This window comes from Oncorhynchus mykiss, chromosome 6 (assembly GCF_013265735.2).
Source record: "Oncorhynchus mykiss isolate Arlee chromosome 6, USDA_OmykA_1.1, whole genome shotgun sequence".
Classification (NCBI taxonomy): domain Eukaryota; kingdom Metazoa; phylum Chordata; class Actinopteri; order Salmoniformes; family Salmonidae; genus Oncorhynchus; species Oncorhynchus mykiss.
The window spans coordinates 72,945,438-73,225,437 of NC_048570.1; the positions used below are offsets into that span (position 1 = coordinate 72,945,438).

Consider the following 280,000-nt stretch of genomic DNA (forward strand, 5'->3'; position numbering starts at 1 on the left):
AAAGCCAGATGGTGAATTGTTATGTCCTGTTTTTGGCATCGCTACATTGCTTTACTATGTGTTACCATTGTTTAAAAGTTTGGTAACGATTTGCATGACCTGTTTACTATAATCATCAAGCACACACATCTATCTATAAGCACATCATAAACACAACATTATAGCTGTATAGAGTACTATTATATGGCTGTTCAGTCTTGTCCAAACCTTCTATTTAAGTCACAGAGAGCCAGTCCTAGTGCATTCTGGGAAGGACTGTTATAAACACTGTAGGGCATTGGGAGGACAGTGCTTGCCAAAAAAACAGAGAAGCACTGCTCTGAATTTTCTGAAGCTGCTATTCACTTCCAAGGACATCTAATGGGACCCCAAATGCCTTCAATTTGAAAATAGTACACATGGCTCTTTGAGCCCTCCCACCTTGATTTGGATATCTTCAGCACTGTTGTCTCCAAACCAAGCTACCTCTGTCCCTTCACTAACCCTGCTCTTATTACCACTGTTTCAGTATCGCAGCCTAAATGAAAATCAATTATATATGGAAACTGCTACCGGATGCTTGTTAAGCTCAACACTATCCACACCAAACAATATATCTACATTAATTAAATCATTGAAATTGCATGGATACATGATTATGCTAATGTTGTGGATTAGTTCATCTTTGCACATTGTACTCCCATGAGCGTTATTGTGTTATTAGTGATGTGTATCAATTCAGCAGGTCTAGTTAGGTCCACTTAAACGTCTTAAGTGACATTACAGCAATGTTTTGATAAAGAGGATCACAACCCTCTGATTCCTTAAATTGTTTACAATCTTGTTGGAAAAGATCAACCCAATTCCTACCTAAAGGTATGAAAACAAATGCAGAATACTAAATTGAACGTAAGTTTGTTAAAATTACCTGGGAAATCAGGTGAATATGACTTAAACAGGAGTACATTTACATTTACGCTGCTGCTACTCTGTTTATAATATCCTGATGCCTTGTCACGTTACCCCTATACATCTCCATCACTGTAGTATCTCTGCACATTGTAAATACGGTATTGGAACTGACCCGGTATATAGCTTCTTACTTTCTTGTGTTCTTCTTATTTCTTATTTTTATTTCTGGTGTATTTTTATTCTACCTTGTCATTTGGAGTATTACACTGATTACTGCATTGTTGGGTTTAGAGCTAGCAAGAAAGGCATTTCACTGTACTTGTGCACGTGTAAAAAATGATGCATCATTATTTGTATTTTTGTTGAAAGCTAGCCCATCTAATGTTCTTCATGTTTATTTTGCGTTTTACATTGAAAAAAAATCATAGCAAGAAAGAAATTTAGCAGTTTTATAGCCCAATCAAAACTATTTTTATTGAATTTTGTGTGTGTGTCCCTTTGGATCATAAAAGGGTGTGTGTGTGTGTGTGTGTGTGTGTCCCTTTGTATCATAAAAGGGTGTGTGTGTGTGTGTGTGTGTGTGTGTGTGTGTGTGTGTGTGTGTGTGTGTGTTTGTGTGTTTGTGAGTGTGTATGACAACAGGCTGCAGAAGCTGAACTTTACTGCTCTCAGGTTGTGTTTTCTCTTACCGTCAGTCACAGTGTGTAGGAGCACGTGAGGAGGAGTGAAGGATGGAGCGGGAGAATAGAGGAGAGTTGTCTTTCTCTTCCTCTCCCCCTCTACTGCATATGACTACCATATGGAAGCACTTGTAAGGAAAATTAGGTACAAATCAGTTACCTGACAGCACTATTTCTAGCCAGACAGAGCTGGTCAAGCTGTGTATCTGCTGGACTGGGCAGTTCTTCTGCTATGGTCATCTCCCAGGTATCCTGCAGGTTTTAATGTACCTGACTCCACATCTGTGATAGTAATACCATAGTCGTCTTTGTCACCTATCTGCTGTTTTCAGTCACACCATGACTATTAGAGATTCATTTGAAGCGTCAGACACTGAGGCATGTGGAGGTTCAGATCTCCTGGAGACTGATACACCTGTTTGTCTGGATCTTAGAGATACACAACTCACCAGACTATATAATTATAGCCATTTCTTCTGTCCTAAACAAAGCTACATGAATGTTTACTGTGAATCATGTTTTAGTCATTGTTCATGGGAGAGTAAGACTCATTCTGCATGAATGTGTGCATGAGAGACAGTGCACATGTGTACGTGTACGTCGGCCCTGTCTGTCTTTGTCTCTGTACTTCTCTTTGCTCTGAATTATGGGTAGACGATCAGGGTGTGAGGACAGAGGTCTCGCCCCCACACTCCCTGGCTCCAGCACGAATAGTCTTCTATAACATTTGGGGTTTTGTGAGAAGCGTTCGGTCTCAATGTTTCCCTTATGGATTGAACTGTGAAAGTTAGGGTAGAACATCGGTATGAAGTTCAGAGTTATAGATTTGGCTCAGTACTCATCTCACACTCCATGCTGCACAGCTTTTTTATTTGTCTCCCAAGGCCGTAACAAAAGGCATATTTTATCTTCCTTTATTTAGAAATGTTTGGAGGATAAAACCCTCTGAGAATTAATCTAATTTTTTTACGGGAGTTTTGGTATGACAACATATTGTATTGTGAAATCCATTGCAGTTCCCATATCATTATTTTTCTAAAAACTGTATATTGCATATAGCTTGAATACAGGCAGACATTGACTCAGTACGTGTCTGAGGCAGCAAAGTGTTGGTGGTGAAATGGGCCTCAAATGGGAGTCCAGCGTAGGAAAACAGAATAGACTCTCCCTTCACCAGGGTGAAGCCACATTCCCTGGTCAGAAGTCTCTGGGATGAAAGTGGTGTGTGATCTTCCAGGTCATCCTGCGACCCTGCCAATGTTTTCATAAGAGGAGGCTGGGTCCTGGGCGTTTTATCTGCCAGGCCTGGATGGAGCTGGACAGGGGGTGGGGAGGGTCCGGACCCTAACCCTCCTTTGTTTGGTTTGCGGGACGGGCAGGACTCTCACAGCAAGGTGCTCGCTGTCATCGCTTTGACCCCTGGCCTCAGCCACTGGCAATCCCCAGGACTCCAGAGAAGAGGGCCGCAGGGGCTCCTGGGACAATCACACAGAGGTCAGAGGGCAGGGATGCTGGCCATGTGCACATGTGTCAGGAAGTGGACCACATTCTCTCTTCTTCATTCATCAGTATTTCTGGTCTCTAGATTTGTTCTCAGTTATTTACCCTTTAGAGTTTTGTCTGAGGTTTAAATTAATTCTGAGCCAATGTGCAATGGATATCTCTACTGAATGACAGGGTAAATGCCTGATCCAAGTGTGGTGAAGAATTGCCAAAAGCCAGCTTCATGTAGATCTGTAGCCTGCTCTCAACCTCCCAAATCAACCGTCTCTGTCTCATTTCATAGTGTCTGATTACTATGAGGCTTATGTGTGTTAGCTAGAGTAGATAAACTATATTCATGTAGTGCTGAGTGTTCCCCAGACAGGACAGGCGTTTGTCTTAAATAGAGCTATAATTATCAGTGAAGGGTATGCAGTGGACTTGTCAACAGCAAATAGTGTGCTTGGATCACGTCTGTGCCGAGAGTGTGTTCCATGTAACTAATACATTGCCAATCCTGCTGGCCCTCGTTTTGTACAAGGAAGGGGAGAGGTTAAACACATTGCTACACAAACCAGGTTTCCATCCAACATTTCTAGGTGAGTAAAGTACATATATGTCAGATATAAAATGTCACGACAGGCCTGATGGAAACAGCAAATCTGTTGGTAAACATTCCAAATGACAACCAAAGGAAATATGCTAGACAATGAGATCTTTTTGTGTCTGTAAAATGTATTATGCAAGAAATGGTGGTGGAAACTTGGTGTCATTTGGAACGTTTATGTTGTGTGGTCCCCCCACTATGACTTGGGAAAGCATGCAGTTTATTAGGCTACAGATGAAATAAATGATGATGAACTTCACAGGGTGGTGAAAGTGCATGGTATTTCCAATAAATATTGAGGGTCTTATTCTGGTTACATGATGATTGATGCTTGGCTGCCGTTTGACAAATAAAAATTATCTCGCTATTTTGTCCATAATAATTTCATCATGTGGGGACAGACGCTGGGAGACGAGAAGCAAGTACAGGGAGTGAATGTTTAATAAACAACAGACATGAAACAAAACATGGACAGCGTCTGGACAAGGGAAACTTAACGACAACAATGTGAACACAGGGATCAAGCTAAGGAATAGACAGATAAAGAGGAGGCAATCAATAAAGTGATGGAGTCCAGGTGAGTCCAATGAAGCACTGATGCGCGTAATGATGGTGACAGGTGTGCGTAATGACGGGCAGCCTGGCGCCCTCGAGCGCCAGAGAGGGGGAGCGGGAGCAAGGCGTGACACATTATATACGTAGCCTACACGCACTGTATCGACAAGCTATATAACACAACATGTTTTGTGACAAAATCATCAGTAAAGTTGAAAATGTGATAGAAACCCATTTAACTTGTATTCTTTATTCGGTACATGTCAACACACACAGCCTTTTATCCGCAACAAGTCAATTTGAGTGAAACACATCTCTGGTGGGAAAATGTGCATATTGTTTTTATGCAGATTTTAGAAAATTCAAATGAAAATCTGTCCCCAATTGGATGGAAACCTAGCTACAGACGTTAAGCCTATCACTCAACAGCTGACAGACAGTGTCCAAGGCTGAGATAGGAACTCTCTATTATGTTTTACACTATTCACTCATACTCTCTCAAGCCTGTACACTCATTGTCACACGCATTTGCTCGCACACTCAGTGTACACACATTCACACCACACACACACACAGATTCCTTCCCTCCTTCCCAAGCTTTCGAGCGGATCTCAGAGCTCCAGGTCAGCCACCTGCCTCTAGGCTGGCACATAGTCCAGTCTCCAGACTACCTTTTCCTTCCTATAACTACCACCTCCAAATCAAGTGGAAATATCATGATTGGACAGAGGTCAGTGTCACCCCTGCCCCTCCATCCCCTCCCATGCCCCCTCCAGGCACGCCATTGTAATTCAATTAAATATGTTCTTAAAGAGGATGGAGCAGGAAGAGGCTGGCTGGTCAGACACAGGTCAACACAGGCCTTCCAGCATATACTGCAGACAAAAGCTCTCAGTGCTATGGGACACAGAGCCATACTGACATATGGATTTACTGATGCCCTCAGCAGTTAGGAGGTCCTTATTCACTCTCAATATCATGAAATGTGTGGAGTACCTCTATGACTATGCAGCCTACAAAACTTAACGTAGTACTTTGCACAACATGTAAAAGGAAGAATTCAGAGTCCTCACAAGCTCCCAAAACAACCCTTGTGAAATACTGTATATCTTGTACTTTGCATAAATATTTTGTTTCAGTGGAAAGTAATAGTGTGTTATTTATCTCATAAAAGGTGTCATGTGTGTGAAGTGTCTGTGATTTCCGTCAGATGTTTGAATTACCCCTTTAAAGTGTCTCGCTCTCGTGTTCTGTGTAATAAGGCCTCTCTCACGGTTAATGGCAACACAGAGAGCAATCACATGTTATATAATAACCCTGTGTTGTAGACTGTACAGTCACAGAGGAAAAACATCACAAATTAAAAGTCTGTCTTTAATTTGTCAAATCTGGAGAGAGAAATCCATCTTTGTAGAATGTAAGCTTGAGGTCCATCTCTGTCCCGGCTTGGATACCCACTGTAGACTTACTGTATACAGATTGACTTACAGTCTATAAAGAGAAGATGAGAATGCTTATGGTAGAATATCTGCTAAATGTTTGCAGTGTTTTCCCCAGCCATGGGAACCCAGTGTCATCCTTCCACCGATGCTTATTTCATCTGAACACAACTGTGACTGTGTTTCATGTTATCAGGGCTTTAGTCAAGTGGAGGGAAGATGTGTACTGCTGGTTTCCATGTTGTGGTAAAACAGCCTTACAAAGAGGGGACACAATTATATGAAGCCATGAGCCAAATGAAAAACACATCTACTTGAAAAATACTGTGAAATGGAAGAAAATATGCCTCCAATATTTGTATTCTCTATTTGTCAGTGTATTAACTCAGTCTCATTGTCAATATGGATTTGATATTCTTCAGGAAAATCATCCATGTCCTATTTCTATGGTGATACATTGTGTGCCGCTTAGGTTGTCCTGGTTGTGTTAGTCATTTCCATATTGGATAATGACCACGAGCAGAAGAACTCTATCATTTATTTGGAAAAAGAGAAGCAGCTGTAAAGACTCTCTATGGCGATCTCATTTTACATAGGTTTCCACATAAAACACTCTTGTGTGATGCCACAGAGGGGGTTCACTGTTTATCAAAGGGTTTGAGATGGGGATTCTGACCTAGACAGGAGCTTTTTTCTACAATACAGAGCACCACTGCTTACTTGGGTTTAACAAGCATGACACCACATCACATACTTTACAGTAAAACTGCATGAATGTACAGAGTGCTTAATTTCAGTGGACAGGCAGTAGAGAAATCAAGAATCAATTTATCTGAGACTGTCTTCCATCGACAGAGCACACTCAGTGAAAGTGGCACAGAGACAAACTGCAGTCAAGGCAGCGTCTGTCTGCAACACAAAAATATGCATATTTCATAGATATCATTCACTTCTTAATGAAGTGTTTGTGTTTTCTCAGTGAAACCCCACTATGATGTTCATTTTGATGGCTGGCTGGACTGTAGCCAAAGGCCATTGTCACGCTCTGACCTTTAATATCTCTGTTTTCTTTATATTTTGGTTAGGTCAGGGTGTGACGAGGGTGGGTATGCTAGTTTTGTATTGTCTAGGGTTTTTGCATGTCTAGGGGTTTAGTAGGTCTAGGTATTTGTAGATCTATGGTGGCCTGATATGGTTCCCAATCAGAGGCAGCTGTTCATTGTTGTCTCTGATTGGGGATCATATCGAGGTAGCCATTTTCCCTTTTGTGTTTGTGGGTTCTTGTTCTATGTTTAGTTGCCTGTCTGCACTACTCATATTAGCCTCACGGTTCGTTTTGTTATTTTGTTTGTTTGTTGTGTTCATTCTTATAATAAAGAAGAATGTACGCATACCATGCTGCACCTTGGTGTCATTCATATGACGAACGTGACAGCCATTCAAGTCTCCGTTGATGGAAGAAATCCATAGACACATATAGACATTGCCACTGCATTCACAGGTATTTCTTAGAGGGCTAAGGGGTGATATTGCACTGTGTTCACAAAGCTCAGGAGAGGCAGACAGTGGGACAGGAGGTTTGTGGGTAGAAAGTCCATCTCTAACTTTGAAGGCCGGTAGCCCATCTTCCAAAGTAGTTACAGTCTGTGGTCCTTTGGCTGTCAGAACACTGTCAGATCTTATTAGGCTCAACAGAGGAGATGGCTGCCCTAAGAATGCCACACTAACAATCTCTGCCTCAGTAAGGCACATTTGTAGTTTAAACTATGATTTTCCTGATCTTTCATAGAAACAAGGATTTCCCACAAGCATTAAAATAATCTCTTCACATTTGCTTCTCCAATTAGTTGATTATCTCTCTGTGACACTGAATTTGAGGGCATTACTACGTCATTACTACAGTGATAAGATAAAGACAAAGAAGTCTGATGCAGTTTGATGAACAGGAAATGCCAAAAATATTTGTTGGTCTAAGTACAATGTTGGATCAGACATGTTTGAGTTGCAGCCTCTCTAAGGCAGTATTGGTTTATCTGCTAACAGGCCTGGGTGGCGTGTTGTGTTGTGGAGCCGGAGCAGCTGGCATCCTCTCTGCCCAACAGAGCTGTCAGGTATTGCGAAAAAATAACTGCTTGAGCAGAGGTCACCATGAGGAGGAAACAGAGAGGGCCACTCATCGGCCTAATACCTAGGAATGTCCTGACAGAGACTAGAAAGGAGCCCTTTCAAACAGCCCCCTAATCAGAGTCATGTTCTTCATTTAATTTGTGAGGACACTTGCATGTATGAAGATGTCCTTTATTCACAGTTCATGCATTCCCAGGGTTGGGGAATTGAGGAACACAAGAAGTGGGGGGGCTTGGTGTCTTCTCCATCTCTCCCTTCATAAACCCGTACATACGTCCAAACATTTATTTCACTGCTTGCTTCAATGGTCCACTACCCAATTCAATGTAAATGCAATTTAACTTCAACAATAGTAATCTGATCTTATTTTGTATATGTGAGTGTGTGCGCTTGTGTCACAGGCTGGGCGAATGAGCAATCTAACTGCCATGATTTTTTATGAAATTTACTAATAATGTTTGATCACATTATCTAACATAAGGACGCACAAAGATCTTCCTTGTGAATGTGAGTGCCTTGGTATGTAGCCACTGATTACATTGAGGAAGGTTAAGGCTTGGCAGGTTACGGCCTGACAGGTTGAATGGTTTTCTCTGTGACACACTTGGGTCAGCTATCAGTTTGACCCCTCTCATCTGGAGAAGACCTGACTTGGGATGTCACTGATAGGGCACACGTAAGCAGTATTATTAGTGAGTACTTAGTGCATAAAGGGCACATTTGCACTGTAATTGTAGAGGTGTAGAAGTTTAAAGTGTAGCCCATGTGGTCCAAACCTTAGATATGCAGGTTGTGGGGGTCAGCCAGGTTGGCAACAAAGTCCTGTTTGGAAGGTCCAAATGATTTCAGTCAAAGCTGTGTGTGCTGTTTACTGACACTTGGGTCACATGTGTCATGCTGATCTTCGTGGTATGGACCAGAGCCCTGAGTCCCTCATCCTGTCTCCCAATGCACAGACACAGGATCCAAAGTCAGTATTCTCTCTCTATTCCTCAGTCTGGCTGGACATTACAGGAGAGCCTGCAAACAGCAGTGTTATAGTTCTTAAGGACCATACAACACTGAAACTAGATTTGTCCTCTTCCAGATTTGGTGGAAATCCCCTAACATAATACAATGGTACTAAAATAAATGGAATGGTTCCAGAGGGGTTTCAGACAAGCACCACATCCTACAATAAAACTCCCAATCTCAAGTGAATCTGAACAGACTTGGCTAACCTCTGACCCTTATGGTCTCTCCCCTCATCCTCTCCTCTGAACTCTAAAATACAACCAACATGACTAAACTGCACAAGAACAATGTAAACCAATTAATTTGATTAGCATAGAGCCATGCTACAAATAAAGGCAAGAATAATCAATTTGTCTTAGTTTATTATGACATCCGCTGAGTGAAAGGAAGTGGACGGAGCGGAAGGCCGAGCCTGGAGGGGAGAGGAAGCTGAGTTTAGTGGTCTGCTAGCTGTGCCTGAGGCCAGCTATAGCTCAGCTAGCAACAATGGAGGCCACAGACAGAGGCCCAAGCAGGCAGAGCCTCATTCCACAGCTACAGCCCAGCAGGGGATGGCATGGTTGGGAAACGAGGCAAACATCACATGTGACAACGTTATGTCCATATGGGTGAGTCTTCCCATCTCTACTCTGTGAATATACAAACCCAATTCACTTGAATTTATGATATTACAGGATATCTGGTAACATTTCCTTTTAAGGTTTCCTTGTTACAGTGTAGTCATATGTAACAAGTATTGTAGTTAACTGTGATAACTCATAGTTACAATGTAATAACAAGATGTACCTGGTAGTAATTGTGGTCTGTAATTACAGAAGTATAACAATGAATGCTTGTTACCATGCTTGTTACAAATGGGCAGGTTTCCACTAAGTTCACCAACTTATACAGTACATTACAGTACATCACCCATTCTGACAACCTGGCCATCAAATGGGAGAATAAATACACTAGTAAACCAGAGTACATGTAATATCTGCATAAGTACAAGGTAATTACTAGGTGTTACAATTCATTTTAACTAGCCAAATCCTGTGTTTTTTGAGGGGTACTTACTTGTAATTATAGTGTACCAATAGCCAGTGGTGGAAAAATGACCAAATTGTATTACTTGCATAAAAGTAAAGATACTTTCATTTTTTATTTTTTATTTTATTTTAACCCCTTTTTCTCCCCAATTTTGTGGTATCCAATTGTTGTAGTAGCTACTATCTTGTCTCATTGCTACAACTCCCGTACGGGCTCGGGAGAGAGGAAGGTTGAATGTCATGCGTCCTCCGATACACAACCCAACCAAGCCGCACTGCTTCTTAACACAGCGCGCATCCAACCCAGAAGCCAGCCGCACCAATGTGTCGGAGGAAACACCGTGCACCTGGCAACCTTGGTTAGCACGCACTGAGCCCGGCCCGCCACGGACCTCCCGGTCGCGGCCGGTTACGACAGAGCCTGGGCGCGAGCCCAGGGACTCTGATGGCACAGCTGGCGCTGCAACCAATACTGCCTTAACCACTGCGCCACCCGGGAGGCCCAAAAGTAAAGATACTTGAATAAAAAGTGAAAGTCACCCAGTAAAATACTCCTTGAGTAAAATTATTTGGTTTTAAATATACTTAAGTATCAAAGTAAAAGTATAAATAATTTCAGATTCCTTATATTAACCAAACCAGACAGCACAATTTTCTTGTTTTTTTAACATTTATGAATAGCAGGGGCACACTCCTAAACTCAGACATAATTTAAAAACAAAGCATTTGTGTTTAGTGAGTCTGCCAGATCAGAGGCAGTAGGGCCGACCAGGGGGGTTCACTTCATAAGTGTGTGAATTGGGATAATTTTCCTGTCTTGCTAAGCATTCAAAATATAATGAGTACTTTTGGGTATCAGGGAAATGTATGGAGTAAAAAGTACATGATTTTCTTTAGAACTGTAGTGGAGTTAAAGTAAAAATTGTCAAAAATATAAATAGTAAAGTACAGATACAGTACATTAAAATGGTTTTACTTGAAGATGCACACTCAAACTTTTGTATAATTTTAGCCAGTAGTTTTGAAAGAGAGCCAAAAGTGGTCCCCATTTTTTGTGTACTACGCCATAAAATTGTGTCCTACATCATCCATTTTGTATGATATGTTACGTCCTGCAAAAAAAACATAGATTTTTTTGATGTGCAATTTACAGTATTGAAGTATATGTTAGGAATCCAATTTGTACTATTTGTTATGAATATATTGTGCTTAAGATCCTGGAGTGCATCTTTAGTACAGGTACTTTAGTTTACATCACTGCCAATAGCATCCTAACACACCATTTTCAGCCTGCACAAACCACATTATATGTGTTAGCCAACTTAGAACCGATCACCTCAGTGACACAACTCTGCAATAAAGAGCTCTGGAGTCTGATATCCAGCCCCAGGTCAAGTTTTCATTTCAAATTAATGGAAGCTTATAAGTGCAATGGCAAAAATGGGTTCACTAACGGTTCACGTAAAAATATATATTAAAATGTTTAGTCATTTAATGTTGTATTTGACAATGGTTCGATTGTTTTAAGCACCAATATAAATATTTTAGACACAAACAGTTGTGGTAAATATTGTGAAATAGTCATTTCTGCTTGCCAAATTGTAAGCTTGGTTGAATAATGCTTTATAAATGCACTTAAATGGTCATAAGACAAACTCTTATTCATCATGTAATCTTGCAAGGGTTTCACTGTTAAGGCATAATGTGTTCCCAATTTATGACAATACACATGTGACAATGCTGATTTTCTCATCAATTAAACATTTGATGTCAGTACAGTTTTCCGTTCCCAAAACTAGAACATGTTACAAACAGACTCAGTGGACTTAGTTTTGTAGACTTTACCCTTTGCCAAAGTAAAAAAAAAAAGAAGTTTTGTTTAGAAGGAGTACAAGGACAAATTTAGTTATTGCCCACGCACACCTCCCAGAGTAGGCATTCCCTAACGAAAAGATGCCAATTTAGTTCGTAATATAAACATATTTGGCATTAGCATGCACTTTTACAGCTAGGTAGGCCTAGACTAAACTATAGAAAGCATGATGATAATAACTAGTATAGACTAACGTAGTGTCTAATGCTAAATTGTCATACATTCTTCTTCTCGACCACATATTTCCACAAGGTCTCAGACTGGGTGGGAAAGGTCTCAGGATGGGTCTCAGGATGGGAATGGTCTCAGGATGGGAAAGGTCTCAGGATGGGAAAGGTCTCAGGATGGGAAATGTCTCAGGATGGGAAAGGTCTCAGGATGGGAAAGGTCTCAGACTGGGTCTCAGGATGGGAAAGGTCTCAGGATGGGAAAGGTCTCAGGATGGGAAATGTCTCAGGATGGGAAATGTCTCAGGATGGGAAATGTCTCAGGATGGGTATGGTCTCAGGATGGGAATGGTCTCAGGATGGGAAAGGTCTCAGGATGGGAAAGGTCTCAGGATGGGAAAGGTCTCAGGATGGGAAAGGTCTCAGGATGGGAAAGGTCTCTGGATGGGAAAGGTCTCTGGATGGGAAAGGTCTCTGGATGGGAAAGGTCTCTGGATGGGAAAGGTCTCTGGATGGGAAAGGTCTCTGGATGGGAAAGGTCTCTGGATGGGAAAGGTCTCTGGATGGGAAAGGTCTCTGGATGGGAAAGGTCTCAGAATGGGAAAGGTCTCAGGAAGGGAAAGGTCTCTGGATGGGAAAGGTCTCTGGATGGGAAAGGTCTCTGGATGGGAAAGGTCTCTGGATGGGAAAGGTCTCTGGATGGGAAAGGGCTCAGGATGGGAATGGTCTCTGGATGGGAAAGGTCTCTGGATGGGAAAGGTCTCAGGATGGGAAAGGTCTCTGGATGGGAAAGGGCTCAGGATGGGAATGGTCTCTGGATGGGAAAGGTCTCTGGATGGGAAAGGTCTCAGGGTGGGAAAGGTCTCTGGATGGGAAAGGTCTCAGGATGGGAAAGGTCTCAGGATGGGAAAGGTCTCAGGATGGGAAAGGTCTCTGGATGGGAAAGGTCTCAGGATGGGAAAGGTCTCAGGATGGGAAAGGTCTCAGGATGGGAAAGGTCTCAGGATGGGAAAGGTCTCAGGATGGGAAAATGCTTACAATAAACAAATAGATGAAGACAGAGACAGATTGCTACTTGTAATGTTAAAAAGGGGAGAAAAATACCATTTTATTTTTCTAAATGACCTATCTAGGCTACTCACCCCTCTATAGACTACAGATTTGAGTCACAACTATAACAGTTATTTTTATGTTATGTCTTGTTTAATCTAATGAGTGAAATTATTAATCTAACAATAACAATTCTAATTATTTTGTAAGAAATGCAAGTTATTTTTACATGTGACAATAAAGTTGACTAAAGTAGAAGTTAATCTATTGTTTGTAGATATTTTCACTTGGTAATGAGTAGCAGGCCAAAGTAATTATATAGGAATACCTATATCCTGTGTAACACCTAGTAATTACATTGTACTTATGCAGATACTACATGTACTCCTTGACACACTAGTGTGTTTATTTTTCATTTGGATGGCACTATCAGAAGCTGATGATATGATTGTCAGAATGGGCAATGCACTTTGTAGGTACAGTATAATTAAAAGTAAGTACCCCTCAAGATACACTTCATTTTAACTAGCTAAATCATGTGGGACAACTAGTAATTACATTGTACTTAGGCTTTGAAATTGTGTCTTATTCCTCATCTGGGATGACACTGTTTTCGTAAGCTCAACCAATTTAGTCTATGTGGTATGCATTATTTTGGGGGTAAGTGCTAGCAACAACATTGACTGGAGATATACACTGAACAAAAATATAAAAGCAACATGCAACAATTTCAAAGACTTTACTGAGTTACAGTTCATATAAAGAAATCAGTCAATTGAAAGAAATGAATTAGGTCCTAATCTGTGGATTTCACATGACTGGGAATACAGATATGCATCTGTTGGTCACAGATACCTTTAAAAAAAGGTAGAGGTGTCGATCAGAAAACCAGTCAGTATCTGGTGCGACCACCATTTACCTCATGCAGCGCGACACATCTCCTTCGCATAGAGTTGATCAGGCTGTTGATTGTGGCCTGTGGAATGTTGTCCCACTCCTCTTTTACTGGATATTGGTGGGTACTGGAATATGCTGTCGTACAAGTTGAACCAGAGCATCCCAAACATGCTCAATGGGTGACATGTCTACTGAGTATGCAGGCCATGGAAGAACTGAGACATTTTCAGCTTCCAGGAATTGTGATCAGGTCCTTGCAACATGGGTGTTACGGTGAGTGAATGAGGACCCAAAAGCGAATTAACTTAAACAGAGCTTCTTTAATTACCAAACATAGGTAGGCTCAGACGGACCGGCAGATTCCGACAGGACAAGACAAGGTTACAGCAAACATGACGACAGTCTGGTTCAGGCATGAAACACAACAAACAAGAATCCGACAAGGACAGGAACAGAAACAGAGAGAGATATAGGGACCTAATCAGAGGGAAAAAGGGAACAGGTGGGAAACGGGGTGAATGGGTAGTTAGAGGAGACAAGGAACAGCTGGGGGAAAGCGGGGGAGAAAAGGTAACCTAACAACGACCAGCAGAGGGAGACAGGGTGAAGGGAAAGGACAGAGACAAGACACAACATGACAGTACATGACAGTACCCCCCCACTCACCGAGCGCCTCCTGGCGCACTCGAGGAGGAAACCTGGCGGCAACGGAGGAAATCCTCGATCAGCGCACGGTCCAGCACGTCCCGAGAGGGAACCCAACTCCTCTCCTCAGGACCGTACCCCTCCCAATCTACGAGGTACTGGTGACCACGGCCCCGAGGACGCATGTCCAAAATTCTACGGACCCTGTAGATGGGTGCGCCCTCGACAAGGATGGGGGGGGGGGGGGGGAAGACGAGCGGGGGCGCGAAGGACGGGCTTGATGCAGGAGACATGGAAGACCGGGTGGACGCGACGAAGGTATCGCGGAAGAAGGAGTCGAACTGCGACAGGATTAATGACCCGAGAAATACGGAACGGACCAATGAACCGTGGGGTCAACTTGCGAGAAGCCGTCTTAAGGGGAAGGTTCTGAGTGGAGAGCCAAACTCTCTGACCGCGACAATATCTAGGACTCTTAGTTCTACGCTTATTAGCAGCCCTCACAGTCTGCGTCCTATAACGGCAAAGTGCAGACCTGACCCTCTTCCAGGTGCGCTCGCAACGTTGGACAAAAGCCTGAGCGGAGGGGACGCTGGACTCGGCGAACTGAGATGAGAACAGCGGAGGCTGGTACCCGAGGCTACTCTGAAAAGGAGATAGCCCGGTCGCAGACGAAGGAAGCGAGTTGTGGGCGTATTCTGCCCAGGGGAGCTGTTCTGACCAAGACGCAGGGTTGCGAAAAGAAAGACTGCGTAAGATGCGACCAATAGTCTGATTGGCCCGTTCTGCTTGACCGTTAGACTGGGGGTGAAAGCCGGAAGAGAGACTGACGGAAGCCCCAATCAAACGGCAAAACTCCCTCCAAAATTGAGACGTGAATTGCGGACCTCTGTCCGAAACGACGTCTGACGGAAGGCCATGAATTCTGAAAACATTCTCGATGATGATTTGTGCCGTCTCTTTAGCAGAAGGAAGCTTAGCAAGGGGAATGAAATGAGCCGCCTTAGAGAACCTATCGACAACCGTAAGAATAACAGTCTTCCCCGCTGACGAAGGCAGTCCGGTGACAAAATCTAAGGCGATGTGAGACCACGGTCGAGAGGGAATAGGAAGCGGCCTGAGACGGCCGGCAGGAGGAGAGTTACCGGACTTAGTCTGCGCGCAGACCGAACAAGCAGCCACGAAACGACGCGTGTCATGCTCCCGGGTGGGCCACCAAAAACGCTGGCGAATGGAAGCAAGCGTACCCCGAACGCCAGGGTGGCCGGCTAACTTGGCAGAGTGAGCCCACTGAAGAACGGCCAGACGAGTAGGAACGGGAACGAAAAGAAGGTTCCTAGGACAAGCGCGCGGCGACGGAGTGTGAGTGAGCGCTTGTTTTACCTGCCTCTCAATTCCCCAGACAGTCAACCCGACAACACGCCCCTCAGGGAGAATCCCCTCGGGGTCAGTGGAGGCTACTGAAGAACTGAAGAGACGAGACAAAGCATCAGGCTTGGTGTTCTTAGAGCCCGGACGATAAGAAATCACGAACTCGAAACGAGCGAAAAACAGCGCCCAACGCGCCTGACGCGCATTAAGTCGTTTGGCAGAACGGATGTACTCAAGGTTCCTATGGTCAGTCCAAACGACAAAAGGAACGTTCGCCCCCTCCAACCACTGTCGCCATTCGCCTAGGGCTAACCGGATGGCGAGCAGTTCGCGGTTACCCACATCATAGTTACGTTCCGACGGCGACAGGCGATGAGAAAAATACGCGCATGGGTGGACCTTGTCGTCAGAGAGGGAGCGCTGAGAAAGAATGGCTCCCACGCCCACCTCTGACGCGTCAACCTCGACAACGAACTGTCTAGAGACGTCAGGTGTAACAAGGATAGGAGCGGATGTAAAACGATTCTTGAGGAGATCAAAAGCTCCCTGGGCGGAAACGGACCACTTAAAGCACGTCTTGACAGAAGTAAGGGCTGTGAGAGGAGCTGCCACCTGACCGAAATTACGGATGAAACGACGATAGAAGTTCGCGAAGCCGAGAAAGCGCTGCAGCTCGACGCGTGACTTAGGGACGGGCCAATCAATGACAGCTTGGACTTTAGCGGGATCCATTTTAATGCCTTCAGCGGAAATAACAGAACCGAGAAATGTGACGGAGGAGGCATGAAAAGTGCACTTCTCAGCCTTCACAAAAAGACAATTCTCTAAAAGGCGCTGGAGGACACGTCGAACGTGCTGAACATGAATCTGGAGTGACGGTGAAAAAATCAGGATATCGTCAAGGTAAACGAAAACAAAGATGTTCAGCATGTCTCTCAGGACATCATTGACTAATGCCTGAAAGACAGCTGGAGCGTTAGCGAGGCCGAAAGGAAGAACCCGGTATTCAAAGTGCCCTAACGGAGTGTTAAACGCCGTCTTCCACTCGTCCCCCTCCCTGATGCGCACGAGATGGTAAGCGTTACGAAGGTCCAACTTAGTGAAAAACCTGGCTCCCTGCAGGATCTCGAAGGCTGAAGACATAAGAGGAAGCGGATAACGATTCTTCACTGTTAAGTCATTCAGCCCTCGATAATCTATGCAGGGACGCAGAGACCCGTCCTTCTTCTTGACAAAAAAAAACCCCGCTCCGGCGGGAGAGGAGGAGGGGACTATGGTACCGGCGTCAAGAGCTACAGACAAATAATCTTCGAGAGCCTTACGTTCGGGAGCCGACAGAGAGTATAGTCTACCCCGGGGGGGGGGGTGGTTCCCGGAAGGAGATCAATACTACAATCATACGACCGGTGTGGACGAAGAGAGGTGGCCCTGGACCGACTGAACACCGTGCGCAGATCGTGATATTCCTCCGGCACCCCTGTCAAATCACCAGGCTCCTCCTGTGAAGAAGAGACAGAGGAAACAGGAGGGATAGCAGACATTAAACATTTCACATGACAAGAGACGTTCCAGGAGAGGATAGAATTACTAGACCAATTAATGGAAGGATTATGACAAACTAGCCAGGGATGGCCCAAAACAACAGGTGTAAAAGGTGAACGAAAAATTAAAAAAGAAATGGTTTCACTATGATTACCAGAAACAGTGAGGGTTAAAGGTAGCGTCTCACGCTGAATCCTGGGGAGAGGACTACCATCCAGGGCGAACAAGGCCGTGGGCTCCTTTAACTGTCTGAGAGGAATGTCATGTTCCCGAGCCCAGGTCTCGTCCATAAAACAGCCCTCCGCCCCAGAGTCTATTAAGGCACTGCAGGAAGCTGACGAACCGGTCCAGCGTAGATGGACCGACAAGGTAGTGCAGGATCTTGAAGGAGAGACAGGAGTAGTAGCGCTCACCAGTAGCCCTCCGCTTACTGACGAGCTCTGGCCTTTTACTGGACATGAAGTGACAAAATGACCAGCGGAACCGCAATAGAGACAGAGGCGGTTGGTGATTCTCCGTTCCCTCTCCTTAGTCGAGATGCGGATACCTCCCAGCTGCATGGGCTCAGCACCCGAGCCGGCAGAGGAAGATGGTAGTGATGCGGAGAGGGGGGCGACGGAGAGCGCGAGCTCCTTTCCACGAGCTCGGTGACGAAGATCAACCCGTCGCTCAATGCGAATAGCGAGTTCAATCAAGGAATCCACGCTGGAAGGAACCTCCCGGGAGAGAATCTCATCCTTTACCTCTGCGCGGAGACCCTCCAGAAGACGAGCGAGCAAGGCCGGCTCGTTCCAGCCACTGGAGACAGCAAGAGTGCGAAACTCAATAGAGTAGTCTGTTATGGATCGATTGCCTTGACATAGGGAAGACAGGGCCCTGGAAGCCTCCTCCCCAAAAACAGATCGATCAAAAACCCGTATCATCTCCTCCTTAAAGTCCTGATACTGGTTAGTACACTCAGCCCTTGCCTCCCAGATTGCCGTGCCCCACTCACGAGCCCGTCCAATCAGGAGAGATATGACGTAGGCGACACGAGCAGTGCTCCTGGAGTAAGTGTTGGGCTGGAGAGAAAACACAATATCACACTGGGTGAGGAACGAGCGGCATTCAGTGGGCTCCCCAGAGTAACACGGCGGGTTATTGATTCTGGGCTCCGGAGATTCGAAAGCCCTGGAAGTGGCCGGTGGATCGAGGCGGAGATGGTGAACCTGTTCTGTGAGGTTGGAGACTTGGGTGGCCAGGGTCTCAACGGCATGTCGAGCAGCAGACACTTCCTGCTCGTGTCTGCCTAGCATCGCTCCCTGGATCCCGACGGCTGAGTGGAGAGGATCCGAAGTCGCTGGGTCCATTCTTGGTCGGATTCTTCTGTTACGGTGAGTGAATGAGGACCCAAAAGCGAATTAACTTAAACAGAGCTTCTTTAATTACCAAACATAGGTAGGCTCAGACGGACCGGCAGATTCCGACAGGACAAGACAAGGTTACAGCAAACATGACGACAGTCTGGTTCAGGCATGAAACACAACAAACAAGAATCCGACAAGGACAGGAACAGAAACAGAGAGAGATATAGGGACCTAATCAGAGGGAAAAAGGGAACAGGTGGGAAACGGGGTGAATGGGTAGTTAGAGGAGACAAGGAACAGCTGGGGGAAAGCGGGGGAGAAAAGGTAACCTAACAACGACCAGCAGAGGGAGACAGGGTGAAGGGAAAGGACAGAGACAAGACACAACATGACAGTACATGACAATGGGGCTGTGCTTTTTCGTGCTGAAACATGAGGGGAAGGCAGAGGATGAATGGCACGACAACGGGCCTCAGGATCTCATCACGGTATCTTTGTGCATTCAAATTGCCTTTGATAAAATGCAATGGTGTTCGTTGTCCGTAGCTTATGCCTGCCCATACCATAACCCCACTGCCACCATAGAGCACTCTGTTCGCTGTCTGCCATCTGCCCGGTACATTTGAAACCGGGATTCATCCAGGATTCTTCTCCAGCGAAGGTGAGCATTTGCCCACTGAATTTGGTTACGACGCCTAACTGAAGTCAGGTCAAGACCCTGGTGAGGACATCGAGCACATAGATGAGCTTCCCTGAAATGGTTTCTGACAGTTTGTGCAGAAATTATTTGGTTGTGCAAACCCACAGTTTCATCAGCTGTCCGGGTGGGTGGCTGGTCTCAGATGATCCTGCAGGTGAAGAAGCCAGATGTAGAGGTCCTGGGCTGGCGTGGTTACACACGGTCTGCGGTTGTGAGGGTGGAGAGGATGTACTTCCAAATTCTCTAAAATGACAATGGTAGAGAAATTAACATAAAAGTATCTGGCAATAGCTCTGGTGGACATTCCTGCAATCAGCATGCCAATTGCACATTCCCTCAAAACTTGAGACATCTGTGGCATTGTGTTGTGTGACAAAACTGCACATTTTACAGTTGCTTTTTATTGTCCCCCAGCACAAGGTGCACCTGTGTAATAATCATGCTGTTTAATCAGCTTCTTGATTTACCACACCTGTCAGGTGGATGGATTATCTTGGCAAAAGGATAAATGATCACTAACAGGGATTTAAACAAATGTATGCACAACATTTCAGAGAAATTAGCTTTTGTGTGTATGGAACATTTCTGAGATCTTTTATTTCAGCTCATGAAACATAGGACTAACACTTTACACGTTGTGTTTATATTTTTGTTCAGTATATTTTGAACAGTGCATGGGTAAGTAATTAGATCCTAATGAGTATAGGCCACAATCCACAAGGGTTCCCAACCTTTGTCACAGTTGTTAATGAATCGGATGCAACTGAGAAGAAGTTGGTGAATTTAGTGGAAATCTGCACATTTGTAACAAGCATGGTAACAATCATTTGTTGTTACCATGCTGTAATTACAGACCGCAATTGCTACCAGTTGCAGGTTGTTATTACACTGTAAATGTGAGTTGTTACCATTAACTACAATACATGTTACAGTGTAATTACACTGTAACAAGGACCCCTTAAACGGAAGTGTTAACAGATATCTTTATGATTTGTTTTATGAGAAGCCGTGATAATAAGTATTGATTTAGTATGGCTGTATATGTACACTTTAGTGTCTCGAGGGCCAACTCAAATGTTGAGAGTGTGATTCAGCAGTAGCTAGCTGTTCAGGTGCGTCAAGCGATAAACCAGTCAGTCATCAGAATGTCTATCCAGCGGTACAGTAGGTTTCAGGTGGTGTACCTTGACAATAGGTAGTGAAAGGGGTAATAAGTAGCGCCAGCATGTGGTATCCAAGGCTGAGTTCTGGGTTCCTTCCACCTTGGTGCCAGCTGCTGCGGCTGTAATAATAAAGCAGTACAATACGTCCTGCCCGCTGCCCGCATGGGGAATCAGTAGCAGTGATTTGAAATAAAACTTAACAACCAATCAGAAATAGCAAACTCCCCAGGACAAGCTTTGCTGTGCTCCACTCACAGTCTTTGTTCATAGCTAATGAGCTATGGTTATTTAGAAACACATGTTTTTTCCATAAGATTTAATGATTTCCTAATATAGTGGCTTGCAGCATACTAGAGCATAACACAGCAATTATATTCCTATAATGATGGCCATTATAGAGGACCTTTCTCTGGATATTGTATGATGTTGGCAAAGTCTAACACCAGGCTTGTTATGGCACGGCCTCTCGTAATGAGAGCACGGCAGCCATGTTGTAGTCCTGGTCCATCGACTACTGTTGCCTTGAAAATGGTGCACGTTTATTTGGTAGATTTGCTACTGTTTGCTATGGTTTACAATGTGGACAGTCATCAGTCACAATACTCTTGGGTGTTAGACCATAAAGCACATATCTGATTAGTGAGATATCAGCCCAAAATGTTCAACTTTACACACAATTCAATGTGAATTACTAAACCGACAAGTTTGGATGAAGATAAACGTTTGGAGGGAAGTTAATATAATCTAATATTGGTCCGGAATTCCTCTCAGGGCCTCTGGGGTATGAAATATGATTATGGAAACACACCAAAATGTGAAAACGTTAGACATGTGAGAGGAGAATCCTAAAAATGAAAGCAAGAGAGGGGCTAAGTTGATTAGACGATTGGACAGGGGGTGTGTGGTGCGAGGGCTGGCAGCGCCCCGGTCTAGAAGGGCTGCTGGCCACGTGCCGATCAGGACTTGTGACTGAGGGGACTATCAAAGGTAAGGACTGCGGCCGGGTCGGGATACAAAGAGGCCACTGAGCAGTCGGCCTTTTCATTTGATGCCTTACATCCATGCCCTTCTGCTGCTGATTCAATTACAAATAATCACTCAATTAAAATCACATGCAGGGGCAAGTAACCTTTTTTTCAAGAGCCTCAGCTCCAAAATAACTATTTCTACATCCCCCCCAGAATGTCTGGTGAAGAGAATTCCTACATGACATGGCAGAACAGGCCCTTTATCCCATTTTTAGCACCTTTATACAACCAGCCATTAAATTGGCCACTCGTTAGTAAAAGACATTCATCTGAGGACATACTGTATATATTTTTTATTTAACTAGGCAAGTCAGTTAAGAACAAATTCTTATTTACAATGACGGCCAAACCCGGACGACACTGGGCCAATTGTGCGCCGCCCTATGTGACTCCCAATCACGGCCAGATGTGATGCAGCCTGGATTTGAACCAGAGACCGCAGTGAGGCTGAGATACAGTGCCTTAGACCGCTAGCCCACTTGGGAGGTTCAGAGGTTCATTTAGGACCGTTTTTCTTTACAGTGGTTACAACTTTTTGTAGTTTTCTCCATGCTACAGCATATGGACACCAATATTAAAGTTATATAAATTATTCTTAAAGTGGATCTAATTATCATTCCCCGGAATTACATGTTTTAATGTCTACCTCTCTTTTGCATTCCTTAAAAATATTTCCCAGGCTACTTAGAATCAGGGATTCTCCCTCCTCTCTGTTATGCTCCCTACAGCACTAGCTGCACGGCTTTGGTGAGGCCTACAGCACACATAGAAGGGAGAGATTGCTTGCAGAGGAAGATGTGAAGAAGAGGAAATGGGGTCTGGCATGTTGACTCAGGAGTAGGCCCCTCTGGACCCCTCAACGGACAGCTATTAAAGTTTAATTGCTAGCCTCGCCTATCATGGAAGTCCTCAGAGCTCTGTAGGGGTAAATTGCTGAGCTACTGGGGAAGGAAGGTCATTTGTTGAATAAGGCCCAGTCATGGTTTAGGTAGGAGATGTCTGCCCAGCTAACAACAAACACTCTCACAACTTTAGAGAACGTTCCCTTAAGAGTGTCATTAGGTCATTACCTAACGTTTTCATGAGAACGTTCCAGTGATGTGCAAGGACTGTTTCAAGAACACTCCCTTAATATCAAACAGAACTTACTCAGAACGTGGTTACCATGTTTTCAGAATATTCAATATTCAGTGTTGTAGACAAGTTTCATCAGAACATTGCAAGAATATTCCAATGTCCAGTTTTCTGAGGGTTTGGAGAATTTTCCATCAAAGTTGAGCCAAATATTCACAGAACATGGTTGCCATGTTTTCAGAACACAAAATAATGTTCTCTCTCCCTATAATTGTAAGCTGGGTGGATGTTCAGAGGATGCTGCTCACCTGACACCTGCGAGCCTGAGAACTCAGTGCTGCGTCACTACTACATCTACAACATACCATGATGTTACTGTAGGTTACAGTGTGTGGTAAAGTAACAAAAAACACAATTGATGTTAGGGAACATTGTGTCCAGCCCAATTTCCTCTTTCCCTCTCATGAAAAATATCTGAGCTTTGTTTCTGGGTTATTTGCATAATTCACTTTGATGGGTGAATACTTGTCTCCATCCCTCGGTCTCTTTTGTATCTGAAGATTACAAAGGGACTGTTTCCAGCGCCACGCAGGCTACCAGGAGAAGACTATCAAAGGGAAGGACTGGGCTTTCAAGTCAGGACCCTTCGATTGTATTACAGATTGGTTCCAGGTGAGGCAGCTTTGGTAAGCTCAGCCAGAGGAAAATTGCCCTCCATGGAGTGCCGGCGAGAGGCAGGGAGGCTTCACGGTTGGCATGGCACTCCAGAATTCCAAAACTACTCACGTTCAGCAGGATTTCGGAGGGATGAACACCGGACCTCAAAAATCTTGTTGTGGTTGATCGCAGTTACATTAAAAGCTAAGCCAGAGAAAGGGGTACACAGGGTGTCTGTCTATTTCAAAAGATTATGTTGGAATAGCTGGATAGTACGGTCATGCACAGACTTCAACTGTCACCATAATGGTCAAATTATCCCTTTGATTCCCTCAGAAAATAAGTGAAGGATTTATCTTTCAAACTAAGATATTCTCCAGCTCCTCTTTGGTGTTAACATGATTTTTTAAATTAGAGGTTCATCTTCATTTCCATCTCATTCACACATCATGACAGGAATCTCTGTCTTCAGCACCCCTGACTGCTGAGAATCTTGTAGCTTTTACTAAAAAGAAAACTAATCCTATTGACTAAGACTGACTTCCCGGTTGTGTCTTGGTTAATCTGATAACATCTATTTCTGAGGATTGATGTGAATGGTATGAATGAAACTGACAAATCACAAACATGGACATTGTTCTTGTTTTTCTTTATGCAGATTGGATTCTCTTGTGTTTTAACACAGTGACAGAGAGAAAAATCCTTGGTATGTGGAATGGAGGCAGAAAGGAAGGTTTGGTGCAGCACAGGTGCATACGGAACGTAGATCTTTGATATACCTGTTGATAATAGAGCAGATCCTCGCCTTGAGGGTAACCCAGCTAGCCTTAACTCCCTCCCTCACTGCTGTTGCTGTATCTCTGCTGTCTGTCATCATCTTCTTTCAATAGACCCGTGCCCACTGCCCATGATGCCAGGTCTCAGAGCCAAGCCTGTCTGTTCAGTTAAACGCATCATAAACCAGTCCTCAGGGAAACACTAAACAGATCTTGGATTGTTGTACATGTATGTAGAGCTGGTTGTCCTGGACTCCCGCTGCACGCAGCAGTGTCAGCCCTGATCTAAAGCAGGCTGCGTGTGGAAAGGCCAATTAGGCAAAGACTGTTCTGAGGACAACGTGGGCGTGCCAGGCCTTGCCATTCCACATCCCTCACCTGCCCCGACAGATCGTCCCAGACACTGCAACATCTGCTCATGTTTTTGAACTGGGGAGATTTTTTTTTTAAATCATCCTTAATTGGGTGTTCTTCTTTGTTGTCAAGGTTTTTTTGAAGCAGAGCACAAATGAAAAGAGTAACATATTTTGGTTTTGCATTATGCTATACAACAAAGGTACAAATCAAATGTCCCCTGCCAGCATCCTTCAATGTGCCCCAGTCTGGATTTCCTCTGTGGTAATTCTGTCAGATATTAATCACATTTTACCCCTTTTCAAAAAACATACTGTATGTCCTAGTTGTGTCAATCATCAACATTCTACTTCCAAACAGCATCAGATAGCAGAGTTAGTAAGACAGTGGACCAGCTTGAGTGAGGAGGCCAGGTTATTATCGTGGGAAAAATGTAATCTTGTAGTAGTTCACCAATTCCCCACTGATTAAGTTTACACTGAGAGGAAAGATTGTTTCCACCTATGCAGAGAGCCGAGCTCAACAACAAAGAGTCTTCGATGGACCTCAGTGCAGACTACAATCACTCCACCCTCCTCCTAGGCCACACAGAGCAAATAAGCTGTTATTCCACTGTTGTTTGGAAGGATTGCAGAGGGATTGGTCCTGTAATGAAAAGAAAATAGAAGCGATGTTCCCATGACGGATATGGTAAACCGAATCGAGACAGGGCGCACCGTTGGCTATGAGTTCACACCTCTGGTCCCGGAGCACCCTCCCTTAACCCCCACCCCCAACCCTCACTGACTCACCCTTTCCAAAGAACCTGATCCGGCCTGGAGGCCCATGAGGTCACGTCCTGGTGAGGATTTGTTTGATTTCTCTAATCACTGCTGAGGCTCTTCTTGTCTTTGTTTGCTTTGTAGAACAAGCAGTAAACACACATGCTTAAGATGGTTGTATGGCACACAGACAGAGAGAGCAGAGGACAACTGCTGGAGGACGCTGAGCTCTTGATTGCATTGAAGGTCATGGTAATTACTTTGTCATGTGCCTGTCCTGAACTACTCTGACTGTGCCTATGGTATGTCAAAAATATGACGAGGGCATTGCAATTGATTCAAAACAAATTGACAAGAAAATATACTGATCATACGTCACACACAAAGTGAATCCTAAGACATTCCTAAGTGAACAGCAGTATTTGCATCTTCAAACGGAGTGCCACTCCATATTTTAACTTAGAGATCAGCTCAGCTAGGTGGATATCCAGCCTCCTCTTGTAAACAGAGCTTAGTTTCTGTTGGACCCTAACCCCCTCTCTGGTGGTAGGGGGTCAGTGGGGTCAACCCTGATTGGACTAAACGCCAGGCCCACTTGCCAAGCCGAAAGGCAATGTGGGAGCTTCAAGACTGAGTGGAACACTCTGGCCATGTCTCAAAGGGGGAAGAGGTGGGGGGTGGGGCTAGCTGGACCCCTGAAGAGAGAGACCCACAGGGTGGGAGGAAGCTGCTGTGAATGAAAACCAGGAGAGGGAGGAAGTGCAGTGTTTATGCTGCTCATGGTCTCATCTCTTCACTGTCAGGGAGAAACAAGCCCTGCTGGAGGTTGGTAGAGCCTGCCTGGCCTGGCCTGGCCTTATTCCACTAACTGGAGAGCCTGCAGGGCCAGAACCCTGCTGCCTGTTACTATGTTTAGGCTTTGCTCTCCCCCTCTTGTCAGGACCCCAGCTGTCTACCCTCGGAACTCCCTGCTGCTCCATGATTTGGTGGGAAAAGGAGATGATATGGGATTGATATGAATTTGTTTCTGATGACAGGTTCGTCCTGATTCATACGTCTACATTTTAGCAGAGACATGTTGATTATTTAATATGAAATAGTGACTTAGTATAGGATTTAGTGCCAAAAGACGTTTTCTGCCTCGGCTGTTCTGTAAACTGTAAGTGGTTGGAATCAGCACAACCAAATGTAATGCAACTCTCTGCAGAGGACACGCCATCATAACTTTGTCATAATAATCCACTGTCCAAAACTCTCCCGTAGAGTTCGGAGGCAGAGTTATAGTTGTAACTCTCCCCCGTAGAGTTTGGAGGCAGAGTTACAGTTGTAACTCTCTCCCGTAGAGTTCGGAGGCAGAGTTACAGTTGTTTATTGTTTGGTACTGTGTGTTGTCATGGTTAGATCATGACGTGAGCAGTAATTGTCTTTTCTCAAATCTCATTTGCTCCGTTTCCAGATAACCATCAGTTTTACCATATTTGAAAAACATTTGTTTGTGTGGAGTAATAGTTTGTGTGGAGTAATAGTTTGTGTAGAGTAATAGTTTGTGTGGAGTAATAGTACTCTGGTCATTTCTTCAGTCTTTGGCTCTCAAAGGGAAATGTCATTTATGTTACAATGACACACTGTCCACTGTTGGTATTTTTTGTTTTGAATGGTTTAGGTCAGGTGATAATTACAGTGTTATACTACATTATATTAGAGGGAAAAACAAGATACTGAATAAACGATGTGATTCACATAATATCACATAACATACCAATGCATACTGGTGGTCTGCAGTCAATGTCTTGTGGCATAAAACATGTCAACTGGTCTTTTGAGCATTTCTGGGCAAGATAAACCAACAGGATTCAAAAGCTGCGGATGTGGCCCTTGTGGGTGAAGTCAATTGAGAGGTACACAATATGCCATGTTTTCTTATTTTACCTGACGTGAGGCGTTCTCCCACAATGAATGCACAGTCACACCACCACCACCAGGTCTGGAACTGAACTATAACTACATAATGAACCATCTGGTCTCTGATGTTGGACTACAGCATTGCACACAAACACAGACACACACGCAGCAGACCACAAGGGCCTGCACACTGTCTCCAATCACACATTTACACGCATATACACGTGCACACACTCTCTTACACTCCCTGACACACATGCACGCACGCACACACACACACACACACACACACACACACACACACACATACACACACACACACACACAGAGAGAGAGGCCTGTTGATGTGTGTGAAACACGTAGGTGGATCTCTGCAGTGCGTCTTAATGAGCTTTCAACTGCATATAGTGTGTTTTGAAGGCTCCTTTCAGGGTCTTGGATTGGACGCCGCCCGCCCATTGCCTGCCAGGAAGTGTGTCTGATGTGGAGTCTGAATGCTCCGCAGACTTCCTGGTACTGACGCATGCCCATGGTGTAATGTCAAACCCTACCTTGTCTTAACAGCTCCTCAGCCTCAATCTAAACCCTGACCCCAGATCATCCACAGAGCCCCACCACGTCACCCTTTCAACCCCATCACCATGCCCATTCTGAGACCTGCTGGGCCGATGGGGTCAGCCAGCGCCTCACGTCAGCCCTAAAGAAAGAGGAAAGAGAGAGGGTGGCTCATGTTATTCAGAATAGCAACCAAAGTGAATTAAATGAAGCCTGTCTGTTCCTGAAGTCTCCTTCTGAGGAAACGCTGACAGGTTCCAGAGCCCTGGTCCAGTCCAACCAGACTGCAGAGAGACACCACAGAGGACTGGTCCAGTCCAACCAGACTGCAGAGAGACACCACAGAGGACTGGTCCAGTCCAACCAGACTGCAGAGAGACACCACAGAGGACTGGTCCAGTCCAACTAAACTGCAGAGAGACACCACAGAGCCCTGGTCCAGTCCAACCAGACTGCAGAGAGACACCACAGAGGACTGGTCCAGTCCAACCAGACTGCAGAGAGACACCACAGAGCCCTGGTCCAGTCCAACCAGACTGCAGAGAGACACCACAGAGCCCTGGTCCAGTCCAACCAGACTGCAGAGAGACACCACAGAGCCCTGGTCCAGTCCAACTAGACTGCAGAGAGACACCACAGAGGACTGGGGAGTTCTGGGACACACAGGAATCACAATAGACCCTTCTCTTCAGGGAAATACACCAGACATCAGCATGTGTGTTCAGCTATAAGCATGCAAGTCAGAAATGCTCTCGCACACTGTTTGGGCTAAATCTGTGCACGCTTGCTCATGCACATGAAAGCATTCTGCACTGCGCATTATTTTTGGGGCGCAGTCATATAGCTAATTTTGTCTATGATCTGTAATTGCATATCCTGTGTTTCTCATAACCATTCCATTACCATAGGTTCAGTCATACTGTGTTTTTCAGAGCCTTCCTCCTCCTCTGTCCCTATGATTTATGTGGAGCATATGTGTTTTATCTGTGATACAGTGTGATGTAGGCTCTCTTTTTCAATCATCCTCTCCCAGTCCCTCTTTTTTTCCTTCTGTATGCTGAGATTTTCCCTGGAGAAAGGAGTAGTTCTTGATCGCATTAATATTACTACTCACCTCCCCTTCCTTTCTTAGGCAGAGATCATTTTAATGCTCTCTTAACCTAGTTAAAAAACTAATTGTCCACTTTCATCTGCTGCATATTTATCCAGGTAGCTGACCATCTACTCGAAGAGCTCTGCTTCAGAGATTTCAACAAGCTCGTGGACTGATACCATCACCAGGAATGAGGATACCTCCAAAAACATGTTTCTCGTTTGACTCGTTTGGATGAAATGTCCATTTCTGTTATCTGCAGATCAGTTTTGTTTTGTTTTTCTAAAGTGGATAGATTTCACCCGAGGTAACAGTGGAAGTCTAAAACCCTCCATAAAGCTAGAACACAAACACCGGTCTGAAGCGGAGGCTCTTCGGCTCCAAGTTTGGGTTTAGATTTCCATCTGAATTGATTAAAATCTGAATTTCAAGTAAACATGACATATTCCATCTGCTTAATTGAAAAAACAAGAGAGTTTTGATGACAAGAGCAGAATGTTTTAAAGAAATGCACAGCTAGGTATTTCAGGTCAACTCATCACTGTCTTTTCTCCTATCCTCCTGTTGTGATCTAGTTGAGACCCTCTTTGTGTGGCCCAGGGGTTTTTATTGGCAGAGCACACAGAAATATCACAAAGTGCTTTGATGCTGATTTCAAATGAGACCTAAATCGAAGCACACAAAACATGTAGTCCAACATTGAGCGTGGCAGGTCACAGACTCCCATTCTACTATGTGACCCCTCCATGTGTGTCCAGGCTTGGATCTGAGATGGGAGAGCAGTGCAGTTGGATCACAGTGGGTGAGCTCAGATTTAGTAGGAGACAGTCACACCTCTGGATGGAGTCAATCACCCCCAGGGGAAAGTCTGAGATCCAGCACAGGGTGTGAGATCCAACCCTGCCTCTAAGTTCGTAGGAGACGAGAGGAGGAGAGAACCAAAGATCCAGTACCCATTGGGACCCATTTACTTTCTGCCCTGCAAGATTTAATCATTGATGATCCCTATTTTCTGCCTTGTAGTAGTAATAGGAGTATCATTTTATGTCATGTATGATCTCTTCAAGGGACACATGTTTGAAAGGCCATCTGAAAAGAATGCCATCTCACAAAAAAGGAATGGTAGGAGACAAGGGAGTGTGCAACACACCTCTTGTCTATCTTCAGGGAATGAAGAGTGTTGAAGGATTTCATGCACAGTGACTGCACAGTACCAGAACCAGAAGTGCTCTAGTATAGAAAATATGGTGATGGTTTAAAATAGGAGATAAGGTAATGGCCTAAAACATAAAATACATAGACACATTACACAAAATATGTTGATGTACCCTTGTGCATGGCACTTAAGCCTAATTTGCTCCAGGGGCTCTGTACACGATAGCTGACCCTGTAAAACAACACATTTCTCTGTGTATGGAACAATACAACCCTGTTTTTTGTGCATGTTTTACATTTCCATCCTTAAAAAGCTAATAGACAAATGTTAAAATATGACAAGAAAATTATTATGTAGTATAATTTTCAGTAGTTATTTTGGGTATATGAGTTGTAGTATATTAAATGTTTTCCCCTGGAAGTGTAACTGGACCTGGAGAGGGATTAATGATGAGTGACAGATGAGCTTCAAAGCCAGTCTCCGAGCCGGTCACATGACTGTGAACCTCAGTCAGGTTCCTGTCCCTAGGCAGGCATCCCAGTAGTTCCCATGATGCCCTCTGGGCCTGGCTCAGTTTGATGGCAGCGCCAGGCCTGCTCTGGTTTCACCTTGCCAGATAAGATCGGCGCGTGTGGATTCCTCAGCTCACTGACCAACGCAGGTTACCATTGACCCCTTGGAGCAGCATAAATAATGCCCCAGGTTTGGGGGTTCAGGAGCCAAACTCAGTCACGCAACACTACAACAGGAAGCCAGGGTCAAAGCTAGGCAATTCTTCTCCTGTTGGTATGATTTAACTGATTTTACACAGTCGTCTAAACTTCTTTGCTTACAGCAATCCAGACCATCTCTCTCCTCTCTCTGTCTCTCTGTCTCTCTCTCTCTCTCTCCCTCTCTTGATAAGTGTTGTAATGTATCTCTGTGCAGGGCCTGCTTGGGCCTCACAGGCAGAGGAGTCTGCTTTGTGTCGGCTGAGAGAGAGAGAAAGAATATGGGCCCCACCAGTTCTGGTTCCCTCCTAGTCAAGAGTACACTAGGCCCCTCAGTTACTCAGCCTGGAGAGGCCTGCTGAGGAATAACGGAGTAGAAGAGGCAAGGATTAGAGGGGCATCTCACAGAGCTCTTTTTATCTTTTTATTTCTCTCTCAATTAACTTGCTACTCCCTGCGGTCTGGGGAATATATGGTTCTTTACTTGGAGGAGGATTTGTGCTCGTGTGAACGACATATAAAAAAACTAGGGATACCAACTCAGATATTCAGCATCAGAGAGCATTCGCATTAAGAAAATGTAGAAAAGCTGTGTGCTAATTTCAACCGCAAAGAGCATGTGCTGTGGATCAGAAAGGACCTCAGTTATCCATGTGCCTCATAATGAAACACTCTTCCTTCAATGTCATCCATCTCTCTTTTACTTTAGGGAGGGCATTCTCTGAGTGTCTCTTAGGTGGCACACTAGGTGCTGTGTTCATATCAGACATTACATTAAGCTAATTATGTAATTCCCATTCTCACAACTTTCACAACCTTACCCCAAGAGTAGCAGTTGAACTACAGTATACAAGGCATGGTGAATAGAAGTTCAACATCTTATATCAACACATTTTTATCAAATGGTAAATAAATCAGCTGTGGCAGCAGAGGTTATTGAAGTCAGTGAGGCCAATCTGTGGGGTCTCCTTTAGGGTGATGCTGAGGGACCCGCAATGCTGGGGAAAGAAAGTCAGCTAATCCTGCAAGCAAATGGGAAGCATACATACACCCAAACTAGAGAGAGGGACACCCCTTGCTTACAAGGAGTATAGGACATATCTCATACAAGGCAGCTGGTGAACAGACCCCCCCCCCCCCCAACCAACAGCCTCCCATTCCCCCCATCAATAGAGGAGGAGATCAGGCCTCCACTCTCACTTCCCTCCTGGGGAAAGGAATATTTATCTTTTTGATTTCAATCTTGGCACCAAATGCTGCTCCTAGCTTCCTCCATATGGGCAGCCATCCCTGGATCCTCATAAAGACAGACACACAGGGCGAGGGGGAGACACAGAGATAAAGAGAGTGAAAGAGAGAGTTAGCTAGAGGGAGGGTCTGTGTGGAGGCCGAACACAGGCCCCTGTCCCAGCCTGCACATGGATGGATGTGTACCCTGATGGATGTCTGTGGTAATTACCAGCTGGGATTATTCCCCCCCCCCGGCAGGACACCATGTCATCCCTGAGTGGTGCACGTGGCAGACAGACCAGGGGACAACAGACAACAGGCTCACTGAGCATCAGTCTGCTGCCTGGTTAGTAGTAAACACACTCCTATGAACTCACCATGTTATGACTGGCCAGTGGTTTCAGCTGGTCACTCTGTACGATAAGAGACTCTTATAGCCTCTTTGAAAACATACAAACTACCAGAGCCTTTGCTGGTTTGGTCTTGTAACATCTGAAATCCAGAACATGGTTGATTTGGGTTTGAAATCTAAAGCTAGGGAATACATCATATTGAGCTGAGATCCTAAAAACAGATTAATGCATGGAATTGTAAGCAATTCTGAACCAGCCCCCAACCAAAACCTCACTGTATTTGCATGATGGTGCATAAAATGGGCCTTGTATAATAATGATAACGATGGGTAGATACAACCGTGGACTTTGTTTTTCATCTCTCTCTGCTGCACATATGGCCCATGAATTATCAATGTAGTTTGGCTAATTTAAGGGAGACTCTTGGTGGGGTACACACATCCCCAAACGACTCGAGGAGTTGAAGATCCTGCCTTTACCTCCGCAGAGAGGGAGAGAGAGAGAGAGAAAGAGAGATGTGAGGGGGGACAAGAGCGTGAGAGAGAGAGAGATAAGGAGTCCCTTGGTTTTAACAGTGTTTTAAATTAGCTAAAATCTAGCGATTCCTTATCTCTCTCTAACACTCTTTCTTTTCCCCCCCTGCCACACCTGGTCACATGTGGTGAATACAACAGGTGTAGACTTTACTGTGAAATGCTTACTTTATTTATTTCACCTTTATTTAACCAGGTAGGCAAGTTGAGAACAAGTTCTCATTTACAATTGCGACCTGGCCAAGATAAAGCAAAGCAGTTCGACACATACAACAACACAGAGTTACAGTGCCTTGCGAAAGTATTCGGCCCCCTTGAACTTTGCGACCTTTTGCCACATTTCAGGCTTCAAACATAAAGATATAAAACTGTATTTTTTTGTGAAGAATCAACAACAAGTGGGACACAATCATGAAGTGGAACGACATTTATTGGATATTTCAAACTTTTTTAACAAATCAAAAACTGAAAAATTGGGCGTGCAAAATTATTCAGCCCCCTTAAGTTAATACTTTGTAGCGCCACCTTTTGCTGCGATTACAGCTGTAAGTCGCTTGGGGTATGTCTCTATCAGTTTTGCACATCGAGAGACTGAATTTTTTTCCCATTCCTCCTTGCAAAACAGCTCGAGCTCAGTGAGGTTGGATGGAGAGCATTTGTGAACAGCAGTTTTCAGTTCTTTCCGCAGATTCTCGATTGGATTCAGGTCTGGACTTTGACTTGGCCATTCTAACACCTGGATATGTTTATTTTTGAACCATTCCATTGTAGATGTTGCTTTATGTTTTGGATCATTGTCTTGTTGGAAGACAAATCTCCGTCCCAGTCTCAGGTCTTTTGCAGACTCCATCAGGTTTTCTTCCAGAATGGTCCTGTATTTGGCTCCATCCATCTTCCCATCAATTTTAACCATCATCCCTGTCCCTGCTGAAGAAAAGCAGGCCCAAACCATGATGCTGCCACCACCATGTTTGACAGTGGGGATGGTGTGTTCAGCTGTGTTGCTTTTACGCCAAACATAACGTTTTGCATTGTTGCCAAAAAGTTCAATTTTGGTTTCATCTGACCAGAGCACCTTCTTCCACATGTTTGGTGTGTCTCCCAGGTGGCTTGTGGCAAACTTTAAACAACACTTTTTATGGATATCTTTAAGAAATGGCTTTCTTCTTGCCACTCTTCCATAAAGGCCAGATTTGTGCAATATACGACTGATTGTTGTCCTATGGACAGAGTCTCCCACCTCAGCTGTAGATCTCTGCAGTTCATCCAGAGTGATCATGGGCCTCTTGGCTGCATCTCTGATCAGTCTTCTCCTTGTATGAGCTGAAAGTTTAGAGGGACGGCCAGGTCTTGGTAGATTTGCAGTGGTCTGATACTCCTTCCATTTCAATAGTATTGCTTGCACAGTGTTCCTTGGGATGTTTAAAGCTTGGGAAATCTTTTTGTATCCAAATCCGGCTTTAAACTTCTTCACAACAGTATCTCGGACCTGCCTGGTGTGTTCCTTGTTCTTCATGATGCTCTCTGCGCTTTTAACGGACCTCTGAGACTATCACAGTGCAGGTGCATTTATACGGAGACTTGATTACACACAGGTGGATTGAATTTATCATCATTAGTCATTTAGGTCAACATTGGATCATTCAGAGATCCTCACTGAACTTCTGGAGAGAGTTTGCTGCACTGAAAGTAAAGGGGCTGAATAATTTTGCACGCCCAATTTTTCAGTTTTTGATTTGTTAAAAAAGTTGGAAATATCCAATAAATGTCATTCCACTTCATGATTGTGTCCCACTTGTTGTTGATTCTTCACAAAAAAATACAGTTTTATATCTTTATGTTTGAAGCCTGAAATGTGGCAAAAGGTCGCAAAGTTCAAGGGGGCCGAATACTTTCGCAAGGCACTGTACACATGGAGTAAAACAAACATACAGTCAATAATACAGTAGAAAAATAAGTCTATATACAATGTGAGAAAATTAGGTGAGATAAGGGAGGTAAAGGCAAAAAAAGTACTTACGAGCCCTTACCAAGGATTTTTTTAAAATATTGTAACCCAAGAGGAATAAAATACACAAGAATTAAGCTATATACAGGGAGTACTAGTACAATATTACTGTGCAGGGGTACGAGATATTTGAGGTAGATATGTACATAAAGGTAGAGTAAAAGGTACTAGGCATCAGGATAGATAATAATACTACTAAATTAAAGAACAGAGTAGGGCTAGCATTTGATGAGTGAGAAAGTGTTTCAGTGTGTGTGTGTATGGGTTTGTGTAGTGTATATAGTGTATATATAGTCTTATGAGTATGCATAGAGTCAGTGCAAGCAAGATGGTGTTAGTGCAGATAGTCTGGGTAACCATTTAAATAACTATTTAGCAGTCTTATGACTTGGGGGTAGAAGCTGTCTCGGAGCCTGTTGGTCGGAGAGCCGATGCTTCAGTACCATTTGCAGGATGGTAGCAGATGAACAGTCTATGGCTTGGGTGGCTGATGTCTTATGCAATTTTTCTTGCCATCCTCTGACACCGCCTAATATTGAGGTCCTGGGTGGCAGGGAGCTCAGCCATACCAACCGGTGATGCAGCCAGTCAAGATGCTCTCGATGGTGCAGCTGTAGAACTATGAGTGGAACCAGAGAGATTCATACGAGATGTAGGAAATACAAAATAATATGGAGAGCTGATAATGGAGAGAACCTAGAAAAGGCAGAAAGTAAAGGAGAGGTGAGGAGAGACACAGAGACACATTGTGAAAGGGAGAGGAGAAGAGAGGAGTAACCGGCGGGGCAGCTGTTGAATTCCTGCACCCGTCTAGGCTGCACTGAGAGTGGAGTTGGGCTGAAGTGTTTGTGGGGCTCCTGTGGTTTTTCAGCCTATAAATCCTCTGCACGTATTTAATCCAGTCAGAATGTGCAGCAGGAGAAGAGCGCTGAAGGATGTATGACCATTACTCAGCGGCCCACATCAGAGAGAGGAGCTGGGGATCCATAAACTCCCACCTCCCCTGTCTCCGGCAGCCCAGGAGAGGGCCAGACTCTGGGGATCACTGTTGAGATGTCTGGTGCTCTGGAGGCCTGAAAAGCTCCATGTACTCGCAGGTCCTTCACCAATTGATTCAAAGTGTTAGACATCCTAAATCTGACTCTTCAGACAACCCTTCTCTGGCCATCTGATTCATCAACTAGGACTATGAGAGAAAGTAAGGCAAGAAAAATAATAGATAAAGGAATAAGTCAGATGTAGGATTAATTATTGCCAATATAGTGTTTCAAATACATCAGGACATGAATATCGAGTAACACTTGCGGTTACTGTCCCTACCGGTTCCTCTATTTCCCTCCTCTTGTGTCTCTCACAAACTGTGCAGTTTCGCTTCTCTCCTCCCAATCTGTGATATTAGCGCCATCTTCTGTCTATAGGAGCTATCAACAGGCGAATCTCCAATTGTTCAGTTTGTGTCTGACTTCAGACAAACACACTGGTCTAGTTCATCGTCTTTACCTCATTTTCCATGAGGCTCATCCGTTGACTCTGTGATCCACTACTGTCCTGAATGGCTGCTGAATAGTGATGGAGTAGTGATGTAACAGACATGATCTCTTAAATAAACGCTCCTCTGTCTCAACAGGGTTCAGTTTCTCTCAGGCTCAGCCCTCTCAGGCTCCGGGAAAGACCTGCGATTGGAACCAGACGCCCTTCATGTCGTTTATTAGAGGTTTACATTCTGTTTATACTCTGGAAGCTATGATGAAAACAGAAGTCTCTCGTGGCTTTCCATCTGAGACTCGATGAACTCCAGCGACAGAGGGTTTTATTTGGGGCAGACGTGTGTCAGGCCTGTGCACTTGTTCAATGGCCTGACTGAAGACAGGTGTCTCCAAGCACTTTCAACAGGAGGGTAACACAGGGGTTCTGTGTTGCGGATTCATGGCCATATCCATTCACAACAGAGGGACTGGGTGGGTGTTGCCCCCTTAGGAGACAGCAAACTCTATGAGAGATAGGCTATACAGTGGGGCAAAAAAGTATTTAGTCAGTCACCAATTGTGCAAGTTCTCCCACTTAAAAAGATGAGAGAGGCCTGTAATTTTCATCATAGGTACACTTCAACTATGACAGACAAAATGAGAAAAAAAATCCAGAAAATCACATTGTAGGATTTTTAATGAATTTATTTGCAAATTATGGTGGAAAATAAGTATTTGGTCAATAACAAAAGTTTATCTCAATACTTACAATATACCCTTTGTTGGCAATGACAGAGGTCAAACATTTTCTGTAAGTCTTCACAAGGTTTTCACACACTGTTGCTGGTATTTTGGCTCATTCCTACATGCAGATCTCCTCTAGAGCAGTGATGTTTTGGGGCTGTTGCTGGGCAACACGGACTTTCAACTCCATCCAAAGATTTTCTATGGGGTTGAGATCTGGAGACTGGCTAGGCCACTCCAGGACCTTGAAATGCTTCTTACGAAGCCACTTCGTTGCCCGGGCAGTGTGTTTGGGAACATTGTCATGCTGAAAGACCCAGCCACGTTTCATCTTCAATGCCCTTGCTAATGGAAGGAGGTTTTCACTCAAAATCTCACGATACATGGCCCCATTCATTCTTTCCTTTACACGGATCAGTCGTCCTGGTCCCTTTGCAGAAAAAACGCCCCAAAGCATGATGTTTCCACCCCCATGCTTCACAGTAGGTATGGTGTTCTTTGGATGCAACTCAGCATTCTTTGTCCTCCAAACACGACGAGTTGAGTTTTTACCAAAAAGTTATATTTTGGTTTCATCTGACCATATGACATTCTCCCAATCTTCTTCTGGATCATCCAAATGCTCTCTAGCAAACTTCAGACGGGCCTGGACATGTACTGGCTTAAGCAGGGGGGACACGTCTGGCACTGCAGGATTTGAGTCCCTGGCGGCGTAGTGTGTTACTGATGGTAGGCTTTGTTACTTTGGTCCCAGCTCTCTGCAGGTCATTCACTAGATCCCCCCTTGTGCTTCTGGGATTTTTGCTCACCGTTCTTGTGATCATTTTGACCACACGGGGTGAGATCTTGCGTGGAGCCCCAGATCGAGGGAGATTATCAGTGGTCTTGTATGTCTTCCATTTCCTAATAATTGCTCCCACAGTTGATTTCTTCAAACCAAGCTGCTTACCTATTGCAGATTCAGTCTTCCCAGCCTGGTGCAGGTCTACAATTTAGTTTCTGGTGTCCTTTGACAGCTCTTTGGTCATGGCCATAGTGGAGTTTGGAGTGTGACTGTTTGAGGTTGTGGACAGGTGTCTTTTATACTGATAACAAGTTCAAACAGGTGCCATTAATACAGGTGGAGGACAGAGGAGCCTCTTAAAGAAGAAGTTACAGGTCTGCGAGAGCCAGAAATCTTGCTTGTTTGTAGGTGACCAAATACTTATTTTCCACCATCATTTGCAAATAAATTCATTAAAAATCCTACAATGTGATTTTCTGGAGAAAATAAATGCTCATTTTGTCATAGTTGAAGTATACCTATGATGACAATTACAGGCCTCTCTCATCTTTTTAAATGGCTGACTAAATACTTTTTTGCCCCACTGTATAGGCAGTCGTTATGCTGAGTAACCATTTGGTATGCTACAATTTATAATCAGACATGAGTTTCTCTGATGTGTATGCCAGGCTATGTACCCTCCTGGTGCATGCACACATACAGAGCCATCCTCATACCTAGGCAAAGGGACAGAATTCTGGAACCGTTCATTTTGTGGATGGAGCCAGTTCAGTACTCATTCTATTTTCATTCCTTCTTTCACTTCTTTCCTCCCTCTTTGCACACAAAGAGGACATCATCCCTCTCATGTGGTCGTGATCCTTTCACAAGCCAAACGCTAACCATTTATTTATGTCTGTTAGCGCTGTTTCTCCAACTCCCCCAATTACGACACTTAAACATTTTCAGAGACCTCACGTGCAAAACCAAAAACATAGCAACCATGGATGCAATTATCTTTCTCAGCAGTGTTCCAGAAGAGCGAGAGACAGAGAGACAGGCAGAGCGAGAGAGAGCTGTGATCATTCACTCACTGGCTCAGAGAAAGAGAAGGATTACTAGAACTGGAGCCTGAGGAGGGGATGTCAGATGGGGGCGGGGCTCTTTAGGAGCTGTCAGTGACACAGGGCGCTCAGATGGAGAAGCTCCCATGACAGGCACAAGCAGGGGAAAGGTAATGGGGAATGATTTGAGCTTCAACTTAATTCCACATGAAAGCCTTTTTAACCACAAGACAGACTCGATTCTCTTTTCAGATGTATTCTCTTTTTTACATCCATCCACAGCAGCTTCCATAAATAGCCTATCAAAGCACAGCTCAACAGTTGCGCAAGCGCTTTCTGTCAGGGGACAATATTCAGATCATCAATTCAGCTCTTATGGAAGGTTCTCAAGCATCTCTCAGGGCCCAGATGTGTTAGTAATGCCAGTTTGAAATTAACAGTCTCTTACTGCTCCTCCTTAATCAAATTACAGTACATTTTACCCTCAATATCAGGGGTGTAGTTAGTTTTTATCCATAAATAATGAGTTTTGGTCAATAAGGGGAGCAGATCTCACACAGACTCTCATATCTCTGGCCATCCATCTTAAAGATTAGACAGTAAGAAGATCTGCGCCAAACCAGACTACATTGAAGAATAACAAACACATAAATTAACAGAAGACAGGAGAGACATACAGCTGTTCCAAACCCCAACGATGGGGAAGAGACAACAGCTGCTTGTGTGTGGCGGCACGGTGTGTCTTCAGGACTATTTTACATTTGAGTATGTTATTGCTCACTGTTCTTGTGTTGTCCAAGGCATAGATCGCTGTATCACACCGACCTGGACAGACAGACGTCTCAGCAGCATTGCTGTGTATCAAACCATGATCCAGGATACAGAGAGGGAGATAGAAAGAGACTGAAGGGAGAGATACTGAATGTCATCACAAACCACCCACTATTTCTGGCATAGGCACATCAAGAGCTGTTTAACAACATGTGGGCTGCATTATTTGATCAGAAAAATATATAAAACTAGTTGAATAAGTGTTTAATAACATACAAAGAAAATCAAAACGAGCTATGAAAATGTGGCTAAGCATTTGTTACTCTTTATTGGAAATCAAGGGCCATCAATTTACAGTACTGTAAATCACCTCAATGTCTTTATAGCCAGAGTGGGAAAACTCATGGAATTTAATTGAAATGGGTAAATCTAGAATTAGATCACGGTCCCAGGGTTCAATGACCAAGTAGCCTGCCTGCTGTTTCTGACCTGAGCAGTAGTACATCATTGTCTCACCCTGCTGTCATAATCGCTATGGTGCCAGAGCAGCCATCGGAGGGTAGGCTACAGTGTGGCTGACCCATGAGGTAGGCAGATGTGGCTTCTGGGGTGGCAGAAACAATAACGCCAAGGGAAAGAACCCATGGGAGTGATAGGGAAGGTAATCAGGAAGGTGATGGAGTCCAGGTGAGTCTGATGAGGTGCTGGTGAGCGTAACGATGATGACAGGTGTGCGTAAAAATAAGGAGACTGGTGACCTCGACCACCGGAGAGGGAGTTTACGTGACAGTACCCCCTCCCTGACGCACGGCTCCAGCCACAGGACGCTGACTAGAGGGATGGTCACAGGGACCAGGACTGGGCCAATTGCTTCTGCTGAGGCGCGGGAATCTGTCGAGCCGGTTGAGGCATGGGAGCCTGCCAAACCATCCGAGTCTTGTGAACCTGTCGAGCTAGCTGAGGCATGGGAGCCTGTCGAGCTAGCTGAGGCATGGGAGCCTGACAAGCTAGCTGAGGCATCCTTGGTAGCGTCGGCCACAGACACTTGACGGGCCAACTGAATCTTGTAAACCCGACGAGCCAGCTGAGGCATCCGCGGTTGCTCCAGTAGCGGCACCCGGCACGACATCACCTAAAAAAACAAAACACTCCCTAATGCTCCCCTTTGGTGAAGCGTTATTCTGTAATGTGTACGCTAAGAATCGGGAAATAAGTACAGGGAGTGTATTTAATAAATAAACAAAATTGAACATAACAAGAGTAGCGTACAGACATTAAACACAGGAACAGAAAAAATAATGCCTAGAGAAAGAACCAAAGTGAGTGACCGGTATAGGGAAGGTAATCAGGAAGGTGATGGAGTCCAGATGAGTCTGATGTGGTGCTGGTGCGCGTAATGATGGTGACAGGTGTGCGTAATAACAAGCAGAATGGCGAACTCGAACACCAGAGAGGGTGTATACGTGACACCTCTCATATGGGTGAAGTGTGTATGGGAATGAGTGTATCTAGGAACATCTGTGTGCCTGTATATTTGTATGTGTGTGGTGGATTAGGTGCATGAGTGTGTATCACCATTGATGCTGTACCAGAAAGTTATTTGGTCATAAACATCACACTGCTTCTGACTGCAGGCACTGCTATTGTGCCACCTTTGACATTTAAAGAGTAATGCGGAATCATTTTCAGACAGCAGAGAACTTCCTAATGGCCTTGGGGCCCAAGCTCCCTGCCATCCAGGACGTCTATATCAGGCAGTGTCAGAAGTTGGCCCGAAAAATTGCCAAAGACTCCAGCCACCCAAGCAATAGACTGTTCACTCTGCTTACCATCCCGTAAACAGGACCAGAGCAACGGCTTGCAGATCAACAGACTCCAAGACAGCTTCTACCTCCAAGCCATAAGGACTGCTAAATAGTTAATTAATAGTTAACCGGACATTCTGCACTAACCCTATGCACACCCACAAGACTATTTGCTCTCAGAACAGCCTCAATTTGTTGGGGCATGGACTCTACAAGGTGTCGAAAGCATTCCACAGAGATGCTGGCTCATGTTGACACCAATGCTTCCCACAGTTGTGTTAAGTTGGCTGGATGTCCTTTGGGTGGTGGACCATTTTGTAGCATTAGTCTTATTATAAAATGGATTACATTTTTCAATATACACACAAAATACCCTACACACAATACCCCATAATGACAAAGCGAAAACAGGTTATTAGAAATGTTTAGAAAAATAAAAACAGAAATACCTTATTTGCATAAGTATTCAGAACCTTTGCTATGAGACTCAAAATTGAGCTCAGGTGCATCCTGTTTCCATTGATCATCCTTGAGATGTTTCTCCAACTTGATTGGAGTCCACCTGAGGTAACTTAAATTGATTGGACATGATTTGGAAAGGCACACCCCTGTCTATTTAAGATCCCATAGTTGACAGTGCATGTCAGAGCAAAAACCAAGCCACGAGGTTGAAGGAATTGTCCGTAGAGCTCCGAGACAGGATTGTGTGGAGGCTCAGATCTGGGAAGGGCACCAAAACCCATCTGCAGCATTGAAGGTCCCCAAGAACAAAGTGGCCTCCAATATTCTGTATACTTCTGGCCCTTCTTTGGACACTGTGTTAACAACCCTCCAGGCAAGCTTCAATGCCATACAACTCTCCTTCCGTGTCCTCCAATTGCTCTTAAATAGTAAAAAGTAAAACTTAAAAAGTAAAACTAAATGCATGCTCTTCAACCGATCGCTGCCTGCACCTGTCCAACAGCACTACTCTGGACGGCTCTGAGTTAGAATACGTGGACAACTACAAATACCTAGGTGTCTGGTTAGACTGTAAACTCTCCTTCCAGACCCACATCAAACATCTCCAATCCAAAGTTAAATCTAGAATTGGCTTCCTATTCCGCAACAAAGCAACCTTCACTCATGCTGCCAAACACACCCTTGTAAAACTGACCACCAATCCTCGACTTCGGCGATGTCATTTACAAAATAGCCTCCAATACCCTACTCAACAAATTGGATGCAGTCTATCACAGTGCAATCCGTTTTGTCCCCAAAGCCCCATATACTACCCACCATTGCGACCTGTACGCTCTCGTTGGCTGGCCCTCGCTTCATACTCGTCACCAAACCCACTGGCTCCATGTCATCTACAAGACCACGCTAGGTAAAGTCCCCCCTTATCTCAGCTCGCTGGTCACCATAGCATCACCCACCTGTAGCACGCGCTCCAGCAGGTACAGTGCCTTGCGAAAGTATTCGGCCCCCTTGAACTTTGCGACCTTATGCCACATTTCAGGCTTCAAACATAAAGATATAAAACTGTATTTTTTTGTGAAGAATCAACAACAAGTGGGACACAATCATGAAGTGGAACGACATTTATTGGATATTTCAAACTTTTTTAACAAATCAAAAACTGAAAATTGGGCGTGCAAAATTATTCAGCCCCCTTAAGTTAATACTTTGTAGCGCCACCTTTTGCTGCGATTACAGCTGTAAGTCGCTTGGGGTATGTCTATCAGTTTTGCACATCGAGAGACTGAAATTTTTTCCCATTCCTCCTTGCAAAACAGCTTGAGCTCAGTGAGGTTGGATGGAGAGCATTTGTGAACAGCAGTTTTCAGTTCTTTCCACAGATTCTCGATTGGATTCAGGTCTGGACTTTGACTTGGCCATTCTAACACCTGGATATGTTTATTTTTGAACCATTCCATTGTAGATTTTGCTTTATGTTTTGGATCATTGTCTTGTTGGAAGACAAATCTCCGTCCCAGTCTCAGGTCTTTTGCAGACTACATCAGGTTTTCTTCCAGAATGGTCCTGTATTTGGCTCCATCCATCTTCCCATCCATTTTAACCATCTTCCCTGTCCCTGCTGAAGAAAAGCAGGCCCAAACCATGATGCTGCCACCACCATGTTTGACAGTGGGGATGGTGTGTTCAGGGTGATGAGCTGTGTTGCTTTTACGCCAAACATAACGTTTTGCATTGTTGCCAAAAAGTTCAATTTTGGTTTCATCTGACCAGAGCACCTTCTTCCACATGTTTGGTGTGTCTCCCAGGTGGCTTGTGGCAAACTTTAAACGACACTTTTTATGGATATCTTTAAGAAATGGCTTTCTTCTTGCCACTCTTCCATAAAGGCCAGATTTATGCAATATACGACTGATTGTTGTCCTATGGACAGAGTCTCCCACCTCAGCTGTAGATCTCTGCAGTTCATCCAGAGTGATCATGGGCCTCTTGGCTGCATCTCTGATCAGTCTTCTCCTTGTATGAGCTGAAAGTTTAGAGGGACGGCCAGGTCTTGGTAGATTTGCAGTGGTCTGATACTCCTTCCATTTCAATATTATTGCTTGCACAGTACTCCTTGGGATGTTTAAAGCTTGGGAAATCTTTTTGTATCCAAATCCGGCTTTAAACTTCTTCACAACAGTATCTCGGACCTGCCTGGTGTGTTCCTTGTTCTTCATGATGCTCTCTGCGCTTTTAACGGACCTCTGAGACTATCACAGTGCAGGTACATTTATATGGTTTTTGCTCTGTCATTATCGAGTATTGATGAGGGAAAGGGGGGAAAACAATAGAATACATTTTAGAATAAGGCTGTCGTGGAAAAAGTCAACGTTTCTGAATACTTTCCGAATGCACTCTAGCTCCATTCTTGTGTAGTCATTCCTCTTGTGTCACCATTTTTCTTTGTTTTGTTATTTTTAACTGCATCATTGGGAAGGACTCATAAGCAAGCACTTCACGGTTAAGTTTACCTGTTGTATTTGGAGCATGTGGCAAATACAATTTGATTTAGGCCTACTACACATGATCACTTAATGATTATCAGGCACCTGTTAATAAAACATTTGTCGACTATTAGCGAACAATATTATCAAACACAGTACAGTTTGAAGATAGGCTAACACTGCTTCTCCAATATAAATCCCCGATCACATTAGTAGGCGATGTCATGGCGACGTTGTTTAGCTAAACTGATGCATAGAAACACGTCATCCGTGTACATGCCCTCAAATGCACTTCTTCGATATATAGTTGTTTTTGACACAAATGAAAACGTGTCAGTTTGTCACTTTCACGGGGTTGGAGTTCAACTACTAACGACATTGGCTCGAATCAAGGTTGTGCCTTTAAATTTCGAGAAACTTAACTAAGGAATATTTTTTCACTTCTCAAATCCTGGCCTGGTCTGTTTGGCAACTGTTCCCGGGAGTCTCGCGGTTTTGCGCCTTTGGGTTTAGAAACTGTGATATTATTTAGACGTAATCATTCGATAGATCTGCAAAAGATAATCTATTGTCCTTTTCAAAGCAGAGAAGAATGGCTTAAATAAATTTGGGATTCAGTAAATGGCTTGCAATACATTTGGGATTCAATACAAATTGACTTGCATAAAAATGCTTACCTAAATCTGTCATACAGCTTCCATAATAATTAGTCTGCAATTAAATAGGCAATGTTGTTGAGGACTGATTCTAGTTAAATCTGTCAATCTACCAAGATGAACTCAGGCAATTCTAGGACTACCAACGGGGCCTTGAAGCCACCCGACCCTGTTCTCGTGTCTCGTTAGCATCTGTAGCCTGCCAGCAGTATAGTGTATAGTTCTCGGTGAGGCCGTGGAGGCAGAACACCATTGTCGATACAAAATAACATACAAGTTACACGAAATATATAGAGCTAAAACTACAACGTCAGACGACGAACAAAGACAGATAGCCTTAAGGTAAGTGGATGTTGTCAGCGTCAAATTCAGAAATAATTTTGCTAGCTAAGTTAGCGAGCTAGGCTAGCCTCTGACTAAAGTCGTCTCTATCTAGCATTGTCCTGTCATCCAATTGATTTAACGGAATCCAAGTTCAGTGACCACATTAGCAAGGTACATTTCAACAAACTAGTGTGATGGCTGTTGTTCATATAAATGTAGTTCATATTTTTTTCTCGAGTGTCGTTAGCTAACTAATTAGCTAGTCAGCTATCGATTTCTATCTCGCATCTAAGTGATTCGCGTTGCCAGCTAGCTAACGCCGGTCTCGGTAACAATGCGAGGAGAAAATGAAACTAGCGAACGTTAGCTAGCTAAATGTAGCTCAGCTAGCCTTGTAGCTGGGTGTGGGTTGTTGTGGGATGGGATTCAAGTTTAAGCCTCATTTATGACCATCTGTTTTCAAATGGCATACACGTTATACTTGTGACGACATGTAGGTAGCTATATCAAGTGTTTTGTCGGAATAGTTTATTTGATGTTGATGGAAGATGAGTAGTGTAGCTATGCTAACGTTAGTTTGGCAGGTAACGTTTATGCGGTTCAATGGCCAATGCTCGGCTGACAGTCCCTCGGCTCACAAAGGACTTGCAATTTATCCACTTTTTCCTGTGCCTTCCCCGGCTTCAGCTTCTTAGTTGGCTTATGGCAAAAAAAATCTGGGAATACTAACGTCGTTAGTTAGCTAGGTACTAGCTATTGAATTATAACTAACGTAACGAGTTAGCGAACGTTAGCGGTTGACATAAATCACCCTGCAAACCGACATATTATCCAAAGTGATTCATAGGTCTTAGTTTTTCGCCAAGGAACATTAATGGGTAGTACCCCATGTTGATTTAAAAAATGTTTTTATATAAAATGTCTCTGACCACTTGTGTGGTCAACAATGTAACGTCATTGTTCCGGCCTTTGTTGTTTACAGCACCATGCATTGGCAAACTGTTTTAATCAACATATTTTAATCTTTATTGTATTCAATTACAGCCTCAGTGTTGTGTAGCCTTCACTAATAATGACTGCTACACATAATTTTCTGTCTTCTCATCAGATGCCTTCAGCAACAGTTGGCCACAATGCTGTTCAGTCCTCCAGCCCAGAGTTGGGTTCTGGGACCCAGTCTGAGGCCATGAAGCAGGTCCTGCAGGTGATAGACAAGAAAGTCCGCAACATGGAAAAGAAAAAGGTAACAATGTTTCCTTTTTTTTAATCTAAGCATGCTTTCAGATACCTCCCAAAAAGAATAGGTTGTTTCATGCTTAGTTGTTGCTTGAGACCCAACTGAAGAGCAATTCGGGATGTCTCTCTTGTCTGGGAAAATTGTCTGCTTTATGACCATGCATTGACTTTGTCTCAAAGTTGGTAACTAAGATTAAGGCTAAGATTACAGCTACAGACAAATTTAGTTGGTGTAATCAATCATTAACCTGTGACTTTTATTTGGCGTTAGAATCACAGCACTTAATAGATATAGTATATTTCTGCAGAAAGAATCTCAGCAGACCGTCTCGTAACCCTTATTAAATGTGCCATATTTCTATAGGGCAAGCTGGATGACTACCAGGCCAAGAAAAATAAAGGAGAACGGTTGAACCAGGATCAGCTGGTATGTACCAGACACGGGTCTGGGTTGATGTTATCTCAGGGAACTTCAATTGTGAACTTGATTGTTTAACCTGTTGCATATGTACTATAATCTTTCATTCTTCAGCTTTCCATTGATTTTATACTGTGGTGTTTGTCGTTTTGATCTGTGACACAGCTAACAAAACATATTTAATGTTCATTCCCTCTCTTGTCTCATCTGTAGGATGCCTTAACTAAGTTCCAGGAAGTGACCAACAACTTGGATTTTGCAAGGGAGTTGCAGAAGAGCTTCCTGTCTTTGGGGCAGGAGGTGAGTTCTGTCTCAAAGTTTCATTCTGGTCACTATGACCACACTCACTGTATTTATTAGGTGCTGTTTCTCAGTCACTGTGGCCATAGTGCAGTGACAACTCCTTCCCCGTTTCCTTGCAGATTCAGAAAGCAGTGAAGAAGTCTGCCCGGAGGGAGCAGCTGCAGCGGGAGGAGACGGAGCAGAGGCGGCTGAAGGCTGTGCTGGAGCTGCAGTTCCTGCTTGACCGACTGGGGGATGAGCAGACGAGGCAGGACCTGAAACAGCTCGCTGCAGGTTCCCCCCTGCTCACTGACTCTAACCTCACCGCACTGGACAGTTTCTACAAGCTCGTGGGCCCGGAACGGGACCATGACGTCAGGTACAAACCTTTTTGCTTCTCTTTTTTTGATGGAGTGACGTAATATGATTGTATGCATGTTGTAAATGTCCTACCCTGTTCTCCAGGTTGACTGACCAGTATGAGGAGGCCTCCCTACACCTATGGGAACTGCTAGAGGGCAGAGACCAGGCTGTGGCAGGAACCACATGTATGTTTCTAACACTTCTGAAGTAGCTCTCAATGCATTTACTCTGTACATGTAGGCTTTGGCTTGTTTAATTAGTTACCCACACCCCCATCTGTATACTGAGTATCTTGGGGCTTATCTTTAGATTTTGGGGAAAAGAAGAGCTTGGAAGGACATTTCTGAGCTGGCTCAACTGGGAGCAGTGTTATGACTAAAGCCCTTCCAGCCCCTTGAAGCACAAATGGCTTGCTGGACATACAGTCCATGTTAGCAGAACATGTATAAGGGGAAGTGCTTTTCTGGGTGGTTGGGGTGAACTGGGGTTAGGCCAGTGGGCTTTGAGGGGTAGTGCCAGCCCAGACACAGGACACCTGTCATTCCACAAATGCTGAGCATCCACCCCACATGTTCCAGCAACAACTTTGTGGTGGATCATATGGCATTGTGGATTATAAATACTTGTAGGTTATTAAAGTGATTCGAGCTGTGGATCTTGGCCAGGCCTGGCATGGTGCTGTGGAATGGGTCACAGCTATGATTATACCAAGCATAGACCGGCCTATTGACTGAGTTTGTTGCACAACACAAACGTTTCATTTCTAATGCGTTCTGAATATGATCTGCCCCTTTCCTATAGACAAGGCACTGAAGGAGACCCTGGACAAGGTGCTGCTGAGTGGCTATTTTGATAGCGCACAAACGCATCAGAACGGAGTGTGTGAAAAAGAGGAGGAGGAGGAGGAGGAAGAGGAGGAGGAGGAGCAGCAGCAGGAGCAGTCTGTGGCGCATGAGTTGTCTGGGGGCGGGGAGCAGCCTGCAGCACCAGGTAACCAGGATCTCTGTGTAGACTGAGAATCTGCCAGGACTAAATGAGCACCATTAGTTAAGTTTTATTTTTTTGGTTTTTGGCGCTGGCTATTTGGATGTATCAGGATTGGGCGAAGGCAGTGCTCTAAACTTCTTCGCTTTGGCTGAATGTTTCCTATTGCGAGGTTGGAGACTTTTGTCGCAGTATCTCTCAATTACTAATACGTTTTAAGACAGATGTTAATCACGCAGCTGACGAAATTATCATCTGAGGGGAACTCATGTTACAATTGGTCTAACATTGGTCTGAGTGTGTGGACCTGGATGAGTGGATATTAATCAGAGTGTATTCCTTTTACAGAGGGAACAGTTACTGAAGAATACACAGAGGCCATTGAAGTAGAAGCCACAGAGGTGAGTTCAATCTCTACCCTGACTCTTAACTGCTGTAAAGTTTGGAATTCTCTGGTTTACCTTACCTATTGGAATCTAATCTAAGTGATCTTATGTTTATTTGTGTAGTTTGTAAACAGACAGTTCATTCCAGAAACCACATACAGCAGCACTGGCAACGACCAAGTAGAGGAGTGGACAGCAGAGGTCCAGGTATGCTGCATGTCTACACCTTTCATATCATTTGTCATATCACACAGTCAAAAACAGAATCTTTTAGGGTTCAACAAGTAACGCCATGGCCCAATGGTGTCATCAGCTGGGTTTAACCTCTGATCTACCCATCCCGGATCCGGGATCGTGAATACAGACTCAAGCTCATTACCATTACGCTATATGCTATATGCTACCTCTCAAGCGTAGCCTTTTGTTAACAACACTGTCATCTCAGATTTTCAAAATATGCTTCTCAACCATAGGAAAACAATCATTTGTGTAACAGTAGCTAGCTAGCGTAGCATTTAGCGTTAGCATTATCGTTAGCATTTAGCAGGCAACACTTTCACAAAAACCAGAAAAGCATTCAAATAAAATAATTTACCTTTGAAGAACTTCAGATGTTTTCAATGAGGAGACTCTGTTAGATAGCAAATGTTCAGTTTTTCCTGAAAGATTATTTGTTTAGGAGAAATCGCTCCGTTTGGCGCGTCACGTTTAGCTACCAAAAAAAAACGAAAATCCAGTCATCAATTACGCAGAACTTTTTTCCAAATTAACTCCATAATATCGACTGAAACATGGCAAACGTTGTTTAGAACCAATCCTCAAGGTGTTTTTCACATATCTCTTCGATGATATATCCTTCGTGGAAGTGTGCGTTCCGTTCTGAATCCCAGGACAAAATGACCGCAACTGGAGATTACGCACTAATTTAGACAAAGGCCACTGGGCGGACCCCTGGAAAATGTAGTCTCTTATGGCCAATCTTCCAATGATATGCCTACAAATACGTCACAATGCTGCAGACATCTTGAAGAAACCACAGAAAGCACATGGTCGTTCCTGCTGCATTCACAGCCATATAAGGAGACATTTGAAAACAGAGCTTCAGAGATTCTGCTCATTTCCTGTTTGACGTTTCATCTTGGTTTCACCTGTAGAATGAGTTCTGTGGCACTCACAGATAATATCTTTGCAGTTTTGGAAACGTTAGACTGTGTTCTTTCCAAAGCTGTCAATGCATAGTCGAGCATCTTTTCGTGACAAAATATTGCGCTTAAAACGGGCACGTTTTTTTATCCAATAATGAAATAGCGCCCCTATAGGCTTAACAGGTTAAATCTGTCCCTGTGTCTTTAGGTGGTCAACGTCCTCCAGCACCAGCCTCCTCCCCAGATGACCCCTGAGCCCCACACTGTGAACCCAGTCTCCCACACGCCTGACCCCGTGGTCCGGAAGCAGGTCGTACAGGACCTCATGGCCCAGATGCAGGGGACCTATAACTTCATGCAGGTGATGGTCCTTCCAACTGCCCCCTATGGTCCTGCGCTGGGTGCCTTATCGGATCCTGTTTGGTCTCTTGTTCATGCTGACCCATGTGCTTCCTTCCACAGGACTCCATGTTGGAGTTTGATGGCCATGCCCTGGACCCAGCCATCGTGTTGGCCCAGCCCATGAAGCCTGCACAGAGCGTGGACCTGCAGCAGATGGGTAAGTGTTAGTATATCACATTCTGTTTTAACTCTCCTCTGACCAACACCACCACTGAGGCTGTAATCCTCACATGTTCGCTTCTACACTCACTGACAGTTTATTAGGTGCACCCATCTAGTACTGGATCAGCTCCCCCCTTTTTTCTAGAACAGCCTGAATTCTTTGGGGAGTGGATTCTACAAGGTGTAGGAAATGTTCGTTGCTCCATTGGTATCAAGGGACCTAACGTGTGCCAGGAAAACAGTCCCCACACCAGGCTGGATGGGTCCATGGACTCATGCTACGTACGCCAAATCCTGATGATGCCAATTAGTATGTTGCAACAAGAACCAGTATTCGTCGGACCAGGCAATGTATTTCCACTCCTTAATGGTGATCGCATGCCCACTGGACACGCTTCTTGTTTTTAGCTGATAGGAGTGGTCATCTGCTGCACTAGCCCATCTGTGACAAGGACTGCCGAGTTCATTCCGAGATGCCGTTCTGCACACCACTGTTATACTGTAACGTTATTTGTCTCTGTGGCCCGCCTGTTAGCTTGCACGATTCTTGCCATCCTCCTTTGACCTCTCATCAATGAGCTGTTTTTGCCCACAGGACTGCTGCAGACTGGATGTTTTTTGTTTGTCGCACCATTCTTGGTAACCCCTAGACACCGTCGTGCATGAAAAGACCAGGAGGCCAGCCATTTCTGAGATACTGCATCCGGCGGGCCTGGCATCGACAATCATGCCATGCTCAGTCTCTTAGGTCACTTATTTTTCCCATTCTAAAGGATAATCGAATAGTATCTGGATGCTTGTCTGCCTGCTTTATATAGCAGGCCATGTGACTCATTGTCTGTAGGAGCGATTTATTTTCGTGAGCGGGGTGGTGTACCTAATAAACTGTCCAGTTAGTGTGGTACTGCTTATATACTCTTGAGTTTTGTCTGTTTATTTTGTTGTTGCTCTTAGCTGTTTTACCAACAAACCATGTTATATTTATCTTGTGTACAGTTCATTCAGAATCCAGACTTGCTCAACCAAGCTCAGTTCCTGAATCTACACAAGTAAGTAGCAATAATGATACTTGAACAGAATTCTGATAGGAGTGATCCCCAAGACTCGATACCGGAGCAGACTTATTTAAATGGCAAGGGTACTATGTGAACCTTCCCTTATTCTCCCCCTTCCCTCCCCAGGTCCTCATGGTCTCCCCTACACCGGATGCCTACTCCTCCACAGCGCCTCTCTACCAGCCCTCCCACACAGCAGAGCCCCGGCCACAGACAGACGGCATCGACCACATCCAGGTAAACCCTCCCTCCCCAAGGTGCCCTCTGCTCCACCCTCCTCTACCCCCCTGGCTGTGTGTGTGGTTGGGTGGTGGAGCTTCTCTATGCTTGGTTGTTATTGGGTAGTGTGAGAGATGGTTAACACTCATCCTACCTGCCTGTCCTGAAGTGTCTGTGAAAACCATTGAAGTATGTGACGTCTCTGTCTCCCAACCACGCCCCGCCCCCTCCCTAAACCAGGCCTCGATGTCCCTGTCGTCTGAGCAGTCCCCCGCCCTGTCCTCCTTGCCCTCTGCCTTCCCGCCCGTCTCCACCCCCCACAGCGGCGGCATCAATGTCAACGCAGCACCATTCCAGTCCATGCAAGCGGTAGGCTTTGTTAATGGAGGACTTAACTGACATCGCTTCACTTGAACAAAACCGTCATATAACCCACTTAACTCTAATCACTTACCACACATTCATAATGTGTCTTACGACAGGAAGAAAATAAGTAGTACACACTGTCACACAACAGTAATACCAGATTTACTTTGCAAGGATAATGAGAAAACTGATTGGGACATCAACTGAATTAATAAGTAGAATTCCAGTGTTGGCCTACATTTCTCAAAACTAAGCTTCACCCCATACCCCCCTCCCCACCCCCCTTTCTGTCAGAGCAGAACAGAATGCTCTTCTTGTCTGCCCCCATGTCTACATAAAGCTTTATAATCAACTCTAAGCTGATTAACTTTATTTTTGCAAACCTTGAACAGTATGTACGGTATGCTCAATAATCAGACTACAATCTGTTAGTGGTGTTTTGCTGTTGTCCTGCATGGGTATCTGGCATCTCTAAATGAAAGCTTTCCTCTGGTTGTATTGTGTCCCTAAGGTGTTCAACCTGAATGCCCCCGTGCCCCCCACTAACGAAGCAGACGGTCTGAAGCAGTTCCCCAGTGGCTACGGCCAGGGCTTCAGTAGCCAGGCGGAGCACTCCGTGGAGGAGCCTGACATCCAGCAGGACACTCTACAGTCCGGTGAGAGAGGGACTGGGGGTGTCTGTTGAGGATGTGATTTAGACGAGCAGAATCAGGAGCAGTAGACCTTGGGTCTAAGGGCATGATCAGAAAGGTCAAATGTTAATGACCCTTATAATGTTCTCAGCTGTAGGAGGCTTCCACACCCAAGACCAAGTGATGTCGTCGGCAGCGGGCCACCAGGTGCAGGGGCCAGGCTTTGGGCGGCAAGGCCAGTCCTTCTATAACAGCAGGGGGGCCGTGTCTCGCGGAGGCCCCAGGAACCCACGGGGCATGATCAATGGATACCGAGGATCCTCTAACGGTTTCAGAGGTATGAGCTCAAGCTGATTTACTGTAAGGGACATACTTTCATACAGGAGGGATTTATTATGGTGTTAACAGCATAAATGGTTGTCTTCCTCAGGAGGATATGATGGCTATCGCCCTCCCTTCTCGAACGCTCCAAACAATGGTTATGGGCAACAGGCCCAGTTCAGCACTGCACCCCGGGACTACTCCAACAGCACCTACCAACGGGTAAGGAAGGGCACAGCCAACCATTTAGGTCCTAGTGACTAGAAGACACTTGACCCTTGCATTAGGATTGTGTGAGTTGTTGTCCCAGATGCTGTCATGAAGGTGCTGTATAAGTCTTTCTGAATGACCTGTTGTTTCTACAGGAGGGATATCAACCAGGCTACAAGCGGGGAGCAGCCCAGGGACCTCGGGGTTGCTCTCGAGGTAATGCTCAAGCGATGCGATCCTAAAGCGCTTAAAGGATTGTCAACTTCCGCCACATTGAACATTCAGATATTATGAATGTTTGCCCCAGCTCACGTTTATAAAAAAAAGTTTTTTCTTTTCTCATCTATCTTCTCATTTCTCCAAGCCTATTTATCAGAGTAAGCCTGCTTTGGTATGTCTAAGATACTTTTGTTTTAACACATGTAAAGCTGAAATCCACAGCATTTAGATTTATCAGCAAGTCTGTGTTTGAAACAACAAATAGATATTCCTGTAAACTTGAAAGATTTCATTAATTTATTTTTTGTACAAAATAAATGCAAAAAACCCCTGCAACTGTCGGTCCAATCCATGAGAATCTTTTATATTTTCTGTCACTGCCCAGCCCTGTCAACCACTTTTCCCTGGTGCTTTTGGTTCTCATTGCATTACATGTTTGTTTTTTTTCCATCCTCTTTGTAAGCTGATGTTACTCCTTGGGAGACTGTTTCAATAAAGATGTGTTGTATAACCTGCTGTCTGCTGCTAATTTATTTTCGTTGATCCCTGCTGCTCTGTGGTGCCACCACAGCCTTATCTGCCTCTGCTGACATCTTGGTGTTAAGAGTGGGTTGGAGGATTTTGGTTATGCTTTGCTGAAAGACCTTCTCTGCTTCTGTCTCCCTCACTTGCTGTGCCCTGCCTTCTGTATTTTGTCATGGGAGCATACATGTATTGTTGGCCATTAACATTCATGAAACAAATGTCACTGAGTTTCAAAGTAAACCTGTGGAGTTATTTGTAAATCCTAGAGCAACAGATGTACCCCGCCCCTTTTGGTTCCATCTGGCAAAATACATATTCTGTAGACCTGGATAAAAGCTTCCGAAGCTCTTAGTCACAGTGAATAATGCCACTGTGTATATAACTGAATTGACATGATTACATTTTGTGATGGGTGTATTAGCTTGCTCGTAACAATGTCCACTTTGTCTCCATATTAGAGTTGATCCCTTCCCTGGCAGGTGCACACTAGCAATTTTATAGAATGTGGATGTTTGTTTGTACTCCATGCCCAGACTTAACCCAGAATAAGGGTGACAGGTTGGCCTCAGCTGACTGATTATTTTCTGTCTGCTTGGCGGTTGCAGGCCGGGGGGGACTGTTCAAGCCCAGCCGAGGGATGGTGACCCAACTGTCTGGACATCAAGCCAATTAGTCTTGGATACCAACAACTCTTCCACATCACCTCTACCCTCCTGGACCATCCTTCCCCTGATCTGACTGTTCCTCTCCATATGAAGCCTGGGTCTGAAGCCATACATACCACCCGTAGCTCTGTCAGATCTTTAGCTTTCTCACAATCATGCTATTGCATAGCCTTAAACTGATCAAGCTGGAACATGTGTGCCTTTGCTGTTGGACTGTTTATTTGGGTATTTGCTTGATAGGCAATCATTTACAAAACTGTCTGGGGCTAGAGACAGGCTTTGGAAGCATGACACAAAAGACCAAACAATATTGACTGCAGTCATACCATGCAAGGACATTGTCTCAATGTGAAGATTGTTTATACTGTACATTGTATTGCTATGGCATGTTGGGGAGTAAAGTCAGTACAAATGGTGTGTAGTCTAAGCAGGTTATAGGTCTGACTGATTTACCCAAAATGAAGATTTCCTGTGTGTACATTTTGCTCTGGCCAGATGGTAGCTGTTATGTTCTGTAAATTTGCATTTGTCACTTCATATCGGCTCTGTCCAAAAACATACTTTGGAACTGATGTCTACACTGTAGGTCTGTAGAATGTAAGGATTCTGTCAGTTTGACTCTGAGTCTTGAATTCTAGCTGTAAAGAATATCACTTTACAGATGTTTTCCTGTGCAATTGGTCATCTGAAAATTAAACTAATCTTTTATACAGAGATAAATTAGGCACACCTCTATGGTGCAAGATAAAAGACCATTTGCCCTAGCCAGCAGAATTTGGTGAAAGTAAAACAAAAAGGCCAATTAAAAGAGACTCTGGGGGTGATGTGCTGAGTACAAAAGGTAGACATTGCCTGGTAACGGGCTGTTCAGTATCAATACATGTACTGGCCTTGGCCAAGACACACTTGCAGGTCATTAGGAACAGTAGGCTCACTCAAACACAAATGTGAAAACAAGACGTGGTTACCTATAATCTCTACAGAAATAACCAGATCATCAACTGACTCTTGCATTTGCACATCAATAAGGTAATCCAAAAGGGCTGGCTATAGTATAAGTACCACAAAATAAGACTGCAATGCACTCAGGTTTCCCATGACTAGTGCCCATAATAGCCAACATTAGCATACATTGCTGTTATCAGACTTGAGAATATGAAGTAATACACAGTAATGAACCCATACAAAAAATAAAGTATATTTATATTCTATTCTGTTGCATGAGACCGTTGTCTTTACTGTTCATAATGCTCCCAATGCCATTTTCAGTGCCTTTTGAAATGTCACCTTTTCAGGAATCCATACATTTCACAACATTATCATTATTCAGGTGAAGTGACCAGACAATTATTAGGCCTAATTGTCACGATTTCACACAGCACTAATTAAAAATGATGTTCCAAAATACATTGACACTACCAAAACAATTCCACCAAAGCTCTGCATTTTAAGTAATGATCACTTATGACCAATCCATACCATATATGCACTCTATAACACAAATTCCCTGACTGCAAACGTATAAAACATTTCTAGGCTCAAATTGATATCCACAAGTGGGCAGAGATACTGTAAACGCCTCCTGTGTTCTCCAGCTGGTTTTCAGGATAACGGGCCACACATGGCCATATGGAGGGACCTCCACAGTACTTATATACCTCCAGTCCAGTGTGCAAAGGTCTGTGGGTGGGGGGCCATGGAGCCAGAGGTGTTTATAGTTTCATCTGACAGCTGGGGTTGAGTGAGCTGGTTCTGATGGGGGCCTATGGCAACATGACATGGTAAGTCATGTTGGCCCTATGGCACTGCCTGATGGCCTGGGGGCAGATCCTGGAGTCGTGGTTGGGACAAATCCTGGGTGTTGTGGGGTATTTGGTTCTGGAAGTGGTTGTCTTGCTTCATACCCGGGTGGTTATGGGACATATCTTGGTGGCCCAGGGGGCAAAGGATGGTACTCTCCTCGTGGCTCTGGGATAGCATTCCCTTCTACTGAAAAAGGGAGTAGTTTTGAATACAGTGAATTTTTTACATCTTTTTAGAATTTTGTTTATTTTCTCCCCAATAGAATTGTTCTCATCTTAAGATCCATTTTCCATAGTCACCTCTACATTCTGAAAAATACACGACACACCAGTAAAGAGAAAATGGAATTGGGGTAAACTATCACTCACCATGAACCTCTGGAGGGGGCTCAACTTTCTGGGTTTTCAACCGTTCCATGTGTTCTACTGCCTGAAACACCACAGACAAACAGAGATAAGCAGATGAATGGTTGTAGGTAAACATGTCAGCTCATGTCAAAAAGAACAATACCACACAAAAGAAGTGCATTACAGTAACAGAGAACCTGTTGGTTGTGTCTGTTCTACCACTGCCCACTCTGTACCTGCTGAAGCTCTACTTTCTGTGAGTTGAGCTGTTCCTGTTGCCTCTCCAACTCATCCCTCTGTTTCTGGAGGTCTGATGCTTTTTGGTTGAGGTCCTCTTCCTGCTGGGTCAGGTGCTCCTCAAACTTCCTCATCTCCTCCTCGCCTACGGTTCTGCTCTAAGGTCTAATAAAAGGAGGTTCATTCTACCTCTCCTTATTGATATGAAAAGCAACATAATTACAGTGTGGTTGAATGTAGGAGTGTTTAGACATATGGTGTGGTTTTTGTTACTCTTGCCATTTCATAATAATGAGTTATAATGTTGAAATATTAAAAGTAGGCCTGTATGAATGACAGTTAAATAGATATGGCTACCACACCTCCCAACCATCTGGTTCCAGGAATTCATGTTTCTTTGTAGCAATCAGGAACTCTTCTAAGAAGACTAGTCGGTCTTTGTTGGTGTCCACCTGTAAACAGTGAGATCAGTCACCATGTGAACTATTTATTTCATTAAATCAACTAAACCAATCTCTAACTTTCAGTGCTAGCAATCCATGGGAATAGACATTGCTCCAAAAAATAAAGGGAACACTAAAACAACACATCCTAGATCTGAATGAATTAAATATTCTTATTAAATACTTTTTTCTTTACATAGTCGAATGTGCTGACAACAAAATCACACAAATTATCAATGGAAATCAAATGTATCAACCCATGGAGGTCTGGATTTGGAGTCACACTCAAAAGTGGAAAACCACACTACAGGCTGATCCAACTTTGATGTAATGTCCTTAAAACATGTCAAAATGAGGCTCAGTAGTGTGTGTGGCCTCCACGTGCCTGTATGACCTCCCTACAATGCCTGGGCATGCTCCTGATGAGGTGGCGGATGGTCTCCTGAGGGATCTCCTCCCAGACCTGGACTAATGCATCCGCCAACTCCTGGACAGTCTGTGGTGCAACGTGGCGTTGGTGGATGGAGCGAGACATGATGTCCCAGATGTGCTCAATTGGATTCAGGTCTGGGGAACGGGCGGGCCAGTCCATAGCATCAATGCCTTCCTCTTGCAGGAACTGCTGACACACTCCAGCCACATGAGGTCTAGCATTGTCGTGCATTAGGAGGAACCCAGGGCCAACCGCACCAGCATAATGGTCTCACAAGGGGTCTGAGGATCTCATCTCGGTACCTAATGGCAGTCAGGCTACCTCTGGCGAGCACATGGAGGGCTGTGCGGCCCCCCAAAGAAATGCCACCCCACACCATGACTGACCCACCGCCAAACCGGGCTGTAAGCACAACCCCCACCTGTGGACGTCGGGCCCTCATACCACCCTCATGGAGTCTGTTTCTGACCATTTGAGCAGACACATGCACATTTGTGGCCTGCTGGAGGTTATTTTGCAGGGCTCTGGCAGTGCTCCTCCTTGCACAAAGGTGGAGGTAGTGGTCCTGCTGCTGGGTTGTTGCCCTCCTACGGCCTCCTCCACATCTCCTGATGTACTGGCCTGTCTCCTGGTAGCGCCTCCATGCTCTGGACACTACGCTGACAGACACAGCAAACCTTCTTGCCACAGCTCGCATTGATGTGCCATCCTGGATGAGCTGCACTACCTGAGTCACGTGTGTGGGTTGTAGACTCCGTCTCATGCTACCACTAGAGTGAAAGCACTGCCAGCATTCAAAAGTGACCAAATCATCAGCCAGGAAGCATAGGAACTGAGAAGTGGTCTGTGGTCACCACCTGCAGAACCACTCCTTTTTTGGGGGTGTCTTGCTAATTGCCTATAATTTCCACCTGTTGTCTATTCCATTTGCACAACAGCATGTGAAATGTATTGTCAATCAGTGTTGCTTCCTAAGTGGACAGTTTGATTTCACAGAAGTGTGATTGACTTGGAGTTACATTGTGTTGTTTAAGTGTTCCCTTTGTTTTTTTGAGCAGTGTAGTATGCAAGGTTCACGGCCGGGACAACAGTATACCTCGCTCATGACGTGCTCTCTCATATGCAGGCGCTCCTCCTCCATCTCCACCATATCGTCCTCTTCATTGGTAGGATCATAGATCTTCTCCAGCTGAGCCCACAGAATGAACCGTTATCTATACATGCACACGTTTCATCATCATTGCAAGTGAAACATTCAAAAAGAGGACAAATCTTTACCTCCTTGGTAAACAATGCCTCCAATTCCTGCTCATCGAAGAAGCCATCTCCATTGGAATCTGAAAATTCAAACGCAAGAATGTTAAGGAACTCTGAGATGGATGTACCTGCCCCAACCTGTGATGTCTATTGATGAGAACTTACCATGCAGCTTGAAAAAGGTCTTGGTGTCAAAATCTTCAGGGTCAAGACCATCTGCTTCCTCCCACACCTCTTTGAACTGATTCTGGCTGCCCTGCATAGCAAAAAACAACAAATGTTCATCCCCTGTTAGATATAAATGGCTAACTTGAGCTAAATCATTATGGGGAAAGTTTAGAGCAGAAATAGACAATTTAAATTTTGCATTTGAACCCTTTTGTAGGCTCGCAGATCAATTTCCATAAACAAATAAACATATACAGCATAGTGTACAGAACATTAGCATGAGTGTACAAAACATTAGCATGAGTGTACAAAACATTAGGAACCCCTTCCTAATATGGAGTTCTACCCTCTTTTGCCTTTAGAACAGCCTCAATTTGTCGGGGCATGGACTACAAGGTGTTGAAAGCATTCCACAGAGATGCTGGACCATGTTGACTACAATGCTTCCCACGCTTGTGTTAAGTTGGCTGGATGTCCTTTGGATGGTGGACCATTCATGATACACACAGGAAACTCTTGAGCGTGAAAAACCCAGCAGCGTTGCAGTTCTTGACACACTCAAACCGGTGCGCCAGGTATCTACTGCCATACCTTGTTCAAAAGGTACTTAAACCTTTTGTCTTGCCCATTCACCCTCTGAATGGCACACACACAATCCATGTATCAATTGTCTCAAGGCTTAAAAATCCTTCTTTCACCTGTCTCCTCTCCTTCATCTACACTGAAGTGGATTTAACAAGTGACATCAATAAGGGATCATAGACTGACCGGGTGAAAGCTATGTCATGGAAAGAGCAGGTGTCATTAATGTTTTCTACAGTCAGTGTATATTGTTTAGGAACTAATTTGGGGTCTCAACTAACTGCTGGGAGTTAGAATAGTAGAAAACACAAGATCCCATTTTGAAATGTGGTTGTGCATCAGCAGTTTCTCGTTATGTCAGTCACTCAATTAAACCATGTCAGCTAAAAAATGTTTAGATACAGACCCTCGAGCCACTCATGATGAGTTCAGATTTATTGCGGCCCCCCACCACCCGCCCCCACATTAAACTTGCCCATCCATGGTCTAGAGACTGGCTAGACCATATGTGTGCAACATATCATCCAAGTGCAGTTGGACTTACTGGATGGTTGACTTTGGGATGGTCTGCATGTTTCTTCTTCATCTCCTCGTAATGTTCTTCCTCCTTCTTCCTCCCTCCATCGTCTAGTCTTGAGGTGTTCCCTTCGCTCATGGTCTTTCGTCATCTCGTACTTCTTGAACTCCTCATGGCGCTCCTTGTCATAGTTCTCCAGATCGTTTGTGGCCTTGTGGTCAAATGAAGGATGAGAGTTAAAATGTCTTGAAGAGAAAAGGACTACAGGTACTTTAGTAAGCTACTGTATGTACGTACCATGCATTCTACATTATACTTACTGATTTGATGAGTCTGTCCAGATCCTCCACTTCAAAGGTGTGAGGATTCATGTGGTTCAGGTACTCAAACTGTTTCAGCAGAGCTTGGTGGTCTACTGCCATATCTGTGAGTGAGGTTTAACAGAGTCATTACACAAATATGACATTTGATGACCTGACATTGGCACTGTAATAGTTATCCAGTGGCAAAGCTCACCCCGTGTGCATCTATACTAGCCTGTAATCCTTCCTATTAGAGGTTGAAGTGAGACGTTACTGTTGTCTGTAATAGTGTGCGGTTATTATTGTGATTCGAAGCAGAGATTTTCAGAAGCATGTTTCACAAGTAAGTAGGTGACTCAACACTGACGCTACAGTAACCACATCCTCCTGAGACCTTTCCCTCAAAAATGTACTTCTTGGTCACTTGCCCACACACCCTAGTGTTTCTAGATGGTAACAGTACAGCACTTAAGGCATATTAATGGTCTTTTCACTGGGCAGCATACCGTTCCCTCCTTCAATGTCTTGCTTGGCTTTGATCAGTGTCCGTAGCCGGCTAACCTCCTGCCTTTTTAGCTCATCCAGTTGTGTCCTTACATGGTGGCCGACAAAGTCCAGCTCTTTGGCCAGCTTCCCCATCTGTAGGAAAAGTGATGTAATCATTATCATACTGCTGCTGTTTTGAATTTTTCATGACTAATGACTCAAGGAGAGAGTAAGAACGACAAGAATGAGCAGGACAGTTAGAATATCTTTATGTCCTCCATATCTGTGTTATGGAGCTTCTCTCTGAAATGCTGGTCTTTTTCCAGAAAATCAATGACTTCCCTGAGATAACGGTCATAGTGGAGTCCAGTGTCCTGTTACATGAAATAATGTAGTAAGTAGTAGTAGTATGCATAACATGCATACTAGCTCATGCATCATCCAATAGACCTTCAGTTCAGTCTGTATACTTTAGAATTCAATAAATTATGTAAGAGAAAATCTTTGCTAGCTGGTATAACTGGTGTGAGCTCATACAGGAAACACAAATGACTGCTTTTTTCATGGCTGTTAGGGCTGCTCTGCCTGCCATGTTTCTCCACTGTGCTTGCTTGGTACGTGATCCTTCACCAACTCTTACCACACTTGGTGATGGCTCTGAGGCTTTGTCCTCCGGCTGGTTCACCTTGGTCTTGTCCAGACTGATGGGCACTGCCTCCAGACAGAGCAGCTGTACCAGAAGCACCACGCAGCTGGTGTGGAATATCTGTCGCCAAGACATCTGGCGACACAAGACGCACCTTGACACAACACTTCAACTAGAGATGATAGAAAACATCATTGTCTGCCCCAAATAAAGAGGCTATGCCCCAACCATAGAGAAAGACAGAGGCCTCTTCTTTGTATCGGTCCCATTATGGCCTCAGAGCACTGGCTTGTCCATTTTGAAGCAGTCAATTTTATTATTTTCTTCTACTACTACTTCTATGAGTTGATAAACAAACTGAAAGGGTGCATACTGCCACCCGGAGTATGTTCTTTGAACAGGTAGGACGCCAAGGCTAGCGAAGTAAGTTATGCAGTGTGCAGTTATGGGATGTTTACACACAAGCATAATTAATTGGCTGATCCCTCCTGATGACCCAGATTGAATTATATCATCCTTCCTTAAACCATAGGAATACCCACCCAGTTGACTACTTCAACATGGTGTAGGCAAAGATGGTAGATAAATAAAAATGTCCCACTCAAGCAGTGTACCATTGGAAAAAAATGGCAGTTCCAGTCTGCTTAGAGGGATGGCTCTCCCATTAGCACCAATGCATTAGCAGCTGGGTCTGGTGTGCTTAATTAATTTACTGTATAAGAATCAGAAAAATAATAGGCAGTGGGATGCCTCACTTCCTCTTCCATCTCGTGGAAGTCCTCAATGGCGTTGCCCATGCTGAAACAGGCTTTTGGGAACTAACATGCTTCGCGCGCATGTTGATTTTCTCCAGCCACACCAAACACGATCATGACGTGCAGGTAAAATATCAAAACCAACTCTGAACCAACTAATAGCCAAGCGCTAAAATAGAACTTGGTTCATTATTAGAAACTCCACATGCCGCAAGTCCCCTCTTTATTGGATATCAGGAAGATACAAACCCACATGAATGCTTTAAAGACTCATGAGGAGAGAATAAATAAAGATAACAAAAAATGAAATAGGTTTACCTTTTTTATCTGTGGATTACTCTTCAGAGTAGAGAAATATATTATTATTTTGTATGACCCAGGGACAAAATTCTACAAAGAACCAGCTCAAAAAAGGACCACATGCATGTCAGGTAAAACAGCCCAATGTTAATCTCCCAGGACAAACTAGCTAGCAACAGATACATGTTTAATGTTTTTCAACCTGCCCTGAAATGAATATAATTGATTAATAGTTGATTTTGGTATTTTAATAGACAAAATCAACATGCGCGTCATGGGTGTAGTCAGCATTATATTCCTCTAGCTCGGCATTTCTTAAAGTATTGGTCGCGGACCTGTTAATGGTGGGTCGCGACGTAAATGTATAATTATTTCGAAATTACTGGAATTGATTTGGCCAAGTGCAACTGCGCTCTCGGTTCAGTGCTTAGCAGCGGTCTCTGCTCTAGTTTGGCAGCTGCGTGTGTGGGAGAGGTAGCGGGAGATGACCGTGTGCTTCGCGGTTTACCGGATATTATTCTGAAGTTTCCTTGAAGATCACTCTGCGACCCACATGATGCAGCGCTGTCGTTCAAGCCACTGATTTGTTATTCCCACTCGCCACCACTAACCGATGTCATGAAATGGACTCATGCTAGCTAGCCACAAGTTCTGACTGAGTTCAATCGTCATGAAACGCAAATACAGTGATTGCCTTTTGTCGCTTTCATACAAACGTTGCGAAATTACGAGGAGCGCCCACAATGTGTTTTGTGTGGAGAAGTGTTTATTAATGAGTCTCAAAACGAACAAATTAATCAAAAACGACACGTCCTGACCAAACATCGAGGCACTACATGACGGTAAACCCGGGGAGTTATTTTAGAACATTGCAGAATGCTTCAGGAAAGTGGAAAAGTAAAATAACAAGGGATTGTCATTTTATAACAAGTGATGATGATACGCAGAAATAAGGATGTACTATCTCGCATAGTAGTAGATGTGAGTTTCTCTTTCAAACAATCCCCTGGGTTTGTAACGTTGCACAGCTAATAGCTAACGTTAGCCAAAGCCAGCTAACTAGCTACTGATAGTGCAACCCTAAGAAACAGTACAGATGAAGATGAAAAATTCAAGCCTACTGTACATTTTACTGTAGAAATTATTGTTGAAAACAAGTCTAGGTCGGAAGTGTTGCTATTACAAGTAATAATTGTTATTCTGATCTGGAATAAACTGATTGACGCAAGATGCTTTTTGAGGCAAACACACACAGTTCTGGGTTGCTCATCTGCAGTAGGAAGCAGTCCCCTGCCTAACTGAGAAAGCAGTAGATATTCTGATCCAGCTTGGCACTACATACCTATGCAATTCATGGTTCTCAAGTACAGAAACAGTGTCAATGCTGAGCATGACCTCAGTTTTGCACTGTCAAAAACAGATCCCAGAATAGACATGCTTGTTGAAAACTTCAACCTCTCATTAGGACTGTGTGTATGTATTCATTTTCTGAGCTACATCTGTGTGATGTGATCAATCAGTTTATTCCAGTTCAGAATAAAACATGTATTTTAACAGCAACATTTCCAACCTAGACTTTCTATAAACAATAATTTATACCTTAAGATGTACAGTAGGCCTGAATTTTTTTATTTTTTTATTTATTATACCTTTATTTCAACAAGGAACACAGACTGAGACCAAGGTCTCTTTTACAGCTGCGCCCTGCATATACATGTTTACAGCTGGGCCCTGCGTATACAGTTTAGGTACAATGATTAAGAAACTAAACAAGACAAACAAAACAATCACAGATAACACAAAAAAATACAGCAGCAGATTACATTTACACACAGGTTATTCCCCTAACAGCACAAGAACTTGCATTACCCGAAACAGTTACAAGCAACACAAAAATAAAAATCCTCCAATAAATATTTAAAATGGGCAAGGGGGACAAGAGTCTCAAGTTTAGTCTGCAGGCTATTCCATAGGCAAGGAGCGTAACAGGAAAAGGCAGCCATACCCAACTCTGTACTGTTACTTAGGGTTGCACGATCAAAAAGCCTGTGTGTGTTCTGTTATACATCTGTGTGATGTGATCAATCCATTTATTCCAGTTCAGAATGAAATTATTTATTGTATTTTAACTGCAACAGTTCCAACCTAGACAGATATGTAAGAGTGTTTTTAATAGAGAAAAATAAACAAAATATATTTATGGGTATTTCTTTATTTGTTTTTATGTATATTGCTTTTTTTTAGGCATAAGGGCAATGAAATGTACCGATATTTACGTATAAGTTGCATATTTTCCTAAGCTTGGGTCCCAGGCTGAAGAAGTTTAAGAACTCCTACTTTAATTTATTGTAAATATTTTATTAACTCTATTTTTTGAACTGCATTGTTGGTTAAGTGTTTGTAAGTAAGCATTTCACAGTAAGGTCTACACATGTTGTATCCGGTGCATGTGATAAATACAATTTTATTTGACTTCAATGATTTTACTGAGTTGCAGTTCAAATAAGGAAATTAGTCAATTGAAATAAATAAATTTGGCCTTAATCTATGGATTTCACATGACTGGGCAGGGGCACAGCCATGGGTGGGCCTGGGAGGGCATAGGCCCAGCCACTTGGGAGCTAGGCCCAGCCACGTGGGATCTAGGCCCAGAAAATCAGAATGACTTTTTTCCCACAAAAGGGCTTTATTACAGACAGAAATACTCCTCAGTTTCATCAGCTGTCCGGTTGGATGGTCTCAGACGATCCCGCAGGTGAAGAAGCCAGATGTGGAGGTCCTGGGCTGGCGTGGTTACATGTGGTCTGCGGTTGTGAGGCCGGTTGGACGTACTGTCAAATTCTCTCAAACGACATTGGAGGCGGCTTATGGTAAAGAAATTAACATTCAATTCACTGGCAACAGCTCTGGTGGATATTCCTGCAGTCAGCATGCCAATTGCACACTGCCTCAAAACTTGCGATGTGTGTGGCATTGTGTTGTGACAAAACTGCACATTTTAGAGTGGCCTTTTATTGTCCAAAGTACAAGGTGATATGGCACACCTGTCAGGTGGATGGATTATCTTGTCAAAGGAGAAATGCTCACTAAAAGGGAAGTTAAAAAAATGTGGACAACATTTTAGAGAAATACGTTTTTTGTGCATTTGGAAAATGTCTGTGATCTTTTGTTTCAGCTAATGAAAAATGGGACCAACACTCTACATGTTGTTTTTATATATTTTTTCATTGTACATGGCTCTGGGCTATTTTATCCATAAACTATCATCATTATGACAATAGAATGATTCAATATAATTACAATCATTCTATTTCTATGATTATTACATCATAATCATCATCATTATGAGGGCAGATGTTGTTACATGATGAATGATGACATGTGCATTCTAGTGGATCAAGATTAGCCATCAGTCAACTTCAAATTCAAATATAGCTGCAAGCTTCTGGGGTTCAAGCTTTGGTCACATAGTGCCACCATCAGGACAAATTGGAAACATTGCCAAATTCAATGAATACCAGCGTTGTATTATAATGTAATTTTGATTTGTGCAATTATTTTCAGAGCAAGAGCAATAATAACTTTTTTTTCATGAGTGATCAATGGATTGATCTATCTATAAATTGTCATGGATCAAAGTCCATCTCGTTCATCAATGGCCCCTTCTATAGAGGAGCTCACTGAAGAAATGTCTCAAGTGGTTCAGGTCAGTGAACTCACTGGGATCTCCATGAGCCAGATCATGGCATCCAGAACCTCCTTGGGAACGCCAGTGACTTCTGTTTCCCAACTCCTTGCATCCGTGACATCCTTGCATTCACCAATGCCACCTCTTACTAAAGCTGCTTGGGGCTCCAAGGAACATGACTCTAATGAGATAAGCATTATTAGCCATTTGTCCTCACATTGTGTGGATAAGTCATGGCCTTTTGCAATCTACCCACGCTGTGAGGAACTAATCCAACAAGAAAGAATGCCTCCGCTGGAGAAGTATCCCTCTCCCACCGTGCCAAGGAAGAGATCAAAGAGCCGGGCAATGTCTTCCCTGTCACTGAGGTCAGGGTGCTCTGAACAGACCCTGACCAGTATCCATGAGGAAGATGAGACTAAGGTGGTCCACCTGATCAGCCAGGCTGTGCCTGAGGAGACCCCAATGGAAATAATGGCTGAAGTGGAAAAAGTGGCAAGTAAAGACTCCTCCAATAAGAAGGCCTCCTTCTGGAGGAGACTGAGATGTCTTTGTTGCCTGGGGAAGAAGGAGGCTGCTACTACAAAGAAGACTAAGGTGGAGGTGCATGAGCAGGTAAAATGGTCACGCCGCACAATCAAAGTCACAAATGGTCAAATTTTTCTTAATTCTCTCAGCTAAATTTTTTTCTTCTTCTGTTCCCTTTACAGGAGGATGCTGAGGTGACCCGGGATGCTGTTTTCCCTACTGAGATGTCCTTAAAATGCTCAGGAAATGATTGATGCCCTAAATATGAATATTTTAATAAAATCTGAATATTTTAGATGTCAGCCTCTGTGTGACACCTGCTCCTACTCTCCCTCTCTGCCGCCAGCTGTCACCATCATTACGTGCAGCCGTGCAATATTGGACTCACCTGGACTCCATTACTCTGTAGATTGCCCTTCTATCTATGTCTGTTCCTCAGTTGGTTCCCTGTGTCAGCATTGTTGTTATGTTCCCCTGTCCAGATGCTGTTTTTGTTTTAATGTCTGTTTTACAGTAAATGTTCACTCTCTGTACTTGCTTCTCGTTTCCAGTGTCGATCCTTACAGAATGCTCTAACCACTAAAAGAAGCATCAGGGAGTTTTTGTTATAGTTGGTGACGTCGGGTCTGGGTGCCATTGCCGATTGTACCGGGGGTGCCTCAGGTAGCTTGTCGGGCTTCCATGCCTTAGCTGGGTCGAGTGGTCTTCTTGCCTCGGTTGGCTCAGCCGGCGCACACCCCACGTCATGCTTCAGCCGGCTCGCCAGGCTCCCACGCCTCAGCCGGCTCGCCAGGCTCCCACGCCTCAGCCGGCTCGCCAGGCTCCCACGCCTCAGCCGGCTCGCCAGGCTCCCACGCCTCTGCCGGCTCGGGGGGGGTACTGTCACTCGAGGGCACCAGACTGTCCTTCATTACGCAAACCTGTCACCATCATTACGCGCAGCTGTACAATATTGGACTCACCTGGACTCCATTACTTTGTTGATTGCCATTCTATATCTGTCAGTTCCTCAGTTTGTTCCCCGTGTCAGCATTATTGTTGTTATGTCGTTTTGTTCCCCCTGTCCAGACACTGTTCTTGTTTTGAAAGCCAATTTAACAAACAGATCACCGACCATTTCGAATCCCACGTACCTTCTCCACTTTGCAATCTGGTTTCCGAGCTGGTCATGGTTGCACCTCAGCCACGCTCAAGGTCCTAAACGATATCATAACCGCCATCGATAAAAGACAATACTGTGCAGCCGTATTCATCGACCTGGCCAAGGCTTTCGACTCTATCAATCACCACATTTTTATCGGCAGACTCAACAGCCTTGGTTTCTCAAATGACTGCCTCACCTGGTTTACCAACTACTTCTCATATAGAGTTCAGTGTGTCAAATCGGAGGGCCTGTTGTCCAGACCTCTGGCAGCCTCTATGGGGGTGCCTCAGGGTTCAATTCTCGGGCCGACTCTTTTCTCTGTATACATCAATGATGTCGCTCTTGCTGTTGGTGATTCTCTGATCCACATCTACGCAGACGACACCATTCTCTATACTTCTGGCACTTCTTTGGACACTGTGTTAACTAATCTCCAGACGAGCTTCAATGCCATACTACACTCATTCCGTGGCCTCCTGCTCTTAAATGCTAGTAAAAGTAAATGCATGCTCTTCAACCAATCACTGCCTGCACCCGCCCGCCCGACTAGCATCACTACTCTGGACGGTTCTGATTTATATGTGGACAACTATAAATACCTAGGTGTCTGGATAGACTGTAAACTCCTTCCAGACTCACATTAAGCATCTCCAATCCAAAGTTACATCTAGAATTGGCCTATTTTGCAACAAAGCATCCTTCGCTCATGCTGCCAAACATACCCTCATGAAACTGACTATCCTACCGATCCTTGACTTTGGCAATGTCATTTATAAAATAGCCTCCTACACTCTACTCAGCAAATTGCATGCAGTCTATCACAGTGCCATCCGTTTTGTCACCAAAGCCCCATATACTACCCACCACTGTGACCTGTATGCTCTCAGTTGCTGGCCCTCGCTTCATGCTCATCGCCAAACCCACTGGCTCCAGGTCACCTATAAAGTCTTTGCTAGGTTAACTATTAACTATTCACCCCCCCAAAGAAGATACTTTGTAGAGCCACCTTTTGCAGCAATTACAGTTGGAAGTCTCATGGGGTATGTCTCTATAAGCTTGGCACATCTAGCCACTGGGATTTTTGCCCATTCTACAATGCAAAACTGCTCCAGCACCTTCAAATTGGATGGGTTCCGCTGGTGTACAGCAATCTTTAAGTCATACCACAGATTCTCAATTGGATTGAGGTCTGGGCTTTGACTAGGCCATTCCACGACATTTAAATGTTTCCCCTTAAACCACTCAAGTGTTGCTTTAGTAGTATGCGTAGAGTCTCAAATCTCTGGAAGATTGAAACAGGTTTCCCTCAAGAATATCCCTGTATTTAGCGCCATCCATAATTTCTTCAATTCTGACCAGTTTCCCAGTCCCTACCGATGAAAAACATCTCCACAGCATGATGCCGCCACCACCATGCTTTACTGTGGGGATAGTGTTCTCGGGGTGATGAGAGGTGTTGGGTTTGTGCCAGACATAGCATTTTCCTTGATGGCCAAAAATATACATTTTCATCTCATCTGAACAGAGTACCTTCTTCCATATGTTTGGGGAGTCTCCCACATGCCTTTTGGCAAACACCAAACATGTTTCCTTATTTTTTTCTGACCACTCTTCCGTAAAGCCCAGCTCTGTGGAGTGTAGGACTTAAAATGGTCTTATGGACAGATACTCCAATCTCCTCTGTGGAGCTTTGCAACTGTACTTCCTGATCTGTACTTTGTCCCTGACCTGTTTGGAGAGCTCCTTGGTCTTCATGGTGTGCTTGCTCAGTGGTGTTGCAGACTCCGGGACCTTTCAGAACAGGTGCATATATACTGAGATCATGTGACACTTAGATTGCACACAGGTGGACTTTATTTAACTAATTATGTGACTTCTGAAGGTAAGGTTTCACCAGCTCTTATTTAGGGGCTTCATGGCAAAGGGGCTGACTACATCTGCACGCACCACTTTTAATTTAAAACATTTTTTTTTACTTGACTAATTTTGAATATCTTGTGTATGTCCATTACATTCAATCCACATATATATCCATTTCAATTACAGGTTGTAATGCAACAAAATAGGAGAAACACCAAGGGCAATTAATCATTTTGCAAGGCACTGTATTTGAAAGCAAACATGTCACATAAACCATCATTATGCAAATATTTAATAAAAAATGTCACTCATTCCGTGGTCGATATGAAACACAACAGCCATTTGTATTTAAACAATTCGCTAGTCCTACCATACATGTTTTTCCCTTCAGCCTACGTCATTTCCGATTAAAAGATCTACTTCCGAAAGGGCGCAGGTTTTTCTGCCTCTTTCTTTTCCTTTAGAACGCCATCATGGGTCGCATGCACGCTCCTGGGTAAGCATGCGTTTAATTCGGAAATAATTAGCATATTGGCTTTTGTTCTCCGTAGCTGGAACTTTTTATTCGTTTTACAGTTTCTCATCAACCCCAACAGATGTTTTGTCTACACATTTGTTCAAATATTTAAACAATAATTATTGCTAGCTAGCTGGCTAACAACTAGCGTTCTACCGACACAGTGCCATGATGGCCGCGCACACAGTCCTACCAAGTTAGCAGATGGTTTACAGTCATTAGAATAATTATATAGGTGTTTTAGTTATATATGCGTTGATATTGGAATGGAAACAAATAACCCGCTCGATGAAATCGTCGCCTTAAACCACATGACAACGTTTGCCCATTCTAATGCTAACGTTAACGTAATGTAGAGTAGTTTAGCCATAGTTTCTACCCAAGACTAGCAAGGTAACTAGCTAGTTACACAGTACCGTACTAGCCAACTAGGTATCTAGTTAGTTATACAGTACTGCAGTACCCAAATAACTAGCTAGTTGAAATGCATTTTTTCTAGTCCAAGCGTGGCTTTAGCAGCCCATGGCTGTTTGTCATCATAATGTAGTTACTGTAGCTACCGACTTACACCGACTTTCTGTTTCAGCAAGGGCCTGTCCCAGTCTGCACTTCCCTACAGACGCAGTGTGCCCACCGTAAGAATCTAGTTGTTCATAACGTTCCAATGTCATGAAACTTTTGGATGGTTAACTGGCGTTTAGTTTGTATAATATGTTTATGAATCTGGTTAACCTGGTAATGTGACCACATGGTTTGCCAATATCAACATTGAGGCAACTTTGACTGGAATGTGCATGTCATATTGCAGTCTAGCTAAATATCGAACGAAGGATCGATACTGTGAATAAAAGTTTAAATGAACAAAGGGGAAATCGGTCTCTCAAACTCTGAAATGTTGTCTACAGTGGCTGAAGGTTACATCTGATGATGTCAAAGAGCAGATCTTCAAGCTCGCCAAGAAGGGTCTTTCTCCCTCCCAGATCGGTAAGTACCTTGTTAATTTGTATACTGTCCAGCCCTTTCCATAAGGTTCTCTTCTCAGTTCATCTGGTAGCAATGATTTATGCACCCTAACCCAACGGCCATATCAAATGAATGGTATGATCTTGTCAGGTGTGCTAAAATCAATGCGTTCCTTGTCGCCTTTCTCTGAAGCTGCTGTGCCGTTGAAAGTGAATTCAAGGTTCAACATTATCAATCCAGATTTAGCCAGTGTTGTCCTAGGCATATACTCACATTTTAATCTTTCTCGACATACTTTTTAGAACAAAAGTTGAACGCAATGTCTATTTTTCTACAATCAAACCATTTCGGGTTTGGTTGACCACACAAAGTACAAACCACAGAGGGGAAAATACAAAGAGACTGAAGTTAGAAAAGGCTGATACTATTCTCTCCACAGGTGTGATCCTTAGGGACTCTCATGGTGTTGCCCAGGTGCGCTTTGTCACTGGAAACAAGATCCTGAGGATCCTCAAGTCCAAGGGCCTGGCCCCTGACCTGCCTGAGGATCTTTACCACCTCATCAAGAAGGCTGTTGCTATAAGGAAGCATCTGGAGAGGAACCGAAAGGTAACAGGGCATTTAAATGTTTGTCTCGAGTTAACTTCCAGGGCGGGTGGAGACTGTTAACCTCTAGTGACACCCCAGCCCGTGAACGGGACCGTTGTCATCATCTGACACTAATTAGCATAATGCAACGGACATAAATATTCCTATTCATGAAAATCACAAATGAAATATATTGAGACACAGCTTAGCCTTTTGTTAATCACCCTGTCTCAGATTTTCAAAATATGCGTTATAGCCAAAGCTAGACAAGCATTTGTGTAAGTTTATCGATAGCCTAGCATAGCATTTTGTCCAGCTAGCAGTAGGTAACTTGGTCACGGAAATCAGAGAAGCAATCAAATTAAATCGTTTACCTTTGATGAGCTTCGAATGTTTTCACTCACGAGACTCCCAGTTAGATAGCAAATGTTCCTTTTTTCCAAAAAGATTATTTTTGTAGGGGAAATAGCGCCTTTTGTTCTTCACGTTTGGCTGAGAAATCGCCTGGAAATTGCAGTCATGAAAACGGCAAAAAAATATTCAAAATTAGCTCCATAATATCGACAGAAACATGGCAAACGTAGTTTATAATGAATCCTCAAGGTGTTTTTCAAATATCTATTCGATAATATATTAACCGGGAATGGTGGCTTCTTAGTAGGAGAGAGAGAAACAATGGCCGCATTTGTCCTTTACGCACCAAACACTGAGAGACTTCAGCAGACCACTAATGCAATGTTATTTTTCAAAATAAAAGCCTGAAACTATGTATTGTGACACTAGACACATTAGGGAAGCCATAGAAAAAGTAATCTGGTTGATGGCCCATTCACTGCTCTATAGGGACGCATAGGAACGCAGAGCCTTCTAAATAAGTCCCTTCCTGTTTGGATTTTTCAGTTCTGTTATACTCGCAGACAATATTTTTACAGTTTTGGAAACTTTAGAGTGTTTTCTATCCTAAGCTGTCAATTATATGCATAGTCTAGCATCTTGTCCTGACAAAATATCCTGTTTACTACGGGAATGTTATTTTTCCAAAAATGAAAATACTGCCCCCTAGTCACAAGGTTAAACCACCAGGATTCTCAAGCAAAACTAGTTGTTTGAAAATCCAACTAAATTACAGCCCCAATGTAAAAATTAATTGACTGATGCTCAATGTGGACATCCGGTAAGGTTGCTCTTGCATGGCTCTGTCCAAGTGGCTTATAGGAGCGTAGGACTACAGTGCCGTGCCACAACATTGACAGCAAGCCTGTTCCCAGCCTTTGGGCTGGTAGGGATGGCATCCTGCATATTCCTGCCTTCCCAGAGCCTCTGGGCCATGACTGGGGAGGCAAACCATGTAGTGCACAATTTAACTCTGTTGTAATACCCGCCTTTGCCATTGACTGTCTTGATTTTTTGACTGTGGAATGGCTTTTTAACTATGTGGAAGGGCTTTTTAACTAAACTTTTTTCTTGCAGGACAAGGATGCCAAGTTCCGTCTGATTCTCACTGAAAGTAGAATCCACAGATTGGCACGTTACTACAAGACCAAGAGAGTTCTTGCTCCCAACTGGAAGTAGTACGTATTAACTCTTTGCTGCTTTATTGGCCTTAAGGAGATTAAGCCAGCATGAAGGCATAGTACCTACTCTATTAATATTTTCAGTTTGTTAGTTCAGTAAATGGCACATTTCATTGTCCTGTTCTTCCCTTGTAAGAGCTGAGATATTTCTTATGTGCTAGATAAAACCTTGGAGGTAAATTAGCAGAATGGCTGTTCTGTGCCAACCTGCCAGTCCCCTTCATACATCTCCCTGACCCTGGTTCTATTTAATTGTTACCAACTGCCAGAGGCATTACTCTAACTGGTTAATTATCAGTCTCCCGCAGGCTGAAAATGTATACCAACAAATGTACACGTATTGACTTAAGACCTGATTATCAACCATACGACTACTTGTATTGTTAGTCAGAGTTGGTGATCAACTTTGGTTGATTACACAGCTTTCCTTTACTAATCACTTTTCCCTCTTAATTCACAGCGAATCCTCTACTGCTTCTGCTCTGGTGGCATAAGGAGTCTTTCTCAAAAATAAATATCCATTTTGAAAGATCTTGTCTGCTGTGTTTTTGTTTCAGTGGAGGGGGTCTAAAGGTTGGCCAAAGTACACATGATGGTACTTATACTGAAAAATATAAACGCAACATTTAAAGTGTTGGTCCCATGTTTCATGAGTTGAAATATTTAAAAAATCTCAGAAATGTTCCATATGCATGAAACGTTTATCTTTAAAGTTTGGTTTCATCCCTGTTAGTGAGCATTTCTGCTTTGCCATGATAATCCATCCACCTAACAGGTGTGGCTAATCAAGAAGCTGATGACAGCATGATCATTAAACAGGTGCTTCTTGTTCTGGGGACAATGAAAGGCCACTATGTGCAGTTGTCACACAACACAATGTCACATGTTGCAATTTTTGAGGGAATGTAGAACTGGCATGCTTACTGCAGGGTTGTCCATCAAATCAAGGTTTATTTGTCACTTGCGCCAAATACTACAGATCTTACAGTGAAATGTTTACTTACAGGCTCTAACCAATAGTACAAAAAAGGTATTAGGTGAACAATGGGAAAGTAAAGACTAAAAAGACAGTGAAATAGGAGTGGGGCAATATACAGTAGTGAGGCTACATACAGACATCAGTTAGGCTGATTGAGGTAGTATGTAGATATGGTTAAAGTGACTGCATATATGACAGTAGCGTCAAAGAGGGTGTGGTGGGACACACTGCAGATAACCCGGTGAGCCAATGTGTGGGAGCACTGGTTGGTTGGGACAATTGAGGTAGTATGTACATGACTATAGTTAGTGACTATGCATATATGATAAACCGAGTAGCAGTAGCGTAAAAGGGGTTGGGGCGGGGGCACACGATGCAAATAGTCCGGGTAGCCATTTGGTTACCTGTTCAGGAGTCTTATGGCTTGGGGGCTGTTGCCAGTGAATTGAATGTTAATATCTTTACCATAAGCTGCCTCAATGTTTGAGAGAGTTTGGCAGTACAGTCAACTGGCCTCGCAATCTCAGTCCATGTGTAACCATGCCAGCCCAAGACCACATCTGGCTGCTTCACCTGCAGGATTGTTTTAGGAGTATTTTTGTCGGCAATAAAGCGCTTTTGTGGGAAGAAACTAATAATTTTGCACGCCCAATTTCTCAGTTTTTGATTTGTTAAAAAAGTTTGAAATATCCAATAAATGTCGTTCCACTTCATGATTGTGTCCCACTTGTTGATTCTTCACAAAAAAATACAGTTTTATATCTTTATGTTTGAAGCCTGAAATGTGGCAAAAGGTCGCAAAGTTCAAGGGGGCTGAATACTTTCGCAAGGCACTATATCTCCCTCTAACTTTAAGCGTCAGCTGTCAGAGCAATTTACCGATCACTGCAGCTGTACACAGCCCATCTGTAAATAGCCCATCCAACCAACAACCTACCTCATGACCATTTTTGTTTTTCTGCTCTTTTGCACACCAGTATTTCTACTTGCACATCCTCATCCGTATATGTCACTCCAGTGTAAATTGCTAAATTATAATTACTTTGCCACTATTGGCCTATTTATTGCCTTACCTCCTTACATCATTTGCACACACTGTATACAGATTTTCTATTGTGTTGACTGTACTTTTGTTTATCCCATGTGTAACTCTGTGTTGTTTTTGTCGCACTGCTTTGCTTTATCTTGGCCAGGTCGCAGTTGTAAATGACAACTTGTTATCAACTGGCCTACCTGGTTAAATAAAGGTGAAATAAAAAATTACGTGTAGATTCATTGTTACCTTGTTAAATGTGTTTTTTAAATAATTGGATGGAGAGGCTCTGGTTCCTAGGCAACCTGGTGTAGAAACTGCTGTGCTCTCCATGCTTCCTCCAAGCTCTGACTCGCAGCAGGGGAAAAAAAGGTGGAGACATGATATAACAGACTGGGCCTCCACATGCAATCAATGAAAACCCTTTGTTCTGTGGCATTTGCAGGCTAAATTCCTGTATTGATGGCTTAATGATGGAAAACTACTTCTGTAGTGAAGTGATCAGTCGTAACGCACCATTTTACCACAAGAGAGCAGCATTTAACTGTTAAATTACACTGACTGAACCACAGTTATGCCCTTAAAGGCTAAACGCCTGAAGTTACTCCTTTTGGTGGTACATGTTTGTGAAGCAGTTGAATTCAGCAGACATGTTTTTGCATGTGCAACTGGTACATTTATCATGGGATGGTGGTTCTGATATTAAGTAAAAGTGGCTGACATCACAGGCCACAAAGACTACTCTTAACTAGCGGTCTTCGTAAACACACAATCCTTAAGACTGACGGGAAGCTGCATTCTGATTAATGGAGCCTAATCTCTCACCCAGCAGTCCTGCTCACTTGGCCCCTCTGGGGAGACCGAGTGCAGGACCTGGAAGCTGTACTTACTCTCCATCCAGATGGAACCATACACCTGCCAGAAGATGATTCACTTCAACATCACCTTCAACTTTTGTTCTATGTCATGAGTTGCCCCACCTTAGGTATTTTTTATATGATTAGACTAGTCTCTGCTTATGTGACTTCAAAAGATATTCATCTTTAATTCAGCATTAATCATTGGAAATATTTGATAGCCTCTGGTTTAGATGTCTTTACATTTTGGCCATCAGTAATCAAAGAAAACATTGTCTAAGATCATATTACCAATATGGTTCCTAAAGTTTCTTGAAAGCAGCAGCCTATAAATAGAAGCATTATTAAGGGGTGAGCTGTTCTGTGATCTTTTTTTCTGGAGATTTATCATGCATTACTGAGGCTAGCTTTATTCTGCTAAAAGAATAACAGGTAATGAAGGTGTCACACTTATTGATTTTATATCAGTATATCTTGGTGTATCACTATCTGTGTTGGGCAGGGGCATGGTTTTAGTGCCTGAGGAGTGAAATGCCATCTTGGTGTGATATATCAGATTGCCTGTAAGATTTTTATTGCATTTGCTGCAGAGCCCCTTCAGCTAGCACTGATTCAGCCGGAGCTGCTGCCTCCTAGGAGAGGACGATAACATTGAGTCACCTTGCTGCATTGTGAGCCTCTGGCAGTGGAGAGGCGGGAATCAGCAGCAGCGCCTATACTGCAGAGCTGCGCAGGACTGTGCAATCATTACTGTGTGTGTGTGAAAGGGAGATAGAGAGAGAATAGCGGAGAAAGGTTGACTGGGGACTGCAGTGTTATGTCCCCCTCTGTCCCAGGGTCCATGGTTTGGATAATTTTTCTCTGTCTGAAATGCTGTTGGTAAATGCACACCACCCCAGTGTAGACGACTTAGTGCAGTGCAGCGACTGATCCCAGTTAAAATTGTCATGTTTTCCCCCCCTCAGACTGCTACTTGCAGATACAGTTTTTCAGAGTTTGTGGTGTGTCTCCAGGACTGAGTTGCTGCAGAGGGATTCAGTGGAATGAGAAAGGCAGCGTGTCAGGAGAGTTGTCCATAGACTCTATAACTGTGATCCCAAGGGATCAGCGAGCTGTCAACCTCTCAGTGCTGGCCCTCTCCCTCAGCAGCCTTGCTCTGAATGCCTAATGCAGCTTTCATGTGTTAGAGGGATGTAGGAAACACAGAAATATCCAACTTGCTAACTGGTTGTAGTTATACACATGCCACATTCAACCACTTAGCAAGTTGGACATTTCAGAGGTTCCTAGTTCCGACTAGCATGTGAACACGGTATAACATCACCACTCTGAGAGTTCCTGTCACTCATCTGCAGCAAGAAGTTATTCTTTATGTTCCATTGAAATTTACAAAAGTTATTTTCAAAAGCTTATTTGTGTGTGTTATACTGATACAATAAAATAAACAATAGCATGATATTTGGCTCACCTAACTTCCCCTATTGTTTGCAGAGTCAACAAAGACAGATCCCCACGACCTCAATATGCCAGCCTCCATAATTTTCTTCAACTTCTGGCTTAGTTTTTTCTTTATTTAATTTAATTTAAAATGTATTTAACTAGGCAAGTCAGTTAAGAACAAATTCTTATTTACAATGACGGCCTGGCAAAAGGCCTCCTGCGGGGACGGGGGCTGAGATTAAAAATAAAAATATAGGACAAAACACACATCACAACAAGAGAGACACCACAACACTACATAAAGAGAGACCTAAGACAACAACATAGCATGGCAGCAACACCACATGACAACATGGTAGCAACACAACATGGCAGCAGCACAACATGGTAGCAGCACAAAACATGGTACAAACATTCATGGGCACAGACAACAGCACAAAGGCAAGAAGGTAGAGACAACAATATATCACACAAAGCAGTGATCATCAAGGCAGGTTTTCAAAAATAGCTTGTTTGATGTATAATATCTGTAGTCAAATGGGTTTGGAGAAGAAGCGTGTTTGATTTCACACCATCATTCCAGAGTAACAGTACATCAAACCAATGGGGGACAGGCCAGCAAAGCCTCCTCCATAGGGATTCAGTATCAAATATTTATATTGCAGTGGGGTGTTTGATGCTTTCTGCTCCCTGGGAGTGTACTCTGGGTTGTTTTAGTCCAGGAAGGAAGGAGATTGATAACCTTTACCTAACAGGAAGCCCACGAGGATATGGAGAGTTATTTCTCTTCTTTTAGTCGTTTTAAAAATGTATTGGACCAAAAGACTGTGTTCAGTAAGAACGTTTTGGTAAAAAAAGGCCTGATGGCAGTACTAAATCTATTGAGATGTAATCCACTCATTCTGATTCATTAGGAATACGTGAATTCAAATGGCTATAGTAAAAATAACGGTTGTCATAAAGACATTGGAGAGAGGCCAGACATTATATGTCGATGTCTTCCTTTTTTGATGTCTAGTGATACAGCTCTTTTCCCTCTTAACTTATGGAGATGTAACCTGCTCTACTCTGTACTGTGACTTTGAGCTTTGCCTCACACACCTCAAGTTAAATTTATGGGCAGCATCAGGAAATTGGGCAGGTCTGTTTGATGCAGTGTAAGCATTATTGTAATGTGTCATGGTTGGGAAGGCTCTCTGTCCTTAAGGTCTGCAGCTGCAGTGAGAGAGATGATGCTGACATACCCACAGCTAAACCAGCTTTGTGTGTACATGCCACACACACTGGCGCACACATTGTCACACACACACAGAGAGAGTCGGATTGTAGATGCATCATTCATTCACTTACTGCCATTTAACATATTGTCAGCCATAGCACACAATAAAGGTGGCTATTTATAGCCTTTCTCTCATGACAACAATGAGCAGTTGCTTCTTCTTTTTATGTGAACTTGCCCTGCTCTTGAGAGAGGTCCTGCCATGTCAGTGTATTTTTGTTACTGGGAAGTCTCTCACTCAGAGAAACCTGATAGCTGCTGGATCTGGGGTGTGAGGACAATGTACGGCATGGGATAATAGTCCCATTACAGCACAGCCAGCTGGCATATTTTAAGGCATTTCTGTCAGTATCCAATTTTGAATTTTCAGGCAATATTAACCATTAAAGAAATACAGTTACATAGCCTATACAGATGTAGATGTAATTTGATCACTCTTTTGTTGTTGAGAATTTTTCTGTAACCTCTTTCAACATCTATCCAACATATTAGCCCAACACCTGATACATGTCTGAAATCCTCAAGATGTTTCCATAGCTATGGGAATAAGGTGTGCTGAGGGTGCTGCAGCACCCCCTGAAAAATAAAAATAATGCAATTTTCAATTAAATAAAAAAATGAGCGGCGAATCTCGCAGATCTTACCGCGAGCTTCCTGTTTGGAAGTTGTTCTGACCCCTTTAAGATGTCACATCAGTTAAGTCATGTGATACTGATCATGTGATTTCTCTGTAGGGTTGCACATTTTGGGGAATATTCAGAGGTGGAAACTTTACGTGGGAATTAACGAGAATATATGGGAATTAACAGGAATATATGGGTATTAACGGAAATATATGCAAATGAATATTAATACCATTTAAATGTAGATGTTTTTTGAACTGGTGCAACCAATTACCTTCAGATGTCACATAATTAGTTAAATAAAGTCCAAAGGACCACTTTAAGCCCTGGGCTTTACGGAAGAGTGGCCAGAAAAAAATAAGCAAACGTGTGGTGTTCGCCAAAAGGCATGTGGGAGACTCCCCAAACATATGGAAGAAGGTACTCTGGTCAGATGAGACTAAAATTGAGCTTTTTGGCCATCAAGGAAAACGCTATGTCTGGTGCAAACCAACACCTCTCATCACCCTGAGAACACCATCTCCACAGTGAAGCATGGTGGTGGCAGCATCATGCTGTGGAGATGTTTTTCATCGGAAGGGACTGGGAAACTGGTCAGAATTGAAGGAATGATGGACGGAGCTAAATACATGGAAATTCTCGAAGGAAAACTGTTTTAGTCTTCCAGAGATTTGAGACTGGGATGGAGGTTCATCTTCCAGCAGGACAATGACCCTAAGCATACTGCCAAGGCAACACTTGAGTGGTTTAAGGGGAAACATTTAAATGTCTTGGAATGGCCTAGTCAAAGCCCAGACCTCAATCCAATTGAGAATCTGTGGTATGGCTTAAAGATTTCTGTACACAAGCAGGAACCCATCCAACTTGAAGGAGCTGGAGCAGTTTTTACTTGAAGAATGGGCAAAAATCCCAGTGGCTAAATGTGCCAAGCTTATAGAGACATACCCCATGAGACTTGCTGCTGTAATGGGGGGGTGAAGATGATGTAGTTAATTATTCCTTGCCCACGAACATTCGACCACCCATCAAAGACGATTGCAATACAGTCCTTCTAGGCAGAGTTCCTCTGTCCAGTGTGTGTTCTTTTGCCCATCAATCTTTAAAAAAAAAATTGGCCAGTCTGAGATATGGCTTTTTCTTTGCAACCATGCCTAGAAGGCTAGCTTCCCGGAGTAGCCTCTTCACTGTTGACGTTGAGACTGGTGTTTTGCGGGTACTATTTAATGAAGCTGCCAAGTGAGGACTTGTGAGGCGTCAGTTTCTCAAACTAGACACTCTAATGTACTTGTCCTCTTGCTCAGTTGTGCACCGGGGCCTCCCACTCCTCTTTCTATTCTGGTTGGAGCCAGTTTCCGCTGTTCTGTGAAAGGAATAGTACACAGCGTTGTACGAGATCATCAGTTTCTTGGCAATTTCTCGCATGGAATAGCCTCCATTTCTCAGAACAAGAGCAGACTAACGAGTTTCAGAAAGTTATTTGTTTCTGGCCATTTTGAGCCTGTAATCAAATGCTGATGCTCTAGAAACTCAACTAGAAGGCCAGTTTTATTGCTTCTTTAATTAGGACAACAGTTTTCAGCTGTGCTAACATAATTTCAAAACAGTTTTCTAATGATCAATTAGCCTTTTAAAATTATAAACTTGGATTTGCTTACACAACGTGCCATTGGAACACCGGAGTGATGGTTTCTGATAATGGCCCTCTGTACGCCTATGTAGATATTCCATTTAAAAATAATATATGTTTCCAGCTACAATATTAATTTACAATATTAACAATGTCTACACTGTATTTCTGATCAATTTGATGTTTTTTTGTGCTTTTCTTTCAAAAACAAGGACATTTCTAACTTTTGAACGGTAGCGCATGTCGCATTCACGTGCTAGTTGTAACTAGGAAACTCTGAAATGTACTACTTGCTTACTGGTTGAAAGCGGCACGCAGAAGCATCATGCCCATCAGATTTGTCCTGTTGTTTCTCTGTAGTTGCCACCTGGCAATTTTATGAAGTTGGCTTTAGCTATCCTAGATAGGTTCCCAATCTCCCAACCCTGTAACTAGCTACCAAGAAGCCATTTCAGGCTATCAAGTTAGAGATTGTCTAACTGTCTTAGCTGGCATGTCTGCTGGCAAGGTTGGTAGACTTTAGAAAAGCAAGCAATAACTGTTCTGAATAAGACTCACATTCCTTTCAATCTTTTACCCAAATTTTAGCAGAGATGCAAAGAAGCACGTTTCTTTTTTGTAATACAAGTCAGGAGGATACAGGCAGATCAAGAGGTATGCATAGATATGAAGAAAATATACATTTATTTTTACATAGAATTAAGTATGATGATTATGGCTCTAGAAGGAAAAGGCTGTTTCAGGTGTTTGAAAAATGCTAAATTATCCAACGAATGGTAGTGGGTGTCACGACTTCCGCCGAAGTTGGTCCCTCTCCTTGTTCGGGCAGCGTTCGGTGGTTGAAGTCACCAACTTTCTAGCCATTGCTGATCCTCTTTTCATTTTCCCTTGGTTTTGTATTGTCGTATCACACCTGGTTCCAATCCCATCAATTACATGTTGCGTATTTAACCCTCTGTTCCCCCCTCATGTCTTGTCGGTGATTGTTTGTTTGTAAGCTATGTGCAAGTTATGTTCTGGTGTGCGACGGGTTTTGTACCCACTTGTATTATTTTGTATATTTGGGTTTTCGGAGATTTTGAGAACTTATTTAACTGCTCTGTTTATACCAAGTTCGATCTCCTGCGCCTGACTTCCCTGCCACCAGCACGCACCCCTTACAGAATCACCGAACCGACTATGGAGTCAGCAGGAGCAGGTACCCCGGTTATAGGGGTGGAGGAGCGCGTCCGGGAGCACACAGCGATGCTTCACCATCTTGGCACCGCCATGGGCCGCGTTGTCCGGACTATGGACTGCTGGGAGAGACAGGGAGTTCTTCCAGTGCCTCCACCAGCACAACCAGGGTCTTCTCTGAGCGCCCCTTTTACACCTGGTTCCAGTGGGATTCGTCTCTCCCTGCCCCAGGAGTACGACGTAGAGGCTGCGAACTGCCAGGGGTTCCTGCTTCAACTGGAGCTATACCTGGCCACTGTCCACCCGGCTCCATCGGGCCGTGAGAGGCTGTCCGCCCTCGTCTCGTGCCTCACCGGGAAAGCCCTGGATTGGGCCAACACCGTGTGGAGAGAGGGAGATGCGGCGTTGGAGCAGTTTGAGGAGTTCCCCCGCCGTTTCCGGGCAGTCTTCGACCACCCACCCGAGGGTAGAGCGGCGGGTGAGCGCCTCTTCCATCGGAGGCAGGAGACGAGGTGCGCCCAGGAGTTCGCCCTGGAGTTTAGGATCCTGGCTGCCGGCGTGGGATGGAGAGACATCCATCGGGAGTTGGCCTGCAGAAACACCACCCTCACGTTTGACCAGCTGGTGGACTTGTCCATCCGGCTGGACAACCTGCTGGCTACCCGCAGACGTTCTGATCGGGGTCCGGTGGTTCCATCCTCCCGCACGCCCTCTCCGATACCCATGGAGCTGGGAGGGGCGGTGCGCAGGGAGACCGGAGGGGGTTCCCGCTCGTGCACCATCTGTGGCCGTAGAGGTCACACTGCGAACTAGTCTTTTCCTTGTTGACTCTTCTGCATTTCCCGTGGTGCTGGGCCTACCCTGGTGAGCTTGTCATAACCCCACTGTTTCTTGGCCACAGAGGGCTCTCACGGGGTGGTTGCGAGAGTGCTCAGGTAGGTGTTTAGGGGTTTCCGTTGGTGCTACTACAGTGGAGAGTCCAGACCAGGTCTCCACCGTGCACATTCCCTCCAAAAAGAAGGCGACTCAATTACCACCTCATCGATGGGGCGATTGTGCGATAGATCTTCTGGTAGACGCTGCACTTCCCAGGAGTCACGTGTATTCCCTCTCACACAGGCGGAGACGGAGGCTATGGAAACATATGTCTCCGAATCCCTGCGTCAGGGGTACATTCGGTCCTCCACTTCACTTTAAGTTTATTTTTTGTGAAGAAGAAGGAGGAAGGTCTGCGCCCGTGTATTGACTATCGGGGTCTGAATCAGATCACTGTGAGGTACCTGCTACCTGCTACCGCTCATAGCCACAGTGATAGAGTCAATGCACGGGGCGCGCTTCTTCACCAAACTAGATCTCAGGAGCGCTTACAACCTGGTGCATATCCGGGAGGGAGACGAGTGGAAGACGGCTTTCAGTACCACCTCTGGGCACTATGAGTACCTCGTCATGCCGTACGGGTTTATGAATGCGCCATCAGTCTTCCAAGCCTTTTTAGACAAGATTTTCAGGGACCTGCACGGGCAGGGTGTAGTGGTGTATATTGATGACATGTTGATATACTCCGCTACACTCGCTGAGCATGTGTCCCTATACAAAATGGAGGACAAAAATCAGTTAACCACCTAACTGAGGAACTCAATTTAACCTTGCGCAATACCCTAGATGCAGTTGCACCCCTAAAAACTAAAAACATTTCTCATAAGAAACTAGCTCCCTGGTACACAGAAAATACCCAAGCTCTGAAGCAAGCTTCCAGAAAATTGGAACGAAAATGGCGCCACACCAAACTGGAAGTCTTCCGACTAGCTTGGAAAGACAGTACCGTGCAGTACCGAAGAGCCCCTACTGCTGCTCGATCATCCTATTTTTCTAACTTAATTGAGGAAAATAAGAACAATCCGAAATTCCTTTTTGATACTGCCGCAAAGCTAACTAAAAAGCAGCATTCCCCAAGAGAGGATGGCTTTCACTTTAGCAGTGATAAATTCATGAACTTCTTTGAGGAAAAGATCATGATTATTAGAAAGCAAATTACGGACTCCTCTTTAAATCTGTCCTGAGTCTGCACAACTCTGCCAGGACCTAGGATCAAGAGAGACGCTCAAGTGTTTTAGTACTATATCTCTTGACACAATGATGAAAATAATCATGGCCTCTAAACCTTCAAGGTGCATACTGGACCCTATTCCAACTAAACTACTGAAAGAGCTGCTTCCTGTGCTTGGCCCTCCTATGTTGAACATAATAAACGGCTCTCTATCCACCGGATGTGTTCCAAACTCACTAAAAGTGGCAGTAATAAAGCCTCTCTTGAAAAAGCCAAACCTTGACCCAGAAAATATAAAAAACTATCGGCCTATATCGAATCTTCCATTCCTCTCAAAAATTTTAGAAAAGGCTGTTGCGCAGCAACTCACTGCCTTCCTGAAGACAAACAATGTATACGAAATGCTTCAGTCTGGTTTTAGAACCCATCATAGCACTGAGACTGCACTTGTGAAGGTGGTAAATGACCTTTTAATGGCATCAGACCGAGGCTCTGCATCTGTCCTCGTGCTCCTAGACCTTAGTGCTGCTTTTGATACCATCGATCACCACATTCTTTTGGAGAGATTGGAAACCCAAATTGGTCTACACGGACAAGTTCTGGCCTGGTTTAGATCTTATCTGTCGGAAAGATATCAGTTTGTCTCTGTGAATGGCTTGTCCTCTGACAAATCAACTGTAAATGTTGGTGTTCCTCAAGGTTCCGTTTTAGGACCACTGTTGTTTTCACTATATATTTTACCTCTTGGGGATGTCATTCAAAAACATAATGTTAACTTTCACTGCTATGCGGATGACACACAGCTGTACATTTCAATGAAACATGGTGAAGCCCCAAAATTGCCCTCGCTAGAAGCATGTGTTTCAGACATAAGGAAGTGGATGGCTGCAAACTTTCTACTTTTAAACTCGGACAAAACAGAGATGCTTGTTCTAGGTCCCAAGAAACAAAGAGATCTTCTGTTGAATCTGACAATTAATCTTAATGGTTGTACAGTCGTCTCAAATAAAACTGTGAAGGACCTCGGCGTTACTCTGGACCCTGATCTCTCTTTTGAAGAACATATCAAGACCATTTCAAGGACAGCTTTTTTCCATCTACGTAACATTGCAAAAATCAGAAACTTTCTGTCCAAAAATGATGCAGAAAAATTTATCCATGCTTTTGTCACTTCTAGGTTAGACTACTGCAATGCTCTACTTTCCGGCTACCCGGATAAAGCACTAAATAAACTTCAGTTAGTGCTAAATACGGCTGCTAGAATCCTGACTAGAACCAAAAAATTTGATCATATTACTCCAGTGCTAGCCTCCCTACACTGGCTTCCTGTCAAAGCAAGGGCTGATTTCAAGGTTTTACTGCTAACCTACAAAGCATTACATGGGGTTGCTCCTACCTATCTCTCTGATTTGGTCCTGCCGTACATACCTACACGTACGCTACGGTCACAAGACGCAGGCCTCCTAATTGTCCCTAGAATTTCTAAGCAAACAGCTGGAGGCAGGGCTTTCTCCTATAGAGCTCCATTTTTATGGAACGGTCTGCCTACCCATGTCAGAGACGCAAACTCGGTCTCAACCTTTAAGTCTTTACTGAAGACTCATCTCTTCAGTGGGTCATATGATTGAGTGTAGTCTGGCCCAGGAGTGGGAAGGTGAACGGAAAGGCTCTGGAGCAACGAACCGCCCTTGCTGTCTATGCCTGGCCGGTTCCCCTCTTTCCACTGGGATTCTCTGCCTCTAACCCTATTACAGGGGCTGAGTCACTGGCTTACTGGTGCTCTCTCATACCGTCCCTGGGAGGGGTGCGTCACCTGAGTGGGTTGAGTCACTGATGTGATCATCCTGTCTGGGTTGCCGCCCCCCCCCCCCTTGGGTTGTGCCGTGGCAGAGATCTTTGTGCATTGCAGCCGTGCATAATTGGCCGACTCCCACCACGGTAAAGGAGGTGCAGCGGTTCTTAGGGTTTGCCAACTACTACCGGAGGTTTATCCAGGGTTTTGGTCAGGTAGCGGCTCCCATTACCTCACTGCTGAAGGGGGCCCCGTGCGCTTGCAGTGGACAGCTGAGGCGGACAGGGCTTTTAGTCACCTGAGGGCTCTGTTTACCTCGGCTCCCGTGCTGGCCCATCCGGATCCCTCTTTGGCGTTCATAGTGGAGGTGGACGCGTCCGAGGCTGGGATAGGAGTTGTGCTCTCTCAGCGTTCAGGTACGCCACCGAAGCTCTGCCCCTGTGCCTTCTACTCAAAGAAGCTAAGCCCGGCAGAGTGAAAGTATGACGTGGGGGACCGGGAGTTGTTGGTTGTCGTCAAGGCTTTGAAGGTGTGGAGACATTGGCTTGAGGGGGCTAGGCACCCTTTTCTCATCTAGACTGTCCACCGCAATCTGGAGTACATCCGGGCGGCGAGGAGACTGAACCCTCGCCAGGCAAGGTGGGCCATTTTTCACCCGTTTTGTGTTTACCCTTTCTTACAGACCAGGCTCTAGAACGTGAAGGCAGACGCATTGTCCCAGCTGCATGACACAGAGGAGCGGCCCACGGATCCCACCCCCATACTCCCTGCCTCCTGCCTGGTGGCGCCGGTAGTGTAGTGGGCGGGACATTGAACAGGCGTTACGTGCAGAGCCCGCTCCCGTCCAGTGTCCCGCTGGGCGTCTGTACGTCCCGTCTGCTGTTCGTGACCGGTTGATCTATTGGGCCCACACGTCACCCTCCTCTGATCATCCTGGGATCGGTCGGACAGTGCGCTGTTTGAACGGGAGGTACTGGTGGCCTACCTTGGCTATGGACGTGAGGGTTTATGTTTCCTCCTGCATGGTGTGCGCCCAGTGTAAGGCTCCTAGGCACCTGCCCAGAGGTAAGCTACACCCCTTACCCGTTCCACAGCGGCCTTGGTCGCACCTGTCGGTGGATTTTCTTACTGATCTTCCACTTTCACAGAATAACACAGCGATCCTGGTCGTTGTGGATTGTTTCTCTAAGTCCTGTTGTCTCCTCCCTCTGCCCAGTCTTCCTACGGCAATACAGACTGCGGAGGCCTTGTTTACACACGTCTTCCGGCACTACGGGGTGCCTGAGGATATAGTGTCTGATCGGGGTCCCCAGTTCACGTCTAGGGTCTGGAAGGTGTTCATGGAACGTCTGGGGGTCTCGATCAGCCTTACTTCAAGTTTTTACCCCGAGAGTAATGGGCAGGTGGAGAGAGTTAACCAGGATGCGGGTAGGTTTCTGCGATCCTATTGCCAGGACCAGCCAGGGGAGGGGGCGGAGTTCGTGCCCTGGGCCGAGATGGCACAGAACTCGCTTCACCACTCCTCCACTAACATCTCTCCCATCCAGTGCGTACTGGGTTGGCGCCCCCCCTGGGTTGTGCCATGGCGGAGATCTTTGTGGGTTATATTCAGCCTTGTCTCAGGATGGTAAGTTGGTGGTTGAAGATATCCCTCTAGTGGTGTGGGGGCTGTGCTTTGGCAAAGTGGGTGGGGTTATATCCTTCCTGTTTGGCCCTGTCCGGGGGTATCATCGGATGGGGCCACAGTGTCTCTTGACCCCTCCTGTCTCAGCCTCCAGTATTTATGCTGCAGTAGTTGATGTGTCGGGGGGCTAGGGTCAGTTTGTTATATCTGGAGTACTTCTCCTGTCTTATCCGGTGTCCTGTGTGAATTTAAGTATGCTCTCTCTAATTCTCTCTTTCTCTCTTTCTTTCTCTCTCTCAGAGGACCTGAGCCATAGGACCATGCCTCAGGACTACCTGGCATGATGACTCCTTGCTGTCCCCAGTCCACCTGGCCGTGCTGCTGCTCCAGTTTCAACTGTTCTGCCTGCGGCTATGGAATCCTGACCTGTTCACCGGACGTGCTACTTGTCCCAGACCTATTTATGAACATTTGAGCATCATGGCCATGTTCTGTTATAATCTCCACCCGGCACAGCCAGAAGAGGACTGGCCACCAATCATAGCCTGGATCCTCTCTAGGTTTCTTCTTAGGTTTTGGCCTTTCTAGGGAGTTTTTCCTAGCCAATGTGCTTCAACACCTGCATTGCTTGCTGTTTGGGGTTTTAGGCTGGGTTTCTGTACAGCACTTTGAGATATGTGATTTGATTTGGGGTACCAGCCGGTTCATGCGCCTTGGCATCAGGGTCAGACCGAGGTTCCTGCGGTGGATGACTGGTTCAGGCACGCGGAGGAGACATGGGAAGCTGTCCGTGTCCACCTTCAGCAGGCCGTGACGCGCCAGAAGAGTAATGCAGATCGCCTCCGCAGTGGGTCTGGCTCTCGACCTGAAACCTGCCCCTCCGCCTGCCCTGCCGGAAGCTGGGTTCGCGGTTTGTGGGGCCATTTAAAGTCCTGAGGAGAGTGAACGAGGTATGTTATAGGTTACAGCTTCCCCCCAATTACCGCATTAACCCCTCGTTCCATGTGTCTCTCCTCAGGCAGGTGGTGGCTGGTCCACTACAGGAGTCTGAGGTGTAGGAGGTTCCTCCGCCCCCTCTGGACATCGGGGGGGCACCGGCGTACTCCGTTCGCTCCATACTGGATTCAATGGCGAGGGGCCTTCAGTATCTTGTGCAGTGGGAGGGGTACGGCCCGGAGGAGAGGATCTGGGTTCCACTCGAGGACGTGTTGAACCATCTATGCTGCAGGAGTTTCATCGTGTTCGTCCGGATCGCCCTGCGCCTCACCCTCCGGGTAGTTCCCGAGGCCGGTGTCGACGTGCTGCTGGAGCCACGCGTCAGGGTGGGGTACTGTCACGACTTCCGCCGAAGTTGGTCCCTCTCCTTGTTTGTGCGGCGTTCGGTGGTCGAAGTCACCAACTTTCTAGACATCGCTGATCCTCTTTTAATTTTCCTTTGGTTTTGTCTTGTATCACACCTGGTTCCAATCCCATCAATTACATGTTTTCTATTTAACCCTCTGTTCCCTCCTAATATTTTGTCGGTGATTGTTTGTTTGTAAGCTATGTGCAAGTTATGTTCTGGTGTGTGATGGGTTTTGTACCCACTTGTATTATTTTGTATATTTAGTTTTCCTGAGTTTTTGAGCACTTATTAAACTGCTCCGTTTATACCAAGTTCGATCTCCTGCGCCTGACTTCCCTGCCACCAGCACGCACCCCCTTACAGCGGGGACTATCCCCCCTCCGGACCACCCCCCCAGACTTCCTCACCTACATTGTGCCCCCTTAGATTTTTGGGTGCATGACACCCCTGGCGGCTAGTGTATAGCGCAACCAATTAGCAAGTGAGAAATGAGTTTCCTACTTCCGACTACCACATGAAAGTGGCACTGATGTTCCATAACCTTACATGTAACTGCCAAAATAAAGGAGACTCTTGAGTAAATGAGGGGTACAAAGTATATTGAAAGCATTGCTTCCACACATATGTGGTTCCTGAGTTAGTTAAGCAATTAACATCCCTTCATCCTTAGGGTCATGCATAAAAAATGTCAAGCTGGCCATTATTTTGGCCACCCATGGTTGGAAGAAGAGATCTCAGTGACTTTGAAAAAGGGGTCTCAAAGGAGAATAGTGTTCCTCAGTTACCAGATCTCCTCCCAGTTGACCACATACCTTGCATTCAGACCCCTTGACTTTTTCCAAATTTTGTTACGTTACAGCCTTATTCTAAAATTGATTGAAAAGTTTCCCCCCCTCATCAATCTACACACAATACCCTATAATGACAAAGCAAAAACAGGTTGAGAAATGTTTGCAAATGTATAAAACATATTTTTTTCCTGAAATATCACATTTACATAACTATTCAGACCTTTTACTCAGAACTTTGAAGCACCTTTGGCAGCGACTACAGCCTCGAGTCTTCTTGGGTATGACGCTACAAGTTTGGTACATCTGTATTTGGGGAGTTTCTCCCATTCTTCTCTGCAAATCCTCTCAAGCTCTGTCAGGTTGGATTGGGAGCTTTGCTGCACAGCTATTTTCAGCTCTCTCCAGAAATGTTCGATTGGATTCAAGTCCGGACTCTGGCTGGGCCACTCACGGACATTCAGAGACTTGTCCTGAAGCCACTCCTGCCTTGTCTTGGCTGTGTACTTAGGGTCATTGTCTTGTTGTAAGGTGAACCTTTGCCCCAGTCTGAGGTCCTGAGCACTCTGGAGAAGGTTGCCATCAAGCACCTCTCTGTACTTTGCTCTGTTCATCTCGATCCTGACTAGTCTCCCAGTCCCTGCTGCTGAAAAACATTCCCACAGCATGATGGTGCCACCACCATGCTTCACTGTAGCAATGGTGCCAGGTTTCCTCCAGACGTGAAGCTTGACATTCAGGCAAAATAGTTCAATTTTGGTTTCATCAGACCAGAGAATCTTGTTTCTCATGGTCTGAGTGTCTTTAGATACCTTTTGGCAAACTCCAAGTGGGCTGTCATGTGCATTTTACTGAGAAGTGGCTTCCGTCTGGCCACTCTACCATAAAGGCCTGATTGGTGAGGTGCTGCAGAGATGGTTGTCCTTCTGAAAGGTTCTCCCCCCTCCACAGGGCGGCCAGCTCTAGGAAGAGTCTTGGTGGTTCCAAACTTCTTCCATTTAAGAATGATGGAGGCCATTGTCTCAACACAATCCTGTCTCGGACCTCTACGGACAATTCCTTTGACCTCATGGCTTGGTTTTTGTTCTGACATGCACCGTCAACTGTGGGACCTTATATAGACTGTAATGAATACCCAGGGAGAAAAAGGTGTCGATTCACGCGCAGAGTGAGGCAGGTATTTATTTCGCCTTCGAAGGCAGGAATCGTGGTCACAGGCAGGCAATGGTCATGCACAGGTAGGCAAACAGGCAAGTGAATCAAAACTAGGACTGAAGGCTATAACTGGTTCTCGCAAACAAGCTAGGAAGGCTTAGTAGAGTCAAAACGAACAATACCTCACAAAGGCACAAATAGAATGAACTGAACTAAACGAGGAGCTGATGAGACCAGGTGAGTAACTAACACAGGTAAAATCAATGAACAAAAATGAAAGACAGGGCTACGTTCAAGAACACAAAGAAACAGGACTAGGTTCAAGAAACAGGACTAGGTTCAACGAAACAGAACACAAGGTTGACTAAGAAAATAAACACAGAACCTTACATAGACAGGTGTGTGGCTTTCCAAATCATGTCCAATCAATTGCATTTCACACAGGTGGATTCCAATCAAGTTGTGGAAACATCTCAAGGATGATCAATGAGCTCAATTTCGAGTATCATAGCAAATGGTATGAATACGTATGTAAATATGATATTTCTGTTTTTTATTCTTAATAAATTAGCAAAATGTCTAAAAACCTGTTTTTGCTTTGTCATTATGGAGTATTGTGTGTAGATTCATGAGGGGAAAAAATGATTGAATCAGTGTTAGAATAAGGCTGTAATGTAACAAATTGTGGAAAAAGTAAAGTGGTGTGAATACTTTCCGAATGCACTGTATGGGAGATTCTGGACCAGGGCTTTCCCCCACCATCAACAAAACACTAAATGATGGAATGTCGCATCCCTCCAATAGAGTTCCTGACACATCTATGCCAAGGCGCATTGAAGCCGTTCTGGCTCCTCGTGGTGGCCCAACGCCCTATTAAGATACTATATGTTGGTGTCGTCTTTATTTCGCCAGTTACATGCATGTTCCACAAGTCATAGGCTTATTAAAGGCTATCTTAGATTCATCAGGAAATTCTATATCATTTCTAGTTTAGTCTACTCTAGGTGACGTCATTATTGCAGGAAAGATCGTTCAGTTGAGTTTTGGAATTTGCGTGTGATGGACTGTTGTTTGGGAATGTTAATCTTCTCAAATAACAGGGCGTTAATGCTGAAATCTTTTCAACGCATTCCTTATGTGTAATTACTGTAGCTGCACCCTTGTGATGCATAACAATACTGCGCTAGATTGAAATGAATTGGAGAACCATGTTTTACATTTGATTCAATCACAGCCAACCATGCACGCTTTGGTATGTCCACACCCCTTTTTCGTCGGCTAAAAGTGGCACAAAGACGCGCTGGCTTTAGGACTTTTTTTACAAGTTTGGTCTTCCCCTTTAAAAGTCTGCAGCCCTAGCGGTGATCATTGGACTGAAAACTCTGCGGAGGGGAAGATGAGAATGAAATAGCTTGAACAAGAAGCCGGGATCATGGCGGCACCGCTCGGGCGGGACACTCTACCTGACCACTGGTCCTATGGAGTTTATCGAGATGGCAGGGTCTTCTTCATCAAGTGAGCATGCACTGTGATGTTTTAAATTTAAGCTGTACTGGTGAAACGGGTTAATTACGCAGTTATTCACGTTCTCCTCGTCCAGTAACAGGTGTTTTCTTTCTTTCAGTGATAAAACTCACAGCACTACTTGGCTCCATCCCCGTACGGGTGAACCTGTCAACTCTGGACACATGATACGATCAGGTACGCGCAGGAATTAATAATACGATATTTCATGACTGCTGTGCACATTGTGCTTAGCCTAACACATCTAGATGTGTATATATTCACGCAGCCCATTGAATTCATGTTTTAGATTTACCACTGGGATGGGAAGAAGGATTCTCGGACGAGGGGGCCAGCTACTTCATTAAGTGAGTGCAGCTTTATGTTGTTAATGTATGGGATGTGCGTGACTCTAACGTCCGATTCGAGCTCGAATAGGTCATAGCTGTAGGCATATTGTTGTGTCTGTAGTACGCTTGAAGGCATGAAGTCTTTTAAATGCATCAATTGCAGCGGGTTGAGAAATGATGACGTTGCAATGCAAGCGGTCACTTTCTTTCTCACGGTTACACTTACAAATACCCCAGGTGTTCATGGATACAATGTTGTACTAGGACACAACGCTCGGGTTTGCTGATTTGGTTTGTCATTTATGAATGTCACAGAGAAGCCTATTGCTCCTGACTAGCCCCATATGAGACCTTTATTAGGCTACTGGCTGAACGTTATCAAATGCTGTATAGCATAGACTACTACTTCATGCAAATGTTTAGTCAGGGATTTCTGCTATGTTAGGCTATTCAGGCTTTATATGATACAGTATCTTGCAATGTCATTGCCAACAGTGGCAGTCAGTGCCGTTTAAGACGACTTTTTTTCATGAGCATGGGCCTTATTTCTATTACAGCATATTGGATGACTGTCATTCATATCCATTCACCCAGTTGTCACCATATTAGCTAAAGTAATGTCATAGTCAGCATAGCTAATAGAACTAACACGTTAGTAAACCCACTACAATAATACAATAGTGTTACAGTGTACAGTCATTAGGCCCCACTGGCAATAAATTAGTAAAACCTAAAGCTTACCTTGACTTGGAAGAGTTCCAGTGTTGTGTTGGAAAGTCATAGCCAGCTAGCTAACATAGCATGCTTCTGTTAGAGCAGGGTGTTCTTGTAGGCTAAACTAGGTAGCTGCATTTCTCTCTTGCTTCTCTTTCATTTTGGAATGAGTTAATTTGTTCAAAACTGTTCAACTAGTGTCTTTCTCTCTCTTTGAGTCAACTACTCACCACATTTTATGCACTGCAGTACTAGCTAGATTAATTCTCTGATCCTTTGATTGGGTGGACAATATGTCAGATCATGCTGCAAGAGCTCTGATAGGTTGGAGGGCATCCTCCGGAAGTTGTCATAATTACTGTGTAAGTCTATGGAAAGGGGTGAGAACCATGAGCCTCCTAGGTTTTGTATTGAAGTCAATGTACCCAAAGGAGGACGGAAGCTAGCTGTCCTCCGGCTACAGCATGGTTCTACCCTACAGAGTGCTGTTGAGTGTACTGTAGACCTTCTTTGCAAAATAATGGGTTTTAATCAATTATTTGGTGACGTGATTATATTTAGTATAGTTTTATCTAAAAAGGATAGCTTTTTAAATGTTTTAAAAATTTTATTTAAAAAAAAATTCAGTGAGGAGCATGGTCCTTCCCTTCTTCCTCTGAGGAGCCTCCACTGATTGCCAACCACTAATTGTTATTTTTCTGGACCATTTTTTTATGATTTATTAAGTCATTTATCTATAGTTTTGTCAAATCATAGACTGCTGTCTTTAAACTTTTAGCCTAATGTATGCATTAGTTGCCTATGCTTACTTTAGGTTTCAGACAGAAATTAGCCAGGCCTATTATAAACCAGCGCCTTGAAATACATTTCCTGTTATTTTGACAGAACTCCCCAAAGGTGAGATGAATGAAAATATGATTGTGTTTGACCAACATAACCTAATGCTATATTGTTTGGAGAAAGGTCATGTTTGCATTTCTTCAGGATCTGTAGCTAGATAATATCCTACTTTTATCCTACTTTTAATTGACTTTCTTTCAATTTAGAACATCTGTGTTTGAGGAAGAGAGAGGACTGAACACACACACACACACACACACACACACACACACACACACACACACACACACACACACACACACACACACACACACACACACACACACACACACACACACACACACACACACACACTCTGATGTGATGTAATTGCCCATCTGTCCAACGGATATCCCTGCATGGAGTGATTTAACATGTACATGTTTAACACAGTTTTGTATCACAATATATTGTGATTTGATTACAGACATCACAATAGATTGACAGGCTAAATTGATGCTCTATGTTGAAGTTTCATGCCAATTAACTCTTGCTTTCTGCCCACATCATTTAGAAAATAAAGGGCAATGCCAAGCAGGACTGAAAGAAATCTATTGAAATTCAGCTCACACCCTCCAATACGCAAGACCTCTACTCTCTCCATTAGCTGTGTGTGTTTGTGTGTGTTGCTGAGGAAGGGGCAAGAGAGGAGCTTGTGTGTCTGTGACCATATGGTGACAGAGTTGTATAGCATGATTACAGTCTTGAGGCAGCGAGAACAGGATCCCCAAAGTCACACTTTTTCTATCCAGAAAATGATTATGGCTCCCAAAAACCAATCCACCATATCTACCAGAGCATTCTGTCAGTCTTTGCCTTTCTCTTGGCTACAAACAGGCTGTGCTATATTTGTAGAAGTAACATTAAACCACTCACTCTTTCTACAGTATTTTCTTTGTTTACCCAGACACTCAGTAGAGAGCCATTTGCATTATCTATGTCCTTCTGCAGTGTTTCATATCTTGTTTGTTGATGGGAATCAACTCTGTAGGCTGTGGCTGCCAGTGTGTAGCAGATGGGTCCCTGGAAGAGGGAGAAACACACAGAGTAGATAACAGACCACTCTGAAAACCAACTGATAAATTAAGCTAACAATGACAACTGACAAGTCTACTTTTCCTAGCCATGTGCTTATACATCTGCATTACTTGCTGTTTGGGGTTTTAGGCTGGGCTTCTGTATAGCACTTTGTGATATCTGTTGATGTGAAAAGGGCTTTATAAATACAATTGATTGATTGATACTGTAAAGCAAGTGTAGACATAGAGAATGCATGAGCAGGGGTTCCTCATTGTGAACCGATGGAAGGAGAACTCCTTCCACCATGGGTGATTTCTGGTGGGTAGCAACTCAGTCACAGAGTTTCTAAACCAAGAGGCGCAACATCGCGGGACTTCCGGGAGCGCTTGTCAAACAGACCAGGCCGGGGTTTGAGAAGTCAATGGGAGAACTGAAAAATTCTTCTTAGTTGTTAATTTTCTCAAAATCTAATAGCACAACCTAGATTCGAGCCATTTTCTTCAGTAGATAAGACAAATTGACACATTTTATTTTTTGTCAAAAACTTTATATCGAAGAAGTGCCTTTGATTTGACCGCCTGCACATGCACAGTTTGGTGCAAAACGACTGTTAGAGCCGATGACGTGTTTCTACGTATGAGTTTAGCTAGCCAACGTTGCCATGACATCGCCTACAAGTGTGATCGGGGATTTCTATTGGAGAAGCAGTTATAGCCTTCATACTGTACTGTCTTTGAATCAGTGTTTTCCATTAGCACCGGCTGTCAGCTTATTAGCCAGTTACAGAATCATTTTCAGCCGGCTACATTTTTCACTTCATTTTAACTAGGCTACTTTTCATTTAACAGTTTCAATTCGCTAGTCCGTCGAGCCCTCTCCCGCTAGAATGAACAATATGCATCTTCTAGCGATCTATTGATGGGATCGGTGCCTGTCAGTCAGAAAGTAAGCAATAACAGGGAAACTTGGCAGAGAGGAAGTGGCGAATGGAGAGGTTTCACTGTTGCCAAAATCTGTCCAAAACAAGCCCACTGCATGTTTATGGGCTTATTTTGGACCTAAGCTTGTTGCCTGCCTTCCCGCCTTTGGGACAACTACTCCCATTGTTAGGGCGGAGTGTCACGTTCTGACCTTAGTTCTTTTGTTATGTCTTTGTTTTAGTATGGTCAGGGCGTGAGTTGGATGGGTTGTCTATGTTAGTTTTTCTATGATTTGCTATTTCTGTGTTTGGCCTGGTATGGTTCTCAATCAGAGGCAGCTGTCAATCGTTGTCCCTGATTGAGAACCATATTTAGGTAGCCTGTTTTCTATTGTGTTTCGTGGGTGATTATTTTCTGTGTCTGTGTGTTCCACACGGAACTGTTTCGGTTTGTTATTTCACGTGTCGTTTATTGTTTTGTTTCAGTGTTCGCTTGTTTAAATAAAGAGCATGAACACGTACCACGCTGCGCATTGGTCCTCCGATCCTTACTACTCCTCCTCGTCAGAGGAAGACAACCGTTACACGGAGACATGAGCATCTCGTCATTATATACAGATATCTGGTTGCAGTCAAATTTCTTTACACAGAGGGAAGAGAGCATGATGCTCATGAATTTGCAAGTATTCAGACCCCTTCCCCTTTTTCACAATTTGTTTTACGAAAATGGAAGAAGTTCAAGATGACGGTCAATCACCCTCGGTCTGGGGCTCCATGCAAGATCTCACCTCGTGGGGCATCAATGATCATGAGGAAGGTGAGGGATCAGCCCAGAACTACACGGCAGGACCTGGTCAATGACCTGAAGAGAGCTGGGACCACAGTCTCAAAGAAAACCATTAGTAACACACTACGCCGTCATGGATTAAAATCCTGCAGCTCACGCAAGGTCCCCCTGCTCAAGCCAGCGCATGTCCAGGCTCGTCTGAAGTTTGCCAATGACCATCTGGAGGATCCAGAGGAGGAATGTGAGAAGGTCATGTTATCTGATGAGTCAAAAATAGAGCTTTTTGGTCTAAAATCCACTCGCCGTGTTTGGAGGAAGAAGAAGGATGAGTACAACCCCAATAACACCATCCCAACCTTGAAGCATGGAGGTGGAAACATCATTCTTTGGGGAAGCTTTTCTGCAAAGGGGACAGGACAACTGCACCGTATTGAGGGGAGGATGGATGGGGCCATGTAGGATGGATGGGGCCATCGTGAGATCTTGGCCAACAACCTCCTTCCCTCAGTAAGAGCATTGAAGATGGGTCGTGGCTGGGTCTTCCAGCATGACAACGACCTGGAACACACAGCCAAGGCAACTAAGGAGTGGCTCCGTAAGAAGCATCTCGAGGTCCTGGAGTGGCCTAGCCAGTCTCTAGACCTGAACCCAATAGAACATCTTTGGAGGGAGCTGAAAGTCCGTATTGCCCAGCGACAGCCCCAAAACCTGAAGGATCTGGAGAAGGTCTGTATGGAAGAGCGGGCCAAAATCCCTGCTGCAGTGTGTGCAAACCTGGTCAAGAACTACAGGAAAAGTATGATCTCTGTAATTGCAAACAAAGGTTTCTGTACCAAATATTAAGTTATGCTTTTCTGATGTATCAAATACTTATGTCATGCAATAAAATGCAAATTAATTACTTAAAAATCATACAATGTGATTTTCTGGATTTTTTAGATTCCGTCTCTTACAGTTGAAGTGTACCTATGATAACAATTACAGACCTCTACATGCTTTGTAAGTAGGAAAACATGCAAAATCGGCAGTGTATCAAATACTTGTTCTCCCCACTGTAAGTATTCATACCATTTGCTATGAGACTCGAAATTGAGCTCAGGTGCATCCTGTTTCCATTGAACATCCTTAAGTTGTTTCTACAACTTGATTGGAGTCCACCTGTGGTAAATTCAATTGATTGGACTTTATTTGGAAAGACACACACTTGTCTATATAAAGTCCCACAGTTGACAGTGCATGTCAGAGCAAAAACCAAGCCATGAGTTCGAAATAATTGTCCATAGGGCTTCGAGACAGGACTGTGTCAAGGCACAGATCTGGCGACGCGTACCAAAATATTTCTGCAGCATAGAAGATCCCCAAGAACAGTCGCCTTCCTCATTCTTAAATGGAAAATGTTTAGAACCACCAAGACTCTTCCTAGAGCTGTCCGCCCGGCCAAACTGAGCAATCGAGGGAGAAGGGCCTTGGTAAGGGAGGTGACCAAGAACCCAATGTTCACTCTTCCAGAGCTCCAGAGTTCCTCTTTGGTGATGGGAGAACCTTCCAGAAGGACAACCATCTCTGCAGCAACCCACCAATCAGGCCTTTATGGTAGAGTGGCCAGACGAAAGCCACTCCCCAGTAAAAGGCAAATGACAGACCGCTTAGAGTTTGACCAAAAGGCACCTAAAGAACTCTCAGACCATGAGAAACAAGATTCTCCGGACTGATGAAACCAAGATTGAACTCTTTGCCAAGCGTCACATCTGGAGGAAACCTGGCACCATCCCTACGGTGATGCATGGTGGTGGCAGCATCATGCTGTGGGTATTTTTCAGCGGCAGGGACTGGGAGACTAGTCAGCATTGAGGGAAAGATGAACAGAGCAAAGTACAGAGAGACCCTTGATTACCCCTGTCTGTATGTGTGCATTGTTTGAATCTAGCCATTAGCAATGATGCTAATGAAAAACAGTCTTCTGGTAGATGGAAAGCCTTTCCCAAAAAACATTAAATGTTAACTACAAAGTTGCATATTCTTACCTGGCAGAATGATATCATGATTATTTTCATCAATCCAGTGGGTATATGTTTTGCAAACTCATCACATGTGCTACAAAACACAGCTATACAACAACCTCTTGCTTGGTGCACACTTGAATTAAAGGGTAACTACACCCCAAAAATGTAAATGTCTCAGTTTTTTTCCAGACCTCAAAGTGGTCTCACAATGTGGTTTAAACATTGTTGTGGACTTAGAACCTCAAATGTATTTATTTATTAAAAAGTGTTTTTTTGAGAGAGATCCTAAAAAAAAGGTGAAAAAACTAAACCTGGACAAACAAAACCTTGAATTTATTTACACTATTTTATATATATATATAAAATTATATAATTTGAAGAACATTATTGTGTCATATATTGCGGTAAAACTGTATGTAAGACTTTCATCTCAAAATGATTATTTTGAGTTCTTATTTAGAAAATAGTCCTGGTCATATAGGCTTAGACCTAGACAATCACCAAAACAGATAACAATACACTGAATTCATATGTTTTCAATCATTTCAATTGTAAAGTCATGTCTTTCTACACAATACCACAAATCATTTTTACAATCAGGGAGGTAAACTCAAAGTGTTCAATCATTTTCCTGTGTATTTCAAATGGAATCATGTAACAAAATAGAGCTCTTAAAAATGTTGAGCGCCTAGCTGGCTACTTTTTCTATTTGTCTGACTACTCTATGTACTTGTGGAAAACACTGGCAACTCTGTCCACAGTCATGCCCCTTTTAGTTTGCCTCACTTGCCCCAATCAGAGAGCCTGCCATAAAGTGCTTTCTACTGCTATGGTTGTATTCTTGTTTGTGTGAATAGTTTGTTGAATGTAGGAAATTATTGGGAGCAAACAAAGTCTGTTCCAAGCGGCACACAGCACAAACATGAGCCTCAGTATAACACGATTGTGTTAATATTGGAATATGAAGTTCTCCTGACTTAAAGCAGTTGTAATAATGAATTGATAACTAATGAAAGTGTTCTGTGGTTGCAGACAGATGCTTTCTAGTGCTTAGCAACACTGGTGTGGATGGGTGGATGCCCATTCAAGTCTGGTGTGTTCCTCAGTAGTCTCAGACAGACTCAGTCTGATGGGACCGTGGGAATATAACTCATTCAGCACAGCACACACCTGTATGTAAGGCACTGATATCCATGTCCTCCCATCTGCCAACTAAACAGCCCAGTGCAAGATATATTGAGATTGTCTGTGCCACTGTCTTTCTCCCTGTGTTGCATTGGAAATGTGTTGCTCTGAGATGGAGGACTCGTAACACAGACAATGCAACGCACCTTATGTAAACACTATAGAAACGACTGAGGCAGGAAGCGGTCATTCAGACATGTGAGTTTATAAAAGGGCAAAGGAAAAAATGATTGCAGAAATTTGTTATAGCTGACACTTTGATTGTGTGCTGCATGAAGGGAGTCATTGTGCCCGTCTCTCTGACCGCTGAGAAAAGAGAACAACAGGCCAACCCGGAGATCTATGATGGCCCAAATGTCAGCCTGGCTGTAAAATCAATTGGTTATTTGTTGCTGAAATGACTTGATGGAAGCAAGGATCCTGTTTTGGTCTTCTTCTCTGGCACTAGCTGGACATTGTGTCTTTGTCATTGTTCTGTTTTAACATTGGTGGGTTAGGTAACAGCAGACGACAGGGACAGGCCAAGTCACGACTATCCTACAACCCTATTCTGACATTAGAATTCCCATAAAGTATCGCTGTGGTTTCAACACAATTCAAACTTGACACACTCTTGTGTTCTCTATGTTCCACTCTACTGCTACTTTACCTAAGGTTAATCAAATCAGTTAGTTACTGCAGTGTAGTTGCATGTAATTACACCAGGACCGGAACTGTAGATTCAAAGTAATTGCATGTGTGTTCATGTCTTGGAAGAGCCAATGAGAGATGTTGAGTTTGTCCTTGTGATGTGCTTGGCCTCTTTATTATGCCTCATTGGGGAATCATTCATTTCTGCTGATGTGGCTTCTGTTATTTTCACCTAATGGTGGGCTCTTCAATACTTCACAGTGGACCGGCCACATCAGAGCTTTATTTGATTTACTGCCATCTTGGACGGCGCCAGGTTTTTCTACGTTTGTCCCATTTGTCTTTAAGGTAATTATGGGCGAGTCGTTGAATGCATAACCCACCTGCCTGCCCGGTCACCCTCGCACTCACCTAATTAAACACTATGAGTGGAGGCATGGTCTGGTTAATTCATCAAACCTCCAGTCTCTCAGAAATATGACAGTCAACTGTGAAGTCAAGCTATATATGACTGATAGTTCCTGTCAAAAAGCGAAACTCTTTTTAAACCAAAGTCATATTTACTCCATGACTGACATAGATGTGGTTGAGGTTTCATCCAAACAGTAGCACTTTAGGTTGAAGTCTCCCATAATCATTGGATGGAGCTGTCTGTATAGGTTTTTGGGACCCCCCCCCCCCCCTTCCCTCCTCCCCCCTGCTGTCGATGGAGCATGCTGTGACAGGCTGAGAGGAATCCAAGTCCACATGGCGCTGCCGTGACAACGGTCTGCTGGTTGTGTAGTGGGTTGCTGGTGGAAACCAGCGGAGCTAGAGTACAAAGGAGGGATTGTTGAGACGGGCAGAGCGGTCGTAGTAAAACTCACATTAATTTACATGTAGGTCAGTGGAGGAATGGAGGTCTGCCTAGTGCTCTCTAACATGGTGGGTTAGTTAGATAACCTCTCCTGTCTCAGAGTGGACCAGGCCTCTTTGGCTGTTACTTTAATCTGGCACTATATTCCTGACTTGCATTTCTTTAGAATTCTTTCTACTCAGACTGAGAGAGGTATTTATTTTGATAAAATCTACACCGAAGAAATTAATGTTGTTTCAATTGGTTTTAAGTAGCTACACTAGAGCCTGTGAAATGGTTTTCACAGTTTTCCCCCCAGAAAACGTATAGCTGGAACAGTCAATGCTTTGGGAAAAGTGCAGCTCTATAGCTCCCCAAGGGGAGAAATGATACAATTGAGGTACAATGGTGTCCTGTTGGGACAATGTTGCTATTGTTGTTTGGGGTTTGCAAACCTGCGGGACTGACAGGGGGAAGTGTACGATATCCATATAGACCCACACAGACTCCCTCTCTTCTATATCCCTCCACCTTTGTCCTTAATAAGAAATGATGGTTCCATCAATCTTTTATTATTTATCTCAGATCTCTGTGCTTATTTGCCACCTCCCTCCAGTCTTCTAATTGGTATGGTCTGTTCTGTGTTACAATGGCACTCTGGGAAGAATGAGTTAATTAGCCATAAAATGTAGCAGAAGTGAAGGAAACCACTTTAAATGGAGATTAAAGGCAGCTCAATATCCCTACAGGCATTTATCTCTAGGCTCCACTAATAAAGCATTCTCTTTCTGCATACAGCAAATCCACGCTTCACTGGTACAGAGATCCAAGTTTCCAAGTGAAGGAAGGCTACAAACTAATGTCACAATGCTTTAGTTGACCTTTGGCCTCAGCATACCAAGATCCCCTTGTTCTGAAGGAACGTGTGTTTGAATGGTAATGATCATCTCCGTCATTGCAGATGACAAGGTTAATCTGCTCAGCAAACCTAGTCAAGTGTAGCAAATTCAAACGTTTTTGGCGGTTACACCAGTACTTATATTCAACTCTTTGAGTGCTTTTGAAACTGCCAAAAAGACCTTTGATATTCAGTGCTGACTTTCAAACTGCCACAGAGAGTGGAAGAAGAGTTTTTTTTAACTTCTCTATTTTCACTGGGGCTGCTTGACCCTAGTGGATCGTTTTTTAAAAATGTTTTTTTTTTTTACAGACTTCCTTTTTAAAGTGTATCCCCAACTGTTCCTTTCATCCTGGTGACACAGGAAGAAAAAGAGTCGTGTTGAGTCTTTCTGGAAGGTAAATCTAAGGAAACACACTTCTTCTTTTATTCTTACAGCAACGTGTTGATGGCTGTCATTTCTGTCTTTGTTATGACAGTGTTGGCAGGTGTGGTGTGCTTTCTAGGAAAGCCTATATTCACCACAGACACTGAATGCACTTTCATTACTTCAATCATTATGGCTTCATCATAACAGTTCAATTGACCACCCAGAACTAAGTCCTGATTCCCTCAGGATGTACTGTAGGTAAGATGGTCTGGACAGTATTGCATTTGTCCATTAATGTCATGTTTGCTTCAAGGACTATGGAATTAGATGGGAATTGATTGAAATTCAGATATCTCTGTGTCAAGTGGCAGAGGGAGAGATGACGGGGGAGTGATAAGAAGCATGCCACTGAATACCAATCAGACAGACCTCCCTGTATCAGCCCCAGCCGCAGCCAAGCTGCTCTCAATGCAGTAGACTGGAGGTGGGTTTAACTGCTGTTATCCCATTGAAACTAATATAAAACTCCATTCAAAGAGCTGTTCATCTTCTCTCATATGCAGAAAGATTGACCACAGAGTAAATATCCTCTTTCTGTGAAGGTATTTTATTCCAGGTTATATGAAGCAGTATGCCCCCATGGGATTTGGGCCAATAATCTACAGTTTTCATAGTCCTTTCTCTGGCTAGTCTGAAACTATACTGGTACCCACTCTTACATACCAGTAGTGGTGTTTAGAGGTTTCATGCTGAGAAGTGGAATTCCACAGTTCCCACTGCTCAACCCTGTGGCTGTTTCATTCAGCCCTGGGCATCTATGAGAGGTCAGACTGCAGGGTGGCTTAAAGCTGTCTTTTCCATTTGTTTCCAAGTACACAAACATCTCTGTATGCATTGGCTATGATGGCTACAAAGAATCCTCACGCCCTGTCTCTCACACTTCAGCATGTTGGTGAGATGTGCTGTCTGTCTGATCCAGTGTGTAAATAACAGTCCTTGTCCTACTCCTCTCCCAGCTGTTTGTTAAGACCATGCTGTGACCTTCACCTGACATTAGTGATTCTGAGAGGGTTTTGTCTCCTCTCTAGCCCCCCAGTGTGTATGTCAAGCTCTCCAGACACTCTGGAATCGCTCCTTGCCATGCTGAAGGCTGTAATCAGTGAATGACTGGGCTCTTCTGCATTGTGTGTCAACCTCCATTCACCTGCATGCCACTCACCACCATGGCATCAGCAGGCAGTCACTTTTCCATCCCCAAATACATACTTGGAGTTGTTAGGTGATACAGTATTTCATCACTCAGCTAAATCATAATCAAAACAAATACGTCTCTTGCGTAGCTGTTCAACTTTCACGTAATGCTGCTGAAAACTCAGAAGCACTTTGACAGTCCGTGTGTGGGCTGAACTGACAGCTCTAGCGTTGTGTGTGATGTGTGTGTGATGTGCCGAGAGGAGAGGCAGGATAGTCATGCCCTCCTGTGTTCTGGCCCTCTCTCCCTGGCTCTCTCCCTCCCGGATGTTTGGAGAATGAGGGTGTAATGATTATTATGCATTTTTGGAGGCAGTAGGCAGAGGCTGTGGCAGGGCCCTTTGTCGTGACAAGACTTTTGAATGATTTCCTGTTTTGACAGAATCTGTTTGCAGTGAAGCTGCAGCAGAGGTACAGGGGCTATAGTGCTCTCCTCTCTGAGAATACTCTACCTGCTGCAGAATGAATAATTTATCCTGTGGAAGTGGGAGAGGAAACAATGTGTTAGCTTAACACTGCCCCTGAGCACGTAGTCTGTCTGGAGTTATTGAAGATGCCAGGATCCATTCTAAAATAAATGACAATGTCAAATAGGTGGTGCTTATATCTCAGCAAAAAAAGAAACGTCCCCTTTTCAGGACCCTGTCTTTCAAAGATAATTCGTAAAAATCCAAATAACTTTGTATATCTTCATTGTAAAGGGTTTAATCTCTAGCGTCGAGCAATCCCCTATCTGGGAGTGTAATCATAGCCTCAAGCTCATTACCATAACGCAACGTTTCCTATTCATGAAAATCGCAAATGAAATAAATATATTCAAACACAAGCTTAGCCTTTTGTTAACAACACTGGCATCTCAGATTTTCAAAATATGCTTTTCAACCAAAGCTACACAAGCATTTGTGTAAGAGTATTGATAGCCTAGCATAGCATTAAGCCTAGCATTCAGCAGGCAACATTTTCACAAAAACAAGAAAAGCATTCAAATAAAATAATTTTAAGATAATAATTTAAACCTTTGAAGAACTTCGGATGTTTTCAATGACGAGACTCTTAGTTAGATAGCAAATGTTCATTTTTTCCAAAAAGATTATTTGTGTAGACGAAATAGCTCCGTTTTGTTCATCACGTTTGGCTAAGAAAAACACCGGAAAATGCAGTCACTTACAACCCCAAACCTTTTTCCAAATTAGCTCCATAATATCGACAGAAACATGGCAAATGTTGTTTAGAATCAATCCTCAAGGTGTTTTTCACATATCTATTCGATAATCTATCAGTGGTGGCAGTTGCCTTCTCATCAGAAGAAAACTGAAAAATACTGCAGCTGGAGATTACGCAATAATTGCGACGGAGGACACCAAGCGTCCACCTGGTAGATGTAGTCTCTTATGGTCAATCTTCCAATGATATGCCTACAAATACGTCACAATGCTGCAGACACCTTGGGGAAAACATGGAAAACGTAAGCTGACTCCTAACTCCTTCACAGCCATATAAGGAGTCATTGCCATGAGGCGGTTTCAAAAAATGCGGCACTTCCTGATTTGATTTTTATCTGGTTTTCTTTCTGTAACATCAGTTCTGTGGCACTCACAGACAATATCTTTGCAGTTTTGGAAACGTCAGAGTGTTTTCTTTCCAAAGCTGTCAATTATATGCATAGTCGAGCATCTTTTCGTGACAAAATATCTTGTTTAAAACGGGAACGTTTTTCATCCAAAAATTTAAATAGCGCCCCTGTATCCAAGAAGTTAAACACTGTTTCCCATGCTTGTTCAATGAACCATAAACAATTAATGAACATGCACCTGTGGAGCGATCGTTAAGACACTAACAGCTTATAGAAGGTAGGCAATTAAGGTCACAGTTATGAAAACTTAGGACACTAAAGAGGCCTTTCTACTGACTCTGAAAAACACTAAAAGAAAGATGCCCAGGGTCCCTGCTCATCTGCGTGAACATGCCGTAGGCATGCTGCAAGAAGGCATGAGGACTGCAGATGTGGCCAGGACAAAAAATTGCAATGTCCGTACTGTAAGACGCCTAAGACAGCGCTACAGGGAGACAGACAGGGGACAGTTGATCGTCCTCACAGTGGCAGACCACATGTAACAACACCTGCACAGGATCGGTACATCCGAACATCACACCTGCGGGACAGGTACAGGATGGCAACAACAACTGCCCGAGTTACACCAGGAACGCACAATCCCTCCATCAGTGCTCAGACTGTCCGCAATAGGCTGAGAGAGGCTGGACTGAGGGCTTGTAGGCCTGTTGTAAGGCAGGTCCTCACCAGACATCACCGGCAACAACGTCACCTATGGGCACAAACCCACCGTCGCTGGAGAAGACAGGACTGGCAAAAGGTGTTCTTCACTGACGAGTCGCGGTTATGTCTCACCATGGGTGATGGTCGGATTCGCATTTATCATCAAAGGAATGAGCGTTGGACCGAGGCCTGTACTCTGGAGCGTGATCGATTTGTAGGTGGACGGTCTGTCATGGTCTGGGGTGGTGTGTCACAGCATCATCGGACTGAGCTTGTTGTCATTGCAGGTAATCTCAATGCTGTACAGGGAAGACATCCTCCTTCTCCCTCATGTGGTACCCTTCCTGCCGGCTCATCCTGACCTGACCCTTCAGCATGACAATGCCACCAGCCATACTGCTCATTCTGTGCATGATTTCCTGCAAGACAGGAATATCAGTGTTCTGTCATGGCCAGCGAAGAGCCCGGATCTCAATCCCATTGAGCACGCCTGGGACCTGTTGGATCGAAGGGTGAGGGCTAGGGCCATTCCCCCAGAAATGTCTGGGAACTTGCAGGTGCCTTGGTGGAAGAGTGGGGTAACATCCCACAGCAAGAACTGGCAAATCTGGTGCAGTCCATGAGGAGGAGATGCACTGCAGTACTTAATGCAGCTGGTGGCCACACCAGATACTGACTGTTACTTTTGACCCCCCCTTTGTTCAGGGACATATTATTCTAGAAATATGTACAGTTAAGTTTTCTGATAATAAACGCAGTTGACAGTGAGAGGACGTTTCTTTTTTTGCTGAGTTTATTTGTCCTGTTTTACTGCATGTACAAGTGGAGTAATTAGGGTTAAGTGTCTTGCTCAAGGGCAGATTATTAACAGGTTAAAGTTAATACTAGTAAATAATAGATGGGTTTTTTGAAGTGCTTTTCAAGGAGCCACAGATGTTTTGTTTACTTATACTGTAAGGCTGTTTTGTCATTAGTCACAAATACACTGGTGTCATGTCTAAATGCCCATCCAGGTCTCCAGTTTCCACATTAATCTTGTCCTAACCTGTGTAATGGTTTGAACAGCCACTCAAGGCCAAGGCGTTAGGAACACAGCTGTCATGTCAACGTCATGTTCGTGGTGACAGATTAGGGTGATGGCAGTTTAAGAATATAGACAGGGTTGGGGGTATTACACTGCACTGAATGAAAGGGAGTAAGACAAAGAGTGGATTGAGAGGCTGATACAGTGGGTGGCAATGTACTGCAGAGCTGGGAAACAGGCATTCCATCACTCACCAAACTGACATTTGATATATTTAACTCTGGAGACTGCAATGAATACATTAACAGTTGTCAGGGCAGAGATGAGACAATCTTCTTCCTGTGGTGAGCTACATTATAGAGGATGGGCCAGTCATGGTCCAGACGGTCAGAGACAGAGCAGGGTGGCCAGCAGCAGGGCAGCAGAGGAGAGGCTACTGGGGCCAGGATGGGAACCTGCTGCAGCTGCATACCTCTTGGTCAGGAGGCTAAATGCCTGGCTGAACATGAACAAGAGGCTGCCGGACAAGACAGGGAGGAGACCATAGAACAAGAAAAAGACACGGAGGAGACTATAGAAGAAGACCGGGAGGAAACAATAGAAGAAGAAGGTGCAAGGTAATGCCTCAGAAGATTCGGTTGGTAAAAGATATTATGATAGATGATAACACCTTGAAAATGTATGCACTTTCATTGTAGGCTGAAAGTTGAAGCACTGACATACACTGAGTGTACAAAACATTAAGAACACCTGTTCTTTCCATGTCATAGACTGACCAGGTGAATCCAGGGGATTGCCTAGATCCCTTATTGATGTCACTTGTTAAATCCACTTCAATCAGTGTAGATGATGCTTTATATAGATGCTTTATCTTGGCCAGGTCGCAGTTGTAAATGAGATCTTGTTCTCAACTAGCCTACCTGGTTAAATAAAGGTGAAATAAAACATTTTTTTTAAATGAAGGGGAGACAATTGAGACATGGATTGTGTATGTGTGCCATTCAGAGGTTGAATGGGCAAGATAAAATATTTACGTGCCTTTGAACAGGGTATGGTAGTAGGTGCCAGGTGCACCGGTTTGTGTCAAGAACTACAACCCTGCTGGGTTTTTCACATTCAACTGTTTCCTGTGTGTATCAAGAATGGTCCACTACCCAAAGGACATCCAGCCAACTTGACACAACTGTGGGAAGGATTGGAGTCAACATGGGCCAGCATCCCTATGGAACACCTTTGACACCTTGTAGAGTCCATGTCCGATGAATTGAGGCTGTTCTGAGTGCAAAAAGGGAATTCAATATTAGGAAGGTTTTCCTAATGTTTGGTATACTTATTGTATTTGCATGTGCAGTATCTCTTGGGAAGGAAGTTGTCTGAAGGAAAAACAGCTGAGGTGGATAATAGTTTGAGTTGTGGATTGCTTGTGGTTTGTCTCTTGTCATTTGTTTCTCTCTTCATGAGGCAGAGGGAGGATCCTGTGCACCTCAGAGTTGTTTCCAATGCCCCTCTGGAGGGAAAACACTGGGTCTGTTCCTACTGATTAAGTTCACATGACAGCAGCTACTCGGCTGCCTGCCTGCCTGCCTGCCTGCTTGCCTGCCTGCCGCAATCTGTCAGAAAGACACTGGGAGTGGAGACACTGCAGAAATATGCTGCAGGTTTGCCTCATTTCTCAGACAGGAAATGTTTTGATTGGCACAGAGGGAGGAATGAGCAAGTGCTTATTAACAAGAGAAAGTCAGTGAGCCCCCATGCAGAATTCCCAGTGTTTGGTTTGGAAGTGTGGGATTGACTGGAATCTCCCGATGGGCGTCCAAGCTCCTCTGTTTTGTAAATGGAAATTCTGGCGCTGAGATTTTCACTCTCCCAACCGAGCTCCGTGGAACACTGAACATCCCTTCTGCATGCTTCATGGATTTAAGTTTAATTTGCAAAATGTTCCGACGTTTGTGTGTTGTATCGTCTCTGTTCTGTGGTGTCTATTCTTTTCCTTTTGTGTCTGTTCTTGTCCTTTTAATGGCTTGATTTGATAACCGTGAAAGACATGGGCAGCATTTTCCATGAATTTGTCTTAGTTGTTAAATCCTAGACATTTGTCACACTGGAAATAATTATTCTATATTGCATTTATTACTAGGCAAGGTTGGGATTCCTCAAATTCTCTGTCAAGTGTAGGAGTGTGTTTCTCAGTTTGTAGTGTAAATCAACGTGTCTGATGCTATAGACCTTCTGTATGTGTGTCATCACACTGGGGATGTCATCCAACCTGAAAATATCCCTCAAATGATCCTCCAGGCCCATAATGCCTGGTGTTTTGCCTCTGACAGGGCTTGAGAGGTTCAGTCCTAGCTGGTGCTTTGCCTCTGACAGGGCTTGAGAGGTTCAGTCCTAGCTGGTGCTTTGCCTCTGACAGGGCTTGAGAGGTTCAGTTCTAACTGGTGCTTTGCCTCTGACAGGGCTTGAGAGGTTCAGTCCTAGCTGGTGCTTTGCCTCTGACAGGGCTTGATAGGTTCAGTCCTAGCTGGTGCTTTGCTTCTGACAGGGCTTGAGAGGTTCAGTCCTAGCTGGTGCTTTGCCTCTGACAGGGCTTGAGAGGTTCAGTCCTAGCTGGTGCTTTGCCTCTGACAGGGCTTGAGAGGTTCAGTCCTAGCTGGTGCTTTGCCTCTGACAGGGCTTGAGAAGTTCAGTCCTAGCTGGTGCTTTGCCTCTGACAGGGCTTGATAGGTTCAGTCCTAGCTGGTGCTTTACCTCTGACAGGGCTTGAGAGGTTCAGTCCTAGCTGGTGCTTTGCCTCTGACAGGGCTTGAGAGGTTCAGTCCTAGCTGGTGCTTTGCCTCTGACAGGGCTTGAGAGGTTCAGTCCTAGCTGGTGCTTTGCCTCTGACAGGGCTTGAGAAGTTCAGTCCTAGCTGGTGCTTTGCCTCTGACAGGGCTTGAGAGGTTCAGTCCTAGCTGGTGCTTTGCCTCTGACAGGGCTTGATAGGTTCAGTCCTAGCTGGTGCTTTGCCTCTGACAGGGCTTGAGAGGTTCAGTCCTAGCTGGTGCTTTGCCTCTGACAGGGCTTGAGAAGTTCAGTCCTAGCTGGTGCTTTGCCTCTGACAGGGCTTGAGAGGTTCAGTCCTAGATGGTTTTTGGATCTCACAGGGTACGGATCACCTCCAGTAAACGTGAAATCATAGAGTTTATAGGATCATGGTCTGTACCAGTTAGTGACTGTGGATTTTGTGATTGAATATTGCTGTTCACATTAACAGATTATTGAGTGTGAAAACCTCCAAAATGTAAAGCTCTATCTGCTGTGTGCCTCTGAAAGCAGATCTGGAGCAATTTCATTTACTGCAGCAGTTATTGAACACATCGACCACATGGGAGTGTGAGGACTTTCATTTGGTCCATTGTGCAAAGATGCAAAACTAATTGTTTGTTCATGATCGAGTGGTTTCTCCCCCTATCCACTGTAAAGTGGGTTGGCTGTGCTTTGTGCTAGCTGCATTAGGTCTACTGTATATTGTCCTGTATATTATAATACCCTGTAGCTTGAGCAGAGAGAAATAGAGAAGTTGTTTTAAAAAGTATTCTGTGGTTTCTACAGCTATTATTGTTATTTTTTTTACAGATGCCATATGAGTTTGTGACAGGAGTGTCCATACAGTAACCCTGTGGCTGTTGTGAGAAGTGTAGAGGGAGATGAATGACACAGTAGGGATGGTAGACACACATGGCTGACTAAAGTAACACATTGGGGGCCGTCCCGTCCCAGGCTGTTGTGGCACGTCACACAGTAATGGCTCTATTGATTTCTACTATTTATGTGTCTAATTATGGCTGGGCAGTGGTTAGTTGTCTTTAGCTGCCCGACCGTGGCCCCCAGTTATAACTCTGTGGCTCCTTAATTCACTGAGGCATGAGTGATCAGAGGACAAATAGCCCAGGGCTTTGGGCATGGCAGTGCCTCAGGACATTAAAGACTGGTGAAATATCTGTAGAGGGAGAGAAAAGTCCTCTGTCTGAATGAATCATCCTCTGGCCACTGGAGTGTGTGTGCTTGTGATGTGTGTGCGTTCGTGCGTGCGTTCGTGCATGTGTAATGTGGAACACTGTCAGATAGGTTGAACTATGGTTATTCTCAGATCAACCACTAGGTATTGCTGTTGAATCTTCTTCAACCACTCTTGACTTTCACCTCACACCACATCACAACTGAGGTCAGTCGTCCCTGGCAACCAGCCTTCACAGATGAACTGTCATTTACATAGATCAGTATTGGAACATGTTTGTTTCATAACGTATTCCTGTTCACTGCTCTTTTCTCACATTTTATCAAGGTGATATCTCTAGTCACCATTCCATACTCAAAAGTAAATGGCTAATTTTGGGGTAGTTTTCGTTCCCTCACTGAACATGCCCCAGGACAACCTCATGGCCTAATTAAATAGCTTTTCAATTAAGAGGTTATATCTGGCCTCATACTTACAATGTCCTGTCTCTGCTCCTTTCTCTCTGTAATGGTGTCATAACTCGGGCTAACAGGACAGATGGCACCAGTCACCCAATAGATGGTCTTTCATTTCAACCTCAATGTGTAATTGGCTTTGATATGGGCATTGGTTGGAGATGCTGGGGCCTTGTTACTGTGGAAAGGCTTATTGACAGAATTTCACAGCAGTCAACAGTGATCTGTCTCTTACCCAGATTTACAGGGGATACTGGTTCAACCCTAAGGGGTCTGTCCTATTTAACCAGTGTGCCCTAAGAGATTAACCAAACCTACTAGTCTCATCTAGTCTTGTCTGACTGTCTGTCTGTCTTGCCCCTGTCTTGAAGAAGAGACGGGCCCCAGACCGGAAGGTTCCGGTTGCATCCGGAGAGCAAGGTCATCACTTACAGCTGATTTGACGAGACACTGTCTGTCTGTGAAGACGACTGCATGGCTGCTGTAACCTGAGAGACTAAGGCTCTTTAGAGCCGAGACGAACAGACTGCTTTACCTGGTGGGCTAGACGGTACCCTTCCTCTTTCCTCATCCTTTTTCTCTCCACTGAGTGGGGGGAAATTCTCTATCTCTTTATCGTCTCTCTATAGTTGTGTCCCAGAGAGGAGGAGCAGCATAGGTGCTGACGGAGTTGCCCAGGGTGATAGTGGGAGCAGATCAGCGAGTGGCTGAAACAGCACAAATACCCCTGTCTGATGCTGCACTCTGCTTTCTCCCCAGTCACCCTCTCACCAAGCCCTCTGCCTCCACACTCAACGCAGGTACAGGGGAACTCACTGGGAAGGAACAGAGCTCTGTGTGTGTTTCATCCTGATCTGTGATGATTGTTTTCTCCATCGGTGGACTCTGAGAACAGAACCCTCCCAGGACAGTCCAGGATATTTTTGGCCTAGTTGAAGTGTGAGGTGCTGGGAGTCCAGATTCATCCAGGCACAATCCTGAGACAAGCAGCCCAACCCTCTCTCTGTCTGTGGGGCTGCAGGCTGCTCACTGCAGGCACTGCAGGCTCACTGGTCACACCCTGGGAAAGGAGTGCTGAAAGGATAGCAAAGGACAGAGGAAAACAGAGTTTCCTCCAGAGTTAGGGAAGGAAAGGGGGATACCTAGTCAGTTGGTTACAATACTGCTCTTCACATTCTGAACTAATGCAATGCTGTGACATACTGAGGATTGTGGAGGGAAAGACTAGCCAACCGAACACAGACCAACAGGAGGAATTCATAGCTTGTGGCTGGTGTGAAAGGCAAAGGTAAGATATTATTTATAGCTATGTGAAAGAGGAACCTTTGCAACCTTATACTGTATGAAAAGCTCTGTATTCATGTAGGATTAGCTCAGCCTGTGCAATACCTCATTTAGACTCACTAACAGCAGCGAGGTTCAATAAACTGTGATGTTGTGGTTCTACTCCGAGTTAATTAATGACCTATGTACTATGTGGCCTATCAAAGCCGGCCAATAGTTGTCATATATTGGGTGTCATATTTGTGGATGTGGCCATGGTTTTGTTGATGGTCTTTTCCTGTTTTTAATGCTGTGCTTTTGTCCCCAGACAGTGGTATCACTATCAATACCCATACATGGTGCTTGTTCCTGTTTGATATTATCCCAACATCGCTCTCAAGTTGCTGAGTAGAGTATTTGATATGGACACATATGGAAATGAATAATAGATAGCGTTCATATATTTGTGGCTTATTTCATGCAAGTTTTCATTTTCCCTGTACCCAGATTCAGGGTTCCACCATTCACTTTGCTTTGTACCTGGCTCTGGCGTGACAACCCCACACTGTTGAATTGATTTGAAGCTCATCTTCCAGGAGGCTAGCCTGATATCAGAGAGTATCAGGGTGGAAAGTCTTCAACAGAAGTGGTTGAAGAAGTGTGTATGTGTCTACCAGGAAGTGTGAGCTATCAGCACCCCCTGGATAAGGAATGTGTGATAATATGGATGTAGGAGGTTTAAGAAGCCATTTAAGGAACCAGGGTGATTATGCTAAGTAGAAGCAGAGGAGAATGGTGGGCAGGGGGCTGAAGTAGAGGCATTCATTATGAAATGCCCTTCAAAACCCCTGCATTTCAGAGCAGGTTCACCCTCGCGTTCCTTCAAAATTATGAGAGGATGAGGAGGTCTGATGATGAATGCCCTCCAACTTCAGCTCAGATGAAAGTGCATAAGTAATATGTGGCCGAAGAGAGACAGGCAGTGTACATCATTTGTCTCCTGGGTGGCTTTGATAGCTTCACTAACTCCTAGTTGTTCAGATCTGACATTGAGAGAGCATGAAGCACGTCAATGGACTAGTGATGGGCAAGAAAATCCATACAGTTACATATCACAATATTATTTTTGGACGATATTATTTGACTCCAAGTATCGATGTAAAAAAATTAAAACTCTGGTATTTTTCACCCTATAACTTGTTCTCCGTCTTCTTTTTAAATAGTGAGACAACATGTTTTCAGCACTTTTATTTCCCTGTCTGATCAAAACAAATGTCTCTGCAGCAGACATACACCCAATGGCCAGTATATTAGGTACACCCATTTAGTACGGGGTCAGACCCCCCTTTTCCTCCACAACAGCCTTAATTCTTCGGGGCATAGAAACATTGGTATGAAGGGACTTAACATGTGCCAGGAAAACATTCCACACACCATTACACCACCAGACTGTACTGTTGACACCAGGCAGGATGGGGTCATGGACTCATGCTGTTTACGCCTAATCCTGACTCTGCCATCAGCATGACGCAACAGGAACCGGGATTCGTCAGACCAGGCAATGTTTTTCCACTCCTTAATTATCCAGTGTTGGTGATCGCGTGCCCACTCGCGCTGCTTCTTCTTGTTTTAATCTGATAGGAGTGGAACCCGGTGTGGTCGTCTGCTGAATTAATAGCCCATCTGTGACAAGGACCAACGAGTTGTGCGCTCCTAAGTTTAGGTCAGTCATTTTGTCAATTCTAAAGTTCAATCGAACAGTAACTGTGAATGCCTCGATGCCTGTCTGCCTGCTTTATATAGCAAGCCACGTGAATCACTGTCTGTAGGAGGGAACCATTTTCATGAACCGGGTGGTGTACCTAATAAACTGGCCACTGAGTGTATAGTGAGCAATATGTTTGGAACATCAATCGCAGTATTGAATCGCAATACATATCGCAACGGCATCTAAGTATCATGATAATATCGTATCGTAAGGTCCCTGGCAATTCCCAGCCCTACCGTGGATACCTTCCATTTTAGTCTCTGCCTGTGTGGGTGGATGAGCAGGGCAGCAGTGGATGAGGCTGGGGGGGATGAGGACAGTGCTATAGTAGATGTGGAACAGACAAGGGGTCAGGGATGAGAAGGGGGCTTAGGTAGAAGGAATAAATGAGGGATAAGGATGGTGCAGGGGAAATTAGTTCTCCTCTGGAGGATATTTTTCCTGGTGCCGAAGTCATCCTTAACCTTTGCCCCCCCCCTCCTCCACCCCCCCACCCCACCCCTCCTCTCTCTTCATTAGCTGATAGGAGGCGTTTTCAGCAGGGCTAGTAATCAGTCTCTTAGGCTGCTGGAACAAAGCCAACTCTCCGCTGCTATTTCTCAGGGCACGGATGCTCTCTCTTTCCCTTTCCCTCTCGCTCTCTCTCTCCCTCACTCACTTTCCCCATTTCCACATCTTTCCCTACTCCCTCCTTCATGTTACTACTCTCCATTCCTCTCTCTCTCTCTCTCTCTCTCTCCTCTTCTATTCCTTCTCTTCCCCCTTCCTCCCCCTCTGGCTCACCCCCCCCTCCCTTCCCCTGCACATGCTGCCAGTGTGACAGTGGTTTCTGCATGAGTGCAGGGAGAATGGAGCAGAGAGCGGGGGCATCCAGCCTAACACAGGAAAGGAAAGGACTCTGACATCACTGCTCCACTGTGGAATGCACGTAGCAGAAGAGAGGGAGGGGAGCTCTGGCAATCCCAGGCTGCTACTCCTACTGCTCCATGGTCAAGGCTCCACACTCTGGTCTCCCTCTGGTCCTCCTTAGTCCTGCTGTGTTGCTGCTCTGGGGTTGACTGGGCCCCTCTGTCCTCCCATCCCACCCCAGAGCTGGGGGCTGTTTTGGGGAGGGTCTCATCACGTCAGATGTGGGCGTGCTGCAGTAGCCCCACCCCCCGTGTCTCCGTCTGAGTGGGACAGCCCAGGAGAAGAAGCGGGAAGCAGTGTTTAAATGCGTTCCTGAGACAACGTCAACAGTGGGCAGCATCACAGCTGAGTGGGGTACAACACAGAGCAGAGAGCTGTCCTGTCCTGTCCTGCAGCTAACATGTGGAGGGAGCCGGGCTGCTCCTCCTCTTCCTCACACACCCCTCAACCCAGGACCAGGAAGCCCTTCTACCATGGGACTCATAGCAGGTCTGTATGGCTGATGTCCCCTCCTGGAGGACTCCTATAGCAGAACTAGCACAGATGTACCGTAGCCTTCTTTATGGCTACCTGGCTACGCTCAGTTTGATGTGCTAGAGTTTGCTAGCAGCTGCTGCACTCACTGCGTTGCCTACCGTAAAGCGTCTCTGTATGATCCCTGGCAGGGAAGTTTTGTCTTGTTTATCATGTGTTAGTGCGGTGCTTTTTGAACAGACATCTGGCTATTGCCTACCTACGATGTCCTACGATGTCTCAGGCTGGTGTACAGAGGAAACCTGCATTTAACCAGGCCTTTTAGCTCTGCAATGCCGTCTCTTGCCCCAAGGAAAACGGAAAGGGAAGCCAAATAACCATTATGTTGCTTTAGTGCATGTTGTCATTAATATTGACTACTGTGTTGTTGAACTGTTTCACGTTCACTTGTTTCTGTGTGGTCAGTATAGTTGTGTGTGTTGAGGCAGGTTGAGGACACACAGATGGTTGTTGGAAAGCTCAGTCATGTTGTCCAGAGACACTGACTAGCCTACTCCTTGTTATTGTGGTCAGGCAGACAGTGAGACACCCCTGTTTGGAATGTGTTGTTTGTGTGGGGTCACTCCTCACACCGCTCTCAGGACCCAGCTAGCCAATTTATACATCTGTCCCATATCTCAGTTGCTCAAATCAGTGATGATGGGCTATTTATTTCACTATTTGTTGAAATGGTTTTCTCCATACTTCATTGATTGAGGAAGTAATACTGTTTTCTCTACCTCCCTGGTGTGAACATACAGATTGAATCATTGAGGTTTACATTCATATATTATATCAATTAATTATTGATAGTGTTTAGCTCATGGCATGATTGTACTCTGTCATTACCTTTCCCTTTCATAGGAGTCTATGACATCCTGCTTGTTATCATTCTATCAGAGTCTCAGTGTTGGCCTCCTCAATGGCGCAGTGGTCTAAGGCACTGCATTGCAGTGCTAGCTGTGCCACTAGAGATTCTGGGTTCGAGTCCAGGCTCTGCCGCAGCCAGCCACGACCGGAAGACCCACGGTGCACAATTGGCCCAGCGTCGTCTGGGTTAGGGGAGGGTTTGGCCGGCAGGGATGTACCCGGTTGGCCAGGAAACATTTGAGAAATAACATTGAAGCAGGCCAGGACAATATATTCAATGAAAGTAGAACCTGTTGTTACTCACATAGGTTTCCTACACTGAACACAATATAAATGCAACATTCAACAATTTCTAAGATTTAATAAGTTACAGTTCATATCAGGAAATCTGTCAATCTATGGATTTCACATGACTGGGAATGCAGACATACATCTGGTCACAGATACCTTAAAAAACAAGGTATGACCACTATTTGCCTCATGCAGCGTGATACACCTCCTTCGCATCAAGTTGATCAGGCTGTTGATTGTGGCCTGTGGAATGTTGTCCCACTCCTCTTCAATAGCTGTGCGAAGTTGCTGGATATTGGCGGAAACTGGAATACGCTGTCGTACACGTCGATCCAGAGTATCCAAAACATGCTCAATGGGTGACATGTATGGTGAGTATGCAGGCCATGGAAAAACTGGGACATTTTCAGCTTTCAGGAATTGTGTACAGATCCTTGCGACATGGGGCCGTGCATGTTCATGCTGAAACATGAAGTGATGGCCGCGGATGAATGGCAGAACAATGGGCCTTAGGATCTCTTCATGGTATCTCTGTGCATTCAAATTATCATCGATAAAATTGAATTGTGTTCGTTGTCCATATTTATGCCTGCCCATACCATAACCCCATTGCCACCATGGGGCACTCTGTTGACAACGTTAACATCATCAAACCGCTCGCCCCCACAACACCATACATACTGTCTGCCAACTGCACGGTACAGTTGATCCCGGGAAACTTCTCCAGCGTGCCAGTGGCTATCGAGGGTGAGCATTTTCCCACTGAAGTCGGTTACGGCGCTGCACTGCAGTCAGGTCAAGACCCCGGTGAGAACGACGAGCACTTTCCTGAGACGGTTTCTGACAGTTTGTGCAGAAATTCTTCGGTTGTGCAAACCCACAGTTTCATCAGCTGTCTGGATGGCTGGAATCAAACAATCCCGCAGGTGAAGAAGCCGGATGTGGAGATCCTGGGCTGGTGTGGTCTGCGGTTGTGAGGCCGGTTGGACGTACTGCCAAATTCTCTAAAGACGTTGGAGGCGGCTTATGGTAGTGTAGGGCTGTCCCCGTTCTTTTGACCAAACGATTGGCCGAAATGTTTGAGCTTATTTTCCATATATAGACAGACACACCCTATGTGTTTGAATAAAACCAGCTACATACTGTATGCACTGAGCTAGTCTGATGCTTTAAGCACACTGTTTGATTAAATAATTAAGATATACAAATGACTCAAGAAAGAGCCCAATGGTCACACTGTGTTTAAAAAAAGAATGACAGTGAGTGCCTGTGTGACTGGCGCACGCTGTCTCTCTCTCCTCCCTACTGCAGCAAAAAGGCACCACAGCACAGCAAGTGTTTATTGCACTGTCCATGCTGAAGCTGCAACATAATTTCAGCCATTTGCTTTCTTTCTGGAAAGTTCTGTTACGGAAATCCCTAATTTGTTCAGCAAAAAACATTCCCTATTCTCTCAACCCTTGCTCTCTTTACGTGAAACATGTAAGCATCGCATGCAAGTGACCAATAGGGCCTGGACTATAGCCTATCATAATCACATCAATAAATTGGTTTTAACTAACTCCCAACACAGTAATGTCAACAGCAAAATGGATATGGAGGACGGGAGAAATATACACAAAATGGGCAAATGTTTTCTGGTTGCTCAGGAGGGAAAGAAGAAGTCAGATCTGTGGAAGACATTTGACTTAGTTGTGGAAACCACTGGAGATCAAGAAAAGGGAAGGTATATGAGCAAGGGTTGCATGAGTATGTGTGCCAAATAGTTGCTGTTAGATTACAATATACACATTTTGTCTGACCATTTGGAACTGTGCAAACAACACTAAATAAATAAGTCTACCAGAGTCTGTTCTAATGAGAAAAAAATACAAATAAGGATTTTATTACTGCAGACTAAAAACAGTTGCATGCATTTGTGAATTGCGGTTTATTCATTGTTTTAGGCTAATGATTCAAAGCTCCCTTTGTTATTTAATTAAATCTAAAATGCTTGATTGCATTTCAAAGCATGAATGTCTCGTATGCTGTGTGATGGTATGAATGAATTAATTGATTGATACAGTAGGCTATATATTGAAATATAGGCCAAAGTAAATTACGGTATTAAGAGTAGACAGGATGCGCTCTTAGGCCTACAGCTCGACGGTGGTTATACAAGGCTACTATACAAAGACCACTAATGATAATGACATTATTTATTATTATAATGATTATCATAATAATTGTAATAATAACAATAAGATGGAGATTAAGAAAAGGGAGGGTATAGGAGCGAGAGCTGCATGCATATTATGTGTGACAAACAGGTGCTGTTAGATTACAATATAATTTTTCTGCCTGTTTGGAACAGTGTAAACAAAACTAAATAAATTATAAGTATTACCAGTCTGTTCTAACAGATTTTTTTTGTAAAGCCATTATTACAGCGTAGCAAAGATTAAAAACAGCCAAATCTGTGAAATTGCTTTATCTGACATGTTGCCATTGCATAAGGCTTGGTGCTCTCAGAATCAGTAGGCTATTAAACAAACACTCAAACAGGCAACAGAAGCAATACAGTGCCTTCGGGAACTTTTCAGACCCCTTGACTTTTTCCACATTTTGTTATGTTACAGCCTTATTCTAAAATGTTTTTTTTTTCTCCTCATCAATCTCCACACAATACCCCATAATGACAAAGCAAACACAGGTTTTTAGACGTTTTTGCAAATGTATTACAAATAAAAACACCTGTATTTGGGGAGTTTCTACCATTCTTCTCTGCAGATCCTCTCAAGCTCTGTCAGGTTGGATGGAGAGAGTTGGTGCACAGCTATTTTCAGCTCTCTCCAGAGATGTTCAATCGGCTTCAAGTCTGGGCTCTGGCTGGGCCACTCAAGGACATTCAGAGACTTGTCCCGAAGCCACTCCTGTGTTGTCTTGGCTGTGTGCTTTTTGTCGTTGTCCTGTTGGAAGGTGAACCTTCACCCCAGGTCCTGAGCACTCTGGAGCAGGTTTTCATCAAAGATCTCTCTGTACTTTGCTCCGTTCATCTTTCCCTCGATCCAGTCCCTGCCGCTGAAGACATTCCCACAGCATGATGCTGCCACCACCACGCTTCACCGTAGGGATGGTGCCAGGTTTCCTCCAGAAGTGACGCTTGACATTCAGGCCAAATAGTTCAATCTAGGTTTCATCAGACCAGAGAATCTTGTTTCTCATGGTCTGCAAGTTTTTAGGTGCCTTTTGTCAAACGCCAAGCCAGCTGTCATGTCCTTTTACTGAGGAGTGGCTTCCGTCTGGCCACTCTACCATAAAGGCCTGATTGGTGGGTTGCTGCAGAGATGATTGTCCTTCTGGAATGTTTTCCCATCTCCACAGAGGAACTTTGGAGCTCTGTCAGAGTGACCATCAGGTTCTTGGTCACCTCCCTTACCAAGGCCCTTCTACCCCGATTGCTCAGTTTGGCCGGGCGACCAGCTCTAGGAAGAGTCTTGGTGGTTCTAAACATTTTTCATTTAAGAACGAGGAAGGCCACTGTTCTTGGGGATCTTCTATGCTGCAGAAATATTTTGGTACCCTTCCCCAGATCTGTGCCTCGACACAGTCCTGTCTCGGAGATCAATGGACAATTCCTTCGAACTCATGGCTTGGTTTTTGCTCTGACATGCGCTGTCAACTGTGGGACCTTATATAGACAGGTGTGTGCCTTTCCAAATCATGGGCTCCAATCAAGTTGTAGAAACATCTCAAGGATGATCAATGGAAAAAGGATGCACCTGAGCTCAATTTCGAGTTTCATAGCAAAGGGTCTGAATACTTATGTAAATGAGGTGTTTACATTTTTTTATTTGAATACTTTTTGTAAAATTGTCTGAACCTGTTTTCGCTTTGTCATTATTAGGTATTATGTGTAGATTGTTGAGGAAATTATTTTATTTAATCCATTTGAGAATAAGGCTGTAACATAACATTTTGATAAAGTCAAGGGGTCTGAATACATTCCGAATGCACTGTTAATATGGATGATTTATAAAGCCAGGCACATTTAACAGTTTGATTATAGTATTGATTATAGACCTAATTAGGTTGGGGTTTGCTCCCTCCTCAAAATTGTTGTGTATTTACCCCTATTTCGTCATGATATCCAATTGGTAGTTAGTATTGTCCCATCGCTGCAACTCCCGTACAGACTCGGGAGAGGCAAAGGTCGAGAGCCATGCGTTCTCCAAAACACAACCCAGTCCACTTGCACACCACAACGAGTCGCTAGAGCGCGATGGAACAAGGAAATTACAGCCGGCCAAGTCCTCCCATAACCCGGACGACGCCGGGCCAATTGTGCTTCCCCTCGGGGGTCTCCCAGTCACGACCGGCTGTGACACAGCCTGGGATTGAACCCGGGTCTGTAGTGGCGTCTCAAACACTGCAATGCAGTGCCTTAGACCGCTGTGCCACTCGGGAGGCCCTCTCCTCAATTTTCTTAGACAAATAGGCTAAGCCCTGTTTGCACGGGACTAGTATTACTAGAGAACGTTGGTTACGTAATTATTACCACAAAATGTATTTTATTCCAGAGGACATTTTTTCCAAATTTCCCCCAGTAATTCTTAATTTTTTTTGCAATAAATTGACAGTTATGACTGAAGCCTAGAGGGTTTTTCTACGGGCGAAGTCCAGGCAATATCAGGGCTACACTGATAACTTGAGCATGGTTCTCAAGTTTCTAAACCATACCAAACCATTTTGGGTATAGTGTCGCCATATTATTTGAATTGAGGAAGTGTGATCATAATCATTAGGATATTTTAGCGATCCGCAGTAGACATCCTAAATGCCCCCCAGCCTTCAGATGTGAGCTAAACATTGCACTAGAGATGCGTTTTAAGGTCAGTTGTATGCTGCTTTGCAATCTATTAACATCAAGGGTTACATTAAATAGGTACAATGTTTTTTACTGATGCATTTGGCAATATTCAATCCATACGCACAAAACATATGAACTAAAGCATTCATTGTGAAAGTTGATACATGTAGGCCCTTCATATATAGCACTTTGTTCAATTTATCTAATCAGTTATTGTTTTCTTGCTAAAACCCTGAGTAACACCTGTCAAACTCAGACATTTCTCTCAAAACACAGGAATGTCGATTCGCACGGGATTAGTATTATCAGAGGAACTTGGAGTTTTCCAAAAAACAGCAGGTTATTCTGACTGGAATTGTTAACCTCCTGACAAATTACTGACATGGCAGATTTAGACGGGACTAAAAGTACAGATGTTTTGTGCACATAATTACCTTACACGACCATCCCCAGTAAAACTAACTTCGTCCAAATAGGGTTTAAGGCAAGGGCCGTTTCCTCGTCTCTGCTGCTGCCTCTGCCGCACAGTTGTCAATCCTAGTTTGCTGGTTAATTTAGCTATTATGCACATAGCAATTTAGGGAAAAGCACCAATTCTACGGCGCATTGAATATTTTGTTTCAGAACCGCGGACAGCAACCATATCCAACGTGGGAGAAAGCGCATTTGTTATGAAATAATATTAGATTTATTTGTGTTGCACCATTATTTTTGTAGAATATAATGATTTACAATTTCAGTATCATGTCTTAGATTGATGGTCTGTGCCATCTCCGCAATGGACTAGTCCACTGAGACAGGCGTAAATCAGGTGTCTTGTGCACCATGAAAAAAAATATATATATATATACTGCTCGGCTAAAGAAATCTAGGTCGACCAACAGCCTATCGACCACATAACCGACCAGTCGACTAAATTGGGTCAGCCCTATGGTAGAGAAATGAACATTACATTTGCTGGTAACAGCTCCGCTGGACATTCCTGCAGTCAGTATGCCAATTTGCATGCTCCCTCAAAACCTGAGACATCTGTGGCATTGTGTGTTGTGTGACTAAACTGCACATTTTAGAGGGGCCTTTTATTGTCCCCAGCACAAAGTGCACTGGTGTAATGATCATGCTTGATATGCCACACCTGGATTATCTTGGTAAATGAGAAATGCTCATTAACAGGGACGTAATATTTGAAAAGAATAAGCTATATGTGCATATGGAACATTTCTGGGGTCTTTTATTTCAGCTCATGTTGTGTTCATATTTTTGTTCAATATACATGCGATATAGAAATTCCTTGAATTTCCATAAAGAGCTAAGGATTTCCAATAATAGCCTTGGTGATATCTACCAGAAGGTTGAGGTATTTGAAATGGGAGTGGATTCCCTTTAATATTAAGACCATGACCTTTCAACTCCCACAGAAGGAGATTTAGATCAACCCTGTGCTGCTGAGAAATACCAGGGAAGGGTTGGTTCTCCTAGTATCTGGCAGCTCACTGTTTCCTCAAGACTGTCCAGCTGGACTGCAGTCTAAATGGGCCAGATGGCTGGGTACTCCTGATGCCTGACTTCCAAAGCCTCTTAAGTCTCCACCCCCTCTACAAGAGAGGACTGAAAATAGCTCCCAGATTCAATAACTCTCTATCAGCCAAGTATAACTTCTCAGAATGTATTTGTTCACCCCTTACTTGCTGGATAATACAACTGCTTTGTAAAAGGATGACCTTGGTGGACATGGTAAAGACACAGCTGGAGAAGATCTTAGGATCTTTACTGAACCAATTTGTACCCACACAGTATGTGAATGCTTGGCGTAATGCTGAAGGAACAGATTGAGAGAGACAGACAGTTCTTTGATACATCCGTGATACTGTAATGAACACGATGGGAGACAGAGAGCTGGTTTCAAGCGCAGGGTGTAGCAGGTTTTTATTGTAAGGGACCACAGGAGGCAGGTAGCTGGGTCCAGGGGCAGGCAGAAGGTCATACACAGGGGGTCCAACAGGGCAACAGTATAGGCAGGGAAAAGGCTAGTAACGTCATCCGGGAGATCAGGCGATAGGCATCGTTAGTGAGGTAGGCAAAAACTATCATACACGGGAGGGTAACATTACGGGAAAAACAAATCTCCGAATAGACGTGTGTCACAAAACAAACAATAACTCACAGTGATGGGGTGCAAAGAACTGAACTAAATAGTGTGTGATAATGACATACAGGTGTGTGAACCAGGTGATCAGAATTCAGGTGATTGGGATCTGGAGAGTGGGCTGCGTTTAGGGGATCTATGTGTTTTAGAGTGTGAGCTGCAAAGTGGTCTGGAAAGTGAGCTGCGTTCAGGGGATCTATGTGTTTGAGAGTGTGAGCTGCAAAGTGGTCTGGAAAGTGAGCTGCGTTCAGGGGATCTATGTGTTTGAGAGTGTGAGCTGCAAAGTGGTCTGGAAAGTGAGCTGCGTTCAGGGGATCTATGTGTTTGAGAGTGTGAGCTGCAAAGTGGTCTGGAAAGTGAGCTGCGTTCAGGGGATCTACTTGTTTGAGAGCGTGAGTTGTAAGCAGACGTTACAGGTGCGTTCTACAGTGCTTTGATTGCTGTTAGGATCACATGTGTGTCAGAAGCAGATGTTTAGTCAGAAATCTATACTGTTAATCCTATTCTACCAAATTTAATACGTTGTACAGGATTTCAGTAAAGTTAGCCATTCTTACCACTGGAGAAAAGCCTATCAGTCTATAAGCCCCTGATGCTGCAGTGGGCCCTGTGTCTGTTTGTGTCACTATGGTGGTGGGCCCTTTGTGTCAGTGCCACTGAGCAGTGTGGTTCCGTAGCGGTAATGGAGCACTGTGCTGGGTTAACCGTGTGTATTAGAGCAAGGCCCTGTGGGAGCTGGGGCTGAGTGGCTCTGTGGCTCTGCTCTGTTAGCCTGTAGTCTGGGGACAGCGTAATGAGAACTGCAGGAGGGAGCAGGAAAGATCCCAATGAGCCAGGAGCCGGGAGGTCTCTCCCAGTAGATTAGGTGATCACACAACACCCTCAAGAGCTGACTCAGTCTGCACAGCCACCAGAGAGGAGGGGAGAGAGGAGGGATGGAGAATTAGAAGGAGGAGGTAGGAGATTTAGAGAGCGGCGGAGAGAAGGAGGTGGATAGTGGGAGTAAGATGAGGAGAAATTGCTCCTCTTGATGTTCATGCGCAGTCATAAAAATCTGTATATGTTTTCATTCTATGTCCTGGGGACTCTGAGGGGATGTTATACACACAGCCAAGCCAACGTGGAGGTAAAAACAACCCTCTCTGCTGCAGTAAACATTACATCAGAGTTGTGTGAAGAAGACCTCTGCCTCGGTCACAGGCCCATACCCATCAATCTTCCTCAGGGAATCGTTCCTCTGTGCCACAATTACCGCAGACTAATCAAGTTTCTCTCCCAGTGTGTGTGTTTCTGCCTCAGCATGCTTCATAAAGGACTTAATTTCAGAGCGACTTACAGTAGTGAGTGTATACATTTTATTTTCTTCGTACTGGTCCCCTGTGGAAATCGAACCCACAACCCTGGCGTTGCAAGCGGCATGCTCTCCCAACTGAGACTCACAGGACCACGTAATGCATAATGCATGGTATATCTAATGAAACTTCATGGTGAATATGAAATGAAGGTAATAATCATTTATTTAATAATAATAATTTATTTAACTTGTGTAGCGCTTTTCATTACAGAAAATCATCTCAATGCGCATATAAAGTGAAACAAACAAGACATTAAAATGAGATGGTAGAGATGGAGATTGAATCTCTATTTGGCCTGGGATGAAAGACTAGGAGTTGAGGCAGTTTGGATTGGAAAGGCAGTGTAGCTTCAGCAGGGGGGGCATCGATGGTACAGCCAGAGAGAAACAAGTACAGTCTGACAAACAGGCCTGGAGCTCTTGATCAGAGCACCACATCTTTTCTGACGGTCAGTTCCTCCAAAGGGCCTGCTCCTCTGTAGGTTCTGGTCCTCCGTTGCTGAACATGTAGCACCCACCTGGGTGATGCCATGGCTGCTGAAAAGCACGCAAAAATGACCCACATCTTGGCAGTGGTTAAGAACAGTCCCGGAGCCTATTCTGCCATCTCTAGACAGTGCTTGTTGTAATTCTTCCCTACAGATGAAACTAAAAAGCCAGGGATTCATTATTTGAATCCAAACAGACAGCTAGCTGGAAGATAGCCAAACAGAAAAATATAGAGACTTTTCATTCCAATTCTGCAACTCTGAGCGTCAAGTCCACGAGACGTAAGTGATCAACCCCGAGAGCAGTCAAATCCCAGAAATACAACCAAAACAAACAAAAATGACAAAATGATGTACAATATTCTCTCCGTCCCTGGGCGACCTCACGGCGGCATGGTAACCATGGAACTCATGAACACATCTGTAGGTTATCTAACAGAGTATCGTTCATATCTTATCCTCATACACCACCCATAAACAAATGACATTGCTTATCTCTGCGCTGTGAACAAGCAACATTTCCACCTGTCCTGTGCACAGTGCAATGTTAGCATATGTTGGGCTGAGGTATTATAGGGTGAGAACAGATTTATTTAAAGCGTTTCAATACATTCTGCAATAATTACCATGCTATAATTACTACCTAGATCCCTAATAGATTTGACACTATCATAAATGGATTGTAGATGAACGTGTGTGTGTGTGTCCTTACACACACACATCCAGTCAGAAAAATCTGCGCATCCTGTGTCTGGATGCGAGTGTGTGTGTGTGTGTGTGTGTGTGTGTGTGTGAGGATAAAAGATGTGTGTGTGTGTGGTACTGTAAGGGGATTTGATGGGTTCCACAGCATGAGGGGAGCTGAACTCGATTGTCACATGATCCCTCTTTATGTCCCTTCCACCAACCCTGGGACATGATCATTGTCTGTTTACATGGCAGCCATGAAATGCTATTGAAACGACAAAGCTCAGATACAGATAACCTAATTCCCTAATCCAAGTCCCACAACAGAATAAAACCATGATCCTCTTGTCTGGTATCCTTCCACTGTATGAGCCTGAGGTATAGGTGGATAGAGTTAGCCTGTTAAAGTGATCCTCTTGTCTGGTATCCTTCCACTGTATGAGCCTGAGGTATAGGTGGATAGAGTTAGCCTGTTAAAGTGATCCTCTTGTCTGGTATCCTTCCACTGTATGAGCCTGAGGTATAGGTTGATAGAGTTAGCCTGTTAAAGTGATCCTCTTGTCTGGTATCCTTCCACTGTATGAGCCTGAGGTATAGGTGGATAGAGTTAGCCTGTTAAAGTGATCCTCTTGTCTGGTATCCTTCCACTGTATGAGCCTGAGGTATAGGTGGATAGAGTTAGCCTGTTAAAGTGATCCTCTTGTCTGGTATCCTTCCACTGTATGAGCCTGAGGTATAGGTGGATAGAGTTAGCCTGTTAAAGTGATCCTCTTGTCTGGTATCCTTCCACTGTATGAGCCTGAGGTATAGGTGGATAGAGTTAGCCTGTTAAAGTGATCCTCTTGTCTGGTATCCTTCCACTGTATGAGCCTGAGGTATAGGTGGATAGAGTTAGCCTGTTAAAGTGATCCTCTTGTCTGGTATCCTTCCACTGTATGAGCCTGAGGTATAGGTGGATAGAGTTAGCCTGTTAAAGTGATCCTCTTGTCTGGTATCCTTCCACTGTATGAGCCTGAGGTATAGGTGGATAGAGTTAGCCTGTTAAAGTGATCCTCTTGTCTGGTATCCTTCCACTGTATGAGCCTGAGGTATAGGTGGATAGAGTTAGCCTGTTAAAGTGATCCTCTTGTCTGGTATCCTTCCACTGTATGAGCCTGAGGTATAGGTGGATAGAGTTAGCCTGTTAAAGTGATCCTCTTGTCTGGTATCCTTCCACTGTATGAGCCTGAGGTATAGGTGGATAGAGTTAGCCTGTTAAAGTGATCCTCTTGTCTGGTATCCTTCCACTGTATGAGCCTGAGGTATAGGTGGATAGATTTAGCCTGTTAAAGTGATCCTCTTGTCTGGTATCCTTCCACTGTATGAGCCTGAGGTATAGGTGGATAGAGTTAGCCTGTTAAAGTGATCCTCTTGTCTGGTATCCTTCCACTGTATGAGCCTGAGGTATAGGTGGATAGAGTTAGCCTGTTAAAGTGATCCTCTTGTCTGGTATCCTTCCACTGTATGAGCCTGAGGTATAGGTGGATAGAGTTAGCCTGTTAAAGTGATCCTCTTGTCTGGTATCCTTCCACTGTATGAGCCTGAGGTATAGGTGGATAGAGTTAGCCTGTTAAAGTGATCCTCTTGTCTGGTATCCTTCCACTGTATGAGCCTGAGGTATAGGTGGATAGATTTAGCCTGTTAAAGTGATCCTCTTGTCTGGTATCCTTCCACTGTATGAGCCTGAGGTATAGGTGGATAGAGTTAGCCTGTTAAAGTGATCCTCTTGTCTGGTATCCTTCCACTGTATGAGCCTGAGGTATAGGTGGATAGAGTTAGCCTGTTAAAGTGATCCTCTTGTCTGGTATCCTTCCACTGTATGAGCCTGAGGTATAGGTGGATAGAGTTAGCCTGTTAAAGTGACCCTCTTGTCTGGTATCCTTCCACTGTATGAGCCTGAGGTATAGGTGGATAGAGTTAGCCTGTTAAAGTGATCCTCTTGTCTGGTATCCTTCCACTGTATGAGCCTGAGGTATAGGTGGATAGAGTTAGCCTGTTAAAGTGATCCTCTTGTCTGGTATTCTTCCACTGTATGAGCCTGAGGTATAGGTGGATAGAGTTAGCCTGTTAAAGTGATCCTCTTGTCTGGTATCCTTCCACTGTATGAGCCTGAGGTATAGGTGGATAGAGTTAGCCTGTTAAAGTGATCCTCTTGTCTGGTATCCTTCCACTGTATGAGCCTGAGGTATAGGTGGATAGAGTTAGCCTGTTAAAGTGATCCTCTTGTCTGGTATCCTTCCACTGTATGAGCCTGAGGTATAGGTGGATAGAGTTAGCCTGTTAAAGTGATCCTCTTGTCTGGTATCCTTCCACTGTATGAGCCTGAGGTATAGGTGGATAGAGTTAGCCTGTTAAAGTGATCCTCTTGTCTGGTATCCTTCCACTGTATGAGCCTGAGGTATAGGTGGATAGAGTTAGCCTGTTAAAGTGATCCTCTTGTCTGGTATCCTTCCACTGTATGAGCCTGAGGTATAGGTGGATAGAGTTAGCCTGTTAAAGTGATCCTCTTGTCTGGTATCCTTCCACTGTATGAGCCTGAGGTATAGGTGGATAGAGTTAGCCTGTTAAAGTGATCCTCTTGTCTGGTATCCTTCCACTGTATGAGCCTGAGGTATAGGTGGATAGAGTTAGCCTGTTAAAGTGATCCTCTTGTCTGGTATCCTTCCACTGTATGAGCCTGAGGTATAGGTGGATAGAGTTAGCCTGTTAAAGTGATCCTCTTGTCTGGTATCCTTCCACTGTATGAGCCTGAGGTATAGGTGGATAGAGTTAGCCTGTTAAAGTGATCCTCTTGTCTGGTATCCTTCCACTGTATGAGCCTGAGGTATAGGTGGATAGAGTTAGCCTGTTAAAGTGATCCTCTTGTCTGGTATCCTTCCACTGTATGAGCCTGAGGTATAGGTGGATAGAGTTAGCCTGTTAAAGTGATCCTCTTGTCTGGTATCCTTCCACTGTATGAGCCTGAGGTATAGGTGGATAGAGTTAGCCTGTTAAAGTGATCCTCTTGTCTGGTATCCTTCCACTGTATGAGCCTGAGGTATAGGTGGATAGAGTTAGCCTGTTAAAGTGATCCTCTTGTCTGGTATCCTTCCACTGTATGAGCCTGAGGTATAGGTGGATAGAGTTAGCCTGTTAAAGTGATCCTCTTGTCTGGTATCCTTCCACTGTATGAGCCTGAGGTATAGGTGGATAGAGTTAGCCTGTTAAAGTGATCCTCGCGTCTGGTATCCTTCCACTGTATGAGCCTGAGGTATAGGTGGATAGAGTTAGCCTGTTAAAGTGATCCTCTTGTCTGGTATCCTTCCACTGTATGAGCCTGAGGTATAGGTGGATAGAGTTAGCCTGTTAAAGTGATCCTCTTGTCTGGTATCCTTCCACTGTATGAGCCTGAGGTATAGGTGGATAGAGTTAGCCTGTTAAAGTGATCCTCTTGTCTGGTATCCTTCCACTGTATGAGCCTGAGGTATAGGTGGATAGAGTTAGCCTGTTAAAGTGATCCTCTTGTCTGGTATCCTTCCACTGTATGAGCCTGAGGTATAGGTGGATAGAGTTAGCCTGTTAAAGTGATCCTCTTGTCTGGTATCCTTCCACTGTATGAGCCTGAGGTATAGGTGGATAGAGTTAGCCTGTTAAAGTGATCCTCTTGTCTGGTATCCTTCCACTGTATGAGCCTGAGGTATAGGTGGATAGAGTTAGCCTGTTAAAGTGATCCTCGCGTCACTTTTGATATTTCAAACCCTCTCGCCGTAGGCCCGGCTTGGAGATGTGGTGACAAGTGCTTTATGCCCATGATAGTTTCTACTCAGCGGAGTCGAGAGGAAACGTTTTCTAAACGACGTGGAGAAACGACAATGACACCTTGGGCGGGCGGTGCCACCCCTTCTTGACATGATGGATGTGTGTGATGGTGCGTGATGGTGTGGAGCAGTGTGATGGTGCGTGGAGCTCCATTTCAGAGGTGCAGTGCTCTTCATCACTGTCTCCCTCAGGCCCAGGCTCAGCCCACGGAGGGAGAACAACAGAACGACAGGAGGGGCTGCCAAGCACAGCCCTCTCCACTCCCCCGCTCCTCCCATGCAGGGCTGAGTGTGTGCCCTCATTAAACAACGCACCTCCTGCCTTTACATCTCACTCTCTCCATGACAGGAGACTCTGGTGGTGTTGTCAGTGAGACATTATAGATCTGCTCTAGTCGTACCCAGCCAAGCTGAGTAGAGTGTCTCTATTCGCTCGGTGACAGAGGCAAATAACCCCAGTGATGTGATGAAGTCTGTATGCTTGATGTAGCTGTAGCTTTCTGTTTTTATCTATTGTGATTGCTTTTCACTGGTGAGATTCCAACAGACCTAGCCCAGAGCAGACTCCCCTCTCCCGTCTTGCTCCTGTGCTGCAGGCTGCAGTGCTGTGGCCAGTGGAATTGGATTGTGCATGGCTGTGGAGGACATCGATTATTTTCAATTTACACAGCTACCGCTTCCATAAGTCTCTGAAGACTTTTATTGACCAACCACAGAAGCTGAAAAGAAGCAGCTTCCACACAAACTATTTTTAGTTCATCTTGCTCAACAAATTGTGTTATGTGACTTTCGCTTTCATTCTTTTTTTTGTAAACAAACATTTTGTTCACACAACACACTGTTGGAGTCCAGCAAAGAGGTTACCAAGCCATACACGTTTGACGTGACCCACGTTTAGCCGTAATGATTAGTGTTCATCTGATGTTTGATTTATTTTTGATGTCAGAAGATTAAGAGGATCAGATCAGACAGATTGTCTAGATGTGAACATATGCAATTTCGTGTGTATGTGCGTGTGTATATTAGAGGTCGACCAATTCATTAGGGCCGATTTCAAGTTGTCATAACTATCGGAAATCGGTATTTTTGGACGCCGCTTATTTATTTTTTTTGTTGATTTTTTTATAACTTTATTTAACGAGGCAAGTCAGTTAGGAACACATTCTTATTTTCAATGACGGCCTAGGAACGGTGGGTTAACTGCCTTGTTCAGGGGCAGATCGACAGATTTTTACCTTGTCACCTCAGGGATTCAATCTTGCAACCTTACGGTTAACTAAACCAACGGCCCCAACCACCTGCCTCACGAGGAGCCTGCCTGTTACGCGAATGCAGTAAGAAGCCAAGGTAAGTTGCTAGCTAGCATTAAACTTATCTTATAAAAAACAATCAATCAATCATAATCACTAGTTATAACTACATATGGTTGATGATATTACTAGTTTATCTAGCGTGTCCTGCATATAATCGCGAAAAAGGACTGTCGTTGCTTCAACGTGTACCTAACCATAAACACCAATGCCTTTCTTAAAATCAATACACAGAAGTATATATTTTTAAACCTGCATATTTAGCTAAAAGAAAGGTTAGCAGGCAATATTAACCAGGTGAAATTGTGTCACTCCTCTTGCGTTCATTGCACGCAGAGTCAGGGTATATGCAACAGTTTGGGCTGCCTGGCTCGTTGCGAGCTAATTTGCCAGAATTTTACATAATTATGACATAACATTGAAGGTTGTGCAATGTAACAGCAATATTTAGACTTAGGTATGCAATCCGTTAGATAAAATACAGCACTTTCTTTCACTGAAAGAATAAACGTTTTGTTTTTGAAATTATAGTTTCCGGATTTGACCATATTAATGACTTAAGGCTCGTATTTCTGTGTGTTATTATGTTATAATTAAGTCTAGGATTTGATAGAGCAGTCTGACTGAGCGATGGTAGGCACCCGCAGGCTCGTAAGCATTCATTCAAACAGCACTTTCGTGCGTTTTGCCAGCAGCTCTTCGCAATGCTTCAAGCGTTGCGCTGTTTAGGACTTCAAGCCTATCAACTCCCGAGATTAGGCTGGTGTAACCGATGTGAAATGGCTGGCTAGTTAGCGGGGTGCGCGCTAATAGCGTTTCAAACATCACTCGCTCTGAGACTTGGAGTAGTTGTTCCCCTTGCTCTGCATGGGTAACGCTGCTTCGAGGGTGGCTGTTGTCGATGTGTTCCTCGTTCGAGCCCAGGTAGGAGCGAGGAGAGGAAGCTATACTGTTACACTGGCAATACTAAAGTGCCTATAAGAACATCCAATAGTCAAAGGTATATGAAATACAAATCGTATAGAGAGAAGTAGTCCTATAATAACTACAACCTAAAACTTCTTACCTGGGAATATTGAAGACTCATGTTAAAAGGAACTACCAGCTTTCATATGTTCTCATGTTCTGAGCAAGGAACTTAAACGTTAGCTTTCTTACATGGCACATATTGCACTTTTACTTTCTTCTCCAACACTTTGTTTTTGCATTATTTAAACCAAATTGAACATGTTTCATTATTTATTTGAGGCTAAATTGATTTTATTGATGTATTATATTAAGTTAAAATAAGTGTTCATTCAGTATTGTTGTAATTGTCATTATTACAAATAAATACAAAAAATCAGCCGATTAATCGGTTTCGGCTTTTTTTGGTCCTCCAATAATCGAAAAATCATAATCGGTCGACCTCTAGTGTATATGAGCATGTGTTCGCTTGAGTGTGTGTGTGTGTGTGTGTGTGTGTGTGTGTGTGTGTGTGTGTGTGTTGGATTTGCCAGTCACCCTCCTATCCTCTTGAGGCAGATGTGAAAGGCAGATTGCAGACCGGTACATTGATACAGAGGAATAACAGAGTCAAGCCATTGAAAGACCATTCATTGGTCCTGGAGACCCCTGGAGAGAAGATTATTATTTAAAAGGCACTGCTGAGAACCGAAATCAATCAAGCTCAACGTCAGTATGGAAACTGATAACTGTTCCTGTATGGGAATGCTGAAAGCCTGCAGATAGGAGCCATTTGTTTTGATGCAATTATGGGTTCTACATGACACTGTTTGTCATAAGATTGATAGACACATTTGGATAATGTGAAGGTCAGCGCATGCTGCTGTATGTCGGTTTATGGATTGTCGCTGACTGCTGGGTTGAGAAACAACAGAACAAAGCACTGGTAGTTTCCCAGATTTAAGCTGTTCTGTTGAACGTTACTCAGATCAACTGATTCCCCTTGTCTGCTTCTAATGCCCTGCCGTTCTGTCAGTCTCCTGAAACTGCGCTGTGGGACATCAGACTGCATGTTTGATCAAAAGTCAACTCTGACTTCTCAATGTAGAACAGCGTTTTTCACTTGTGTTCCAGCTTTTTTTCAGACGTTCAGACAGTCGAGGCCTTTTGTCATGTTCTCTCAGCGGGGGGTGGGGTGGGGGGGGGTGTGTGACTTATTGTTCTTTTGACAGGGAAAATCTGTCACCTCTGATCGTGGTGCTGCTCCGCTCTGTTAGGCTGTGTTAGGAGCCTGGGTCTCTCAGGCATGGGGAGCAGAACCAGCCTGTCCTCCCAGCCCCTGGGGCACGGTGTGTATTTCTCACCTGGCCTCATGGAGACAGACACATTCTCCCTGTGCTGTTCTGTACTGTACTACTGGGCTGTGAGACAGGACAGTGGAGCGCTGTCCCCTTTAGCGATACCTGCTGTAAATCTGCTCATGTTGTGACAGCCCTGCCAGTGTTTTTTGTGTAGGAATTTCAATGATGAATGCAGTTAACTGTAGAGATGAGTGAGAGCCTCCTCCATGCCCACCACTCCTCCTCTCTCCCAGTCACCAGCTCCACATACGGCTGACTTTGCTTCTCACAAGTGGAGGGAAACATATTTAATCTGATGAGATGAGCACAAAACTGCTTCTAACAGTAGAAGTTTGTGTGTATGTTTGTGTGTGTGCATGTGCGAGTGTGTGCATGCGTGTGTGTGTAATAATCCTGTACTGCAGTAAACACAGATGACCAATAGCCTTCACATGAGAACAGCAGTGAGCAGAGCAGTGAGTGAAAGGGAGAGTGGAGCTAGGGGGAGTAGTGAGTTGTGTAAATAGGATTGCTAGTTCCTTTAGCTGCTGGCCATTCGCTCCACACTGAGCTCCATATTCCAGAAGATCCATGGATTGTTCTCAGGACTCAAGACTATTATCCCAGCAGGGCCACTCTACTAAAAGGAGGCAATTGAATTGTGCTGCGTTCTCCCTGATCCACAGTTTGTTATTTATTATTATTACCTCCAAGCATGAGTCCAGAGTTTTCTTTAATAAGACAATTTAATTACAAACCAAAATTAATTGAGCATGGCTTTATTTTAGAAAGATCTGGGAGATAAATGCAAATAATAGACAGGTTTATTTTGGCAAACGAGAACATAGCCCTCTCTCATCTCAGTCCAGAACATTTGTCATCTGTCAGTGAAACATCAATTAACTTAAACTTTTAGTGAATTCATCAAGATTAATGTATGTGTCTTTTCTTGTAATTTAGCTTGAACCTTCTGGCTGAGAAAGGTTATTGAATTAATCCACAACTTAATGATCTTTATTTGATTCATTAGGTTGACTTAACCCTTATTACCTGGACATCATGAATACAACCACAGTCTCATTAGCTTGAAATGATCTGATTAAATCACTACTACATCACTTCAGCACATTGGCCTGTATAGAGAGATGACCCAAGATCTCCCAGCATTCCTGTTGTCGAAGGATGAGATGGATGAGGCCAGGTGGTGTTGCTGAGTACAGAGTAGTACAGGATGTCTATGACCTGAGAGGAATGTCATTCAATGTACAGTATGTCTTCCTATATGATCATCCTGTGTCTGTCACGGGATACTAGGAGTGGTGGGTGGAATCAGGCGCAGAGAGCAGGGTTCAGTGGATCGTCAATTTATTCTCCGGCGCACAAAACTGTCACGCCAACATACAGGGCGCATACAATTGACCAGTCCAAACACAGGACCAAATAGTCCGGAGAATACACATATGAAAACCACCATTAGACAGAGGTAACAAAAAACAATCCCGCACAAAACAAGGGTGGGACAACCTACTATATATAAGGACGCTAATTAAACTAAAATACACACAGGTGAAACTAATAAGACAAAACCAACAGACAAACGAAAAAGGGATCGGTAGTGGCTAGTAGGACGGTGACGACGACCGCCGAGCACTGCCCGAACAGGCAGGGGAGCCAACTTCGGCGGAAGTCGTGACAGTGTCCTGTCTGTGTCCTTGTTCCAGCCATGACACTGTTGTCCTTTGATCCTGTGTCTGTGTTGGACAGCGACTTCCAGATCAGGCAGGAAGTGTAAACTTGGAGAGAAGTGGATTGGAACACTAGCCAGGTCTCTGACATGGGGTAAAATACTTCATCCGCTCTCTCGTATTCTCCACTTCACCAGGACCCCAGCCACCTCAGTGAGATTCTGCTCATGTTCCAAACGGCTGATTATGCCTTTATCATCCATAACCCTGTGTGCACATTATTCCTTCTTCCTATCTGGTAGGAACTGCCGGGATCTTTGGGTGGGATGTGGAGCTGTTTGTATTCGGACGTTTTTTGCCTGGGCGCGAGTAAGCTCGGAGATAAGGCATTACAAAAAAATGTCACATTGTAGAATTTTAACACATTGTAATGCCTTCTCTTGGCATAGCTATGTCCATTTTCAAACTCTCTTCAGAATCTGTGAAATCTGGAGCTCCTGAACTGGTGCTAAAGAGGTAGCCTAACGGATACAGCTTCTAGGAGATGTCAGTGTTTACTCGCGATGTCTGTCAGTGAGCACATTTCTTAGTATACAGTATGTATTTGGTCTGTAGTTGGTATTTCAGTGTAGTCTTTAAGGCCTCTTGATGGCTTCATCTTGTCTGGCTGCAGATGACTGCACTCACCTGACTCTACCAGCCTCTTCCCCTCTACTCCCCTTTCCTCCCTCCCTTCTACTTCTCTACTCTTCCCTCTCCTATCTCTCTTCTCCCCTCTACTTCCCTACTCTTCCCTGTCCCCTCTACTCCCCTACTCTTCCCTCTCTTCCCTCTCCTCTACTTCCCTAAACTACCCTACTCTTCCCTGTCCCCTCTACTTCCCTACTCTTCCCTGTCCTCTCTACTTCCATACTCTTCCATCTCCTATCTCTGTCCTCTCCTCTACTTCCCTAAACTACCCTACTCTTCCCTCTCATCTACTTCCCTAAACTACCCAACTCTTCTCTCTCCTCTCCTCTACTCTCCTACTCGTCCCTCTCCTCTACTTCCCTAAACTACCCTACTCTTCTCTCCCCTCTCCTCTCATCTACTCCCCTAAACTCCCCTACTCTTCCCTCTCCTCTACTTCCCTAAACTACCCTACTCTTCTCTCCCCTACCCTCTCCTCTCCTCTACTCCCCTAAACTACCCTACTCTTCCCTCCCTCCCACCCCCTCTCCTCTACTCCCCTAAACTCCCCTACTATTCTCTTCCCTCTCCTCTACTTCCCTAAACTACTCTACTCTTCTCTCCCCTCTCCTCTCCTCTACTCCACTAAACTCCCCTACTCTTCCTTCTCCTCTACTTCCCTAAACTACCCTACTCTTCCATCTCCTCCCTAAACGACCCTACTCTTCCCTCTCCTATACTCCCTAAACTACCCTACTATTCCCTCTCCTCTACTCCCTAAACTCCCATACTCTTTCTTCACTCTCCTCTACTCCCTAAACTACCCTACTATTCCCTCTCATCTACTCCCTAAACTCCCATACTCTTCCCTCTCCTCTACTCCCTAAACTCCCATACTCTTCCCTCTCCTCTACTCCCTAAACTACCCGACTCTTCCCTCTCCTCTACTCCCTAAACTCCCCTACTCTTCCCTCTCCTCTACTCCCCTAAACTACCCTACTCTTCCCTCTCCTATACTCCCTAAACTACCCTACTATTCCCTCTCCTCTACTCCCTAAACTCCCATACTCTTCCCTCTCCTCTACTCCCTAAACTACCCTACTCTTCCCTCTCCTCTACTCCCTAAACTACCCTACTCTTCCCTCTCCTCTCCTCTACTCCCTTAAACTACCCGACTCTCTCCTCTCCTCTACTCCCTAAACTCCCCTACTCTTCCCTCTCCTCTACTCCCCTAAACTCCCCTACTCTTCCCTCTCCTCTACTCCCCTAAACTACCCTACTCTTCCCTCTCCTATACTCCCTAAACTACCTTACTATTCCCTCTCCTCTACTCCCTAAACTCCCATACTCTTCCCTCTCCTCTACTCCCTAAACTACCTTACTCTTCTCTCCCCTCTCCTCTACTCCTTAAACTACCATACTCTTCCCTCCCCTCTCCTCTCCTCCCCTAAACTCCCCTACTCTCCCCTCTCCTCTACTCCTTAAACTACCATACTCTTCCCTCCCCTCTCCTCTCCTCTACTCCCTAAACTACCTTACTCTTCTCTCCCCTCTCCTCTACTCCTTAAACTACCATACTCTTCCCTCCCCTCTCCTCTACTCCCCTAAACTCCCCTACTCTCCCCTCTCCTCTACTCCTTAAACTACCTTACTCTTCCCTCCCCTCTCCTCTACTCCTTAAACTACCATACTCTTCTCTCCCCTCTCCTCTACTCCTTAAACTACCATACTCTTCCCTCCCCTCTCCTCTACTCCCCTAAACTCCCCTACTCTCCCCTCTCCTCTACTCCTTAAACTACCATACTCTTCCCTCCCCTCTCCTCTACTCCTTAAACTACCATACTCTTCCCTCCCCTCTCCTCTCCTCTACTCCCTAAACTACCTTACTCTTCTCTCCCCTCTCCTCTACTCCTTAAACTACCATACTCTTCCCTCCCCTCTCCTCTACTCCCCTAAACTCCCCTACTCTCCCCTCTCCTCTACTCCTTAAACTACCATACTCTTCCCTCCCCTCTCCTCTACTCCCTAAACTACCTTACTCTTCTCTCCCCTCTCCTCTACTCCCTAAACTACCTTACTCTTCCCTCCCCTCTCCTCTACTCCCTAAACTACCTTACTCTTCTCTTCTCTCCCCTCTCCTCTACTCCCTAAACTACCATACTCTTCTCTCCCCTCTCCTCTACTCCCTAAACTACCTTACTCTTCCCTCCCCTCTCCTCTACTCCTTAAACTACCATACTCTTCCCTCCCCTCTCCTCTACTCCTTAAACTACCATACTCTTCCCTCTCCTCTACTCCCTAAACTACCTTACTCTTCTCTCCCCTCTCCTCTACTCCCTAAACTACCTTACTCTTCCCTCCCCTCTCCTCTACTCCTTAAACTACCATACTCTTCCCTCCCCTCTCCTCTACTCCTTAAACTACCATACTCTTCCCTCCCCTCTCCTCTCCTCTACTCCCCTAAACTCCCCTACTCTTCCCTCTCCTCTACTTCCCTAAACTCCCCTACTCTTCCCTCTCCTCTACTTCCCTAAACTCCCCTACTCTTCCCTCTCCTCTACTCCCTAAACTACCCTACTATTCCCTCTCCTCTACTCCCCTAAACTACCCTACTCTTCTCTCCCCTCTCCTCTACTCCCCTAAACTACCCTACTCTTCCCTCCCCTCTACTCCCTAAACTACCCTACTCTTCTCTCCCCTCTACTCCCCTAAACTACCCTACTATTCCCTCCCCTCTCCTCTACTCCCCTAAACAACCCTACTCTTCCCTCCCCTCTCCTCTCCTCCCCTCTCCTCTACTCCCCTAAACTCCCCTACAGATGTAGGATCTTAATTTGAGCCCGTTTGCAGTAAAATGATTCTGTAGCAACAGGAAATATGAATCAAATCAAATGTTATTGGTTGCATACACATATTTAGTTATTGCGGGTGTAACAAAATACTTGTGTTTCTAGTTCCAACAGTGCAGTAATATCTAACAATACACACAAATCTAGGGGAAGGGTTAGCTTAAAGGGTTAAGGTTAGTGTTAAGAGAAGGGTTAGCTAAAAGGGTTAACGTTAGGGTTAAGAGAAGGGTTAGCTAAAAGGGTTAACGTTAGGGTTAGCTAACATGCTAAGTAGTTGCAAAGTAGCTCAAAACTAGTAAGTAGTTGAAAAGTTGCCAATTAGCTACAATGCTAATGAGATTCAAGCTCGCAACTTTTGTGTCGCTAGACATTCGCGTTATACACCCCGACCAACCACGCTACTTTAGCTAAAATGATAAAGTTGTACGTGATAAGATTTGGTTATAATTAATGGCATTTTTTGTAGGGGTTGTTAGGCCAAATCAAGTCTGACATTTTAAAGTGGAAATTACAAACATTTGAAGCCTTTTTAAACCTTGAATACACTATAAGTTTGCATATCCTGCTGAGCAGGAAAATTCTCAGCAACAAAAAAATTATCAAATTAAGATCTTACATATTTCCTCTCCTCTCCTCTCCTCTCCTCTCCTCTCCTCTCCTCTCCTCTCCTCTCCTCTCCTCTCCTCTCCTCTCCTCTCCTCTCCTCTACTCTACTCTACTCTACTCTACTCTACTCTACTCTACTCTACTCTACTCTACTCTACTCTACTCCCCTCCACTCTACTCTCCTCCCGTCTCTAACCCCTCAAATCCCCTCCACTCCCCTCTCCACTCTGAGCTGAACAGGATTATTGGGAGGCCAGGCAGGGAGCCCTCAGCCAGCCCAGAGCCTGGCAACCATGGGACACCCCCTAACAGGCCTGGGTCTGGGCAGACCAGAGTTTTGTGCTGATAGCAGTCCAGACAAAAAGGCTTTTAGATGATCTGTTTGCCTGTAATGTATTTTTGTGCTAATATCAGATTGAGATAAGGATGAATGAATCCAGGACCTCAGGGTATGAGGAAACCAAGGGCTCTCTCTCTGTTACTCATCTGTCGTCACATTTTCTGTAGTATTTTCCACCATCCCACCACAGATGTCATTTCCTCATTTTGCTGAGTGTGATCATTATTCATGTTTATCTCTCGTAGATACAGTATGACAATATCATCAGTGTGGTGTGGTGGGGACTGGTCGGGGACGAGGTGCCTGCGGCCGTCTCAGGTAGTAATGTTACAGGCCCTAGGAGTCACCTCATTACTCTGGCTAATTAAGCCCTGGCTGGAGCCCTTCTGATTGGCTGGCTGCATAAGATCAAGGCATAATGTCACATCTCCCAATTACAACCTGCAAATGGTCCGCAATCAAGATGGAGAGGCTCATCTGAGCATGAGAATTGAATTCTGGGCCCTGGACTGAGCTTCCTCCCTGTCTGCCTGCTCTGAGCCTCTCTGAGTCTAGAGAGGAGAGAGCAGGGCCGGCATTATGGGTGGGCCTTAGGGGGCTTGGCCCGACCTACCATACCTCCTTGCCCGTCCAAATAAAATATAGAAATATTGATAATTTATTTGACCGAGACGCTCACTGGCAGAAAGACGCATCAATCTCAGATAAAGCATCTGAGCGATCGAAACAGCGCCCCTCTGTCTCAGTATGTGTAGACCATGTATATGATGCTGTCTGGACCAAAAGAACATGTCATGTTGACTATTTCTGGCCAGACAGCATTAGATAGATGGGCTACATGTAGTAAGACAGAGTGGCGCTGTTTTGCTCACTTGGTTGCTTTCTTCGGTGAGATACTGAAGTTTCAACAGAGAGAAAGGGCTCACTCTCGCCAAAATGTTTCCAGAACACGTCCAATGCATTTCTATGGGAATAATATACAAACCTAAGCTAGTTGCCTGACTTCCCACCTTTGGGACAATGACTCACATTGTCAGGGCAGAGACATGAGCATCTTGTCTTATACAGATCTCTGGTTTCAGACACTTGGGAATTGGAAAAGAAAGTTGGCGGGTGCACAGTGCCAGCTTCCTCTAAAGCAGGGGTGTCAAACTTATTCCATGGAGGGCCTAGTGTCTGTGGGTTTTTCCTTTCAATTAAGACCTATACAACCAGGTGGAGTTCTTTACTAATTAGTGACCTTCATTCATCAGTCAAGTACAGGGGAGGAGCGAAAACCCACAGACACTCGGCCCTCCATGGAATGAGTTTGACATACAGTATGTGCTCTAAAGTAAATTGACGTTTTGCCAGTATTATATAATTACTCCTGTCAAACTACTTCACCAGATACAGTGCCTTGCGAAAGTATTCGGCCCCCTTGAACTTTGCGACCTTTTCCCACATTTCAGGCTTCAAACATAAAGATATAAAACTGTATTTTTTTGTGAAGAATCAACAACAAGTGGGACACAATCATGAAGTGGAACGACATTTATTGGATATTTCAAACTTTTTTAACAAATCAAAAACTGAAAAATTGGGCGTGCAAAATTATTCAGCCCCTTTACTTTCAGTGCAGCAAACTCTCTCCAGAAGTTCAGTGAGGATCTCTGAATGATCCAATGTTGACCTAAATGACTAATGATGATAATTACAATCCACCTGTGTGTAATCAAGTCTCCGTATAAATGCACCTGCACTGTGATAGTCTCAGAGGTCCGTTAAAAGCGCAGAGAGCATCATGAAGAACAAGGAACACACCAGGCAGGTCCGAGATACTGTTGTGAAGAAGTTTAAAGCCGGATTTGGATACAAAAAGATTTCCCAAGCTTTAAACATCCCAAGGAGCACTGTGCAAGCGATAATATTGAAATGGAAGGAGTATCAGACCACTGCAAATCTACCAAGACCTGGCCGTCCCTCTAAACTTTCAGCTCATACAAGGAGAAGACTGATCAGAGATGCAGCCAAGAGGCCCATGATCACTCTGGATGAACTGCAGAGATCTACAGCTGAGGTGGGAGACTCTGTCCATAGGACAACAATCAGTCGTATATTGCACAAATCTGGCCTTTATGGAAGAGTGGCAAGAAGAAAGACATTTCTTAAAGATATCCATAAAAAGTGTCGTTTAAAGTTTGCCACAAGCCACCTGGGAGACACACCAAACATGTGGAAGAAGGTGCTCTGGTCAGATGAAACCAAAATTGAACTTTTTGGCAACAATGCAAAACGTTATGTTTGGCGTAAAAGCAACACAGCTGAACACACCATCCCCACTGTCAAACATGGTGGTGGCAGCATCATGGTTTGGGCCTGCTTTTCTTCAGCAGGAACAGGGAAGATGGTTAAAATTGATGGGAAGATGGATGGAGCCAAATACAGGACCATTCTGGAAGAAAACCTGATGGAGTCTGCAAAAGACCTGAGACTGGGACGGAGATTTGTCTTCCAACAAGACAATGATCCAAAACATAAAGCAAAATCTACAATGGAATGGTTAAAAAATAAACATATCCAGGTGTTAGAATGGCCAAGTCAAAGTCCAGACCTGAATCCAATCGAGAATCTGTGGAAAGAACTGAAAACTGCTGTTCACAAATGCTCTCCATCCAACCTCACTGAGCTCGAGCTGTTTTGCAAGGAGGAATGGGAAAAAATGTCAGTCTCTCGATGTGCAAAACTGATAGAGACATACCCCAAGCGACTTACAGCTGTAATCGCAGCAAAAGGTGGCGCTACAAAGTATTAATTTAAGGGGGCTGAATAATTTTGCACGCCCAATTTTTCAGTTTTTGATTTGTTAAAAAAGTTTGAAATATCCAATAAATGTCGTTCCACTTCATGATTGTGTCCCACTTGTTGTTGATTCTTCACAAAAAAATACAGTTTTATATCTTTATGTTTGAAGCCTGAAATGTGGCAAAAGGTCGCAAAGTTCAAGGGGGCCGAATACTTTTGCAAGGCACTGTAGCATGACTATCTAATGACAGAGGATCATTAGCTTCTTTAAAAACATAGCTGTGTATTCTTTCAAGGTGCATAGGTCTATGCCTATTAGGGAAGCCCACAATTTGGGCAGAGTGCATGGTAATAGGCCGAGCTGGTAATTGAGTTGTGGCTGTCAGTGAAAAGGGTCTCAAATATGCATGATAATGTGTCTTGAGTATAATTTAAAATGTTGAGACAATAAGAAGTGGAGGGTGTTGGTCGAAGATATGGTACATCTATGTCCATGCACTCAGTTCTCCAGAATGCTCTCAGCTGGCCTCCCGAGTGGCACAGTGGTCTAAGACTCTTATTGCATCGCAGTGCAATAGCTGTGCCACTCAGACATCCCCAAATGGACACTTACCTACTTTTCTGACTGTCTTCTGACCACGTCCATCACTAATAAGCTGAGCTTCTCAGTACATTTTATTTTCACCTTACACTGTAAGTCAATTAAATCTGTCGCAGCCGGCTGCGACCGGGAGACCCATGGGGCGGCGCACCATTGTCCCAGTGTCGTACTGGTTAGGGGAGGGTTTGGCCGGCAGGGATGTTCTTGTTCCATTGCGCAGTAGCAACTCCTGTGGTGGGTCGGGCGCAGTGCACGCTGACACGATTGCCTGGTGTACCGTGGTTCCTCCGACACATTGGTGCGGCTGACTTCCGGGTTAAGCGGGCATTGTGTCAAGAAGCAGTGCGGCTTGGCTGGGTTGTGTTTCGAAGGACGCACGACTCTCGACCCTCGCCTCTTCCGAGTCCATATGGGAGTTGCAGCGATGGGACAAGACTGTAACTACCAATTGGATACCACAATATTGGGGAGAATAAGGAGTAAAAAAAAATGCTGTCAGCTGTCTTACACCAATTCTTATGCATTCATTGTTTCATCGTGTGAATTTTTTGCCCTTTAATTGTTTATTTTGATAAATTCCCCATTATATCACCAGTAGACCAAGTAAATGTACCATTAATCCCCAACATTTGGTTGAATTAATTTCTGTTAATAAATGTATTAATTACAGTAATTTATGGTTCTCATTCTCTGAGTGGAAATGTTGTTTGCAGAGTTCACAACCTGCTATAGTAGTGTTATTTTAATAACCATCATTTACGACTTTTATCAATCTTTTAAATTGTATTTTGTTTGGAGTGATCTATGAGCATGTGTCTGGTTTCTCCGTCCTGATAACTTAGAGGTAGCACGCGCGCCTGAGCTCGCATAGAAGTAGACCTACCTGGCCTGCTGCATGCAAATGTAGGAAAGTGTCCATTTGGCAATGTCTAATTTCTGACTCTTCTGACCACATCCATCACTAATAAGCTGAGCTTCACAGTACATTTTATCTTCACCTTACACAGTAAGTCAATGAAGTTTGCTTTTTTAACATCCATTGCAAATGATGTTAGTTCCTCACAATATTCGGGGAAAAAAATCCAACACTCTCCCGTTCTCGATAATCATCAAGCCTCAGTGTGAAAGAGCAAAATATCATGATCTGATGATCCCATATATCCAGTTTAAAAATATCATGATCTAATGATCCGATTATCCAGTGTAAAAATATCATGATCTGATGATCCCATATATCCCGTGTAAACGTCAGCTGTCTGGAAACTCAGAGTCCGGAAAAGGCTAGTTGATACAATTTTGCAAGTTCTCTAGTGCCGGATCCAGTTAATTGATTTGATACAATATTGCACTTCACTAGCGATAGCTCAAGTCAAGACACATAGAAAGGGAGGCAGACAGGTGGAGTAGAGGGATGAATGCGATTTGAAATAACCTGAATTTTCATCAGGCTATTTTCTTCTGTTTTTATTTGTCAGCTTTAGACCGATGTATTTTACTCAGTTGACGATGGAAGTTGCCGTATAGGACTACTGCTGCATTGGCCTATAGGCTACCTCTGAGTTCCATGTGCTCATCTCTTTAGCCGCCAATGGGCCACAGCGTATCAATGTGTCCAGGATAAATTGTAAATTGCTTCCCAAAACTTGAAACTCACGAGCTGTCTATGGTCTTTACTATAACTCCCCCCAAAAAATGTGCACGCCTATGGCAATCACATGCCTGTCCAACTGATTTGTTCTGGCGCCGGCCCTGGGAGCGAGGAGAGGAGACTGAGGAGACTGTCATCTTAAGGACAGTGAAGAGAAGGATGAGAGGAGCATCCCTCTGCCACTGTTAACACCATGTGTTTACAGCAGTCCACGGTCAGTTGGGGAACTAAATGTGTCACTGTAGGTTATGATCAATACAATCAATATTTTTTTGCCAATATGCACAAATCATCATTATCATCCTCTTCTTTTCAATTATCATCATCATTTCTCATCGTCATTCATTGTCAATCATTACTATCATCAGTCGTTGTCCTCCTCTATTCAGATCCCAGGGCATCGACATTGGTTGAAACCAATCAGCATCCAGGACCAGACCTATCCATTGTACAACCCCCAGTAGACCTCATCTCCCCCCCTATTCCCTCTGTGGTACAGGCTGGGCTCCATGCTCAGGTCTCCCTAGAGATTGTCTCTACTGCGGGGCTGCTGCCGCAGCCGAGAGGGCTCATTAACATGTGATTGGCTGAGGCAGGCTGTGATGGAGTGTGACGGTTATCAGGCTCATTAGAGCTTCTGAGCCGAGGGGGATGGGGGGGAGGCTGGACATCTCTGAACCCCTGGTCCTGTACTGAGCAGCGGTATTGATCTTTGGGTATGGGGGTCAGCCAGATAAGAGAGGGGGGCTGTTTTCATTTAGATTTGCCTTCATAGAGTTAGTTAGCTGAACTCCTGTGTTACTGATGGAGCAGAGCGATATGCTCGGAATACTGAAAGCCAACATTTCAATTCAAGTGTGGCTCTTATTCAAATGTTTATTATCTGTGTAAGAAACATGATAACCTATTCATTTCAAACAGTTTCTGACTCATGAATGTTCTCTCTCTCTCCCTTTCCCTCTCTCTCTCCCTTTCCCTCTCTCTCTCCCTTTCCTTCTCTCTATTTGTCTCTCTCTTTGTGGTAAAAGAGAGAGAAGTGTTTTTGTGTGTCATAGTATTCCAAGTGCAAGCAAGGAGAACACAGCACTGTCACAGGCTTGCCATATAGTCATCTCCTCCAGATGAGGACTGAAGTGTGCTTCTGTCCCAGGGTTCCAGAGACAGTTTTCCAATAAATATTGAGGCAAAGCTCATTAGAGGATGTTAACAAACCATGTGTTGGATCTGACGTATTCAGAGGTGCGTTATACTGTTGCTGATGTTGTTCTTGAGCGTGACTGCTTTACTAAATGCACCCAGTTGAAGTGTGAGTGAGTTCAGGCGGACAAAGGGGGAAATGGGCAACAGGACAGAACATTGTGTGTTCTGCTGGAAGTGTCAAGTTTTGTTTTCCAGGCAGCTGAAGGGTACTTGTGCCAAGCTAGTGCAAGGGTCATGGCACTCCAGCAGCCTCAACTCCTCTGATCCTGCGGTAAGTGATGGAGGGGACTGCTGGTCACCAGTGTCTATGGGCCTGGTCCTACATTTACATTGTCTAGTCATTCCTTTCAGCAGGCGCTGTAGACTATCGCTGTAGACTATCGCTGTAGACTATCGCTGTAGACTATCGCTGTAGACTATCGCTGTAGACTATCGTTGTTAGTCAGTGACTAACAAGTCGTTGACAAGATAATTTGCTGTACATACTGTCATTGGAAGAAGTTGTGGTTTAAGTAGCAAGTGATTCATCTGAACAAGGAGGTGACAGTGTTGAACATCAAGTGTGTTGTAGTCTATTGATGGAGATAAAGAGCAGTGAAAAACAGGAGGGGAGGATAGTTAGTGTCCCCCCTCCTTTCCTAGCAGCACACTGTTTGGGTATGCAGTTCACAGGAAGGTGACCCCTGATTGCTTTGGATGGCAGTCAGGTAGTGAGCGATTGGGATATGGCATGCAGAGGCTGGATCTATGGGCATTAAATATTTCCCCTGAAGCTGCAGGACTCCTCATTGATTCTCCCTCCGATCCTCATCCCCCTTGTTCCAGATAACTCCCAACTTTTTATTTTGCCACAGCAGATCTCTGTCTCTATTGATCCCAAGGTAAGTGTCTTTGAAAGTCATTTAATTGGGATGGTTGGAGAGGGCCATAAAACAGCCATTTCTTTGATGAATTACATCAAATCATCCTTTATAAATATTTATTTGTCAGCTAATTTTGTGCCATTGGAGTAATGGAAGTGCTGATGTGGACACTTGAATGGCTCCCTCCTCTTACTCCTCTTCCCCAGGCCTCTTACTGTTTAGACTGCTGTTGGCAATGCCTGGAAAAATGACAAACAGGAGTGAGAGTGTTGATGAGTGTTTATCACACCGTAACCAAGAGCAACGGTTCTACTATACAAGCTATTAACGCTTGGCCATAAAAAGGAGCAACAGAGGGGAGTAATGAGAGGAGAGCTGCTGAGATGGCCATTCTGTAAAGGGCCTATATGGACACCAGGAAACCTTAGCTGGATTAGATGGCTGAAGACCAACCATCTCATTTTGTTTACTTGGTCATAGAAACACTTTTAATGGTGACGGACTGTGTCTGGCATTGCATGTCTCCCCTCCCACCGGCACAGTAAATGCAACGTTTATTCCACGTTGACTCAACCAGAGTGTGCCCAGTGGGCTGACGCTACCGTCTCATCTTAGGAACAGCATCAACGTTCATCAACGTGATTCCTTTTCAGAATGTCTTCTAATCCTGGAGAACAAAGTGTGTGAGAGAGTGGCCCTCTCGTCCAGCTAAACCCCTCATTATAGTCCCAGGTCCCCTCTCCTTTCAGGCCTCTCTAATTAGCTGTTGGCTAGCCTCTGCTTTGGAGCAGCGCGACCTTGTGGCTGGAGGTGTGTGGTACAACACTGCATTTTAATGTGTCGTGTCAGAAGAAGCATCGTGCCTTGGCTGTTGTATGCTGCTCAGTCTCTGTGTCCTCAATCGTCTCCCTCCTGCCAGGGTGACACAGTGCCACGGTTCAGGCCTTGTGTTTACTTCCCATGGAGCATGTTGGGACCTGCCAGGGCCACTCTGTGCCCAGTGCCCAGCAGTGTATCAGGGCTTTAGAGGGCATCTGTGGTGTGGGCCTGGGTGAGGAGAGAAGAGGGTCCGATTGTTCCCACAGGAGCAAGCTAGGCAGAGTTGATCCACCTGTAAAAAATCCCCTGGCTGGGTGGTTGAGATATGTTTCAGTCCGGCCATAATGCATCCTAATGAGGTAACCTCAGCCTGTCAGACAGACAGTTACTCTGCTAAAGGAGTGCATAAAGTACAGAGAAGAGGAGTGTCTTCTTCACTGAAGTAAGACTTGCCAGTCAGCGATGAGATGGGAGGGCTCAGGGCTCGGTAGCCAGGCGGTACCCAGCAGGTTTTCCCATTTTCTCATTGAATGATTAGTAGCTTTTCAATGCTCCAAATGCTTTTTGTAGCTCTGTATGGATCATTTCCCACAACATGGTTTGAATTGAAGCTGGCATGGCTGTAGTGCTTAGTTGAGGGAACTGATAAAGGCAAATGGACATGTGTAAATCCTCATGCAGAATGATTATCTTCTTAATGGACTTAACTCATTCTGCTGGGATAATAACCACCGTTAAAATAATTCACTCGGCTAGGCCTGACCGGACTTATTAGATTCTGGATGTCCCTGACTCTGTTGTCTTACTCTGTACCTTCCCTTTCACATTGGTAATGGCCTTTTACATCACTGGAAATGATTGTGGTGAAAGGGCTCTATGACTCTCCATGCTAACTGTCTCATCATTTAGTCTTATATTAGATCCACTCGTTTTTATGTAGTTTGAAAAATTTGCCTAATTTATTGTGCAACACAGTTGCCAATATGAATCTGGTGTTTGTTGCAGATAACTGGATTAGATTTCCAATAAAAATCATTAACCCCTGCGTCAAATGAATGCTACATGCCATGGTACTCATTGGTGATTAGTAGAAACGCAGACACTGATGAGAAATCAGTCACAGTCAGTCACAGTCAGTGGTACTTGGTGTCCTGACCTGCATAGCTCTGAAAGTCGTACCACATTAGTTACATCACAATAGATTCAGGTTCAACATGCCTCTGTCAAATCTCTCACTGACTAGGCCTATCTGAGATGAATCAGTCTACACCTCAGCTTAATCAACAATGTTTGTAGAAATGTTATTGTCTCTTTTGAATTAGCTAAGGAATGCTGTCTAAGTTCTGCAGTAAATGTGTTATGAAATCAATTGCATCGAACACTTGCAAACTTTCCTTTCAAGAAGATCAACTATTTTTATTTTAATAAAGAAAGGGCTAGCTGCTAGCAGTTTGTCTAGTTCTTAAGCTATTCCTTTTGGCACATGAACCATGGTTGTTTATCATTTACAATATTGACCAAGGGGCAGTGTCAATAGCACCTGCTCTCCGGGCCTGGCCTGCATACCTCTGGATCAGTTTCACTTCCTTCACCATCCCCATGAGGTCACAGCACACTATTGTCTTCAGCCAATCTGCTGGCCCACAGCAGGGGTTATAAAAGTGGTACTATACCTTCTGAAAGTATGTGTGAGAAGCAGACAAACTTATTAAAGTGTCTTACCTCAGACAGTGGTTTTTGTTAACAAGGAGAAGATAGATTCCTCTGCCTCCTGTCACAATGTGTGATACGGTGTGTGGAGCAACTGATTGACTATTGCATGCCCAAATTTGGGAAAATCAACCACTGAGGAGCAGTGAGGTTTCCATGTTAGGAGAACTCCATGTCAATGTCCCCTCCCACCTTCCCCTACCCCTAGCTCCAAGGCTGCCACTCAGAGGAAAGACAAGGTACTCGGATGACAATAAAAGTGCCAAATATGTGGGTCAGGATGAAGTGATTAAGAGAGAGAGAGAGAGAGAGAGACTCCCCCTTGCCACCACCTTGAGGATCGCCAGTCTAACTTGGAGGAAGTAGATCATCCACTGGGACACGCCAGGTGAGTCTGCTCTGCTCCTTCACTTTGTGCAGAGAGAACAAAAGAGAGAGAGAATAATAGGACAGATCCAGTAGAAGATAAAAGAACAGACATCTGATCGGAGGTTACACAAGGAAATGTGATTAATAACATTTCACTTTTGGTTAAGGAGGAGAGAGAGAATGTGTGGCAAGCAAAGTAGTGGGAGGTGAGCAAGAGAGAGTGGACTGTGGAGTTGTAAGAGATTAGTGTGTTCCTGGTATTTGACGGAGGATCTGGTGTATGTGCAGCATGGCAACATGGCGCTAGGTGGTGTGTGAGGGTGAGGTGAAAAGCCCCCTGGGCCATGCCCATGCCCCTCTGTGCCACGCTGCCGACAGCATGGGTTTAGCCCCTCTATTGGAGAAGGGATTACCCTGAGCCTGTTGTTTTGCTGTGAAACTTGATACGGCGTGCCATGCCGGGCTGAACCTTGGACTCCAAAGTTGTAAAATGTATTGAGGAGAGAAAAAGCTCTGGACTGAAATTAAAGCCTGGGGTTGCGGTAGCAGAGAGAACTTTGGGTGGCTTGAGTGTTTGACAATTGTTAGGACTTCCTCTGACACCGCCTCGTATAGAGGTCCTGGATTGCAGGGAGATCGACCCCAGTGATGTACCGGGCCGTGCGCACTACCCTCTGTAACGCCTTGTGGTCAGAGGCCGAGCAGTGATGCAGCCTGTCAAGATGCTCTCAATGGTGCAGCTGTGTAACTTTTTGAGGATCTGAGGGCCCATGCAAAATCTTTTCAGCCTCCTGAGGGGGAAGAGGTGTGATTGGGAAGAGTCTCTGTATAGTGTGTTTTACTGTAGCTCAAACAGTGTTTGTGTGTTGCAGAATATGTCCAATCAACTGAAATTCTTTGCACCTTTCTCGCTCAACATAAAATAGAACATTTCAAACGCTTTTCTGAGAAAATCTATTTTTTATTTAATCAGCTCTGTGGAAAATACTACCATCCTTTTAAGCAGTGTCTAAACGAATACTCCTCCCTCCTCTATCCTGTAGCTGCGCCTGAAAGGTTTTACATGGAAGTTAGACCTTAGTGCAAACAAAGCTCTGGTAGACCTGCTATTAGACCTGTCAGCCACACTAGCTGCTCCCTATCAGGACCACATGGAAACATAAACTACACTTAAGTGTTTTGGTTCCAACTGACATGCGACTGACATGCTGTTGAATATAAATATTTCCTGTGAGCTGAATGTTTAGCATTTCCTATAATATTGCAACATCAGTCTTGTAAAGCCAGCTGAGACACCTAGACATTTTCGATGTTTTTAAGTATAGTTCCACATTGTCAACATGACCGTTAGCCTATTTCTTAAAATATCCCTGGTTTATACCTCTGAACATTTCAACAGTGTGATATTATTGTACTATATAATTATACTATGATTATACTGTTAATGATATTAACAATATAATCATCTTCATAAAGACATGGTGTAATTATAAATCTGGTGTAAAAATGCACAATAATGTTGATGTTAACATGTAACCTGTGATTTAACCACAGGTTACAGTGAGGATGTTAGGAAAGGTCTTAACTCTGAGTGGTACCCAGGCTGATAAGGCCTGAGCCATGAGTCTGCTGCATGGGGAGAAAGAGTTATGGAGGAGGAAGCACACGGAGACATGTAATCACATCACAGCCATGATTACTACTGGCTAATGAGCATGTGACCTAGCCTGCTCCTCGCAGCAGGTGGGGTCTGTCAATGTGTAGAAGGTCATTGTGTGGAATGTGTGTGTGTGTGGGGGGGGGGGATTCTTAGTGTGGGTGGGGGGGTGTCTCAGTGTGTGTGGGGTGTGTGTCTCTGTGACCCTGATAATGGAAGTGTTTAATGTTTTTATAACCCCTGACCTTTTCCTGTCAATCCTAAAGGTAAATGGAATTCTGTGCAAGGGATTAGTTTTGATCTCAATGGAGTTTGGCTGTGATGCTGATTGTTTGGTTCTGTCTTTGAAAACAATGCATGATTTGGAAAGGCATTGGGATGACCATTTCACCTCCATTTCCTCCCTTGTGATAAACCTTGTTATAAAAGGTTTGTCTATTTTTTTATTTATTTAACCTTTATTTAACTAGGCAAGTCCGTTAAGAACAAATTCTTATTTACAATGACGGCCTAGGAACAGTGGGTTAACTGCCTTGTTCAGGGGCAGAACAACATATTTTTACCTTGTCAGCTCAGGGATTCAAATTAGCAACCTTTCGGTTACTGGCTCAAAGTCTATTTGCAGAGTAGCCCTGGCAGTACGATGGAAATGTTTCATGCAGCTCTATTCATCCCGGGTGCTGCACCAATACTCCGATGCCAGTTAAGAGGTAGATGGAGTGGGGCCCTAGTCAGACTCAGGTGGCATGCATACCATCCACAGCTTCCTAGTATATTACTCGCTAACGTTCAGGCCCTGTTCAATGTTGGTCTGACCAATTGGAATCTATGCTTCAAGATGGTTTTGATCACGCGGACTAGGAAATGTTCTGGGTCGCCTCTGAAAATAGTATTGACGTATACACTGACTCAGTGTCTGGGCTAATCAGGAAGTGCATAGAGGATGTTGTTCCCAATGTGACGATTACAACTGATCCAAACCAAAAAATGTGGATAGATGGCAGCATAAACACAACTGAAAGCGCAAACCACTGCATTTAACCATTGCAAGGTGACTGGGAACATGGACGTGTACAAACAGGCAGGGGTGTAAAAAGTACCCCATTGTCATACTTGAATAAAAGAAAAGATACCTTAATAGAAAATGACTCAAGTGAAAGTCACCCAATAAAATACTACTTGAGTAAAAGTATAAAAGTATTTGGTTTTAAAATATACTTAAGTATCAAAAGTAAAAGTAAAAGTATAAATCTATCACGTTTCAGGGAAGACCCAGATGCAGACAGTGTCAAGTAACAAAAGTTTATTACTAGAACAGGGGGCAGGCAGTCTCAGGGTCAGGGCAGGCAGAGGTCAATAATCCAGTGTGGTGTGACAAGGTACAGAATGGCAGGCAGGCTCAGGGTCAGGGCAGGGAGAATGGTCGAAACCGGGAAACCAGGAACTAGAAACAGACAGGAGCAAGGGGAAAACGCTGGTAGGCTTGACGAACAAAAGGAACTGGTGAGAGACAAACAGAGAACCCAGGTACAAATACACTGTGGATAATAGGATACACTGTGGATAATAAGGAAGATGGGCGACACCTAGGGGGGGGGGGGGGGGGGGGGGGGGGGGGGGGAGGGGGTGGAGGAGACAAGCACAAAGACAGGTAAAACAGATCAGGGTGTGACAAAATCATTTCAAATGACTTCTATTAGGCGATCCAAATAATTTGAATTTTTATGGCATTTCCTATAATATTGAAACATCAATCTTGTAAAGCCAGCTGAGACACCTAGACATTTTTCGATGTTTTTAAGTATAGTTCCACATTGTCAACATGACCGTTAGCCTATTTCTTAAAATATCCCTGGTTTATACCTCTGGACAAAAAAAATACGTATTTACCTGATTTATTTGATATTAATGGTTAGCAATTCATATTTAACTAATAGTAAGACATTTCTGTCCTACTAGTTAGTGTCTGTGTTTTTATGGTCTCCACTCTAGTTCCCTGCAGCTAATCTGGGCGTATGGTCACCAGAGATGGCTTGAGCTGACAAATTAGTTAAAGACTGCATTACATAGACAATAATGTTTTACTAGGGATAGTTTAGGAGTAGAACAATCCCTCATTGCCTCAAAATCAACCTTGCATCGGAGAAACTGAAACAGGGTGGGGTTAAGACAACAACCCCGTGCAGATAATGACCGGATGAACCCAGAGTGGCTTAAGGTGCCCCAATCTACATGGGATGGGTGGAATCAATCATGACTAAGCATTTTTAGTGTTAGCTATATATAGTACTCTGCATTTGTGTAAAGATTAGGTTTCTCGATCCAACACTCAAGGGTGTGGGGTCGACTAGCCTCATTACTAATTAATCGATATTGAATAAAGATGTTTGTTTGAAGAAATTACAAAGTCTCTCTCACTTGATTAGAATATTCCACAACATGAGTCCGCCAGATCAGAGGCAGTACGGATGACCAGGGATGTTCTCTTGAAAAAAAGTGTGTGAATTGGACCATTTTCCTGTCCTGTTAAGCATTCAAAATGCTTTTGGGTGTCTGGGAAAATGTATGGAGTAAAAAGTACATTATATTTTTTCGGAATGTAGTGAAGTTAAAGTAGTCAAAAATATAAATAAAAGGTAAAGTACAGATATCCCCAAAAAACTACTTCAGTAGTACTTTAAAGGAATTTTACTAGAGTACTTTACACCACTGCAAACAGGCCAGCTATGACCTCCGTAAAGGCAGTCAAAGAGGCAAAACGACAGTACAGGGACAAATTGGAGTCGCAATTTAACGGCTCAAACACCAGACGTATAGGGACTCCAGACAGTCGCCGATTATAAAGGGAGAGCCAGCCATGACGTGGACATGATGCCTCGCTTCCGGACAAGCTAAACACTTTCTTCGCTCACTTTGAGGCACCAAACACAGAGCTGCCAAAACGGCCCCCGACACTCATGAGGACTATGTGCTCTTGTTCTTCGTGGCCGACTTGAGCAAGTCATTTGGCAGGTAGCCTAGTGGTTCGAGAGTTGGACTAGTAACCGAAAAGTTGCAAGATCGAATCCCCGAGCTGACAAGGTAAAAATATGTCTTTCTGCCCCTGAACAAGGGGCATCACTGTTCCTAGGCTGTCATTGAAAATAATATTTTTTTCTTATTAACTGACTTGCCTAGTTAAATAAAGGTAAAATAAAAATAAAATGTAAGCGTGTTGTCCCCACTTGCTTCAAAATGTCCAACATTGTACCCAAGAAAGCGAAGGTAACTAAACTAATTTACTATCTCCCCGTAGCACTCACTTCTGTCATCGTGAAGTGCTTTGAGAGGCTAGTTAAGGAACATATCACCTCCATCTTACCCGACACCCTAGACCACTACAAATCGCATATTATCCAACAGATAAATGGACGACGCAATCACAATTGCACTACACACTGCCCTATCCCACCTGGACAAGAGAAATACCTATCTAAGAATGCTGTTCATCAACTACAGCTCATCCTTCAACACCGTAGTGCCCTCTAAGCTCATGACTAAGCTCAGGGCCCAGGGTCTGAACCCTTCCTGTGCAACTGGGTCCTGGACTTCCTCCCGGGCCGACCCCAAGTTGTGAAGACAGGCAACAATAACTCTGCCACGGTGATCCTCAACACGGGGGCCCCACTGGGGTGCGTGCTCAGTCCCCTCCAGTACTCCCTGTTCACCCATGACTATGTGGCCACGCATGTCTCCAACTCAATCATCAAGTTTGCTGACAACACAACAGGCCTGATTGCCAACGACGATGAGACAGCCTACAGGAAGGAGTTGAGAGCCCTAGCGGAGTTGTGCCAGGAAAATAATCTCTCCCTCAACGTCAACAAAACGAAGGAGCGGATTGTTGTCCACAGGAGACAGCAGAGAGAGCACACCCCCATCTACATTGAAAGGGCCTTAGTGGAGATGGTCAAAAGCTTCAAGTTCCTAGGCGTGCACATCAGTGACAACCTGAAGTGGTCCCTTCACACAGACAGTGTGGTGAAGACTGCGCAACAGCGCTTCTTTAAACTCTGGAGGCTGAAGAAATTCGGGTTTGCCCCTAAGACCCTTACAAACTTCTGCATATGCACCATTGAGAGCATCCTGTCAAGCTGTATCACCTCCTGGTATGGCAATTGCACTATCCACAACTCCAGGGCTCTCCAGAGGGTGGTGCGGTTAGCCCAACGCATCACCGGGGGCACTTTGCCTGCCCTCCAGGACAAGAAGATCATAAAGAACTTTAGCCACCCGAGCCACGGCCTGTTCACCCCGCTACCATCTAGAAGGGGGAGACGGTACAGGTGGATCAAAACTGGGACCGAGAGACTGAGAAACAGAGGATGAGTATTTCTGTCTGTGATAAAGCCCTTTTGTGGGGGAAAAAACTATTCTCATTGACTGGGCCTGGCTTCCCAATGGGTCGACCTGGCTCCCAAGTGGGTGGGCCTATGCCCTCCCAGGCCCACCCATGGCTGCGCCCCTGCCCAGTCATGTGAAATCCATAGATTAGGGCCTAATGAATTTATTTCAATTGATTGATTTCCTTATTTGAACTGTAACTCAGCAAAATCTTTGAAATTGTTGCGTTTATATTATTTTTAGTATACATAGAGTATACAACACTAGTCACTTTAATAATGTTTACATGCTGTTTCATCCACGTTATATGTATATAATGTAATAAAACATTTTACACTTTGTTAGTAAGCACCTCTACAAACATTTTGGGGTGTGCGTCAGCTCATGCGTTTTACTGAAGTGTGTCTGCAACCAGTTCCCTGAGTACTACACTATGTGGCAAAACAAACAGGGCCACTGTGCTGCCTGAACTGTTTGTTCACTAAGTAGGAATGCAGTGAATTCCATGACAAGTAGTTCAGAAGTAATGTGGCTGAAACAAACGGTCCAAAGAGTGCAGGTTCCTAATTAACAGTGGAGGGTAGGGTACTACTACATGGGCCTGGTGTAGTTCAACACACTACATGCTGTTACTGGAACACAGGCCAGGACCAAACAGAGTAGAGAGTTGTGTTTGTGTGTGTGTTGTTCTGTGTTTGTGTGGGTTGTAATGTGTTTTTTTGCGTGTTGATTTGTGTGCGTTTTTGTGCTTGTGTGTGCAGAAATGGCTCTGATGCTCAACCGCAGCTTCCTGTGAACTTTTGAAAAATGTCAACCCATAAATCTCTCTAAACAACCAGATTTATTTCCTTTACTTTGCTGCATGACACCGCAGTAATACTAACAGGGTTGGTATAACACTATGCGTCAGCTGGTAAAGGCTGTAGTTGTCCTTCAGGAGGCGTTTGCTATATGCTGCTGACACCAGTCTGTTTACTCACGGTATTACCATGCACACTGTAAACATTAGGATGCCTATTGAGCAAGTGTGATGCTGCCGCTGCAGACTGCCTCTCAGGCTGGTGCAGTCCACAGGAGGCTGCCTCTCAGGCTGGCACAGTCCACAGGAGGCTGCCTCTCAGGCTAGCACAGTCCACAGGAGGCTGCCTCTCAGGCTGGCACAGTCCACAGGAGGCTGCCTCTCAGGCTGGCGCAGTCCACAGGAGGCTGCCTCTCAGGCTGGCACAGTCCACAGGAGGCTGCCTCTCAGGCTGGCGCAGTCCACAGGAGGCTGCCTCTCAGGCTGGCGCAGTCCACAGGAGGCTGCCTCTCAGGCTGGCACAGTCCACAGGAGGCTGCCTCTCAGGCTGGCACAGTCCACAGGAGGCTGCCTCTCAGGCTGGTACAGTCCACAGGAGGCTGCCTCTCAGGCTGGTACAATCCACAGGAGGCTGCCTCTCAGGCTGGCACAATCCACAGGAGGCTGCCTCTCAGGCTGGCACAATCCACAGGAGGCTGCCTCTCAGGCTGGCACAGTCCACAGGAGGCTGCCTCTCAGGCTGGCACAGTCCACAGGAGGCTGCCTCTTATGCTAATACAGTCCAGTCCAGAGCATGCTGCCTCTCAGGCTGGCACAGTCCATTACAGTCCAGAGCAGACTGCCACAGTCCACAGGAGGCTGCCTCTCATGCTAATACAGTCCAGTCCAGAGCAGGCTGCCTCTCATGCTAATACAGTCCAGTCCAGAGCAGACTGTCACAGTCCACAGGAGGCTGCCTCTCATGCTAATACAGTCTAGTCCAGAGCATGCTGCCTCTCAAGCTAGTACAGTTAACAGCAGGCTGCCTTTCAGTCTTGTTCAGTCCAGTCTACAGCAGCCGGAGAGGGATGACTCAGCTCTGCTCTGGGAGGACCTTAGCGCTTCATATCTGTCCAGTGGCCCCTCAGACAAATGGGCCTGTCTTCTCAGTGGCCACGCTTGAGTAAAGAGCCCAGAGAGGGCTGTGGTGCTGTGGTGCTGGACACCATGATGAGGAGGAACACACAACACAGGACATACCGCTCACCAATATTTCTGCTCTATATTTTAAATGTTTTATTTAATTTAACGAGGCAAGTTAAATAAGAATGCATTAGTTTTTACAGTGACGGCCTAGGAACAGTGGGTTAACTGCCTTGTTCAGGGGCAGAACAACAGATTTTTACCTTGTCAGCTTGGGTATTCGATCAACCTTTCAGTTACTAGCCCAACGCTCTAACCACTAGGCTACCTGCCGCCCCTAATGAGTCAAGGTTAACAGATGTTTTTCCATAGATACACAATGAATCTCTACAGTTGTGTGTATATATAGAACTACATCTATGGAATGCATATTCTAATGTGATTCTAGATTGTATGAGGATGTTGTGTTCACAATGTTGTTATTGAGAATGGGTTGGAAGAGAGCAGAGAGTACAGTCAGTTGTTGTCTATTACCTCAAATCTTGGTAAGTTTCAATTGCCAGTGTTTACATAAAGAATTACAGTAGGGTGAACAATCGTTCACAGTACTTTGATATTTCCCCTCCCCCAAAAGCATCACAATAACGTAACTTTGCGAGAGCGATTGAAACAGTCTCAAAGCAAAAATGTCCTCATGTAACAGCCTATTCAACTCCAACATGCTCTGATTTTACACGGAATTCAAGTGTAAGGAAGCATGAAATATTTCATTAGAGTTAAAGGCTGATTTCATCTCATAATTCAGTTAAGACATCAGCAGTCATCTGGATTGAATGACATATGTGACTTTTACTTATTTCTGCTAGACTGATTGGACAATAAATTGGCCCACATCATTGCCCTGGTTGTGTTGTCATTATTGTGATGACTGTTTCCATAGTGACTAGATTGGTGTAGTATTTCTCATTGGCTGTTGAATATGACAGTGTAGTGTGAGAACTGCAAGCCTAGGGTGTGTTATGATGGTCTATCTGGAGGACAGCACAGCTCACCAGACCGCCTCTACACTCACATACAACATTCACACTCACACAATCTGACCCAGAAGTCCTCAGAGGGATAAACGACCAGGTCAGTCTGACCCAGAAGACCGCCGAGTGATTAACGACCAGGTCAGTCTGGGTCAGAAGTCCTCATAGTGATTAACGACCAGGTCAGTCTGGGTCAGAAGTCCTCATAGTGATTAACGACCAGGTCAGTCTGGGTCAGAAGTCCTCATAGTGATTAACGACCAGGTCAGTCTGGGCCAGAAGTCCTCATAGTGATTAACGACCAGGTCAGTGTGGGTCAGAAGTCCTCATAGTGATTAAAGACCAGACCAGTCTGGGTCAGAAGTCCTCATAGTGATTAAAGACCAGGTCAGTGTGGGTCAGAAGTCCTCATAGTGATTAAATACCAGGCCAGTCTGGGTCAGAAGTCCTCATAGTGATTAAAGACCAGGTCAGTGTGGGTCAGAAGTCCTCATAGTGATTAAAGACCAGGTCAGTGTGGGTCAGAAGTCCTCATAGTGATTAAAGACCAGGTCAGTCTGGGTCAGAAGTTTCTACCTGTGTATGTTCTGTACCTGGATAACCCTAAGTGGAAACGTATGGAATCCTGTCTGCTCCACTGCTCCTAAAGCTAATGTTGAATGAAGCAGAGACCTATTCTCTTACTGTCCGATGGGCACAGCTGCTACGCGACTGCCATCCAAAGTGTGTAAAAGTAAATAATTGATACGGACGGTTTAGAGCAAATCACATCATTGTGTTATTTTTCATTCTTTCCACCACCAGCGCTGCCCCCTGTCCATCTCTTCTTTTATCCAACGATACAGGGAAGCTTTAATGCCCTAGTTAAAGCGACGAATGACCCCATGTAATTTAAATCAATAAAGCCTGGCGAGCTGGTAGGGGAGAGTGCTGAGACTTACACATTGTGTGAAATAATATGAGCCCCTGCCTTGGCCAGTCTTCAGCACTACCGCACATTCTACACTTTGCTGTGAAAGTCATTGGAAGTCTAGAAACTTGGTGTAGAATGCCCAACAAGCAGCCAGTGACCAATACATCAGTGCACAAAATAGTGGAGCGATCAAGCAGAAATATGATTCATGACGGAATACTAATTGTATTTTCTCCTTTGCTGTTGTTTTCAAACCTTCCCTCTCTTCCCTCCCTGTTCTCTCGCTCTCTGACTTTCTCAGCCATAACCAGAAGAGAACGTCGTTCCGACACCCTGTGACTGGACAGATATCTCCAGAAAACACTGAATATATGCTCCACGACAAGTGAGTGCACCTCTACTATTTTTACTCGAGGAAGGTTATAATGTGAGCTTCAGTGTAACGTCTGGTTGGTCCAAGGTCATGGGAGGAGATGAGAATAGAGTGTAATTTAACTCGGATTAGAGTCTGAGATTGTCTGCTGCTTGTCCCAGGGATGAGATGAGGAGGAACAGGAACTGACTGCCTGAGGAAAGGCTTTCTATTAACTACAGTCATAGAAATGAACAATAATAATAACAATAATTATAAAACAAATTAGAAGGATGATGGCCATTCTATTTTTTATGGAAATGAAATTCATAACTGCTTGCACTTGTGCAACGGCTGCTCCCAGGCCAATTTTGTGTGTGTATTTTTAAGGTTTTATCTTAATTGAATTTATGGTAATGAACCAACTATGGTTCACATTATGTCTTTGACTGTGGCCATGGCAAGCCTGAAGCCATTCATCTGTCTGAAACATCACAGTTGTTATGCTAATGATGGCTATTATTACCACAGAGTTTTTTTCACCAGAGAACAATATGTGGAGTATTTTCTGCTGGTTATAGCAGCAGTCGTGAAGTTGATTGTGTTGAATTGTGTGAGTGGTACGGCCATGGTGGAGGCCCAGGTAGTGTGATGAGGTTGAATAGCATGGGACCTAGTGTTAGCGACACATGCACAGATATGGTTTGACCTGGACGTACTGGGACAAATCTTTAAGTTGTAGCGTTGTAGAGCTTGCTTGTAAGTGTCTCTAAAACATGGCATGACATTCCTGACTCTTTTGTTGCTGAGAATTGTCCTGTTTTGTTGCTGTGAAATGCAGAGGAGCTTTGCGATTTACATAAATTCACTGAAAACCCACACAAGGTTTTATTAACAGTATTACACTTTCATGTAGCCAACTTTTGGCCAGTTAATAGCCTAACCACCGATCAAGCAACATTATGGACTAAACATTAAAATCCTGTGGCTGCAGGATGAGTTTGTTGTGACAGTGTAGGCCAAATTAAGATCCTACATCTGTACCATGACTTTCATGTTAACGTTTCATGATACCTTGATGTTATTACACTTTCATTATGATGTCTTAGAACAATAACAGGACCACAGTTGAGTCAGTTATCTTTCTGTCGTGAATGTGTATGACAGGTGTCAACAACAAATTACGGTGGTGTTATGTAGGCTTTAGGATTCATGGCTCGATGTGTTAGTGTAGCAGAGAGGGTCGAGAGTGGTATCTGATCTCCACTGTCACAGTGTTTGAAAGGTCATTTGTAGGAGTGACATGAAGCTCATTGGGATTCCTCTCTTCTCCACCCCAACCCTCCTGTATCCCTCACATGGTACTGTTGAGCCAGGGATTTGTACACCATCAGGGGGTTTAAAAGTTAAAGTGCATATTCCCTGCACTGTAGGGGCCACAGTAACTGAATTATTATTTTACTATCTAATACCAGATCAAAGCTCAGTAGACCAGCCATGCTTAGAATAGCATTATACTCATGCTCTTCCCACAATAATATGTGACGAATTAAATGTATTTAAATAGCATGATTAATGTCCTCTGTAAATTGTCATAGTTTACTGTTGATTAATTTCACATTATCATCAGTCCTTAAAATGCTGTCATCATCATAACCCTCCACTCCAAGTCAACCATACTGTAGACTCCTTCCCAGTACAGTGAAATCATGCAGCGATGACATTAATCATAGATTTGAAAATGCTTGGAGCATTAAGGGAATATCACAGAGGCCCATCAAGCCCATCTCTCACAAGTAGGAGACAAGCCCAATGCTCTTGGCACGGCCTGATTGATACCACTCATTAGAGACAGCCGGGGCTACTTTCACTGTACACACACACACACACACACACACACACACACACACACGTCGTCACAGAAAAACACTGGGGGAGGTTATTATCCCACAGAGTTCACTGCCACCAAAGTGGCACACCCTTGACCTCTCACCCCATGCCACCTGTTCAGTGGTACATCCCTGCCCCACACTGTATGCTGATGGACTACCACTCTACCAAAGCCAGTGAGTAGGGGGTGTATAGTAGGCTATAGAGTTTCTATCTCACAGCCAGTCTATTAGGATAAATATCACCCTCTTGGCATTCCTCTTTTTCCTCTTTTAAAATGTATTGAATGCCTGTGGTGTGCAGGGGTAGAATAAGCTAAAGTAGCAGGACTTATGAATCCCCTTGACTCTCTGCTGACTGCTATTTATACTACGGCCAACATGTTTTACTTCTCTCTATCCCTTCCTCCCAGTCATACTTTAGTTGTGGAAATAGAGCATCGTAACAGCTGGGGTACTGATGCACCCAGGGAGAAGCATGTGTGTTATGCAGTGATGATGCCTTCGCTCTGGCCTGCATAGCCAAAACAGACAGCCAGGGCAGATTGTTGCAGTTGGTTGCTGTGGTAGCCAGGGTGTGGATGTCACCCATACTGAGACCCAGACATGGATGGCGAAGTAGGTTCCCTCCAGTATTCCCTCTGGGGTGTAGGATGGGTACAGGATGGACCGGCAAGCACACTCAGTGCTGACAGACTCAGTGACAGGATCATAATATATACAGTTGGAAGTTTACGTACACTTAGGTTGGAATCATTAAATCATGTTTTTCAACCACTCCACAAATTTCTTGTTAACAAACTATAGTTTTGGCAAGTCGGTTAGGACATCTACTTTGTGATGACACAAGTAACTTTTCTAATAATTGTTTACAGGGAGATTATTTCACTTATAATTCACTGTATCTCAATTCCAGTGGGTCAGAAGTTTACATAGAAGAAGTTGACTGTGCCTTTAAACAGCTTGGAACATTCCCGAAAAGGATGTCATGGCTTTAGAAGATTTTGATATGCTAATTGACATCATTTGAGTTAATTGGAGGTGTACCTGTGGATGTATTTCAAGGCCTACCTTCAAACTCAGTGACTTTTTGCTTGATATCCTCTGGTCTGATAAAACAAAAAATAACTTTTTGGTTGTAATGACCATCGTTATGTTTGGAGGAAAAAGGGGGAGGCTTGCAAGCCGATGATGAACAGGGGTCCCATCTATGAAGCACGGGGGTGGCAGCATCATGTTGTGGGGGTGCTTTGCTGCAGGAAGGACTGGTGCACTTCACAAAATAGATGGCTACATGAGAAAGGAAAATTATGTGGATATATTGAAGCAACATCTCAAGACATCAGTCGGGAAGTTAAAGCTTGGTCGCAAATGGGTCTTCCAAATAGACAACGACCCCAAGCATACTTCCAAAGTTGTGGCAAAATGGCTTAAGGACAACAAAGTCAAGGTATTGGAGTGGCCATCACAAAGCCCTGACCTCAATCCTATAGAAAATTTGTGGGCAGAACTGAAAAAGTGTGTGCGAGCAAGGAGACCTAAAACCTAAAAACCTAAAAACCTGACTCCGTTACACCACTGACTCCGTTACACCATCTCTGTCAGGAGGAATGGGGCAAAATTCACCCAACTTACTGTAGGAAGCTTGTGGAAGGCTACCCGAAACGTTTGACCCAAGTTAAACAATTTAAAGGCAATGCTACCAAATAATAATTGAGTGTATGTAAACTTCTGATCCACTGGGAATGTGATGAAAGAAATAAAAGCAGAATTTAATCATTCTCTCTACTATTATTCTGACATTTCACATTCTTAAAATAAAGTGGTGACGTAACTGGCCTAAAACATGGAATTTGGATTAGGATTAAATGTCAGGAATTGTGAAAAACCTCATCTGTATATATATTTATACAGTGGGGCAAAAAAGTATTTAGTCAGCCACCAATTGTGCAAGTTCTCCCACTTAAAAAGATGAGAGAGGCCTGTAATTTTCATCATAGGTACACTTCAACTATGATAGACAAAATAAGAAAAAAAATCCAGAAAATCACATTGTAGGATTTTTAATGAATTTATTTGCAAATTATGGTGGAAAATAAGTATTTGGTCAATAACAAAAGTTTATCTCAATACTTTTATCTCTACCCTTTGTTGGCAATGACAGAGGTCAAACGTTTTTTTTTTTTAACCTTTATTTTACTAGGCAAGTCAGTTTAGAACAAATTCTTATTTTCAATGACGGCCTAGCAACAGTGGGTTAACTGCCTGTTCGGGGGCAGAACGACAGATTTTGTACCTTGTCAGCTCGGGGATTGGAACTTTCAACCTTTCAGTTACTAGTCCAATGCTCTAACCACTAGGCTACCCTGCCACCCCCATTCTGGTGCATTCTCTGGGGACTGAACAAGCTGTATCTCTCTCCTGTGAGTTGTGTTGTATAGACGCTTGTGCTTGAAGGATGAAAATATTTATTTGATTGCTCCTCAGTGAATCTCACTTTACTTTTCGCTTTGTGCTTGAAGTTCAATGAACAATTTATTAGATTTTCTTCTCAGTGAATGACACTTTTCAAACTTTCTTGATGTTGCTGCCTTTCACAGTAAACATTGACTAACTGCATGCTAAGCTCATAGCTCCTTATCTGATGTGCTGGTTTGTAATGTAAACAACCTGTTATGCCTTCTCGGATAAATCACAAGGCATTGAAATCTTATTAGAGTAGAGGTGAGTGAAATCCTACTGGACTAGACTAGAGGGGAAATCCTATTGAACTAGACTAGAACTGAAATCCCATTGAACTAGACTAGAGGATAAATCCTATTGGACTAGACTAGAGGTGAAATCCTATTGAACTAGACTAGAGGATAAATCCTATTAGACTAGACTAGATGTGAAACCCTATTAGACTGGAGGTGAAATCCTATTAGACTGGAGGTGACATCCTTTTGGACTTGAGGTGAAATCCTATTGGACTTGAGGTGAAATCCTATTGGACTTGAGGTGAAATCCTATTGGACTTGCTGTGAAATCCTTAGAATGGAGGTGAATTCCTATTAGACTAGACTTGAGGTGAATTCCTATTAGACTAGACTTGAGGTGAAATCCTATTTGTCTAGACTTGAGGTGAATTCCTATTAGACTGGACTAGATGTGAAATCCTATTGGACTAGAGGTGAAATCCTATTGGACTAGACTAGAGGTGAGTGAAATCCTACTGGACTAGACTAGAGGGGGAATCCTATTGACCTAGACTAAGGGTTAAATCATATTGGACTAGACTAGAGGTGAAATCCTATTAGACTAGAGGTGAAATCCTATTAGACTAGAGGTGAAATCCTATTAGACTAGAGGTGAAATCCTATTAGACTGGAGGTGAAATCCTATTGGACTTGAGGTGAAATCCTATTAGACTAGAGGTGAAATCCTATTAGACTGGAGGTGAAATCCTATTGGACTTGAGGTGAAACCGTATTAGACTAGAGGTGAAACCCTACTAGAATAGAGGTGAAACCCTACTAGAATAGAGGTGAAACCCTACTAGAATAGAGGTGAAACCCTACTAGAATAGAGGTGAAACCCTACTAGACTGGAGGTGAAACCCTATTAGACTGGACTAGAGGTGAAACCCTATTAGACTGGACTAGAGGTGAATTCCTATTAGACTGGACTAGAGGTGAATTCCTATTAGACTAGACTAGAGGTGAAATCCTATTGGACTAGACTAGAGGTGAATTCTTATTAGACTAGACCTTAGGTGAAATCCTATTGGACTCGAGGTGAATTCCTATTGGACTAGAGGTGAAATCCTATTGGACTAGAGGTGAAATCCTATTAGACTAGATGTGAAATCCTATTAGACTAAACTAGATGTGAAATCCTATTGGACTAGAGGTGAAATCCTGTTGGACTAGACTAGAGGTGAAATCCTGTTGGACTAGACTAGAGGTGAAATCCTATTAGACTGGAGGTGAAATCCTATTAGACTGGAGGTGAAATCCTATTGTACTTGAGGTGAAATCCTATTAGACTTGAGGTGAAACCCTATTAGAGTGGAGGTGAAACCCTATTAGAGTGGAGGTGAAACCCTATTAGAGTGGAGGTGAAACCCTATTAGAGTGGAGGTGAAACCCTATTAGATTGGAGGTTAAACCCTATTAGAGTGGAGGTGAAACCCTATTAGAGTGGAGGTGAAACCCTATTGGACTTGAGGTGAAACCCTATTGGACTAGAGGTGAATTCCTATTAGACTAGACTAGAGGTGAATTCTTATTAGACTAGACCTTAGGTGAAATCCTATTGGACTAGAGGAGAAATCCTACTGGACTAGAGGTGAAATCCTATTGGACTAGAGGTGAAATCCTATTAGACTAGACTGGAGGTGAAACCCTATCGGACTGGAGGTGAAACCCTATCGGACTGGAGAGGAAACCCTATCGGACTGGAGGTGAAACCCTATCGGACTGGAGGTGAATTCCTATTAGAAGAGACTAGAGGTGAGTGAAGTCCTATTGAACTAGACTAGAGGGGAAATCCTATTGAACTAGACTAGAGGGGAAATCCTATTGAACTAGACTAGGGGTTAAATCCTATTGGACAAGACAAGATGTGAAATCCTGTTGGACTAGAGGTGAAATCCTATTAGACTAGACTAGAGGTGAAACCCTATCGGACTGGAGGTGAAACCCTATCGGACTGGAGGTGAATTCCTATTAGAAGAGACTAGAGGTGAATTCCTATTAGACGAGACTAGAGGTGAATTCCTATTAGACGAGACTAGAGGTGAATTCCTATTAGACGAGACTAGAGGTGAATTCCTATTAGACGAGACTAGAGGTGAATTCCTATTAGACTGGACTAGATGTGAAATCCTATTGGACTAGAGGTGAAATCCTATTGGACTAGACTAGAGGTGAGTGAAGTCCTACTGAACTAGACTAGAGTGGAAATCCTATTGAACTAGAATAGGGGTTAAATCATTATGGACTAGACTAGAGGATAAATCCTATTGGACAAGACAAGATGTGAAATCCTATTAGACTAGACAAGATGAGAAATCCTATTAGACTAAACTAGATGTGAAATCCTGTTGGACTAGAGGTGAAATCCTGTTGTACTAGAGGTGAAACCCTATTAGACTGGAGGTGAAATCCTATTGGACTTGAGGTGAAATCCTATTGGACTGGAGGTGAAGCCCTATCGGACTGGAGGTGAAGCCCTATCGGACTGGAGGTGAAGCCCTATCGGACTGGAGGTGAAGCCCTATCGGACTGGAGGTGAAGCCCTATCGGACTGGAGATGAAGCCCTATCGGACTGGAGGTGAAGCCCTATCGGACTGGAGGTGAAGCCCTATCGGACTGGAGGTGAAGCCCTATCGGACTGGAGGTGAAACCCTATCGGACTGGAGGTGAAACCTATTAGACGAGACTAGAGGTGAAACCCTATTAGACGAGACTAGAGGTGAATTCCTATTAGACTGGACTAGAGGTGAAATCCTATTAGACTGGACTAGATGTGAAATCCTATTGGACTAGAGGTGAAATCCTATTGGACTAGACTAGAGGTGAGTGAAGTCCTACTGAACCAGACTAGAGTGGAAGTCCTATTGAACTAGAATAGGGGTTCAATCATATTGGACTAGACTAGAGGATAAATCCTATTGGACAAGACAAGATGTGAAATCCTATTAGACTAGACAAGATGTGAAATCCTATTAGACTAAACTAGATGTGAAATCCTGTTGGACTAGAGATGAAATCCTGTTGGACTAGAGGTGAAATCCTATTGGACTTGAGGTGAAATCCTATTAGACTAGACTAGAGGTGAAACCCTATTAGACTAAAGGTGAAACCCTACTAGAATAGAGGTAAAATCCTATTAGACTGGAGGTGAAATCCTATTGGACTTGAGGTGAAATCCTATTAGACTTGAGGTGAAATCCCATTGGACTTGAGGTGAAATCCTATTGGACTTGAGGTGAAACCCTATTAGACTAGAGGTGAAACCCTATTAGACTATAGGTGAAACCCTACTAGACTATAGGTGAAATCCTATTGGACTTGAGGTGAATTCCTATTAGACTAGACTTGAGGTGAATTCCTATTAGACTAGACTTGACGTGAAATCCTATTAGACTGGACTAGACTGGAAATCCTATTGGACTAGAGGTGAATTCCAATTGGACTATAGGTGAAATCCTATTGGACTAGACTAGAGGTGAAATCCTATTGGACTAGACTAGAGGTGAAATCCTATTAGACTGGACTAGATGTGAAATCCTATTAGACTGGAGGTGAAATCCTATTGGACTTGAGGTGAAATCCTATTGGACTTGAGGTGAAATCCTATTAGACTTGAGATGAAATCCCATTGGACTTGAGGTGAAATCCTATTGGACTTGAGGTGAAATCCTATTAGACTAGAGGTGAAACCCTATTAGACTATAGGTGAAACCCTATTAGACTATAGGTGAAATCCTATTGGACTTGAGGTGAATTCCTATTAGACTAGACTTGAGGTGAATTCCTATTAGACTAGACTTGACGTGAAATCCTATTAGACTGGACTAGACTGGAAATCCTATTGGACTAGAGGTGAAATCCAATTGGACTTGAGGTGAAATCCTATTAGACTAGACTAGAGGTGAATTCTTATTAGACTAGACCTTAGGTGAAATCCTATTGGACTCGAGGTGAATTCCTATTGGACTAGAGGTGAAATCCTATTGGACTAGAGGTGAAATCCTATTAGACTAGATGTGAAATCCTATTAGACTAAACTAGATGTGAAATCCTATTGGACTAGAGGTGAAATCCTGTTGGACTAGACTAGAGGTGAAATCCTGTTGGACTAGACTAGAGGTGAAATCCTATTAGACTGGAGGTGAAATCCTATTAGACTGGAGGTGAAATCCTATTGTACTTGAGGTGAAATCCTATTAGACTTGAGGTGAAACCCTATTAGAGTGGAGGTGAAACCCTATTAGAGTGGAGGTGAAACCCTATTAGAGTGGAGGTGAAACCCTATTAGAGTGGAGGTGAAACCCTATTAGATTGGAGGTTAAACCCTATTAGAGTGGAGGTGAAACCCTATTAGAGTGGAGGTGAAACCCTATTGGACTTGAGGTGAAACCCTATTGGACTAGAGGTGAATTCCTATTAGACTAGACTAGAGGTGAATTCTTATTAGACTAGACCTTAGGTGAAATCCTATTGGACTAGAGGAGAAATCCTACTGGACTAGAGGTGAAATCCTATTGGACTAGAGGTGAAATCCTATTAGACTAGACTGGAGGTGAAACCCTATCGGACTGGAGGTGAAACCCTATCGGACTGGAGAGGAAACCCTATCGGACTGGAGGTGAAACCCTATCGGACTGGAGGTGAATTCCTATTAGAAGAGACTAGAGGTGAGTGAAGTCCTATTGAACTAGACTAGAGGGGAAATCCTATTGAACTAGACTAGAGGGGAAATCCTATTGAACTAGACTAGGGGTTAAATCCTATTGGACAAGACAAGATGTGAAATCCTGTTGGACTAGAGGTGAAATCCTATTAGACTAGACTAGAGGTGAAACCCTATCGGACTGGAGGTGAAACCCTATCGGACTGGAGGTGAATTCCTATTAGAAGAGACTAGAGGTGAATTCCTATTAGACGAGACTAGAGGTGAATTCCTATTAGACGAGACTAGAGGTGAATTCCTATTAGACGAGACTAGAGGTGAATTCCTATTAGACTGGACTAGATGTGAAATCCTATTGGACTAGAGGTGAAATCCTATTGGACTAGACTAGAGGTGAGTGAAGTCCTACTGAACTAGACTAGAGTGGAAATCCTATTGAACTAGAATAGGGGTTAAATCCTATTGAACTAGACTAGGGGTTAAATCCTATTGGACAAGACAAGATGTGAAATCCTGTTGGACTAGAGGTGAAATCCTATTAGACTAGACTAGAGGTGAAACCCTATTAGAGTGGAGGTGAAACCCTATTAGATTGGAGGTTAAACCCTATTAGAGTGGAGGTGAAACCCTATTAGAGTGGAGGTGAAACCCTATTGGACTTGAGGTGAAACCCTATTGGACTAGAGGTGAATTCCTATTAGACTAGACTAGAGGTGAATTCTTATTAGACTAGACCTTAGGTGAAATCCTATTGGACTAGAGGAGAAATCCTACTGGACTAGAGGTGAAATCCTATTGGACTAGAGGTGAAATCCTATTAGACTAGACTGGAGGTGAAACCCTATCGGACTGGAGGTGAAACCCTATCGGACTGGAGAGGAAACCCTATCGGACTGGAGGTGAAACCCTATCGGACTGGAGGTGAATTCCTATTAGAAGAGACTAGAGGTGAGTGAAGTCCTATTGAACTAGACTAGAGGGGAAATCCTATTGAACTAGACTAGAGGGGAAATCCTATTGAACTAGACTAGGGGTTAAATCCTATTGGACAAGACAAGATGTGAAATCCTGTTGGACTAGAGGTGAAATCCTATTAGACTAGACTAGAGGTGAAACCCTATCGGACTGGAGGTGAAACCCTATCGGACTGGAGGTGAATTCCTATTAGAAGAGACTAGAGGTGAATTCCTATTAGACGAGACTAGAGGTGAATTCCTATTAGACGAGACTAGAGGTGAATTCCTATTAGACGAGACTAGAGGTGAATTCCTATTAGACGAGACTAGAGGTGAATTCCTATTAGACTGGACTAGATGTGAAATCCTATTGGACTAGAGGTGAAATCCTATTGGACTAGACTAGAGGTGAGTGAAGTCCTACTGAACTAGACTAGAGTGGAAATCCTATTGAACTAGAATAGGGGTTAAATCATTATGGACTAGACTAGAGGATAAATCCTATTGGACAAGACAAGATGTGAAATCCTATTAGACTAGACAAGATGAGAAATCCTATTAGACTAAACTAGATGTGAAATCCTGTTGGACTAGAGGTGAAATCCTGTTGTACTAGAGGTGAAACCCTATTAGACTGGAGGTGAAATCCTATTGGACTTGAGGTGAAATCCTATTGGACTGGAGGTGAAGCCCTATCGGACTGGAGGTGAAGCCCTATCGGACTGGAGGTGAAGCCCTATCGGACTGGAGGTGAAGCCCTATCGGACTGGAGGTGAAGCCCTATCGGACTGGAGATGAAGCCCTATCGGACTGGAGGTGAAGCCCTATCGGACTGGAGGTGAAGCCCTATCGGACTGGAGGTGAAGCCCTATCGGACTGGAGGTGAAACCCTATCGGACTGGAGGTGAAACCTATTAGACGAGACTAGAGGTGAAACCCTATTAGACGAGACTAGAGGTGAATTCCTATTAGACTGGACTAGAGGTGAAATCCTATTAGACTGGACTAGATGTGAAATCCTATTGGACTAGAGGTGAAATCCTATTGGACTAGACTAGAGGTGAGTGAAGTCCTACTGAACCAGACTAGAGTGGAAGTCCTATTGAACTAGAATAGGGGTTCAATCATATTGGACTAGACTAGAGGATAAATCCTATTGGACAAGACAAGATGTGAAATCCTATTAGACTAGACAAGATGTGAAATCCTATTAGACTAAACTAGATGTGAAATCCTGTTGGACTAGAGATGAAATCCTGTTGGACTAGAGGTGAAATCCTATTGGACTTGAGGTGAAATCCTATTAGACTAGACTAGAGGTGAAACCCTATTAGACTAAAGGTGAAACCCTACTAGAATAGAGGTAAAATCCTATTAGACTGGAGGTGAAATCCTATTGGACTTGAGGTGAAATCCTATTAGACTTGAGGTGAAATCCCATTGGACTTGAGGTGAAATCCTATTGGACTTGAGGTGAAACCCTATTAGACTAGAGGTGAAACCCTATTAGACTATAGGTGAAACCCTACTAGACTATAGGTGAAATCCTATTGGACTTGAGGTGAATTCCTATTAGACTAGACTTGAGGTGAATTCCTATTAGACTAGACTTGACGTGAAATCCTATTAGACTGGACTAGACTGGAAATCCTATTGGACTAGAGGTGAATTCCAATTGGACTATAGGTGAAATCCTATTGGACTAGACTAGAGGTGAAATCCTATTGGACTAGACTAGAGGTGAAATCCTATTAGACTGGACTAGATGTGAAATCCTATTAGACTGGAGGTGAAATCCTATTGGACTTGAGGTGAAATCCTATTGGACTTGAGGTGAAATCCTATTAGACTTGAGATGAAATCCCATTGGACTTGAGGTGAAATCCTATTGGACTTGAGGTGAAATCCTATTAGACTAGAGGTGAAACCCTATTAGACTATAGGTGAAACCCTATTAGACTATAGGTGAAATCCTATTGGACTTGAGGTGAATTCCTATTAGACTAGACTTGAGGTGAATTCCTATTAGACTAGACTTGACGTGAAATCCTATTAGACTGGACTAGACTGGAAATCCTATTGGACTAGAGGTGAAATCCAATTGGACTTGAGGTGAAATCCTATTAGACTAGACTAGAGGTGAATTCTTATTAGACTAGACCTTAGGTGAAATCCTATTGGACTCGAGGTGAATTCCTATTGGACTAGAGGTGAAATCCTATTGGACTAGAGGTGAAATCCTATTAGACTAGATGTGAAATCCTATTAGACTAAACTAGATGTGAAATCCTATTGGACTAGAGGTGAAATCCTGTTGGACTAGACTAGAGGTGAAATCCTGTTGGACTAGACTAGAGGTGAAATCCTATTAGACTGGAGGTGAAATCCTATTAGACTGGAGGTGAAATCCTATTGTACTTGAGGTGAAATCCTATTAGACTTGAGGTGAAACCCTATTAGAGTGGAGGTGAAACCCTATTAGAGTGGAGGTGAAACCCTATTAGAGTGGAGGTGAAACCCTATTAGAGTGGAGGTGAAACCCTATTAGATTGGAGGTTAAACCCTATTAGAGTGGAGGTGAAACCCTATTAGAGTGGAGGTGAAACCCTATTGGACTTGAGGTGAAACCCTATTGGACTAGAGGTGAATTCCTATTAGACTAGACTAGAGGTGAATTCTTATTAGACTAGACCTTAGGTGAAATCCTATTGGACTAGAGGAGAAATCCTACTGGACTAGAGGTGAAATCCTATTGGACTAGAGGTGAAATCCTATTAGACTAGACTGGAGGTGAAACCCTATCGGACTGGAGGTGAAACCCTATCGGACTGGAGAGGAAACCCTATCGGACTGGAGGTGAAACCCTATCGGACTGGAGGTGAATTCCTATTAGAAGAGACTAGAGGTGAGTGAAGTCCTATTGAACTAGACTAGAGGGGAAATCCTATTGAACTAGACTAGAGGGGAAATCCTATTGAACTAGACTAGGGGTTAAATCCTATTGGACAAGACAAGATGTGAAATCCTGTTGGACTAGAGGTGAAATCCTATTAGACTAGACTAGAGGTGAAACCCTATCGGACTGGAGGTGAAACCCTATCGGACTGGAGGTGAATTCCTATTAGAAGAGACTAGAGGTGAATTCCTATTAGACGAGACTAGAGGTGAATTCCTATTAGACGAGACTAGAGGTGAATTCCTATTAGACGAGACTAGAGGTGAATTCCTATTAGACGAGACTAGAGGTGAATTCCTATTAGACGAGACTAGAGGTGAATTCCTATTAGACTGGACTAGATGTGAAATCCTATTGGACTAGAGGTGAAATCCTATTGGACTAGACTAGAGGTGAGTGAAGTCCTACTGAACTAGACTAGAGTGGAAATCCTATTGAACTAGAATAGGGGTTAAATCCTATTGAACTAGACTAGGGGTTAAATCCTATTGGACAAGACAAGATGTGAAATCCTGTTGGACTAGAGGTGAAATCCTATTAGACTAGACTAGAGGTGAAACCCTATTAGAGTGGAGGTGAAACCCTATTAGATTGGAGGTTAAACCCTATTAGAGTGGAGGTGAAACCCTATTAGAGTGGAGGTGAAACCCTATTGGACTTGAGGTGAAACCCTATTGGACTAGAGGTGAATTCCTATTAGACTAGACTAGAGGTGAATTCTTATTAGACTAGACCTTAGGTGAAATCCTATTGGACTAGAGGAGAAATCCTACTGGACTAGAGGTGAAATCCTATTGGACTAGAGGTGAAATCCTATTAGACTAGACTGGAGGTGAAACCCTATCGGACTGGAGGTGAAACCCTATCGGACTGGAGAGGAAACCCTATCGGACTGGAGGTGAAACCCTATCGGACTGGAGGTGAATTCCTATTAGAAGAGACTAGAGGTGAGTGAAGTCCTATTGAACTAGACTAGAGGGGAAATCCTATTGAACTAGACTAGAGGGGAAATCCTATTGAACTAGACTAGGGGTTAAATCCTATTGGACAAGACAAGATGTGAAATCCTGTTGGACTAGAGGTGAAATCCTATTAGACTAGACTAGAGGTGAAACCCTATCGGACTGGAGGTGAAACCCTATCGGACTGGAGGTGAATTCCTATTAGAAGAGACTAGAGGTGAATTCCTATTAGACGAGACTAGAGGTGAATTCCTATTAGACGAGACTAGAGGTGAATTCCTATTAGACGAGACTAGAGGTGAATTCCTATTAGACGAGACTAGAGGTGAATTCCTATTAGACTGGACTAGATGTGAAATCCTATTGGACTAGAGGTGAAATCCTATTGGACTAGACTAGAGGTGAGTGAAGTCCTACTGAACTAGACTAGAGTGGAAATCCTATTGAACTAGAATAGGGGTTAAATCATTATGGACTAGACTAGAGGATAAATCCTATTGGACAAGACAAGATGTGAAATCCTGTTGGACTAGAGGTGAAATCCTGTTGTACTAGAGGTGAAACCCTATTAGACTGGAGGTGAAATCCTATTGGACTTGAGGTGAAATCCTATTGGACTGGAGGTGAAGCCCTATCGGACTGGAGGTGAAGCCCTATCGGACTGGAGGTGAAGCCCTATCGGACTGGAGGTGAAGCCCTATCGGACTGGAGGTGAAGCCCTATCGGACTGGAGATGAAGCCCTATCGGACTGGAGGTGAAGCCCTATCGGACTGGAGGTGAAGCCCTATCGGACTGGAGGTGAAACCCTATCGGACTGGAGGTGAAACCTATTAGACGAGACTAGAGGTGAAACCCTATTAGACGAGACTAGAGGTGAATTCCTATTAGACTGGACTAGAGGTGAAATCCTATTAGACTGGACTAGATGTGAAATCCTATTGGACTAGAGGTGAAATCCTATTGGACTAGACTAGAGGTGAGTGAAGTCCTACTGAACCAGACTAGAGTGGAAGTCCTATTGAACTAGAATAGGGGTTCAATCATATTGGACTAGACTAGAGGATAAATCCTATTGGACAAGACAAGATGTGAAATCCTATTAGACTAGACAAGATGTGAAATCCTATTAGACTAAACTAGATGTGAAATCCTGTTGGACTAGAGATGAAATCCTGTTGGACTAGAGGTGAAATCCTATTGGACTTGAGGTGAAATCCTATTAGACTAGACTAGAGGTGAAACCCTATTAGACTAAAGGTGAAACCCTACTAGAATAGAGGTAAAATCCTATTAGACTGGAGGTGAAATCCTATTGGACTTGAGGTGAAATCCTATTAGACTTGAGGTGAAATCCCATTGGACTTGAGGTGAAATCCTATTGGACTTGAGGTGAAACCCTATTAGACTAGAGGTGAAACCCTATTAGACTATAGGTGAAACCCTACTAGACTATAGGTGAAATCCTATTGGACTTGAGGTGAATTCCTATTAGACTAGACTTGAGGTGAATTCCTATTAGACTAGACTTGACGTGAAATCCTATTAGACTGGACTAGACTGGAAATCCTATTGGACTAGAGGTGAATTCCAATTGGACTATAGGTGAAATCCTATTGGACTAGACTAGAGGTGAAATCCTATTGGACTAGACTAGAGGTGAAATCCTATTAGACTGGACTAGATGTGAAATCCTATTAGACTGGAGGTGAAATCCTATTGGACTTGAGGTGAAATCCTATTGGACTTGAGGTGAAATCCTATTAGACTTGAGGTGAAATCCCATTGGACTTGAGGTGAAATCCTATTGGACTTGAGGTGAAATCCTATTAGACTAGAGGTGAAACCCTATTAGACTATAGGTGAAACCCTATTAGACTATAGGTGAAATCCTATTGGACTTGAGGTGAATTCCTATTAGACTAGACTTGAGGTGAATTCCTATTAGACTAGACTTGACGTGAAATCCTATTAGACTGGACTAGACTGGAAATCCTATTGGACTAGAGGTGAAATCCAATTGGACTAGAGGTGAAATCCTATTAGACTGGACTAGAGGTGAATTCCTATTAGACTGGACTAGATGTGAAATCCTATTGGACTAGAGGTGAAATCCTATTGGACTAGACTAGAGGTGAGTGAAGTCCTACTGAACTAGACTAGAGTGGAAATCCTATTGAACAAGACAAGATGTGAAACCCTGTTGGACTAGAGGTGAAACCCTATTGGACTAGAGGTGAGCGGACCTTGGGCGGAACAGATACAGTGTATTGATCAGAATGTTAAAGCCTGAACAGATACATTATATTGATCAGAATGTTAAAGCCTGAACAGATACGTTATGTTGATCAGAATGTTAAAGCCTGAACAGATACGGTATATTGATCAGAATGTTAAAGCCTGAACAGATACGGTATATTGATCAAGATTTTAAAGCTTCCTGGGTCAGGATGAGGTGATTATTTGACCTGAGAGCGTCTTCAAGCTCTTCATACAGTATTGCCCTCCAAACACAGCCTGACTCAGCCAGACAGCAACCCACTCTATACTGTACACTACAGACAGAGAGAGGAGAAAAGGGAGACACAGAGAGAGAGAGAGAGAGAGAGAGCGGGAGAGAGGGAGAAAGAGAAAGATAGAAACCTTCTGAATAATTTACTCTCCAGAAGAGTGAAAAACACACAGCAGAAAACAGGGAGTCGTCCTCTGACTAGAATAATTTGTCAAAGCAGAGTTATTACCCGGGCCGGTTAGAGACTTTCAAGCTGACTGTAGGTGTATTATTTATGCAGAATGTTATGAAAATGATTAGTCGGCTAAAAATGACTTTTTGTCATATAATGAAGATGCCAGAGCATGAGGTGGGTTTGCACTATCAAATCTATAAAAAATAAAACGATTGAGATAGAAAGAATAGAATGATGATGCCTGCAATGCGCTTCCTTTGTGCTCTGTTGCTATCACAGAGGAGAGATCTGGGTTTGCTGTGGTCTGATCCTGCACTGCTGTATTCCTGCTCTGTAGCAGAACTGTTGCTGAGGCTGGGCTAAGACTGGGCTGGACTTGGGCTGCAGCTTGCAGTGTTTGCTGGGATTAGGCTGCTGCTGAGGCTGGGCTAAGACTGGGCTGGACTTGGGCTACAGCTTGCAGTGTGTGCTGGGAGTAGGCTGGGCTAAGACTGGGCTGGACTTGGGCTACAGCTTGCAGTGTGTGCTGGGAGTGGGCTGCTGCTGAGGCCGTTCCTCTCGGGTGGTAGGTAACCTTTATGGCCCCAGGCCTGGATCTCTTTCTCTCTGATGTGAAATATTGCTCCTTTATTCCACCACATCCCACAGCAGATTTCCCAGGGAACGCTTCAAAAGACAGCAGAGGTAGACAGCATGAGAGCTGCAATTGAAACAGGCGAGGGTCCCCTTGGTGCAGAGGGAAATGTGCTGTAAAAATGTTGGCTGGGATCCAGAGAGTTGGAACAAAGTTGTATTTTAGTTCCATGGTCAGTCCCTCGCCTTTGGCTGTGTCTCTGTGTTTTTATGTCCTGCACCAGCCTGCCCTGTCCGTACAAACTTCCCAATACATCTCCTCTTCCAAAGCTGCACAGGAACATGGCACGGCCGACAGGAAAAAACACTAGTTACAACATCTTTCATGTTCAGGCAGAACAATGCAGGGTTCCAGTGTCAGTAGGGGTGGAGTGGGCGGTCAAGCACGGTTTCCTAGTGTAGGAAGAGAAAGAGCACACACTGAGGAAGAGCACACACTGACACTGAGGAAGAGCACACACTGACACTGAGGAAGAGCACACGCTTACACTGAGGAAGAGCACACGCTTACACTGAGGAAGAGCACACACTTACACTGAGGAAGAGCACACACTGAGGAAGAGGAAGAGCACACACTGAGGAAGAGGAAGAGCACACACTTACACTGAGGAAGAGCACACACTGAGGAAGAGCACACACTTACACTGAGGAAGAGCACACACTGAGGAAGAGGAAGAACACACACTGAGGAAGAGCACACACTTACACGGAGGAAGAGCACACACTGAGGAAGAGGAAGAGCACACACTTACACTGAGGAAGAGCACACACTGAGGAAGAGGAAGAGCACACACTTACACTGAGGAAGAAAACACTGAGGAAGAGGAAGAGCATACACTTACACTGAGGAAGAGGAAGAGCACACACCGAGGAATAGGAAGAGCACACACTGAGGAAGAGCACACACTGAGGAAGGGGAAGGGCACATGCTTACACTGAGGAAGAGCACACACTTACACTGAGGAAGAGCACACACTGAGGAAGAGGAAGAGCCCACGCTTACACTGAGGAAGAACACACACTGAGGAAGAGCACACACTTACACGGAGGAAGAGCAAACACTGAGGAAGAGGAAGAGCACACACTTACACTGAGGAAGAGCACACACTGAGGAAGAGCACACACTGAGGAAGAGGAAGAGCACACACTTACACTGAGGAAGAAAACACACTGAGGAAGAGGAAGAGCATACACTTACACTGAGGAAGAGGAAGAGCACACACCGAGGAATAGGAAGAGCACACACTTACACTGAGGAAGAGCACACACGGAGGAAGAGGAAGAGCACACACTTACACTGAGGAAGAGCACACACTTACACTGAGGAAGAGCACACACTTACACCGAGGAAGAGCATACACTTACACAGAGGAAGAGCACACACTGAGGAAGAGGAAGAGCACACAGTTACACGGAGGAAGAGCACACACTGAGGAAGAGCACACACTGAGGAAGAGGAAGAGCATACACTTACACGGAGGAAGAGCACACACTGAGGAAGAGGAAGAGCACACACTTACACTGAGGAAGAGCACACACTGAGGAAGAGGAAGAGCACATGCTTACACTGAGGAAGAGCACACACTTACACTGAGGAAGAGCACACACTGAGGAAGAGGAAGAGCCCACGCTTACACTGAGGAAGAGCACACACGGAGGAAGAGGAAGAGCACACACTTACACTGAGGAAGAGCACACACGGAGGAAGAGGAAGAGCACACGCTTACACTGAGGAAGAGCACACGCTTACACTGAGAAAGAGCACACACTTACACTGAGGAAGAGCACACACCGAGGAAGAGGAAGAGCACACACCGAGGAAGAGGAAGAGCACACACTTACACTGAGGAAGAGCACACACTGAGGAAGAGCACACACTTACACTGAGGAAGAGCACACACTGAGGAAGAGGAAGAGCACACACTGCGGAAGGGCACACACCGAGGAAGAGAAAGAGCACACACTGAGGAAGAGCACACACTTACACTGAGGAAGAGAATACACTTACACTGAGGAAGAGCACACACTTACACTGAGGAAGAGCACACACTGAGGAAGAGCACACACGGAGGAAGAAGAAGAACATACACTTACACTGAGGAAGAGGAAGAGCATACACTTACACTGAGGAAGAGCACACACTGAGGAAGAGCACACACTGAGGAAGAGAGAGCACACACTTACACTGAGGAAGAGCACACACTGAGGAAGAGGAAGAGCACACACTTACACTGAGGAAGAGCACACACTGAGGAAGAGGAAGAGCACACACTTACACTGAGGAAGAAAACACACTGAGGAAGAGGAAGAGCATACACTTACACTGAGGAAGAGGAAGAACACACACCGAGGAATAGGAAGAGCACACACTTACACTGAGGAAGAAAACACACTGAGGAAGAGGAAGAGCATACACTTACACTGAGGAAGAGGAAGAGCACACACCGAGGAAGAGGGAGAGCATACACTTACACTGAGGAAGAGGAAGAGCACACACTTACACTGAGGAAGAGCACACACGGAGGAAGAGGAAGAGCACACACTTACACTGAGGAAGGGCACACACGGAGGAAGAGGAAGAGCACACGCTTACACTGAGGAAGAGCACACGCTTACACTGAGAAAGAGCACACACTTACACTGAGGAAGAGCACACACCGAGGAAGAGGAAGAGCACACACCGAGGAAGAGGAAGAGCACATGCTTACACTGAGGAAGAGCACACACTGAGGAAGAGCCCACGCTTACACTGAGGAAGAGCACACACTGAGGAAGAGCACACACTTACACTGAGGAAGGGCACACACTGAGGAAGAAGAAGAGCATACACTTACACTGAGGAAGAGGAAGAGCACACACCGAGGAATAGGAAGAGCACACACTTACACTGAGGAAGAGCACACACTGAGGAAGAGGAAGAGCACACACTTACACCAAGGAAGAGCACACACTGAGGAAGAGGAAGAGCACATGCTTACACTGAGGAAGAGCACACACTTACACTGAGGAAGAGCACACACTGGGGAAGAGGAAGAGCCCACGCTTACACTGAGGAAGAGCACACACTGAGGAAGAGCACACACTTACACTGAGGAAGAGCACACACGGAGGAAGAGGAAGAGCACACACTTACACTGAGGAAGAGCACACACTTACACCGAGGAAGAGCATACACTTACACAGAGGAAGAGCACACACTGAGGAAGAGGAAGAGCACACACTTACACGGAGGAAGAGCACACACTGAGGAAGAGCACACACGGAGGAAGAGGAAGAGCATACACTTACACTGAGGAAGAGGAAGAGCACACACCGAGGAATAGGAAGAGCACACACTTACACTGAGGAAGAGCACACACTGAGGAAGAGGAAGAGCACACACTTACACCGAGGAAGAGCACACACTGAGGAAGAGAAAGAGCACATGCTTACACTGAGGAAGAGCACACACTTACACTGAGGAAGAGCACACACTGAGGAAGAGGAAGAGCCCACGCTTACACTGAGGAATTGCACACATTGAGGAAGAGCACACACTTACACTGAGGAAGAGCACACACGGAGGAAGAGGAAGAGCACACACTTACACTGAGGAAGAGCACACGCTTACACTGAGGAAGAGCACACGCTTACACTGAGGAACAGCACACGCTTACACTGAGGAAGAGCACTCTATTATGCCAGAGGAGGTACTTTTCAGAAATCTAATATCTGTACTATATAACAATGAGGACATTAGGCTTATTCAGTTTAGTTCAATCTTCTTGAGTACTTGCTTTGAAGTGAACCTACAGCCACTGGCTTTCTCTAAACATCCCAGCCCCTGCTGCCTTCATTTCCAGATAGCAGTGAGTTCTTTGAGTGATGCCCAGCATCCGTGTAGGCGGCACTTTCATGGCTGTCTGAGTGTCACAGAGGAGTGAACCTCTGAGTGAGGCTACACACACAAACACACCAATGACATGGCAGGGACACATGGTCAATGGAGAGGTTTTTTAAAAGGTTGAGCAGCGCAGACAGACCTCAGCTTGCTCCCCAAGGCTTTAAAGTCTGCTACTGACACTCTCCTAACATCATTCTATGACTGTCACTATTCTAGAAAAACTATGGTGAGGATCATTTCAGTAAAACTGTGCCCTTAGCTAGTACTGAAATGACTCAGTTAATTAATCATAGGTAATATATGTCATTTGAAAATGTCAAAGTTCATTCCTAGCCCTGTGCATGTCAGTTTGAGGGTTTGAGTTTCAGGCATATCCTCTGCATAGTGTAATTAACAGACAGGCTGGTCTGTCAGTAAGACATCTTCAATTTCAGCCCTAAGCAACTCCGATCCCACAGCCACCTCTTGTCCTGAACTCAGCATCCTCTTTACACTATCTGCTAAGAATAGGAAAGAACCACAAATAACCTAACAAATGAAAAGTGCCTGATAGAGATGTAATACACCGTTTTATCCTTAAATCTACGTAAAGAAGGGCCTCCTAGTGGAGCTACTAACATGTCTGTCTCAACGGGCTGCAGACATTGCACCATCCTCACACAGACTTATTGCTCATGAAACTACCGTAAATAGCTGAGGATGACCTTATCAAGAATGTTGTGTGAGCAGCACGTCCATATAAACTGGCAGTAAACTGATTAGGCATAGCTACCTCTGTGATGAATGATACACTCTGATTAGGCATAGCTACCTCTGTGATGAATGATACACTCTGATTAGGCATAGCTACCTCTGTGATGAATGATACACTCTGATTAGGCATAGCTACCTCTGTGATGAATGATACACTCTGATTAGGCATAGCTACCTCTGTGATGAATGATACACTCTGATTAGGCATAGCTACCTATGTGATGAATGATACACTCTCACAACCACTTGTAAACACAAGCAGACCCATTTGTTCTTGACTTGATCACTCATCAGCCCCCAATGTCAGAGAGCATTTTGTCAGTTCATTTATTATTAAAGTACTATTGAACAAGGCTCTGGAGATTCTACAGCTGGTAATTGGGTTATATTGACTTCAGGAGCAGTGAACCTATACAGTAACTTGTCTGAATCTGACATCAGGAGATGGGAGGAGCTGTGTTACGCCTCAGTACTTCATTTGTAATTAATGTCATTATTTGTTTACCCAGCCCCTCGGGAATACTATGTTTTTATCGAAGGGGACGTTTATTAATTGTAGAAGGACATGTTAATTGCTAACTTTCCTCTGTTCTAATGAACCTTATTACAAAGAGAAAGCCCTTATGGCCTTCTTGGAACATAGATTTCCCATAATCCCTCTTCCTGCTGAAGTTTCCAGGCGGTTTGCCCATTACGCTCACTACAATCTGTGTAACAGTGTGACCTGGGTCATTCCTGGGCATTCCAGGGCAAAGCAGATTCCTGCTTTATCCTAAGGGAGCAACCACCTAGGTGCCCTTAAACTGTAATGGAATGTACTATGAGTAGCTGTACTTGAGGCCAGATATTGGGAGAGCCTGGTTACAGATGTAGGATCTTAATTTGAGTCAGTTTGCTACAGCAGGAAAATAATCCTGCAGCAACAGGAAATGTTAATTATTATGTGGATTATAATTAATGAACATTTTTTTGTAGGGGTTGATACATTTTTGGTTAGGGCAAATCAAGTCTGACATTTTAAAGTGGAAATTACTAACTTTTGAAGCCTTTTTAAACCTTGAATACACTATACATTTGCATTTCCTGCTTGGAAGGATAATTATCAGCAACAAAAGAGTAATAACATTAAGATACTACATCTGTAGATAAGAGAAGCTGGTTGATTATCATGTTATGCCAGTGAACTGGAACGGATTGTATTTCTTACAAAAACAGTTCCTGACTGTAACAATGTGATGATGTCATGAGGAAACGTGAGGTGTAATTTGGAAAGCATGGGTGGTCTCTGCTGAGTGAGTGAGTTATCTAATGGATGTAAATATGATGAAGTTTTTGTCTGGAGGTCAACACACTGTGTGTGTGTGTGTGTGTGTGTGTGTGTGTGTGTGTGTGTGTGTGTGTGTGTGAGCAAGAGAGCCAAATAATATTTGATCATGAGAAAGCTCATCTGCGGTAGCTCTGGTATCTCTGCTTTGGGTCTTTGTGTTGGAGGTTATGTGGAGGTGTAAAAGTTATTTGTCGTATAACATGTCCTCTTATGAAACAAGACATGCCAGCCCCAGGGACAGTGTCAGACAAAATGTTACTTGAGTGGCTGCTACAAAAAAAGTCCTGCCTGTTAACATAGCTGTAATTGCATTGGCTGTGACAGGTCGTGTGTCAGGAAGTTGTCGTTTCCTCTCTGAGAACCCATCCCTTAAGTTAACCCTGGCTCCCTTTAATGCAGATCCACTACAGAGGTATGGTGGTGGTGGTGAGATACTAGCATGACCGCTCATGTCTATGTCATTGATTTCCTTCTGTGCTGCCTCCCCTGCAGGACAGAGTCCCGGGGCATGTCCAAGCCACCGCCACCGGCCAGTCAGAGGCCCCCCAGCATGGTCAGCCAGACTTCCAAGGCTGTGACCTCATCAACAGTGGATGTCACCTCAGGGTCAAAGGTGAGAAAACGCCTCTCTTTTATGAGCATGTGTTGTCTTCTAAGTGTGTTTCATTTGTTTGGGTCTATCCCACAACAGTGTTGCAGCAATAAGGTCCAGTGATTGCAGTGTAAAGCGTTTGAATTGATATTGTTTCTAAGGGTACTGGGAGACTGTTAATTCTCATGCTGGAGAATTGGTATCATCTCCTCCAGAACACTCTCATTTTGATTAATGGCTGTAGACTGTAATAGGTTAGTGATTTTCTTCAAGCCCAGTGAAACTCAATTAAACCGCCACAGTGGTTGGCCATGGATTCACTATGTGCATATAAAAGGCTTTACTCAAATGGTTTAGTAAAGGAACAGTATTAGAAGATGAAACGGCTGCTATTGGATGTTTTGAAGGCACAGGTGGGGAAGTGACACTCCATAGAATGGCCTTGTCCCCTTATAAGGATCATACTTCCACAGAGGGCAGATGAGGGCAGCGAGGCTGTCTTCCAGACCCTGTGGTCTCCTCTGCTCTGCCACTGACATGGCTATGGTCTATCTTCAGGACATTGGCAGTTCAGTACTCACATGACACCCAGCTGCCCATCTGTAAAGTGATTTAGTGGCTCTTCCTTGACCCTTCCCAGGCCACATACACCTGACTGTCTCCAGCTTCTAGAAAAAGCCTGCCAGCCTCCTCTCTCTTCTTCCCCCGTGGCCCAGCTCTCCCAGGCTGAGAGGGGTGGCCATGCTGGGTGGCATGACAGGGCTACCTGCCAACTCACTATCGCCTCTCCAGTCTGACTGACGGGTGTTAACGTTAGTGAGTGTTGAGGCAGCACACGCCTGCCTGCCTGGCTAGCTGTAAAATGACCTCCTGGCTGTCTCAGTAATGCTTCAGGCCTGTGAGTGAGAGACAGCATTGTGTCAGCATCATATGAGCTGTCTGAAACCAATCAATCCCCAGTCAACCTATCAACACAATCATAGTAACACAACACTCTTCAGCTACACACAGCACCCAAACACATGCACTGACTTGACTGGGACTCTAAGCACTGCAGTAGGCGTATAAGTATTCCTATAGAACAGTGCCTCTACGGTTGTGAAAGTAGCTCTCCTAAGATTGTTGTACCTGTGTTAGAAGCAGCACCTCATCAGACCTCATGTCAACGTGTTGTCTGCTATCAGAGGTGCCAGTCATTTCAAGCAGAGTGGCAGACAGGGCATTATCGATGACCACTTGCTCATTCTCAATGGTAAGTAGAGTATAGATTTGCTTTAAAATTCACTTTCTATGTATACAATAAGGGGAACGTTGAGTTTCCAATCACAGTACAGTGAATATGTGACTACACAATGATTTCTAATATCTGCTAAACTTAAATAAGGCTGTTCTCTTGACGGTTCTCCTGACAAACACCGTGTAGATTTCCTAATGCTCTGCATGCATGGCTGGCCGTGCAGTAGTTTCAGTAATTAGTGCATGTTTTTGCCAGCTGTGGAGGAGGAAATGGCATATAATGATCCCCTGCAATGGAAACCTAACTCAACTGTTGCTAGGGTGCAATCTGATTTGGCTCAGTTGAACATTCATCTGAAATCATCTGTGAGATTCAGAGGAGGGAGAAAACCAGTGGGCCTTGAAAGAATGCTACTGTGCCTCATCAAATCTTAATGTATGACAATAATACTGTATTCCCATTTGGGTGAAGTGTTCTTGCTTGTCAAATGAGCTGCTGAAATTAGAAGGTTAAAGCTAAATCAAATGAGAAAAAGAGAAAGAAACACGAAGGAGAAAGTTAATAACTAAAATAACTAACTTCAAACATTTGTGGGCCCCAGTCTCAAAATCAAAATGTTGTTCTTAATCTAATCATCAAACATACAGTAAAACCTAATGATCTCTATAAACATGGGACTGAATGGTCATACAGTAACACCTAATGATCTCTATAAACATGGGACTCAATGGTCATACAGTAACACCTAATGATCTCTATAACATGGGACTGAATGGTCATACAGTAACACCTAATGATCTCTATAAACATGGGACTCAATGGTCATACAGTAACACCTAATGATCTCTATAACATGGGACTGAATGGTCATACAGGTACACCTAATGATCTCTATAAACATGGGACTGAATGGTCATACAGTAACACCTAATGATCTCTATAACATGTGACTGAATGATCATACAGTAACGCCTAATGATCTCTATAAACATGGGACTGAATTGTCATACAGGTACACCTAATGATCTCTATAAACATGGGACTGAATGGTCATACAGTAACACCTAATGATCTCTATAAACATGGGACTAAATGGTCATACAGTAACACCTACTGATCTCTATAAACATGGGACTGAATGGTCATACAGTAACACCTAATGATCTCTATAAACACGGGACTGAATGGTCATATTGTCTTGATACATGCTCCTGTTTAACCAGCTCCTGTTTAACCAGCTCCTGTTCCTACTGGTTGTGTCTGTAATACCACATTTCTTTCACACAGCTCCTTACCACTGAGCTCCCTGGGCAGCTAATAGCAGATGTTGTTTGTAAACCAGTATATAAAGGAAACCCCGTTCATAACCAACGTGTTTGTTTTTCCAGCCACAGGGCTCTAGGAATAGTGGCAAGGTACACAGCTTCGGCAAAAGGGACCAAGCCATCAAGAGGAACCCCAATATCCCTGTGGTGGTCAGGGGATGGCTCTACAAACAGGTGAGCCCTCCACATCACCCCACCTCAGTCACTGTAGCTACTGTATGGTTCAGAGGAATCTCCATAATTATGGCTAAGAGTACAACTCAATCACTATAGCTACTGTGTGGTTCAGAGGAATCTCCATAGTTATGGCTAAGAGTATAACTCAATGATTATAGCTAAGGGCAGTGTGTTGGGGTCTAATGGTAAACTGTCCTCCACTCTAACGGGAGCACACATACATCTCACGTTGATATTACATCTCTGTCATATTATGTCATGCCTTCCACTTAATGCATAATTCAGGCTAAGTAATGATGAGAGTCCAGGTCTATGAGAATGTACTACAGTATTAATGACTGTGACCTGGTGGACTCTGGCTGAGTAAACAGGGAACGACAGTCATCATTTCTCATTATGAACCCCTTCTATGGATCTCCATTTGCCTAGAGGACGGAGGGAGCATGAGAGAGATGTCTCTTTAGGGGTGAGGTATAAGAGGACGACACCCAGGGTGATTGTCTCCTGTTGACTGATGCCCCCTGGCGCGGCTGGCACGGAGGTGTAACACCCCTGAGGCAGGCCAGAGGGGGTGAGATTTAAGACCGTGACATGGTAACACGTCATCGACTCATAAGGAGTTAGTTAGACCTACAGGAGCTCCTATCCTGGCAGGACATGAACCCTGTTCTGTTCAGGGGGAACACAATTACTGGCTGTACTAATGAAATGTATGAATTTTCTTGTGCTTTCCCTCTCCCTGTAAATGGGTACTTTAGCGTATATTCCCCAGCTATGGTTTTTAATTAGAATGTGCATTAGAAGGTGATGTTGTATTGCTGAGAGGGCTTACATTCCTTGTTGTGTTTCCTCCTCCAGGACAGCTCTGGAATGAGACTGTGGAAGAGGAAGTGGTTTGTGTTGTCTGACTACTGCTTGTTTTATTACAAAGGTGAGTCACACAGGCACACCGGGTCAGGGTTTAATTGAGACTAATTAAAATAGTCGCAGGGTGAATTGATTTGGTTATGAAATCCGAGCCAGTCCTCTTAATTCCAAGTCGTCTGCCTCTTAGTCGAGCTAAACCTTTCAATCAGAGAGACATGACTGCAATTAGACAAGGTTCTGTTCTGCCACAGGCTATTCTCTCTCCTCTTCTGTCTCTTTCTATCTCTATTTCCCTCTTTCTTTCACCTCTCCACCATTCATCACACTGAGCTAGAGATAAGCCTCCAGTCCTGCTGCCTGCCACCACAGCACAGCGGCTCCTTGAATCACCCTTGAATTATGTCTCTCCAATTACATTTCCTACTGTCACGAATCACCATGCAGGAACATAATGGTGCATTGATGAAGCAGTTATGTCATGCTATTTATAAACAGGTAGAATCAGTAGTTGTCAAGGCAGTGGGCCAGCGGTAAGGTGTGTGTGGTGGGTTGTTGTGTATTGTGTGATAATGATCACCTGCTTGTGTGTGTGTGTGTGTGTGTGTGTGTGTCCCTCTAGACAGCAGAGAGGAGATGGTTTTGGGGAGCATCCCCCTGCCCAGTTATGTCATCGCCCCTGTGGAGCCTGATGACCACATCAGCCGCAAGTATGCCTTCAAGGTAAGACTAGAGGGCAAGGGTGGGAACTAGCTCGTCACCGAGTGGAAAATACTGTTACCAGCTACCTCACAGTTCAACCAAGCTGCATGAATTGAGAAACAGACTGGATATACAGTTGAATTCAGAGGTTTACATATGCCTTAGCCAAATACATTTAAACTCAGTTTTTCGCAATTCCTGACATTTAATCCTAGTAAAAATTCCCTGTCTTAGGTCAGTTAGGATCACAACTTTATTTTAAGAATGTGAAATGTCAGAATAATAGTAGGGAGAATGATTTATTTCAGCTTTTATTTCTTTCATCACATTCACAGTGGGTCAGAAGTTTACATACACTCAATTATTATTTGGTAGCATTGCCTTTAAATTGTTTAACTTGGGGCAAATGTTTTGGGTAGCCTTCCACAAGCTTCCCACAATAAGTTGGGTGTATTTTGGCCCATTCTTCCTGACAGAGCTGGTGTAACTGAGTCAGGTTTGTAGGCCTCATTGCTCGCTCGCCTTTTCAGTTCTGCCCACAAATGTTCTATGGGATTGAGGTCAGGGCTTGTGATGGCCACTCCAATACCTTGACTTTGTTGTCCTTAAGCCATTTTGCCACAACTTTGGAAGTATGTTTGGGGTCATTGTCCATTTGGAAGACCCATTTGCGACCAAGCTTTAACTTCCCGACTGATGTCTTGAGTTATTGCTTCAAAAATATCCAGATCATTTTCTTTCCTCTTGATGCCAATTTATTTTGTGAAGTGCACCAATCCCTCCTGCAGCAAAACACCAACACAACATGATGCTGCCACCCCCGTGCTTCATGGTTGGGATGGTGTTCATCGGAATGCAAGCCTCACCCTTTTTCCTCCAAACATAACAATGGTCATTATGGCCAAATAGTTCTATTTTTGTTTCATCAGACCAGAGGACATTTCTCCAAAAAGTACGATCTTTGTTCCCATGTGCAGTTGCAAACCGTAGTTTGGCTTTCAGGTTCAGGTTTCAGGTTATGTCGATAGAGAACTCGTTTTACTGTGGATATAGATACTTTTGTACCTGTTTCCTCCAACATCTTCACAAGGTCATTTGCTGTTGTTATGGGATTGATTTGCACTTTTCGCACCACAGTACGTTCATCTCTAGTTGACAGAACGCGTCACCTTCCTGAGCAATATGATGGCTGCGTGGTCCCATTGTGTTTATACTTGCATACTATTGTTTGTACAGATGAATGTGGTACCTTCAGGTGTTTGGAAATTGCTCCCAAGGATGAACCAGACTTGAGCTCTTGGCTGATTTCTTTTGATTTCTCCATGATGTCAAGCAAAGAGGCACTGAGTTTGGCCAAACAGTTATTTTTTGTTTTATCAGACCAGAGGACATTTCCTCTGATATACCAGAGGATATCAAGCAAAGAGGCACTGAGTTTGAAGGTAGGCCTTGAAATACATCCACAGGTACACCTCCAATTAACTCAAATGATGTCAATTAGATATCAGAATCTTCTAAAGCCATGACATCATTTTCTGGAATTTTCCAAGCTGTTTAAAGGCACAGTCAACTTAGTGTTTGTAAACTTCTGACCCACTGAAATTGTGATTCAGTGAATTATAAGTGAAATAATCTGTCTGTAAACAATTGTTGGATAAATTACTTGTGTCTTGCACAAAGTAGATGTCCTAAACGACTTACCAAAACTATAGTTTGTTATCAAGAAATTTGTGGAGTGGTTGAAAACTAGTTTTAATGACTCCAACCTAAGTGTATGTAAACTCCCGACTTCAACTGTCTGAAGGAGTTTTTCAACTGTGAAGGAAATGCTAACTAACAGCCATTAGATAAAGTTGCTACACCTTGGTTACAGAGTTAGACAGTCACACATCCAGGGGCCTGTGTGGGCAAGCCAGACAAAGTGGGCAGTGCTCCCTCTGATTAGTGTCAGACTGGTGGGCTGTTATAACACTCTATTCTTACCACATCAGTCTGGATCCTTTCTTTAAAAGCACAGAGATTCATCATAAAACCTATACAATATGGACCAAGACTGGCTCTTCCTAATGTCTGCTTTGGCCCTGCCTGGCGTGCTATGTCGCTTTGACCTGTGAGTTTGTGAGTTTTCAGTGTGGGCCCTAAATGCAAACCCATTTAATTAACAAGAACACTAAGTGGGCAATGTGACTTCATACAGTGCCTTGCGAAAGTATTCGGCCCCCTTGAACTTTGCGACCTTTTGCCACATTTCAGGCTTCAAACACAAAGATATAAAACTGTATTTTTTTGTGAAGAATCAACAACAAGTGGGGCACAATCATGAAGTGGAACGACATTTATTGGATATTTAAAACTTTTTTAACAAATCAAAAACTGAAAAATTGGGCGTGCAAAATTATTCAGCCCCTTTACTTTCAGTGCAGCAAACTCTCTCCAGAAGTTCAGTGAGGATCTCTGAATGATCCAATGTTGACCTAAATGACTAATGATGATAAATACAATCCACCTGTGTGTAATCAAGTCTCCGTATAAATGCACCTGCACTGTGATAGTCTCAGAGGTCCGTTAAAAGCGCAGAGAGCATCATGAAGAACAAGGAACACACCAGGCAGGTCCGAGATACTGTTGTGAAGAAGTTTAAAGCCGGATCTGGATACAAAAAGATTTCCCAAGCTTTGAACATCCCAAGGAGCACTGTGCAAGCGATAATATTGAAATGGAAGGAGTATCAGACCACTGCAAATCTACCAAGACCTGGCCGTCCCTCTAAACTTTCAGCTCATACAAGGAGAAGACTGATCAGAGATGCAGCCAAGAGGCCCATGATCACTCTGGATGAACTGCAGAGATCTACAGCTGAGGTGGGAGACTCTGTCCATAGGACAACAATCAGTCGTATATTGCACAAATCTGGCCTTTATGGAAGAGTGGCAAGAAGAAAGCCATTTCTTAAAGATATCCATAAAAAGTGTTGTTTAAAGTTTGCCACAAGCCACCTGGGAGACACACCAAACATGTGGAAGAAGGTGCTCTGGTCAGATGAAACCAAAATTGAACTTTTTGGCAACAATGCAAAACGTTATGTTTGGCGTAAAAGCAACACAGCTCATCACACTGAACACGCCATCCCCACTGTCAAACATGGTGGTGGCAGCATCATGGTTTGGGCCTGCTTTTCTTCAGCAGGGACAGGGAAGATGGTTAAAATTGATGGGAAGATGGATGGAGCCAAATACAGGACCATTCTGGAAGAAAACCTGATGGAGTCTGCAAAAGACCTGAGACTGGGACGGAGATTTGTCTTCCAACAAGACAATGATCCAAAACATAAAGCAAAATCTACAATGGAATGGTTCAAAAATAAACATATCCAGGTGTTAGAATGGCCAAGTCAAAGTCCAGACCTGAATCCAATCGAGAATCTGTGGAAAGAACTGAAAACTGCTGTTCACTGAGCTCGAGCTGTTTTGCAAGGAGGAATGGGAAAAAAATTCAGTCTCTCGATGTGCAAAACTGATAGAGACATACCCCAAGCGACTTACAGCTGTAATCGCAGCAAAAGGTGGCGCTACAAAGTATTAACTTAAGGGGGCTGAATAATTTTGCACGCCCAATTTTTCAGTTTTTGATTTGTTAAAAAAGTTTGAAATATCCAATAAATGTCGTTCCACTTCATGATTGTGTCCCACTTGTTGTTGATTCTTCACAAAAAAATACAGTTTTATATCTTTATGTTTGAAGCCTGAAATGTGGCAAAAGGTCGCAAAGTTCAAGGGGGCCGAATACTTTCGCAAGGCACTGTACTTACCTGTACCTCTCATCTGCTATTTCATAACACGCATGCACCAAACACTTGAGGCCTGTAGGTCTCAATAATGTGGAGTTATTCAGGGAGTATCAGCCCCTGTAGGTATCTTATCCTGGTCTGAGGTACAGTATCTGTCCCTTTAAAGGTCTGTTTGGTAGTGGTGTTACTGTGCTGCTCTGCTCTGGCCCCTGTCCTGTCCTGTTCGTCAGGCAGCAGGCCCCTGTCATCACCAGTAGAGCTTTAGGAACCCCCACCACACTCCTGCAGGCACCTCTCCTCTGACCACTTCTCCAAACCCCCCTACTCACTCCTCCAACCCCCTCTCCACACTCCTCCAAGCCCCTCTCTACTCTCCTCCAAGCCCCTCTCTACGTTTACATACACCCTCATAATTCGATTTTAAACTGATTATGGCAATAGTCATGTAAACACCTTATTCTTTCTATCTTAATCGGCGTAAGGTCAACATCGAAGTAAACAAACACCTGGTTTTCTGAGGAATCTTTTGAATTATTAGGACGTGTAAACACTTAATTGTCATTCCAGTAGTGTATTTGATCTGCGCGGGCCAGAACCAGCACCAGCCGAGCGAGCCTCCCTCTTTAGCTCGAGTGAAGTGAGTTTACAACAACTGATTGAAGGAGTCTTAGAAGTAGTTTACAAACTGTATTTGTCCCAACTCAGAATCAAGCCCCTATCCTCTCTTACCAAAAATAACATTGTTTATTTTTATTGGTGGTTTTCTGCATTTATCAGAGTGCCATCATGTAGTCTGATTTCAGATGTGTCCATGTAAACAGGATTATTAGGAAAATCCTTCTTGCATTGCATGTAAATGTTTTAATCAAACTATTACATTTAATCTGACGATCCACAGTAATCACATTGTTGTGTGCATGTAACCACACTCGTCGTTGTATTGTTTCTCGCAATAGACTATTTTTTCACATTTCAGTCAGTGTGTGTGACAGACAGAGTAGACAGTAAGAATGGGTTTCTCTGCTGGGTCAGAGTGTTTACAATATCCATCTCCATATCTTTCTCAGTGAGAGCAGAGGACCCTTTATGAAGAACAATTCAGGGTGAATGTTTGATGTGCTAGTTTGACAGTGTTCAATTGCAGTCCTTTCATACTGTATCCGTTGTGCTTGGCTTTTTGTTCCGTGTGTGTGTGTGTGTGTGTGTGTGTGTGTGTGTGTGTGTGTTACTCCTGCAGCTCACCTTACATACAATGGAATTTGTATGACGATTGTTGCCGGGGGGGAAATTAATTATACATTGAAACTATTTTCTAGCGTCTTCTCTCGCTCTCTCTCTCTCTCTCTTTCTCTCTCTCCCTGCCTCTCTCTCTGCCCGGGGAGGGAATGTATTTCATGGTTAGGTGAGAGGTTCCTGCTCTCAATACTGTTCTGCTAATTATCCAGTGCATGTATTTAAGAGGTCTCTGTTCCTCTCAGCTCTCTCTCTCGCTCTGGGTAATCACATATTCCAGACCAGGATCTTTCATTAGACAGGACCCAAGCTGTTCAGTTAACTGTTAACTGTCTCAACAGAACACTTCAACTGCCTATTGGATGATGGTTAATTCCAGTCTGCTGTTGTTGTCTTGTTGTTTGTCGACTGTCTTGTGTAAGCTGTTAGTTGTTGTGATTTGAGAGATCTGTGGTATCTCAATGTTTTGTGAGAATGCAGTTGGGAAGTCATTAGAGTTAATGCAGACAACTACCAGTTAATAACCTATCAAAACGCATGAGGCACTAAAGACCAGAGTTTCCCATCCTAGCCTTACCCCCGGTTCTAGCAGCCTATGGCCAACTACGTTCTCTTTGGCCATTTTCCCTCTCCAGATTCTTGTGTTGTCGTATATTGCTCTAATGTTGTGTTTGCTGGTGTGGGTCTGTATTTTAGTCCACTTGCTGCTTCCGCGGGTTCTAACAATAGCATCAATGTTAATCTACACTGAACAAAAATATAAACGCAACATGTAAAGTGTTGGGCCCACGTTTCATGAGCTGATATAAAATATCCCAGAATTGTTCCATATGCACAAAAAGTGTATTTCTCTCAAATGTTTTGCACAAGGTTTTTTACAATCCTGTTAGTGAGCATTTCTCCTTTCTGAAGATAATCCATCCACCTGACAGGTGTGGCATATCAAGAATATGATTAAACAGCATGATCATTCCGCAGGTACACCTTGTGCTGGGGACAATAAAAGCTACTCTAAAATGTGCAGTTTTGTCACACAACACAATGCCACAGATGTCTCTAATTATGAAGGAACGTGCAATTTGCATGCTGTCTGTAGGAATGTCAGAGAATTTTATGTTTATTTCTCTACCATAAGCCGCCTCCAATGTCATTTTAGAGAATTTGGCAGTACGTCTAACCGGCCTCACAACCGCAGACCACGTGTATGGCGTCGTGTGGGCGAGCGGTTTGCTGATGCCAATGTTGTTGCTGATGCCAACGTTGTTTGGAATTCTCTGGATCGACGTGTATGACAGCGTGCTCCAACTTCGACAGCCATTGAAGAGGAGTGGGACAACATTCCACAGGCCACAATCAACAGCCTGATCAACACTATGCGAAGGAGATGGATCGCGCTGCATGAGGTAAATGGTGGTCACACCAGATACTGACTGCTTTTCTGATCCATGCCTCTACCTTTTGTTTAAGGTATCTGTGACGAACAGATGCATATCTGTATTCCCAGTCATGTGAAATCCATAGATTAGGGCCTAAGGAATTTATTTCAATTGACAGATTCCCTCATATGAACTGTAACTCAGAAAAACCTGAGTTTTTCAGGTTGCATTTTGCATTTATATTTTTGTTCAGTATAATTCACTCTCTCTGAGTTGATGACTAGCCAGCCGAGAACAGCAGAGAGACACTTCTGTTTTCTGGAGCAAGTCAATGACCTGTACCCTCCTGTTCTGTTTTCTCTTCTCACTGTGCTTATCTCTCGTGTGTTCCTATTGGTTGAATGGCCTCCTGTTATGACTGTGACTGGTGTATCGAGCGCCAGTTCCCCCCGGAATGCCGTCCTGAAATACGCTGGCGGGCCCCTCTTGCATGAATACGTGTTTTATTTTCCTTCATCCCTCTGAGGACCGTCACCTAGCTTCTTCATCCCTGCTCATAGTCTACTTTTCATTTACCAAACCAATAAGAATGCACAATTAGATTAGATTATGATTTTTCTGCATCAATTACGGATGGATGAACAATGCCAGTGCTTCTCCAAATATTCAGGTTGGCTAACTTTACTGAACGTTTGCCTTTGAAGCCAACCTTGGTTCTTGATGTAACTGTGTGTCAAATCTGGTGGACGACATAAAGTTCATATGGAACCACCCATCAGTCAAAGCCTGATACACATCGGTTGTTGTGAGGGTTTAGACCCTGTAGCAGTGGTATTTGGGCCCTGCCTCCTCCATATCAGTCATCAGGACACTGTCATCACCATGTGAACCGTGGGATAGCTGGGTCTCACACTGGGCTGGGCCATCCTCCTCTCATCCTCCTCCCATCCATCCCTTTTCCACACTCCTCTCCGGTTTCACTGCATTTCTTTCTGTTGGCCTCATCACCATCACATTCAACAAACATTCAGTCGTTCTAGCCACATCTAGCTATAGCAGGCTGTATTTCAATGTTTCTGTTGTGTTGTACAACCAGGCTATATAATTTAGTGCCATGGAACCGGCTCAATTTATTAATATGTTTTGTTTTGTTAATGTATAGGACATTTACAGTATTAGGCAAGAATGCCTTCTCGTCTTGTGTACCAGAGTCATGGAATAGTCTACAAGTTATGCCTCATCTAGATATGTTAGTGCCCCTGAATGAAGTAAACATTGTGATGGGAGACTCTGTTCCAGAGGAGTGTAAATGTTTTTTTTAGGCCGGATCATGTTGTTGAATTGTATTACATTGTTATGTGTTAATGTATTGATTGTTGCTGCCTTCTTGGCCAGGTCTTCCTTGAAAAAAGAGACTCTGGGACTCAATGGGCTTTTCCTGGTTAAATCAAGGTTAAATAAAAATTAATAAACATTTTGGAAAAAAAAAATGTTGATTGGTTTTTATTCAACTCATTCTTAAAGTCAAAGATCAGCCTTTAGATAAATCACCCAGGTTCATTACCCAATGAAAGCTTAAGACCAGACCCACCTAATGTTATTTCAAGGGAGCCTTAAAATAGAGCCTTCTAGTATTCCATGCTAAAGAGGGGAGAGGGCTGGGTGATAGCAGAGGTTCCTCCATTTATACTCACCTTAAAATCACACTCTTTTTGTGAAAGAGGAACTGTGGAACGTAAGTAGCTGTTCCGACACGAAGCATCCCCACATTGCTGATGTGTGTGGTAGACTGCAGAGCTGGTGAGTATGGATGTGGACCCTAGTCATGGGTCTGGTTCTGGCCTGTCCATTCAGCACTTTTCTCTGGGGGATTCAGTTGGGATCACGCTGGCACTATGCTGCTGGATAATACAGGACTCTGCAATCAAAACAGGCTTTGTTAACCCCACAGCCAAGTAATATCACTACAGCTGATCACAAGTCAGTACAATACTAAACAGAAACACGACATGATGGTGGATGCACGTGTTGTACGCTAAAGAGAAGTTTTCAGTGATTTACAATGGATTGCTGTTTGTTTTTAAATGGAGGATGGATTCCTGGTAGACATAGGGTGAATTCCAAATGGCATCCTAATTCCTATATGGTGTACTGCTTTTGACAAGGGCCCATAGGGCTCTGAATGCATGTATTCTGAGACTGCAAGGCTGTACCCAGACTCAGAGTTATTATACATCAGGATACATGGAAGGATATTGTAGCAGATAGTACAGGAATGTGCTACTTTGAAGAGTTGTGTAATAGGTACAGGCAAAATGACGGTCTGGGACTATGCATGGACTAGCATGCTGGGCAGTACTGGATGATACAGGTTGTATTGTAATGGGAAAGGCAGTAGAGTGGTTTGGAGAGCAGAGAGCTGTATAAAGGTCTTAGTTGTGGACTGGGCAGTGTAGTAGTTTGGGGTGGAACTGTGTTGGGAAAAGGCTGATCTGTGTTGTAATTGGACAGTAAGTTGTCAGTGGCATCGTTGGCTCCCTATCAGGTCTGGATGGGGAGATTAGCCTTGTGGTGGAGCGTTGGGGTGGGCAGATTTACAGTAAGTGCCAGACAGGAGGGCAAGCCCATTACACTATACTGTAGAGACGGATCTACTCTAGCCTGTAGCAGCCAGGGACCAGGGTAAGGCTAACTGTGAGGTTTCTCTGTGTGTGTGTGTGTGTGTGTGTGGGGGGGGGGGGGGGGGGGGGGTTGTGCTTCATAACAATGCTATAGCTAGGCAAACTGGGTACGCTATGTTGAGTTACTGTAAGTTTGTGTGAAATTAGTTTGTGCCCAAGGTTATTAATGAGGAATTTTCTGTGCATTAGGACTTGTGAAACACTTCAAATATACAGACGAAACTAACTGCTTGTCTAACTTTAAAACCAATGCTTCTTCATACGTGGCGTGTTGCATGAACAGCTTTAGTGTAGAGACGCTGGTGCCTCTTGTTTTTGTTATTATTTTTGTAAGTTCTGGTGATGGCTTTGAGCCCCATTGTGAGCTAATATGCTAACTTGCTCTCTATGAGTCTTCATTTGCAGAACGTACCCATTGACCCCTCAACCCCTCCACCCCCTCTTTCCCATCATTCTTTTTGGTTCTGATGTGTCTCTTCTCTTCTCTCTCCACAGGCGAGCCACACAGGAATGCGCTCCTACATTTACAATAAGAACTCTGTGATTGGCTCGCAGGCAGAGCACGGTGGGATGAGGACGTACTTCTTCAGTGCCGACACCCAGGAGGACATGAATGGTTGGATCCGAGCCATGAACCAGGCTGCTCTAATGCAGAGTCAAGGCATCAAGAGGTTAGTCCCTCCCTTCCACCCTGCAGGCCATTCCTAGTTGTCCCAAATAGTCTCCTCTGTAGTGTCCCAAATAGTCTCCTCTGTAGTGTCCCCAATTGTCTCCTCTGTAGTGTCCCCAATAGTCTCCTCTGTAGTTATCCAAATAGTCTCCTCTGTAGTGTCCCCAATACCTTCCTCTTTAGTTATCCCCAATAGTCTCCTCTGTTGTGTCCCAAATAGTCTATTTGTAGTTATCCCCATAGTCTCCTCTGTGGTGTCCCCAATAGTCTCCCATGTAGTATCCCCAATAGTCTCCTCTGTAGTGTCCCCAATAGTCTCCTCTGTAGTGTCCCCAATAGTCTCCCATGTAGTATCCCCCATAGTCTCCTCTGTAGTTATACCAAATAGTCTCCCATGTAGTATCCCCAATAGTCTCCTCTGTAGTTATCCCCAATAGTCTCCCATGTAGTATCCCCAATAGTCTCCTCTGTAGTGTCCCTAATAGTCTCCTCTGTAGTTATCCTCAATAGTATCCTCTGTAGTTATCCCCAATAGTCTCCTCTGTAGTGTCCCAAATGGTCTCCTCTGTAGTGTCCCAAATAGTCTCTTCTGTAGTTATCCTCAATAGTATCCTCTGTAGGTATCCCAAATAGTCTCTTCTGTAGTTATCCCCAATAGTCTCTTCTGTAGTTATCCCCAATAGTCTCTTCTGTAGTTATCCCCAATAGTCTCTTCTGTAGTTATCCCCAATAGTCTCCTCTGTAGTGTCCCCAATAGTCTCCTCTGTAGTGTCCCCAATAGTCTCCTATGTGGTGTCCCCAATAGTCTACTCTGTAGTGTCCCCAATAGTCTCCTCTGTAGTGTCCCCAATAGTCTCCTCTGTAGTGTCCCCAATTGTCTCCTCTGTAGTGTCACAAATAGTCTCCTCTGTAGTGTCCCCAATAGTCTCCTCTGTGGTGTCCCCAAGAGTCTCCTCTGTAGTTATCACCAATAGTCTCCTCTGTAGTTATACCAAATAGTCTCTTCTGTAGTTATCCTCAATAGTATCCTCTGTAGTTATCCCCAATAGTCTCCTCTGTAGTGTCCCCAATAGTATCATCTGTAGTGTCCCCAATAGTCTCCCATGTGGTATCCCCAATAGTCTCCTCTGTAGTAATCCCCAATAGTCTCCCATGTAGTATCCCCAATAGTCTCCACTGTAGTTATCCCAAATAGTCTCTTCTGTAGTTATCCTCAATAGTATCCTCTGTAGTTATCCCCAATAGTCTCCTCTGTAGTGTCCCAAATAGTCTCTTCTGTAGTTATCCCAAATAGTCTCCCATGTAGTATCCCCCATAGTCTCATCTGTAGGTATCCCAAATAGTATCTTCTGTAGTTATCCCCAATAGTCTCTTCTGTAGTTATCCCCAATAGTCTCCTCTGTAGTGTCCCCAATAGTATCCTCTGTAGTGTCCCCAATAGTCTCCTCTGTAGTGTCCCCAATAGTTTCCTCTGTGGTGTCCCCAATAGTCTCCTCTGTAGTGTCCCTAATAGTCTCCTCTTTAGTGTCCCCAATAGTCTCCTCTGTAGTGTCCCACATAGTCTCCTCTGTAGTGTCCCCAATAGTCTCCTCTGTGGTGTCCCCAATAGTCTCCTCTGTAGTGTCCCCAATTGTCTCCTCTGTAGTGTCCCTAATAGTCTCCTCTGTAGTGTCCCTAATAGTCTCCTCTGTAGTGTCCCAAATAGTCTCATCTGTAGTGTCCCCAATAGTTTCCTCTGTAGTGTCCCACATAGTCTCCTCTGTAGTGTCCCCAATAGTCTCCTCTGTGGTGTCCCCAATAGTCTCCTCTGTAGTGTCCCCAATAGTCTCCTCTGTAGTGTCCCCAATAGTCTCCTCTGTAGTGTCCCCAATAGTCTCCTCTGTGGTGTCCCCAATAGTCTCCTCTGTAGTGTCCCCAATAGTCTCCTCTGTAGTTATCCCCAATAGTCTCCTCTGTAGTTATCCCCAATAGTCTCCTCTATAGTGTCCCCAATAGTCTCCTCTGTAGTATCCCCAATGGTCTCCTCTGTAGGTGTCCCCAATAGTCTCCTCTATAGTGTCCCACATAGTCTCCTCTGTAGTTATCCCAAATATTCTCTTCTGTAGTTATCCTCAATAGTATCCTCTGTAGTTTTCCCCAATAGTCTCCTCTGTAGTGTCCCCAATAGTCTCCTCTGTAGTGTCCCCAATAGTCTCCTCTGTAGTGTCCCCAATAGTCTCCTCTAGTGTCCCAAATAGTCTCCTCTGTAGTGTCCCCAATAGTCTCCTCTGTAGTTTTCCCCAATAGTCTCCTCTGTAGTGTCCCCAATAGTCTCCTCTGTAGTGTCCCCAATAGTCTCCTCTAGTGTCCCCAATGGTCTCCTCTGTAGGTGTCCCCAATAGTCTCCTCTGTAGTTATCCCCAATAGTCTCCTCTGTAGTGTCCCAAATAGTCTCCTCTGTAGTTATCCCCAATAGTCTCCTCTGTAGTTATCCCCAATAGTCTCCTCTGTAGTGTCCCAAATAGTCTCCTCTGTAATGTCCCTAATAGTCTCATCTGTAGTGTCCCCAATAGTCTCCTCTATAGTGTCCCACATAGTCTCCTCTGTAGTTATCCCAAATATTATCTTCTGTAGTTATCCTCAATAGTATCCTCTGTAGTTTTCCCCAATAGTCTCCTCTGTAGTGTCCCCAATAGTCTCCTCTATAGTGTCCCAAATAGTCTCCTCTGTAGTGTCCCAAATAGTCTCCTCTGTAGTGTCCCCAATAGTCTCCTCTGTAGTGTCCCATATAGTCTCCCATGTAGTTATCCCAAATAGTATCTTCTGTAGTTATCCTCAATAGTATCCTCTAGTTATCCCCAATAGTCTCCTCTGTAGTGTATCCAATAGTCTCCTCTGTAGTGTCCCCAATATTCTCCTCTGTAGTGTCCCCAATTGTCTCCTCTGTAGTGTCCCCAATAGTCTCCTCTGTGGTGTCCCCAATAGTCTCCTCTGTGGTGTCCCAAATAGTCTCCTCTTCGGTGTCCCCAATAGTCTCCTCTGTGGTGTCCCCAATAGTCTACTCTGTAGTTATCCCCAATAGTCTCCTCTGTAGTGTCCCAAATAGTCTCCTCTGTAGTTATCCCCAATAGTCTCCTCTGTAGTTATCCCCAATAGTCTCCTCTGTAGTGTCCCCAATAGTCTCCTCTGTGGTGTCCCCAATAGTCTCCTCTGTGGTGTCCCCAATAGTCTCCTCTGTGGTGTCCCCAATAGTATCCTCTGTAGTTGTCCCCAATAGTCTCCTCTAGTTATCCCCAATAGTCTCCTCTCTAGTGTCCCCAATAGTCTCCTCTGTAGTGTCCCCAATAGTCTCCTCTGTGGTGTCCCCAATAGTCTCCTCTGTGGTGTCCCCAATAGTCTCCTCTGTAGTGTCCCAAATAGTCTCCTCTGTAGTTATCCCCAATAATCCCCAGTTAACCAAATGACTCCTAGTCCAAACAGGGATCCACCAGTATCTCTCCCAGTAGACCTCTGCCTCCTTCTCTCTTCCTTCCCAGCACCAAAGCAAAGCACATTTTTCCCAGTCTGATCTTGATCATGTGCCTTTAGAAACATTAGCAAAGTGCCTAACTGTTGGGGTTGTAGGTGGGAGTGTACCTGGCCTGGCCTGGCTTGGCATGGTTTTGGCATGGTTTAACTTGGTCTGCTTGCCTGGGACTCAGTGAGCAGTCATCCATGGCAGGACAGGCGTAGCACTGCTCTGATACTATCTACTCTCCTGTGCTGTGGGATGATGGGATGTTGAGTTCTGCAGCTGGCTGCTGTATGGATGAGTGCTCCATCCTGCTCCTGCTGCCAGCTGAGCATGGGCCAGTCACAGGGCACAGACACGGTTCCTCCCTCTACTCCATCACAGTGCACAAACACATTCTACGTCCCAAATGGCACCCTATTCCCTATATAGTGCACTACTGATTAGATCCCCATGGGCCCTGGTCAAAAGTAGTGCAGTATATAGGGAATAAAGAATAGCTGTTTCAATTAAAAGGAGAAAAAGTTATGGTTTGGCCAAACTGGTTACGGTTTGGTTAGGTGAATGACACAGCTTGTGGTGTAGGAGAAATGAAGTGTACAGTGCACATACATGATGTGGCTGATCTGGACTGGCATGCTACTGCTGAGAGGGAAGGTTGGATATGATGTTTTGTGAAACAATACCATCTAGTGGCCAACGCTGCTCTGTGCTCATTAGCAGCTCCAAGGGAAGCTATTTCTCCTGAAAATCGTTGTCTGTTTTTCCTTTACATCAAAACTATGAAATAACACATGTGGAATCATGTGGTAACCAAAAAAAGTGTTTAAAAAAATAGATTTTAGATTTTAGATTCTTCTAAGTAGCCACCCTTTGAGTTGATGACAGCTTTACACACTCTTGGCATGCTCTCAACCAGCTTCACCTAGAATGCTTTTTCAACAGTCTTGAAGGAGTTCCCACATATGCTGAGCACTTGTTGGCTGCTTTTCCTTCATTCTGCCGTCCAACTCATCCCAAACCATGTCAATTGGGTTTAGGTCGGTCATTTGATGCAGCACTCCATCACTCTCCTTCTTGGTAAAATAGCCCTTACACAGCCTGGAGGTGTGTTTGGAGTCATTGTCCTGTTGAAAAACAAATGATCGTCACACTAAGCGCAAACCAGATGGGATGGCGTATCGCCACAGAATGCTGTGGTAGCCATGCTGGTTAAGTGTGCCTTGAATTCTAAATAAATCACAGCACCCCCACACCATCACACCTCCTCCATGCTTCACGGTGGGAACTACACATCTGTTCACCTACTCTGCGTCCCACAAAGACCCGGTGGTTGGAACCAAAAATAAAAAAAATTGGACTCATCAGACCAAAGGACAGATTTCCACTGGTCTAATGGCCATTGCTCGTGTTTCTTGGCCCAAGCAAGTCTCTTCTTATTATTGGTGTCCTTTAGTGGTGGTTTCTTTGCAGCAATTCGACCTCAAAGGCCTGATTCATGCAGTCTCCTCTGAACAGTTGATGTTGAGATGTGTCTGTTACTTGAACTCTGTGAAGCATTTATTTGGGCTGCAATTTCTGAATTTCTGACTTTGTCCGGATTGACTGACCTTCATGTCTTAAAGTAATGATGATCTGTCGTTTCTCTTTGCTTATTTGAGCTGTTCTTGCCATAATATGGACTTGGTATTTTACCAATAGGGCTATCTTCTGTATAGAACCCCTACCTTGTCACAACACAACTGATTGGCTCAAACGCATTAAGAAGGAAATACATTTTTAACAAGACACACCTGTTAATTGAAATGCATTCCAGGTGACAACCTCATGAAGCTGGTTGAGAGAATGCCAAGGGTGGCTACTTTGAAGAATTTGAAGAATCTCTTTTTGGTTACTTCATGATTCCATATGTGTTATTTCATAGTTTGGATGTCTTCACTATTATTCTACAATGTAGAAAATAGTAAAAATAAAGAAAAAGCCTTTGATGAGTAGGTGTGTCCAAACTTTTGACTGGTACTGTATGTCTGAATATGCTCTGAACTGACCTGCCCTGTCAATATTTGTAATCTAAAAAATGTGTGATTTGTTAGACGTGTATAGTGTTGGTCTGGGAATCAGATAAATTATATCTCAGATGAATGACTCCCTGCAGAGGGAGAGAGTCTCATGCATTCATCTGTGGGGACAAATTAATGATCACTAGAGCTATTACACAGAGTCATTGATGAAGAGGCTACCCCGAGCTATTTGTTTAAAGACAAAATGGCTGTCATTTTGACTCTCAAGGGGAACCCAGCCTGCCTCCTATCCAAAGAGCCTCAAGTGAGCCTCAAGTGTTGGTCCCAACACTCATGTTTCATGAGCTGAAATAAAATATCCCAGAATTGTTCCATAAAAAGCTTATTTCTCTCAAATGTTGTGCACAAATTTGTTTACATCCAAGCCAGGTTTGGCCATTGTATTTAGCCTAGGTAACTGTAAAGTGCCTCTGTTCCGGTATCCCTGTTGACCTCTATCGCCTCTCACCCCTCGCAGAGAGGCAGTCACAGAGAGACCAGAAATGTCAGTGCAGCAGGCAGTACCACAGACCAACCACGTTAACAACAACAACACCAGTAAGAGCCCCTCCCAGTCGCGTTCAGGGAGCCTCCAGCGGCCCGAGAGAGAGGAGCCTCCGGAGGGGGCGATCCGACTGAGCCAGGGGGACGAGGAGAGGTACGTGTTGGAGGCTCCTAGAAAGCTCAGCCATCCAGCCACGGAGGTAGAGGTGGACAGGCTCTCCCCAGACACTCTCCCTGGCCCCTCACACCCCAGGAATGGCCAGGCCCACACAGTCCTCGCCACGCTGCCCCCTGAGAAGAATGGGAACATTGTGTATAAGAGGGGCTTTGTCCCACGGACAGCCACAGAGAAGAAGGTGCAGAGGAAGACTGCTCTGGCTCAGGTGGAGCACTGGGTCAATGTACAGAAGGGAGATCCCAAGAGGTCAGTCAGAAGACCTACTTTACTCATCTAATCTTTACTCTTATCCTGAGCATAATCTTAACCTTAATCTTAAGCTTCAGTGATGATAACCCTAACCATCACAGGAGGTTGGTGGCACCTTAATTAGGGAGAACAGGCTCACTGTAACGGTTGGAACGGAATAGATGGAATGGTATCAAATACATCACACACATGGTTTCTATGTGTTTGATGCCATTCCCTTTTGTCCATTCCGGACATTATTATGAGCCGTTCTCCCCTTAGAAGCCTGCTGTGCAAACTATAGCCTCAACCCATTCCCCAATATCAACCATTCAATTGATATACTGTATTATAACTAACTATTTGTAAATGTCTCCCCCTGGTGGCGATTCTGAATATCTCAGCTCTGAACTGCTTTTTCAGTGTAACCGTTTATTAGAATAAAGTGGTCATGCCTGAATGGCTGTTGATACTTTTTACTTAAATGCACTTTAGTTTCAACTCAGTATTGATGCTCAATTATGTACCTGGTGAAATAAGTAGACTGCACAGTTCATAAAAGGCCCTATCTCTCTTTCCTAACCTTAGCAACACATCTACTACTGAGTACTCCCTCCCCCTCCCTCGGCGGACCCCTCCCCTGCAGCCTAAGGCCGTGGTAGTAGAGGCCTACCAGACATTGCCAAAGACCCCCAGACTCCCGTCTGGCGGGAGCTCCCCTTCGGCGCCCCGCAACCTGCCCAGCGACTACAAATACGCCCACGACCGGCTCAGCCACTTCCGCATGTCCACCGATGAGCGCATGGCCACCAAGGAGGGCATGGTATGGCAGCTGTATGAGTGGCAGCAGCGCCAGCAGTTCCGCCACGGCAGCCCCACGGCGCCCATCTACACCGGGCCAGAGTTCCTGGACACCTCCTCCTTCAGGGTCACTGTGGAGATGCCTCGCTCCATCTCTGTGCCTCCTTCTCCCTGTGAAGTCCCCCCATCTGTCCCCACCTTCAAACCACTGTCCCCCCACAGGCCGCACACCCCCTCAGACAGGGTGACGGTCAGGCCGCTGGATGAGGTGCCACCTGGGGAGTCCCCCACCGGCTCCAGTTCTCCTAGACGGGTGTTTTCTCAGCTTTCTAAGGTAGGACTCTGACCCACTGGGGTTTAAAGGGTTAAAGAGGGTGGTTTACCAGCCTGGGACTGTTAGTCACAAGACTAAATGTTTTACAGCTAAGGAACGTTCATCTTTCATAAAAGGGTTTCATTCTCACAGTTACTGAGGCCATTTTGTTTGTAGTGAATTTCCAATTCATCTCTGTCTTAGAGGAATAATAACTTTGACACATTAACCGTTAGAGAAAGGGCCAACCATGGGAAGATGAGCATGAGAAGTGGCCCTGCTGTAATTTCACAAGCTCCGAAGGATTCACACAGTCCACACCCAGGCCCTCTACACAGGTGGTAGGGTGTGTGTGTGAGTGGGAGCCTCCCCATCGCCCATTCCTCCCATCTCCCAGCCCGGCCCAGTCTCCAGGCTCAGACACCCACCAGCCTGTGTGGCCGTGTGTGTGTGAGTGGGAACCTCCCCATCGCCCATTCCTCCCGGCCCGACCCAGTCGCCAGGCTCAGACACACACCAGCCTCTATGGCTGTGTGTGTACGAGTGTGTGTCCCCCTGTGACAAGGCACTGTCCTGCGCCATCCGCACCCTGTGCTGTCTCCCTGCTGGCTGCCACACCCCCCACATGTGAGGCTGTCTTTACAAGGCTGCACCACACCAGCCTCCACGCAGCCCTTATCGCTAGCCCACTGTCCTCACGCCAAGTAAACAGAATGTCCCAGCCTCTGTTTCCTCATCATTCACCCGTAACGCCAAGTCACTAATTATGTGTCTTAAATAGAACACTGCCGCTCCGCTCGCTCACAGAATAATCAAAAACACTCAAAGAGGAGAAGTATTTTTTTAATGAGCCACAGTGTGTGTGTGTGAGACCATCCAATAAAGCAATGGTTTATGGGTACTACATTTAGTCTGCAGATGAACTTTGTTTTGGTGGATCCAGCATCTCTGACTGGTGATGTCTTTTTGGCTTGAGTGTGTATTTCAGGGCTGTGTTCCATGTACCTCTATGGAATATCACACAAGTGTGTGTGTGTGTGTGTGTGTGTGTGTGTGTGTTATTAGCGGCTAATTCAATTTGCCCAGGGCCTCTCAGCACCCTGTAAACATCTCCACTGTATCTCAACCATCAGCAAGGGTCTCTTTCTTCTGATCTTACATTTAAATTAAAAACCTATTATACAGCAAAAAAAGATTGGCTTGGGAATCTCTGAGGGAATGGCTCACAGTGCTTCTCTCGCTGATAGCAAACAAATGTTATTTTAAGAAGGCAGGTTGGGGATAATTTATGTGTAGTTAATTCAATCTCGTTGTTTGTGTCCTTTTAAGGTTCTGTGAAGGGCCTAGCCAAGGAATTCTGTGTGTTAAGCAAAAATGTCAAACCTTCCAAACCCTGTAGCAACTTAAACTGGGGGCTTTATTTCAAATAAGAGGAGGAAGGATGGAAATAAATACATGGATAGAAGAAAAAATCTGCTGTGTGCACAAATGAGTTTGTAAAGTTGCAGGCTTTCCCTTTAAGTTTGGGGTGTTACATATCAGAATGCCCAGTAGCGGGGACAGAAAGCCAGGAACAATCTGAACCACATTGCAGGCATATTCATCCTTGTAAATGTTCATTTATGATTTGCCATTCTGTTTGATCTGTGAAATGGGATATGTAGCCTAATAACTTGTTGATGTCTTTGTTTTCCCACAGACTAGTCAGCTAGAGAGACGGTCAATGCCAGCCATGGGCTACATCACACACACAGTCAGCGCACCAAGCTTGCATGGGAAAACGGTACAGCTTCTGTCTTGTTCATTTATCTTCATCACACACCCAGTTTAAACTATTCTCTGCTTTATATTAGGACTATTAAAGATTAATGCTGAAGGGAACTTCGATGTAATACATTTCAGTCAGAAAGCAGCACCATTTTCAGCTGGTGGATTCAGTGCTGTTCTGCTCTGAAGGGCCTTGTGTGGGTGGCGGTGAGAGAGGAGCAGGTATTATAGTAGGATGCCTTGGCCCACAGCTCTCTGGGGCCTGAAGAGCTGAGCCCTCACTGCTGCTGCCCTGGTGGCCAGGTGTTGAAGTGCTCTCTCTCTCTGTCCCTCCCTCTCTTCCTCTCCCTGGCCTGGGCCTGACCCTACTGCAGCCGGAGGAGTTGACCCTGCTGCTCATTCAGCTCAGGAGTCACCAGGCCAAGATGGCTGGTGTCCACGGCGACGCCCTCCACCACCTACATCACAACGGCCTCCTAGGCCCCAGCCTGCAGGTCAGGCCCCCTCGTATCCTCCCCCCTGCAGCCGCCCTGCCCTGCAGCCCCACTCCAATGAATTGTGGATCCCTAGCCCCCAGACAAATCCCCATCACCCGCAGTCTGTGTCTCTGCTAGTGTTTTGGTCCCAGCTCCATCATTCATTGGACTGTGTGGTGTGTTGGTCGCGTCTGTTGTACTAGTGGCTTAGGTGCTCCCCTGTTAGCATGGACTGTCTGCAGCTATAGATACACCAGCCTGTGTTGTGTTTGAATGGACGGCCTCACTCATCTGTCGGCATAATGTAGCACTCCGTTGAGCCTTATAGAGACGTGTTTCATTTGATTTGTTAAAAAACAAACATCATGTTGCTCCCAAGCTTCATATCAAGCATGTTGCTTGTTGACTATGCACCGTGCCTGTCTTCACATACATATACTGTAGCCTTATCTTCTGTTGTTTGAGGTCTTTGCAAACCTGGATAACTAAAATGAGAAATGTATTTTTGACTTTTCTTTCACATTTCCCCTCTAAGTCCTGGTTGTGTTGAACTGTGTGTATCTGAGAGGTCATTCTTATTAGTGTAAAGTGATCCTGGGTAAACAGGCTGGCTCAGTAGTATGTCTCCCTAGAGCAGGGGTAGGCAACTAGATTCAGCCGCGGGACGGTTTTTGTTTTAGCAAATGGAACCTAATTATAATAATTTGTACACTGAAAATGTTATTGTAGTGGAAGTAATACCTTAATTACACCGAGTCATGATCACATATGTCTCTTTTTGGGAACAGATTTCCTAAATTCAACTGAATTCCTGGTGGTTTTACAGTCTCTTTTTTGACCAAAAAGAAAGAAAGGTGCCTGTTGCCGACCCCTGCCCTAGAAGAGCCAGTCCAAACATAGTGCACTGCTCTGTTCTCAGACCTGCATAACCACAGTGAAGCTGTAAAGGTGCCTGTTGCCGACCCCTGCCCTAGAAGAGCCAGTCCAAACATAGTGCACTGCTCTGTTCTCAGACCTGCATAACCACAGTGAAGCTGTAAAGGTGCCTGTTGCCGACCCCTGCCCTAGAAGAGCCAGTCCAAACATAGTGCACTGCTCTGTTCTCAGACCTGCACAACCACAGTGAAGCTGTAAAGGTGCTCAATGACAACCCTGCTCAGTCTCTCCAAACATAGTGCACTGCTCTGTTCTCAGACCTGCACAACCACAGTGAAGCTGTAAAGGTGCTCAATGACAACCCTGCTCAGTCTCTCCAAACATAGTGCACTGCTCTGTTCTCAGACCTGCACAACCACAGTGACACTGTAAAGGTGCTCAATGACAACCCTGCTCAGTCTCTCCAAACACAGTGCACTGCTCTGTTCTCAGACCTGCACAACCACAGTGACACTGTAAAGGTGCTCAATGACAACCCTGCTCAGTCTCTCCAAACACAGTGCACTGCTCTGTTCTCAGACCTGCACAACCACAGTGACACTGTAAAGGTGCTCAATGACAACCCTGCTCAGTCTCTCCAAACATAGTGCACTGCTCTGTTCTCAGACCTGCACAACCACAGTGACACTGTAAAGGTGCTCAATGACAACCCTGCTCAGTCTCTCCAAACACAGTGCACTGCTCTGTTCTCAGACCTGCACAACCACAGTGACACTGTAAAGGTGCTCAATGACAACCCTGCTCAGTCTCTCCAAACACAGTGCACTGCTCTGTTCTCAGACCTGCACAACCACAGTGACACTGTAAAGGTGCTCAATGACAACCCTGCTCAGTCTCTCCAAACACAGTGCACTGCTCTGTTCTCAGACCTGCACAACCACAGTGACACTGTAAAGGTGCTCAATGACAACCCTGCTCAGTCTCTCCAAACACAGTGCACTGCTCTGTTCTCAGACCTGCACAACCACAGTGACACTGTAAAGGTGCTCAATGACAACCCTGCTCAGTCTCTCCAAACACAGTGCACTGCTCTGTTCTCAGACCTGCACAACCACAGTGACACTGTAAAGGTGCTCAATGACAACCCTGCTCAGTCTCTCCAAACACAGTGCACTGCTCTGTTCTCAGACCTGCACAACCACAGTGACACTGTAAAGGTGCTCAATGACAACCCTGCTCAGTCTCTCCAAACACAGTGCACTGCTCTGTTCTCAGACCTGCACAACCACAGTGACACTGTAAAGGTGCTCAATGACAACCCTGCTCAGTCTCTCCAAACACAGTGCACTGCTCTGTTCTCAGACCTGCACAACCACAGTGACACTGTAAAGGTGCTCAATGACAACCCTGCTCAGTCTCTCCAAACATAGTGCACTGCTCTGTTCTCAGACCTGCACAACCACAGTGACACTGTAAAGGTGCTCAATGACAACCCTGCTCAGTCTCTCCAAACACAGTGCACTGCTCTGTTCTCAGACCTGCACAACCACAGTGACACTGTAAAGGTGCTCAATGACAACCCTGCTCAGTCTCTCCAAACACAGTGCACTGCTCTGTTCTCAGACCTGCACAACCACAGTGACACTGTAAAGGTGCTCAATGACAACCCTGCTCAGTCTCTCCAAACACAGTGCACTGCTCTGTTCTCAGACCTGCACAACCACAGTGACACTGTAAAGGTGCTCAATGACAACCCTGCTCAGTCTCTCCAAACACAGTGCACTGCTCTGTTCTCAGACCTGCACAACCACAGTGACACTGTAAAGGTGCTCAATGACAACCCTGCTCAGTCTCTCCAAACACAGTGCACTGCTCTGTTCTCAGACCTGCACAACCACAGTGACACTGTAAAGGTGCTCAATGACAACCCTGCTCAGTCTCTCCAAACACAGTGCACTGCTCTGTTCTCAGACCTGCACAACCACAGTGACACTGTAAAGGTGCTCAATGACAACCCTGCTCAGTCTCTCCAAACACAGTGACACTGTAAAGGTGCTCAATGACAACCCTGCTCAGTCTCTCTCCATCAACACGTATGTTCTCTTCATCCTCATGTAGACATAATTCACCCATGCCGGAGATTTGGTGGCGAACTGAATTATAAGCAGTATACTGCCCTATGAAATGCTTAAGCTATTTGTGTAAGCATCCCTAAACTATTTAGATAGCAGCCCTACACTACAATCTAGTTTGGTGTAAATTCTCATAATATAACCGAATCAATTTGCCTGATTTTCTGTCCTATTTGGCCTCATAAATATTCATTTGACTGTATTGATATGATCTCTCCAATGAGAATGAAGTAGAGATATAGAGTTGTGCTGTAACAGCACCTGACTAGTCTTCCTATACTATAGCCTCCTAGCATCCTTTGCAGCTTTCCGTCTTGTGATCTGTCTCTCCACTCCTCATTGTCTGTCAGGCAGATGATACTTACATGCAACTGAAGAAGGACCTGGATTATCTAGATCTGAAGGTGGGCATCAAGAGAAAAGATCATGTAAATGATGATTTATCTCTCTTCCTCCTCTCTCCTCTGTAGCCTGCATCCTGCTCTTCCTTCCACTGTCTACAGTGTCAGTCTCTTCCTCATTCACACACCTCCTTCTGCTGCTCTCTCCTCTTCTTTCTGACCTCGTTCCTCAGGGCTGTGTGGTTTAGGTTGATGTTGGAATTTAAACTGCCTTCTGTGTGTTTTAACCACTGTTGTTTTTGTTACTAATGCTCTGTATACTGAGAATAATGCTATGCTGCATTCATCTGTGTGTCTTTACTATCAATTCAGCAAAGAAAACAACTTGAGTGCAATATGATCTCATACATAAAATGATATGATTATCGGCTACAGTATAAATTATATAATTTTCTATATTGTGTCAAAGTTAGCTATCCTTGCAATTGGATAAAATTACATTTGGAATAGTACATATTCAACCCTGAAAACATGGGGCCAAAATATCATACCTCCACTGATGGGAACTGAAGTTTCAAGCAGCACAGTACTACATGTCAAAAAATAAATTTTGCGTCATAAATTTCACTTCCCATCAGGCAATGCTGCTAAAAGAGACCTACAATGGGCACGTTCGACATTGCAGCCGACATTAAAGGCGTGTCGAGACTGACTGATCTACAAATCACCTTGCATCCTAAAAAACTACACAATATTATTTGTAGATCAGTCAGTCACAATTTACCCATGATACATCACGGATTTGATGCTCTCGAACCCGGAAAATATCTTGCTGCTGTGCGGCTTCATAGAATTCAGAGAATGCCAAGAGTGTGCAAAGCTGTCATCAAGGCAAAGGGTGGCTATTTGAAGAATCTCAAATATAAAATACAGTAGATTATGACTTGTTTAACACTTTTTTGGTTATTACATGATTCTCTATATGTTATTTCATAGTTTTGATGTCTACACTATTATTCTACAATGTAGAAAATAGTAAAAATAAAGAAAAACCCTTGAATGAGTAGGTGTTCTAAAACTTTGGACCGGTAGTGTAAGTCCAATGCCAGCTTCAGCAGAATGACCTTGTGTGTTGTAATGATTCTACATTCTGCTATCAGCAATTCTCTTCCATTAACAACAGTACAAAGCATCTGATCTTCCTGAAGTGATTTGTATGTACAACACCACAAACCTTAATTAACCTTCTGTTTCTTGGAGTGGGGAGTTCTATTATCGATGTGTACATTCTGATGTAACACCTCTCTATTTCCTGTTTTAAAACAGATCAAAAGTATTGACCCGTTGATCGTTATGGTACACAATGTGTTAGAAAACACCCCTCCAGGTTTTGGGTCCAGTTGGAATGTAAGGATGGTGTGCATACAAAGAGATTCCACTGCTTCTCCTAATAGAATGTGTATAATGCACTCCTCACCTGCCCATGTTTGCTGTGATGAGTGGCCATGTTAGAAGAGAGACCCACCGGTGACTGTAGTGCATAGCTTGGCCTGCTGGGTGCTGTAGTCCATCATGGTGATGCTGTGTCAGTGTGTGCTGACTGACTGATGTGGACTCTGTCTCTGCTCTCTGTGAGAGGGAGTCCCATTGCATGCTGTTGAACCCTGGATTGCACTTTGTTTCAAAGCCTTTCTTTTCCTTGGTTTGTCTTGTAACCACTATAGAGACGACCCAAGGGTGCTCTTTGAGAAACGTCAAAACTGATTATCATTTAACAGACTCAGAGCTATAAGGTCAACTAAATAATGTGTGCTTTGGTGATAATTGTAAACACACCTACATCTCTATGCCCTTTGAAATGTATCAACAGAAATCATTAGCTCTGTTTAGGCATTAAGTCAATTGAAATCTCTTAGCGAAAGACACTGAAATATATCTACAGTTTATACCAATTCTCACTGGGCCAGTTCACTGACGTCTCTGAGATATGTATTTGGCCAAGTCTGATTTATCACTGTAACAGAGAGGATCTGAAGGAGGTGCCATATTTCCTGCTAGTTCCTCCCTTTCTCTTGGTTCATAAAGAGGACACGGTCGTTAACTAAACCCACGGACACACTGCCAGGAAAGAGCAGCTTTGTGGTTCTCCGTTGTGGCCTCTCTCTTAAATGCACAGATGCTGTTTTTGACCATAAATATATTTGCACAGCTTTTAAAGCAGTCATATTGCATTGTCTTGTGCACACTACTACCCACGTCTTCTTTGTTGAATCATTTTTACATACCTGTTCTACATTGTGGTTTCTGCCATCCCAATGTCCTTAGCAAGGTCGCATGCTGTTGCTTGATAATTGCTGTAATGTTGTTGTTGAGTGTTATCTATTGAATGTTGGTTTTCATGTTTAGGGTAGTTGAACTTATTTTTGCAACTATTACTGGGAAAAGTAAGGTTGTATTTGTGCCTTTGGGGCATTGCAGGTTACAGGCCGTGAAACTCTAAAAGACAGACCATCGAGACCTGTTCAGATAGCAGAGAGCGATGTTGATGTAAGTATACCGGCCCCCACACCCAGTTTATCCATCTCTCTCCTTTTCTTCAACGTCTATCGTTTTTCACATCTTACAACCCACTACAGAGACAGTGAACTGAGGATTTGAGAAGTTGGTATTGTGTAATTGTGGTAAACAGAGGGTGTGTAGGGAGGGAACGGAGCAGAGCGAAGATGCAGCACTGTGGGGACAGACAGCTTCACTGTTAAAGCCTGAGAGTATCGACGAGGGATTTTATTTCCAGCTCTCAATTTAAAGGGAAAAATACATGTAATGGGATTTTAGACGTAGAGCTCTTAAATTTTTCAGTTTGATTTCTGTCATCCAGCCTTTTTAATTCTTTGTTTGCTCAGAATGGAGGTAAATAAGCTGGATGTCTTGGCTTTTCATCATTAGCATTGTTCCAGTTTAACAATTTATAAGAATTTGCTGGTGGATTTGTTTGAACAATGAATATTTCATGCAATTAAAACAACAATATACGTCTGTGAAATAAAAAACAGCTTAATTATTAATTGAACAGAATGATAAATAGAACTCAAGAATAAACACTCAGTGTGTGAGAAAGATTGTAAACTAGGCAGTCTTATTTTGTTTTCAGAAACATATAACCCATTTCTGCGGGGAAACAAATATGCCAGTCTCAATAAGCACTGTTCTCTCGAAAAGTGAATTTCAAAATATGGATTTTTGATTATGATTACTTATAATGGGCATTACCATTCTCCACAAGCAGACAGTATAAAGCTTTATTTCTTTATTTTTCACACAGAGAAGATGAAAAGAGGTCCTCAGGGCATTTCAAAGAGATGGGTCTTATTGACATATTTACAGACAGAGCAGACTACAGTAGACTATCAATTCATTCTGCTGGGCACTGTGGTTTGAATAGTGTTTACCAGAAGCTGCGGGGCAGAGTGTCCCTGTTCTAGCCATAGACCTAGTCTTCTTAATAGACCTTATCAATCTCTGTTCTCTGTGCTGCCTGCTGCTGTTCCCTGTGCAGGTGAAGTTAAGCCGACTGTGTGAACAAGACAAGATCCTTCAGGAGCTGGAAACAACGATCCGCACGCTCAAGGAAGACAAGGTATTGGGTTTTCTGTGTTTGTTTGTGTGTGTGTGTGCCTGGGTATGTGTACGTGTGTATTAGCTCCCCCGTATGGTCTCGTGGTGAATACCCCACGCCCTCGTGGTGTCCTGTCCTACAGGACAAGTTGGAGTCCGTGCTGGACGTGTCCCACCAGCAGATGGAGCAGTACCGGGACCAGCCGGCCCACCAGGAGAAGATATCCTACCAGCAGAGACTACTGCAGGAGGACGTGGTGCACATCAGAGCTGAGATCTCTCAGGTGTCCACGGTAAGGCCTGCTCTGTCTCACCTAACACAGCCTGGCTCACTGATTTGACTGACCACACAACCTCCCTCTCTGTCTTTCTCACTCTCTTACTCTCTATCTCGCTCCCTCTCTTACTCTCTCACTCTCTCTTTATCTATGTCTCTCTTGCTTCATGCAGGAGATGGAGAATGCGTGGAATGAGTACAGCAGCCTAGAGAGAAATGTAGACTGGTTGAGGACAGCTCTGGAGGGCCAGATGAACCGCAGTGGTCTCTCTCAGGTCAGGATCGCACCATAACCACACCACTGCAAACACATACTCTCGTACAGATTCCCAGAGGGATGGGAACAACGTTTGTAGTGTTTGTGTTCATGGTTGTGTGTGTGTTTGTCTATGAGCAGAAGGAGAAGTTCCAGATCAAGAGGGAGTTGTGGAGGATTGAAGACGTAATAGCAGGCCTCAGCTCCAGCAAAGCCAACTACCAAGTCACCATCTCCTCTGTGACCAACCCAGGTGAGAGGAGTGCTGTGGCTCTGCCTCCGCTTGCCTCTACTAGCACACACTGGAGCTCAGGACGAGCTAGAGAGAGAAATGGATGCTACTTGTCATGTGCTTATATATTTACAGGGGACAAAATGGATGAGTTGATTATGGTTTGTATGTGTATTTGGCTTTTGTGGGTGGAGTGTGGGGGTTTTGTGTAATTTTAACGTGTATGCTGTGTGTTTTACGTGTGTGTTTTTGTGCCTCTAGAGAGAAAACTTGTGCCTTCCGTGTCGCCATCGTCAGTGCCTTCTCTGTCTGCCAGTCCCTCCCTGGGAGAGATGAGACTGGCCCAGCAGCACAGCCCCCACCTCAGCCCCACAACCCCCACCTCCACCCAGCACACCACCGCAGCCCTCCCCATATCTGTGTCAAAATGGGTGAGTGGCCCCCACTCCTCTCTCACTCGAAGGACATAGTGTTGAATGTTATCCTATCTGATAGTAAATGTGGTTGAATATGATGGTAAAGGATATGCTGGTTGGTTGTTTTCTCTGCAGGCAAATGAGGGCGCCCCTCCCCGACCACCACTACCTCAGCTATACAGTCCTGAGGACCACGCCCCCGCCGTGCCTCCGCTGCCCAGGGAAACCAGCGTCATCAGACACACGTCTGTACGAGGCCTCAAACGACAGTCTGACGAACGCAAGCGGGACAGGGAGATCGGCCAATACACCAACGAAGACAACAAGGTGTGTGCTTGGAGAGAGCTATGGAGCCGTGTGTCTGTGTGGTACTGATCTCTGTCTCTGTGGGTGTCAGGTGGAGCTGCGCACCTTCCTGAGTGAACCTGAGCTTCTGGGAGTGGGAGGGTCTGGTCACATGAGGCTGGGGGCCTTGGGGCATGATGGTGGTTACCAGACCCTGCCAAGCAGAGGTAAGTAGCTCTAGGTCCAACACATGTAATGCACCTTGATGTAAAGTGTAATAACATGTTTGTTTCTTTGAAGAAGTCTTACTCTTCAGAATAAGCAAACAGCTTATAAGACTAAACAGCTTTCAGTTTTTTTATAGTGTTCACACCAGCAGCAAATATGTGCTTTGTAATGTACCCACTGAACATGCTTTGGCTCTTGTGCTCACTTGGGAGTCGTGTTTTCATATTTACTGTCTTTCTCTCAGGGCCGGCTGGCTCCTCATCCAGGCTAAATCAGTCCACAAACATCTCCTCATATGTTACCCTCCGAAGAGGAGCCTCAGCCGCCTCAGGCCTGAAGGTAAGACTCCAACTATTTCTGACTGACTAGGAGTCAAGAGAGTAGGTGGAGAGGCATCACAAATATTGTTTCTAAATCCTGTCATGGCTTTTACTTTTGTGGAGCTGAGACAAGCTGACTTGATTAGATGCAGCATCTAGTACAAAACGCTGAGTACATGGGAAAAAACTAGGTTATTTTCCCATGAAGAAAACTTTTGACTTATTCCAGCTGGCCAACAGTATTGTTATAATAATCAAACAAGTTTAGAAGTTTAAATTGCTATTGATGAAAAATGTAGGCTAGTGTATTACAGCTGTGGGATAATAGCCGCTAGTTGTATAGTAACAGTAGAATTACTGACTGCAGTAGTTGTGACTGTATCCCAGTAGAAGTAGTAGTAGTAGTAGTAGTAGTAGTAGTAGTAGTAGTAGTAGTGTGTGAATGTGGTAGTAGCAGGCCAAGTAGTAGTATTTTGATATATAGACTGGCTTTGCTGAAGCAAGGAACACAAATAACTATAACTCAGAAGTAGGTGAAATATTTAATTTTGTATTATTTTTATTTCACCTTTATTTAACCAGGTAGGCCATTTGAGAACAAGTTCTCATTTACAACTGCGATCTGGCCAAGATAGATCAAAGCAGTGCGACACAAACAACACATGGGATAAACCAACGTACAGTCAATAACACAATAGAAAAGTCTATATACAGTGTGTGCAAATGTAAGATTAGGGAGGTAAGGCAATAAATAGGCCATAGTGGCGAAATAATTTCAATTTAGCAATTAAACACTGGAGTGATAGATGTGCAGAAGATGAATGCACAAGTAGAGATACTGGGGTGCAAAGGAGCAACAAACAAAAAAAATAACATGGGGATGAGGTAGTTGGGTGGTGTCACGATCGTCATATGGAGGGGACCAAAGCGCAGCGTGGTGTGAATACATTCTTCTTTATTTAATGAAGAACAAGAAGAACACTTAAACAAAAAACAACAAAACGATTAAGACGAACGTGACCGCCAAATAAACAATGTGCAAACGTGCAACATAACATAGACACCTAGATGAAAACAACCCCATAAATCTACAAAAAACCCTAGACAGTACAAACACCCTAGAATAAGACAAAAACACACATATCACCCATGTCACACCCTGACCTAACCAAAATAATAAAGAAAACAAAGAATACTAAGGTCCGGGCGTGACAGTACCCCCCCCCCCACAAAGGTGTGGACTCCGGCCGCAAAATCCTAATCTAAAGGGGAGGGTCCGGGTTGGCCTCTTTCACGGCGGCGGCTCGGGTGCTGGACGTGGACCCCACTCCACCATAGTCTTAGTCCGCTTTTGTGGCCTCCTAGGAACGGCGACCCTCGCCGCCAACCTAGGACTGGCAACCCTACTAAAGGGCACCACTGGACTGAGGGGCACCATTGGACTGAGGGGCAGCTCCGGACTGAGGGGCAGCTCCGGACTGAGGGGCAGCTCCGGACTGAGGGGCAGCTCCGGACTGAGGGGTAGCACCTGGCTGGCTGACGGCTCTGGCAGCTCCTGGCTGGCTGACGGCTCTGGCAGCTCCTGGCTGGCTGACGGCTCTGGCAGCTCCTGGCTGGCTGACGGCTCTGGCAGCTCCTGACTGACTGACGGCTCTGGCAGCTACTGGCTGACTGACGGCTCAGGACAGATTGGCGGCTCTGACGGCTCAGGACAGACGGGAGACTCTAGCGGCTCAGGACAGACGGGAGACTCTAGCGGCTCAGGACAGACGGGAGACTCTAGCGGCTCAGGACAAACGAGGCGCACTGTAGGCCTGGTGCGTGGTGCCGGCACTGGTGGTACCAGGCCAAGGACACGCACCTCAGGGCAAGTGCGGGGAGGAGGAACAGGGAGAACTGGGCTCTGGCGACGCACAGGAAGCCCGGTACGGGGGGCTGCCACCGGAGGGCTGGTGCGTGGAGATGGCACCGGATTGACCGGACCGAGAAGGCGCACTGGAGATCTGGAGCACAGAGCCTGCCCAACCTTACCTGGTTGAATGCTCCCCGTAGCCAGGCCAGTGCGGCGAGGTGGAATAGCCCGCACTGGGCTGTGCAGGCGAACCGGGGACACCATGCGTAAGGCTGGTGCCATGTATGCCGGCTCGAGGAGAGGCACTGGAGACCAGATGCGTAGAGCCGGCTTCATGGCACCTGGCTCGATGCCCACTCTAGCCCGGCCGATACGAGGAGCTGGAATGTAGCGCACCGGGCTATGCACACGCACCGGGGACACCGTGCGCTCCACCGCATAACACGGTGCCTGCCCGGTACAACGCCCTCTCTCTCCACGGTAAGCACGGGGAGCTGGCGCAGGTCTCCTACCTGACTTCGCCACACTCCCCGTGTGCCCTCCCCCAATACATTTTTGGGGCTGCCACTCGGGCTTCCAGCCGCAACGCCGTGCTGCCTCTTCATACCGGCGCCTCTCTGCTTTCGCTGCCTCCAGCTCTGGGACGGCGATATTCCCCTGGCTGTGCCCAGGGTCCTTTGCCGTCCAGAATCTCCTCCCAAGTCCAGAAGTCCTTTGATTGCTGCTGCTGTCCGTTACCACGCTGCTTGGTCCATTGTTGGTGGGTTATTCTGTCACGATCGTCATATGGAGGGGACTAAAGCGCAGCGTGGTGTGAATACATTCTTCTTTATTAATGAAGAATACAAAGAACACTTAAACAAAAAACAACAAAACGATTAAGACGAACGTGTACCGCTATATAAACAACGTGCAACATAACATAGACACCTAGATGAAAACAACCCCATAAATCTACAAAAAACCCAAGACAGTACAAACACCCTAGAATAAGACAAAAACACACATATCACCCATGTCACACCCTGACCTAACCAAAATAATAAAGAAAACAAAGAATACTAAGGTCCGGGCGTGACAGGTGGGCTATTTACAGATGGGTTATGTACAGGTGCAATGATCGGTAAGCTGCTCTGACAGCTGATGCTTAAAGTTAGTTAGGGAGATATAAGTCTCCAGCTTCAGTGATTTTTGCAATTTGTTCCAGTCATTGGCAGCAGAGAACTGGAAGGGAAGGCGGCCAAGCAGAAGTTGGCTTTTGGGGTGACCAGTGAAATATACCTGCTGGAGCGCGTGCTACGGGTGGGTGCTGCTATGGTGACCAGTGAGCTGAGATAAGGCTGTGCTTTACCTAGCAAAGACTTATAAAGACTGACCTGGAGCCAGTGGGTCTGGCGACGAATATGTAGCCAGCCAACGAGAGCATACAGGTCGCAGTGGTGGGTAGTATATGGGGCTTTGGTGACAAAACGGATGGCACTGTGATAGACTACATCCAGTTTGCTGAGTAGAGCGTTGGGGGCTATTTTGTAAATGTTATCGCTGAAGTCAAGGATCGGTAGGATAGTCAGTTTTACGAGGGTATGTTTGGCAGCATGAGTGAAGGGTGCTTTGTTGTGAAATAGGAAGCCGATTCTAGATTGAATTTTGGATTGGAGATGCTTAATGTGAGTCTGGAAGGAGAGTTTACAGTCTAACCAGACACCTAGGTCTTTGTAGTTGTCCACATATTCTAAGTCAGAACCGTCCAGAGTAGTGATGCTAGTCGAAAGAATTTGGCTAACTCTTTCCACCTGCGGACACACACACACACAAAACACCCACATCAAACTACACGCCGAAATCAACTCACGTTTAAATTCAGTCATGGCCGCTAGCATTTCTTAATGAACGAAATCTCAAATGAGGCCAAATCAGGAATTTCAGCCGCCTTTTAGTCATCTACAACTTGAGGGGGTGCAAGACAGCCTATGCAATGCTAATGAATGACTGGTTTAAAGACATGCTCCGGAACTTTGGCGACCACTAAGTATTTTTAAACCTCCTGCTTTGGGCTTGATGTGTCAATATGTAGATCATACATGCATAATATGAGAAGAATGACTTAGTTCAATTAGCCACGAAATCCTGAGTTTGAAAGCAAAACATATTCTGGAAGCTGTGCTGCGACATTTTACCTACATCGTTCCCCACGTGGGCCAGCTCCCTAGCATTCCAAGTTCTAGCCACGACCCCAAGATGCACACACAGCAGAGCCTGAGAAATATCAATGATGTGGTGCACATATCTAAATGACCAAAAGTACGTGGACACTCGTCGAACATCTCATTCCAAAATCATGGGCATTAATATGGAGTTCATCCCATCTTTGCTATAACAGCCACAACTCTTCTGGGAAGACTTTCCACTAGATGTTGGAACATTGCTGCGGGGACATGCTTCCATTCAGCCACAAGAGCATTAGTGAGGTTGGCCACTAATGTTGGGTGGTGTTTGATGGGGTTGAGGTTAGGGCTCTGTGCAGGCCAGTCAAGTTCTTCCACACCGATCTCAACAAACCATTTCTGTATGAACCTCGCTTTGTGCACGGGGGCATTGTCATGCTGAAACAGGAAAGGGCCTTCCCCAAACTGTTGCCTCAAAGTTGGAAGCACAGAATCGTCTAGAATTTCATTGTATTGTATTTCATTGTTGGTGTTAATATTTCCCTTAACTGGAACACGCACCCCCTAGCCCGAACCATGAAAAACAGCCCCAGACCATTATTTCTCATCCACCAAACTTTACAGTTGACACTATGCATTCGGGCAGGTAGCCTTCTCCTGGCAACCCAGATTCGTCCATTGGATTGTCAGATGGTGAAGCGTGATTCATCACTTCAGAGAATGCATTTTTCCACTGCTCCAGAGTCCAATGGTGGCGAGCTTTACACCACTCCAGCCGATACTTGGTATTGCACATGGTGATCTTAGGCTTGTGTGCAGCTGCTCATCCATGGAAACCAATTTCATGAAGCTCTCGACAACCAGTGCTGATGTTGCTTCCAGTGTCAGTTTGGAACTCAATGAGTCTTGGAACCGAGGACAGCACTCGGCAGTCCCGTTCTGTGAGCTTGTGTGGCCTACCACTTTGCGGCTGAGCCGTTGTTGCTCCTAAACGTATACTATTCACAATAAGATCTCTTACAGTTGATCGGGGCAGCTCTAGCAGGGCAGAAATTTGACAAACTGACTTGTTGGAAATGTGGCATCCTATGATGGTCTCGCGCTGAAAGTCACTGAGCTCTTCAGTAAGGCCATTCTACTGCCAATGTTTGTCTATGGAGATTGCATGGCAGTGTCCTCAGTTTTATACACCTGTCAGCAACGGGTGTGGCTGAAATAGCCGAATCCACTAATTTGAAGGGATGTCCACATACTTTTGTATATACAGTGTATGTTTCGTAGTACGCAATTTTCGGGGACCACTTTTGGCTCGTGAGCGCAGCTTTCAGATCGACTGGCTAAAAAGTATACAGGAGAACCTCTTTAATGTTGCAACATGGACCGAGAACTCATCGTCTGGGAGTGCAGGCCGAGATTAAGCTAGAAACTCCATTCAAACTTTAAAACATACCGGTCTGGAATAGTGTTGTATACAGCTTTTTTATAAAATGTATACTTTTTAAACTATTAAGTTTTTTTTGTCCTCCCCCCCAAAAATCATCCACTTTAATGGGATTTCTTCAACATTCTAAATTTCTCGTTGTTAAAAACTCCCAGACTTTTTTGCATCTTGATCTAATGATGGTGGAGGCTAAACTCTCTTTAATCTCTCCTTTCTTTCCCTCCTGCTCTCCCTCTCCCTCTCTGTCTCCCCCTCTTCCTTTGCCATCCTCTCCCCTGCTCCCTCCCTCCTGCTCTCTCTTGCTGGTGTCGTGGGCTGTGTTAATTTATACCCTCCCTCCTCTCAGGAGAGACCAAAGAGTGCCTTGGAGCGTCTGTACTCTGGGGATGTGCTGCAGCAGCAGAGTAGGGGGAGGATGAGTGCTGAGGAGCAGCTGCAGAGGATGAAGAGGCACCAGAAAGCTCTGGTCCGCCAGCGCAAGAGGACCCTGAGTCAAGGAGAACGCCAGGCCTCTTCATCACGAGCCTCCTCCTCCTCATCATCACAGCAACGCCCCCTTTCCGCAGACCTGGGCTCAGTACGTTAGAGCTACGCCTCACACGCCTAAAGCATGACGATTAGAGCTACAGCTACAATGCATGCAGAAGTAACAATGCATGCGACCACTAATACATTTCAGTTGCGTAGGGTTTTCATAGTGCCGTTGATGTGAGTTTGAGTGTGTGAGTTGGCCTGAACTAGCTGGTGCAGCAGGTAAGTGGGTGTGAGAATTGACTGCTGTGATTGTGTGAGAGGTGAGAGATGCTGTGGTGTGACATGCAGGTGGAACTCCTGGTGTTCTCACCTAGGAAGTGAAAGACTATGAATATGCAATAACAGAAAGGACAGAATAGGCGGGGCCCCTGATTTCAAATGTCCTTGGCTCCATCGCAAGAAAATGATTGGAAGGATTGAGAGATATTCACATAATGCATTTTAGACTACAGTCTGTCTCTACTGAAGTAGACTCTGCTATGATAGTGATCATGGTAATGATTAACCTCACTTCCTCAACTCTATTAAAGGCTCTGGGAGATATGGAAACGACATTCTTATATGTCGGCCATCTTTAACTGTGTCAAAGTGCTTTTTGTTGGTTAGCTTGTGAGAATCTTTATGTGAATTATTAGTACTAAACACTGATGCATTAATGCAGCTTCAGTAAATGAGCTTTGTGGGGGTTGATTGTAGTTGATTGATTGTGCTACACTGAATCATATCCCTACTGATGCATTAACGGCCCATAGCCATTACCTCTCTCCTCCCTACACCCACCCCTGGCTAAACAACAAGTGTTCTCTCAGCATTTCTCTAATGTTACCTCAATACTGGAGATACACACAGCAGCTAATAACTCTCTCAATCTGTCCCACCCTGACTAAACTGCAGTTTGACCTACTCTCAGGCTCCATGACAGTGTTTCAGTCTGTGTTCCTATCAGTCCACTCGTGCAGCCCACTGCTAAGATACTAACCACATACCCTTCTTCTAGAACGGTCTGTCATTCTCTAACCAGGTCTCATTGTGCTGCTCAGACAAAACATACATAATCCTGCAGATTAAAAAAACTAGACTTTTTACATTGTTTATTTTCACTGCCATTTTAAAGAGTGGATAAGTGTGGATATAGACTGCTGGATTAAACATTTTCTAACATCATCTATTGACTCATCACATTATACATTTAATGTGCCTTGTCGTTTGATACGATGCAACATCTGTCTAATACTGTGCGTTTTAGTCGTGTAGTCTTTGTATATGAGTAAAAGCTTCTAAGGCCTGACTTTAGCAGTGTGAATGCAGTTCTGATTGTGGTGACTTGTGGATCTTACCACCACGTATCTCTCCTTGTTAACAGACTCTACATACAGCAATGCCTAATGTAAAGTACATGTATCCATTGTGCCAATCATTTACAGTCGTATCAGAACTCAAGTCAGCGTATTATTTCTCTGTTAATCTGCAAATGGAGGATCACTAAGCTCCCTCCCTCTTCTCCACATATTTAATGTAGAGGTTTGCAAATAAGAAATAAACACAAATATTCCTAATAAATGCATGCTTGCCATGTGTTTTTTCTTCATTGCATGTTTATTAAATATGTATGTGTGGTATTTACTGCAGTGGGCATTTTTGTTGTTGTCTAGTAAGCACAATGATGCCTGGGACCAATATGTACATGTAAATGGATGTAGCTAGATGGATCCCTCTCTCCTCCTCATCTTCTCCCTAATCACTGACTGCACAAGTAGAGTGATGCATGCTGTGGTCTGAGAGTTTGGGACTTCACATACTGCACGTGCATGTGCACCACACCCCCATCAACAGGCCTGTACATGCTGGTGGTTTTGCCTGTGGAGAATACTGTTGCAATTGTTATGTTGTATACCGTTGTATGTATGTTTGAATGGAAAACACACACAGAAATATCACCTTTTTTTTATTTGAAAAAGGGAAAATGCACAATATACAGTATAGCTACAGAGAAGAAGAAATCAACATCTGTAGAGTCTCACACTGGATGTTGCCTTGAAATTGTAGCAAAAAATCCTGAGTCAACAGTTGGAAAGGGGACTAATAATGTGGTTGTTTTGTTGTATCACTGTTGTGTCTGTGAATCAGCAGTATGGTTGTATTGATGTGTAACTGTTGTGTCTGTGAAGCAGCAGTATGGTTGTATTGATGTGTAACTGTTGAGTCTGTGAAGCAGCAGTATGGTTGTATTGATGTGTAACTGTTGAGTCTGTGAAGCAGCAGTATGGTTGTATTGATGTGTAACTGTTGAGTCTGTGAAGCAGCAGTATGGTTGTATTGATGTGTAACTGTTGAGTCTGTGAAGCAGCAGTATGGTTGTATTGATGTGTAACTGTTGAGTCTGTGAAGCAGCAGTATGGTTGTATTGATGTGTAACTGTTGTGTCTGTGAAGCAGCAGTATGGTTGTATTGATGTGTAACTGTTGTGTCTGTGAATCAGCAGTATGGTTGAATTGATGTGTAACTGTTGTGTCTGTGAAGCAGCAGTATGGTTGTGTTGGTGTGTAACTGTTGTGTCTGTGAAGCAGCAGTATGGTTGGGTTGGTGTGTAACTGTTGTGTCTGTGAAGCAGCAGTATGGTTGCGTTGGTGTGTAGCTGTTGTGTCTGTGAAGCAGCAGTATGGTTGTGTTGGTGTGTAGCTGTTGTGTCTGTGAAGCAGCAGTATGGTTGTGTTGGTGTGTAACTGTTGTCTGTGAAGCAGCAGTATGGTTGTGTTGGTGTGTAACTGTTGTCTGTGAAGCAGCAATATGGTTGTGTTGGTGTGTAGCTGTTGTGTCTGTGAAGCAGCAGTATGGTTGTGTTGCTCTGTAACTGTTGTGTCTGTGAAGCAGCAGTATGGTTGTGTCGGTGTGTAACTGTTGTCTGTGAAGCAGCAATATGGTTGTGTTGGTGTGTAGCTGTTGTGTCTGTGAAGCAGTAGTGTTTGTGTGTAACTGTCATGTCTGTCTACCCCTCCTCCTCCAGTGGAGGCGAGAGCAGGAGTTTGACCTGCAGTTGCTGGAGCGGGCTGTGCAGGGGGAGGAGGCGCGGGGTGTGGTCCAGGGTGAGGAGTGTCCAGCAGAGCACAGTGATAGACCTCGGTCCCAGTCAGATGAGTGGCTGACCCTCCGCTCTACAGCCACGTCCACACTTACCCAGGAGGTGGACCCGGAGACTCTGGACTATGACCTGGACCTCAGCCGAGAGGTACAACCTGATCCTCACCACCTCCACCATCAAACCTCACCAAGTCAGAGCTGGTCACTTTAACATTTCATTAAGGACTTAGTACTTTCACAATGTTTAAATAATTGAATAGACTTGTTTTCAGCTTCAATGGTTATATTCCCTAATCCCTACAGTAATGGTACTAGAGTCGAATAGCTGTTAGTAGGAAACCTCTACTGTGTGTGTTTCTCTGTGTGTAGCTGGCCAAACCTCAGAAGGTGTTAATCCCTGAGCGCTACATAGACACAGAGCCTGAGGAACCTCTCAGCCCTCAGGAGGTGGAGGCTCGCCATCGCAACATGGAGCGCATCAAGAACATTCTGGCCAAGTCCAGGTATATTACAGCACCACCACTACTCACTGGGCCAATATGGAAGATCAGTTTGACAGGCCATTCAATTCATTGTGTAATGGTGTGTGTGTGTGTCCGTGTGATTAGTGTTCAGATCCTGGCGGGGCCCTCTGTGGCGGTGGACCAGCCAGAGGTGGTGGGTCTGGACTCAGCCCTACTGAAGCAGGAGAGGATCATCACCATGTCTTACGCCCTGGCCTCAGAGGCCTCCCTCAAGAGCAAGCAGGTTGCAGGTAATACCAACACACACAACTGGACACACTCTCTGCAGTAATACCAACACACACAACTGGACACACTCTCTGCAGTAATACCAACACACACTCTGCATCTAGTCTGCAGTAATACCAACACACACTCTGCACCAGGTCTGTAGTAATACCAACACACACTCTGCATCTAGTCTGCAGTAATACCAACACACACTCTGCACCAGGTCTGTAGTAATACCAACACACACTCTGCATCTAGTCTGCAGTAATACCAACACACACTCTGCACCAGGTCTGTAGTAATACCAACACACACTCTGCATCTAGTCTGCAGTAATACCAACACACACTCTGCACCAGGTCTGTAGTAATACCAACACACACTCTGCATCTAGTCTGCAGTAATACCAACACACACTCTGCATCTAGTCTGCAGTAATACCAACACACACTCTGCATCTAGTCTGCAGTAATACCAACACACACTCTGCACCAGGTCTGTAGTAATACCAACACACACTCTGCATCTAGTCAGCAGTAATACCAACACACACTCTGCATCTAGTCAGCAGTAATACCAACACACACTCTGCATCTAGTCTGCAGTAATACCAACACTAATGTATCAGAGGCTGGGAGAAAGTCATGACTGCATGGGATCAAAGAAAAGGACTGTTTGATGCTCTCAGTGACTCTTCTTTGAATTTGTATACATAAAAGGTTTCCAACATTTCCAAACGTCAAATTATATTTTGTAGACGGTGTTGATAGACATACATGAATGTTCTGAATAACTGGTCATCTTCTCACTACAAACTTCCACATTATGTTTTAGTCTTCACTCTTCAAACATGAACTTGGTGGTACAACTTCTGCCAATCATGTGTCATTTCCAATAACTATACTTATGATTGAGTACCTAGTCCTCCCCTTTTTGGTTCATGCACAGATTCTAAGAGACTGACGCTCTTGTGTGGATGTTCGTCATGTCAGGGCCAAACACTTTCAGAAATGATTATCTTTCAAGTATGTGTCTGACAATATCAGTTAAATCTACCTTGCATCACATTGACATCCTCTGGATAGCTGAAGACGGGATAAAGAGAGGGTAGCTCGCTTTCAAGAGTGCTCTGTGGATGATGGAGGAGGGGAGGGGAAAGGTGCAGAGCCGGCCTATCAGGCCGTTCATCTCCTAATAACTCAATATTATTTCTTATAAGTGTGGGCCTTATGAGTAAAGACAGAGATAATTGCGATCCGTGTCTAATCTTTCAGACGGGGAGGATTCTCTTGATGAGGCTATTTTGTGAGGCTGATCAATGACCCAGGAAGACTGTGCTCAGGCTCTCAACTGCATCCTCCCGTAGCTGGCTCTTTGAACACGGTTCTGAACTCTCATAAAAGACACCCAGATCACTTTTCATCTTTACCTTGCAGCAGGCAGGTTCACTCTTCCAGTAGCATCATCAGTAGCAACCCTTTAGATGAGTTGCGTCTCTCTCTCTCCTCCTCTCTCGTTCTCTTTCTTTCTCTTTCTCTTCTCTCTCTCTGTCACACAGACTTACACTCAAGCGTCAGGATGTGATGGAGCTTAATATGCACAGAAGAGCAGAGTCAACAATTCTAACAATCTTTCCAGCATAGAGAAATTTCAGAATACATCACACGAGGCATCTTGTCAGACCAAATCAATGTTTTTTTCAACTCTTTGGTATAAAAGGAAACTTCTTTCAATGCGATTATGTATAATTCAGAAATAAACATTGTCATTTTATTGACATGCAGCTACATGATAATTGATTGAAGTGACATCTTATATTTGACTGTTTTACTGTACGGTATGTTTAGTGTTCAATTTCAGATTGTTGTCTTGTGTGTTATTGGGCATGGTGGGAGTGGCCCCAGCCAGCCCCTGTCCCTGTGTTGTAGTATTTGAGACCAGTCTGGAGACCACATGTGGGGTGTCTCAGTCTTGTCCCTGTGTTGTAGTATTTGAGACCAGTCTTGAGACCACACGTGGGGTATCTCAGTCTTGTCCCTGTGTTGTAGTATTTGAGACCAGTCTGGAGACCACATGTGGGGTGTCTCAGTCTTGTCCCTGTGTTGTAGTATTTGAGACCAGTCTAGAGACCACACGTGGGGTATCTCAGTCTTGTCCCTGTGTTGTAGTATTTGAGACCAGTCTGGAGACCACATGTGGGGTGTCTCAGTCTTGTCCCTGTGTTGTAGTATTTGAGACCAGTCTAGAGACCACATGTTGGGTATCTCAAATCAAATCAAATCAAATTTATTTATATAGCCCTTCGTACATCAGCTGATATCTCAAAGTGCTGTACAGAAACCCAGCCTAAAACCCCAAACAGCAAGCAATGCAGGTGTAGAAGTATCTCAGTCTTGTCCCTGTGTTGTAGTATTTGAGACCAGTCTAGAGACCACATGTTGGGTGTCTCAGTCTTGTCCCGGTGTCGGAAATGTTTTAATTCGGTCTTGACTTTGCCTCGGACAATGAGGACTTAATTTCTGGCCGACACCAATCAGCTTCCATTCAGTCATCCCATAAAACCACTTTGCCAGGCCAAATATATACACTCCTTTCATTACACATTAAAATCTTATCGCCAATTCAAACCTGGGCTTCCTACTTTACTCTTAACATTACTGTCCTTTACCCTAAACTTTGTCACGCTCGTCAGAATTTCCTTGATTTGCTGGTAGGGAGGAGTGGGGGACATTGTTTGAAAGTTGCGCTCTCACTATTAGTAAGGGGAGACTTGGGGAAGATGTAATACTGTATATTTTGTCTTTGTATCTATTACAGACCTGTTTGGGTAAGGGATCCTTAGTGGAGTGTCTCTCTGTTTTCCTCAGAAGTATATTGTCACCATTCTGAATGTCTACACCATCCATATGTTCTTCTGAAATATTAACACAGAAATACTGGACAATTATGGTTGCGATTTGACACAATTACAACCATGGTCTTGAATTGGAATCACATTTTTTCTGATCGCCACCTTCCCGGCATTTTTCTGGTTGCCCCCCTCCCAGCATTTTTCTGGTTGCCCCCCTCCCAGCATTTTTCTGGTTGCCCCCCTCCCAGCATTTTTCTGGTTGCCCCCCTACCAGTCATGGTCTTGAATCGGTCTCGCTTTAAGTGGTCTTAAAAACAACACTGCCTTTGGATTTGTCAGTGCTGCTCCTAATGTGACTAATGTCCTGTTCTCCTCTTCCTCTCTGTCTTCCTCTTCTTCTTCTCCCTGTATCTACTTCTCAGTAGTACCACTGCAACCTAACATCCCCACCGTGCCTCCTCCTCCACCTCCTCCTCCACCTCCTCCTCCTCTTCCTCCTGTCTCTCAGGCACCTCCCCCTCCTCCTCCTCTAAGCAACGGATTTCACTTCTCGTTTGTCTAATCAGAGAAAACAAAGTAAGGACTAACAGCATGCTAATGGTATTGAGGTTTCACTAATTCTCCCTAACATGGGTGCTGCTTCACACCTCTCTGTCTGCATGATCATTGCACTGTTGTAATTCCGAAGGTAGTAGATCACCCGTCTCATTACCGTCAGCATACCTACACATCTGCAGGCAGCCAGCTAATCTCAATGTGCTAATTGTCTGTAAATTGTTATTGTAACTTTATCTAAAATGTGTGTTGGGCAGGGTAAGGGGGCAACACAAATGCCACTAGCTACGTGAGCATTGTGTGCAATTAACAAAGAAATGAGACACCTTTTGCTTCAGCACCTTGACAGTGGGACAAGTGTTCACAGCTGCATTCCACAACACCAATTATCCCACCATCTGTAGACTGCTAACAGTATTCACCAATACATGTAGAACAGGGAGAAAAATTTAAGTGACACTATTTTTAATGTGCAAACACATTGGGACTGATCATGATACTGTGTGAGTGTGTCCAGTTAACTTTGGCCTGTAGCACTCTCGGGCTCTCTACTGTACTGGCTCAATCATGCACCATCCGTTGGCTATCCTTGACGACTAACCCGATCCCCTTCCTTATCCATGGCACTCTGCAATATGTGTGGGACTGTGTGCATGTCTTTGTGTATATTTGGTGTCTTCCACCTTGTTGGTGTCTATCAACAACCCTGTCCTGTTTCCTTCCTCATCCATGTGTGCTGCTCAGCTGAAAGGGTCGGGGTCAGAGGTTATGATGTGTGGACATTTGGAAATGCCCAAATGACACCTTATTCCCTATATAGTGCTCTACTTTTGACCAGGACCCATAGGGCCTATGTAGTGAATAGGATGCTATTTGGGATGCAGACAATGTGTTTAGAGATGGTTCAGTATGCACAGCCAAGCCTACAATCTGCACTTACATACATATATATTTGGAAATTAAATAGTTGTAGAGTAAACGACAGCTATGTTTGTTTCCAAAGGGTACCTAAAGATACAGCTCCTGTATGTGTTCTAAAAGAAACAACCGGTGTTCAATGAGTCAGTCTCACACACAGTCTGACGTTGTTGTGTGACTGTTGTTTTCACCGCTTGGTTTAACAGTACACTGTAGCATTTCATTCAGTTGCTTCAAGTTTGTTGTGATGTGAGTTGAGTTGGAGGGAAAAAAGGACACAAAATGATTCCACTATGTGACATGCTGTACAGAAAGACAGAGAGCAGAGAATGTTTCCCAGTTCACAATGTAGTTTTTTCTTTTTCTTTTATTTAACCAGGTAGGCCAGTTGAGAACAAGTTCTCATTTGCAACTGTGACCTGGCAAAGATAAAGCAAAGCAGTGTGACACAGACAACAACACAGAGTTACACATGGAGTAAACAATAAACAAGCCAATAACACAATAAACAAGTCAATGACACAGTAGAAAAAAATAAAGTCTATATACAGTGTGTGCAAAAAGGCGTGAGGAGGTAGGCAATAAATAGTCCATAGGAGCGAATAATTACAATTTAGCAGATTAACACTGGAGTGATAAATGAGCAGATGATAATGTGCAAAAGAGCAGAAAAGTAAATAAAATAAAAACAGTATGGGGATGAGGTAGGTAGATTGGGTGGGCTAATTACAGATGGACTATGTACAGCTGCAGTGATCGGTTAGCTGCTCAGGTAGTTGATGTATAAAGTTGGTGAGGGAAATAAAAGCCTCCAACTTCAGCGATTTTTGCAATTCGTTCCAGTCACTGGCAGCAGAGAACTGGAAGGAAAGGCGGCCAAATGAGGTGTTGGCTTTGGGGAGGATCAGTGAGATGTACCTGCTGGAACGTGTGCTACGGGTGGGTGTTGTTAACATACAGGTCGCAGTGGTGGGTGGTATAAGGTGATTTGGTAACAAAACGGATGCCACTGTGATAGACTGCATCCCGTTTGTTGAGTGTTGGAAGCTATTTTGTAGATGACATCGCCGAAGTCGAGGATCGGTAGGACAGTCAGTTTTACGAGGGTAAGTTTGGCGGCGTGAGTGAAGGAGGCTTTGTTGCGAAATAGAAAGCCGATTCTAGATTTGATTTTGGATTGGAGATGTTTAATATGAGTCTGGAAGGAGAGTTTACAGTCGAGCCAGTAAGGTACAATGATCCATTAATTCCATATGTGGTGTATGGTCACTTGGGTTTTGGGGGTTTTGTCTTTCTCACTTTCAAAAAAGGTAGTTTTCTCATGGTTTCCTATGAGACTAATATTCCCTTTTAAAGATCTGGTGTGTTGTATGATGCACTTTATGTTGTGGTGAGTTCTGCTGCATCATCTTCATTGTGGCTGGGATGCGTTTAGGTTAATAACCTTTACCCATGTACAGTACTGTACTTTGTTATTCAGTAAGACCATGGTATTTGATTTTTAAAAAAAAAAAATATATATATATATATATATATATATTTCTACTTTACTAGACTAAAACCCTGCTAATACTGTTTGATTGGATCCCAGCTAAGAATGTATTCTTCATTTCCTCCCATTCTTCCATTCTGCTTGGTGTTCTAGAATTTCTCATAGTCTTCCTAAACTAACTTGATGTGTTTTGTTGATTTTCCCTCAGCCAATGCGCTTTCTGGACACTGAGGTGCTGTTCCATGATGACAATACAACCTTGATTCTTGAAGAAAGAAAGACTTTGTTTGGTGCTGACAGTTACACTGTTATACAGTAGATGAGTGTTAGTGAACATTTAACCTGCCCTCAGTAGCACGCAGCAGGACTTACTCGCTGATGCATTTTTAGGAGCTAAAATTAAGTAACTATTTTCTTAAGAAAATGTATGTCTGCCGTGAAAGCTGCTGTGCATATTAACTTTGGAAGTGTCTAACAGATGTTAATCCCATAATAGAAAATGGTTTTATACACGTTATTGCACTTTTAGCATTATACTGTATCATAGTGTAGAACTGAAAGAGATATTTTCAAGCTGAGAATGTTTCGTATTGCAGTGTGATCTGAATTTGGAGGGAACTTGTATTTTTTTTTTTAAAGTTAATGAGAGTATTCACCAACTGAAAGGTCGATATGAACATGATAAGGTACTGAACATGTGTCATGTTGATTGTATTTTTGTCAAAACTCAGACCATATTCTTACACCAAATCACTTGAAATGTCATTTGTGTTTGTATCTAGCACTGCCAGTCTCTTAATGGCTTGCCAAATTGATTTTTATTTTTGCTTACAACATTGGGAGGAAAATAACATTGAACATAGTATTTTCTGGATGGCTTGGGCAGGTTGCACAATGATAATTATTACAAATGTAAATATTAAAGATATTAACATGACATTTGCCTTATAAATGTTTTGTCTTCAACAACCGACTCATGCAGTAGTCGTAATAACCTTTATAAAATGATAACGGTATACTGAGGTATTCAGAGAATGTGAACCCCCAAAACTCTTTGGTCTTATAGCCCATTGTACAGTTTTTAATTTAAATCATATGATATTGCGTCAGTTTAATAATTGTACTACTCTGTGGATGACAGTTGAATAATATGGTTGACTGTGTTGGAATCTTCAAAACCCTTTATCTTGTGCCAGTTCTGATAACCTTCTCTTCATGCTGACCAAAAAGTACAAAATGTAGCCTCATCACAGCTCCAAGGATTCTCTTTGAACATTCCTATTGATTGCTTTGCCCTGTTACATTTCATTCTATTATCTGAGAAGGGAATCCAACTTTACAGGCTCAAACCAAATGAGGCAAACTTTCAATACAAAAAACCATGAAATGTTTCTTTAGTTCAAAGCTTCTCCTTCTTAAAGGGCATTTTCTATTCCGTGTCTCTACATTTTCAACTGGGAAGGTGGGTAGTAATAGCATTGGTGTATCTGAAGCATAGAATTTATATATTTTAAATCAAAGATCTTTTACTTTGTAAAATAAACCTATAGAGACGAACATGGCATTGAACTTATGAATCAAAGCTGATGGAATTATGATTCTAAGCTTTTTGTAACTTACTTTTTCACATGTTCTGTAAATGGAAGGTCAGCTATATAAAAGTCATGACTAGAATCAATTGCAATTGTTCTGTCAGTCCTATACATAATTCTACAGTCCTAACATATTCGTATAGCATGTACTGGTATCTTGCTTATAGGCTATGCTCCTTTGGCTGGTGGTCCAGTAGACTGCTCTCACCTCCCTTGTGAGATCTTTATCTTTAATTGGAGAGTAATTACATACACTTGTCTGCATGGTACTCTTTGAAAACACCTGTGAGAGGGGATGTGAGAGGGGATGCACCTCCCAGAGCTCCACAGTGGGAGCTGCCACATCTCCTCTCTCTCCATGCCATCTCGAGGAGTGGGAGTGTGGGCCCCAGAGTGCCTGCTAGTCCTGGTGGGTATAAGACCCATCACATCCGCTATTCTGCTTATTTTGCAATAAATGGGCTGTTTTTTTCCTCCTCCAGCAGAAATTCACCCAAGACCATCCACTGAGGATTGTGGCATTTCCATTTATTGACGTTTGGCTGCTGGTTCATATACATTTGTTATGCTATGCTCTGGACTTCAAAGAGAATGAAATAGGGCCTATTATGCTAATTCTGTCTTGTTCTGTTCAACGTAATCAAGGCCTCACACATTCATCCTTTACAAAATGTTCCTCACTGACTCTAGGAAAAGGTTTTCAAACGTACATGAATAGAAAAGGGAATTCCAGACTTTCCCAGTAGACTCCAAAATCCCGTAATTGAGCACTTGGGGGGAGACAACCTTTAGTCATTTTGAAACTATAAATGATTAGAGAATTTGATATGAAATCCAGAGTAAACAATTGTGAAAAACAGTGAATGTTTCTCTTCCTACATGATTGTAACAGGGTGGATCTGTTTGTTGGTAAACATGCCCCATGTTAACCCTTGCCAGTCCCAGGTATAGCATGTTTCCATAAAGGGCATGGCCCTGGGTATTTAAGCTTGACTTTTTGTGTCATTCACAATATTCCATGACCACTAGAAGGCTGGTGTGTGCAAGGAGGATGGTCTAGTAGTGAAAGCCCAGTCAGTGTCTCTATTAGACACCATAGGAATCCTGACTGGACTCTGATTGGACATGAGCTGAACCAAAGGATCCAACACAAAAGGTACTTTGATTCCAAAATGGTCTTTTATGCTCTTTTATCATCTCGAAATCAATATACATGCTTTAATAAGGGATGGGCTGGTGTTCAATTATTGAACAGTTAAGAATTATTGAATATTCTCTCCCAACACACTGTACATGCCTACATAAAATGAAAATAATAAAATGAACCTGTAACTTTTTAAGACTGATATTTAATAGTATATTCATTGTCTCATTCTCGCTCAGTTTATTGCAATACAACTTATTCAATGGTTATTTAATGCTACAGCACAGCCTTTCTTTCAGGGTAGACATATACACTTTCTTCAGAAAGTATAAACACCCCAAGGCTTTTTCCACATGTTGTTGTGTTACAAGCTAAATTTAAAATTGATTCAATTGTCACTGGCCTATAATGTAATAGTGGAATTATGTTTTTAGACATTTTTACAAATTAATAAAAAATGAAAAGCTGAAATGTCTTGAGTGAATAAGTATTCAACCCCTTTGTTATGGCAAGCCTAAATAATTTCAGGAATAAAACTGTGCTTAACAAGTTACATAAGTTGCATGGACTCACTCTGTGTGCCATAACAGTGTTTAACATGATTTTTGAATGAATACGTCATCTCTGTACCCCACACATACAATTATCTGTAAGGTCCCTCAGTCAAGCAATGAATTTCTAACACAGATTCAACCACAAAGACCAGGGAGGTCTCACAAAGAAGGGCACCTATTTGTAGATGCGGGAGAGAAAAAAATGACATTAATTATCCCTTTTAATTTAACCTTTATTTAACTAGGCAAGTCAGTTAAGAACAAGATCTTATTTTCAATGACAGCCTAGGAACAGTGGGTTTACTGCCTGTTCAAGGGCAGAACGACAGATTTGTACCTTGTCAGCTTGGGGATTTGAACGCTCTAACCCCTTTGAGGATGGTGAAGTCATGAATTACATTTTGGATGGTGTTTCAATACACACAGTTACTTCAAAGATACAGAATGGAGCTAAGTAGAGGCAAAATCCTAGTGGAATACCTGGTTCAGTCTGCTTTCCACCAGACACTGGGAGATGGATTCACCTTCCAGCAGGACAACAACCTAAAACACAAGGCCAAATCTACACTGGAGTTTCTTACCAAGAAGACAGTGAATGTTCCTGAGTGGCTGAGTTACAGTTTTGACTGAAATCTACTTGAAAATCTATGGCAAGACCTGAAAATGTTTTTCTAGCAATAATCAATCACCAATTTGACAGAGCTTGAAGAATTTGAAAAGAATAATGGGTAAATGTTGCACAATCTATGTGTGGAAAGACCTTAGAGACTTACCCAGAAAGAGTGCTTCTACAAAGTATTGACTCAGGGGTGTGAATACTTATGTAAATGAGAAATATCTGTATTTCATTTTCAATAAATGTTCAAACGTTTCTAAAAATATGTTTTCACATTGTCATTATGGGGTATTGTGTGTAGATGGGCGAGATTGTTTTAATGTTAATCCATTTTGAATTCATGCTGTAACAAAACAAAATGTGGAATAAGTCAAGGGGTATGAATACTTCTGAAGGCAGTGAACATAAACCTATGAACAGGTTTATGTGAACACAGTTGTTCTACCCTATAAATGATTGAGTATGAATGTTCAAAAAATGCTGTGTTAAAGAAAACAATGAATTGCTCTCATGTTCCTTAAATGGTTTGCATTTACAATACCTACAATGAATTGGGCTTTTTGTGTACATGAATGAAGCAGATGCCCTTGGGCTTCCTCTTTGATCCAGCAGCAGCTCAAACTTTGTCTGCCTCTTAGCAACACATTTCACTTCAAATTAAGGCACAACTCTGTCTGCAAGCACAAAAGAAAAAACCTGCACCGTGCTGAAATGTTTTGCAGTGTTGGTTATTGGTACAAATGAACATTGGATGAGTCGTTTTAATAAGGCTCACCTTCACTCTCTCACTTTGGGTTGTATAGAGTATGTGTTGTCCAGATGTGTGCCATCTTCAGGCCCTTTTCATCCTCTACAAAGCAAGCATTATGAAGATGATGATGACGAGAACACACCCTCACCATGAAGACTGAACATTTTCCAATGTTTTAATAATTAAATGGGTTAGGGTATTGGTTATTGCTTGTGTGTAAAGGGCTTCCAACTTTTCATATCATGCCATAGTTGAGATCTCATTCCACCATTTCTTCTGCAGCAGTTAATTGTTCAGTCATCGAGTGTTTGTGTTTGTTCAGGTGTTGTAAGCCTTTGACTTTTAGTGAACCTTTTTATGTGAGGGGCAACAACCTACATTTTCACTCTGCTGATCACTGACGGAAGACACACTGCTGACATGGTAAGAATCTCACGCATTTTTCAAGCCCCACCCCTGAGCTAGCAATATGCATTAGTGGAGTTTGTGCAGATAGTAATGAATTGGTAATTAAGTAGTTCAATACAGAAATATGACGTCCTTATCATTATGTAATTAGACAAAGCATGTAGATTCCCTTATTTAAAAATGATTCATTAGTCGTTCCCTGTTAACCTAAAAGGAAATATTAGATCCTGACTAAACTTTGAGGAAATTTGGAGTTACAAGTAAGAGATTTGGGTCAGCTAATGAGAACAGAGTCCCACTTTACAGGTCCAATTGGGAGGAGGATTTGCATGTATGCAAATTTGGTTTGAGTTAATTACATAACTTGACATTTATTAATAATGAAGTGTGGTGGATTTTGGGCCTTTATGCCTGGCTCATGTCCAGATTGTGGAGCGTTCATTGAGTGTGTCTGTTTGTGAAAGCAATACAGCACCCACCCAATAATGCCAGTTTACAGACTGGTCATCATACTGCTCTGGAAATATGGGAATTGATTTGACCTTTCTGACCTTTCTCTTTTGGCATATGGAGTCAAATAAATTAGCAGTACCCTATTTAGTATGTGCCAAGTCAAATAATGTTGTATCAATTTGTCTTATTTTTGCTGTATAGCTATGGTATGATATTACCTTAAGAGCTAGGCCTACAACATGTAGGCCTACAACATGATTATGAAACCTTACCGAACATTATAAACCCAGGTAGTTTCGGTCCTGGATTCTGATTGGCTGAAACAGCACTTCAGCCGTGTGTATACAGTGTCAGACAATATACCATGGATTTGATGCAAAAATACTTGTTTACTGTTCTATTTGTGTTGGAAACCAGTTTATAATAGCAATAAGGCACCTCTGGGGTTTGTGGTATATGGTCAATATACCACACCTCCTCGGGCCTTATTGCTTACTTTTCAACCTTGTGACATTTGAACCATGGAAAGTAGGCCTGTTAGCACTGTATATAAAGGAAGGCTTGTGAACACTCAATTTATGCAGAAAAGTGTTTACCTAAATAAATCATTATGAGAAAATAACCCCTATTTACACATTCCAGGTGAGTACATTTAAAAAATATATATTCTGGCAATTTGTAACAATGTTTTTTTGAATTATTGTGTATTGTGTAGAATAATTTATTTGACAATCATTTGACAATTATCTGAAGACTAACACAGTTGAGTGCAGTCAGTAACCAGGATGTCAAATACTTAAATACCTTAAACTTGCAATTAACTTTGACCAAGAATTACAAGGAATACTTTAGCACACGTTAAAATGAATGTCCTCAGTCATGTTTACCATTGTCAACTTCAACCTGTTAGGGTTTTATCTCAATAAAGGAATGGCTAACTTTATGACAGCTCCCAAAGGATCAAGACCTCAACTTGAAAAGGGCCTATGTTCAGCATTATAGTCAAATATGTTACACACATGTCCCTCCCATGAAGCTATTATCTATAATTAAAATGTTTCTAAAGTCTTGCCACCAACCCAAAACGTCATAATGAATTGGTTTTCCGACCACCAACAGTTAATTGATCCCTTCTTGTTTCCTGCCACATAATATGTTGCAGTTTGTTATGTTCTGTTCTTCATGGCTCCTCTGCAATGCACACCATCATTTGCTTTGTCATTTTATTGAGCTCACATATTTTTGAATGTAGTGAGGCGGTGTTTATTGTTCAAAAGGTTACAGTTTAGACCTTATGGTCCGGTTTTCCTTTTCGTATATTGCTTTACTACAAAGGGACATGCCATTTTGACTCTGACAGTATGTCTAAGAATAGATTATTCTATCACTGATCTGAATTGAAACATTTTTTTTCTCAACTTCTGTTGCAGTGTCATTTGTTTCCTGGATGATGTCAAGTGGAGGAGGCTTCCACGCCTTTTCAGGAGCCTCTGTAATCATGTATGATTTAAAAAGATACTGCCATGAAGCTAAACTCTGCCATGAAGCTAAACTCCGACATGAAGCTGACGTGTATGTAATGTGTTGTTGAATGGCTCTGGTGCTAACCCAACAAATCCCCCCCCCCCCCCCCATATCCTCTGACAGAATAGTGTTCTCTAATTAACCATGCAGAACAGGAGAAGAACACGTGTTAATTTAATGTAACAAAAATGTTGATTTTCATGCACTCTCCTTTTCAAATATTAATAGGCTAGACTTGCATTTCAAGATGCATCAAAGTAGCTCAGGATATGCAAATGTGATGTTTGCTGCTGCCTTACCCCAACCAGTTGGACTGACACAATCTCTCCCTTTATGCAGGCAGTTGCCTGGTTATGAGCACCGGAGGACCAAGAGCCAATAATCTGCACTTCCTTCAGTTGACCACACACAGAAAAAATGATGCATCCATGTAATCAACAGTTAATCAATTATAAATTAATTGACATATTCAAGAGTTGTAAATTGTCAAATTAGTTGCATCTTATTATTATAGTTATCTGCATAGCCATATCTGGCGACATTTAGAACACTAATTAGCACAGTGAACCAAAAAACATGTTAAGTCACATTCAATGAGACCAGATGAGAACATGGTGTAAGTTTTCACCATATTACAGTAAGATATCTTTAAGCTTTTTAGGCTGACAAATTGCAACTATTATTTATTTAGTCTATTGAATTGCGTTGTTTTAGTAGCTTAGAGTTGAATTCAAAACGGTTTCAACTCATTTGTCTACCTCAAACCATGTCTTGCCTCTCTCTCTGTGTTACAAATTAATCCTATTTACAGTGTGTTTCATGAGCGAGAGGTGCAAGAGGAAATTCTCAAAGTCACCGAAAGGTGGCGTATGAGTCACGTCTAACAAGTACACTTAACTGCCATTTGAATGGTTCTAGCTTACCTTTTTAATGTTAAATAAATGAAACACGAAAATATAAAATGTTACATTAAATATATGTCAGTAAGTTAATGAATGAATTATTAAAACACATTGCTCTCAACAATATGCATCGCACACATCAATGTTTTATAATCAAAAATACAATAGGCCTCTTGATTTCAACACAACATGCCATTTCCCTAGTGTAGGCCTATGTACAATATGACTTTGCGAATAATTACACAGATAAGATAAGATGTTTTAATTGTCTTTAACATTAACCACACTGAAATTCTAACTACTTGAAAGAACACATTTGAATATTGTACCTCAGAGGGAAATCCAAAATGTGCCAACATCCTTGTTTTTCAAATTTGAGGAATCGCTTGACTGCATCGTCATTGAAGAGCAATGCGTTTCTTCGTTCTCATTTAAGATCCAATAGAAGATCCACACAAAGTCTCCTTGGACCACTTAATAATGAAACAAGTGTTCTCCATCGTTACTAGGACTTACACTCCTTTGTTTCTGTAGAACTTACCAATCTTAATAACATATAAAAAGAAACAATACCTGAGTATTATGCTCCAGGTTTTTTGGGGAGCTTGGTGAGCATTAGTTAGCCCCTAGCGAAGATGAGCTTGTTTGAATTATACATTTATATTTCAGAACAAAAGGAGACAACGCACTTATTGTGAGGAAAAGTTTGCAGTGCGTTAGGTTTGCTGTCTTGAACGTAATGCTCAAAATGAATAATAAAAATACGTGACGTGTGGGTATGATTTTCTCTTGAACAAAAGGAATGTGAAAATGAAAGACAGAGAAGAGCCAGAGCAGATGCGATAAGATTTGTGAAGGGGCTATATTCTCTCTCTCTCTCGCTCTCTCTCTCTCTCCCACTTCTTCTCCTCCCCTCCTCTTTTTAGCCCTCTGTGACTCTTCAGTTAACAAACAGTATTTCCTACTGCTTCTGTCCCTGTCATTGTAAGTACAACATTGTCTTATTTACCTATTGAATGAATGAAACCATTGTCCTGCTGTTCTTGAAAGCGAGTGTTAAAGGTTTGGTCTTACTTTGTTTTGTCCGTCTATGCTGTATATTACAAACTTTTTCCTTTGCATTTTCAATTAGCTATCGCATTGTTCCTTATGTCATATTGTTGTTGGGATTCATTTTAATTGATGATGGTGCAGGATAGTGATAGTCGATTCTGTTGAGTGTAGATGAAGGCAGCGCGTAACTCAAGTGGCTCCCAGTGTGCTGCAACCTGTTCTTACTTACCTCTTACCTGTAGCCTGCATATCGCCCCGCGGTGGACCGTTACTTTTCTTCACTGTAGCCTACCTACCTTTACAGCTGACAAAGGGTGTTGAACTATTATTCCTCAGAAGAGTTGTCCATCTAATATCAAGATGTATAGCCTACTGTTGAAATGTTTTTGTTCTATTTGTCGTTAATTATGTCCGCTAGAGTTTGGTCTATACAGACCTTTGATGCGATAGATGTTTTATTGTCTTTTACGATTTTGAGGATACATAGCAGGCTACTATAGAAATCTTGAGAAGTGATTGTATTCCTCGAATGTCAATGGAATTGTAGCCTATAATAAAAACCAGTAATTATATTTACGCCTTTGAAATATTTTATATTGAATGTTCAAGGGGGTGGAAAACATTTGCTTGGTAGGCCTAGTGACCCAAATATTATTTTGATATAAAAAATGTCACTTCATTTACATTTTACAATGTAGCCTATTATATGTAAAGTAATAAGTAAGTGTTTTGGTGGGCTACCAATATATTTTTTGAAATACTTTTTTGAGACAGGTTGACCTACCACTGGTTGTTTCAATCATCAATAACACGTTTTTTGTTTGTTTGCATAAACCTTGTAGGCTATGTCAACCAAAACAAAACGTCAAAGTCTATACACTATTTTGTGTATTGAAAAGACAATAGCACATCGATCTCCAATGTTATGTGTATGCATCATAGGATGATTAACCATGAGTTAATCAATGACTTGCAGTAAAATGATTTGCTCCTTTTATAAAAGTGATATATTGAGTTCTCAATAACTGAGTTATAACTAACACCATAAACCTTGCTGATATTGATATTATTTTATACAGATCAGACGAATGGGAACAGGCGGGCTCCCTATTTGAGATAGATAATCTTCTTATATTTGAAACGATGACACATTTTTATGAAATACTTTATCAATTGCCTTTCGCTTTCCTGTATTAACTTATATTTCGTCTATATAATGCTGAAATTATCAATGTAGGCTATAGGCTACAGTGTAACAACGTATTCCCACTACATTAAATTCCTACCCAACATAGACAATCGATCTATGACTGTTATAGCCTACACCACATATCGTTTGTCATAAAATGGTATGGTTGACACTCGAGTTCTTTACACGTCACTTCATATCAAAGCTTCAGTTGATCTGTTATAAAGGCCAGCAGTGTTATATTATAGGTACAGTATAACTAACCCCTAACCGAGTAGTTTTGATCTGTTATAAAGGCCAGCAGTGTTATATTATAGGTACAGTATAACTAACCCCTAATCGAGTAGTTTTGATCTGTTATAAAGGCCAGCAGTGTTATATAATAGGTAGAGTATAACTAACCCCTAACCGAGTAGTTTTGATCTGTTATAAAGGCCAGCAGTGTTATATTATAGGTAGAGTATAACTAACCCCTAACCGAGTAGTTTTGATCTGTTATAAAGGCCAGCAGTGTTATATTATAGGTACAGTATAACTAACCCCTAACCGAGTAGTTTTGATCTGTTATAAAGGCCAGCAGTGTAATATTATAGGTACAGTATAACTAACCCCTAACCGAGTAGTTTTCTGTCTTCAACTCTGAAGAGCGTTTCTGGCATGTGCTGTTGATAAAATTGTTCCATTAATTTAGAGTAAGGCAAAAGACAAAAAAGAAAGCCTTACACAGTCCACTTTACAGGTAAATAGGACAATAACTCTTATTGGAGTTTGTTGAAGTGCAAATTATGTTGTCACAACTTTCAATTGTGCTGCTGTATAATAATCGGATAATTGTTGTATTTAATGAAATCAAGAGCAAAATCTCCCTCTGTCTAATCACTCACTAAACTCTCTCTCTCGCTCTCTCTCTTTCGCATCTCTTGTCTTGTCTGGGCTGGGAGGGGGAGTCCTGCCTCTTTGCCTTCCTCAGATCAATGCCCTGGCCACTCACTTTCTGATGTTGCACGACGGGAAATGCTTTGAATACTTGCGACATGGCCGCTCACATTGATTGCCAAGATTGACAGCTCTGCGTCGTCTTCTCTTGTCTCTGAGAGAGAGGGAGATAAAGAGGATAGATAACAACAAAAGCTCCTTGCAGTTTTGACAATTAAACTTCATAGAAAGAACGGGATCCCCTCATATAGCCAGTGGGAACCACAGCAGACTTTAGTTCTCTTTCCTTTTCTCTACAGATAGTAATCGTAATGTTTTAACATAATATAGCGCGAAACACACGACTCGGGATACGATACCGTCAGGACCTGCATCTCTCTTTTCTCGGCTGATCTCAAGGTAAAACGTGCTTAGTTTTAACATGTTGTATCGTGTTTTCATTTAAACTGCGTTATTTAGCCTGTTTTTGTTGGTACGTAAACAGTTCGCCTCTTTCGATGTCAATAGGGGTGTTAAAACTGTTTTCTCTCTCTCACGCTTCTTTGTTCAGGTTTCATGGGGTGAAATTAGTTGTTTGTAGGGCGTTTTTTGTAAGGGGAATATGATAACATTCTTATTTATTGTTTCTCAATCGCGAAAGCCGTGGTAAACGCAATACGAAAGCAGAGTGCGTGAAAAAGACAAGCGCAAGCGTTCTCTGGAAAGGTTTGGATAGCTACTGTAATAATGATGCCCTGTTTTATTTACCGCCACAGGATACTTGTGTAACTTCTAAGTTACATTCAATCGTGCGTCTCGAGATATTGATATCAACAGCTCTATATTTCACTTGGATTAGCAGTTAGGTTACTGATTTAAGCAACATACAGCTAGGTAGGCTAGGAGTAGGCTGTATGAATTACGCGCAACCCTTTTTATTTAATTGTTGGTTACGCATCCGCAAAGTCTTTTCGCGAAATTCAACTCTTAAAAATTATCATCAGTTTATATGTGTTTTGCTATGGTGTTGGTATCCGGATGCTCAATAACTTTCTCCTATGGGACTGGAAGGCAATTTCACTTTTGTCCACAGAGCGGTACTATTCATTGACAATGACGTGCGCGTTGCTCTAGGTCCCCTTCCATACCCTTCCTTTCGCCCTGATATTTCTGGATGCGAGATTTACAAGTTTTTTCGAACTTGAGCATATGGTTTATTTAGTTGTATTTCTTCCAAACTCTAAGTAATCTACATTCATCGTTTGACCGGAATTATAATTCAGTGTAAAACATGTATATTCGTAATTGTTTCCTATGTTGTACGAGGTTGGGAATTCACTCTGCCTTAACTTTAGCTGGAGGTCAGGCAAATTGACCTTAAAAGAATGCATAAGCCATAAATTAAAACCAACTACTCCTCGAAAGGCTATCCCATTTAGAGACGATATACCTGGACAAGGCTTCCCCTACAAGCATACAAAGCGCTGCTCTCGGACTGTTTTAGGGACTAACGTAAGTCATCTGGTGTAATTATTTTGTTTCTTTTGCACTATTGTCTTTACCTATCATGGACAGGTGTGACTCTGGCTATAGATACAGAGCAGATAATTGGAAGCACAGATTTAATTGTATGCTAAATATTCTAAATATTTACATTTGATTTGTTTCCAAGTGTTATAGATTGGATATAGTTTCCCTCATTTTTAATTTAGATTTTTTATTTTTATATAACTTTTACCGCATAGTAGACTATAATCAGATATTTAGCTATTTTAATATCACACATGGCTTTTGAAAGTGCTTGATATTTTCCCAAAAACACGATTATATACGAAGGTAGTGGGAGGACAAATGCCACGCAGTTCGTGTGAACTTGTCTGTTGTGTGAAGATAGCCCATCATTTACAAGGTGCTTCCCAAAATGAAACACTCGCAGTCTAAGATTAAAACTCTAACTAAAGCTCTAACTTATGCACAAGCAGTGATAACAATTTAATATAAAACAGAGGAAGCTGACAATGGATAGCCTAGTTTTTAAAGTATGAGAGGAGGAATACAGAGGTTTTCTCTGTCACTGCAAATATGGACTCTGTAGCCTACAGCTATTGCTACCGGTGAATATTCCCATGTTCCTTTTTTCTTAACCTTTGAAATAAATACAATAGGATTGCTGTGCCCACCCAGATGCGGAATCTGAAACCTTCATTGAAGACAGCTTAACTTTTCTCCTATTTGCCTTCCAAATAATGTCCAGTCCGTCAGAATAACCCGATGTCTAATAATACAATCATGTCTTAAGTGAGAGGGTGCATGGGTGAAGAACAATCGTCCGGCGTGTTCCTCTGTTCGGGTGAAGTTGGTCTCGCAATGGTATTTTGTTTTGAACAGTTGCTGTTAGTTGAGAGTGCAAGTTCCCTCATAAGGTAAGGTGGCACCGGAGCCCAATGGAAGTCACATTTATAATTAGACTGCCAATTCAGCACATTGTCCTGATTGCTATACAGGGACATTCGGCACTGTCTGGCTGCTCAATATGAGATAGTTTTTCCTCTGACGGACAGTTTAACACTGCCGGTAACAAATTAGTGAGGAGCAAAGGAGTTCTGTTGATGGTTCACTGCACGGCTGTTTCAACTCGTATTTTATCAGGGAAATAAAAAAATGACTCCGCGATTTCCAGGTCCCTTTTCTCTCCGTTTCTGCCCATCTTTGTTTATTTTTTACGCACTCTAAATACTCTAAAATTAACGTAGGCCACAGTCGCTTCACACGGCAATAAAATGGATGAAAGGAACATTACAATATAATATGAATAACATGGTAGATGTAATCGATTTTTATAATTGAAACCTACCTACGTTTTTACACATACAGATAATATTTTAATTTGACCTCTTGCTCTGTGTGTTTGTCTTGTACACAAAGCTGTTATTGAAATCAAAGGTTATATTGATTAGGTCTATATTATCCAGGACGTTGGATTATTTGTTTAACTTTTAATACGATGATGAAAGTTGATTTAAATGCTTTATTAACCATTTTGGTGCGTATTTGGCATTTTGATTCAGATTTATGGTTTAAAATCTCACCTATTGTAACATTTCATATATTTCCTACTGTTTGCTTTTCAGGACTATCTGCACGTGGACTTGTGGTTTTGCGAGAGAGAAAAACATTTCCGAACTGGATCGGGACATAAAGATATCGACTCCCTGACGCATATGGTGCCAGTAAGTTCAGAGATTTAGAAGTGCATTTTGACATACCGAAACCGCATGCTTCACAGCCTGTGCTTGGCGCTCTTTCACGGTGGCTCTCTTGTTTAATAGATCCCCCCCCCATTCAATCCCAGATCAATAGAGTTGCATATTGCGAGACGAACTTTGCAATTGGAAACTCATTTTCTGTCATTTAACGACCGCTGATGATGAGCAAAACAATAACAAAAAATGGTGTTATTAGAACAAGTGTTGTCCTATTTAGTAGCCTAATAATGTTACATACGTTTACGTTTGATGAATGTATTGTTTTCCTGAGGGTTAAATGTATTGCTTTTGATTAGACAGTACAGAAATATTGTCATTATTGACAGCGCAATCTAGACCTGCAATGTGAGTTTAAAACACACTTGACCACAATAGTTATCATATTTTGAAAAATGTGTGTGAGCACAATGCAAATGCAATGCTTGATTTGAGTTATTGAGTCTATGGAAATATTGTGGTTTTAGATCTCAGCAAGACAACATGCAGAAAGGGATCTGTTTTATTCCATACCAGGCTATTGTTAGTTTAAGGAGTATGTTGTAATATATATTTGGTCAATTATTTTGTGCTATGCATATCATGCACAGCAATTAGCTTCATGAAGCTGGGAAGGCCGGTGTAGGGTCAGTAGCCTACCATGTGTGTTTATTTGAATGTTGATGTGCTCTCTACGGAGGCAGGCTGAAGACCAGTGCTGCGTCAATTTAAAACTGGGGCATTACATTAACTTTGAATGGTTCCCTTTCCAATTACATGATGTGAGCTGGTTGTCTCAAAAGGGGTATCTTACCTACTGTGGAATACATTACTACTCTTATCACATAGTGTTAGTTCATCACTCTATTTACTATGTGTGTGTGTGTGTATTTATGTGTGTAGTCTATGTATGTGTGTGTGTCTGTGAGAATGTGTGTGTGTGTGTGCGTGCGTGCACGCGTGTGTGTGTGTGTGTGCGCACACACACACATGTATGCATGTACCGTATGTACAGAATATTGAATGTATGTAGGCCTATGTACACAGTATTTGAAATTGATGACTAATGGGTTTGGTGATTTTAAAATATTTTATAATGATTTGAAAACATTTACACATGTCTTTCTTGTATGTTTTTGGTATGTGCATTTTGCATCAATGGTTGCTTTTACTGAGTCTGATCTGTTAACTGCTACATCAGTGCCACTCCATAATAGCCTCAGAGACAACTATTATAGGACACAATGGATATGTATGGGATGTTTCTGTGCTTCAGTAGTTAGAAATATGAATTGACAATGAAGACTGAAATAAGAAAATAAGAATAAGAAAAGTGTGTTGAAAGTGTACTGTTGTTCTGTCTGTGGATTATTTTAGCCCTTGCAGTACAGGCTTCATCTGGTTTCATTAGTGATTATGCTTAAGACAGAGTTATGCATCCTAGAACAATGAGGTAAAGTAAGTTGAATTGTTGGTTTAATTGTATGGCCTTGGTTTATCCGTAGCTAATTCCCTTGCCAAACGGAACTCCTTGTCCTCAAAATGCTATTGCTCTAATAGCATGAGAAATAACAACTTTCCAAGATCAATAACATTTGATGTTACAACTTGCCTTTATAAATAGCCTACATTATGTAGAGTACTTTACAGCAACTTTATGAATTTGATACGTTGAGCTATATTGGATATTTAAGTTGGGCCAAATGATTCTGGGTTAATGAGGTAAAATTATACAAATGATACGAGTTGATACGAGTGCGTTTGCGCGCGAGTGTGTGTGTGTGTGTGTGTCTGTGTGTGTGTCTGTGTGTGTGTGTACGGGGCACGTCTGTTTCTTCTTGTTGTACCCCAGACACTTTACTGTGCTTGGCTTGTGATAGTCTGTCTGTCAGGGGGTTACTGGATAAGGTCATCCATGACAGATGCAATCTTCACTTAAGTCTCTCCTTTTTTAACTTCTTGTTTTTCCAATTGAGATTTTGAATCAGTCAGTGTGATAGTAATAGTTGCCGCAGTTACAGTATGAATAATGAGAGAGATGTTGCTCCTTGGATGCAGGCTGGCAGGGAAAGAGCACAGGAGTCAGTTGAGTTGAGGCTGGCTCAGGTACTAGTCCCCCTCTCCTCTCCTCTTCTCTCCATGTCTGAGGGGGAGTGGAGTGGCAGCCGAGGCCTAATGATAAACAAGATGAGAGAAGCAGGTAAACAACAGCAGGCCTGGTAAAGGTAGGGCGTGTGGCAGCAGAAGGGAGAGGATTTCTGGGGATAATAAATGTGGCAGAGCATGTTGTGACATCTGTCTTTATAAGTGTTAGCTAATTTGCAGCAGAATATTTCAACAATGATCAAAACCGATGGCAAACCGATGGCAACATGTTCATTACAGGAGTCTTTCTTTTGTAGTCCTCTGATTTTTCTGCTTCAAGTTCTCAACGTGCATTATTGAAGGGCTTTGGCACCTTCAGATCTGGCACCATTATGATCTTCTTGTATGACACAATTAAAAAAAGATGCTCTTTACAGCACATTAATGCGCAATGATTTTAATTTGCATTATGCAAACTGTGAATGCAGTTTTAATAAATTAAGTGAAGACTTCCAATGTAAATGAAACATGCCTAAAATGACTTTCAAAGAATCCTCACATCTTTTTATGCCCTTTCTGGCTTGAGGTGAACACATCTCAAGGATCTTTGCATTTCCAACGTTGACAGTCTAGAGAGGGTCCAGGCTCCATCTCTGAATGTAATGGTTTTGTTCCTAGAGAAAATGTACGCCTCTCAGTACAAACCATTCTCACCACTCATGGGTGATGGGTGAGTCTTGAAATATTGATGAAATAAATTTTTCTAGTGAGACATCAGTATCAGACAATGGGGGCATCCAGAGGCTAGCTATCTAACTGTACAGACACAGATGATTTTCAAGTCTTGAAGATGGATACTGTAGATTAATGATTAGACACATGGTCTTGGTGAGATGCGTAAGTCCTCATACTTAGTTATTATCAGACTTAAGAATTTTTTTCAGAATTTTAAGTAAAAATTAGCTAGGCTAATCTTATCTGGGGTTTAACTACACTCCCAAATTGCAATCTTGCTTTAGATTAGAATACGGATTCTGAATCTACTGCACATCGGGACATGTCAGTGAAGTTGTTTGTATTTTAGCTGCAGTCCAAGCTAAATGTGTTGTTTCTTTATAAAGGCTTTCATTGTTTTCTTCTTAGTAACCTTGGGTCCAGATGACTTCTGCTGTGAGATTACATGAACTACATACAATTACATTCAATTAAATAGGTTGAGTGCATCCTTTTCTTTAAATTGAAAACCATCAGCACCTGTATCCCATTACATGTTGAAGACCAAGGTACAGTACCAGAAAGAGATAGAGAGAGATTTCCCTATAGAATCAACCAGACCTCTAGTATCACATTACATGTTGAAGACCAAGGTACAGTACCAGAGAGAGATAGAGAGAGATTTCCCTATAGAATCAACCAGACCTCTAGTATCACATTACACGTTGAAGACCAAGGTACAGTACCAGAAAGAGATAGAGAGAGATTTCCCTATAGAATCAACCAGACCTCTAGTATCACATTACACGTTGAAGACCAAGGTACAGTACCAGAGAGAGATAGAGAGAGATTTCCCTATAGAATCAACCAGACCTCTAGTATCACATTAGCTGTTAAGTGTTTGGTAGGGAACTGGGTTTGAACATTATGATTTCAAAATTAGTATTAGTATTTTACACGGGTATAAATAAAGCTAAACCAATGTACATTTTGAGCAATTGTATCGCTTCACATGGACAATATAATTTCATAACTCACCAAAGGGGTACAATTTGAACTGTTTCATTCACTCACCCATTGAATATGTTTCACGTTTGGACTGCAAAATAATTGGACAATTTATTTTAATCCAAAGCATAGTTGTGCATAATTAAGTTAGACTTCAAAATGCAACAGTGCCGGCTATGGTAAATAGTCTCTGTTGAATACTCTCTTTCTAAATATCACACATTAATATGTAGAATTAATTGGAGGGGCCTTGGTGGCCGTGTGTTTTTGACACAGGGCTGTTTCTGTAGGGGACGGTAATCAGTAGCACTGTCAGCTGGAGGAATTAGTACAGCTCATTGTTTCTACGAGTCACATGAAGATTTGCACAGTCCATGTGTGAAGATGACTGGCTCTATTTCCATATCAAAGAGGCCCACAGTGCTGCCTGTAATTAAAATGCAGTGGTTTTGGGAGCCCTTGCTCGGCACACAGTTAGCACAGTACACTGAAGCAGCCGAGTGTTGTCATCTTTCCCTAGGAGTGTGCAAGCGGTCGACTCCTGCATGCTTCTCTCAATACACCTATAATTTTGTACAAATGTGAATGCCAGTCCACGCTCCTTTTGTGGAGAGTTTAGTTTTCTTTATCTAGCCTCTCGTTTTGGCTGCCTGTTTTATTTTAGCCCTCAGAATAGACATGATTTAGTGTACGTTATTGTCATGTCAACTGTTGACATTGACAGTGATATTTCATATTCTATATGCACTGTATTCATTGGCAGTATTTATTCATAACCTTTATTGTGGAAAGGCCATGAAATCCCACTCTTGCATTCCATGATTTACATTACTTGTTATTAGTTAGTGACCTTGTTGCATATTTCTCCAAACGGTGCCGGGATCAACAGTTCCTTGTTGGTTTGTTCGACAGTGTATTGTGGTCTCTGTCCTTCCTGAATTGGAGAAGATCTGAGGTTGGGTCTTGTGAGAGAACGAGGGAAGAGAGATTACTGCGATGTGGGCCTCTATGCTGCTCGAATACAAAGGCCTCAGAACAACCCTTTCCTTGTGATCCCCCATTGTGTTTGGATCAGGCCTTCCCTTGTGATCCCCATTGTGTTTGGATCAGGCCTTCCCTTGTGATCCCCATTGTGTTTGGATCAGGCCTTCCCTTGTGATCCCCCATTGTGTTTGGATCAGGCCTTCCCTTGTGATCCCCATTGTGTTTGGATCAGGCCTTCCCTTGTGATCCCCCATTGTGTTTGGATCAGGCCTTTCCTTGTGATCCCCCATTGTGTTTGGATCAGGCCTTCCCTTGTGATCCCCCATTGTGTTTGATCAGGCCTTCCCTTGTGATCCCCAATTGTGTTTGGATCAGGCCTTCCCTTGTGATCCCCATTGTGTTTGGATCAGGCCTTCCCTTGTGATCCCCCATTGTGTTTGGATCAGGCCTTCCCTTGTGATCCCCATTGTGTTTGGATCAGGCCTTCCCTTGGGCCGGCCGCTGCCAAGGACTTAGTACAAAAGGACACTATGGAAATATCAAACTGGAAACCAACATGGGCAGCTCTCTGGGTGAGAGCGAGGTACCAGGAAGAAAACTTTGTATGCCCGTCACCCTGTTCTAATTACAATGTATTACATTCAGGATGCATTTTGTCCATTGATATTAGCATTTACAAGGAGGATTGGTGACACTAGTAATTTGGAAAACCCGACTGGATAAACTTACTGGGAATGATGTAAGCTCCATGAAAAGTCTTACTTGGAAATGTAAAATAGGAAATTCCCTTTCCTCTTGAAAAGTCGACTCCTGCATGCAGGTAGCCTAGTGGTTAGAGCATTGGACTTGTAACCGAAAGGTTACAACATTGAATCCCTGAGTTGACAAGGTAAAAATCTGTTGTTCTGCCCCCGAACAAGGCAGTTAACCCACTGTTCCTAGGCCACCATTGAAAATAAGAATTTGTTCTTAACTGACTTGCCTTGTTAAATAAAGGTAAAAAATATATATGTACATGTTATGCATAGGTTTGTAATGAGCTGAAATTGGAGCGTCCTGTACTACTTAAAGGGATTCTTCAGGATTTTGGCATTTTTATCTCTCTGTGTCCAGTATGAAGGAAGTTAGAGATAGCATACTAGCTGACACCCATAGACTTCTAGTCAACACTAGTTAGCATTGGCTCAGCAAACTACCTCTAACTTCCTTCATACTGGACAGAGACATTAAAATGGTGTCCACAAGTTCATCTCACTCTGGGGAAGTAGATAAAGGGCCTCATTGCCTAAATCCCAAAGTATCCCTTTAACATTAGAGCATATACAGTAAGGTAACCATGCTTTATGGAGAACCACACGTGTCGTATTTCATCTTTGAAAATTCAGCCTCTTTGGTTCCGAAAGATAATTTATGATTTAGTGTCCTCTTGCATCTGCCTGTGTGTATTCCACAATGAAGCTCGGGTTAGCACGGTGCTTTTCTGTTTTCGCAGGTTAGACATTAGCCAGTTCCTGGAGGCTGACAGTTAGCCTGATATCTGCCAGTTCCATCAGATATGAGATGTAAAATATGCTCCACGATTGTGTCTGTGCTGCGCTGCTCCCTGCTCTCTGCTCCGGTGTAAAGCATGCTGGGAGCAGTTTAGTTGAGACATGACGCTCAGCAGCACTGATGCTGTACAATACTGCGGCTCTATTTCTTTTTAAGGCTCTCCACTGCCATCCACATCTTTATACATTGCAAAACTGTCACCAAATGATAGATCACAAAGTTTACTGTGCAGAGTAATGACACGAGGTCACTAATTGATCAGATATGATTTGGCACCTTGATTTACAAGGCAACACCCGAGCTTTGACTTCACCACACAGCAGCTTGATGGGGAAGACTGTGTGGAGTGTCAGTCTATATTAAACAGCTTGCCCCTCCATGTGTCACTGTGTCACTGAAGAATTACTTAAATGCAAAATAAAGTCCTGGGGCCTCATTTATCAATCATGCATAGGCACAAATCTGTGCGTAAACCATGCATAGGATAATTTCCACACAAAGTGTGGGATTTATCAATAGGAACTTTTGATTGAGTGTATGTAAATTTAGAAAACAGCCATGACCATGCGTACACAAGGTGCATAGTGGTGGAATAAGGGAACTGCTTACCAAGCGTAGAATGGGAGAAATATATGTTGAACATTTTTTAAATTGTGAGAGTAATAATTAAATAATTTTTAGATTTAATTGTATTTCCATTGTGAATTCATGCAACATACAGTTGAAGTCGGAAGTTTACATACACCTTAGCCAAATACATTTAAACTCAGCTTTTCACAATTCCTGACTTTTAATCCTAGTAAAAATTCCCTGCCTTATGTCAGTTAGATCACCACTTTATTATAAGAATGTGAAATGTCAGAATAATAGTAGAGAGTGATTTACTTAAGCTTTTATTTCTTTCATCACATTCCCAGTGGGTCAGAAGTTTACATACACTCAATTAGTATTTGGTAGCATTGCCTTGAAATTGTTTAACTTGGGTCAAACGTTTCGGGTAGCCTTCCACAAGCTTCCCACAATAAGTTGGGTGAATTTTGGCCCATTCCTCCTGACAGAGATGGTGTAACGGAGTCAGGTTTGTAGGCCTCCTTGCTCGCACAAATTTTCTTTGGGATTGAGGTCAGGGCTTTGTGATGGCCACTCCAATACCTTGACTTTGATGTCCTTATGCTTGGGGTCATTGTCCATTTGGAAGACCCATTTATGACCAAGCTTTAACTTCCTGACAGATGTCTTGAGATGTTGCTTCAATATATCCACATAATTTTCCTTTTTCATGATGCCATCTATTTTGTGAAGTGCACCAGTCCCTCCTGCAGTAAAGCACCCCCACAACATGATGCTGCCACCCCTGTGCTTCACGGTTGGGATGGTGTTCTTCGGCTTGCAAGCGTCCCCCCTTTTCCTCCTAACATAATGATGGTCATTATGGCCAAACAGTTCTATTTTTGTTTCATCAGACTAGAGGACATTTCTCCAAATATTACGATCTTTGTCCCCATGTGCAGTTGCAAACCGTAGTCTGGCTTTTTTATGGCGGTTTTGGAGCAGTGGCTTCTTCCTTGCTGAACGGCCTTTTGGGTTATGTTGATATAGGACTCGTTTTACTGTGGAAATAGATACTTTTGTACCTGTTTTCTCCAGCATCTTCACAGGGTCCTTTGCTGTTGTTCTGGGAATGATTTGCACTTTTCGCACCAAAGTACATTCGTCTCTAGGAGACAGAACGCGCCTCCTTCCTGAGCGGTATGACGGCTGCGTGGTCCCATGGTGTTTATACTTGCGTACTGTTTTTTGTACAGATGAACGTGGTACCTTCAGGCATTTGGAAATTGCTCCCAATGATGAATCAGACTTGTGGAGGTCTACATTTTCTTTTTTGAGGTCTTGGCTGATTTCTTTTGATTTTCCCATGATGTCAAGCAAAGACTCACCGAGTTTGAAGGAAGGCCTTGAAATACATCCACAGGTACACCTCCAATTGACTCAAATGATGTCAGTTAGCCTATCAGAAGCTTCTAAAGCCATGACATCATTTTCTGGAATTTCCCAAGCTGTTTAAAGGCACAGTCAACTTAGTTTATGTAAACTTCTGACCCACTGGAATTGTGATACTGTGAATTATAAGTGAAATAATCTGTCTGTAAACAAATATTGGAAAAATTACTTGTGTTATGCGCAAAGATGTCCTAACCGACTTGCCAAAACAATAGTTTGTTAACAAGAAATTTGTGGAGTGGTTGAAAAACGAGTTTTAATGACTCCAACATAAGTGTATGTAAACTTCTGACTTCAACTGTATCTTGACAGGCCATATATCATTTGACCCCATCAGTCCATGTTTTACATAATAATCCGTATAAAGTACAGTAATTTGTTAAATTAGAGGCACGTGTGAAAGTGAAACCATTGTTGAAATACTATTAAAGACTCAGATAATGGGAAATCAAATTAGAGATGGCTGATCGTGCTCTGTTGGAAGATTTGGCACACGCTTCATTTTGCAGAGAGCGTGTTTTTAGAGACAGGTAGGACTGTTTTTGCTGAAAGTATAGATATCGTTTCCCAAAACCAATCGTATAGGATCTTTGCAAGGATTTAAGGCCAACTTTAGAAAGGCAAACGCTTGCCATTTCGTTGCACATCAAAGTGCTATCAACCCTCGGGTGTTTAGCAATGGGCACTTTTCAGCGGGAGTTCGCCGATCGGCATCTCACATCCCTCGATGAGCCAATGTTTTGAATGCAATCATTAGCAAAACAAACTGTAACATACAATTTCCATACACCATTTCAAGAGGGGTTTCTTTGCCATCAATGGGTTCACAAACACGAACGGAGCAATAGACGGCACCCACAACGCCATAAAAACACCATCCCAAAACGAGTTAATCTATGTGAACAGAAAAGGTTTCCACTATTAATGTGCAGGTGATAGGTTATGTAATGCGCAAAAAAAAATACTGCTGAATGTAGTGGCCAGGCGGAACGCACGACTCGTTCATTCTGTAGAACAGCAATGTTGGCCTACATAGCTACAGGAGGGAGCTGTTGAGGATGGATTGCTTATTAGTGAGTTGCCCACTCATTTAAAGTATATTTGCCATGGCTAAATCAACTTGAATTTTCCTAATGGTCCTCTCTTTGTAGCTATGTTTTTATTTTTACTGGTCAAGCCACAACTGAGTAAGCCAAGTAAAATATTTAGACACCTCTATTAAGTCTCTGAAAAGTTATTTTTTTCGTAGCTTTTTTTGGTTGCGCTGTTGTTTTTAATTGTACGGCGTTATATATTCCCCACAGGTTTAAAGGGATGATTTTGACCATATATGGTTAATTAGGAGCGTTTCACAATGCAAATAGCCAAGGTCGTGCACAAGCACTGAGGCTAAAAACGATTGGTATTTATCAATGGTTATCTCCTCCAGGTGTGCGTATCACGCTCGTAGGATTGTTTGATAAATCACTATTTTTCTATGTGTACGAACATTCTAAATTCCATTCGTAAGTAGTATTTAAGAATAGTTTCTACGCAATATTAATAAGGCCCCAGAAATCTGAGACATCAGCGCATGCATGTTCTCCGTTCTCCATCTCTTAAATAATATATTGGAAAAAGCTTACTGAGTATGGATGGTATAATCTCTCAGGTCTTTTACAGTATCTATTTTTCTATGGATAGATGCTAACATTTACATAGACCCATAGAACTGGACCTAGTGGCAAGGTCTAGTACTGATCAGTTGCTGACATATGGAATAGGCAATGTGACTAAAAACGTCCTGGAAAATGATTTGAAAAAGCTGGGATGTATTGAGCCAAAGTCAAGATTCCCTACACTTTTCGTGTGGAAACTGGGAATGCATAATGCCAAAAATAAATTAAAGTGACAAAGGAAGGGGGGGGGGGGGGGCTCTTGTGGCTGACTTTTTGATGAAGTTAACCAAAATGTTTCCCCTGGTACAAACCCAGGTCTTTTGTTTCCTTCTTCCATGATTATTTACACCGACTTTGATTTTTTTTACAGGGCTTTGCCCTCGATGTGCGTCATGAGAAAATGGCTTCAGCAGACTCAACCACAAGCTCTCTCTCTCTTTTGCCTTCTCTGAGAAAATTAGAATGTCGTTATTGCATCATGTATAATTTACTCATACCTTTGTTCAGAGAGAAAGAGAGAGAGAGAGGGAGCAAGAGAGAGGGAGGAACAGAGAGAAGAGAGGGACAGAGAAAGAGAGGCCCTCATGGTGTGGAGTGGTGAGGAGACGAGAGACGGAGGCTGAGAGCAGCTTGTCTGAACATTCCTCATTGTGAGGACTCAGCAGATAATGATGTTAGTGTTCGTCTAAGGTAATATACTCTGTGTCGCCCCAGACCTCTCTGATACTGTGGAAGTGGACTGAACGGAGTCTCCTGCTACTGGAGCAGATTGAACTGGAGTTGTTTTGAGAAGGACAATGCTGGTCAACCCTCCTCTTCAACAGTAGGCTGTATAAAAACTATATTTGGCTGCTTGAGTGAGTACTCACAGTTTAAAGCTGCGTGCTAGAAATGTTTTTGTGTTGCTCATCAGTATAGGGAGCTGTGATTGGTTGAGGCTACTGAGTCCATGTCTCTCAGAGCTACAGCTTACTGTATCTACTTGGGGCCTCTCTAGAATGGAGAGTTTGTGTCAATACAGTATATAAATAAATATCGTAGAAATGTGTTCCACATGACAAAGTCCTACTGCCTCACCAGTCATTTGGCATAGCAGGAGCAGGAGCTGTCATATTCCTCTCTCTCTCTCTCTCGCTCTCTCTCTCGCTCTCTCTCTCTGTCTCTCTCTCTGTCTCTTTCTCTCACTCTCTCTCTCTCTCTCTCTCTCTGTCTCTTTCTCTCTCTCACTCTCTCTCTCTTTCTCTCTCTCTCTCTTTCTCTCTCTCTCTCTCTCTCTCTCTCTCTCTCGCTCTCTCTCTCTGTCTCTCTCTCTGTCTCTTTCTCTCACTCTCTCTCTCTCTCTCTCTCTCTGTCTCTTTCTCTCTCTCACTCTCTCTCTCTTTCTCTCTCTCTCTCTTTCTCTCACTCTCTCTCTCTCTCTCTCTCTCTCGCTCTCTCTCTCTGTCTCTCTCTCTCTCTCTCTCTCTCTCTCTGTCTCTCTCTCTCTCTCTCTCTCTCTCTCTCTCTCTCTCTCTCTCTCTCTCTCTCTCTCTGCCAGCACATATTAACCACAGCACAGTATAAACACTATGTCGGAAAATATGAACATTTTGCTTCGACCCAAGTGGAAAACAAATCGAAATTGAATTAAAACTCACTACTTTCTTTAGAAACAATAGTATTTCAAGTGGGAAAAAAGTCCAAAGTTTTGCTTTCAGAGCAGTTAGTTTGTTTAGGACATGCTCAAAGAGGCAATTTTTACTCCAAACTACCAATGTAAAAACAGAATGGAGTTGGGCAGTGAAACAGAGTGAAGTGACTAATGTTTCTGTTAGCTTTCACTGCACTTGTCCTTACACACAGTGCAGATATAGTGCTCACTCTGAGGAAAACCCAGACTGCTCCGTGCCAGAAGCATAAATGCAAAGAGAATAGTCTTTAATAAAAACATTTTTGAATGGGACTTAAAAAAGAGAAATCTGCTGAAGTGATGGAGAAAGCTTGTGGTTTGACCCTGCTGTGAATTTCCAATGAGCCTCTTTGACAATCTGAGAGGATAGCCACTCTGGCACACGCTACATGCTACACACCCACATACAACACACACAGTTACACACACTGCCAGGCAGTAAGTGTGCAGAAACTTCTGGGAGGGGTCTGGGGAGGGAGGGAGGGATGGGGGAGGGTGGCTGACGAGAAGGTTGCACAAGGGAAGGGAAGGCGAGGAGGGGAAACGAGGGGACGGGGTGTCCTGGCTGAGGATTAGTCACACGGGACTGGATGGACTGCGGACGTCCACCACCAGCTTACTGATGTTAAGTACAAACACATACATGACTTCACTGACACACAAACTGAAAGTATGACCGTGTTGAACTTACTCAACCCCAGAGACCGGAGGGTTTCCCCTGTAAATAACCAATCACTTACATCTCTCCTCACAGTGAAAGCAAGTCTGTAGTGGTCAATTGAATTGCGGCCACCTTATAAACACCATTATTACACTGGAACAAACCTGCTATCATTAAGCCCTTCTCATATGGAAGCAGGAGTGGTCGCTCTATACCAGTTTAGAGAGAGAGACGGGGAGAGAGTTTTGTGCCTGAATGTGAATAGCGTTGGTGGAACACACTGACACACACACACCACGCCAGACCCTGGGTTGTGGTTGAATGTCACAGTGGAGGAACACTTTATGTCCTTGGTTAGGGGTGGGGCTGATGGTAGCAGGGGAGGGATGTTCCTCCTCTTCCCCGGTGAAGCTACATTTATTGGTCACCATCTGCAGGGTGGAGGAGTTTGGGCTGGGGCCAGCCTAGAGAGAGGCTTCTAATTAAACCATCATCATGATCAACTTGTGGTCAGTGATCGTCCCCAATGCTGGCTCTCCAAGATGAACATGGAATCACTGAGGCTTTCCTTGAAGCCTGTGTTGGACTGAATTAGAAAGGGAGAAACAAAACGGAGGAGAAAAGTGCTACAGGGCACTTTTTCTCTTCTTGGCAGGCAGAGAAAGACCTTCTGCCATATCCACTCAAGTTTAAACAATTACCCGACATCATAAGAAACCAGAAGAACCTTAGTCTGGAATAGTCATCGCTTTGGCCTGGCCTAGCTCGGTTTCAGGCATGGCGTAGCGAGCGTCACATGTTGGAGCTCTCGATAATTTAAATTAGTGTAAGAGGGTGTGCCTCCAGTCTCTGTATCTATGCAGCCCGAGGAGCTTTCCTTTGAGGTTGACAGCCTTTAATATAGTATTTCATGGTTTGATATGTGAGTGACACAGAGCTGCTCCAAGAGGACGGCAAAATGGTTTATTAGGGCCTAATTACAGTCCTGTGATTAAAGGGGAAGTGACTGTGATTAGGATAGTCGAGGACGATGGATGAATATTCAGAGCGGAGACGAGCAATAACGGCTGTGTGTGTGTGTATGTGTGTGTGCCTGTGTGTGTGTGTGTGTGTGTGTGTGTGTGTGTGGGGGGGGGGGGGGGGGGGGAGTGCTGGCTGGTGCAGGAACCTGACTGCCTGGCTGGCTGACTGACTGCTGTGTAACCACATGCTATGATATCATCTTTACGGCAGATCTCATCTGGGGGCTTTTCAGCTTTAGCTGTTGGGCAGAAAATGCATGCACAGATATGTGGTGCTGCCCTGGTAATGGTAACCTTTCAGGTTCCTGGTTCCTGGTATGCAAAAGGAGCGCTAGCTTTCCCTATGTGGAAGAATCCGTGAAGCTGATTTGGTGCTCTTACAGGCCTTGTACGTTGCCCTGTGATTACAAAAAAAGGAAAGGATGTAGTAGGTTTGAAGCTTGTTTTGGTATGCTATCAGCCCGGCATGCAGGAGTAATGCAGTGGACTTTCACAGCCAATTGAACATGAAACCGTCAGGAATGTGTAGCACAGCCAGGTCTGCTCCGAGCTGCTAGGGGAACTTGCTAAGAATCACACATTCTTGTGAACTTCAAAGTATGCACTGTTTAAGCAAAGAGATAAATGGCCTTATTATTAGCAGTTTTATTCAATGTGGAGATTAGTATTGGTTTCTCTTTTCTTTTCAACCTACAAACTTCGAACATTTTCTGACATGTGATATCTGCCATTTCTAAATCATTTCTGGGAGTGCTCTGAGGGTATGATATGGACAGCAAAACCTTGCAATTTTATAATTTCACAACTGACTTCATCCTTAAAATGACGGTTGGCTAACCTGTCTATTACTCTCTTTGATTTCAACAGTACATGCTTTTGCGCTCTGAGAGGTATTCATAATAAGCTTAAACTTCTCTGACTTTATTGCTAACGGGCCTTATCTTCCAGCTATTCAAGAAAGAGAAGTCATTTTTCCAATTTCCAACATTTTGTTGTTAGGTCACAGCCTGCTCAAACTACCTTGAGGGGATTGTTGTAGCAAACAACACACATACTCACACACTCACACACACAAAGGCACACACATTCACACACACACACGCGCTCCCAGGAAAACTATATTCATCTTAAATAAATATGGAATGTTACAACTGTGGAATTTCCTTAGCCTAAACAGATACTGCCCTAGGTGCATATTTGCCAACTGGGAGCTTTCAGAAGTCATGTCATGTCCACATTATTTATATGTCAGTGGTATTATATGTTTTATCTGGAGAACTAATGTTTATTCTTCCTTTTCCTCTGATGAGATGGAATGAACAGTATGATGAGATGGAACAGTATGATGAGATGGAACAGTATGATGAGATGGAATCAACAATATGATGAGATGGAACACTATGATGAGATGGAATCAACAGTATGATGAGATGGAACAGTATGATGAGATGGAACAGTATGATGAGATGGAAGGAACAGTATGATGAGATGGAACAGTATGATGAGATGGAATCAACAATATGATGAGATGGAATCAACAGTATGATGAGATGGAACAGTATGATGAGATGGAATCAACAGTATGATGAGATGGAACAGTATGATGAGATGGAATCAACAGTATGATGAGATGGAACAGTATGATGAGATGGAATGAACAGTATGATGAGATGGAATCAACAGTATGATGAGATGGAATGAACAGTATGATGAGATGGAATCAACAGTATGATGAGATGGAACAGTATGATGAGATGGAATCAACAGTATGATGAGATGGAAGGAACAGTATGATGAGATGGAACAGTATGATGAGATGGAATCAACAATATGATGAGATGGAATCAACAGTATGATGAGATGGAACAGTATGATGAGATGGAATCAACAGTATGATGAGATGGAACAGTATGATGAGATGGAATCAACAGTATGATGAGATGGAACAGTATGATGAGATGGAATGAACAGTATGATGAGATGGAATCAACAGTATGATGAGATGGAATGAACAGTATGATGAGATGGAATCAACAGTATGATGAGATGGAACAGGATGATGAGATGGAATCAACAGTATGATGAGATGGAACAGTATGATGAGATGGAATCAACAGTATGATGAGATGGAACAGTATGATGTGATGGAACAGTATGATGAGATGGAATCAACAGTATGATGAGATGGAACAGTATGATGAGATGGAACAGTATGATGAGATGGAACAGTATGATGAGATGGAATCCAACAGTATGGAGAAAGTGTGTTGCTCTTATTAGAACTGGGTGTATTGCTAACGGATCACTTTACATCCACAGATAATGTATCCCCAAAAGTGTTTTTCTTGCATCACGTCAATCATGTTCCCCGCACTGAAAAACACAATTTTGCATGTCCAGGCGTTCACTTATCTCTATTTCCTCTGAATATACTCCTCAAAGCACGCTCCGCTTGGAAATGTATATTCATATATAATGTAAGATATTTTTTTTTACAATTAGTGTGTGGCGAACAGTAGTGGTCACAGAGGCCTCTTTATATTTAGTTTGGAGCATTGTCAGTTTTTCTAGGATGATAATAATGGGAACCATGTGTTTGGCCGGCTAAAGAAAATTAGCAACCTTTCATGTGACCCACCTGTCGTGCTTTCAGCACCGTTAATGCTAACCTCATGTTACTATCATCAGGAGAGCCAGTCTGTGTCAGGCACTGGGGACATGAGGAGAGCGTCCTCACACAGGGCCCCTGGTAGCAGCTCCTGATACACTCTACTAACCCACCAGCACGGCAGGCCTGCTGCCTAACCTAGCACAGAGACTGTCTACATTTGACACTTACATGCGACTTCTGCTATCAGAATACGAAGGTCGCATTGAAAAGACAGGTCTTGATGCACAAAAGTCGCATTGTGGTCAGATTGTGTTCAGATCTGGCTAACCATTTCAGGAGGTGGTCAGGGACACATTTTGTGCAGATTTCTCCTCAATCTGGACGTAATCAGGCTACCGAAAGCGCATGCAGTGGGCAACGTCATCAGCACTCTGCCCACAAGACTCCAGAAAACTTGTTTTGGGAGCGAGAGGCATCTTGTTTCATTAAAGGTTGGAGGAAATACATGCCTAGCCTGGGAGGAATGTGTTTGCTGGCTTCATAAATGCTTGCCAGCATTTAACGATTAGAACTTCTGGCTATACTAGAAGAGTTATGAGTTATGCTAACCTGTTTGCGATCCCTTTAGCTTCGCTAGCTAGCTTTCTGGCCTACAGAGGTTAGCTGGCTAGTTAGCTACAGTAGTTGGCTGTGTTATTATCAGATTTAGCCAACTACTATTTGAATATACTGTGGGAAAAGGCAATCCGGAAACGGTAGACACATTTAAATGTAGGTGTAGAGGCATGACACGTTCAGAATTCCATCATCACAACTCCATGATCAGAATACAAAAGCTGCATGAACTGTCAAGTCTAGACACGATCAGAGCAGCCAGAGCTGCTAACTAACAAACAAAGAAACAAAAACAATCACCAAACAAATATGAAAATCTCCACAATAAGCCGAGGGCACAACTGTGCTGGTGGAGAACCTCTATCTTAGACTTCGTTCCCACCAGGATCAATCTCAGCATTTGTCAGTGTGCTGTAGTTATTTGCTAAGGGCTGGCAGGCGGGCAGCACAGAGAGTCTGGCAGTATAATGCAGGTTCCTAGCCCTGAGCCTGGAGCCCTCCCTCCCTCCCAGTGTGCTCTAGTTGTTTTCTACAGGCTGGCAGGCGGGCAGCACAGAGAGTCTGGCAGTATAGTGCAGGTTCCTAGCCCTGAGCCTGGAGCCCTCCCTCCCAGTGTGCTCTAGTTGTTTTCTACAGGCCGGCAGGCGGGCAGCACAGAGAGTCTGGCAGTATAGTGCAGGTTCCTAGCCCTGAGCCTGGAGCCCTCCCTCCCTCCCAGTGTGCTCTAGTTGTTTTCTACAGGCTGGCAGGCGGGCAGCACAGAGAGTCTGGCAGTATAATGCAGGTTCCTAGCCCTGAGCCTGGAGCCCTCCCTCCCTCCCAGTGTGCTCTAGTTGTTTTCTACAGGCTGGCAGGCGGGCAGCACAGAGAGTCTGGCAGTATAGTGCAGGTTCCTAGCCCTGAGCCTGGAGCCCTCCCTCCCTCCCAGTGTGCTGTAGTTGTTTTCTACAGGCTGGCAGGCGGGCAGCACAGAGAGTCTGGCAGTATAGTGCAGGTTCCTAGCCCTGAGCCTGGAGCCCTCCCTCCCTCCCAGTGTGCTGTAGTTGTTTTCTACAGGCGGGCAGCACAGAGAGTCTGGCAGTATAGTGCAGGTTCCTAGCCCTGAGCCTGGAGCCCTCCCTCCCTCCGCAGCAAGCTGGGCTGCCCAGCTCCTCAGCTTTAACATGGTCTGTGCCATGTTGTAATGGGCTCCCAGGGCATGATTGGAATATAATAACTGTTTCACTATGTTTTTCTTACCCCCCTTCACTCTCCACAAATGTAAAATGTCCCCGGCTACATGGGATATATAGTAGGAGCTGTGATGTAAGATGTTATTGCTGGATATGCAGACTAGGAAAATTTGGAATATTTTCCAAAAATCTCCCGGGCAGAAAGCATTATGATGTCACAAAGGCCACATTGTAGCCAGTTTGGGTGTACAGAGCTGTGTTTCCCTCTCTTTCTCTCTTGTTCTGTACATTGTCCAGCCACCTTCTGTGCTCCATGCCCAGGCTACAGGCTTACTTCATGTCCGTTTCCTTTTCTTGTGCTGTGAATCAATGCACAATGGCCCTATAGGACCGCTTACATAATGGGAAAAGTATGTATATCTTTGCACAGACAAAGTACAGTTTGAAAGGTTTAGTAAGCTTCAATTACACTATGACATTATTATTAATTATTATTTTCTCCCTGCTATGGGAATAGTGATTGTATTACAACATGGTTATTCATGTTATAATAACAATGTCAACATATTTGATTACAGAGTTTATTACAATATCCAAGTATTTGTGTATAGTAGAGTATAATGTGAACACACACACTCATGGTCTTCGGCTGAACCAAGTGATCTTGTGTTATCGCTCAATGACTTCAATTACAGTATGACCAGGAGGGCAGTATGTTTCCAGCCATCCTCTGTCTGAGGGCTGTAGCTGTCTGACAGGGACCATCTGATTGGCTGTGTACAATGGCAGCATCATGGGAATGGAAATGCATCCAGCAGTTAAGTGAACAACCATGCATCTTCTGTTTTCCCACTAATTGAATTTGGCACTAAAATATGCTGGCAAGAGCCCCTTACCTTGTTTGACTTATTTATTGCCTGACTGGAGAGGTAATTCGACCTCCTCATTTCAAAGGATCTTTTTGGTCCAGAAAAAGAGTGTAAAACTCAATTAGCTTAGTGATCAGTGACTGAAACACCACATTTGTTTTCCTGTGAGGGTGAAGCAGAGCTGGGGAGTGGAGGAGAGCAACTAGAGCCCTGATCTCTTAGCTACCCTCCATCCCCCTCCCCACCGCTGCCTCGCAAAGCTACAGGGTGAGGGGAGAGAGAGGGGAGAGAGAGAGCCCATACAGTCCCTGCCATGTCACAGGAGATTTGTGTCCTCCCTTTAAATCATTTCCCTCTTTAGAAGATTAAGAATGCAGAAATATTCTCAAACCGATCATTTTCCCTACTCCCAAGTGGACTAGTGCATTTGCAAACGCCACTATTAATTGCTGTTTTCAAAGAAGACAAATGATCCCTGCGACAGTAAATAAAAACAAAAATCAGAGGTTATAATGTTAATTGTTCAAATGGCTGTACAGGGGTCAGTGGAGCCAGCACAGAGCATATGCACCAATCACCATCAGATTTACAGACCAACCTACTTGGAAGGCAATATCAGTCTTACATGTTAATTGTTGTACCGTTGTTTATTCTTAATCTAGATCTTGTTCTGGTATTTTAGAACACAATGTACCATCCCCAATGTACTCTATGGACACACCGTGGGAATCCTGCTTATTTCCCTTCCAACCTTTTCATCTCAGAGAATACTGTTGTTCAACAGAGCCTTGCTTTGTGACCGGCTTCTTCTGTATCCGTCTTGGTCAAGAAGTTCACCACTAGACATATTTATCAGGATGCACGGGGCTTGAATTGTAGATCTAAACATTTATGACTACATTGCAAATGCATGACTGAAATGGCAACACAGACTGTGCCTGTGTGCTTCTGTTTGAAGAGGGACAAAACAACAGGAATCATTTGTGGCCACCGATGTGCCTTGTTCTAACCTGATCTTTTCTGGATCAATTGTTTCCTTTCTGGTTTAATTCACCATGTGATTGACTTCCAGTGCTTTACTGTTGGAAAATATCCACATTGAGCCGTGCTGCCTGAAATAGGGAAGTCATTTGAATACAGATGCTCACAGCTCAGCCCTGGTCACAGGATGCCGCTCCCAGTCAGGAGACAATTGCAGGTTGATTATGTTGCTACTGACAGAAGTTGCAACTCCTTTGTGCGGCTGAGATATTTGCATTTAAATGTTTATTGTAGGCATCTAAAAAGCATAAAGACTGATTGTAAGCTTTGGCTGCTGGTTTGTACTTGCAACAAAAAAAAAAGAGAATTGCAATAAGGGAGATTGACATGGAAATTAGGAAATTCTTTTCAAACCGAAGGTTGGAGTAAATAAGAAATTATTTTCAAACCGAAGGTTGGAGTAAATAAGTAGCTCTGTGTTGTTGTTTTGTGGTGCTGGTGTTCATTCTTGATTTGTATTGAGAGGGTCCATTGTCAGATTGGGTATGCATATGTTTGTAGTAAGACTGCATTTCAAATTGTTCGTATCTAATACAAAGTAGAATGATTCTTTCAGATTGAGGTGTTTTCTTGGATATCTTTGTATATACCACAACATTTTGTCAACGTATTTTTCCCTGCGTTTGCTTCATACTGCATGTTTGTGTGTAACAAGCGTGTGTGAATGTGTTTGGTACCATTTTTATGGTTTTGAGAGCTGTCTGTGTGTATGTTGACTGTGTGTTTTTATTAGCTTTGACAAAAGCTGTATGTTCGTGTGAGTGACTCTTTCTATGGTATCCGTGTGTATATGTGCTTGACAGGCTCTGATATGATGACAGAGTGTGTATGTATGTATGTGTGTGTGTCTGCCGGGTACCCATAGCCGAGTGATGCCCCTGCTGATTCTGTGCCTCTGGCCCTTTGTCCTGCAGCACTCAGCGTGTCTGCTTCCTCAGGAGACTGACAGGCCTCTCCAGTGTGACCACACAAAGGACCAGCCTTCTTTGAGGTGTTAAAAACTTCCATTTATGCATCTCCCTGGACAAAAAGCACCAAGCCCATTTGAGTCCGGTGGCGACACAGGCAGACATTGTGGCCACGCTTCCCCAGCACTCATTTCACAGATTCTGAAACCAGTATGTGGTGAACAGGATTTGAGGGGCTAAAGTGCCCCACGAGGGCCAGGCGATAAGAGGGAGAAACACCACCACTCAGTAAACTAGAAGATGGGGCTGTGGAAAATAAGTACATTACCTGAGAGAGAACTAGGCTTGTTTTCATAACCCCCCACTCAATAAGAGAGAGAGAGAGAGTGAGAGAGAGAGAGAGAGAGAGAGAGAGAGAGGAAGGGATAGAGAGAGAGAGAGAGAGAGAGAGAGAGAGAGAACATCCTCTCTTAGAGAAGGAAGAAAAGAAAAGCCTTCTGCTACTGTGGGGGAATTACATCCTAGAAGCTGAGAATAGTAGACAAATCAACAACCAAAAGACAAGGCTAGCCTCTAAGTTGACACTATTCTTGTCTTTGAGTGGAGAATATGTGAGTGTGAATCAAAGAGAATTGACAGGTTGCACACCCGGCTGTTACTAACACAGGGAACATGAATGCCTCCTGCGGTGGATTGAAGCCTTCTAGTGGCTGGTCATTTCTCTATCCAACCACCTCTGTAAATTGACTTTTAGTCTTGTTATTTGAGGCAGAGTAAATCACATGTAATGTATTTGCGGTGCGGCAGGCATATGAAATAACGGTTTGATCACAGAGCTGTCTGCCTCTCTTCACAAACACAGGGAAGAAGGTTTGATTCTCCCTTTACCGCACCACTGTTATTCACAGAGGAATAGTGAAACACTCAATAAGACAGAGTCAAAAGCCCTGTCACTGTTTCAGACCTGCACAATAAAGACATTATTGTGTGGTGTCACTTTCGCAGCCTCTCCTGACCTGAGTGTGATTGACAATGGTGAGTGTTTCAGGCAGGTCTTCTTTGATCGTTGTGACAGGAGGCCTGGTGCAGCTCCATCTTTAATCTGTGCCTGTCATGTTCACATGAGAGAGAGGCAGAGAGGAGAGAGAAAGAGAGAGGGGGGACAAAGACAGAGACAAAGAGCAAAAGAGAGAGAGACACAGCGATGGAGAGAGACAGACCGAAATAAAGAGGGAGTGAGGGAGAAAGAGAGCGAGAGAAAGAGAGAGCAAGGCAGGAAGAGAAAGAAGGGGAGAGCAGGGAGGCTGTGACAGGTAATAGTGTGCTGAAGCAGCTGTGTCTGGCTGTGATTGGAGCGTTTCCAGCACCAAATAACTCAATGATATGGTGGATTTTTTTGTGTGGAAATAAAGCTTGTCTTTGTGAGCTCATATTCTTTGGCATGCCTGTGCAGTGTGCTCTGTGCCACAGGGAATTTATAGCTTTCTGTTAACCAAGTTATCATAGGGACATCAGCGCTCTGTCTCCTCAACTGCTCGTCTCTCTATCCTCCCCCTGTTGTAGCCTGCCAACCCCCAGGTATCTGCAGCCCTGCTAACCTCCCTGCTGACCTGGGCATCAGATTGTATTAGCCCAGACATGGCTTTGACCTCCCCTTTTTGTAATGACGGCCTTTCATTCACTGCATACTACAGCTATGCTTTTTCTCATTCGCGGTGGGCGATGTGGGGAAAGTGGGTTGATTTTGTGGACTTGGATATTGAATCTGACAATGGCTTGAGCCGAGTCCACTAATAGACATTTCAGCAGAATTCTCACCCCCCTTCTCTTCCCTCCACCCCCCATTTCCCCAAGGCTCCCTGCTGTTTAGCCTGTACTGCTGTTACCTCATTGCCTTATCCCCCCACCCACCCAGCCCTCCCATAGTCCCCAGCCCTGGATGGGCCACTGCTGCCTCTCTCTGTCTGTAGAGATAACCAGGTCTCAACCAGGTGGGGACCAACACGCTGATGGCAAAAAGATTGCCTCCATTGTCAAAATAACTACCTCTGCAAAATCCCTACTTTAGCATGTTTGGACTAGAAGGAGTGAGGGCTGGAATAGTGCACTGGGGATATTTAGAAAATGTTGCAGATCTGGATACAGCTGTGTTGTGCAGGGGATTGGTTTGTCCTGTACATATTTGCATATACACTCACGCGCACACATGCGCACACACACACACACACACACACACACACACACACACACACACACACACACACACACACACACAGACACACACACACACACACACACACACACACACACACACACACACACACACACACACACACACACACACACAGCTGAACAATGTCAATGGCAGTCTCATATTCATGTGTGTCTTTGCTTTGTTTGTCCTGTCTGGACATTGACAGAGAAAAAAGACACTTGTGTAACTACGTTCTGTATAGTTGTTCTGAAGGTTGGCCATTGATTCTCAGCCATGTGCATATGATGGTCAGCGAGAGAGACATTACCCCGTTATGTGCTGGGGTAATCAAATCAAGCCGAGCCCCCTGTAGATGAACACATGCCTGGAATCTGAAGGTTCATTTGATTGGATCCCCTCTCTTCGGTGATGTCTGTGGAACAGCTTTCACTTACATATGAAAGGAAGGATTTCAGGCCAAATGGTAGCTCCAGAGGGCATACGTTCAATGTGTAACATACGGATAAATGAAAAGTAACCAAGTGAGAAAGAGAGAGAGAGGTTTTTGTATTAGTGTGTAGATTTACTATAAATCCTGCTCTAACATGACAGACATGTGCGTTTTGGATTATGGCCCTAGAGGCCTGCTTTAACTCGTTAGCCCTGACACACACCGGGCTGTGGTCTGGTGTTGGAGAAGTGTCCTGACACCGGGCTGTGGTCTGGTGTTGGAGAAGTGTCCTGACACAGGGCTGTGGTCTGGTGTTGGAGAAGTGTCCTGACACCGGGCTGTGGTCTGGTGTTGGAGAAGTGTCCTGACACCGCCTGTGGTCTGGTGTTGGAGAAGTGTCCTGACACAGGGCTGTGGTCTGGTGTTGGAGAAGTGTCCTGACACCGGGCTGTGGTCTGGTGTTGGAGAGGTGTCCTGACACAGGGTTGTGGTATTGGAGGAGGGTCCTGACACAGGGCTGTGGTGTTGGAGGGGGGTCCTGACACAGGGTTGTGGTATTGGAGGAGGGTCCTGACACAGGGCTGTGGTCTGGTGTTGGAGAAGTGTCCTGACACCGGGCTGTGGTCTGGTGTTGGAGAGGTGTCCTGACACAGGGTTGTGGTGTTGGAGGAGGGTCCTGACACAGGGTTGTGATGTTGGAGGAGGGTCCTGACACAGGGTTGTGGTGTTGGAGGAGGGTCCTGACACAGGGTTGTGGTGTTGGAGGGGGGTCCTGACACAGGGTTGTGGTATTGGAGGAGGGTCCTGACACAGGGATGTGGTGTTGGAGGAGGGTTCTGACACAGGGTTGTGATGTTGGAGGAGGGTCCTGACACAGGGTTGTGGTGTTGGAGGAGGGTCCTGACACAGGGTTGTGGTGTTGGAGGAGGGTCCTGACACAGGGCTGTGGTGTTGGAGGGGGGTCCTGACACAGGGTTGTGGTGTTGGAGGAGGGTCCTGACACAGGGCTGTGGTGTTGGAGGAAGGGCCTGACACAGGGTTGTGGTGTTGGAGAAGTGTCCTGGCACAGAGTTGTGGTGGGGTTTAGGTGGAGGGTCCCTTTAATATAGTCTAGGGGTTTGGCCAAAGACAAAGGAAAGGAAAGGCCGCCCTTTGACAGAACTACCACAGGTGTCCTTGAGCTCTCTGGCCCGGGGCCTTTGAAGTGAGAACTGTTAGTCTGTCTGTTGGGCTTGTTCAAAGGGCTTTCTGTTTGACAGATCAATCCCTCTGCGTCTCTAGTGTGGGACATAGATAAATGTTGATTTTTCTTTAAAAGCGGTGCTGTCTGTAATGTGTGGCAACCCCCTGACTGACTGTCCACCTGTGGTTTAATGAGAATTATCTATTTGGCTGATAGCTCACCACCCCCGATGTCTCGGGTACTCCAGTAGTGCAGACAGCTGGTGGTGTGTGTGCGTGTGTGTGTGTGCGTGCGTGTGTGTGTGTGTGTGTGTGTGTGTGTGCGTGCGTGCGTGTGTGTGTGTGTGTGTGTGTGTGTGTGTTTGTGTGTGTGTGTGAAAGTGTGTGTGTGTGTGTGAAAGTGTGTGTGAAAGGGTATGTTTGTGTGTTAAAGCGAAAGATAGTGTTCCGTCAGTGTGTGTATGTGTTCATTTTGTGTTAGTTTCCGTTTATGTGTGTTGTGTTTCAGTGCGGTTTGTTGTCACCAACCTCTCTGCAACAGCTGAGTAAAACATTTCAAAGGCTCTACGGTTATTGTGGACACAATGATTGGGTGATAAAAGTGTTGGGGGAAACTAATAAACTGAATTTGGAGTTGATTGGGATTCTGTTTTAATGAATCCATGATCGTCTAATTAGTGAAAGGAAGGGTTCCCATCTCTGTGTTAATTCCCCAGCAGCCCGTAGGCTGTGTTCTGAGCAGGAAAAGAGCTGCTCTACTGCATCACACCACTACAATAGTCTCTGTCTGAAACATTCTTATCACACCAGACGAATTACAACATTTGTTTAATTATTTGTAATATCACTCTGATTTTTCTTATTATCTATAATCATAATCATTTTTCTCCAGACAAATGATTTCTTTAAATAAGCCATGAATACAAAATTACATATTTTCTATTTGTCTGTTACTTTCCTCATTGTTTCAATTAACATCACATTATACATTCAAAGGCTTGTTAATTTCTACCCCCTGCAATTAAAAGTGTTCTCATTTATTAACGGGAATGAGTCAGATGTTATACACTGAGTGTACAAAACATTAAGAACACCTGCTCTTTCCATGACATAGACTGATCAGGTGAATCCAGGTGAAAGCTATGATCCCTTATTGATGTCACTTAAATCAACCTCAATCAGTGTAGATGAAGGTGAACAGACAGGTTAAAGAAGGTTTTTTAAGCCTCAAGACAACTGAGACATGGATATGTGCAACTCAATATTAGGAAGATGTTCTTAATGTTTTGTAAACTGTATATTTCATAAAGAAACACTTGTTTATTGAATTTCTACCCTGGTTATGTATTTAATACAGTGGGCTATGATAGTCTGGGTGGAGAGCGCCCTTAGTGGGTTTTGAAAGTAAAATTGTGTGTGTGTGTGTAGACGTCTGTCTGCCTTTCTGTCTTTGTTTCTTTCTCTATTTGTCCATCTGCTTGTCTGTGTGTGTGTCTGTTTTTCCATCTCTGACCCTGTGCGGGTGCGCGTGTCTGTCCGTATGTGTATGTGTGTGTGTGTGTGTGTGTGCAGTACAGTGCAGAGAGGTGAGACAGTGTGGTGTGGACACTGGCAGACTGCTGGCTAGGACGGCTGGGTCCTTTGAGAGGTTGGACTGTCAGCTCAGAGGCGCTATAAAGATGACAGCAGATTACCATTCAGTCAGGGCCAGTCTGTGGGCCTTCTCTCTCCTTATTGTTACTTTCAGTCTCAAGGCTGCACATTCAGATCCATTCGTGACTACTGCTTCTTTCTGGTCTATTCTATTAACCCTCCATCCTCTCTTACTGAGATCTCTTTTCTGTACTTTGACACCAATTGCAAATGTGTTGGTATATTTCTCTGGTCTGCTGTTGGTATCTTTTATTCCCTGCCTTGCCGCAGGAGACCAAGGTACAGTAGCACAATTACTGGCAGATCAATTAAGTGTGACCTTAAAAACCTCTGTCCTGGTTTAATTGGCGGTGCTGAAGCAGGGTAATTGTATAAATCAGCTGTTAATGAGATCGCAGCTTGTTGCGAAAAACAAGATAATGTGAGGAAATGAACATCAATGAGCTTTGTGCCGTTTCAGGCCCGCGCTGTGACTGTGCACAATGATCACTCCACTTCTCTCTCACTTTGAATATTGTTGTGGTTCCTGTTTTGGTGTGTTATTTTTCCACTTTATGGAGGTAGAAATATTGATGTTAAATTCCGGGTTAGATAATGGCTAAAAGTGGTATGTCCATATTGCAGAGGCTTCGGGTTGTTTGTGTTTTCCAGAGCTCTGGCGGCTGGGCTCAGAGAGAGACATGCCGTCACTAGCAGAGCATGCTGCTAAATAAATCATTAGCCTGCCGCGCTCAAAGAAAGAGAGTCAAAATTAAATAAAACAACCACTTTATATGAAAGCCATGTATTAGTGGAATCTACTGGCTGTAGGACAGATTAATGAGGTATTAGAGAAGTGGATTTTAAACATTGTCTAAGACGTGGTCCCGAACTCTTTCATTACTAAAGCTGTTTTACCTCAGCTGTAGACGTTCTGACCATGGGCCAGCATCCCCTTCTCATCCTTACCCCCTCCCTCCTATCTCCCTCTCTCTCCTTTCCTCTCCAAGTTTGTTTTGATATGTGCAAATAAAGTTATTTTACTGATTGTACAGATTTTTTTTTAAAATAATGTATCCATAAAATATGTTGTTTTGAATTGAATGTCTGGGATGGACTGTTTAACTGTTTTGAGAAAGAAAGAGACATTTATATATTTTGTCTGTTTTTTTTTTTTATCATTTCAGGTCACTTTCATGAGTTCAGAATCAACTAACCAGTGATCGCTGGGTGCTGGGGGTTTAGTCTTTCTCTTTGTGTAAGTACCCTTTTTCCTCCATTTTGATTTCTTTCTAAAGGCTATCCAGTTAGATTTCTCTTTCACCCCTGGAGGCCTCCATCCACACTGAACACCTGCATTGAATGAAATGCACAAATAAATACTAATATAATGGATGCTACAGAATAAGCTTATATTGTTACTCCACATGGTCACTTTTACAATTTAGACTCTACATGACCAAAAGTATGTGGATACCTGCTCGTCAAACATCTCATTCCAAAATCATGGGCATTAATATGGAGTTGGTAACCCTTTGCTGCTATAACAACCTGCTATAACAGCCTCCACTCTTCTGGGAAAACTTTCCACTAGATGTTGGAACATTGCTGCGGGGATTTGCTGTAGCATTAAGATTTCCCTTCACTGGAACTAAGGGGCATAGCTCAAATCATGAAAGACAGTCCCAGACCGTTATTCCTCATCCACCAAACTTTACAGTTGGCACTATGCAATGGGGCAGGTAGCATTCTCCTGGCATCCGCCAAACCCAGATTTGTCCGTCGGAGTGCCAGATGGTAAAGCATGATTCATCACTCCAGAGAACGCGTTTTCACTGCTCCAGAGTCCAATGGCGGCGAGCTTTACACCACTCCAGCCGACGCTTGGCATTGTGCTTGGTGATCTTAGGCTTGTGTGCGACTGCTTGGCCATGAAAAGTAATTTCATGATGCTCCCGACAAACATTTCTTGTGCCGACGTTGCTTCCACAGGCAGTTTGGAACTCCCTAGTGTTGCAATTGAGGACAGAATATTTTTACACGTTACATGCTTCAGCACTCAGCGGTCTCATTCTGTGAGCTTGCGTGGCCTACCACTTTGCGGATGAGCTGTTGTTGCTCGTAGACGTTTCCACATTAACAGCACTTACAGTTGATCGGGGCTGCTCTAGCGGGGTAGAAATTTGACGAACTGACTTGTTAGAAAGGTGGTATCCTATGACGGTGCCAAGTTGAAAGTCACTGAGCTATTCAGTAAGGCCATTCTACTGCCAATGTTTGTCCATGGAGATTGCATGGCTGTGTGCTCAACTGTATACACCTGTCAGCAACAGGTGTGGCTGAAATTGCTGAATCCACTCATTTGAAGAGGTGTCCACATACTTTTGTATATAATGTTTATTTTGGAGTTGTTTATTCAGGTACAGAATCTTTATTTTTTCAGATTCTGCTTTTATTTCTAGTTAAAAGAAAAATACTGCACACAATCTGAGGTTAAAGTACATTCTGACAGCTACGTTCTTGTATTCTAGCTTTAGTTGTATATAGAGGTTGAATACAGAAGACCATGGAACTGGGACACGTACATGCATAGTCAGGCTAGCTAATGACGTCAAGGCCTTGTGAGACTTGTGAGTTTACCTCAACCTCTGAGGCCCTTAGAAAACTAAACCCAGGTGTCTTGGTTATTTTCCTCACTTTTCATGTCTACCTCCATAGTAGCATGTATAGTGCTTTTGATTCTATTCTGTACGCTAATGTCGGCTGCTGTTATTGGTAGTTTATGGCTGCGTGTCGTCTCAATAAGAACATTCAGGGAAGAAAGAGTCCATTTCAGGAAACGCAGGCAGCGCCTCCGAAAACAGCCAGTATATGGCTGCACTATATTGCTATAATACACCTTTAATGGGAGCTCTCTCTGCTGCACTGTTGTAATAAAAAAATGTATCTGAGAAAATGTTTCTTGAGCAAATAAAGCCAAGAAAGTTTAGTTGATTTTAATATTTTTTCAAATGTCAGTTGGAGATGGTTTCCGGAGAGGCAGGACTGAATGATATGAATGTGGCTGAGGAGTCCTTGTTGGTCCTGCATAATCAACTGTGGCACTGATAAGAGTCAATCCCATCTCAAAGTTCACGGCCATTTACTAATACCGATGGTTTATCTCTGCCATTTCTCCTCAAACACAATTGTCTTCAGTGCAAATCAATGCTCCCATCTAAACCAAATTGCCTAATGGTTTTATATATTTTGTTTGTAGTGTCTGTTGGTGTTGTTACGTCTGTTCTCAATGGCAGTCCATGTTGGGAATGTGGGCTTGTCTTTAGCTGCAGTGAGCAGACAGAATGGTGGAATAACAAAGCCTTAGCTTTGGATTTTATCACCAATGAATACTGCTCAGGGAAAAAAATGGATAAACTTTGTGAAGGGACATGATGAGTGAATGAGCATACATTAGCCAGACTGCATCGCGTGCTAACACTGTGTAACACTGGTGAGCTCCTGATACTACCACAGCTTTACACTTTGTAGTATTAGTAGTAAATAAACGAAAACAACATGGGTCCACTGCTTCCTCTGGAGAGAAAGACCTGGAACCAAGATATTAACATTGTTATTGACAAGTTACAGGTTACCTCTCTCTATTTTGGGAATAAAACGTTTGGTTATTGTTGGACCAAAGGGAAAAAGATAACTACATTAGCTACTGACTAAGAACATAAACATCAGCCTTATGGTTGGCATAGGTACAGTTGGTTGAGTGACAGGGAATGCCTTGTTGTCCACTAGCTAAGTGCATGCGCGTGTGTGTGTGTGTGCGTTTTCTTTTGTAGGAACAGCAAATGCTCCCAATGATGTGTGTGTTGAACAAAGGACTTGGTACTATGTGTGTATGGACCTGAGGTAGACTTTAGAGGTCTCCTACATTACTTGAGATGCTCCCACTCATGAGGACCTTGATAGTGAATAGCCAATGGAATGAACACCTGAGCTTTTCTCTTCGAAGCAGAAGATAAGGTGCATTGTGGGAAAAATGCTTGTAGACATAACATCATATAATTGTAAATGTTTTATTTAATTGTTATTCAGTGATTGTATGTGGTTGTCATTGACCACAGTACCCAAATATCCCCATTTGTACAGTTAGTACTTTACTCGCACTGTTATTTTAGAAGTGTCAGTGTGCGTTAGAATAGATTGTACCACACTCACTGTGTCTCCCTGTCTTAATGCTTTTAGATGGCCTGTGTGTGATGTTCCAAAGACCTGCTCCACTCCCCTGTGCTCTTCTATCAGCCAGACCTGACACACTCATTCATCTAAATCCTATGCAACTTGAATCTACATGTTTAATTCATCATAAACGAGGCGGTGAGTCATTTTGACCGTGTGTGGCTCCGATGTATTTCATCACTCCTGTGTGAACTCATTTGGAAACACCAAAGTGTGGAGGGCCGAATACGCTCTTTGTCAGCGTGTGTCATCATGTAATAAGTGATGGACACACAGCAGTCACTCTGGGCTATGCTCAGTCCAGCACTGATGCCCATCAAGGGGAAGATCTGCTGGAGAGGTTTTCTGAGAAATGAAATAAACAGCACTTCACCACAAAATGAAAATGAATAACCTTTGGTTGGTTATCTTCTCATCTATTATGTATCAAATGCTCCTGTTGGTTCAGCCAACTGACCCTGTCTGCACTGATTATGACCCGTGGTGTAGATAAACGGAGACTGCTTGACAAAGTGATTTTAATTTCATCAGCCTTGGTTTCAATTGCTGTAGAGGAACACTGGGAATATTCAAATTGATTGTTGGCAGATTTTTTTATCTGTCAGGAAAGAGTTTCCGTACAGGTATGTAGATACAGTATGCCTCCATTCACTAATGCTGTATAACCCTGATAGATCCTGTTAGTTGTAAGGTTTGGTGACATTGTGTCTAACCCCTTTAGATATGAACATTTTTCAATCCCCTCTGTATGAGCTGCCATCCCAGCAACATGCTGTTGTTATCGGGGTTATACCCTCCTATCAGCTTTATTAGATATGAGGCCTGATTTGATGGCTTGATGTGCTTTATTTGATTCTCTGTAGAATGAAACCTAGTATAGACTTGGCTGCTTTCCTTCCTCTCAAGTCGCAGCCCTTGTAGGACAGAGAGAAGTTTCACCTATTAGCTATATACTGCAGAAAACGGGACCTGAGAACATGCCATTAATCTTCTCGCCTCCCCAGCTGTGGAAAGTAATGCATAACTAAA

At 43.9% G+C, this 280,000-nt stretch overlaps 5 protein-coding genes, 2 non-coding genes and 2 pseudogenes across 29 annotated transcripts in view; 8 read left to right on the forward strand and 1 right to left on the reverse strand.

Moving 5' to 3' along the window:
• Positions 1-44,568: 44,568 nt before the first annotated feature.
• LOC110526539 (caprin-1) lies at positions 44,569-56,106 on the forward strand. 3 transcript variants are annotated; one of them, XM_021607589.2, is made up of 19 exons: positions 44,570-44,718; positions 46,414-46,548; positions 46,906-46,968; positions 47,173-47,259; positions 47,382-47,620; positions 47,707-47,789; positions 48,406-48,594; positions 48,937-48,989; positions 49,098-49,181; positions 50,328-50,480; positions 50,582-50,678; positions 51,680-51,732; positions 51,865-51,975; positions 52,198-52,326; positions 52,835-52,979; positions 53,107-53,292; positions 53,386-53,498; positions 53,642-53,702; positions 54,836-56,106. In XM_021607589.2, exons 1-19 carry the CDS (start codon positions 44,575-44,577, stop codon positions 54,901-54,903), a joined length of 2,193 nt encoding a protein of 730 aa, XP_021463264.2. In that variant the 5' UTR covers positions 44,570-44,574; the 3' UTR covers positions 54,904-56,106. The 3 variants fall into 3 exon arrangements, with proteins under 3 accessions (XP_021463265.2, XP_021463264.2, XP_021463266.2); XM_021607591.2 differs by lacking the exon at positions 44,570-44,718 and adding an exon at positions 44,742-45,323; XM_021607590.2 differs by lacking the exon at positions 52,198-52,326 and having other exon boundaries at positions 44,569-44,718.
• Positions 56,107-56,707: 601 nt separating this feature from the next.
• Positions 56,708-62,482, reverse strand: LOC110526540 (annotated as a pseudogene).
• Positions 62,483-66,279: 3,797 nt separating this feature from the next.
• On the forward strand, positions 66,280-67,987 carry LOC110525049. Its single transcript, XM_021604998.2, has 2 exons — positions 66,280-67,474; positions 67,570-67,987. The coding sequence occupies exons 1-2, from the start codon at positions 66,800-66,802 to the stop codon at positions 67,639-67,641; spliced, it is 747 nt and encodes a 248-aa protein (XP_021460673.2). The 5' UTR covers positions 66,280-66,799; the 3' UTR covers positions 67,642-67,987.
• A 2,788-nt stretch (positions 67,988-70,775) lies between these two features.
• LOC110526541 (40S ribosomal protein S13) lies at positions 70,776-74,564 on the forward strand. Its single transcript, XM_021607593.2, has 6 exons — positions 70,776-70,887; positions 71,495-71,543; positions 71,814-71,892; positions 72,311-72,480; positions 73,930-74,030; positions 74,494-74,564. Exons 1-6 carry the CDS (start codon positions 70,865-70,867, stop codon positions 74,525-74,527), a joined length of 456 nt encoding a protein of 151 aa, XP_021463268.1. The 5' UTR covers positions 70,776-70,864; the 3' UTR covers positions 74,528-74,564.
• Positions 71,971-72,102, forward strand: LOC118965112. Its single transcript, XR_005052444.1, has one exon. It is a non-coding gene; the product is annotated as a small nucleolar RNA SNORA68 (small nucleolar RNA).
• Positions 73,618-73,820, forward strand: LOC118965096 (annotated as a pseudogene).
• Positions 74,135-74,263, forward strand: LOC118965119. Its single transcript, XR_005052450.1, has one exon. It is a non-coding gene; the product is annotated as a small nucleolar RNA SNORA19 (small nucleolar RNA).
• A 17,951-nt stretch (positions 74,565-92,515) lies between the features above and the next one.
• On the forward strand, positions 92,516-237,305 carry LOC110526543 (pleckstrin homology domain-containing family A member 7). 12 transcript variants are annotated; one of them, XM_036980923.1, is made up of 30 exons: positions 92,516-93,313; positions 93,423-93,499; positions 93,612-93,669; positions 161,812-161,895; positions 185,801-185,921; positions 188,526-188,636; positions 189,498-189,570; positions 190,126-190,226; positions 199,778-199,953; positions 205,981-206,430; positions 207,001-207,547; positions 209,226-209,309; positions 209,668-209,787; positions 213,128-213,181; positions 214,445-214,525; positions 215,597-215,665; positions 216,675-216,755; positions 216,877-217,026; positions 217,184-217,285; positions 217,408-217,519; positions 217,760-217,929; positions 218,050-218,241; positions 218,312-218,426; positions 218,672-218,766; positions 224,552-224,782; positions 227,744-227,965; positions 228,187-228,320; positions 228,426-228,571; positions 231,825-231,978; positions 234,576-237,305. In XM_036980923.1, the coding sequence occupies exons 1-29, from the start codon at positions 93,231-93,233 to the stop codon at positions 231,962-231,964; spliced, it is 4,179 nt and encodes a 1,392-aa protein (XP_036836818.1). In that variant the 5' UTR covers positions 92,516-93,230; the 3' UTR covers positions 231,965-231,978; positions 234,576-237,305. The 12 variants fall into 12 exon arrangements, with proteins under 12 accessions (XP_036836818.1, XP_036836819.1, XP_036836820.1 ...); XM_036980924.1 differs by lacking the exon at positions 214,445-214,525 and having other exon boundaries at positions 92,517-93,313; positions 213,128-213,205; XM_036980925.1 differs by lacking the exon at positions 214,445-214,525 and having other exon boundaries at positions 92,517-93,313.
• Positions 237,306-245,541: 8,236 nt separating this feature from the next.
• Positions 245,542-280,000, forward strand: part of LOC100136290 (SOX-LZ) — a 201,271-nt gene continuing 166,812 nt past the window's right edge. For 2 of the 10 annotated variants that reach the window (XM_036979115.1, XM_036979122.1), the window contains exons 1-4: positions 245,542-245,888; positions 248,600-248,698; positions 275,926-275,996; positions 278,978-279,109. The gene's annotated coding sequence lies outside the window, so the exon portion shown is untranslated. 10 annotated transcript variants of the gene reach the window in all.

Excerpts from the sequence above, each read along its gene's own strand:
- LOC110526539 (XM_021607589.2), top strand. The coding sequence starts at position 44,575 with ATGCATAGAAACACGTCATCCGTGTACATGCCCTCAAATGCACTTCTT. Across the intron at positions 52,980-53,106 it reads GCAGGACACTCTACAGTCCG|CTGTAGGAGGCTTCCACACC; the intron begins GTGAGAGAGGGA and ends TAATGTTCTCAG. Across the intron at positions 53,703-54,835 it reads ACCTCGGGGTTGCTCTCGAG|GCCGGGGGGGACTGTTCAAG; the intron begins GTAATGCTCAAG and ends TGGCGGTTGCAG.
- LOC110525049 (XM_021604998.2), top strand. The coding sequence starts at position 66,800 with ATGGATCAAAGTCCATCTCGTTCATCAATGGCCCCTTCTATAGAGGAG. Across the intron at positions 67,475-67,569 it reads AGGTGGAGGTGCATGAGCAG|GAGGATGCTGAGGTGACCCG; the intron begins GTAAAATGGTCA and ends TTCCCTTTACAG.
- LOC110526541 (XM_021607593.2), top strand. The coding sequence starts at position 70,865 with ATGGGTCGCATGCACGCTCCTGG. Across the intron at positions 71,544-71,813 it reads ACAGACGCAGTGTGCCCACC|TGGCTGAAGGTTACATCTGA; the intron begins GTAAGAATCTAG and ends TGTTGTCTACAG. Across the intron at positions 74,031-74,493 it reads CTTGCTCCCAACTGGAAGTA|CGAATCCTCTACTGCTTCTG; the intron begins GTACGTATTAAC and ends CTTAATTCACAG.
- LOC110526543 (XM_036980923.1), top strand. The coding sequence starts at position 93,231 with ATGGCGGCACCGCTCGGGCGGGACACTCTACCTGACCACTGGTCCTAT. Across the intron at positions 93,314-93,422 it reads GGCAGGGTCTTCTTCATCAA|TGATAAAACTCACAGCACTA; the intron begins GTGAGCATGCAC and ends TCTTTCTTTCAG. Across the intron at positions 213,182-214,444 it reads TGGATTATCTAGATCTGAAG|ATCAAAAGTATTGACCCGTT; the intron begins GTGGGCATCAAG and ends GTTTTAAAACAG.